Source organism: Trematomus bernacchii, unplaced genomic scaffold, assembly GCF_902827165.1.
Source record: "Trematomus bernacchii unplaced genomic scaffold, fTreBer1.1, whole genome shotgun sequence".
NCBI lineage: Eukaryota > Metazoa > Chordata > Actinopteri > Perciformes > Nototheniidae > Trematomus > Trematomus bernacchii.
This window is the reverse complement of record NW_022987803.1, coordinates 13,017,544-13,304,019: the sequence shown is the minus strand read 5'-3', so window position 1 is coordinate 13,304,019 and position 286,476 is coordinate 13,017,544. Positions and strand designations below refer to the sequence as shown.

General features: G+C 40.3%; 17 protein-coding genes across 29 annotated transcripts; 11 read left to right on the top strand and 6 right to left on the bottom strand.

Annotated features, from left to right (window-relative positions):
- Positions 1 to 20,519: 20,519 nt before the first annotated feature.
- Positions 20,520 to 38,005, bottom strand: tmem200a (transmembrane protein 200A). Of its 2 annotated transcripts, XM_034150734.1 has the most exons (5): positions 37,232 to 38,005; positions 25,541 to 25,669; positions 25,157 to 25,431; positions 24,226 to 24,389; positions 20,520 to 23,683 (listed from the first exon to the last, which is right to left on the bottom strand). In XM_034150734.1, exons 2-5 carry the CDS (start codon positions 25,660 to 25,662, stop codon positions 22,589 to 22,591), a joined length of 1,656 nt encoding a protein of 551 aa, XP_034006625.1. In that variant the 5' UTR covers positions 25,663 to 25,669; positions 37,232 to 38,005; the 3' UTR covers positions 20,520 to 22,588. The 2 variants fall into 2 exon arrangements, with proteins under 2 accessions (XP_034006625.1, XP_034006626.1); XM_034150735.1 differs by lacking the exon at positions 37,232 to 38,005 and having other exon boundaries at positions 25,157 to 25,327; positions 25,541 to 25,612.
- A 6,120-nt stretch (positions 38,006 to 44,125) lies between these two features.
- tmem244 (transmembrane protein 244) lies at positions 44,126 to 48,783 on the top strand. Its single transcript, XM_034150736.1, has 6 exons — positions 44,126 to 44,245; positions 46,710 to 46,795; positions 46,930 to 47,006; positions 47,530 to 47,655; positions 47,963 to 48,007; positions 48,153 to 48,783. Exons 1-6 carry the CDS (start codon positions 44,153 to 44,155, stop codon positions 48,248 to 48,250), a joined length of 525 nt encoding a protein of 174 aa, XP_034006627.1. The 5' UTR covers positions 44,126 to 44,152; the 3' UTR covers positions 48,251 to 48,783.
- Positions 48,784 to 49,575: 792 nt separating this feature from the next.
- On the top strand, positions 49,576 to 53,296 carry fkbp6 (FKBP prolyl isomerase 6). 2 transcript variants are annotated; one of them, XM_034150682.1, is made up of 9 exons: positions 49,576 to 49,811; positions 50,506 to 50,623; positions 50,707 to 50,796; positions 50,877 to 51,079; positions 51,344 to 51,463; positions 51,548 to 51,745; positions 52,061 to 52,170; positions 52,378 to 52,441; positions 52,765 to 53,296. In XM_034150682.1, the coding sequence occupies exons 1-9, from the start codon at positions 49,731 to 49,733 to the stop codon at positions 52,768 to 52,770; spliced, it is 990 nt and encodes a 329-aa protein (XP_034006573.1). In that variant the 5' UTR covers positions 49,576 to 49,730; the 3' UTR covers positions 52,771 to 53,296. The 2 variants fall into 2 exon arrangements, with proteins under 2 accessions (XP_034006573.1, XP_034006572.1); XM_034150681.1 differs by having other exon boundaries at positions 52,378 to 52,468.
- Positions 53,297 to 54,037: 741 nt separating this feature from the next.
- Positions 54,038 to 81,443, top strand: arhgap18 (Rho GTPase activating protein 18). Of its 4 annotated transcripts, XM_034150708.1 has the most exons (19): positions 54,038 to 54,132; positions 55,816 to 55,901; positions 67,946 to 68,192; positions 69,369 to 69,507; positions 70,535 to 70,617; positions 70,780 to 70,932; positions 72,013 to 72,076; positions 72,649 to 72,767; positions 74,570 to 74,641; positions 75,131 to 75,224; positions 75,457 to 75,548; positions 75,758 to 75,835; positions 76,447 to 76,606; positions 76,716 to 76,798; positions 76,891 to 77,097; positions 77,290 to 77,424; positions 78,710 to 78,831; positions 79,396 to 79,451; positions 79,687 to 81,443. In XM_034150708.1, exons 2-19 carry the CDS (start codon positions 55,867 to 55,869, stop codon positions 79,776 to 79,778), a joined length of 2,031 nt encoding a protein of 676 aa, XP_034006599.1. In that variant the 5' UTR covers positions 54,038 to 54,132; positions 55,816 to 55,866; the 3' UTR covers positions 79,779 to 81,443. The 4 variants fall into 4 exon arrangements, with proteins under 4 accessions (XP_034006599.1, XP_034006598.1, XP_034006597.1 ...); XM_034150707.1 differs by lacking the exons at positions 54,038 to 54,132; positions 55,816 to 55,901 and adding an exon at positions 57,640 to 57,763; XM_034150706.1 differs by lacking the exons at positions 54,038 to 54,132; positions 55,816 to 55,901 and adding an exon at positions 59,451 to 59,751 and having other exon boundaries at positions 78,713 to 78,831.
- Positions 81,444 to 82,589: 1,146 nt separating this feature from the next.
- On the top strand, positions 82,590 to 94,458 carry sel1l (SEL1L adaptor subunit of ERAD E3 ubiquitin ligase). Of its 2 annotated transcripts, none has more exons than XM_034150469.1 (21): positions 82,590 to 83,139; positions 83,289 to 83,326; positions 84,253 to 84,448; positions 86,273 to 86,440; positions 86,702 to 86,807; positions 87,116 to 87,278; positions 87,409 to 87,462; positions 87,584 to 87,643; positions 87,731 to 87,812; positions 87,924 to 88,078; positions 88,568 to 88,624; positions 88,715 to 88,783; positions 89,152 to 89,229; positions 89,843 to 89,905; positions 90,063 to 90,150; positions 90,372 to 90,520; positions 90,621 to 90,786; positions 91,400 to 91,474; positions 91,664 to 91,836; positions 92,284 to 92,427; positions 92,558 to 94,458. In XM_034150469.1, exons 1-21 carry the CDS (start codon positions 83,052 to 83,054, stop codon positions 92,855 to 92,857), a joined length of 2,472 nt encoding a protein of 823 aa, XP_034006360.1. In that variant the 5' UTR covers positions 82,590 to 83,051; the 3' UTR covers positions 92,858 to 94,458. The 2 variants fall into 2 exon arrangements, with proteins under 2 accessions (XP_034006360.1, XP_034006361.1); XM_034150470.1 differs by having other exon boundaries at positions 92,284 to 92,412; positions 92,558 to 92,857.
- Positions 94,459 to 98,593: 4,135 nt separating this feature from the next.
- LOC117498612 (phospholipase B1, membrane-associated-like) lies at positions 98,594 to 102,461 on the top strand. The gene is made up of 6 exons (XM_034150808.1): positions 98,594 to 98,660; positions 99,770 to 99,851; positions 100,039 to 100,141; positions 100,303 to 100,398; positions 100,660 to 100,731; positions 101,826 to 102,461. The coding sequence occupies exons 4-6, from the start codon at positions 100,318 to 100,320 to the stop codon at positions 101,961 to 101,963; spliced, it is 291 nt and encodes a 96-aa protein (XP_034006699.1). The 5' UTR covers positions 98,594 to 98,660; positions 99,770 to 99,851; positions 100,039 to 100,141; positions 100,303 to 100,317; the 3' UTR covers positions 101,964 to 102,461.
- A 4,032-nt stretch (positions 102,462 to 106,493) lies between these two features.
- On the top strand, positions 106,494 to 122,898 carry chga (chromogranin A). 2 transcript variants are annotated; one of them, XM_034150647.1, is made up of 8 exons: positions 106,494 to 106,752; positions 107,002 to 107,051; positions 107,702 to 107,795; positions 118,154 to 118,222; positions 118,310 to 118,393; positions 119,589 to 119,897; positions 120,678 to 121,066; positions 122,139 to 122,898. In XM_034150647.1, exons 1-8 carry the CDS (start codon positions 106,707 to 106,709, stop codon positions 122,220 to 122,222), a joined length of 1,125 nt encoding a protein of 374 aa, XP_034006538.1. In that variant the 5' UTR covers positions 106,494 to 106,706; the 3' UTR covers positions 122,223 to 122,898. The 2 variants fall into 2 exon arrangements, with proteins under 2 accessions (XP_034006538.1, XP_034006537.1); XM_034150646.1 differs by having other exon boundaries at positions 122,136 to 122,898.
- A 2,115-nt stretch (positions 122,899 to 125,013) lies between these two features.
- ccn2a (cellular communication network factor 2a) lies at positions 125,014 to 127,112 on the bottom strand. Its single transcript, XM_034150748.1, has 5 exons — positions 127,050 to 127,112; positions 126,625 to 126,841; positions 126,271 to 126,522; positions 125,944 to 126,155; positions 125,014 to 125,829 (listed from the first exon to the last, which is right to left on the bottom strand). The coding sequence occupies exons 1-5, from the start codon at positions 127,110 to 127,112 to the stop codon at positions 125,533 to 125,535; spliced, it is 1,041 nt and encodes a 346-aa protein (XP_034006639.1). The 3' UTR covers positions 125,014 to 125,532.
- A 27,083-nt stretch (positions 127,113 to 154,195) lies between these two features.
- stx7l (syntaxin 7-like) lies at positions 154,196 to 162,046 on the bottom strand. The gene is made up of 10 exons (XM_034150524.1): positions 161,944 to 162,046; positions 160,139 to 160,230; positions 159,946 to 160,015; positions 159,534 to 159,624; positions 158,765 to 158,902; positions 157,525 to 157,571; positions 157,356 to 157,446; positions 157,179 to 157,251; positions 156,610 to 156,692; positions 154,196 to 155,648 (listed from the first exon to the last, which is right to left on the bottom strand). Exons 2-10 carry the CDS (start codon positions 160,221 to 160,223, stop codon positions 155,553 to 155,555), a joined length of 774 nt encoding a protein of 257 aa, XP_034006415.1. The 5' UTR covers positions 160,224 to 160,230; positions 161,944 to 162,046; the 3' UTR covers positions 154,196 to 155,552.
- Positions 162,047 to 164,859: 2,813 nt separating this feature from the next.
- LOC117498344 (protein LEG1 homolog) lies at positions 164,860 to 167,437 on the top strand. The gene is made up of 8 exons (XM_034150378.1): positions 164,860 to 165,182; positions 165,404 to 165,490; positions 165,579 to 165,652; positions 165,862 to 165,966; positions 166,114 to 166,232; positions 166,723 to 166,864; positions 166,964 to 167,060; positions 167,151 to 167,437. The coding sequence occupies exons 1-8, from the start codon at positions 164,885 to 164,887 to the stop codon at positions 167,300 to 167,302; spliced, it is 1,074 nt and encodes a 357-aa protein (XP_034006269.1). The 5' UTR covers positions 164,860 to 164,884; the 3' UTR covers positions 167,303 to 167,437.
- Positions 167,438 to 169,320: 1,883 nt separating this feature from the next.
- On the bottom strand, positions 169,321 to 193,089 carry dpf3 (D4, zinc and double PHD fingers, family 3). Of its 2 annotated transcripts, XM_034150644.1 has the most exons (12): positions 192,834 to 193,089; positions 184,127 to 184,287; positions 182,643 to 182,750; positions 177,905 to 178,038; positions 177,689 to 177,784; positions 177,377 to 177,449; positions 176,923 to 176,964; positions 175,619 to 175,756; positions 175,379 to 175,507; positions 172,194 to 172,306; positions 171,283 to 171,364; positions 169,321 to 171,129 (listed from the first exon to the last, which is right to left on the bottom strand). In XM_034150644.1, the coding sequence occupies exons 1-12, from the start codon at positions 192,863 to 192,865 to the stop codon at positions 171,062 to 171,064; spliced, it is 1,176 nt and encodes a 391-aa protein (XP_034006535.1). In that variant the 5' UTR covers positions 192,866 to 193,089; the 3' UTR covers positions 169,321 to 171,061. The 2 variants fall into 2 exon arrangements, with proteins under 2 accessions (XP_034006535.1, XP_034006536.1); XM_034150645.1 differs by lacking the exon at positions 176,923 to 176,964.
- Positions 193,090 to 193,387: 298 nt separating this feature from the next.
- Positions 193,388 to 202,540, top strand: wdr21 (WD repeat domain 21). The gene is made up of 13 exons (XM_034150442.1): positions 193,388 to 193,921; positions 194,030 to 194,169; positions 194,609 to 194,766; positions 194,911 to 194,993; positions 195,784 to 195,886; positions 196,630 to 196,773; positions 196,888 to 196,937; positions 197,058 to 197,137; positions 197,269 to 197,361; positions 197,684 to 197,781; positions 198,619 to 198,795; positions 199,337 to 199,451; positions 201,809 to 202,540. Exons 1-13 carry the CDS (start codon positions 193,809 to 193,811, stop codon positions 202,042 to 202,044), a joined length of 1,590 nt encoding a protein of 529 aa, XP_034006333.1. The 5' UTR covers positions 193,388 to 193,808; the 3' UTR covers positions 202,045 to 202,540.
- On the bottom strand, positions 202,474 to 212,057 carry zfyve1 (zinc finger, FYVE domain containing 1). Of its 5 annotated transcripts, none has more exons than XM_034150438.1 (13): positions 211,504 to 212,057; positions 210,818 to 211,345; positions 210,435 to 210,732; positions 209,538 to 209,798; positions 209,206 to 209,420; positions 208,981 to 209,087; positions 208,217 to 208,325; positions 208,032 to 208,129; positions 207,295 to 207,412; positions 206,923 to 207,093; positions 206,064 to 206,244; positions 204,702 to 204,815; positions 202,474 to 204,003 (listed from the first exon to the last, which is right to left on the bottom strand). In XM_034150438.1, exons 2-13 carry the CDS (start codon positions 211,304 to 211,306, stop codon positions 203,771 to 203,773), a joined length of 2,394 nt encoding a protein of 797 aa, XP_034006329.1. In that variant the 5' UTR covers positions 211,307 to 211,345; positions 211,504 to 212,057; the 3' UTR covers positions 202,474 to 203,770. The 5 variants fall into 5 exon arrangements, with proteins under 5 accessions (XP_034006329.1, XP_034006330.1, XP_034006331.1 ...); XM_034150439.1 differs by having other exon boundaries at positions 211,809 to 212,057; XM_034150440.1 differs by having other exon boundaries at positions 211,829 to 212,057.
- A 383-nt stretch (positions 212,058 to 212,440) lies between these two features.
- On the top strand, positions 212,441 to 215,163 carry pigh (phosphatidylinositol glycan anchor biosynthesis, class H). Its single transcript, XM_034150443.1, has 4 exons — positions 212,441 to 213,020; positions 213,936 to 214,145; positions 214,230 to 214,313; positions 214,641 to 215,163. The coding sequence occupies exons 1-4, from the start codon at positions 212,841 to 212,843 to the stop codon at positions 214,710 to 214,712; spliced, it is 546 nt and encodes a 181-aa protein (XP_034006334.1). The 5' UTR covers positions 212,441 to 212,840; the 3' UTR covers positions 214,713 to 215,163.
- Positions 215,164 to 228,522: 13,359 nt separating this feature from the next.
- Positions 228,523 to 231,646, bottom strand: rhov (ras homolog family member V). Its single transcript, XM_034150687.1, has 3 exons — positions 231,309 to 231,646; positions 230,760 to 230,818; positions 228,523 to 230,391 (listed from the first exon to the last, which is right to left on the bottom strand). The coding sequence occupies exons 1-3, from the start codon at positions 231,511 to 231,513 to the stop codon at positions 229,945 to 229,947; spliced, it is 711 nt and encodes a 236-aa protein (XP_034006578.1). The 5' UTR covers positions 231,514 to 231,646; the 3' UTR covers positions 228,523 to 229,944.
- A 4,144-nt stretch (positions 231,647 to 235,790) lies between these two features.
- On the top strand, positions 235,791 to 242,129 carry vps18 (VPS18 core subunit of CORVET and HOPS complexes). The gene is made up of 9 exons (XM_034150602.1): positions 235,791 to 236,199; positions 236,355 to 236,496; positions 236,697 to 236,788; positions 237,144 to 237,394; positions 237,538 to 237,894; positions 238,628 to 239,890; positions 240,311 to 240,520; positions 240,625 to 240,861; positions 241,252 to 242,129. The coding sequence occupies exons 1-9, from the start codon at positions 236,097 to 236,099 to the stop codon at positions 241,546 to 241,548; spliced, it is 2,952 nt and encodes a 983-aa protein (XP_034006493.1). The 5' UTR covers positions 235,791 to 236,096; the 3' UTR covers positions 241,549 to 242,129.
- A 639-nt stretch (positions 242,130 to 242,768) lies between these two features.
- Positions 242,769 to 285,620, top strand: ino80 (INO80 complex ATPase subunit). The gene is given in 38 exon segments (XM_034150500.1): positions 242,769 to 242,944; positions 244,383 to 244,448; positions 244,627 to 244,818; positions 245,448 to 245,605; positions 245,735 to 245,802; positions 246,350 to 246,496; positions 246,588 to 246,708; positions 246,840 to 247,045; positions 247,157 to 247,210; positions 247,297 to 247,500; positions 248,041 to 248,245; positions 248,611 to 248,678; positions 248,764 to 248,979; positions 249,267 to 249,347; positions 249,600 to 249,695; positions 251,381 to 251,440; positions 251,556 to 251,698; positions 252,414 to 252,498; positions 252,593 to 252,710; positions 252,893 to 252,978; positions 254,757 to 254,924; positions 255,180 to 255,313; positions 255,578 to 255,645; positions 255,838 to 255,931; positions 256,032 to 256,254; positions 260,272 to 260,412; positions 261,095 to 261,163; positions 261,165 to 261,321; positions 271,048 to 271,175; positions 276,253 to 276,347; positions 277,026 to 277,098; positions 279,035 to 279,193; positions 279,800 to 279,902; positions 279,987 to 280,075; positions 280,655 to 280,813; positions 281,179 to 281,350; positions 283,147 to 283,362; positions 284,130 to 285,620. Coding segments are annotated over 36 exon segments (4,743 nt in total). The 5' UTR covers positions 242,769 to 242,944; positions 244,383 to 244,448; positions 244,627 to 244,663; the 3' UTR covers positions 284,354 to 285,620.
- The last annotated feature ends 856 nt before the right edge of the window (positions 285,621 to 286,476 follow it).

Genomic DNA, 286,476 nt, shown 5'->3' with positions numbered 1-286,476 from the left:
TGTAAGCTTTTAAGTTTGAATGATGGGACTAAATTACTACAGAGACATGTAAAAACACCACCTGCTGATAAAGGACAACACAAAGAGACTAAACTACTTTGAAACAGAGCTTTTTAAAGTGTTTATTACCTGGCACTCACCTGAAATAAGGTCTATTTCATTACTAAACAGAGCGTCACCATCTTATGTAACTCTGAGAAACATGAACCAGGTTACTGTACATGGTGTACATTTCTAATCTCAGCTGATAGAGATCTGTTGTCCATAGTTTACTGATCAGGGCGTCTCCATTTTATGAACCAGGGAGACATTAATGGCCACATTGGGACAAACAAAAGGGATTAAAGAAAACACAAAGAGGCTAAATATCTAGAGTTTCAAAGATAAAAACTCCAAATAGCCAAAAAGAGACATAACATGTGTACAAAGTTTCCCAAAATAAATACAAAAAGACAGAAATTCCTTTAGAGCTGGATTGTGTTGCCTGTTCCATGACTTCATGTTGACTTGAAGCTGTAGGTAATAGGTTTTATACACAATCAAAGCAGAGAGCTGTTTGGTGCACATTTCATTAGTGGAATGCTGTGCAACCATACGTTCAGCTACAGAAACCATTCAGATATCACAATATTCAGCCTTTTCTGCACATGATGGGAAACTTTCAACTTTTCCAAAATATGTTATACTTTTTCAAAATATTCAGCTTTTTAAACTCTTTTTTTAACATGTAACTCAATGGGAGGAACCTTCAAATCATCTTTTACCTACACCATGCGCCAAATGCTACTCCTTCCACATACTTTCAGCTAGAGACTTCATTCCAACTTTTAAATGATCACAAGACCTTCAGCTATTAAACTTGTTTTACAGATTTTTGATATTTCCTGCACTTTTTGAGATATCTAACTTAGTTTGGAGCTTGGTAAATAGGCCTTCTATACATTTATAGTGGAGGAAACAAGTATTTAACCCCCTTCAGATTTTGTAAGTTTACCCACTTATTTTACAACTAAAAGCTCTTTTCAAATGAAGAGCAGGTTGTAACCGAGGCTCTGTGTAGGTCAGAGTCTGAGCGCTGCTCCTCCTCCTGGAATGAGTCAGAGTTTGATAAGCCCTCCCTCTACTTCCTGCTCTCAGACACAGCCAGCTCCACTCTGTATTTCCTGGTTCCTCCCCTTCAGATCCATACTGAGGAGGATGGGTGTAACCAACATGTGGGTAAAGTAGAAGAGCTGATAGGCCACATTCACCGCACACCGCAAACTCAGACACTCGCTGCCACTGAGAGGTGAAATGGCGCAGAAAGGAGTTCAGCTGGACCGGGAAATCTTAATATCTTGTCCCATCTGTCTGGATCTACTGAAGGATCCGGTGACCACTTCCTGTGGACACAGCTACTGCATGAAGTGTATTAAAGGCTTCTGGGACGGAGAGGATGAGAAGAAGATCCACAGCTGCCCTCAGTGTAGGCAGAGCTTCACACCGAGGCCTGTCCTGCTGAAAAACACCATGTTAGCAGCTTTAGTGGAGGAGCTGAAGAAGACTGGACCCCCACCTGCTCCTGCTGATCACTGCTATGCTGGAGCTGAAGATGTGGCCTGTGATGGCTGCACTGGGAGAAAACTGAGAACCTGTAAGTCCTGCCTCGTGTGTCTGGCCTCTTATTGTGACAAACACCTCCAGGGTCATTATGACGTAGGTCCATTAAAAAAACACAAGCTGGTGGAGCCCTCCAAGAAGCTCCAGGAGAACATCTGCTCTCGTCACGACGAGGTGATGAAGCTGTTCTGCCGCACTGATCAGCAGTGTATCTGTTCCCTCTGCTCTGTGGAGGAACACAAAGGCCACGACACAGTGTCAGCTGCAGCAGAGAGGACTGAGAGGCAGAGAGAGCTGGAGGGGAGTCGACTAAACATCCAGCAGAGAATCCAGGACGGAGAGAAGGAGGTGAAGCTGCTTCAGCAGGAGGTGGAGGCCGTCAATGGCTCTGCTGATAAAGCAGTGGAGGACAGTGAGAAGATGTTCACTGAGCTGATCCGTCTCATGGAGAAAAGAAGCTCTGATGTGAAGCAGCAGGTCAGATCCCAGCAGAAGAGTGAAGTGAGTCGAGTCAAAGAGCTTCAGGAGAAGCTGGAGCAGGAGATGGCTGAGCTGAAGAGGAGAGACGCTGAGCTGAAGCTGCTGTCTCACACAGAGGATCACAACCAGTTTCTGCACAGCTACCCCTCACTGTCAGCCCTCAGTGAACCTACACACTCATCCAGCATCAACATCCGTCCTCTGATCTACTTTGAGGACGTGACGGCGGCCCTGTCAGCAGTCAGAGACAAACTACAGGACGTCCTGAGAGAGGAATGGACAAACGTCTCACCGACTGAGGTGGAGGTTTTACTGTCAGCAGCAGAGCCCACCACCAGAGCTGGGTTCTTACAATATTCACAGGGAATCACACTGGATCCAAACACAGCATTCACACGGCTGGTAGTTTCTGAGGGGAGCAGAAAAGCAACACTCATGGGACGACATCAGTCTTATTCTCGTCACCCAGACAGATTCACTTATGATCAGGTCCTGAGTAGAGAGAGTCTGACTCCTCTCTCTCCCCCCTCTGTCCCCTCTCTCTGTCCTCTCTGTCCTCTCTCTCCTCTCTCCTCTCTCCTCTCTCTCTCTCCCCCCCCCCTCCCTTTCCCCTCTCTCCTCTCCTCTCTCTCCCCTCTCTCTCTCTCTCCTCTCTCCTCTCTCTCTCATCTCTCCCCTCTCTCTCTCTCTCCCCCCCTCCCTCTCCCCTCTCTCTCTCCTCTCTCTCTCCCCCCCCTCTCTCTCCTCTCCTCTCTCTCTCCCCCCCTCCCTCTTCCCCTCTCTCTCTCCTCTCTCTCCCCTCTCTCTCATCTCTCCCCTCTCTCCTCCCTCTCTCTCCTCCCCCCCTCTCTCCTTCCCCCTCTCTCCCCCCTTCCCCCTCTCTCCCCCCTTCCCCCTCTCTCCCCCCTCTCTCCCCTCTCTCTCCTCACCTCTCTCCCTGCTCTCCCTCTCTCTCCTCATCTCCTCTCTCTCCTCATCCTCTCTCTCCTCTCTCCCGTCCTCTCCTCTCCGTGCCCTCTCTCTCCTCCCTACTCTCCTCTCTCTCCTCCTCTCTCTCCTCACGCTCCGTCTCTCTCCTCTCTCTCCCTCTCTCCTCATCTCTCCCTCTCTCCTCTCTCCCCACTCTCTTTTCCCGACTCTCCTCTCTCATCCCTCTCTCCCGCTCTCCTCTCTCTCCCCCCCCTGTCTCCCCCCTCTTTCCCCTCTCTCTCTCCTCTCTCTCTCTCCCCCTGTCTCCCCCCTCTTTCCCCTCTCTCTCTCTCTCTCTCTCTCCCCCCCTGTCTCCCCCCTCTTTCATCTCTCTCTCTCCCCCCCTGTCTCCCCCCTCTTTCCCCTCTCTCTCTCCCCCCCTGTCTCCCCCCTCTTTCCCCTCTCTCTCTCCTCTCTCTCCCCTCTCTCTCATCTCTCCCCTCTCCCTCTCTCTCTGCCCCCCCTCTCTCCCCTCCCTCTCCCTCTCTCTCCTCTCTCCTCTCCCCTCTCTCCTCTCTCTCCCCTCCCACAGGAGTTCTTGTAGCAGTCACATACAAGAATATCAGCAGAGTAGGGGGGGGAAGTGGATTTGGAAACAATGACAAATCTTGGGTGTTATATTGTAACAAAAACAGTTTTACATTTCGTTACAACAGTATCATCACTCCCGTCTCAGGTCCTCTGTCCTCCAGAGTAGGAGTGTACCTGGATCACAGAGCAGGTATTCTGTCCTTCTACAGCGTCTCTGAAACCATGACTCTCCTCCACAGAGTGCAGACCACATTCACTCAGCCGCTACATGCTGGACTTTATCTTTATTATAATGATGGAGCCACTGCTGAATTGTGTAAACTCAAATCGCCTGAAGTCATTGGAGGAACTCTTCTACTTCTTAAACTCACCGTGTGTCCATCAGAGCTGATTGTTCATGTCTTCACTGTGCATAGATCAGCTGTCAATCAAACATTATGGGATGTGCTTGAACATCTTCTCATGAGTTGTTCTGTAGATGTTGGACTTTCTTCCGGCTCCTTCCTGTGTCTGTTTAGCCATGGAGGCTGTCACTGCTCAGGAGGATTCTTGTTCACCTGTAAACTTTGCTCTAAATATTGGCTGGATATTTCTTTTGATTCATGTTGTTGTTTCTCTTGTAATGCACAACTCTTCAGAGACATTTATAATCACATGTATTACTTGATTACTAAGATTAAATGTTAGTGTTGCTGCCCAAATTAACTAACAAATTAAACCCAGATGGTTATAACAATTATTTCATCATAACATGTTTATTTAAAATGATATTACTTCCTGTCATGATCATAATCAATACGGAAATAATTTATTATTCTCCTGTAAATAGCTGAGAGTCTTTGCTTGGGAAATAAATGGTATAATATTACAGTTATTTGTTTGCAGACTAATTGTTGTTGTTGTTATCCAAATAGAAATTGGGTACTCTGATGTTTTATAGAACATTAATTATCATGATCATCATCAATAAGTAAATCATGTATCATTCTGTTTGAAATAGCTGAGATGAAACACATTCATGGTGTGGATAAAGTGAAAGTGATCATGAAATCATTGATCAATAGTCATTGAACAGACTTTACTGATGGGATGTGTGATCAAATGAAATGTTTGGATAATTAATAAAGTACAAAACTAAAAAAGTATTTTTAGGTCAAGTCTTTGTATAATTCTTACCTTTTAAGGTAGAATTAAGAAGTTTAAAATGTGAAACAACTCACTGAATTCTGAAACATGACATGAGGTCTCTATAAGGGTGGTACACTTTGGGACCAATCAGTAAGTAGCACGTTGGTGACATTAAAAAGCATACCGACTCAATGACTACTCATTATACATTTCAAAAGACGCACCCTAGTACTGAACCTGTTTGGCAGGAAGAGCAAATGGAAAATCATTTGATTATCTAACAATAGAAATGTATGTTAGCAAAGATCTAGAGCAGATAGATCCTTTGATGAACCATAAAAGTGAATTGTATTGGTTTATTGGAGTGTTTACCACATCAAATACATGTATGCAATAAGAATTTAGTGTGGGAACAAAATAATAAATAACAAGAAACCAGATAAGCCATTGTCTCCATTTATCATAAAGGAATAAAAAACAACACCTTTTTTAGTTGGTGTGAATGCTGTCCCACATTTTTTTTTTTTTATAGGATATGTACATTTCGGTTAATCGGTTAACCGTTTTTTTGGGTGTCGAATATTCGAATATACATTTGCTTTCAAATTCCCATCCCTAATACACGCACACACACACACAGTTTTTCAGTAGATTTCAGACATAATTATGAACTAATGTAAGATCCACTGTTTCTAGTACTGTAGCTTTTTGAGCAGATGTTATTTGGTTGTCCACTATAGATGAACTCCAGGAAAATATGGCACACTGATCCACATTCCTCAGTAGCTGAGTGTGTAGTATGTTCCTGAGTGGGTACTCCACCACGGCAGGTCTCCCTTGTAAAAGAGATCGTTGATCTCAATGGGATTTTTACCTGGATAAATAAAGGCTACAAACAAACCACATGGATATATGAATTTTTCATTTACATGAAAAACATGACTGATACAAGCTTTAACCATAACATAAATAGAATAGCATTAAGATGAGAGTTGCCTCAAGGCTATAGTATGTTTGAATGAACTTCTACCTACAAGTGGGGCTGACCATAAGCAGAGTGGGTTTATAGCTGTTGGATACGGCCACAAAAGAAGAAAAAAAATGTTGATCTCGCATCTTCAGAAATCAATTAATACCAGACAAGACAAGTTGTTTTTCAGCATTTTTTAAACAGTGCCATTGAGAAATGCAGTCAGTCATACATCCGACAGTAAGATCAGGGATGGGCAACTTGGATGGTGGTGGGGGCCACATAATTTAGGTACTGGCCACCAGGGGGCCGCCGATTCACTTGGAACACACACACACACAAATTCCATGTATTGTATGTAATTATTAACAAATATACTAAGTCTGACATCTTCATTGACATTTTAGAATCTTTCAGGGAACATCCTCTAATAAGCTCACTAAACAAATATCAGTTCACAAATGTTATTTAATTTTTACAACTGGCATGTTTGTATTGAACAGGTTATTTAACAGTGGAATAAAACTATTTTAAACTATTGGAAAGCACGGAAAATGTGTGTGCATTGAGATTAACCATTAAGATGACATAAACATGAAGTCATGAACACTAACCCAGACATTAGTTGTCGTGAAACGAAACGGGTTGCATCTGCTACTTTTATCTCGCGTATAGCCCATTCGTTCACACGAGGCCGTAACGGAACCGCCGAAACGGACCCCGCAAACGATAACGGGTCCCAAGGTGGATAGATCTGCAAACGGAACGCTCTGGGGGGCCAAATGGCTCAGTGTGTACGCCCTATACGATCATTTCCTGATAACGATGAAGCCATAGCCCCGCCTCTGCTGCTCACTGCTGTAGCATGGTACATGGTAGCATGTTACTGCTACTGACCATGCTACAGATGTTAGTGCAAAATCTACAGCTCGACCATGCTACAGATGTTAGTGCAACAGTGTTGGTGCTCCTCTACCACAACCATCAGCAACAAGTGGACATGGAGAATTACATGAACTACATGTTGCTAAATCCACCGCGGGGCATAAACAGAAGGGCAACCATGGCAACCATGCTCCAGGGTCTTCTTCGCTGCTTTTGGTGTATTTTGTGGCAGAGGAACAGCGCCACTTACACGCCCGGCATATGTACTACAGCAATTCCAGCAGGTCGTTAGCCCTAAAGTAATCTATATTATTTTATTTCGTAATGTTAATGAACCCTCCGGTTTAGCTTCTTTGTATAAATAACTTGTAGTTCTGAACTTTTTAGCTAGGGGAGTGATTTGTAAAATATGCATAAAGAAAAAGTAAATCTGTTTACAGTTCTGTTTCATATGGGTGTTGAGAGATGTATCCGTAGATTTAGTCCCTAATTTTGCTCTCAAAGTGCACCAGATTGATGCATTTAACTTCAACATTTAAAAAAAAATCTTCCCGGGGGAGCATGCCCCCGGACCCCCCTAGAGGAGGTTAGGTCCACCACCTGCCCACACCCCCCGTCAAATTGTCCCACCCACATTGAGGATGCTTCCTACGCCCATGCCTGAGACACAGTTTCGTGAATATTGCTGTTTTTTGCCCCCACGGGCGGGGGCATGGGGTTTAACAGGTTTTAAAGTATCCCATGTGTTAGTGAATTTTTATATATTTTTCTTTAGAATGGCAGGCCGCCATTTGCCCATCCCTGATCTACATGTTCCCTATATGTTTTATATTTAGCTTTTTGTTCCACATCTGTTTCTGCTTTGCTGCACCTCTGATGTAGATTTAAATTACCAGACCAGTTGTTTTTTTGTTTACTTTTCATGATTACATCCCATTGTAAACACTTGGGATGAACGCGGCTTATTTCCCCTGTAGATTTTATTGTTACCGTGGTAACAAATGCTGCTTAATTATAATTGAACAAACATGTGAGGCGAATGTCTCAGGAAGCTATAGGCATTTGTATTTGTGTGTGTGTGTGTGTGTGTGTGTGTGTGTGTGTGTGTGTGTGTGTGTGTGTGTGTGTGTGTGTGTGTGTGTGTGTGTGTGTGTGTGTGTGTGTGTGTGTGTGTGTGTGTGTGTGTGTGTGTGTGTGTGTGTGTGTGTACACATTATGGGAGACACGAGGAGACTGATGCTTCTCTCTGTCTGCCTCACTGTTAATGCTGATTGAGACAATTTCGATCTTGTCTCGTCCTCTCACTCCCTCTGCCTTTCTCTGTCAGTGCAAAGTAAAACCTGGCCTCAGCTATAACTCAAAACACCCATTCATTATTTATATTTCCACACGGATCGGAGACATTATCGTCACACTCTGATCAAGTTATATTAAACATCCCTCTGATCTTTGTAAGAAAATAACTATTCTGTATTTGGGACGTGGCCTGCTTGCCTCACATTCTTATTCTGTTGAAGAAGAGGGCTACACAAACTATAAAATATTTAAAATTATGTTCCTTATTTGCTTCTTGCTTCAACAGCGGAGCAAAAAGCCAATGCTTTCACACGTTGTGCTATCCAAACACATTATTTTGTAGCTGTGATTTAGTATTTTACATCACTGACATATGCTGATCATAATCATGAAAATAGGATTATTTACAGTATAGAGGTTAAAATCTAGTGAACAGCCAGATCTAAAGAAGCTAGGACAATATTCTGGCATCACGTGACTCATCGTACAGTCGAGTAATGATGTGAATCACACGGAGAGATCCCTGAGTCATGCTTTTCTTTCCTAAAACACATGGATCCAGTTGGGTCTAAAGGCCCGGACACACCAATCTGACAACAAAGAACTGACACAGACGGACCCCGACTGTTGCGTCGCCTCGCGTCTCTGCGTTTTGGCCATGTGTCGCACTGGAACACACCGCAAAGACTTCAGCCGACGGCCAAGAAGCACGTACGAACTGCGCATGAGTGAGTGGCAATAACTCTCCTTACCAGCAGGCGTCGGGAGTGTGTATTCGTCATTCAAAAGAGGCAACAACCGGAAGACAGACTGCGTGATAACCGAGAGAAGAAGAACAGACTGCGTGATATAAACAAATAACAAATAGCGTGTGCGTTCCATTTTCACTCTACAGCGAGAAGCTCATGGGGCTTTCCCGAACCTGTGTCGAGAGCTGGAAATCTCAGATTTGCCTTCTTAATCGTTTGTTTGGGTCCCTCACTTCCGTTTCGCTTCTCATGCACTGATTCGCTAAGCTGAACAGCCAATCAGAGTGATTTATTTTGCCGACTGCCCCCCGATTCGAATCGGCGGGTTTTCGGCCGAAAAGGCGTCGGCACGGCTGAAAAGACCCGACGGTGCGGGACACACCAATCTGAGTAGGGCGTGTCGACGCTCATCGTCGGCCTGACGCCCTTATGATGATCTCTTTACAAAAGCTTTCTAATATACATGAAACCAAAAATGATATCTTCCTTGTCGTCAGACTTGAAATGCATTGTTCAGTTTCTGCAGATTTCTGTTGGCACATTTCACCGTCTATGTTCTGTTGACTGCTAAAGGACAACATATTTTATTTTATCGCCAGGCCTAGTATGTGTAAGTTAAACTCAATTTGTACACCTTTAAACCATCACTACCAGCTTGTAATGTTCACACAAGCATGGTGGAGTCATAGATTCTTATTTTTGCCAATTTCTCATCCCACTACCCGCATGTTAGAACAGAAACCAAGATTGTGTGTTTGTTGTTTGGTTTTTCTTGGTATTAGCTTATCTGGCTTTAGTCTTCTTCATCCATCTGCTTCAACATGTGAAGAGTTATTTGTTCTGATGGACTGCACGTCATGTTTTCTACTAAGAGGGTTTGTTTACAGACATGTTCCCCCACCTGTTGGGTGGAGAACATCTTGCCATACTAACTGTGGTTTTTCGGCCTCTTTTCATGTTCGATGGTGAAAACCAGGTGTCGTAGATTGTTCTCAGTTGTGCGTGACTTCAACAGTTCTTTTTTTTTTACTTTAATATATTGTACAAACCTGTGACATATTGAAGGAGAAACCAGAATGAGGTTTGAGTGTAACAATTAAATGGATCAGCAGATCTCAACCCAATGAAATGCCTCTAGACAGACGGCTCCATCATCCACTGTGATCAGGGAATATTTCCTCCAAGAATGGTGTTTCAGAGACTTGAACGATCTTAAACATGACACATTCAAAGTCATTTAATCCATAATACCTTTTTTACATAGTTGAAAAGTGAATAAACTCTTTGACCAACACAGTGGCAAGTGATATACTTTAAAAGCCAACTAATGAATGATAAATAGCCACTAACGTTTGTAACTTCAGAATAACTTGGTCACAGAGACAACTCATTTAAAGACTTTTATGCACCAAGCAGGATTTAGCTAAATTTGAATCAGAAGAAAATCACGGTTGCTGAGCTGTTTGGTGACTGTCAATCAAATCTGATTAAACTACGCCCAAACAGTCCTAATGATGCCAATTAATGTGTAATTACTCATCGAGCAGACATGGAGTGATGAAGCATCCATTTTGAGTCAATCTTCTGTCCAAGTTTGTCTAAGACCGTTCCCTCTTCTGCAGTCAGAGGTGTTGATGCTGCGTCAATGACAAAAAAGAGAGACGGAGAAGTTTATTCCCTCAGGCCCTCCGTGTCTTTCTTTCATCTTTCACTTATTTCAGAATATTGATCAGCGCAGCTTTACAGCAATAACTTTAGGGGGGGCAATAGGACGAGAGGAACGAGAAGAACAGCAAGGGAGCCACAGATGGGAAACCGATAGAGGGAGGGATAACAATTAAAGAGAGAAAGAAGAAGAGAGAAGCAGCAGGAGGAGGGTAAGTGCCCTGAGGTCGATCCTTTCACCAGCACTAAGTTAATTGGCTCGTTAAGAAGGATGTGGGATGCTTCCACTTGATTGGTTGAGTAGGCAGATGATGCCTGCAGAGACAGGAAATATAGGAGGGGGCGTTTTAACACACGGACACACAAGGAGTCACACAGATGGACACACACACACACAGTTGTGCTTGAGCATAATAGAGATACAGAAGATTTGTTCTAACACACACAGGCCACATTTAAATCCATATGTGTACGGGTGTGTGAAATATTATAGTAATACACACTTTTAATAGGATGCACGAAAAGCCACTAAATTATACAGACATTTTATTTTTAACTCTCAATCACATTTACACAAACACACACACCCTCTGATTAGATAATTCATGCATGTACTGTAGTTTATTAATGAGGACAGAGACCAAACATCTTCCCGCAGCGACTATTACATCAGCTGAGAGTGTGTGTTTGTGTTTGTGTTTGTGTGTGTGCTGCACTCCACAGTGTGCAGCATATTGTGTGTAGTGAGGACATGCAGACATAAAGGTGTGTGTGTGTGTGTGTGTGTGTGTGTGTGTGTGTGTGTGTGTGTGTGTGTGTGTGTGTGTGTGTGTGTGTGTGTGTGTGTGTGTGTGTGTGTGTGTGTGAAAGCTTTTAGTTCGCTGACTCTTAAGAGCCCGACAGGTCCCGCTCGGACAACACGAACACAAAGCAGAAAACACACACACAGTTAGTTGTGTGACCTCTCTGTCAATCTACCCACGCTCGCCTTCTCTCCACCCATCAATGTATCCATCCACGAACCTCCAGAATGTCTTAATTTCCCATGAGTCTCTCTTCCGGTCTCTGCTCCTCCTGTCCTTTTATTGCTTGCAAACATTACAACATCTGATCAAAGCAGATTACTTGCAGTTTTTCTCTGCGCTCATTTTATATTTGTACTCATGTTTGCTTAATTCAAACTGGAATTTGTTTAACCCTCCTATTCTCTCTAGGTCGTCCTCAGACGAGCCCTCCATCGTCGCTTCCAGTCATCCCGGTTCTCCATACATCTGGCCAGTTCATTGGTACTTTGTGCTCTTGCGTCATTCTTGAGTACGTCCATGTATGTGTGTTGGTTCCCACAGCACCAATTTGCTGGCTGGCTGCTCTTGATGCCTTTGGCAATGTCCTGCTAGTCTCATTCTCCTGGCTGCAATTTTCTCGTTCACCCTTGGTATTCCCTCGTACAGGATCTTGTTGGTTACATGTACACTCTTGCTGATGTTAAGTACTGCTCGCAACATTCTGGTGTAGCATCCGTCTAGAGACTTTTGCAGGGTTGGCTTCAGGGTCCAGCATTCACTGCCATAGAGGAGAACAGACTCTACCGTTGCATAGAAGAAGCTGATTTTGATTTGTCGGGGGAGGTTGGAGTTCCATACACTGGTCATGCCGTTCAGGGCCCGCCATGCAAGTGCCTTCCTCACCTTAAGATCTTGCTCGGTTGAGTTGACCCATGAGCCCAGGTACTTTAAGTCCTTGACTTCTTTAAGCACAGTGCCTTCTGTTGTTGTCAGAGGTGGATGTTCCGGTAAGATGTTGTAGGTGATAACCTCAGTTTTCTTGGCATTTAGCCTAAGGCCAACCTTGGCACACTCTAACTCCACTCTGTTCAGGAGTTCCTGTGCTTGTTCCACGCTGTCGGAGAGCAGGCTGATGAGCTTTCCTGAGCGCATAATCCAGGACTATGATGAAGAGGAAGGGGGCTAGGGTGTCCCCTTGCATTACCCCAGCCAGGATGTCAAACTCCTCGTTGTTGCCATCTGGGGTCACCACCTTGGCCTTTGTTCCTGCGTACATGGTCTTTATTGCCCGGAGTATGTTGGGAGGGACACCGTATGCCTCAAGGATCTTCACCATTGTGCTTCTGTGGATCGAGTCAAATGCCTTTTTGAAGTCGATAAAGCACAGTACAGCAGTCAGGTTATCCTTTTTTCACCTCCTCGATCATTCTCCTTAGTGCCAAGATCTGGTGGTTCTCCCCTCTCGAAAGCCATTCTGGTTCTCCCTCAGGTGAGGGTCGATGACGTGCCGTATCCTGTTCAGTATCATCCGGTTGTAAACCTTTGCGGTGATACATGTCAGGCTGATGCCTCGGTAGTTGTCTGGCTTTGAGAGGTCTCCAGTTTTAGGCACCGGGATGATGTTGGAGAGAGACCTATTGCCTTGGTTTTCCCCCCCTTACTTTGGTGTTCGCGGTCAAATTTGACCGGTCCTGTTTTAACTGCTATTACATTAACACAAAAACCATTAATCATCACCAAATGTCATTTAACACCCTTTCAAACTGTAAATATTGTATCAGACTACTGGTATACATGAAAAACTGCAGTAAATATACAAAGAATAGACACTGAACATGTATTGCGTATGCCAGGTGTGATCCATGTCGGGGATGGGCACATAAGAGTGGGGTGTGTGTGTGTGTGTGTGTGTGTGTGTGTGTGTGTGTGTGTGTGTGTGTGTGTGTGTGTGGTGTGTGTGTGTGTGTGTGTGTGTGTGTGTGTGTGTGTGTGTGTGTGTGTGTGTGTGTGTGTGTGTGTGTGTGTGTGTGTGTGTGTGTGTGGTGTGTTTCAATGAAAGTGGTGATCAGCAATTGTATATGTTCAAATGTCTACTGTGAAGGATATCATAACGCCTTAATGCAATCGAATGTAAAACAAAAAAGTTATGATTGATGAAAGTAGTAAATCGAGAGAAATGCTTAAATGTGTAGACGGCATCTCATTGTATCTAAACATTTATGTCTAGCACAAAAATCCTACAAAAAAAAGGTTGTTGGATGATCAAAATGTGTTTTATGTGTTTATAATAAGAAAGCCGATGAGTATGTGCTGACTCATAAATCTGTGTTCCCCTCTGGATCGGCTGAAAAGCCTCGTAGTTTGTGAGCCTCTCCATTTACTCATCCATGATCTGCTCTCTAAATAAGCTTTATCTTAAAGGACACCTATCATGCTATATTTAAATGATATATTGTAGGGCCATACCTATATAAGGTATATTTATACGTTTCTGTTTTCAAAATACCAAACAGATCATGCATTTTAGCCATGCCTCATTTCGCTCTATGTGCTGTTCTCCAGCCCTGTTTTTGCACGGGGCTGATTCTGTGAGCTGCAGCTGACCACGCCCCCCTGCAGGAGAGGGGAGCGTGCTCTGATCAAGTCAGAAGAGGGGGAGAAAAATAGATCTCCGTCCTCCGTGTTTTATTATATTATTATATAGAGTCGTTATTAATTTGTTTTAAAGCCCAATAAATAACAAAGAACACCTTTGACCGGCACTTTTCTAATTTTGTCCGGAAGATTTAAACTTTAACGGACATCTTGACCGGCGAAAGAAAACCTAACTGAAACTCTGCCGCACGGTCCCCTCGTTCCTTGAACTAGCTTGCAGACTCTTTGCGCCCTAGGCCAAGAACCAAATACTGCTGTTTCAGAAGTACATATATTTTGTAGGTTTCTGCGTAAAGAGTTTTGTGAAGATGTTTGCTGAGTCAAGTGACCTTTCAACCTTTTGGCCAGGAATAGTTTGACATTTTAAGCCAAGAAATAGTTCAGTACCAGAAATGAACTTCTGTAAAGCAGAACATATCGTTTTTTAGACTAAATAAACAAACAATATACAACATGTTTTCTTTCAAACTTTAGAGGTACTGGTAGGCACATTGTGTTCCAGAAAAGGCCAGGCTAGCCGTTTCCCCCTGGTCATCTCAAGTCACAATTTACGAAATGTCAAATTTGCCTTTGAGAATAAGCCTGAACGAGGCATCCTGAAGGGTTTAAGATACATACCATAGAACTGCAATGCTATCGAATAAGGCAAAATACCAAGAAAAATACTGTGCCCAGATAAAAGGGGCACTTCCACTGATTTAATATACAAAGTAAAACATTTTTGTCATCAAGAGTTGTCGTCTGCCTGTGCTAGAGAGTTGTATAATGTGTCATGTGAAGCTGGTGGAGCTATTAAGACTTAAAAAACAACGAGAATGAAGTCATCAGGGTTTAGAAAACTTCACATTTGTAACCATGCGAGGAAGGTCTTACTTAAGATGCTATTGTATTGCATTATGGGAAATGTCGTATGTGGATTGTGGCTAAACTAATACTACAGACTAAGATTCAGGACATCTTCTTCACATAGATTTTGATAATTCCCATCTATACATTATGGAAGTGCAAAACAAAAACCCCTTGAAAGACTAACGGACCGTCTACACAGCAGCGTTAAAAAAATCTTGAAACGCTTCTGCCCATTCACTTTGAATGGGGTGACGTCACTTTCCCTCACTTTTCGCCGAACTGCATTGTGGGCAGGCGAGCGGAGATTTTCAGGATTTTCAGGATTCAAAGTTGAACAATGTTCAACTTTTGAGGCTGAGATGGAAGCGTCAGCCAATCAAATCCCGTGTACGCAAATCTGACAGTTCAAGCTCTAGCCAATCAAACGGCGTGTATGCTGGGAGAGACATACCGCAGGTCATTTCCTCATATTCCAAAAAATGGAGGAGAAATTAGCGGTAGGGAATCACCCGGTGCTTTATGACCAGTCCCTATTTACCTACCGGGATATAAACCGGAGGAGCCAGGCATGGAGGGAGGTGGCAGAGACAGTGGTATGTTTTCGCCTGTTTGGGGAGTTTATATCCAGTTTACTTCAAACTTTTTTGCTTCGTATGTCGCGGGCGGGAGATTCATGTGATTGGTTGTTCGCAAAAAATCCCCAAGCTTCAGATACGCCCACCTCCAAGATTTTTTTAACGCTGCTGTGTAGACGGTCTGTTATTATCCATATAAGATATCCACATTGGAAAAGCAGGTGTAAATGGGTTTTCTGGGGTAGGTAATTTTGGAGAAACCAGCTCGAGTGCGCTAGAATTTGAAAATACACAGCCGGAAAAAATCTGCCACTTCCTTATAGAGCCCCTCCTCCAACACACACGAACGCGCACATGACCAATGAGGGCACGAGATAAGTTTGTGCACAGATGGAAGGCTGACAGGCAGGTAGGCCATCCAGTTATTTTAGCCGGGCCGGCTCATTGGTCGTGCTTTTTACAGTACTACGGCTTCCACAGATGAACATTTTTTTATGGATTTTTTGTCAAAGCACTTAAGATATTCATTGCTATCGGGATGTTAAGAGCATTCCATGGAATATAACAAAAAGTGTATCTCGAGCCGGTTTCTCAAACTTACCTACCCCACCTTTAAGTTTGATTGATGATATAATTTGCCAAAACAAACTCACAGCATACAAGCAACCGAAAGCATTAATGTGAACAACAAATAACCGAGACGGCATTACTGTGACAGCTTTATCTTTTGTACCAATGTGAACTCATAAAGGTTCTCATTAACACGTATCTCTGCTCTCTCCATGTCTGAAGAGCGTGTGCGATATTAACACCGTCTGCCTCTTTGCTCTCAGCTCATGTTGGAGCCAGTTTTTACTATCATGTCCTTGCAGAGAAGAGAAAGGAGGATACTAGTGGGAGACAAAGAAGGGATTATAGATGTACAGTATAAGAAGGGTGAAAGCGTGGGGAAACGAAAAATATACCACGAGAGAGAAAAGAAACAGATGGGAGGGGAAATAGTGTGTGTGTGTGTGTGTGTGTGTGTGTGTGTGTGTGTGTGTGTGTGTGTGTGTGTGTGTGTGTGTGTGTGTGTGTGTGTGTGTGTGTGTGTGTGTGTGTGTGTGTGTGTGTGTGTGTGTGTGTGTGTGTGTGTGTGTGTGTGTGTGATCATTGGTCATAACGGCAGTTCAAGTAAAGTCCACAAAGTGTATAGGTAAGTTAAAAAGACTTCTGAACCCTGCTGCTCATCTCTGCTTGAGGCTCTAGGCAATATTATTCACTATGACATAATACACCTGAATCTTTTACAGAACTTTCAGATGTACAGTTGCATTATGGGCAATTTAGGTGCCATTTTTCAACACAGTGTGTGTGAACTGAAAAAAACACTGTTCAGGTCCCGCTTTGTATTTTTTAAAACTCCCTTTCAAGTACAATAATATTTGTGAGTGCTCTGCTGAATCAATAGAGCGCTCTATTAACTCCAGTGTTTAATACCTTCTGTTAAATGATTTTGAAATGACAAAGGTCAGGAGTTCTGCACCATAAATCCCACCCCTCTGTTGTAAAGTTGTTAAAATACTGCAGATAAACTAAACAATGTATTGAGTGTGGACACTAAAAGGCTTTGAAGATAAAACAGGAAAGGTCAAAGCCTGCTTTAGAACTTGAAAGCTTGGATTTATATTTTTTCGCACAATGCTATCTCGAATTACATCTTCCTCCCAGCATCTGGTTACTTCAAGTCGAAGGAGGCTCCAGGCTAACAGTTCCCTATAAATTATTACTTCAGTCTGCCGTGTATCCTTCTTTACTACTGAAGCTTTTTCAGAACCATTCCTCTTAAGATTGATGGCATATGGAAACAAGTGGCCTCTTCTCTGCCTTTATTTAGAACATAACAGAAAAGATAAAAATAGTACGCCACATCGTTTTTACTCCCCACCGGCAGAGCTTGGAAGAATAAAGGTCAATTGCGTTATATAAATTGTGTTGACCTTACCTGATCTGTCCATTATCACTGTGAGAGCAGCAGCCAATTGGATTAAGTCCATAATAACAGCTCTATGCTACTGTTTTGATTATTTTTTTTTGCCTCCATTGAATGCCCAGCTGTTACAGGTTATATCATTTTCAAAAGCTCAATTTGTGCGTGTGTATACGTGTTAGTGAGTTTACTCTTCAGGCAGGGGTCCAGAGCACATCTCGGCTGCTATGGCAACTAGGCTGGCAGCCCCACTGCTGCCTCATGGCAAGAGCACAACACATGGATAGACGCACCAACACACACACTGGAGATATCGCCACAGCGCTGCTCCAGTGATACACACTGCAGGGAGACTCAGTTTTCTGCTTAATTACCCAGGATTCAACGCTAGGGAACAAGGAAAGACTGGGGTCAATATGACATAAAGATAACATGGCAGTGAGGCGATTTTAATAGCAACGACGGATGCATTCAGTCAGCTGAACCTGTGGTTAAGTATGGGAAGGAAGTGACCTTTGACACGAGAGACTAGCAGTGTAGCAGTGATTGATAAAAGCACTAAAAATAACTTCCTCCTCAACAGAGTCTTATTTAATTTTCAATAAGTACTGCCAATTTGTAAGGCAGTTTCCTGTCAGTACAGTGTTGAAAGTAATAAGAAATCCGGTACTAGTACGATAAAATAAACATTGACTGTTCCTTCCTTCCTTATCAGAAAATATGAATAATGGAGCGTTCATCGCTCTACAAACCAATATGTTTCTGTCTGGTTGACTCACTTCCATCACTTATTCAGCGCCGCTGATCCCAAAACCACGATGCGTTGATATTACCCGTGGCAGCTGTGCTAATGCAGTACGCTCTCGTGGCAGCCATTCTCCTCTGCTAATATGCAAACCATTCAATTTACCTTCCAGATGTGTCATAGTAATTAGTCTGTTTGTTTGCTGATTATGTCAGTTAACTGCCCACATCTCCTCTGTTGTTATTACTGGCAAAAACAACAAGGAAATAACACACAGGTGAAAGAAAAATACACACTAAATAAAACTGTTATTTCCGATGGGCTGAAAGAATGTATCAAAAATCAATCCTCTCTCAGCCTCCCATAACCAGAGCGGGCTCACCGGTGCCTCAGGTTTTCAAAGTCATTCCTTTCCATTGATGTGGATATCAATATGGGATCTGGGTAGACTCAGTGATGTTTCATTTTTATCTTCGGGCGCCTCTGTGTGTATGCATCTTTGTGCGAGCCACAATGACGTTTCATTCAATCTCTTACCTTTCTTCACTATCAATTTCAAAACTCATCATCAAACAATGATTTGAAGTATTCGGTTTTCTGTTCCTTTCGAACCAGAATCCAGACTGAAAGGTTATTTGTAGATTGTGATGCAGCCTGACTGTTTTTGGTATCTGACACCCTTGCCTCTGTGTGCAGCCATGGTGGCTTTCCCTGCTCAGTACACTACCAAGGTGTTCAAGACTGCGTAGAAGTCAAGTTGTTTTTTGAAGAGAAATCCACCAGAAGAAAGACGACTAGAACTGCTTTTATCCTGGGTTTGTCAGATTGCAAACCAATCCTATAAAAAGACCAAAACCAACAATGTGTCAGGCAGTGTGTCTATATATCATATCCTGTCTTTGGCTTTCAGCCACAAGCTCATCAGTGACCACTGAAGACATGGACACAAATATCGGTTTTATATTTAGCGAAACCAGAAGCTCGACTCTGGGGAAGACAATTTCAATCTGATGATTGACATTTGGTACCGATATAATGCTGCCGAGAGGATTGGTGGTTCCCTTATATTTGTCCAGTGCCCACATGTCAAAGCTTTCACTGATGCAGTGGGTTCAAATTAAAATGTCTCAACATTTGCTTGATGGATCTGGACCCATTCAAACCCCCCAGACAATCAATCCTAATGACTTTGTTTAACACGACTTTTCCTCCAATGGCACCATGATGTCAACATTTGTGATTTTGAGTAAAATGTCTCTAAAACAATTATATGGATTGCCATAACATTTTGTACACATATTCCCCTCAAGATGATTCGTAAAAAATGGATGGGTCTGCTTCAGTGGACTAATTTGAACATTTAAATCAGTTGCCTCAGGCACATTGTGTCAATTTGCAGAATATTGCCAAGCTGTTAGTCTCTCCAACAAGGACTCGCGGTCCCTCAGCGAAGTGTGTGACAGCCCAGGAGGTGCCAACAAATCCCCAGATGATGCAGAGCTATTGCTATGTGTCCTCCGGAAAGAGGAAACTGAAATGTGCATGCACCACCTGTCGAAACATCAAGGATTACAGAGAAAAATGCCCTTGCATTTTGCTACTCTGGATTTATTTCCAGGCGCACAACAGGAAAGCATTGGGAACATTTGATTACATTTTTTCAATCATTCAGCCATCTGTTGTAACAGGAGAGGCAGTTAGCAACGAAAATGTAGTTAAAGGAAGTCTTGTATCCCAAGAGCCTCTGCACCCTGGTAAGTGTGACTTTGATGAAACATTCAGGGGGAAAAGGGGCGATGAAAACTTGGAGGTCTATAGGGTTATAATTATCTGGGTTTTTATGATAGTGAATTCATTGCTGAAGAGACACAAGGGCAATGTTGTATCCATATTTCCTGGCAACAAGACACTCACAACATTATGTGATTGAAAATAAACTGAGTAAAATACTAAAGGCGACTTTAATATCTGCAAAAGATCAGCCTATATTTTATAAAATGTAAAGCAAAGCGAGGAAAGAACATTTTCAACTTCAAATATTTAATTTAGTGGACCTGCTAAAGGGTAACTGGATGTGACATCATCCATCTCTGCTGCCTAAAAATGTTTCTTGCCTTCAGGAAGCGTTAGCATTATCATATGTGCCCTCTTTAACAAAGGAGGAAGGCAGCCTCCCGTTGTTTAGTGCATCTATATTTGCATTTGAGGAAGAATATGTATGTATGAGTTTGTGTGTGTGTGTTTGTTGTTCAAACAGCTGTGGAGCATATGATAATTCAGGATGACTCATCCAGACCTTTGCTTATTATTTTGTATGCAGGGGACGAAGAAAGAAAGAGAAAGGGTGTGTGTGTGTGTGTGTGTGTGTGTGTGTGTGTGTGTGTGTGTGTGTGTGTGTGTGTGTGTGTGTGTGTGTGTGTGTGTGTGTGTGTGTGTGTGTGTGTGTGTGTGTGTGTGTGTGTGTGTGTGTTCTCTGTATGTTCATATACCCACTAGATGCTGTTGCCTCTAACTGACCCCTGAGTGTAGCTCCTATGTGTGTGTGTGTGTGTTCTCTGTATGTTCATATACCCACTAGATGCTGTTGCCTCTAACTGACCCCCTAAGTGTAGCTCCTATGTGTGAATCCTTGCGTAGGAATCAGTCTTGGTTGAACACATAAAAACACCTTTCAGTGAAAATACAATTTATTTTAAACATTTACCAATAAACTGCTTTGGAACCAGTATATGAAATACTCTGGTAAGATTCCTTCACACCAAAGGGCTCCATCGATGTGGATGTTTCATCATTCAAAATGTGTTGCATTTAAAGTAGCACAGAGAATGTTTGAAGTACATGGACTAATCTGGTCAAATGTATTAGGCATCATAAAAGCTCACATACTGAAGATAGAAACAGCAATGTCTTCAGATATTCAGTTCTGGACGACACACATGTTGATAACAAAATATGCTGAGACATTATTACTATGTTGCTCAGTAGCTGAATTCCTGAATTCCAAACTGCAATCATTAGCACATGTTTAATATCATCCCAGAGAAAATAAATAAATATAAAAGCAACACGTGGGGCTGTAGCGGAAAACAGTATGGCTCACATTTTAAAGTCCAACCAAAGCAGAGAAGCTAATAGGCTTTCTTGCCTGCAAACTTATTAGCAGTGAATTTTTGTCCGGCTGCCCTTTCAGCAAGGACAAGGATGTGCGTTTAAATGTTTTTTAGGGAAGCTACGAAACTAATCTAGATGTGGGTTGTTGATAAAGAGCGGATATGTAGCAGACAAGAAAATGTTACTTGTGCTCGGTTGGACTTTAATTTTAAAGCTTGACGGATTTACAGATAGCACAAGATAAATGCATTGATTTACTGATTGCTGGAATACAATGGCAGTCTGAGACACTCTTTTAAACTGATATCTGTCTAAAATATAGTTTTTTCCAAAAGTAAAGAGCCAATCGCTATTCTCTTCATTAGGCTAAGTCATTTATCAAACTGGAATTACTAAGATGTGATTATTATTTGTCATCATTTCACATTTCATAGAATATCATTGAAAATAAACATTAGTTACAGCCCTGATTTATCATCATTTTGGCTGTCTTCTAGTTTATTAGTATTCAAATATTAGGACTTCCTCTAATACTGAATAGGTTTGTGGATAGGTCTACGAAAATGAACAACACATGGATAATACAATGCATATCCTGAGTGAAGTCAATAAATGAAAAAAACTCAATATGCCTGTAGCACAGCCAAAGACAAAGATTGTTACTTGTAGTTTTCAGTAGCGGACATTAAACTTTGCTGAAGTTCACGGGGATAGGGCAGCAACATTGTGACTGCAGAACAATATGGACTCTGTTGTTGTATTTTATAGCATCTTGATATAACTTATCTTGGCTGTTGCTTATTGACGTTTTAGCAACTGGTTTTGTCCGACCTATGTGGATCTCTAACAAACAAACAATAAGCACCTTTAAAACAAATACTTCACCACTATATCTATGTGTTTTGGACATTGTCACTGCAGTCAATCATGGTCTTTGTAATGTTAACACAATTACTATCAGTTGAATATCAGTCTATACAACCATATGAAGCTCTTTGTAGTTTTGTTTTCAAAGGTTTCCTACAAGCAAAGATCATTAAAACAACTTTTATGTCTCTGATTCTCTTCTTTCTGCTAAACTGCAGTTTGTGCCTAGATCTTTGTTATAAAAGATTCATCTTTGCGTCACAGCCACCTGCTGAGAAAGAAACCAGCTCGAAGCGCTTTCAGCATGTCCTTGAATGAAACCTTGTAACACTTAACGAAAAGCATTTTCCAAAACCTGTTGTAATGAAACAGCAGGGAAGTCTCAGGGTTGAGAACCTGTTGAATTACATTTTAGAACTGCACTTTTATAAAGTAGAATTTTAATGTTATGTAAATCATTTGAATGATCCCTGTAAGGAGCATCTCTTTCCAGGGAAGTCACAGGTCAGGGTCAGATACAGGACAGCACCTCTAGACCTGGCACAGCAGGCATTCAGCCGAGGCCTGAACCTTTGATTTTTCAAGATGGTCCATCACCCCTTACTTTCCAAAAAGTATCCTTTAAACCACATTTGAGTTTATCCTTTCCCGGGTACAGCTGTTCACTCATCAGTTTCCCCCTGACACAACCGCACTGTACTCTCAAACAATCTGGAGAGCCGTTTACAGAACAGGACCGGCAACCTTCAGTTCAGCCTCTTCAGAACCGAGTCTCGGAGCTGCCCCTCTTCAGCGAGCTGCTGTTAAAGTCGTCGCGCTCAAAACTCAGATTATTATGCGACCTGGATATCATTAGCAGCTTGTCCCGCTTGCTGTAGTCGCGCCTCACAGACGCATCTAACAGCCGCTCGCCTTGGTCCTCCCTGTCTTCCAGCAGTGTGTAGCCTTTACTGCTTAGGCGGTTGCCCCCGTTGCTACGGCAGCTGTTGCTACGGTCGAGGCGGGGCCAGCTGGGGTGTTTCCGCTGCTCCGGGTGAACGCTGAGCATGCTCGGCCCGCGCTCCAGGTCCAGAGATTTGGAGTGGCTGCCGAGCATGTGCAAGGAGGAGTTGGAGCCAAAGTCGCTCTTTGCTGCTCCCGGGGAGAGCCAGCAGCCTGAGGTAGAGGAGGGGGCGGGGGAGAGGGAGCAAGAGGAGACGGAGGAACAGTGGGAGGAAGAGGAGGCCGAGTTACTCCGGTGTAAGCCCGGCGGTTTGGAGGCCTTGGCAACCGATGGTACAGGAACCACCAAAGACTCCATGGAGCTCAGAGGCTTCGACCTCTCTCCGTCCCTCCGCTCTCTTCCTCTCTCTTCCTCAGTGATCGCCTCCATCTCCGGTTCGTCAATTACACAGTTGTTGAGTTTTATAACCGGGAGATTAAATGCAGAGAGAGAGGAGGAGACAATGGAGCGTGCATGGTGTCCTCCTTTCTCCCCATCTCCATCCACCGACCACTGGTGGCGTACCGCATCCGAGTGAGCCCTCCCGAGCCCCGGGCCGCGGTAAGAGCGATCCTTGTAGAGCGGTGCCAACAGCCCCGCAAAGCTACAATCCAACTTAGCCTGCCCCCCGTGTCGGTGAGACTCCTCGTCCCCTAGCAGCACCTCCTCCTCTTCGGCCGACCCGCCGGACCGATTGGAGAACGCCAGGAGGGAGTTACTGCCCAATCGTCCTGCGTTATCAGCTCCAAACGCTCGAAGATCCCCAACTTCCCTTCCAAAGGCGCTGTTGCTGTGATGGTGTTGCTTCTGCTCTTTCTGCCTGAGGCGATGGATGTCAATGACGGTGGAGTACATGTCTCTCATGTGGATTATCTAGTGCAGAAGAGAAAATATGTCATCAGTAGAAGCAGAAAGCTTTATTTTGGGATTACCTGAGAATATGTTTAATATTTGATTATATCATTTTATAGTTTGAATTTGTTGGTTGGAATTGCAGAGATAGAGAGGGAATGAGGTTGGCTGAAATATGATTTGCATGTGAGTTATGTAGAGATGATGAATATGGATGACTGCACTGTGCATGCCGCTCAGTTTGTAGAGAGTGCAGGAAGAACTGAAATGAGAACACCAAATCGGGGAGGAATATTAACTTCATTTTCTATTGACTCAAGTTGCTGAATTGAAACACCTGTTTGACATTGTCCCTCGTAACCTGTGAAGAAACAATTTCGGAACAAATCACTGTTTCGCAACTTGGAAGGCAATATCAGTTCTGTGTTTATGTTTCCCAGTACTTTTGGCCTTTGGCATGTCGACCTTAAATAAATCCACTGGCAACTCTACTATTACATTTCTCTGGCAGTGTCAGGTAGACACTGATGCATGTCCAAGCATTTGTGTGATCTCAGTCTTACCTTAGTTTCTCTGTCTCTGTTTTCATGAAGAATGGCATTAGCACAGATGAAGATGAAAATCCCAATGCCCATTGTGAATGGCCCGAACATCTTCATCCGCTCAGAGTGACGGTGCTGTTCCAGGAACCGTGCCAGAGCACCTGCGATCTGCTTAGAGGGCGTACCTACATGCAAAGCACATTGAAGCCTTATGAGCTATTAAATATGAGAAATGTTGATTTATAAGCCATGGAGCAGAACAAATGAAGTACTAAGAGACACAATCGATGGGAACTGACTCCGTTTAGGGCAAATCAACCTTCAGAATCTAGCTTCAACTTTCAGGTCTGAAAACTAAATTCATTGGAAGATGGTCTCACACCTGCAATCCCTTTATTGGCAACAGCGGCTGGTCATTGGATTGTCTTATTGTCTGAAGTCTGATTGTATAGAAGTCTACAAGAAAACTGCCCTCTTTTTTACATTAAACACAGTTTGAAAATGATGTAATGGTCCCAATCAACAGTTTCAAGTCTTCCTCATAATATATATTTTGTATATATATATAGTCCAATTTAAAGTCAAATCGATGACAAAAGCTGGATATGCTTCAGGGCTGGGCTAGTGTCAGGTTGCCTGGTTTGAGTGTTGTCCGTGTTTCACTATTATAACTTTATTCCTTTTAAACCTGTATAATAAATTAATGAAAGTAACATTTTAGTCTCCTGAGAAATGTCTTGTTCAGCATTTGGTTGTACTTGGCTTCAACCTCTTGTGTAACTTCTGGTTTCATAGAACCAGATGGCGATGGCCAGAATTATAAACAACAAAGCTCAAGACCGTCCTCAAACCAATGGGTGATGTCATAGTGACTAGATCTACTTCTTTGTCTATGCTCAATGCCAATGTAACTTAACAACCCTGGTTGACTTTCATCCCATTGTTCATTTACCTGGAACAACTTGACCCTTGCTGGAATTAGCCACGTCCTCATCTGTGAAGGTGATCTTGGCTGCATTTCCTTCCCCTGTTGCAGACGTTTTAGCTCCTCTTCCAGTTGCCGATCTTTCCGAGGGAATGTTTCTATGGTGCGGCCAGTAACCCAGCGTCGCCATGGCGATCCCTACAGATAATACGACCAGTCCAAGTATGAGGAAAAATCCGGAGGCAGAGTAGAGGCGTAGCCTGCCGCGTACTATGACAACATCAGTGCGTCGTTTCCGCTTTCTAATGAGACGTATGGAAAGAGAACAGAATTTGTAGTTTTTGGAGACAATATATGACATCATTACAGCCATTATACCAAACATAAGCAGAGGAAAATGAATACAATTACCTGGGGGCAGCTTCTGGGGCATTTCCCTGGCCTGGCGTTGCATGTAAGTTCCGGTTATGAGAGCGGGCGGAGTCTTGCCGTTTTAGCTTAGCCAATCCAGTTAGCACACCTGCTGCTGCCATTCTTAACCTGTAGAAACACATCGGAAGAAAACTAGTCATTTAACACTCAAAAATAAATATGTGAAAGAATGTTTTTTACAACCGTTTGATATAGGTACATTATGCAGATATATTAGCATTAAATAAAAATACTATCTGCAACCATATTTAAAACAGCTCAAGGGATGCACATATGTATTTCCGCACAGCCAAAGTCTCCCAGGTGCTTTGAATATAGGAGGTTTAAGACACTTAATATTCAGAGTGCAGCATCTCTCACAACTGAGCAGCTTTTTGTCTTCTTTTAAACAAATAGAGCTGCAGGCTTGTCTCATACAACAGTGACTTTTGAAAAGCTGCAGATGGCTGCAGATTTACACACCTCTTTAGGCAAAGTGTGTCAGACTTGTGTCAGCGTCTTTACGAGTTCATGAAATTCCATTTACAGTTTTAGAAGTGTTACAGATGTATGCACACAAACATACACACACACACACCAATTGCAATCTTCTGCGTCTACTGGTGGGATTTTTGTTGTTAGCTGTCAGCCTTAAGGACAACATCGGCAGGGCGATCCGTGTGTGTGTGAGTGCATACTGTGTGTTGTCATACAGTTACCCCTGCATGATTTTTGTTTACTGCATACTTCCTGTGTTTATGAGAGAGAAATTAAGTAAACAGGATAAGAGGTATAATAATAGAACTCAAACAGACAGGGAGAGGAACACACTTGGCTTGTGTTTTTTATTCTTGGACAGTTAAATGCAAATTACATTTTCTTTCTTGGCATTATTGTCGCTATTTACGTTGGTGTTGCAGTTATACAATTGGAATTACAGTGCAGCATTCATGCCATAATATTCAAATGAATCATAGTCCCTCTGCTCACCAGCTGCTCGGATGTCTATTAATAGTTATTATTCCAGGAGTTTTCATTTGTTTTAAAATTCCTGTTAATCTGGGCTCACATGAACATTAGCATTGTCCGGTTTAGCACTAAGAGGATTAAACGACTATATTTAATGTTGAATACCGGTGGTGGGTGGCAATTTTAAAAGAATACTTCTTCAGATCTGGGTAGAATGACTTCATTGCTGCAGATAATTTGATCTTTTTTTGTTGGGTGCCATGTTGCTTCTTCATTTCTTTAACTTTAATATTTTGGGTAAAAAAATGTAAAACTACATGTCACCACATTGATCCCCAACAGAGGTTTTACGTATCAAGTGAAATCACCAGTGAGCAGCAGTGAAAACTTGTAAGATTGTTTGAATCGCCACCAAGAACATGTTCAACATATTTAGATAATTTTCACATTGTACTTAGTAAGCTAAAGACTTAGTTCTATGACCATAACTCTCTTCAATTTCCCAAATTATTTTTATAATTTCCTGAGAAATAAGAAAGTCAACTCGAGGTGGAGCTACCAAAAGTGTCTTAACTCTTGCAGAACAGTAAATCCCACTCCATAGTACGTTGAAGGCTTTTGCCATTGTCTATTATTATCACAGGTAGCGCACCCTAAACACTAAATAAGAGCAATCGTGGCCATTAGTGACTTATTATTTTCAATACAACTGGTATATTGTTGGTTATTATCATTCATTTTTCAGGATTGCTTCAATATTTCTCCGGTTTTAATATTGGTTTTCTGTGTCGTGTGCATTTTTGTGTGGATAACCGCGTCCATAATAGGATAAAAACCCACGACCTTCGTCTTTCAATTTTTTTAATCTCCCCCTCTTTGTCCTTGCGTCCACGTCTCTCTCTGTCCCTTTCTTTCTCCAAGAACACACTATCTGATAATCTCATCCATTCTCATCCTTCAGTCTGTGTGCTAATGCATTCTGGTTGTGACCCTGAATAATTTTCTTTACCTCCACTCCAGCCGACTTTCTCTCTGTTTGTATTCCTCCCCCCCCCCCCCCCCCCCCCCCCCCGATCTCCCCTCAGATCCATTTTAATCCGCCTCTAATTCGAAATGTCCCCTATTTGGTCACTATCCTCTTTCTAATTCCCTTCCTTTTCTTTTCTTCCACATACATCAAGGCAATAAAGATTCAGATTGAGAAAACGATATTCAGTAATCAAAGTAACCGTGAATCACACAAAGGACAAGACGTCCTCTACCCTCTATCCTCCTTCTCACATCTTCATGTATTTTATATGTCAATCTTCGCATTGGTAACACTGCTGTCGGAAAGTGCTTCACCACAGATGGTGAATCACACAAGGACAAACACAACAAGCCTCGCTTCTCTCCCTCTGACTCTCTCCCGCTCTCGATTCCTCTCGCTCCTTGGTGACCGTCAAATGTGAACCCACACAATGTTTTAAGAGCAGGGGGGGGAGATTTCCTCCGTTAACAGAGACACAAAAAATGGATGGATGGGAGTACAGGGGAAGGATAGAGTAAAGGAGACAAAACAGACCAGCAGTAGAAATGGAGGGTGGACAAAGATGGAGATAAAAAGGGATGTTAAAGTACTTTTTTAGTAAGTAACTGGGTCATGACATGAAACTGAAAGCCTGTACAAAAAGCTAAAATGGACAAAAAGTTGTAACTTCAAAGGGGACAAAGTGGAGTGAATTGAAAGGCCTGACAATAAAGGATAGTGCTTTTCCTGCCAGTGATGACGAGACAGAAGTGGAAAACAAGCCAAGTGCATCTGTCATTTTAACAAGGAAGGAGGGGAAAAAAACAAGCACAGCGACCGAAACGCTGCTGAAACAGACACAACAGCGGCCTAATGAGAAACCACTTGGGCTCCGACACAACGCTGTGGAAAGTGAGCGGTGACCACATGAAACCACACATTAATATTCAGTTACCATCCTCAACACCAAGCGTCCAATCAGTGGGGCTGTGCATGGAAACCTCTTCTTTGCATACAGAATATGCATAAGAAGAAATCCTTCAGTGTGTCTTAAGAGTGAAATTAGCCATGTATTCTGCAGCATCTTTGGTGTGAATTCACAGACTGTATGAATATTAATGTGTCCACCTCCTGTCACATACAACATCTGAATTATGCACGCCATTTTCCACTTCATCGCCTTGATAATCGGTTTCCTAAATTAGTGCTTAATGAATCGTGAATTAGCCTCCTAATGATAACCCTAATACTGAAACTACTAGACTAAATTATTCCTGCTGTTTGTCTTTGCACACTCACAGCAAGGCAAGAAAACTACAGAAACAATTGAATATACATGTCATCCCTCAGGGAGAATCTATTTTGGAACTGGAGTTATTTAAACTCGAACACATTTTTTAAATGTGCTTTTCTGAGAACATTTTTCCCTCTTTACATCGTAATATTATCTATATCATCTATAGGAGACGGCACGTGATGTATTGTCCCTATAGCAACTACGTGTTCTGCTGCTAGGTGGCACGTTTCTATAGCAACAACCAGCTGTGCGCACAGGAATGACAGGTGTAACATAATTACAGTAAATCCTTTTAACGAAAGCATTTCTCAGGTGACCTCTGGATTATTTTTTTATTTTGGGTATTATGTCACAGCGCATAAGTTGAAATGATTTCAGTCCTCCTCCCCTGTCACTTTCAAAGAGGCATGATTGAGTGGGGGAGGAAATGAAGAGGCAACTAAGGATGCTGGAGTAGAATTGGGGGTTGGGAAGTGAGATGAAATGGGAAGAGAAAGGAGGTGGTGAAAGGAAGACACCAAGGAGGAAGAGAGAGGAAGTGAGAAACGGAGAGTTTGACACAAAAGGGGCTTGCTAAAAATATAAAAATTAAATTGCACTCATAATTGGCATCGAGTTCGGGTGTTAATTACATCTTGTTTATGTGATTTGAGCTGAAGAGAGAAAACGACGAAGAGTGTGGAAGAGGCACGAGAACAGGACATGTGGTAGTAGAAATAAGATAAATGTAAGTTAAGGGATGACAGCCTGAGGGGGAAGAAAAAGAGTAAAGGACATGTTTTGAACAACATGTAACAAACTCCAGAGACTTCTCTGACTCTAGAAGCACGCTGAGAAAAGTTTGTCTCCAATGACTCACCTCAGTGAACTGTATGCTAACACGTCATGGAGAAAGGCATCTAACATGGACACATAGAGAAAGAAGGAAAGCTGGAAAAGGAGAAATGTAAAGAGAGGAATGATCCAGGAGCAAGGCTTGGGAGAGAAAATGTTCATTATGTCTACCATTACAGATACAATTTGTGTCTCTCTAGGGAGGTTTACCAAGTCCAAATTGCTCTAATACTGTAAATGTAAAAAAAAACACAACAACGTGCTGGTACTGTTTTTTTTTTACCTGAGCTGTATTTGAATGGAGACAACAGCCCATCTCCCCTGCTGCTGCTGTTAAGGTCACCCGCCATGATATCATGGAGCTAACAGTCAAACAGGAAGGCTTCTCTGAAGACAACACGACTACAGTATTTACCAAATTCCACTACAGAACTTTCATCAGTTTTTGCAAAGACTGCCTGAGTAAGAGCGAAAATACAGTGAACAATATCCAATCTTTGTACAACCTGCTCTTGACACCGCATTCAACTTGAAATTCTGAAGAGACTGTCAAGCATTGTAATGCCACGGTCACACTTAAGTACTTCATTTGCATAAACACCTACGCCACTTTCGATCACAATCATTTTTAATGGAATCAGGTTGATAGAGCATTTTCATAGACTGATTTTTTGTATGAGAATAAATTATGTAAAATGTCATTTATAAGTAAAATCTTAGTACAATCAGCTTAGGGATATAATGGAACAGGTGTTGGCTTTTTGTGCCTGCCAGGTTTTCATTTTTAGTCAAATAAGCTGGCAAATGGGAGGCTTTTTGGCAGCAGAGTTGAATAACTGTTATCAAAAAGTGAAATAATACATACCACCAAATACCCTGATATTGATAATGCTGCGATATTGTTGGGTTTAACATGTCAAAATATGTACGCATTCACTTTACTGTACTGTAGCCCATTCAACTAGGAAAAGACAACACTAATGGCATGTTACAGTATCCAATATTCAGTCCCTTATCACGATACTGATATAATATCGATATACTGTATTGATCAGAATTCACCCACAGCTTCATTTAACACTAATGGAGGAGTAGTTAAAACTCAATTACAATTACACAACTACAAAAAAAATTTCTTGTGAGGGATGGTCGCAGGAAGTTTTCATTTCACTAGAGCTGTTGAATTAATATAAACTCAAACCAAAAGCTGCCTAGAGACTGGCCAGTCAAATTCAAGCGTGGCATTGTAAAATGGTTACTACAAACCTAAAGTTTAAAACTCTTTTATTTACTTTTAAAGCCCTCAATGGCCTGGCCCCGCCCTACGTCTCTGAGCTGTTACACAGCTACACGCCCACTCGCACTCTCAGGTCAGCTGATCAGTTGCTCCTGAGGGTGCCAAAAACTAAGGCTGCAGTCGAATAGTCCAAAAATCAGCTCCTAAGTTCTAACCCTATCGTCTATTCCTTGACCTCTGAGTGAAACGTCACGGGGTTAAGGGATAGTGGATAGGAGAATTCAAAAGGATTTAGGAGAAGAGACTGCGGCACTTTAGAGAATCTGACTGCACTTTCACTATCCGACGTGTTTATGATGCGCCAGCGGACGTCATAAATGTGCGTCTGCTGCTGTGGGGAAACTATGGAAACTAGAGTTTTCTATACAGCGGACTACAACATGGATGTATAATAAGAACGAGGGACTACTGTAAACTCATCTAGAGACTCTGCACCGTGCTCTGATGCTGTTGTTTTATATATATGCTTTATGAACGGGGACAACAGAGAAACATATTCTTCATGACCAAAGTTGGAATTGAAATAAAAAGGAAAGTGAAACTTATGCTCGTCACCCTCTCCCTCCGGTCCACATTAATACAAATGATCCCAATACGTATGATTGTATGAACTAGGAAAATATCTTAAAATCAATACAAATGTATTTATTATAAACGTTAGTCCTTAACATCTATCACTGTGTATATCACCATTCAAACATCTTTTAAAAGTTGAACAAACCCCACACAGCTTAGTAAAGACTGTGAAATGTTGACTTTATTTGATCATTTCAGTAAAAACTAACGTTCATATTTCTCTTTTTGATTATAATACTGATGAACGTTCAAAACAAAGCACTTTGGCAAGTTACCACATACGTTTTAAAATGCTTAATAAGCACCGTAACTTTCATGATATAATTTCTCGGTCATAATCGGTTGTTTCCGTGAACGGCCGACTGTTGTGTGACGGCAAATGCTGCGGCAGCAAGGCATTGTGGGGCAGCATTTTCTCCTCTCCTTTCGGCGAGGGAGGTCCAGTGGTCCCTAAGCTAAAGGAGGTTATAAAGGAAGTTTGAAACCTCCCTTCCTATCATCTAGACAATTCGAACGGCACTTATCATGGCTGCCACTGAGGGACTTCCGGGTAATTTCACTCGATTAGGAAGGTTCCTACGCTAAATGAACTATTCGACTGCAGCCCAAGTCTAAGCCAGAGGGGACCGTGCTTTCTCTGCTACCGCCCCTAAACTGTGGAACGACCTGCCCTTGCTAATCAGACAGGCTCCCACACTGTCTGTTTTTAAATCCCGTCTTAAAACCCACCTTTTCTCCTTAGCATTCGTAAACAAGTAGATTGTTGCTTTTATTTGCTTTCAGTGGTCTATTGTTTTTATTATATGGCTGTTTTTTATTTTATAATTGTTACGTTTATTCTGGTTTGTTTTGTGTTTGTATCTTTTATTTTAAATCTATTTATTTTATGTGTTGTGAGCTGAGCTGTGTGATTTTATATTTTATGTATCTCTCTGTACAGCACTTTGGTCTGGAGGTTTTAAAGTGCTATATAAATAAAGTTGGATTGGATTGGATGAAGTGAAACAGGAATTGTAGTAAATAATGGACCGCCACATGAAAGACTATTAGTATGATCCTTCAAAGATCAGGTTTTCTGCTTCACAGTATGTGAGAGGAGCGTGCGCCTATGAAAACAACTGCAAATATATGAGGAGGAACCACCATCTTGGATTGAACCCAGGAGTTTGCAGTGGTGTTTTTCAGCCTGTGCCAAGGTATTGATTTCTTATTTCAATAATTTTGTTCATCAGGCCACAACTTTTGATATTATATTAGACACATCAAATTGTTGTGTGTTAAGTTAATTTGTTTGTGTATTTAGTGTTTGATCAAATTTAAAAATTTAAAGTTCTTGCTAACTTAAAGTGGACCTATCATGCTATATTTAAATGATATATTGTAGGGCCATACCTATATAAGGTATATTTATACGTTTCTGTTTTCAAAATACCAAACAGATCATGCATTTTAGCCATGCCTCATTTCGCTCTATGTGCTGTTTGCTGTCTATGGGGCTGATCTCTGTGAGCTGCAGCTGACCACGCCCCCCTGCAGGAGAGGATAGCCGTGCTCTGATCAAGTCAAGAGGGGGAGAAAAAAAGATCTCCGTCCTCCGTGTTTTATTATATAGAGTCGTTATTCATTTGTTTTAAAGCTCAATAAATAACAAAGAAGACCTTTGACCGGCACTTTTCTAATTTTGTCCGGAAGATTTAAACTTTAACGGACATCTTGACCGGCGAAAGAAACTGAAACTGAAACTCTGCCGCACGGTCCCCTCGTTCCTTGGAAGAGGCGGAGAGGTGGGTGTTTGTCATCTGCTGGTGGACTAACCGGAGAGAATTACAGTGCTTGCCTCGACGGGGAGGGATTGCATTGAATTAAAGCAGCGGGAGCAAACGCTTGCCTCGGGGAGGGAGAAAAAAAGCCACAGCGGAGAATAAACAGAAGGGTAACCATGGTAACTATGGGCGGGAAGTCTTCTTCGCTGCTTTTGTGGCAGACTACAGCGCCACTTACAGGCCTGGCATATGTACTACAGCGTCTCCAGCACTTTCGAGCGGCAATGGCCGGCCGTGGCCCAACCCCACATTCCCCTGATAGGTGGAGAGTTGGCCCAATAGCCGTAGCGCCACTGTCCTGACGTCAGTGAAATGTTCAAATCTGGATCAGTTTTTATCAGATCCGTTGCAGCCCCTTTTTTAGAGATTTGGGTATGGAGGAAAATAGAGAGGGTTGTGTTTTCTGACACTTGGTGAGTTCCCTGGAACACCGGGGACACATATTCATGTATAAAAGACGTACAAAAGTGCATTTTGCATGATAGGTCCCCTTTAAAGGGGCCTTATTATGCTTTTTGGGTTTCCCCTTTCCTGTAGTGTGTTATTTATCTTTGGTGCATGTAAATAGTCTGTAAGCATTCAAATCCCAAAGTTCCATCCAAAGGGAGTTTTTTTCTACCACACACTCGCCTGAAACACCTCGATTCCTTTGTTAACTCCCGAATCATAGTGACATCACTATGTAACAATTGCTAGTGCTCTAACACATTGTATTTGATTGACCAAGGGTTGGGACATCTCTAAGCGGTTGAGCAATAATGACAGAGCCAGCTAACCAATCAGAGCCGACTTGGCTTTGGTTTCATACCAGACCTTTTTGAACACTAAAGCATGGACACAAATACAATTCTGAATCTCAAAATTAGTATAATAGGGCCCCTTTAAAGTAGCATTACAGATAAAAAGAGGTTTTATAGTTAAACCTGGTACTATTGGATACCACAAGCTTTTTTCACTAAACCCTAAAATAAATCTGTATCTGCTGTTTTCAGTTACTCTGTTTGATTTCATTGCGTTCACATGATGGACTTCAGCTGATTTAGCAGCCACATGTAGATGCTTTTTCTGGCATTAGATAAGTCCCAACTCCCCCAGCCGTAATCACAATGGATGTTGACTTGATTAACAAATTAGAAAACGGTAATTACACAAAGATGCCATTAGATCTCTTGGCAAGTTGAAACTATGCCGGGAGTTATATGATGTCATCAGATATCTACGTAACGAGTGCAAAACAGCATACAGGAAAGTGTGGAAGTTGTCAGCTAACACACACACACACACACACACACACACACACACACACACACACACTAATCAGACCAAAGTGAAAACACCTGTGGCCTTTTGTGATATATCATGATAAAATGTTTTTTTTTCTGCTTTGACATTGCAGCTAACATATTATACAGTGAGTGGGTTGTTCACAATGTTCACCATCTTGTTTTGTAGCGTCACAATATCGTCTAGAGTTAAAAATTAATACCTTTATGCTTTGTTTTGGCTGAGCAATATCAGACCTCTGCCTGAGCCTGATACAGTTCACTCACTGAAGCCTGTTTTTGGGAATGAAAAAGTGTTTAATCTCCATTTTACTTGATCTCCAAATCACACAGGAAAGAAGAAAAAGGAAAATTGTGTCTCAGAGGAGAGAGTAAAATATTAACAGATAGCGTGTGTTGGTGCATTACTTCACTCCTACAGACTCACACGGTCAACAGTGAGTCATCTGTCTGGAGAATATGTCACTTTGTGTTTTCTCGCTGACCTTTAAGCACATTTTCTGATGCAAGCACTCAAGTGTCAAATCCTGCACCCTCTTCACCATCTTGTTTGTTTTTTATTTCCTCATTATTTCCGATGATACATAGTGTTTTGGTTATTTCAAATCTCGCATCCTTCACACTGAATCAGTGTCATTGCCTCCTGTGATGAATCCAGCTCTACTCAATTGAATTAAGTTTTTAATTGAATCAACAGATGCTATTGCCGTGTGTGTGTGTGTGTGTGTGTGTGTGTGTGTGTGTGTGTGTGTGTGTGTGTGTGTGTGTGTGTGTGTGTGTGTGTGTGTGTGTGTGTGTGTGTGTGTGTGTGTGTGTGTGTGCGCACGCGCACTGGAATTATCCCCTGTTGATTCTAGCAAAATGACTCACTGTTTCCCTTCACATCCCCAGTTTTAAGTCAGTGACCCACACTCATCCTGAGGTGCGAGTCTCTGGGACTTTTTGTGGGGGAGGCCCACTCTCCGAAGATTACAAAATCATTCCAAGAACAGCTGTTCTTGCATCAGAGTATTCTCGTGGAAATGTTTTAAATTAGATAAACCACAAAAATATTTCTCAGATGGGGGTCTCATAGATTAACTCTTATCAGGGATTTTTCATTTCATTGGTAACAAATATGACTACAATCTTTTTATCACTGACCAAAACAAGACGGCTCATTCATAGCATTGTTGACAAGAAGAAAATAAATAGTGTATAAAATGTTTATATTTTGTGATTTGAAGCAGTAAAGACAGTTTATTTAATTGTATTCAGCAGTTCGGGACTACAGCACAGTGAGCAGAGTCAGGAGAACTAGGGGTAACTTACATAAATTAATAATAATAACAATGACAGCAAAAGGGCTATTGTGTTATTTTGGCTAGAATAGATTGACTGAAGTGTTTTAAACTAAGTAAAACTCAACTCAAATACTAAAGATAAAACTAAAATGTCCAGACATGTTTAAGTTTGCCAAATATGATAACATGTAATAAGGATTTTTCCCACAGGAATTGGACTAGCTACAAAAAACAGCTGAGAAAAATATCCCTACTATCAGGTGGTGTTTGGCACATTTCTGAGTCTTTGGGGTGACAAATTAAAGGAGCCCTCCTGAGGGGTATTCAAACAGGATTATCCACTTGCTTGATATATGTGACGGTGGATTAGCTGTTATGTCGCCTGACTTCTTAATGATTCTCACATTAAACCCAGATGCATTTCTGCGTGAAGTGTTTGGCAGAGATAGATGCCGCCCAAAGAGCCTTTTGGCTCAGTAAGTCACCCCTCGTTCCTCAAACAGCTCTCAGGAGACAGTTACTCCTAATTCACCCACATATAAATTACACTGAGGAGAATAAAAGCAGAGCCTCCCTCCACTCTGTATTTTCTCTTTGTTACTTGTCTGATGTTCGACTCCTCCACTCTGCAGCACGCTGTATGTGACACCTATGTTTATTACGATCACCTTAAATCTGAGCATACCTACAAGCAGGATTTTGTGACACCACGCCAAACATGTTTCAATAAGAAGTGTACAGTGTGATGGGGAAACACTCAAAAGGTACTTGTAAAATGTACTGCAGTAATGTAAGAGACATATTGTTCCCATCAGTTTCTGGATGAGTTGGTGACGGAGAAAGACAAAGTAATTTCACAATTGTTTAAACTCTTTTCATGGGAAAAACATTAAACACAAAGTCATCCTCTAACCAGAGACAAAAGTGTGGAGGGTGCAGCAAAATATACTTTTTACACTTTAATGATGACCTTTAAACTATCTTTAAGGACAGAAATATTGACATCTCAGCATTTTGGGCTACTTTGAAGTTAAATAGTATTAACAAAAAAAATCATCTCAACCTTGCTTCAATTAATTAAAGCCGACAATAAAAATCCTCACATGAGCTTTTAATATGCTGAACTATTTTATATGCAATTAAAGCTTTAAACATCAACAACTATACAGTAGACAGATACTATCTGATGTTGAACTTCCTCATTCATCAAATATTTAACAACACTTCATTAAATATGGATGGCAATACAAAGATGGAGTGTAGGGCTGTCAGTGTGGAGTGTTTGATAGTTGTGGAAGTCAAACTCAGCTCAGTTCTTACCTTTGCTCACAGCTGAGTGTGTGACTGTCACTGTGCCATTAGGCTGGATTAGGCTGGAACCTGAGGGGAGGACAAAGCCATCTTCCACTTTGAAAGCTACTTCCACTGAAATGCCATGCCGGAGAAAATTCAGCTGACAGGAGCTCGTGTGCAGGTTTGGAGTAAGGAGTAGAGTCCAATTCGGTTTGGGAGCTTTCAAAGAGTCTACGCTGTTGACGCGGAACACGTTTCCGGAGAAAACGTGTTCTCAACGAGTACGCTCCTTATTACGACTCGAGGAAAAAAAACATTCCCCCGATTTTAAAGTCGTAAAAGCTCATTTTTGAATTCCCATAGAGAAAAAATATCCAATGTTTAATTTTGGCGAAATGAATCCCAAAGCTGCTGATGTGAAGTCCCTTTCTGGCTTTACGCATAAAACTCTTGCTTTCCCGACATTCGCGTCCAAAAACGAGTATAAAGAGAGGGAAAGAGATCGACTGTTTTCAGATAATCTCAGCTGCAAGTTGTTGCGTTTGAAGACAATCGTTGAGTAGAGGAAACTGGAGTGTTTTTATTCCTCTGAGCCGGAGAGAGAGACGCGGCAGCTTCATCCAATTCCTTTAAAGCGCGCTGCTCGTGGGAATGTGAGAGGCTTTCACTGAGACGCGTGTAAAAGAGAGAGAGGGGGGAGAGAAAGAGAGCGAGGGAGAGAGAAAGACGAGGTTGGCTGGTTTTTGCCTGCTGTGAATGCGTGTGTGTATTTTATGGAGGGAAACAAGGCACTGTGCCACGCGTTTCTTGCATGTGCAGGGCGCAGACGATAAGGGGGGGACTAGTTTAAGGAAACACGGAAGAGGTGGTGCTCAGCAGGGAGGGAAAAGGACCAGCTTGTGATGTTAAATGCATTTACTGTATGTGGGAGCAGTAGTACAGTATCAGTATGCAAAGCTCAGGAAAACACAGAGGGGAATTTCCTGCAGCTATAATTTAAAGAAAGTGTGTTTTGCGTGTCTGACAACTGAGAGTGTGTTCATGCGAGATATATATGAAATGCCCAGAGGTTAGACATTATCAACACACACAGAGCGGGATGTTTTTGTTCAACACTTTTAAGCTGTTCTGTGTCCTCTCTGAAACACAAGAGAGAGAGGGGGGCGTGCAAAAATGTTGCAGATGTTGGCATGCGTGTCATTTCCTGTATTTACATGCTGGAGCTGATTCAATGAAAATATACTAGCTGGGGAGAGGTGAGGGGAATGTAAGACAGACATTTGGGCACATTATAAAGTGTGGTTGAGAGAGAGAGAAAGAAATACAGACACACACACACACACACACACACACACACACACACACACACACGCACACACACAGAAAGACCATTATTTGTTCAGATGGCAGAGATTAAGTTTGCCAGAAATACATTTTAGAAACCCAGAGGGCAGAGTGGTACAGCTGCACACATTTGTTCACAATCATCATGGTGTTGGTCCTCGGGTGTCATTCCCGACGTTAAACATGACCGCAAGACGTCTGACCCGAACTCTAACCTTTACTCTAATTATAACAACCTCTCTGCACACACATGAGCACACACACACACTAAAAATACACCTATTGGGCTCCTCAAGCATTCTTCTTTTGCTTCTTTTGGATATAAACATGCTCAAAAACTAAAAATAAATTGATTCAGGGTTGAAGTCCCTGGTGCAGAAGTCAGTCAGGAGTTACTGTATTTACATTCCATCATAGATCGAAATGAAAACACTGTTTCTGTTGATGGGCAGCGATAAACAACAGGAGCACGAGGGGGGCAGTAATGTGGAGAGAGAGTGTGGTCGAATAAGGAGAGGAAAAACAAAGCCCTACTTTGTTGACTATGCCATTTGTTATTTACAGGCCTTTTGGGGATTATGGGATTTACAGAGTTTACTTTTTGAGTTGGCCCATACTTATTGTAGCTCGATAATTAAAGGAACATTTGATTCTTTGGAAAGTTAAGGAGGACAGGAAATGGGGGGATGGGGATTAGACCAGGCAAAGGGAGGATGTAGGAAGTGGAATCTGCTTTTTGAACATTTATTTTGAACATTTATATAATTTTTATGAGAATATTTCAATGGATCAAAGTATGATTGACAGTGAGTGAGGCTTGTGAAAGCCAACAGAAACATGTAATGGCTATTTCAGGCTCAGTGATTGGTAAATTACTTGTAAGAAGGTGGGACAAATAGAGAATTGGATTGGCTCCGCAAAACGCTCTATTTTTCATCTTCCCTCATTCATCATTTGTTCTTAAAATTGTCAGACAAAAGCTGTGTTTATTTGTACATGTCCATCACACAACCACAAAACACAAGGGGATGTCTTCATCATAAATTACTTTTTATGCCACCCCCATGTTTTTAGGTACATCCGTCCCATTCTCGTGAAAGAGATATCTTATGATTGCTTTAAAGGATTGAATTCTGTTCACTTGGACTCAAGTATTTTGGGGGTGAAAGGTCAAGGTCAATGTGACCTCACAAAACATTGAAGTTTTTTGCCACCTCAATAATTGATTGCTTATAAGGACACTTAGATACAATCTCTAATTGGATAAATAACTATGTTTTGACTACATGGCATACAGCAGCGAGGCAAACATTTTTGTCTTTTTCTAAATTATTTATTTCCTATCTTTCTTTCTGTCTTTCTTTTTCTTTCTCCAAGTTGTCAAGCAAACCAGCCTCCCTTTCCTCCTAGTGAACGCTGTGTATTATGATGCATCAAACTGTGCGTTTGTGTGACGTCAATATTTGTTCCCTGCACACACACACAGACTGACTGATGGATTGTCCATTAGACACACATGTTGACATGTAGATCAATGAGCCTCAGTGTTCCCATGAGCATAATGTGTGTCCAATAGATTTTCAAAATAATTCAAAAACAGATCAGGAGAAGAGCGTGCAAACATTGTGTTGGTTTCCCTGCTGCTGTGGATACGACACATATTGTTTAAACTCACTCATGGGGTGTAAACACTCCCTCTAGCCCAGGAGCATGCTGTTAAAATGTCTCTGGTAGTGCCATTTTCCATAACTCCTCATGCTTGATATATATCTAAATGTTTCATTTGCTGTATAAAAACACGCTACCAGAGTAACAGTTTGTTTTATCGTCACTGTGCCCCTTTAACAAAAGGCCTGTTTGAGGTTTAGTATGGGTTTAATAATTCACAAGTGCCTTGAAATCCTTCTACATTGCCTTTAAACGTGCCACTGTTCTGTATCTAACCACTTCCCTCCAGGCACGTGCACACATCAAAGTGGGCTTGAGCCCCTGCCCTTTTTCTTCCTCCAGAGAAAGTGCCCTTTTTTTCCCCTTTTTAATTTTTTTATAAATGAATATATATCTACTGCTGTTTGCGCACAGTTTCCCTTTCCAAAAATATATTGATTGAATACAAAATTAAAATATCAGGTCGGGAAATTAGACTGTGAAGTTCCGTAGCTCTCCCTCCCTCCCTCCCTCCACGTCTCCTGACAGGGTTGGGTGCGGACAGTCATCGGCAGTCCCTTCAGACGACAGGTAGCAGCACCTCCCACTTTACTTTCCCATGTTATGCCGGCTTTTCTTGGCTTATTTTGAAGGTGAGTGGTGATGAACAAATTACTAAACTGCCAGTGCCTCGAGTTTACAGCTAATTAGCTAAAAGACAAAAACAAATATAGTTAACTAAGGTAGGCTACTAGCTAATGGATAAGTTAGCTCAAGGTTTAGCTAAGACAATTTATCATGGGCATACAGGCTAATGTACTGTACTTAAGGGGAGACACTTAAAGTGAATACAGTAAAATGTGTATCTCTTAACGTCATCACAATCTCCACATTGATATGCAAATTAGGCGTTAACTAGGCCTAATTAAAATGCGCTAATTTGCATGCAGTTACCAAGACATTGCAGGTGAAAAGGATAAAACAAAAAAACACATCACCTCACAACTTCCCCAGATAGTTACCTACGTCAAGTCAGTATTTTCCCCTGAAATGGATATGTTTAAATATGCAGATTAGCTTTAAATCTATAGATGAATTCAGACATGGTAGTAAAACGAACACTATTTATGTGTTTCTTGGAAGTTTTATTTCCATTAGAGTGAAAGAAAACATGGAAGCAAAATAGACCAAAATAACAAGTACATGAAAAAACGATCTTTTTGCCTGTAATGTCCTTAAACAGTAACTTCATAATTGTGATTGTTGGCTGCTCATTTAATAACTACAGTATTAATTTTACTAGTTTGTTGTCTGCTCTTGTGCATTGTGAATACTAAAGAAGACCATTGTCTCTGTGTTAGCTGATTATTTTGTAGAATTCTGTTGAGTGTTAAACAATTGCGTGAGTGTGAGGGTATTAAAATAAATTGGTCAGTAAGTCAGAGATGTGCAACTATAATTAACTTTTTGTTTTAAATTTTTTTTTTATAAATGATTATGGGAAGTGCCCTTTTTCTCACTTGAGCACCCGCCCCCCAAAATGTCTGTGCACGTCCCTGCTTCCCTCTGTATTGGGCTGGGGAAAGGCTTTAAGGATTTAGGTGATAATGTGCGTTTTAAACTATCACATTTTTGGATCGCTGATCTGAACTTCACATTTAAAGGCAAACATCCTCTGGAATGTTAGTCATTTTGGGGAAACTGTTTTTATCCTTATTTAAATTATGCTTTTTGGGGGTTTCCCTTTCCTGTAGTTTGTTATATAGGTTTTTGTGCATCATCTCTAAGCGGTTGACCAATCACAACAGAGCCAGCCAGCTAACCAATCAGAGCAGACCGGGCTCTGGTTTCAGACAGAGGGTGAAAAGAGGTGCTGCAGCACAGGCAGACAAATAAAGAGCTTTTTGAACATTAAATCATGTAAACAGTCACAGTAGAGGCAAAAAATACAAGTATGAACCTGAAAATGAGCACGTGTCCCCTTTTATGAGAACACATTTTAAACAATTCCTTTAATCCCAGCTGATGAAGCTGATTTGTGATTGTATGTCTTCATCACAGCACTTCCACAGAGCAAGGAACAACACTGTAGAGCTAAACAAGTGCAACACATTGCAGGATAATTAAAGACTTTTAGTAAAAAATACAAATGAATCATACATGCAATTATATCAGTCCTATTTTTGAGTCAGAACAAACATCTATTAATATAAAAAAACAAATCTGCACGATTAGTTTTCTGTGAGCCTTACAGTAATAAAGTGTACCACACACACACACACACACACACACACACACACACACACACACACACACACACACACACACACAGGGATGAATAGGTATGACGCCTACCTTGCTTTACATGCGCCCCCCTCCCTACCCCCTCTGCTCTCCATCACTATGGTTACAATGATGCAGGTTACCGTGGCAGCCAAGTCAACCCCATTCTTACTCAAAGGCCCATGCGCATGTGCTTTACCACAAACACACAGACTTACGCAGGCGGTGACGCTGAAGAGTTTTCTTCTCGGGTTATTGCTGAGGATGTTGAACTGTCGTCATTTCTGCGTCCTCCTGCATTACTCTGTCCATCGCCACAGCCAGTGGTCCTTTCTCCCTTTTTTCTCTGTTATCTGTATTATAATGATGATCTATAGTGTGTGTTCAAATTCAAATGAAAACGTTTTGAAAAATGTAGGTTTTACCACAGTATACAGTATTTATTCTACTGTTGCTGTTTGTCTTGTAATATTAAATATGTGTACATCTTCCTTTTCCTGCAACTTCTTTGCACCATTGGGTTTTTGTTGCACTATTTTATTGCACTTTTTTTGTCTTTCTCTTTTTATGTTACGTATACAGTATTGTGTGTTGCATTGTTGCAAGATCTTAAGATTGAATTGTCAACAACTACGCTGTAGCTTTTTATGCATATGATAAATACATCTTTTGAATCAATTTGAATAACAAGGAAGTATCTTGTTTGTATCTGCTAGTGCTGTGCGTTAATCATTGCGTGCTGTGCTTTAATCATTGCTTGTTCTGGTGTTGCCTCTTCATTGGTGGATAAAGTTCTCCCTGTGCATTTGAGGCTATGCTGCCATCTAGTGTTGATACTAAAAACTACCAGACTACACTAATTTCGTCTCATGATGTTTTTTTGCAGATCTTTCCAAAGCTGGACATCCAGGACGACTCACAGGTAAACATTGGTGAAGAAAAAGTATTTAAAATGAAAAGATAACGGTCATGTTATAGGGCGGGGTATGTTGTCAGTGTTGCTATCTCGAGCTCAGTCAGTTGATTTCAATGGGGAAAATGTACTCGTGATGTGGTTGAAACTAACAATTATCAACATTATCAATACTTGTTTTGATTGGAAGGTGATGGAAAATAGAAAATAGACATTTCCCAAAGTCCAAGTGACATATTGAAATGGTTTATTTTTGTATCAGAATGTATTCTTCTTCATACTTGTTTTGTAAGGAGTAGCAATACAAATGAAGGAAGGAAACTTGATGAACTTAGAGGAAAACTGAAGAAGAACAAAAGAGGATTGTAGAAAAACAGGAAGTAAGGAAAGTGAAATAAGGAGCCAGCAGAACATAATGGAGGGATGAGGAAGCTACCTAAAGGTATGTACAAACACAGGTAAATACATTTACTAATACCATAATCCAATTATAAATCTGTGTCTATAGCACTTCCTTTATGTATTTAACTTCAAATTCAACTTCCTTCTTTGGGCTTTTATGTAAATGTGCCACTTGGATATACTGGATATATACTGGAGTATGTTCACCTTTATCCCTATTTAGGATTTACTCTTAGTTCTCTTCTTAGTAGTAATCCCATTTCTTCTAATCCTCCCTCCTCCTCCATAACATGCTTCCTCACACACACACAAACACACACATGTAGCCTTCATGCTCTCATGTAGAGCAGCAGCCATTCATGTTGTTGGACTACTGCTGTCGTTGTTTTGGATTCACACTCATCAAACGCCATGGACCCCTCTCCCTCAAGACCACACCCAGTGATACCTGGGTAAGGACATTGTATGATGTGGGAGAGTGTGTTAGGATAGCGAGGATTAAGGAGTGCGTGTTAGCTGGCTCGGTGCACAGTGAGGTGTTTACATTATGCCTTTTAAGCGAAAGTTGGTGCTCATAATCAACTGCTTTTTTCATCATTTACAGTTATATCCCAGCTTTTTTCACTGTTATTTTATCATTAGTTATAATTTAAAAAATCTGATTATTATATGTTTTAATGTCATTAGACTGCTGTTTACCTATTTTAAGCATGCTAATGTGTAATCAACCAAAAGTCAGTTTGGTCTGGAGATCAGTCTAGTCTGGAGCTGAAAAACAAACCGGGGCTATGTTTAGCTGTCTCTGAGGGAATTAGCATGAGCTCAGCTACTTTTCTGACCTGGTTTAGGTGGGTCAGAAAATGAAATGTGGGCCACGGTTAAATCACTCTTACAGTGTCACGATACTCACTATCCTAATACATTTGCATGCTGTTTTATCCCATTCCACTTCTCACTGCTGCTCATTTTTAATATGGAGGTAACATGGAGTAAATTAGGGGGAAGCAAAGAGGAGGATGAACCTTACACAGTTAAAAGTGGAGTCTGCAATTAGAGAGACATATTGTGGATATGCGAACTCAACACCTCACAAATAATCCCTCCAGATTGACCCTCCCACTCCATTCCCCCTAAATCTATCTGTTGTTTTGTCTGTCTGACTGGTTGTCTGACTGCCTTTTGTTTTGTTATGTTTGTTTCTGCCCTATTCTTCTTTGTTAAGCGACCTTGGGTCCCATGAAAGGCGCTATATAAATCCAAGCTATTATTATTATTATTATTATTATTATTTCTTTTTATACGTTCATGCTGGAATAGTGTATAGCCTGCAGACGGTGAAAACATATTGGCTGCATTGGTGTTGGATTAGATTCACCTCACCTTTAACGCACTGTAGCCCCATAAATTAGATGTCCACTAATAGATATAAGAATGATCCCCTGTGCTTGTTGAGCTTGTTACTGTCTCACGCTCCGGACCAAGCACACTGCAGACTGAAACATAGCAATGGCAGCTTTTTGTTGCAGACATGAAGCTCTCCAGGAAGTAGAAGGCAGGATTCACCTTCTGGAACATAAATATCATAAATGTCATATGTATACATCCACAAAGGCACAAGGATATGCAGCTGTTTTCTGTTTTATAGGGCTATACTGTCAATGGAATATCTTTGTGCTTTGAACATTTTGTAGGATATTACAGTCATTATAAGAATTGGATTTTGGTTTATTGCCAAGAAGGTTTGTGTTTTGGTGCATAAATAAACACAGTAACAGTTATACATTGGAAGAAAAGCCAATATTTAAACGTATTAAAATATATGTAAAAAACATTTAATATACAATATATATATATTATAAACAATATATATGAAATAAATGAATTGTACAACAAACCTTTATATACCAAAAATATGAAACGTTTAAAAAATGACAATATCGGGAGTTTAATTGGAGTTTTACAAGTGGTTGCATTGTGTGGAAATGGGAACAATTTAGAGAGGGGAAAGAAATGAAAAAGGACCTTGGTCTTTCCCTTTTTTTTGGTCATTTTATAGACTGAAGGATTAATAATTCAATAAAAAGTAGCTGACAGTTTAATCCGTAGGGTAATCACACAACTTTACTCCAATGTAGTGAAAGTTATTAATCTTATCAGCGCTCTTCATCGTTGTTTGCTTTGGCACAGGTGTAACTAATCAGATTAACGATGACTCCACTTCATTAACCAGGTGCCAGAGATTATCGTTAATAATCTGATCACTTACACCTGTGTTTGACAGCAGGAATGTCAGCTGGGAGGAAAAGGTCTTTTATCTCTCCTCTCAGGAGGTCCTGTAGCATATTTCCTGTAGAGGCTGCAGTTAATCATAAATCAATCAAACTAGGCTTTAGCAGGCAGGCTGCTGCTGTCTGACTGTATTCTCATCAGCGATGAAGGGAAAGAGGAAAAGGGATTTGTATAGCTTTGGGAGACACAGAATGCACAAAATAACGATGTTAAAGTAAACATCTCCAAATATAGAGCTTTCTTGTCAAATTAAAATCCCTGACATAATGTCAAGGTATTTTCTTATGGTCTTGTTTTCTCTGTTGTTACCTTGTTTATTTGAAGAAAGCATATGTGGATGGTTGATATAGGACATTGAATTGATTGATTAAAGGCTCTCGCTTTTTTAGCTGTCAAATGCGGGAAATATTATATAAATATGTAAAGATGGTCGCAGAAAGAACCACTAAATAGTATTTTTCAATATCAATAATTGAAAGATACTTAAAGACACTATCCGTTCCTCACCCTCCCTCCGAAAGAAAATCTTTAAAAAACAAAGCCGGTTTCATGTGATATTGAAAGCCCCAGCCCAACAGGACAAATCTGAATTATTTATTCCCATTTCCTCTTTCTCCGTCTCCTCAGGTCGTCCTGCAGAATCTGTTGATGTGCATGGCGTGCTTCTACTCTCTGTACTACGTCGTGGTCAGTCTCTGCATAGGACTGCTCAGGTACACGCACACAAACTGCAACTACATAGTGAAGCCTTGGCCTTTTGCTCCTAAGAGAAAGTACATTTCAAACAGAATGAATAAGAACCAAAGTGGATTTTGCATGTGTTTATCATCTCCTGCTGTGTCTCCAGGGTTCATGAGATCAACAGCTTATTGGCTCCCTTTGACTACACAACACAACCGTCATGGCAGAGCCCCAAATACCTCGGTGAGTAGCATTGGTGCAATGTAGGTTCACTCCAGTACTTCTATTTTAAAGGTGCTACTTTATTTAGTATTTAAATGTTATACTACTTTTTACTTCTACATATAAGGCTGAGGTTCCCTGTAGGATTATACTGTATCTACAGATATTGAAAAGCGGCCTAAAAGCTTGTAAGGGATATTAATGGTTTAAATATGGATAATGCATACACTTTCTCCCTTAGTGAGCCAAAATTAAAACTTAAAGGTGGGCCATGGGCCAAAATTAATAAGAATTGAAATGCCTTTTGGCTGTGGGTCACTGTCTCTGCATCCCATTTTTCTTCTTACCTAACTTGCGCCAGACAAAGTGTCACTATTCATCGGTCCTGGTATATTTCATGCTGGCTCACTGGGGAACTTTAAAAAGAAGAGAGCCATTATTAATGCATAATGTTGATTGGTAAAACCTGTGCTATAACAATGGGTGATTCTAAAGCAGGTTAGAAATTCAAAACGGCATGTGTTTTCTCTCTTCCTCCTTGCAGTCGGTGTTATCTCCACAGAAGTGACCTATATTTTGGGAGGCCTGGTATTCGCATGGATTGTAGAGGAGTGGGTTTGGGATTATGCCATAACTGTCACACTGCTGCATGTCGCGATGACGGTAGCAGGTAATAAGACACACACACACACAAGCAAAAAACAGCTGATAGGATTGGGGGCCTGGTTATGTAACTGGAAATGGTGTCAGTGCTTCAGAAATGTATTGGCACTCACACAGGCACTATCCATTTGTGTCTAAGAGTTACAGTCACAGCATATATTTCTGAGAGCTATTTAGCCAACATTGAAAGATATCTAGCAGAATATTGATTTAGCAAAAATAGCTGAACTTGTATCATTTTTTCACCTGTAGCTATAAGGATAATGTGTAGTATGTTTTTTTACATTTAACACGTCGTTTCTATGTTCCCGCAGTGATGTCAGACTTCCCTTCGGCTGAGCACTGGTGGATAGCTCTGGGTAAGGTTACCACTTTCTTCTTCTTCTTTTTCCTCTCGAATACTTTTTCCTGTTCAGATTCAGGCTTTTTAAGGACAGCTGCTGGCCGCCATAGCTACCTCTGATTGATCTCTTTTTCTAATTTATGTAATCCCTCTTCGTGCAGGTTCAGGCCTGGTGATGATGATATTTGCAGGACAGTTCACAGCCTATAAACTCTTCAGGAGCAACTTTGTCTACCCAGCTGAACTGCAGAACTTCTAATGAACACAATGAGGAAAGCTTTTAAATGGCTTACTGCTTAATCTCAGCTCCTGATACATTCCAGTGGGTAAACTGATCAAAGATTTGTGCTATGTTTATGTTAACATTAGCAAGAGCAACTACGGTATATCTATCGAGAATATAAAGCAACCACAAATAACATATCTCTTTCTCTGCTAAATAACTTTGTTTATAGCCAATAGTCACATCCCTCCTTGTACAAATGGCCCAACTTTGTCTGTTTTCTAAAGCATATTCTGTACAGTTTAAATATTGTTTTGTATTGTTTCTTTACATACCTCCTACTATAATATTATCATAAGAAATGACACCTGTAGCATTCTGTAAAAAATATGACCAAGGTACAAAAAAATCGAATGACTTAGTTAATTTAGCAGTTTTCATTTTTGTGTTATATTCATGTGTCATATGCCAGATTTTTTGAGTGTAGGTTTATAGTGTTTTATGCTGATAATAAAAAGTATTACCTGTATTGAAATGATGATTGTATACTACATAACATTGGATTTACATTAAATACTTTAAGCAACATGATTTGTGTGTGTTTGTGTCTGTATAAATAAAGAAAACTAGAAGAGCCCTGGCCAAGGTGGTCCTTGCCTTGGTAAAAAGTATCCATAGCTCTGCACGACATATTTTGAAAATGCTCAAATATACAACTGGGAAATATTTGGAGAATATGTAGCAGATTATTGTGCTGCACATTGATTCATATAATAAATCAATCTTGCAGATTGATTCATAACAAATGTTGTACAAACCCCTCTTGCCCATAATCCATAATATGTCTGTTATCTGGATATTATGAATGTGAATTGTGAAGAAAATACCTTAAACTGTAATTTTTTGAAGCATCATACTTTATTTTAAAGGTAGGGTATGTACATTTGAGAAACCGGCTCGAGATCGCTAGAATTTGAAAATACACGACCGGAGAAAATCTGCCACTTCCTTATACAGTAGAGCCCCTCCTCCAACACACACGAACGCGCACATGACCAATGGGGGCACGAGATAAAGTTGTGCACCAGATGGAAGGCTGACAGGCAGGTAGGCCATCCAGTTATTTTAGACGGGCCGGCTAAAATGATTGGTCGTGCTTTTTACAGTACTACGGCTTCCACAGATGATTTATGGATTATTTGTCAAAGCACTTAAGATATTCATTGCTATCGTGAGCATTCCATGGAATATAACAAAAAGTGTATCTCGAGCCGGTTTCTCAAACTTACATACCCTACATTTAAATGGCATATTTGTATCTTGCATTACAAGCTGGTGGAATAGAGGGAAGCAGTGACAGTTGTTGGCCCTCTGTGCTGCCCACTAATTGTTGAGTCTCGTTTGTTATCAAAGTCAAACCCCGCCTTCCGCCGGTGCCCCAATTTACCCTCAATAAAGCCACCTTTTATCTACTAAATAAAGCTAGCTCTGTTAGCGTAACCCACCAACCGACTGAATGTCAGGACAAAACGGGTTAGTGCCCAGTATCCGGAGGTTAATAAGCGTTGAAGAGCGGCTAAGGAGGACACACTCCACGGTAAGTTATCACGTTGAGGAGGCTTAGCACGGCTAGCGTTGGTTAGCATGGCTAGCGTTAGCCAACTAGCTGTCCATGTCAGTGAGAGCCACATGTTCATGTAGAAAACACACTGACGTTTAAAATTCACATTACTGCCGCCCGGTATTTTACGTATGGGTCTTTATCTTGAGTTTGATAAGCATCAGTCTTTCCTAAAGTTAATACAAAAATATTATAGTTTTTGTTGAAACGGTTCACGATTACTTTAAAAGAGGCTGACGTGTGATTGGGGGACACTCACAGGTGAATAGGGGAATAAAATAATTCACACACAAAAATTATCATGAAACTCCATGAAACAATGCATTATCTTTTGCTAACTTTTACAATTGTGGATGTTTCCTTTCTACATGTCATGGATGCAAAATAGGCCTAATTTTAAATGGACAAGTGCATGCAATTATACATGTTGTGTACCAGTTGAATACTGCAAAGTAAAATACTACATGTATACTTTATATTATATTATATATTTGTGTAGTTCTAGTGCAGATACTCAGAAGCTAAGTTTCCTTCTGAATTGTAGCACAGTTGCATACAAGCTTAAAAAAAGATATACACTTTAGCTCATGTTATTCTTAACAGTGATTTCACACACAGATGAAATTGTTACAGTGTTGAGATATTTCAGGGCTTTGCTTGCCATTTGTAGAGTCCGTTTGAGCAGCTTCGCCAGCGGATGAGTGATGTCTTGGGAGATCAAGGCGTCCTGAAAGAGGTGATCCAACCTGGAGATGGCCCTCCTGTTCCTGAAAATGCTTCAGTAATAGGTACAAACACAAATTTGTTATATCATTTCTGGCACAATTTGCTGAATTATTTCACCCTGCCGCAAACTCTACTTCTTCCACAGCCCATTACTCTGGTTTCCTGGAATATTCTGACCAGCCTTTTGAAACCACCACAAACCTCAAGTACCCCCGGATGATGAAGTTAGGAAAAGGTCAGTGATTTTTGTGCAGGTTCAATAGAGTTCTCCTTAATAAAACAAAGAATAATCATTTCTGAAATGATCTTAAACAGATGTGACGCTGGCGGGACTGGAGCTGGGTCTGATGACCATGAGGAAAGGAGAGTTTTCTCGATTTCTCCTCCAGCCTAAGTACGCCTACGGGGAAATGGGCTGTCCTCCGCTCATCCCTGCTGCTGCAGTGGTTCTGTATGAGGTTCATATCCTCGACTTTCTCGACTCGGGACAAGTGGATGACTTCATCGCAATGAGCCTGGTAGGAAAACTTCTGGTGTCTTGTTGTTGCAAGGTCAAAAATCCCACAAGACATTTTCAAGCCACTGTGCTTATGTCATACAAGAGAATATTTCTTTATATTTCAGTTGACTAATGTATGTATCAGCACCTGATCAGCACCCTGAAATGTATCCTTTTCAATATCAGCCACTGTTCTTTTCACAATGCAGAATAAGAGAAAATAATGCTTTGTAGATGTTCTGTTTGTATTATTGGCTACTTTTCCTTTCACTTTTGTCTCCAGGAGGAGCAGAACACGGTTCCTCTGTCTATGCTCCTCGAGGTTGTCAACACAGTACGCAGCTTTGGCAACCGTTGCTTCAACCAGAGTCGCCATTTCAACGCCAAAGACCGCTATAAACAGGTACATCTATTAAGTCATTGCCTTTGTTTTTGTATATTTGTTAAAGTAAGATTTTGTAAGGTATTCTGTGTTTTCTGTCAACAGGGGACAACGCTGCTTGGGAACAGGAAAACACAGAGCGATGAAGAGAAGGAGAAAATCAAGAAAGCACTTCTTCCTCTCTATCTGAACCTCTCCCTCACTGAGCTCCGTCTGGAAAGACCGCACAAAGCCCTGAAGTACAGCAACAAAGCCTTGGAGATAGACTCCGCCAACACAAAGGCTCTTTTCCGCAGCGGACAGGTCAGATGGGGCCTTTTTGTTCTCAAAACCATCAGATAAAAATCCTCACAAGCCGTAGGGGTCTTTAACGCTCCTGATATTGAATGTAAAAGGATCACAGAGGAGTTGAAAAATAGGGATGATGTCAGAAGCAGACACAATAGATTCCCAATCCCCTTGTATTAAGATTAAGTTGAATAAAGAACATTTTGTACATTTTCACTAAGATTTAACTATACGTTTGCACATTTTAGGCACCTTGAGCCACAGTTCTCACCAGTTAGCAAGTTGTTTTCGCTCTAAATTTGATATTCAAACTTTTGTTATCGCCATCAGGCGTATCTGGAGCTGCACGAGTACGACAGCGCCCAGCACTGCCTCATATCCGCTCAGGCAAAGAAACCCTTTGACACTGACATCAACAACCTGCTGAGGAAAGTGGCAATGTAAGTTTAGAAGGACCCACAATTTGCATTTGTCTCAAGGTAAAATAAACGTATAAATCTTATACTTTCATTAAAGGTTTGGCTTTTTAAAAATGTCTTCACATGTGACTATTGTATAGCATATTTGATGTTTTAGTTTAAAATGGCCATGCTACCCTATAAATCACTCCATAAGATATGTATACAAGGTTTTCGTGTTTTTTTTAGGTGCTATAAAGAAAGCTTGGACAAACAGAGAGACATGTACTCCAAGATGTTCAGAAACTTCAAGGTATGAAGAATCAAAGATGAGGAAAAGGTAATAACTCCTTTCTTCTCTGTGAGGTCATCAATATTTATTCAGTCTACTTAATCTCTTAATCAATTGACCCAATTGTATTTGTCTGCAATGCTCAACTACAGCCCCCATGATACTTAGCAACAGTTGAAGTATCATTAGACCAATCATTTTTGACTAACCTGTCTTTTTTAAATTATGAAAACAACCATACAGTGCTCAGATGAAACTTAGATCCACATATAACTTAAAAAACGGCATTGTGTTTGTTTATTTTTTAAGGGATGCACTTTATATGTCAAATGTCTGTGTTGCAGATGTAAAGGACACACCTCAAGCAAATCCTCTCCAGTATTGTGAATTCTGAAAGTGATACCTTTTTGTGTTTGTCCAATGTTATAAAAAGGAAAAAATCTGGTTCAAATGCCTCCTTCATTTCCTCTAAAATAATAAGTGAAATTCTTTAGATTTCTTCAAAGGTTTGTTGATATAATGTAGCTCAATGTTTTGTTTGAGTATATCCTTAATATAATTTGCTTTCACCTCGATTCATTATGAAGGCTGGAAGAACATTTTCGTGAACATCTTGAATGGCTGAATTTTTATAAAAAGATGCTACCTCATTAGATTCTGTTAATAAATACTATTTGCTGAGGTGTTAAATATGTGCATGGAGTCTGATCACTCTTAAGGTGGTAATGATGACAAAATCAAATCCCTTTTTTCAAGATATCTTGCCTATTTGAGATTCGTTGGAAATAGTGTGTTCCTGATCAATTGTACTGTTTCTATATCATTTGTTTGTGTTCTGAATTAGTTTGAAATAAATGACCTCATTTGTAAAGAAAGTATGATTGTCAGTGTAAATTATTTTGTATATGGTGAAAAAGGAATGGATTCTATGTGAAACCACCATTTTTTTTTTAGCTGAAAATATTTGAGGGCATGAACACATTGAAATGTTTTCAGTTTTGTTAGATGACAAAAACAGAACAGACAGAGTAATATGACACAGTGCAAGATTCTTAGACATATTTTGCATATCTATTAAAGGTTACTAATTGTTGATTGCACCAATAAACACGAGGGGGCGCTCTTGGCCAATCTCTGCCTCCAGAACGGCCACCTGATCATCAATACAAATTTGATTTAAGAATCAGAAACGGGTTTATTGCCAGGTAGGTTCACACGTACGAGGAATTTGACTTGATGTCATGGTGCTTACATAAAATATAAAACTTTTTTAAAAAGTACATTTTAGACAAGACCCTAAAGGTACATTTTGTTTGTATTATTTACTAGTCAATTTTAAGATTTTGGGCAGTTTTACTCCCATGTTACATTTTATTTTACCCTAGGAAAAAAACGATCCAGATACACATTTCGGTGTTTATTTTTACTACACATTGGGCCACATAAGGAAATATTCTCATAAATATCTCTCGTATTTTATCTTAATTTTCTGTTCTGCGGTAGATTTTAATCTGTTTTACCCAGGTGTGATGAATACTAAATCCTGAATTAGAGGGGCGTGGCCATGTTTATTATTAGCATAGGTAACGCCCCCTTGACACTAAGGGCGAGTGGTGTGCGGTGTGCAAATACTCAGCACATGCTCAGGAATTAAGGAGATGCTCATGCTACCAAAACAAGGATGTAAGGAGAGCTAAAGCAGTGCACGTGAGGTAGGTGCTCTGTTCACAATGTTAAAAAGTAACTACATTTACTCAGGTACTGTACTTACAATTTCAATGTACTTATAATTTACTGGATTAATTTCATTTCATGTTACTTGATGCTTCTACTTTATTACAGATCAGAAGTAAATGTCATTTTTACTCCACTACTTTAGTTACTTTGAAAATTCAGATTTATAATACATAATATTAACCACACATATAATAATATGTATAATGGATGCAACGAAGTATTTGAGGTAATTGAAATTAGCTCCAACTTTACCAGCAGCAACAGTACATTGACATACTATCAATGCTTACCTAAAGTACATGTTGATAATAATATAACTGATATGTTAGTACTTCTTCTTTTGCTTCTGTTAAAAATAAACCGGCAACATGTATTTCTAGAGTGTCAGTATACTTCCTTGAGGAAAACCAAATGCATCAGAGACCATGTGTGTTCATATATAATTTTCATAGTCATTACGTAACATTGTATTACTAAAAACATGAAATTTTATATGGCTGTTGACTTTTTCTGATTTATAGAGTTATGCAAAGAGGCATCCATTCCCTCTGTAAAAACCTTTTAAATCTTATGTATCAACAAAATGAACCAGATATATGGAACCTGGTTTCATCCACTTTTTGAAATGTGTTCAAATCGGCACATATTTTATAAGATTGTTCTTCAATCTTATAAAATAAGAACTAACTGGTGAAATCTCATGTTGGTATTGATAAAAATCCCCCAAAACAAATGTAGATGTTAGATATTTGACGTCCTATCAGCAATTTAAAAAAGATTTTTTAACATCATTATCATTATTTGCAATGTCTGACTGCTTGATACACTGCAGCTAAAAGTATATCGCGTTTTAATGAACAACAATCATTGGCTTTCTTAGTGATTTAATGCTGGTTGCAGTCACAGTGATTGGTGATTGCATTCACCTGAATGCATTACCTTTCCTCTTCAAAAGGTATACAGAATCCCTGCATTTACATAATGGCTGAAAAACCAAGTTAAAATATATATGTATCTCTTGTTTATTTGGAAATGTAACCATTTAAAAAAATAAGTGTTCATTGTTTAATTATGATGCTTGAAGATATTCCAAACTTTAACCAGGGCTCACACTTTGTGAGTTTTTCAGAGTTACAGTTTTTAGTAACCCCCCCTGCCTTTGTAGTGGCATATTGTTGTCCTCATTAACTTCACTCATCCAGCCTCACAACATGCTGCCATATTGTGTGAGGCAACAATATGAATCGCAGAGTCAGAGGGAAACTAGATTTGTAGTGGCTAGACAGACGGAGTAGCGGGGGATCAGACGGGCGGAGGGGCAGATGGAGGAGCAGAACAATCTCATTGACCTCTTTGGCTAATCCCAGTCTTGTCCCAGTGTGGGATTGTTTTACCATTATCTCCCAGCATATGGCCAATAGAGCTGTTGCGGGAACTCTACCTAAACACTTCATCTTTCCCTTTGTTAAATCAATCATTATTCCCTTTTTCCTGTAATGACAAGTGGCTTTCCTATCATATTGACTGATTTAATTATAATATACATCCTGAAATCAAAGTACAACACATGCATAGGACATGGAGTCGGTAAACTCATTTTTTCCTAACACTAGAAAAGCATAACTATTGATGAATACAAATGTGTTTTACTTTTACAGGTCATGCTCTCTAAAAGACTGTAGGACTAGTTGCAGACACAGGAGGACAGGATGGTCTCCAGACTGGCCTACTACCTTCATCTCAGGTGAGAAATTAGACAGTGGGTTCAAGATCCTTTTAATTTCTGTGTGTATGGCTGCTCTCCCTTTCAGATTAATGTTACTGTTTGGGCAGTGGCGGCTGGTGGAAAATATTTTAGGTGGGGCTGTGGAAATGGTGATCAAACAATACTAGGGGGGTCCAGGGGGATGTTCCCCCGGTATTTTTTTTTGAGAAAAGACCCCCTAAATTAGGGACAATTTGAGGCTTAAAAATATGAGAAGACTGATCAATACCTCCATAATCTTCAGTGTGGTTAGCTATGAATCTTCCAAAACTTCCAAACACCTTGTCCTGGACATAGTTTCTACAGCATAAACTGTGTAACAGTACAGTAGGCCCACACAAACTGCAGAACACCGGGGCTTTGGGAACACTCAAAATTACTTAATTTAATTCCCATTTAACCTGTTAAGGGGCTTTTTTTCCCCCGTTTTTTTTCTCACGAAACTGTGTCTCAGGGCTTCTTAAAATGTAATAAACTATTCATGTGTCCTACTCAGAGGAAACGCAGCTAACTGATGATATGAACCATGTTTACCGAAACAAAACACAAGTCTCAGAAGAAGCGTCTAAATGAGCCCTGAGCGAAAAAAATGCTAACGCACTCTAGGTAAAAATCAATCGATATACTTATCGGATATGCACAAACAAGCTTATGCTAACAAGATTCTAGAAATATAAGTATCATCACTGAGCGATCAGAACTCGCGACAGGGGAAGCAAATACAGACATCACACAACGTAGCTTTAGGTAGCAAAACACGGAGACATGTTCACCTTTTGCAGAATAACAATTCTGATCAAAAACGAGAAAAACGCAGCTGAAGGTTAATCCATAGGTTAATCCAATGTGTCTGTCACTTTGAAAAATGATTGATGATCCATAATTCAATTTTATGTCAAAAACTGAGTTTTCATTAGCTGCTAATGGTAGCTTCCAGAGTGTATGACAGCTTCCTGTTTTGTCTCCTTGGATACGAGTCCAAACAACTCACAGACTGCACCGGGCGCTGACGTAGGAGCCCTGTGACCATCAGATTTGACGACGCTGATTGGCTGAAATTATGTTTCGGCGGCATAGTTTAAAGATAGCAACAGTTGGCTTCTGCTGCACTTGCTGCCCTCTCGTCTGGGCGCTGTGCATAGTGCCCAGACGAGAGGGAGTAATGATACATGGGCAAGGCCAGGCAGGAAACATGTGACTTATCAGTAACTTTAGACATCGTAACACAATTTTAAACGAGATTTTATTGTAGATTATACATTTTACTGATACCAATTATATAATATTTACCTTGTTTATTAAAAATAAAAATAAAAATAATTTTTTTTTTTTTTAAATATATATTTTTTTATTTTTATTTTTATTTATTTTTTTAATGTGGGAAGAGGGGGGGCGGCGCCCCTAGCGCCCCTATGGGCCGGCCGCCACTGTGTTTGGGTGTTTAGATTCTTACAAAGATTGGCATTTGTTCCATGCCATAATAATTGTCAATTTTCAGCAACACATTGTATAGCATGTGTGTGTGTATATATATATATATATAAAAAGTAACAATTTCATTATATGGATTCAACTTGTGTCCCGCTCGACTTTTCTGTGGTTTACCCGTTACTGTGACATATCAGCCATGGACGATTGTTTGTTTCATTCTAAGCTATCCAGCAAGGTTATTTTCATTTATTTTGTATTTTTTCTGCACAGTGTAGTCTTGTTGTTGTGATGAGAGGGATGGAGGTATTTAATAAAAACCTTACTCGCTGGAGAATAGCTACAGAAGTCCTGTCACAACTTAATCGGAGAGGATCACAGCTTGCCACGGACCTCGATGCTGCATTCGGGCTGTGAGTAAACAACTTGTGTCTTACTTTTAGGCTGTCTGAAGGTATGGACAGCTATCAAAGCTACTAAACATCACATTAACAACGATGTACAAATGAAAGTCGGAGACAAATATATATTTGAAATGATTTATTCACGTTTGCAATGTTTTGAACAGACATCCCCAGTCACCTCATTGTCATTGTGTAGTCCTCGCTGTACGCGTCCGGATATCGGCATCGCAACCACAACCTCACACACTGGTACTGAATGTGCATCAAAGTTTTCCTATGGAGCCAAATATACCAAAAGATAAATGTAAACAACAGAAGAAGCGATCGAAATGTGTATTTCCTGGTTATTCGTGGCTCCTCAAAGTACACGCCCCTGACACATTCCTGCCGTTATAGAACGTCACGAGTTCCCCGGTGTCACCAGTTAAACGGTAACACCGTTACCTGAGTGGCCGCTGTGTACTCGTCGTGTTGTTGTTGGTGGTGTTTGTATTAGATTGGTCGTGTTGAACGTAGCTCTGTTCTTTCCACCACGCGGAACCTCCGCCTTGCAAACATTGCATCTGGCTGTTACACTGCCTTCGCTTTCAATTTTATAATACTTCCAAACTCCTGACATTTTCTCTGTCCCGACTCCCGAGTCACCAGCTGAACGTAGCCTCTTGTTAGCTTACTGCTACTGACACTGCGCCCACTCTGTTGCCAGATTTGAGAGAAATAAGCAACCAGGTCTATGAAAACAAGCCCAAAAGAAGCAACACATACATGATGTGTAATTTTAACCCAAAACTAAGGCCTCAGGATGACTTTAAGACGTGAACATGGTTATTTTTGTTTTGTAACATTAAATAAAATGTATAAAAATATTTTATAAAAAAAAAAAAAAAAAAAATTCCGATCCCCGATTTTTTTCTCCCGATCCCCGATCACGTGAAAATCACGTGATCGGCTCCGATCCCCGATCACGTGATCGGATCGGGACATCCCTAGTACTAATGCTACCTTCTCTTCTTGTGTGTTTTTGGCTCTTTTTTGCCCTCCGCAAGTGAAAATCATGAATATTTGGATTGACTTGGACGTACACATTACTATGTTTTGCCTTATACATGTTATTGTTTCTTTTAGCTGTATGCTACTTGACATACCCAAAAAGGGGGAAGGATATGTATGGTAAAGCTTTTTAAGGGGTGTCTTAATCAGAATCTGCTTTATTTCTTTGGTGTTTCAGTGAGTCACATAAACATGATAAGAAAAACTATTGTAAACATTCAAGCAAGTATTTCAAAAATAAAGAAACATATATAATAGAATTACAATGAAGATATGAATATTATTATTATGAAAGAACTGTGCAGTTAGTGGTTTTTCAAGACGTGTGCATAGGTTAAAGTACAAAGTAAGAATATGCATTGTAGGCTAAGTAGGTATAGTTCCAAAGATGTGCATTAATGAAACGCTGATGTGTTAACTAAATTAATAGGTGCATTATGTATAAGTACGTTTTTTTTTGTAAACACCCACCAAAATACTTATTTATAATAGCCATAATTAAAGCATTGCACCAGGAAGTAGCCGGTACATGTTTTGAGCAGGAGGGGGCGCCACGACCAATACAAAATCACCCCTGCGGTTTAAACCAATCCCGGTGAAGCGTTGTATCTGTAACCACGCCCCTCACAGAAGTTACGGAGAAGGAAAGACGAGAAGCAGAGGGAGAGTTTGATGTCAGAATAATAATGACTCGGCAACATAACAGTCCAGCAATGCAAAATAATGACAGATAGATAGACGACTTATCAGTGAGTGAGTGGACGTCAGCTGTGTGTAAAGCAGTGAAAGAAGAAAAAAGGCAGGAGAAACATGAGTCGGCAGCAGCAGGAGTCCCAGGGAGTGGTTTTAACGGGTTACCACAGCAACGCAGAACTGTTGCCGAAAATTGGACCGCGTGCCCCCGTCAGCTGTCCGCCCGCACAGGTCCAGGAGCCCGCCATGCCCAGGTGCGACAAAATAATGTGTGTGTGTCGTTGGAAAATAGCGCTTTAAAGTGAGGCCAGTGGCAATACGTCTGTGTGAGAGTGTGAGAGCAAGTGGGCAAAGGTAGCAGTGATAGTGTTTTTCCTCAGTTTTCAACTGTGCAGAAAAGGCTTAATGAATACAATTCGTCTCCTTTCAGTGTGTTAACTGCATCCTTAAGGCTGACCTGAACCCTGCTGCTACTTCAAAGCAAAACCTAATTACAACTTTGCACAATTTTTCCATGATGGGGCCAAGTCAACTCCGCCCTTGGCCTTGGGTTATGTTTTTCCTTTACCACTTTCCTAATCAGCAGGTCAGCCTTGACTTTTTTAGACTATCATAGCTAGCCTATCTAACAACTTTTACACCACTGTAGGTGACGTTCAGATAACCCCTTTTATGCACTGTGCTATTAAAAAAAACACTGTTCTACATCAGTGTTGATCATACACATTCGTTGAAAGTTTCTACAGCAATGGAGTATTAAATTACTTATTTACAAGTCATTTCTCACTCAAGAATGCCAAATATGAGATGATTCTCAGCTTCTAACATGAGGATTTGTTACTTTTTATTGTAAATTGAATGTGTAAAGCAACCTTTAAGGAATACTTTAACGTTAAACTGACATTTTTTGCTACAAACCTTACTTAGTAACCTTGTTTATGTAGTGTTTTAGCTACATTTAGTGAAAATGCATGTGTTTAGAAATAAGTTAAAGGGGACCTATCATGCAAAATGCACTTTTGTACGTCTTTTATACATGAATATGTGTCCCCTGTGTTCCAGGGAACTCACCAAGTGTCAGAAAACACAACCCTCTCTATTTTCCTCCATACCCAAATCTAAAAAAAAAGGGGCTGCAACGGATCTGATACAGACTGATCCAGATTTGAACACTTCTATGTCGTCACAGAAGTGGCACTACGGCTATTGGGCCAACTCTCCACCTATCAGGGGAATGTGGGGTTGGGCCACGGCCGGCCATTGCCGCTTGAAAGTGCTGGAGACGCTGTAGTACATATGCCAGGCCTGTAAGTGGCGCTGTAGTCTGCCACAAAAGCAGCGAAGAAGACTTCCCGCCCATAGTTACCATGGTTACCCTTCTGTTTATTCTCCGCTGTGGCTTTTTTTCTCCCTCCCCGCGGCAAGCGTTTGCTCCCGCTGCTTTAATTCAATGCAATCCCTCCCCGTCGAGGCAAGCACTGTAATTCTCTCCGGTTAGTCCACCAGCAGATGACAAACACCCACCTCTCCGCCTCTTCCAAGGAACGAGGGGACCGTGCGGCAGAGTTTCAGTTTCTTTCGCCGGTCAAGATGTCCGTTAAAGTTTAAATCTTCCGGACAAAATTAGAAAAGTGCCGGTCAAAGGTGTTCTTTGTTATTTATTGAGCTTTAAAACAAATGAATAACGACTCTATATAATAAAACACGGAGGACGGAGATCTCTTTTTCTCCCCCTCTTCTGACAGCCCAGCAGCTGATCAGAGCACGGCTCCCCTCTCCTGCAGGGGGGCGTGGTCAGCAGAATCAGACCCGTAGACGGCAAACAGCACATAGAGCGAAATGAGGCATGGCTAAAATGCATGATCTGTTTGGTATTTTGAAAACAGAAACGTATAAATATACCTTATATAGGTATGGCCCTACAATATATCATTTAAATATAGCATGATAGGTCCACTTTAACATTTTGATTTTAAATATAAATTTGATTATATTGCACAAGTTGGGTGAGAGTTTGATATTTTTTCTGTTAATAAATGTAGCCCCCATTTACTTCTATCCACCAGAGTTTTTATTCATTTTTGAGCATTTGATTCTTGATTAGTAAGTATTTGATATAAAAATTATCTTTATGTTGGTGAAGTATTTCTTTAAGTGTCTTTACAAGGTGTTGGGCCATTTGAGTATCTCTAACTCAAATGGAGCAATAAACACTATTCATCCAAAACAATATTCACTGTTTTGGTGTTTATGTAATGGAGGTGGAGAGTGCTTTCAGACACATTATGTCTAGGTGTTAAATAATGATGTGGTTTTCACTCTGCAAACCTTTCAGTGAACCCTAAACTACTACAGAAGCATCTTCATTTGTCAGCTGTCTCCATTCATTCAGAGGAAACCCTGAATGGGAACTCACATGGAAACAACTGTACAGCTCCAGAGTTTTATTAATAACAGTGCACACTTGTTTATCCATCCAGGCCAGGGCCGCCTGTGTGTGTCCAGTACATGTTTACATCAGCAAACAACTGCTGTCAACAAGTGTGGTGTGGTGAAAGTAAACAACCCATAGAGCGGGAGTCCAGGTGGCGTTCAGACGTACACACCTGCCCCAATGTGTATGTGTGTGTTTTCCAGATGGCTTGTCCAGCTAACTAGAAAAAAAAACAGCATCATGTTACAGCTTGCCTTTGTCTCACCTCCCACAGCACAGTGTGTGTGTCCTGTCTAGTTTGACGTGGAGCTTCGGTTTGTAGTCATTGTTTCCCCTAGTCAGGAAATGAGAGACAGAGAGACACAGACAGAGAAAACTTTAGGTATTTTGACCAGCAGTGGACATCTGACCTAAGGAGCCTTAGGTTACGTGTCAGCTGGGAGTCTTGAACATGGATGCCTAGCTCTTCTGAGAATGAGAGGTTAAGCTTTTAGCTAAAGGGAAGCACGTTCCTGTTGTGTTTCCTTTAGTTGTGTAGGAACCAGCACTTCCCCTGGCATCTATGTAGTGTGACTTAGTCAGTGGAAACACATGGTTTAGATTAATCCTCTGTGTAATGCTACAGACAGCCTGACCCCACAGCAGCAAGGCAATGCAGCACAGGAAATGACATCTGCAGAAAGGAAGAGAAGGAGAGAGAGATTACTACACATCAGGCAAGCATGAGTGAACAAAAATGACTTTTATAAATGAAGGATATTATAGTCCAGAGAAACAGAGGCTGTTACAAAAAAGCAGATAAATGGCTCCTGACAGACGCCGAGGCAGAAAGATTCATACAAATACACATTCAGATTCATCAGAACTAAAGGAGATGACTTGTGCTGAGATCAGTGACTGAGAGAGGCGGAACAGAGGCCCTCTCTGTTTTCCACAGGGCAGCTGGCACCTGTTGATCTGAATGGGAATACCACACACACAATTCTCATCCTCTTTCCCTTTCTTATGTTGGCTACAAAATATGCCTCAGCTGCCCATTGTTCACTTTGTGTAGGTGCCAAATTATACAAATAAATCTAGTTTTCCACCTCCTCCATCTGCAGTGGTTGAAGAAGTACTAGCTCCCTTTTTTTAAACCCTATTTTTTTATATTCTTGGACATGCTCTTATGTGCTTTTTTGCTGAGAGAGATTGATACAACTCCCACTCACTTATTCGTCACACACTGATATTTTTTTAAAGCTATAATGTTAACTAGATCACTTTTTTGTTACTTTCTGAGTGAGCCAGGCTCGCAGTTTCCCCTTGTTTAAAGTCTTTATGCTAAGCTAGGCTAACCAGATGCTTACTCTAGCTTCATATTTACTATACAGCACAATGTTGTCGTATCAATCTTCTCATATTACTCTTTGTAAGGCACAGTCAAGGTGCCAGCAAAGATATCCAAAATGGAGATGATTGCATATTATTGGATGTCAATTCTTTTGCCATGTCATCATAGGCCATAGTGTTGCCTGCAATAGACGAGGTAAGGCTTGTTGTTAGGCTAGCCTGTTTACGGAATTTATTTTGCAACCGAAGTCGATGTTGATCGGTCGCTGTTCAGAGCAAGTAGGAGTCAACATTCAGTGACGGTATAATTCAAAGAAATTATGTTTAAAAATAACATGTGAATCACCGACACTACAAGAGCTCCTTAAGCAAACTGTCTTAAAATAACATGAATTCAATATTAGGCTCATAAGCCTTCTAAGTTCTAGTATACAAGGTTAGCTGAGGACAGACAGACACACACATACTGTACATGACAGAGTGCATGTTCTTCACACAGGCTCATCATCATTACATTCATTCAAAATGTGACTTAAGTAAAACATAATGGTGATATTAGTAGCAAAACATATAGTACTGAACATGCGGAATGGTCTCTTCTTTATATTGTATAGTTTAGTCGGGAGCTTGGTCTCATGCCATGTGGGGTAAAAATAGTTCACTTCCTCAGATCTTGACTCATATTGAACTCATCAGCGCTGAACTTGCTCTTTGTTGTCTGATACCGTTTCTTCTATAACTATTTGTCCTCTGTAGTGTGGGATTTACTTTTACAAGGTGTTTTTCTCTCCACACACACACGTCCACACACACTCTTTCTATGTGGACAGCTCTGAGCAGGTGATAAAAGGTGTGCGGTACAAAGAGTAGAACAATCGCACAAACAACCGTGGCATTTTGGCATGTTTTCTCTGAAAGTGTGCCAGAGTGAGAATGTGTTTGTTTTACTAACAAGGGCAGCTCACCTGACCGCTGTGAGTGTGTCAGAGAGCCTGCTCACGTGTACTACTGTTTGTAAAGCTTTGCATAATTTGTTTGCATTATTGTGGGTGTTTTCTGCACTTAAAAGCTGTGATGGTCGGAGTCCTAAACCACACACGAATATTTCCATGTCCAATTCACTCACAGGAATTATACCTGTGTTGCTTATGAGGTTGGAAATGGTCAACAATAAATACTTTTAGGCCGCCAAGTAAAATGTTGACATGTTTGTATATTAGAACAACTTTTATGATACGAGATCAATGTTTGATTGACAACAGGTTGTCTTAGCTAGAGTCAAAGCAAGTGGCAATGTTTGCATAAGCATTATATGTCAATATTAATAGCTACTTCTATTTCTTGTCGGCTTTGGATCTTTGTAGTGTATCAGACAGATGTGTAATAGCAAATATATTTACAACTAAAAGGACACTGAGAGCTCAAACCTGAGCCTAATGCCCTATATTGCAATGTCGACAAAAGTGAAAAACTATTTCCGTACCCGTCTTGTATTCAGTTTTGCTCGAAAAATTCCATAGGTTCTTCTTTGACTAATGCTACATCTTTCCACCAAGTTACATGAATCCCTGTCCCATAGTTTTTCTATAATCCAGTTGACAAGCTAGCTAACCAAAATGAAAATATAACCACTTTGTCCAAACTGTGTCACCAAACTACACTTTGTAAACCATCCTGGAAGAGACCAAGATTTTACAGTCATGCTAGCAGTTCTGTCAGGGTATAATTAGACGCAGACAAATGCTAACATGCTAGCATAGCAACATCCTTACATATTGACAATGCTAAAATGTAAATGTTTAGCATGTTTACCGTGTTCAACATACGTCAGATAAACATCGCCATCTTTAGAGCCATGTCTCTATCGGGGCTAACATTAGAACAAATGTAAGGTCAGTGTTAATACATAGATAATTAACATTGAGGTTCACGCTGGTACACACGTTAACATATTCTTATGTTGTAGATGAACAAATAAACCTCTGATTCACTTTATTCATTTAAACTCCCAACACTGAAAAACGAATGTTTGTGTGTGTATGTGTTTGCATATCTCTGATTTATGGTTTAGTCAAATCGTCCTTCATACTGTAGCTCTGGATGAAGGTTAATGATTAATCTGCCTGGACTTCATGTGTGTCTGCCAGGTGCAAATCTGCTTCCAAGTTAAACAAATCTTCTCCAGTGTATTAGAAAACAAGGACATTTTTGACATTTCTCACAAATGAAAACATTTAAATTGGCCAGAATGGATAAGGCCATGAACATGCAGTACGTGCCGAGTGTGCTATTCTTCTAAACCGAGTGAGGGGTCAGATAGCAGGAGTAGCACCATAGAGGAGATGGAACCATCATGATAGTTATATAGGAACACAGGAAGAAAGCAGACGGGAAATCCAAAGCACCAAGGAGAAAGGAAACGGAAAGGCACGACAAGACCCAGACGAGTGTAGGATGCAAGGAAACGGAGGAGGAGGAAGACGGAGGTGGGAAAGAAAAGAGATTGATGGAAGGAAGTGTAGGTGGAGGTCAATTGTTGTACCAGATCAAAATGTGTTTCTGTATGTCTATATTTACCTGTGTTTTTGTATGGCTTTTTAAGTACACAAAGTGTGTGTGTGTCAGGAAGTCTGCTGTGGTATGCAGTCTCAGCTCAGCGTGAACCTTCAGTCCTGCTCATAACTCCAAATTAATGAATATAGAACATCAACTCGATGCTGGTCAGCCTGACTTCCCTGTTAGCCCCACACGTTCATTTACAGTTTATCCTTTCATCTCAGTAAGAATACTTTAATTAAATTGATTGTTCTTTTGAGAGTAATGGACTATTCCATGCCCTGATTCCATGTCCATTCACCAAGAGTTATCAAATGCATATATATTCTTGTCTGAATTGCACTCATTTCCTAGTAATGATCTGCCTACGTGCCAAATAGAGACATCTAAGTGTTCTTTTTTAAACATTCACACGATTTATGTAAATGTATGACCTCCCACAAATCAGGCATTTATTTCTGATCAGTGATACATTTCACCTTTTTATTTACTTTTAAGCCAGTCTGTATTTTTTTTTAAAACACTCTAAATCATGTCACAGCATCTGGTGTTTTAAAAAAACTGGACCAATGGTGTCTGACAAATACCTTATGGACATATTTAATCTTGAACTGTGACACATTGGTGTTCATGTGGTGGCTTTCAGTATATGCTTCAAGTCATGTTTACTTAATATTACTCAAAGTATCTGGTTGCTGCATTTATTTAACTATTATATAATCAAATTCCCTTACACTACGGTTGTCAACTAAACTTTTTGAACAGCCCCACTTACACACATTCAGCTGAGTTTTGATAGGTGCCGCTAAAGTGATATGTGTTGACAGTAAGCACAGATTTATTGTATGCAGCTGCATCCTCAGTCAGTTGAACTAACTGTAGCTTCTCACCCCATAATAACTCTTTATCCTCAAGTGGGGGAGAGACACAGAATGTGCTGTGTCAGATGTTACTTCCTGTCACAACAAAGGAGACATTCAGTCGGACATCTGCAAAGCCACAAGAATGAGAGCCATATTAAAACACACATTATTATGAACTGATTTACTTCATATTGTACCGGCACTTCTTTTGGTGTTAATATTGTGTAAAACACCTCAAAATGCCATGAATTATTGCAGTGTGATATGATATTGTAGTATCATTTTGACACATTTCTTTGTTAGCACTTCTTCAGATTATATCATATAAAATTAGCTTTGATAAGTCCATTGAGCTACACAAAAGGAAAATAACGAAACGGAACAAAATCAGTAGTGGTGAAATCCTGAGGTGCATCAGTATGAATAGATGACCACCATATTAAAATAATTAAGGGCTGGACTTTTAAAATACTATACACATATTTTTAGTCTTTGCGTAATTCTAGTATGATTCACCCACACTACCATTAAGTTGTGTAATGGTTATTATATGATCGGCTGATTCACACCTCAGAGAGTGTGTATGGTAAACGGTTTCAATGATTAGAGCTGGGTAGTCATCCTCACTATAATTAGCACTAATGCTTCATGCTGTATCAGCTAGGCTATGCTAGCCTAAGCTAACCAACAGGAGTTAAGTGTAAACTGAGCTGAGCTGGCAGTGTGAGGCTGCTATTCTTAGTCCCTGCAGTTTCCTCATTAGCTGACTGGCTGGGAATTCAACACACTGCTGTCTCGGTTGACACACTGACTGTTTACAAGGAAAAAATGACGTGTGTTCAAAATCACTCATTAAGATACTCACACAAAAACACGCTAAATACTCAATTTAACGCCATATCTGGGAGAAAAATATGGGATTTTGAACAGCCAATATCTCGGAAATGTGTCTGCCCCATACAAACCTCTTCATAGAGCACAATCCAGCTTGTTTTTCTTACACAATCTTACATTTATAATCCAATATAAGATGTTTATGATCGATGCTGTTATGAGGCAACTTTCATAACGTCACTGGTAAACAAGGGGCAAAGTGCACAGCTGTAAGTGAAACCTTGGGCAACACATTCTTCTAAATCAAGATTATTGTTTTGTTGGAGCATGTTGGCCAGGTTAGGAGACTTGTTCCTACAGATCACCAGATTTTGTATGTTTTTAACTCCCTGATTTCCTTCCCTCTGTCCCTCTCTGTTGTACTCGCAGGACTGGCCACTACACTGTTCAACAGAACCAGAACACACATCCAGCAGATGGATCCGGGCCTTCTGCTACCGAAGGCGGGACAAAAACCTCCACTACTGACCCACCATCACTACTCAACCCCAGTGCTGCCTCCAGCCCCAGGTCTCAGCCCTCCTTCAGCCCAAAGCCCGGCTCCAGCCCCCGACACAGTCCCAGTCCCAAATCCAGGCCCAGGCCACGGACACCATGTCTGCGCAGCAACTCTCAGGTAGGCTGCACGGGAGAATCGTTCATTTAGTGACTTGGCAACGTATTTCCCAGAGTTGGGTTGTTGCTACAGTAAGTATTCTGCTGTGATATTTTCTCAAAGTTTGGATTGTTGGAAAGTTACACTGCTATTGTATGTCATTTTAAAATGGCAGATAACCCTCAACAACAACATGCACAATCTCAGGGCTTATTTCGGCATCATTAAACCTTCAAACTAATATTATAGTGCCATTATTAATCCATTTTAGCACTCTATATTGTATGACTTTCATACATAATAATGCTTGTATTTTAGTAAGCTGATTAGATTCAAGATTCAAGGATTTTATTATCATGTGCAGAGTAGCTACAGTGTTGTTATGGCAATGAAAATCTTAGGTCCGGAGCATCTCCAACAGTGCAACATATTATATAATGGACCTAAGACAACAAAATAACAATAATAATAATTACAAAAATTAAAATAGTGCAAATTAACAGAATACGATACATTTGAATTAAATAGTGCAGGTGAAAGAAACAGAATGTAAGGTTAAATATTGTACAGTGAAATACAATTAACTATTATGATAATAAATTCAATAAATTCTCGCTCAGGTACAGCAGCCACAACAACAGGGAGCCAAAGTTTAAAGTACACACCAAAGTGTAAGCAAACACTGAAATAAAACGAAAAGTTGGAAAGGAGCTAGTGACACGGCAGCCATCCAGCGCCATCTTTCTTCTAGAACATTGTACTGGTTTCTTTTACTTAACACTGTTACAGTGCGGTGCGTAACTATTTAGGAAGGATTTATTTGGCCCTCGTATTTTTCAGTAATTTACAGCTCTTGGGTGGCTTCACTTGTGATTTCTTAAGGAATGAGCAGTGCATAGCAGCATATACACTCGGTAACAACCCAACAAATCAACCTAAATTAAATGCTTTTTTGGAAGAGCTCCAAAGTCTGTTAAAATGTTTTATGTAAAATATGCGTGTTTTGTGTATAAATGAGAGAAGGTGCACACCCAGTTATAACGACATGTTTAGACTGCGGCTTTTTGGTTTACGTCTGTGCTTCATATCTGACCTTTCTTCTGTTGAGGACAAAAACAAGATATGAAACGCAAATGGGAACTTGAAACTAAATGTTGAAATTGTCATCTCATGCATGTCTCTTCACACGTCTGGCAGGACTCTCTGGATGAGCTGGAGATGGACGACTATTGGAAGGAGGTGGAGAATATCACCAGCTCGGGAGGAGGAGCAGGGAGGGGAGACGCAGGAGGAGAAGGGGAAGTGCCAGAGGAGGAGCAGCAGAAAATTCCTGAGGGTAGGATACGCCGTGTCCATGGATAGACCTGAAAGGGACATACGTTTCCCCGTTTCTTTCAACACAGACAGTCATTAAACCTCATGTGTTTTGTTCCTGATTTAGAGCAGTCTACCAGAACAGATAATATATTGGCAGGTTTTGATCACAGGCTAGTTTGGGCATGTTTGTGGTTCCAGACCTGTGGATTTTGAGACAAAGGGCCTCTGGGCACCCATAAGTGTGAAAAGTCCCCCACTTACTTTGCTTATTTATCTGCATTATTTCAATTGGAAAGCATTTTAATTAGGCATGGGAAAATATATATTTGTCACATAAATACATTTCCCGATTGTATCCCAATAATCATTAAATGTGCTCAAAGCTTAAAAATGGCACTAAGATATACTGGAAATACTTGCATCACAGATGGGGCACATACATTTTCTAAACAATCTTAAATATGTTATTGCAAATTATTATGGTACATCCAAAAATACCAGCTAAATCAAAGAAAAAAATCTATATGGTACTTCTTAACATTTTTTTGTTGAAATATATATATTTTAAATACAGTAGCATGAAGGTCTCATTACGTTTTTTGTTTTTTTTCCCAGATAAGGAAATGTATTAGCTTATGTTTTTTTTATCACAATCCATCTTATTAAATCCTCTAATTTAAGTGCCACATGTTTTGGACCAGAGTGATCTGGAGTGACTTTTATTACATTTAAAAAGCTGTTACTAGCTACTAGCTCTTCATCTCCTTGCATAAGAGGAATGCAATTCGCGTGTATATATATCAGTGTTATTTAACTTGTTTATGAAGACTATTGTTCTCTGGAGCAAACACACTCTTCCTGTATAGTATGTGTGTCCTGCTCTGTTTGCGGTTACACCTTTCCCTTTCCTGCACCTGTACAATTGTTAAATAAATAAAAACGTTTGCCTTTACTTTTGCATTTAAGAAACAAAATGGTGATATCCCATCTCAGGAACTAAATAAAACAATTTGTTTTTGTTATCTTCCTCTAATTTTCTCTTCCAGAAGGCGAACAGGAGGAGGCGTGGCTTACGGAGGCGGGGCTAGCGCGGCTGTTTGATGACTCACTAGCGGCCGACCAGGATCAGGTGTCAATCATCTTTCCCTTTTTCAAATAGTTAGTCCAGGTTAAGTCAGAGTTTCATATTTGCAGTTCACATCTTTCAGTGAGCATAACCTGACTAAAGGCATTAGATATTCTGTGTAGATATTAAAGCAATTCACTCATCAGATTTTTTTTTGATTGACAGGAAGAAGACAGTGCCGTGTTTCTGTCCACGCTCACCAGATCGCAGGCGGCAGCAGTAGAGCGCCGTGTGACAACACTACAGCAGACGTTGCTACGGCGACGCAACCGGCAACACGTTCCTGATGTTAGAGATATATTCAGACCTCCTGAAAAGGTGAGGCCAAGCACACAACACCATTTTAACTAAACTAAGAACTAAAAAATGCCATGAACAGGTGTTCAGCTGTAAACTGTGTCACTGGTTTTAATAACTTTAAGTGTGTTTCATCAAACATTTAAATCTGTGTTACAAAAATTTGAAGACCTCATTCAAGAAATATTCCTATATTTTTCTCCATTGAGATTGAGATTAAGATGAAACATTGATACCACTCGTGTTAAATATGAAGCTAAAGCCAGCGGCCAGTTAGCCCAGCAAAGCATGAATGGTTATCAATAATTTATTAGTTGCTGATATTTATATATATATTGCTATATGTTCTATGACTTGATAGTTAATAAGGTATGTATCTTCATGTTTTCTTATGTCATTTCAAGAATGATACATTTTTTTTAAATTCTTACCCTCTCTTTTTTATATGTATAAATTAAATCAAGGAAACAGCTAGCCTGTCCAAAGTAACAAAACTACCACCTCTGAAACTCACTTAATAACACAATAAGATTAGACTTTGTGCTTAGTTTAGCTAACCAGATGGTTTCGGAAAAAGTTAATACAGTTTTTTCCTTTTATGATCTCTTCCCCTTTTGATAGCATGAGTTGGAAGCATCACACCACAACACACACTTTATATATTTCCCTTTTTTTTTTTACCACAGAGGAAGTGTTCACAACTTTGCTAAATGTTAGTTTTTTCTACTTCTACTGTCTCGTGGTAATCAGTAACACATTGCAAATCTGTTTTTACACCACCTAATACCTCTTTCTTACCTCAAAATCAAGTCCCTTCATTATACCAGACACTGCTTTGATATTCAATGAATGGAAAACGCATGTATTGATTTAGGTAGAACTCAAAGTACTGAAACTCCATACTACGCCGGTCAGCAGAATAAACAGTTTTGAAGAGTCTTGCACACATTTTTTCACTAGAACGGACAGTTTGTCCACTAATTAACAGACAAGATAATATGTAACATGAAAAAAATGTACAAAAGGAGGGGGAGCTCGTTGTAAATCTGTCACTGTTTGAACATTACACTTTGTGCTAATGTGTCTCTGTGTTTGTTCCAGCATGAGGAGCCCATTGAGCTGAAGGGGGAAAGTGAGAACGGACAAAAAGATATCACTTCAGCTGGTAGGTGCAACAAATGACTAAAGACACACGTGCTCAGTAGTCACCATGGAGAATGACAAGCTGAGGCCCAAATAAACGTCTTCCTTGTAACTCATGTTAGAAATACTATCTTATAAAAGATAAAACATGATTAAGTATCATACAATAAAAACAATTAACTTTTTGCCTCTTTCTTCGTTTGCACATTTAATATTGAAGTGCTAATATTGTAGCTACTATACAAATGGAATAAAACGATTAACTGGAAACATATGGTAATACAATGTTGCTTTATTTTCTCAATGTCAAAGCTACACAGCATCAGAATGAGAGACTTTTCTACATAATATTGTAATGTTTAACTATACAAGTACATCCCTTTTTAAACGTGGGGGCAAAAGTCTGATTCATTTGCCATGAAGAGGTTATGTGCAGAAAAAAACACCTTTGTGCTGCAGTGACTGTGGCATTTCTACAGAAAAACACATGTAATTGCCTTTCTGTGTAAACACAACTTTACAACACAAGCACATTTGTACTGGACTACTTGTGTGGTCGTATGTTTTATTCTTTTTATGCGTGTCTAACTGCAGAAACGGAGACAGAACTGAACGTTGAAGTGGCGTTTTCCGAGCAGGCGCTCACTTACAGGGACAACCACCAAAGGGCAAAGGTCACCGCTAGCCCAAACTCACCTGATGACAAACTACCAGTGAGTCACACACCTGTACACACACAATAACTCAAGGCTAAGTGCCAATTCACTTCCTCAGCTGTGTGTGTCTTTGCTGATACAATCAGCCAATGGGGAAGCCACAATAAATCAACTGCGTGCACTGATTGAATGCGCTGGCAGGCAATGATAGAAAGGTCAATTGTTTATTGTATTTAGGGCAGGGTAATAATAGTGATTATATCATGTAATATTTAATGTTGTGAGTCAATGATTTCCAGAGATAATGATTTTGTTAATGCTCACTTTGCACTTTTAGGTCGCATTCACACCAGCCTTGTATAGTCCGGTTGAATCGAACCCTGGTGCGTTTAGCCGCTTGGTTCGTTTGGGTTGGTGTGAACGCAGTCCGAGACCTCTGAAGTGAACTAAACAACCGGACTCTGGTCCGCCTAAAAGAGGTGGTCTCGGACCGCTTGCTAGTGAACTCTGGAGCGGTTCATCGCTGGTGTGAACGCAGTCCGCACCAAAACATAGGAAGCGTAGTATTTACATGTCACAAGAACGCGGGTGTCTTCAAAATCGCTAGCGAAAGAGTGAAGCAGAATGAAGTGTTCAACAGTGTCGTGTAAAGTAAAAACAACTATCAAACTAAAAACTATACATAAAAGTCAGAGCCACCTGCCGTCGGTGAAACCCCCTCCTTACTGCAGAACGTCTCATTATATGTGTTATAATGTTTTTTATCCCACGTTGTCTGATTTATATAATCATATGCGCCGTTGCTGTTGATATGCTCTCCAGATTAACAACAGCATGAAAATAACCTGCCGATGCTCCATGGCGGAAATTGCCGGTGTTGTGTCAAATGATGCACCCCCTTTGTGAAATGCACCCCCTGGCCTGCCATAAAAAGCACCCCCCGAAAAAAGTTGCTTCTATTAATCCCACCCTCAAGCACTTTGGACTGGAGGGTATAGTTGTAGGACTAGTACCAATAAATGGAGCAAGTTTCATGTATGTGACACGTTTATTGTCAGAGATAGCAAGGGGTGCATATCGTGGCAACCAGGCTGTTCATAAAAAGCACCCCCCAAAATAAAAATGTTTCTATTAATCCCACCCTCAAGCACTTGATGTAAAAATAAACAATACATTGTAAAGCACAAGTACAAGCACAAGTATACAGACAGGACGTCACAATTAAATAAAAACGTATATTAAATAAAAAATTAACTGAAAAATAAGTGACGAATGAATGCAAAATCCAGGATTCGACCACCCACCCAACCATCAAAAAGACAACATAGAATAGCGGACTAAACGTTCAAATGCGCGTTCCCGTGTCAAGGGGTGCATTTCACGACGGGGGTGCATAATTTGACACAACACCGGGATTTGCGTTTTATGTCTGACCAATTGTTGACTAGCATTTCCGGGCACATGACTGGTGTTTAAAGTTTATAGTCCGTTTGAATTTTGCCTGTGTGAACCTTTATATATACAGTCTATGGTGTGAACGCAAACCGAACCTTCTGAAAAATGAAACAATGTAACAAACTGTCGTCTGGTGCGCACCAGAGAAGCGGACTATTAGGTGTGAATGCGACCGTGTGATAAAGTGTATTTGTTCATTCTAATAATAAAAGCTGGCATTGAGTGTTGGTCTGTACTGCCATCTGCTGGTTGAAGCTGTCCACTGTCCCATGTGTTCAGCCTTCATTCAACCTTCATATGCAAATAAATACAGTTGTAAATTAAGAGTGTTTACTTTTAATATTTTCTCCCACAGTCACTGACGCCCTTCTGTCTCCCTCTCTCTTTTTATTTTTCCTCTGCAGAACTTTAAGCTGCTCCGAGATAAAACAGGTCAGACCAGAATAGGAGATCTGTCTCCTCTGGATATGAAAAAGGTTAGTGAGGGAAATTATGTGTGGATGCAATAATTGCATAAAACTAATTGCAATGTTTCAATGATCATCTTTCATTCAATGGTTTAGTTCACAGTCCATAGCCCCTTTTTTGAAATATGTTTTTTTAGTTAGATTAGAACATTTATTAAAATTTAAATAGTTTAAAATGTGTTATTTTACATCTGTTGTTCGGCTAAATCTTGTTCCATTTTCTTACATTTTTCTTTTCTTACATTTTTGGTTTATTGTCGATCGTCATGAATTAAGTTTTGGTGTATTTGACTGTTCCCATGTCCTTGCTTCATGGTCGCAATGCTTGTCCTAGTAAATTAATAACCAAAATATCATGATTTATATTTATTATATTATAATGCCTTTCTGGGACAAATTGCCCAATAAGAGTTTATTTTGTTGAGTTGTCCATTAAACCAGTTCCCATTTTATTTAATTGTCTTATACATATTTGTTCTCTCTGTAATGTTCTGTCAGGTGCGCAGGCTGGTGCTCGTGGAGTCGACTGCCCTGTTCGATACTGCTGGGATCGACCTGAAGGCAGACAAACCTGTCAAAGTTAAAACTAAAGGTAAACACACACACACGAACTGTATTGACACACTCTGACCTACGGAGAGACACAAACTAAGACATACAAAGTAAACACACACATGTAAAGTATTTATGCACACACAAAAAGGGATATATGGAAAAACAAAGTCATTCAAAAGAGCTAAAATGAATTACAAATTGCTATTTATTCCAGGTAAACACGCAATGTATGACTGTTTTACTAAATATCTGTGCTTGTTTGTGTGCAGAGAGTGGCCTGTTTGGTGTTCCTCTTGCCACTTTATTGGAACAAGACCACAGGCGGGCTCCTGGGACCAAAGTGCCATTAATACTGCAGAGGGTGAGTCCATCAGCCAATCACATCAGTCTGAGATGAGGACGATTCACCATTACAGCTATGATGAGGGGAAACAGTAATTGATTATACAACAGGGATATGTCAATGAATCAATTTACATTACCCACAATGCAACCTGAACCTAACAAATATGGAACTGACTTTTTCTGCTTGTGATGTTTAACCTGTGTATCCCTCTTTCTTATTCCTAGCTCATTAATCATATAGAGGAGGAAGGGTTGGACACAGAGGGGCTGCTACGGATCCCTGGAGTGGCCACGAGAGTCAAGGTTTGTTTAAGCATTTTAGCACCATCACTACAGACACTGTAACATGCTAAGATTGGTAGGTGTGGTAATAGCATTAGCAATAGCATCAATCAATAATCACATTTTATTAGTATTACACCTTCATACTTCATCCAAGTGGTAGTAAAATGTGCTTAACAGATAGCTGTTATAATAAGATAAGAAAGAACAAGACTTAGACTTTTGAAAACAGGAGAGGCTTAAACAATATAACAGTCTGAGACAAATGCATGAGACAATACCAAATGTAAAAATGTAATAAAATGAATTTAAAGGCAATTCAATCAGTAATAGTACTACATAATAAAACAATTAATTACAACTTAATAGCAGCAAAGTAAATAAAACAATAAAATAGAATAATATATTACAACCTAATCAGAACAAAGTTAATGATTTATAAAAACATTTTACAAGGAAAGTAAATCATTTTATGAAATAAGTCATATAGATTACAACTTTAATACGATAAAGTGAGTGACTAAAAAATATGTTTACAAATGATTCATAATGAAAAGCCTGTCTATAATATGTACGTTTTAGTGATAATGTAATAAAAAAAGCTTTCCTGTGTGTTTCTGTCCCAAATCCAGTTGCTGTGCCAGGAGTTCGAGACGTCTTTCTACGACGGGACGTTTCCATGGCAGCAGTTAAAGCAGCACGATGCCGCCAGCCTTTTGAAGCTGTTCATCAGGGAGTTACCCCTCCCTCTGCTGACTGTGGAGTACCTCAACGCTTTTTTTGCCGTCAACAGTACGTGTGGCATCTGTTCATGAAGTATTCTGCTTGATTTACTCCCACATTAACCTGCATTAAACCCTTCCGTGTGTGTGTGTGTGTTTTTGTGTGTGTGTGTTTGTAGAGCTCCCCACTAAGAAGCAGCAGCTGCAGGCTTTGAATCTGCTCATCCTTTTGTTACCTGAGGCCAACCGGGACACTTTGAAGGTAAATACACACTCGTGTTTCACTCCAGTAAATACAAATAAAAACCCTTTGATAATTATATTTGTCAAATGGATTGTGTTTGCTTCCCCTAGGCATTAGTGGAGTTTTTCCACCGTGTGATCGACCACCAGGACAAGAATAAAATGACTCTCAACAATGTCTCTGTCGTCATGGCGCCCAACATCTTCATGTTCAAAGGCTTCCGCTCCAAGGTGACTGAACAGCAGGAGTTCTCCATGGCAACCAGCACAGCCCACATCGTCCGGCTGCTGATTCGATACCAGAATCTTCTGTGGACAGTAAGCATTCAAAAAATGACATTCTTTAGTCCATGTCATAGCTTGTGTGACTGAATCAATGGAGAACAATGTTTCTCAATGCATCCTGATTTGTCTTGGTTACTCTGAAAAGTATATTTGTGTTAAGGGTGGAGGATGGGTCAGTGTGTAACAAGGTTATAAGATCTCCTGTTCACTGTGTCTTATCTCCAGATCCCAAAGTTCATTATGACCCAGGTCAGACAACAGAACATGGAAAGTCATCGGAAACAATACAAAGAGAGAGCCATGAGGAAGCTGCTGAAGAAGATGACCACAGACAAACCATCAGAGAAGGCTGTTCCTGAGGTAGGAGTTTAAATGTAGGGGTCATGTAGAGGTCAATGGGAATACATTAGAACCAGTGAAGGTTTCAGAGCCACAGCAAAGGTTTCTCTAAATGTTTTAATTTTGATTGTACCACATTTCTTTTACATACAGAGGTTTCCCAGATACAACTTTTTTTCTTGTGTTCATATAAATGTACTCCATGGTGCTTTTAAATTGATGTCAGAGGGCTCTTCAACACAAATGAGGTCTTCTCTTGTGTGCCTTAAAAGTATTTCCTTGTATAAAAACAACACAAGTGAATTTCGGAAATGATTTAATCTATTTTATAAAAAATTCAGTTTTACTTTTGGACTTGCCAATGCTATAGAGTCAGAAACATTTGCAGCCTGGAATCTAGTTCTACAAAAAGGAGTCAATGTCAACAATGTTAATGAAGCTAAACACTTTTCAGGACGGCCATGTTTTTTGACCATGTATGGCAGTGCTAGAAAATGTAAGAAGTTCAATTGAAATGGTCGGAAACTATTTAAACCAGACTCTGACTAAAGCAGAACTCTTTCTCAATAGTCTGTGGAGAAACAGTGACATCTAGTGGTGAAGTGTAGAAGAAGAAGAAGAAGAATTGGGAGGGATGATACCCTCTTTAATGGTCACACATGCAGAGCACACAGCACACACAGTGAAATTTGGCCTCTGCATTTAACCCATCCTAGTACCAGGAGTCTAGTACTAGGAGCAGTGGGCAGCTATTGTACAGCGCCCGGGGGGTAGGAATGATATGTGGGTATTTTGTTCTCTTGGTGCAATCCTTTCTACAGTCTGTTGGTGCAACATTAAGAGCAAAAGAACTGACAATAACTATCATTCCATATTTACAGTATATTTATTTTACGTGGACGTATATAATAGTAATGAGAACAAATTCGATCACACTTCTTTTTTTGCTTCCACAGTCGTTTCTTGTGGATCAGAATCCCTTTATTAGTCCCACAGAGGGGACATTTACGTATCCTAGCAATTAATACAATTGCTGTTCTCCTTAACAATATAGTGGATAGTGAGTAACCACGGCAACACTTGTCATTCTCAGCTAAGTGCTTTTAGACCAAACAGAGTCTGCAGTTTGTTAAACAACAGAGCAGGAATTTATCCTAGTTCCTCATTCTTGCAGTGTAAAGCCCCGGCCTCATGTGTGGATGTGAGATGAGTACAATGTTTCCTTTTAAAGTGTTTATGACAACATAATGGACTGTATGTTTATCTTTCTTCGTCTCTGTTTGTCTCCGTCGGTATTTCCAACCAGGAGAGCTCACAGGGATTTATTCGAGTTCAAGCTCCACAGTTCAGTAAAGTGTCCATGGCAGTTCAGCTTACTGGAGAGTTGCAGGCTGCTGATGTTTTAACACGCTTCCTCAGCCAGGACAGGTAATGTCTACATGCAGCACTGTACCAACACACACAGTACTTTATCTTATCAATATGAGGCCTGACCTCTCTTCATGTTGCCTTAAATCTGGGGTAGGCAATATAATAACCTTTTGATTTGAGCATATTGGAATTGTATTGGTCTGAGAGATGTATAGAATCCTCTTTAAAAAAGGTAGACTTTGGCTAATCACAGCTAATTTAAGAGTGCTCCTTTTGTTTGCTCACTAAAAAGTAAGACTGACTAAAATAAAAAAAGAGTCTGACAATATCAGCAAAGAGTTACAAATACAGAAAATGACTGTTGCTATAAGTTTAGCCTTTCAGTTGCTTAAGGCGATTGGCAGTAGCTACAGTAGCATCAGTTTAAACTATTCGCAACATTGTGGGGGACTGTATTTTTTCAAATTCTGGCAGGTTGGTTTCCCTTTTTCGATCACTTACATTTAAAAATGGCAAAAGAATATACAGTAAGGGAATTTTTTCAACACCACCCCTAAAAAAATGCCTGTTATACCTTTGAGCTCTTTCTCTTACTTGCTTTTTCTTTCTTCTTCCCTGCAGTTCAGTGGCAGTGGAACAAGAAGAGCTGTGTCTCTATGAGATTGGTGGAAACATCAGTAAGTCTTGCTCCCACTACAAACGAATATATTACAATGTGAATCATTAGTTTTCTCTGCTAATAACCTTGCTAGTAGTGAGCCACGAGACAGGCCTGATTGAGGGAAAACGTACTTCCTGTTATGCGTGTAAAGGTATGAGACAAGTGCAGTAATCAATCATTGTTGTAACTCCATTATGTGTCTCTCTCTGCCTCCCTCCCCCCCCCCTCCTCTCTGTCTGTTATCCCCTCAGAGGAGAGATGTCTAGATGGAGAAACATACATGAAAGACCTCTTCGAGCTGAACCCTACTGCAGAATGGGTCATCAGAGCTGTGCACAGATAACTCTTACCATCATGCCCTGCTGGAGAATGGACTGCACCAAATGTTCACCACTGGGTCCTTTTTAGGAGACACCACCTGGTTCTCTGTGGTTTCAGCTGGTTTTGAGACTACTTAGAACATTTGCATGTAGCAACGTGTTCATTTTTTAAACGCAAGTGGTTGCATGCTTTCATCTTATTGGTTTGAGTAGAGCAATGAGTCAATCCAATCCAATCAATCAATCCAATGTCAATGTTGAATTGCTTGTTGACCACATATTCAGACAAGAAAAAGGAAATGATGTGCTTCGATTTAGAATATCACAGACTTTTCCAGTTGTCTCCTCGCTGCCTTATGCTACATGTTGGAATTTTTGGATTCAGGTACCATAAGCCTACAGTAGCAGAGAGTGGTCCAGGTTAAAGAAAACCACTTGTTTTTTAATACATTTCATCTATGGAGGCCTGAAAGCCACTATGTTTTGTGTGTGGTGGAAACGCATCATTTCACCCAGGTCGTCCCAGCCCTTGGGCCACATCATTGTGATTCCTAATATTATGTGATACTCGTGAGTATTGCAGTTGTATACTGTGATTTATTGCCACTAATCACTTTGTTGTGCCTGCAGTAATATTCTGGAATAATATAGATTGCGACAATAAAAAAATATAAAAAATGTATTGAATCGTGATTAAATTACGTAACATAATAACATGTTTTTTATGAATAACTAATTTTATAACATTGGCTTTTAATTTTTATATTAAAGCCCTGACATTTTAATGTATGGTCACATAATTGAATGTGAATATATCCAAGCACTTCACTGTAACTAGTTGGGATGAACATTAAAGTGAATGTGTGTATATTAAAGGGTCATAAGCTGGATGGGATCTTCACCGAGTGGAAAAGTGATGAATTACTACTGTACTGTAAGTTATAAGTGAGGGAGGGGGCCCAACAGTGACTCCAAAACCTTTCATAATTATGTTGTTTCTGACGGTTAACCAGGGCATGCATTGACAACATCACCTTTTTTTTTGGTACATTAACATTGGTGTATATACAACTTTTGAAACGTTGATGTTTGAGTGTGTTAATGTGAGCCTTCATCCAAAACTGCTACTTGCCAGTGTACAAATGTGAAAAAACACATTGTTATGTATGTATGATAGCTTCTGTGTTTGCTTGCATGAAATTCGTCAATTGCCTTTCAAGTTTTGTACCAAAGACTTGATCATTTTAAAGGAATGAATAGCCGACTGTATAAATGGCCTTCTTTAATTATACACTTTCACATGAACAGTTCAAGAACACTACATTTCCTGTCTTAAGTTGTTTCGTCTTTTTGCTCTATACTCTACACTGGAAAAGGTTGTATTGATACAGGAATAGAAAATCTCTCCATTTTATCTTTTTGGCACATAACTGTGCTTCTCTTGGCTTTCAATATAAATTCAACCCTATTCTGTGTGGTTTCTCACCGCCTCTGGAGGATCATATCTGCACCATAAAGTCAAACATGACTTATATTTCTCTTGTGGAAAGCTGTGGGGTACAAATAATGTGTCATCTCCCTGCCTTGTATTATCTTGTTTACTGTGAATGTTATTCAAATAATAATGTCTTATTACTGCCTCTGGAATGACCACTAAAGCAGCCTGTAAATAAACATGTAGTTATTCATTAACACATCTGCTTGTGTTTATGTGTGCAAAATACTTTGAATGTATTTTTTCGTATTTCAATTTAACACATTTCTGCGTTTCATATTAACTCAATTATTTTCACTGTTAAATGTGCATACCTCCTTACATTAACTTCCCTTTCTCCACCAGTAGAGAGCCATGCTAATTTCCTGCGAGAATTAATGGCCCTAGTCAGTCAAATGGTCAGAGTGCTAATGGTTTTAGTGGGGCTTAAAAGTGCCTGTGTCAAAGTGCACTGGATAACTATGGATCAGACACAGACTCGACGTAATGGAGCACAGGGACTTCCCATATGTTCAGAGTTGAAATCGATGCTGTCAGCAATAAAAACCAAGGGTGGTCGAACAGTGTTTTGGATTTAAATGCATTAACATTCTGAGGTTCCTGAAACATTATGGTAACAGAAACATTTAAACAATTTTTTTTTGTTAAAGTACTTATTTTCCTAGTGTAAGGTCTATCCATGAAACCAACGGATATACTTGTAGTCTAGCAATTTATCAAACAGTAATAATTAAACCGAGTTAACAGTAGTATGCTCGTGAAAAAACATTCTTCAGGGGTATTTCTTTGTTAGTAAGATTTCTAGGTTTCTGATGTTTCTTGAGGTGGATAAACATAGGCATGAGCCTACTCATACGGTGGTTTGAAGAGAGCAATCCTACAGCTTAAATGTAATATTTTACATATCTCTCTAAACTAATTGTGATAAATATATCACAATTAGTTTAGAGATTCCATTTTACCATATCTCAGTTTGTTTACGATTGCTAACCCACTTGTTACGGTACTTGTCTCATTTTGTCAACTCGAAAAAACACACAAGCCAAATATGACACTTGGAAATAAACAATTCAGGTCCTTTTTCAAAATGGCTTTTCTGCAACAAAATAATACACATGCTTTACATTTCGGATTCACTGTGTATGCACTGCAACCCCCTCTTATGATTATCTTCTTAACCTGTATTGGTGTCGTGGACAAATCGTACAAACCGGACAAACCCATCAACTGGAAACAAAATTGTGTACGCACCTGATTCGCTGATACAGCTTAGGTGCCCGCTCATTGGCTACTGTCAAACGGAACGCACTGTGATTGGTCCAAATGAGGGAATAGGAAGTGTCGATCAGTAGTAGGAGCTTAACATGGGTAGCTAAGTAGTATCTGGTTAATATAAATCAAAAGCCTTGCATGTCGCTGTAAAACTTGGATGATTGAGAGTACCGAGAGGTAGTAGGCAACCATTTATTACACTAAGGAGTTGCGTCTCATTCATATATTGCGCTGTTTGGTTGGTCTTTCGTGTGGCTATGTAACACTAGCGTGTTAGCTAGCTAACGTTAAACGTCAGTTACTACTCTGCTAGCGCAGGTTGAATTGAAATCTGTTAGCTTGTTTGACAGCCACAGGAGCTAAAGTCAACCAGGTTTTATATCAAGACAACACGGTTCCGTTTTGTTGAGCGTCGGAGAGTTTATTTAAGCTGAATATTATAGTGTGACCCAACTGTAACTGAATGTTTGGCGATAGAAGTAGCAGCAGCTACAGCTAGCAGAGCGTTAGCTTGTCAACATCAACAACAATGGGCTATAAAAGGTATTTTAAGACGGCAAGAACCTTTTATTTGTTCACCATTCTGCTGATAGTCTTCGTCAAAGGAATAACAGCTGGTAAGTGTGACATTCAACTGTTTAATATGTGCGCAGACAGAAGTGTCTACGTTTCTTCAACTGTTTCAAGCTGCTGTTTATTTTTAGCTAACAGATTCATCCATCTCAAGTTTACACTGTGTTTACTCTCCCTTATTAATACCTTTCAGATGAAGAGCAACAGGGGAACGACGGGCCAGAGCTAAAGGTATGTCATGAGCTATTTGATAATGATCCTCATATCAAACCCTGGGGATCAATGAATATATTTATGTTGCATGTGATGCAAACAACTGTTGATATAATTGCAAAGGTTATGTTGATACTGAGAGATGTTTACACTACAGCAATGGATTGATTCAAGACTATCCGAACTACTACCTAAATATGTATTTTAAATATACTTAACTTAGGTGTTAACTAAATGCTTGAGAACATTTCCAGAATACTTCTACTAATCACACTTTGGTACAATTGCATTTAAATATACCTGTGTCTCGAACTCGTCGAAACATTTGGAGATAAGACACAATATATTCTTACATCACATAATTACCAATTGACACAGTACAAAACAAAACACAGGTACATGTGTATGTTGTTGGAGTGTGCTTCTGTTAAGCAGCTTTGAAATCCAGTGATCTGTTTCTCATTTGTTAGGGTTAGGTCAATATGACCTGGCAATTGCGCAACTAAAATAAATGTTAACAATGTAAAGGAGAAACACTTGAGGCCGTAATAAGAGCTGATGACCTTGGGATACTTTTAGTGTAAAAAACCATCATAGCTACATGCATATCCTGGTATATTAAAGGACGAGGAAAATAGGGCTAACTTTGTATACAATTACAACATATGAATATGTGTGTGTACAGATTAACTTCTACAGTTGCAAGCAAATATTACCTGTAATATGTCGAAGGAGTGGCCATCAAGTATATCAACTTAAGCCGATACAATACATATTTAACTGGCTCAAGTTTACCAGAAATAACTTTCAGTAAATGTTAAGTTTGCAAATTACCTGTACATCAATTGTTCTGTAACACAACCAGCCATGACTGCAGTATCAGAACCTGTACACAACCTGCATTTCCGGTTTCCTTTGCAATAACATCTCGGTCATCTCTCCAGTCTTACCATGACCCAGACGCTGAAGAGGAAGACGTCCGCCTGGCAGGGGATGTTGTGGGCGGTGCCTCTGTGATCTCTCGTCATGAAGTCTCGCAGCCAGAAGAGGAGAAACCGTCACCTGAGGAAGGACTGGAGGGAGAGGAGAAGGAGGACCTGCCTGAGCAGCCTCCTCCTGTTGAGGAGAAACCCAAAGAGAGTAAGGACTGAAAATGTATCTTAAACGATAAACTCTAAATGCTTCATTAGGTGCAGCAACAGAGGTTTAGTTAGTTAGCTAGCTTTGCACTCAGTTCAACCAAGTACGCAGAATGCTTAAACATGGCTTAATGTTGAGTGCAATTAGTTGTAGGGCTGCACAACTAATGGATATTTGATCAAAATAAAAGTGCAATATTCAGATTGCAGGAAGTACAATATTTGTTAAAGGCTAAATATAAACTATTCTACAGACCATAATCATTTAATATATCTTTTATAAATGTCATTGATGATAATGATACAAAACATTTAATAGCCCCAAAATCGTGTTTCATATTGCAATAGGTCAATATAATGACAATAAGTTGTTTTGTTTTTTAAACGTGCTACTCTGAATGTTATGAACTGAATTTGAACCTCTGTATTTTAACTACCAAACACATGCTCTTGTTCCTGGCGATGGTATGTTTTTCTTGGCTTTTGAAATGTCTGTGTGAGACATGAGCTGGCATTTCTTCTGTCACTGTTAGCTCACTGACTTTTGAGTAGAGTGGTTTTTGCCTGTCCAATTAAAGCAAGGAACAGATGGAATAGTGGAGCAGCTTTGAGACCTTTCAACAGAAACTGCGGCTGCATGCAGTTGCAGGTAGAAAGGACAGGATACATACTAAAATACATTTATTATTATTATGATGCTTTTAAAGCAGGTTTTTTGTTGTCTATCCTTTAAGGCTTCCCATAGTTGTAATAAGAATCTGTTTTTACGGATGAAGAGTTGTTGAGTTTTGTGAATGTTGACCTGTTTTCACTTTTGCTGACTCTGAGCTGAGGCGTGTGTTTGTGGTTTCAGGGCAGAGGCAGATTGGATACACGGTTAAACCCCCTGAGAAATTAACAGCGCCTCGCACCTGTGGCTCCTCTTGCAGACAGTTACATCATTTGACCTGGGGATTGTTTGTCAGCTTCCTGCTAGCATCTCACACACATAAACTAATGAGCTTGTAAGATGGGCATTTACAAGCAGTTATTAGAATTAACAGACTTTGTTTGATTCATTTGAATCTATTCATCTCTAATTATTGTTTCAAGGAATTAAAATAAGCACAGCAGACATGTTAACATATTATTTGTGTCTTTTTACAATTATGAGTTTTATTTGCACTCAATACAAACTATTTCAAACTAAATAAAACAAACAGACACACAGGAGGAGGGGGAGAAAAGGTGTATACAGAGCATTTTATTGGATATCACAGCATAGTCTATTTGAGTATCTTGATTATTATTATTATTATAGTATGTTTCTAAAAACACAGGACAATTTGCATTGGGGGATTTCCCTCTTGTTTCATTCTTGTTTTACAGTCTAAATCCTCTCACACTTCTAGTGTCTGTCGCACAAACCATGCATATCTGCCATACACATTTGTATATGCCAGATGGGGCAGGAGGGAAGGGCAAACCCTGCAATCCAAAGCCTTTATCCAGAGAAATGGGTGGTTTATTATAACAATATTTTTATGTTGAGAAAAGAAAGCTTGTTAAAGTTATACCCAGCTACCCACCTCTTGGTAATGGTCTTTATATGCCCAAAAAAGCAGTTACCTTGAATTATTTGTTAATGTTTTATACAGTACAGAGATTCCTAGGCCACCAACAATATTTGAGATGTGGCATGCAATCCTGGCTAAAACAATCATTTTTAATATTTCAAATGTACCCCACAGGGTTATATTTTTAATAAATGTTTACATATGTTTTCATAAAACATCCAGTTATTTTGTCTTTTTCTTTGATGTCATTTTATATTTTGTTCATACAGTTCCTGTGGTGAATGGTGGTACAGCCCATGGAGAGCCCTGCATCTTCCCCTTCCGCTTCATGGACAAGGAGTACTCGGACTGTACCACTGACGGACGGGGGGATGGACGGCTGTGGTGCGCCACCAAGTACCACTATGACTATGAGAAGAAGTGGGGATTCTGTGAGAGTAAGTTAACCTAATACCTTAGCTGCTATATCCCAAATGATAGCCGGTATTTTGAAGTCCCATTGAAAATAAATAGTTAGAACTGTTTACTAATCTTTATTTCCTCATCAAATGAAAAGCCTTTAAGAAGCTCAACACCTCCCTTTGAGTGCATTATGGTTTCATTTTGTGAATTACTATTGCCCTCTTCACTACCAAAGATTTGAAAACGTATTTATTTGTAATCTGCATTCTTCATTGGCTTCTCTTGTGTTCCCTCAGCGGAGGAGGAGGCGCAGCAGCGACTGCAGGTGGAGGAGACGGACGAGCAGTACCTGACGGTGCTGCGCATGCTCAACTCCACCACCAGGAGGACCCAGAAGAAAGAGTGAGTTTCTATTTCTTTTGTCAAGCTTTTGAATATTCTGTTTTCATATCGTCTATATTTCTGTACACACATTTGGATATGTGTATAATAAATGGTGTTATGAAATAATTCAAGTTAAAACAACACTATAGGAGTAGTTTAGGCCATACCTGTTTTATGTGTGCTTCATTAGCACGAGACTTAGCCCGGCACATCCTTGTTTGCTTAAGATCTCATCATGGTCCTGTTAATGTACACAAGATTTGTATTATGCCTGTGTCAATCTGCCTTTACTCACACCACCTCTGCTTCTACATCCGCTCTTTCAGATTGTACGAGAAGCTGCTGAAGATAGCGGATAAAGGCCACCAGAAAGCCATGGAGAAGGTGGCGTACGCCATGTTGTTTGGAGACTACATGAGCCAAAACGTCACCATGGCCAGGGAAATGTTTGAGAAGCTCGCCGTAGAAGGCTCGCCTAAAGCCCAGACGGTAAAGATCTCATATAAACATGTTAAGGTGTCACTTTGGAAAAGATATTGCAACCCATTTTGACCTGACATCTTATCAAATGCCCTCAGAGTCAGCTGTGTAACATGGTGCTCTGTTTACCTTTCCACAGGCTCTTGGCTTTCTGTACGCAGCTGGACTTGGAGTTAATTCCAGTCAGGCTAAGGTACTTTAGAATCTGTATAACTGATTTTATGTCTACTTTGGACAAAACTGTAAAATAATGTAATAAAATTGCTCAATTTCTAACCATTATTCACATATTTCCTACATTCTCTGTGTGCCAGGCCCTGGTTTACTACACTTTCGGCGCTCTGGGTGGAAACTTGGTAGCCCATATGATCCTGGTGAGTTTCTTTTGTAAGTGGAGCAAGGACTCATTGTCGTTATTTCCTAAGTATGGTAAAATGACATTCCTTTTATTTTGTCCTTAGGGATACAGATACTGGGGAGGTGTGGGTGTTCCCCAGAGCTGTGAGTCAGCACTAACACACTACAGGCTGGTGGCAAATCAAGGTGAGCATCTAATCCAATTATATAATAAGATATTCAGGCGTGACGTCTCTTCCTGGGCTCATCACTCTTTCTATTCCACCTGCCTCATCTTCTCCCCCTCCCCGCCTCCAGTGGCCAGTGACGTGTCTCTGACGGGGGGCTCGGCGGTGCAGAGGATCCGGCTGCTGGATGAGGTGGAGAACCCGGGGTCCACCAGCGGGATGTTGGAGGAGGACCTGATCCAGTACTATCAGTTTCTAGCTGAGAAAGGAGACGTGCAGGCTCAGGTAAACTATCGTATCATCATTGAGTGTTTGTTCAATGCAATGCAGGGATCTGAATCAAATGTAGTGGTCGTATCAGGGTTAGTTGTTGAGAAGAAAAGATAAATACATCTGAAGCTATTTCTAGAACTTCGGATAAAGAAATATAACTATGTGCAATGCGGAGCCTCATTGTGTAGCCTTGTATTTTGTATATTTAAATTCTAACTTTGACCTGGTCTCAGTGTCTTCTGACCATTTTTACAGTTTTTGAATTCATCTCACGGTAAGGAAGCTGGGCAACAGTTGATATTGGTCATGAAGAAAGTTAATATTTGGTCAGAATATACATATTTGACCTGCATTTGAAACCCATATTACATATATTTAATTGGAAAAAACCAGGCGTCATTGTGTGAATGTTAATGGTCAATCTGAAATGGGATTTTCACATCTATGTAACTAATCGTGTTTCACTCACAAGTTAACCAAGTTCTTTGTGTCCCCTGATAGGTGGGGTTAGGTCAGCTACACCTGCATGGAGGACGCGGAGTAGAACAGAATCATCAGGTACATAAAACCATTTTTAACACATTTTTATTTTATTGTTTTAGTTTTTCCAGCGTTTCATATATATTTCTGATGCCTCCTCTCCAACAGAGGGCGTACGACTACTTCACACAGGCTGCAAATGCAGGGAATACACACGCTATGGCTTTCCTCGGCAAGGTGGGTGAGATCTGTGTCTATCAGCCTGTGGGAGGGGTGATGGGTTGATTTACGAGTTTGTAATGACAGCTTAGTTACAGTTGTTTTCTTTTACACTGACAAGCAAGCTGGACATTGTTTCTTTACCATAACAACAAAAACTTCAGCTTGTCCAAAATCGTCTCTCTACCAATCTGTTTCACTTCTGACTTTGCAAACATTATAAATAAGTCTCCAATTCTGAATAAGAGCGAGTCGGAGAGCAGAGAGATGCAGCCCAAGATATTCAATCCAAAATAAATATTGCTGAGATGATTTGGCATTTCTGTTTATTAGAGGGCGGTGCAGTGCATTTGTATTTAATCTGTCCCTCCTTGTGTCCTTTTCAGATGTACTCTGAAGGCAGCGAGTATCTCCATCAGAACAACGAGACAGCCCTGCAGTACTTTAAGAAGGCCTCTGACCTGGTGAGCACAAAGCTGTACACACACGCTGCTATGTTCATCTGAACTGGGTCATTTACACCACCATTGTAGGGAAACCAAAACTGAAGAAATAAACAAAAATTGAGAGATTAATGTTGCAGAAAGAAAAACTGAAAGTATAAAATCTCAAATGTAAGACACTTGAAACAATGGTGGGTTGTTATTAGGCTGATACTACTTTGCATGGAAAGCAATGCGGTTTCTTTAAAAAATACAAACTTATTTCCTAGTTTTATTCTTATGAATGTGTAAACATAATTTCAGAGAATATTCTTTCACTTAAAATTCTCCGTTTTTTCTCATAAATGTATCAATGAATCTCAGTTAATGTCCAAGTTCTTTACTCGTAACTTTAAGATTTTAATCTTGAATTTACAAGATCTAAGCTCTGAATTATTATTATTATGTCTTTACCTTTTAATGGCCTCAATACACCATCATAAATGTACCCTTTAGTGTTTGTATGAGCGTTATAATGACAGTTATTATTCAAGAGAAAACGGGTTTCTGTTCCTTTGAACTCTTAGCTGATATGTTATTCAGTTGTGATTCACTATCATTAATATCTTGGATGCATTCCTTTTGAATTAACCAGGGTAATCCAGTGGGACAGAGTGGCTTAGGCATGGCCTACCTATATGGAAGAGGTGTACCGGTGGTAAGCAACTTTACACAATACAATCCTTTTCTAAATCATGTCTACGTTTATTATACACTTTTGATTCTAAGCCTTTACTCTGTGTTGCTCACCTGGAAGCTACTCCCTCTTGCTCAAATCAGAGATGTTTGAAAGTGTGTGTGATGTGTGTTTTCAGAACTATGAGCTGGCCCTGAAGTACTTCCAGAAGGCAGCAGAGCAGGGCTGGGTGGACGGACAGCTGCAGCTGGGCACCATGTATTACAGTGAGTGCTTACTTAGTGTGTGTATACTTGTGTTTGTGGTACACAATGTGTCACGGCCTCTTCATAGCGTCTGCTTGCTGTAAATATTGAACTGCATCTGAAGATCGAATAACCAGTTTCTATTTGGCAGCCCTCGATCTCTTTCTCTTGAATTTCTTCTCATGATATACACTTTCATTTGATTCACTGTTTGTAATCCTCCTCTTCCTGTCGTTCCTCAGATGGCATTGGTGTGAAGCGTGACTACAAGCAGGCGCTTAAATTCTTCAACCTGGCCTCCCAGGCGGGTCACATCCTGGCCTTCTACAACCTGGCCCAAATGCACGCCACCGGTACCGGAGTGATGCGCTCCTGCCACACAGCTGTGGAGGTGATTATAATTATATATACTCTCTGTTGGATGTGACTCCGCTGTTGCTTAGACCCAGATGTTTGTTGTGTCATACCATGTGTGTGTATCTCTGTTGCAGCTCTTCAAGAACGTGTGTGAGCGCGGTCGCTGGTCGGAGCGTCTCATGTCGGCCTACGGCAGCTTTAAGGAGGGAGAGCCGGACGCCGCGCTGGTGCAGTACCTGCTGCTGGCTGAGCAGGGCTACGAGGTCGCCCAGAGCAACGTGGCCTTCATCCTGGACCAGAGTAAGAGAGAGCAGGACATTGGTATCATGGCAGGAAGGAAAGGAATTGTGTTTTAGTTGAAATCCCATGATATGTGCATAAGGCGCCAAGTCAATAGATTGGCACTAGCAGCAAAATCATTTTAAACGGTTCATTCAGCATTAATATCTTAATAATACACTACTGTATATAGTGTAAAAAACATGTTATGTATTGTAGTACAATGTGCACATTTTTACTTTAACTCCCTTTGTTTATATATGTCTTTATTTAATTTTTTATTGCACATTCTTACTTTTCCCTCTTATTCATCAAACATTTTTATTTAATTATAACAATTAATTATGTTTTATGAAAACCAATTTCCTCCAGAGTAAATATAGAATTCTGATTCTCAAACAGTTTAGTTATGCATTTAAAAAAAACGTTTCTATAAGCAAACATTCTTTAAACAATCACAGTTGGTCAGCTTCTTGGTATGCAGCAGCAGCAACATTGCTTTAGTGAAACCAATTTTGGGGCAAATTGTGTGTTTTTTATCATGCAAACTCCCTAAAACAGTTGACATGCCAACAACTATGGGAGAAGCAACAACATCCTAACCTTTCTTATTTCTATGAATTGTAACGCACAGAAGGTGTGAGGATCTTCACTGAGAATGAGACCTACCCTCGTGCTTTGCTCCACTGGACCAGAGCTGCGGCACAAGGTGAGTACACACACACACACACTCACACTCACACTCACACTCACACACACTCACACTCACACACACTCACACTCACACTCACACTCACACACATACACACTCTCAAAGTTGGGAATCCATGTATAATTGGTTAACATTACAAAAAGTAGTTGAACCTGGCTGCTAAAAAAACCTAATTCTCATTCCCAGGTTACACTGTGGCGAGGATAAAACTAGGAGACTACCATTTCTACGGCTACGGGACGGACGTGGACTATGAGACGGCGGTCATCCACTACAGGCTGGCCTCAGAGCAGCAGCACAGCGCCCAGGCCATGTTTAACCTGGGGTACATGCATGAGAAGGGGCTGGGCATCAAACAGGTGGGAACAGAGCTTCACATCAGATGGTTTTCAATGGTTGACTCATAATCACTCATCACATTATTGTTCATGTCTGGTCTGTCTCAGAAATCTGATTTTTCCAGTCAAATGTCCATACAGCAGAACACACCACAACATCCCAGCGAGACACATACATGCACACACACCAACACACACATTATGTTGTCAATGCTGAAGTTATTTAGCATTTTACAACAAGAAGGTCCTTTTCTTTTGGTGCAGCTTTTGAGGAAATGTGTGTTATTGATTGGTCAATTTTTTTTCTTTGACCATACAATTTCAATTTTCCATAATAGAAAAGTTCCAAAAACATCTCTGTATGCTGTCAAATATACTAGAAAGAAAATGAAAAATGCATCTCATTGCAGAGTACAGTTGGACACCGGACTGATTTATGATTGAGAATTGTTTCTTGTTGTTTTGCAGGACATCCATTTAGCCAAGCGTTTCTACGACATGGCGGCTGAAGCCAGTCCTGATGCTCAGGTCCCGGTGTTCATGGCTCTGTGCAAGCTGGGCCTGGTTTACACTCTGCAGTACCTGCAGGATCTTAATGTGAGTGATCTTAATGTGAGTACTCGCACTGGAGCTGGGACAATTTGGCTTTTAAAAAGAAACTCTTAATGTTAATGCAACCAAGTTAAAAGCCACTTCATTAGAGGGAAATGTAATGTCTTTGTCCTCCCTGTCCCCCTGTCAGTTAAAGGAGCTGATCACTGAGGTGGACCTGGACCAGCTGCTGGGCCCAGAGTGGGACCTCTACCTCATGACGGTCATCGCCCTGCTGTTGGGCACGGTCATCGCCTACAGGCAGCGCCAGCACCAAATCATAGTTCCCCCTCGTCCCCCTGCTCCCGCCCCTGCGCCCCCGCCTCCTCCCAGACCCCCTCAAGAGCCATCGCAACCCCAGGCCGAGCCCCAGGACCAGGGGGACGCCCAGGGCCCGGACCAGGGGGACGCCCAGGGCCCGGCCCAGGAGGAGGAGGAGGAGCAGCAGTGAGAGGAGGCCAGCCGGAGCGAGGGCAGTGAGAGACTCTCCGTGGAGCAGATGGCGCTCACTAGCTGAATACCTGCTAGCCTCAGCGCCACTCTTCGCTCCACAGCTGACAGATAGTGACTGCTGAGCTCTGCAGTCCCACATCTCCCTCTCTCCTTTTAAAATGAGCTGGTCCTGTGCTGAAGAGAGACAGCGGGGGTGTTTCTGGACAGAACAGAGTGCTGGGGGAGGATAACACAGACTTGGGACTTGCTAGTCTGTGACTCAGGACACTGCCAGAAGAAGCACCTGTGCTCTCACCATGACAAACAGCTCTTTGGTTGCCAGATCAAAGGACGTTTGGACTAATCAAAATAGTTGGAATCTAAAAATGTGCGTTAGTTTCTTCTCACTTTCCCATTTTTTTTTTTTTTGTGGAGGAAATCACACTCAGCGGTACTGCCTCAATCCTAATTTAGAAAAAAAATATCAGGCAGGAAAATGTAAATTCAGATCATTTTTATTTGCTAGTTGGTAAAGAACGTTTTTGCATGTGTCGTCTGAACATTTTGACTTTCATTTTAGCCACTCTTTATCAGAGTGAACCAATTTGCATCGCAATAATGCGTTATTTGTTTTGTTGATATGTCGGGTCATTACCTGTTCACACCTGCAATAAGAAGAAAGGAAAATGAATTTAACATAATGTGCTCAAATGTTTTAAAGCCATGTGATGTCATTAGAATGAGAGCGAGTAACCTCTAAAGCAGTGTACTTGAATGGATAGGATATCTGTGCAGGATAGATGATTTAATACTGAGCACACAGATTGAAGTGTGTTTCAATACAAAATGGCAGATACAAAGAAGGAGAAGCTGCTTAATCCTCATCCCAGATGCAGATCAAAATGAATGAGTCTTTTTGGGGAGTGAAATCGTAGAACATAGGCTTTTTAAATATTTAAAAGGATAAAAAAAACAAATGAAAATGATCTACACAGTGAAATGAAGCAGAGAACAGTTTTTTTTACTATTTTATTTCATCGACAGGCTTTATTTTCATTCTAGTTGTCGTCATATCAGTTATTTCTCTCAACCCATTTCCGCCTTCTTTTTAGTTTATTAAGAATTAACTAGCAGAAATTGGAGCAGCCTTAAAGAAAGCAGCGCCTCAAACTCTGAATTGTCTGTGGATACTTGTTTTTCTGTGTGTTTGGTTACATAACTTGTGAGAATATTCCACCCCCTCACCAAAAGTCCAAGTTGGATTTCTGCCTACACTTTTCAGCTCAGATGGACTCTGAGAGATGAAGCCATGGTTTAGGCCGTACAGTATTTATCCAAACAACATGAGGGACTTCTGATTTTGCCACATGCAGTTTTCTTTCTGTTTAGTCCATGTGTTCAGCTCCACAGTACATGCTTGTTGTTAGTTATTGAGAGGTGATCCGCCAATATGTCTGCATGAAGTCAAAAAGGGACGTTGATGAGAAATGATTCCGAACACACAGTTCTCAATTTGTCTAAAAAAAGAAACACTCGGTCACGATTGTCGACAAGACTGCATTTTTACCATCACAAATACAAGTTTATAAAGAAATTAATAAATGATATATGGATATTTAATGGATGTGAATGTTTTCTTTATTGTTTGCTATAAAAGATAAGTTCTTCACAAACTTTATGATATGGAAAACCTATGAAATGTTGTTATTTTTGTTGGGTTTTGTTTTGCTGACGTTGATAGTTGGCTCTCAGTGGACCCCCAGCTTGTCACTCCGCTTTAGAGGGTGGGGGGGTCAAAGTGACAGCACTGTACTGCTGAGCATCACATTGTGCAGTGTGTAGGGGGAACCCATTGACTGGTCCATACGCACTACTATGGAGCGGCTTTGGATTGCCGTGGCAACATGTATGCTCACGTCCTGCTGTGTCAAAGGTAAGTGCTAGAACAAGCAGGAGGGCTGTGCGCCTATTTACCATTTAACTGCCTCTAAAACCGGGCCTGTTATTAGACAGAGTGTTTATAGTGTGCATAATATTGTAAATACATTTATATAAGTAAACACTGACATGCTTTCTAAAAAATACTTTTTTAAATGACATTGTTTAAACAATGAACATGTGTTAAGAACTGGCTTATTAGGCTAGTTGAAAAGTTTGGATTAGTAAAAGATGTTTATCTCTTAAGGCAACGACTGGTGGTGGGAGTATGAGGAGGGGATACGACACTACAGCCAAGAGGCCCTCAACAAGGTACTGTGTTCACCAGGTTTCAGCACTGAACATGTTAATGTGTCACGGTCAAACACCGGATAATGATACAAAAGTATTGTATATTGTATATGTTATTTTTCTCATGGCAGTCTATAATTGTGTTTTTATTTTGGAACACCCACCCACTGTGACCAAAATGCTTTTCAAAAGACAATTGGACAAAATGGAAACAGCTAAATGTAAAAAGTGGTTACCCGTTGACTTTTTATACACACACAAGAGGCAGGTTATCATTTTATAAAAACTGACTGTACACACGGACCAGCAGGCATGTTGAGAATGTGCACACACTGTGAAAACGTAGCTTCATAAGGTATCAACAAGTCAAAGGGTCCATATTCTGCTCATTTTCAGGTTCATATTTGTGTTTTTTGCCTCCACTGTGACATGTTTACATGCTTTAATGTTCAAATGTTTTCACCCATTGTCTGAAACCAGAACCCAGTCTGCTCTGATCACTGTTAGCAGGCTGGCTCTGCTGTGATTGGTCAACCACTTAAAGGGATCTGCCCCTTAGCCTATACAATGTGTTGGAGCGCTAGCCAATAGAAGCAAGAGTGTTAGTAGTGATGTAGAATAATAGAGCCTCTTTAAAGGAGAAATAAAGAAGATTAAGACCCCGTCCACACGGAGACGAAAACGAACCGAGGTCGATATCAAAAATGTCTTCCGTCCACACGGAAACGGCACAAGAAACGTGTCCGTCCACACAAGACCGCTCGACCCGCTGGAGACGCTGTAGTACATATGCCGGGCCTGTAAGTGGCGCTGTACTTCCGCCACAAAATACACCAAAAGCAGCAAATAAGACCCTCCGAGCATGGTTGCCATGGTTGCCTGGTTGCCCTTCTGGTTATTCTCCGCGGTGCCACCGCACGAACGCAACCCTATGATCCGCCATTGTTGTTGGCGAAACACATCAGCAATGACGCGGGGGTGAGCAAGAGAGGTGGGGAGAGGCGGGGCTATGATCGTTTAGGGCGTACACACAGTGCCGCAAGCGTTACGTTACCAGACCTTCCCACTTTGGGATGCGTTATCGTTTGAGGGCTCCGTTTCCGCTGTTCCGTTACGGCCTCGTGTGGACGAACCGTCCATACGATAAAGAACTATAGCGGATAACACCCGTTTCGTCTCCGTGTGGACGGGGCCTAAAAAAGCAGGATAATCAACTTCCATCTCAAGGCTGTGTTCCTGACATTTTGTAAGATGCATTTCTGAAAAGAAAGATGGATTCAAAGGTTTAGATCTGACATTGATGAGTTGTCTCTCTCAGGAGTTCCCAGAGAAAACTCGACCGGTGAGTTTCAAACATCCTGTGTTCCAGTGTCCGGACATGAGCCCTTCTCCCTCTGTCCCCTCCTCAGGTCAGTCAAGGTCAAATCCAAATCAGCCACTAAATCAATGTTATCCAAAAGTTAAAACTGTATACACATATTGTATATTAATGTATTCTCTTTCATCTTCCTCTCTAGTTGAGTTTGTGAAGGCGGCAGATATCAAAGTCATTGCTGCCCTGGGGGATTCACTGACAGTAGGTGGTATTTGTTGATTTTCGCTTCAGCTGCATCCAGTACAAGTAATATGATAAGTAATTATAATCACAACTAATAAATTGTTCAATGTCAGCTATCCATATTAAGGACATGTTTACAGACAGGAAAACATCCTCAAAACTCAAACATAATCAAGGTTTCCAAATGTTCTTAGGGGTCCTGAGCGTATTTCCCTCAGGTGTCGTGTCTTTCCTTTTCAGACGGCCATCGGAGCAAACGCCACCACTGTACTGGGGATTCCTATAGAGTTTCGCCATGTGTCGTGGAGGTGACAGAAGTGTTGTATAAAAACATTATAATGGATCTCTTGACCCTGCTGTGCCAGCATATATAATTAATATTCATGTGATCTTTTTTTCTATATTAAATTGTGTTTTAATGTAAGATTATTTCTTCAGATAACAAAGCCATTGTTATATAGGGACCAAAGTCATTTCGGTACTAATTTGATATTTCTGCATTTTTCAGCATTGGAGGCTTTGGGTCATTTGAGTCTGTCATTACTTTGGCAAGTAAGATGTTTTAATCAACAATAACCTACAGAAGCCCTTAAAGGCAAGGAAGAAAAACGTTCTGATGATCCAATTTCTCAATCTGATACAAATAAATCTTTTCTGTGCTAAGGTTTACAACATTTAATAAAAAAAGCATAATCAGTACACCATGTGGAGAGCAAATGTTGCTAGGGTTATTTTTCTTCCTTTGGTCCTATTTTAAACATAGGGTAGTGGTGCCCCTAGCCTCTTGTGGCTGAAAAGAGTATTGCAACAACAAACACTGACGGTGAACAGATGAAAAATGTTACTCTGGAAACAAAACTGACAAATCCAATTGGAAAATATTGACATTTTTTGAGATTGCAAAAACCAAATTGTTCTTTTAACGTGTTCTTGCAGAAGCATTTCATTAATTTGTTGCTATCTGTAAAAGAACCACCATTTGCTCAGAACCCACCCTATAGCTTAAGTCATAAACACCAGAAGAAGGACCAATTTAAATCAGACGTGGAAAAACTGATTCCCAGAACTTTCTTTTGCTCACTTGCCTCTCTGGGCTTCCGTACATCTCAATATCTCTTTACATCATTGTTTTGTACATGTTCCATATTACATTGTCTTTACATTTATCTTTTCCACTTCTGATTTTTAGACATCCTCAAGCTGTTCAACCCCACCCTGCTGGGTGCCGCTCCGGGGAAGACGGTCCACGGCATGCAGGCTCATATCAGCGAGACGGGCTTCAACCTGGCTGTGACGGGACACAACACCTTGTAATGACTCGTCATCCTCCTGTTTTCATTCTTATTAATTATTGATCATAATGCTTGGACACATAGTATGTTCTGTCTTCATATAGCAACCTTCCCAGTCAGACGAGACATTTGATCGACACCCTGAGAGGTTACGAGGTACAGTATTTGCCTGTTTTCTGCCAAAATGTAACAACCAAGCAATGAAAGAGTTAATAAATCAGGTTATAAAAGCCCTGCGGCAAAATGCTGTCCCTGAACCTGTTTTGTATTCACCAAATGTTCTCTCTAACCCCTCCGTTATCTTTTTCTCCAGGGTCTGAACTTCGAGGAGGACTGGAAGCTATTGACCATCCTCATGGGCATGAATGACATCTGTGATTACTGTAAAGATAAGGTCCGCCTTCTTTTCAATCAGTTTAGTTCAACAGATCAATGTCTTTTTAAAGAAGGAAAAATGTTCATAATGAATATCTGCGATGTTCTCTCTAGGCTCTATTTTCAGTGGATAACTTCATTCACTATATCACCGTGTCCTTGGAAATGCTCATGAATGAGGTAAAGTGAAAGAACACATTGTAACACATTAGTTGTGAATGAGAGTTCAGTCAGACTTCAGTGCAGCGTGGTTTTCTCCTCCATCTTGAGCTTCAGGTTCCTCGTATGATCGTCAATGTGGTTCAGATCCTGCCCATGCAGACCCTGAGGGAGGTGCAGAAGCCCACCCCGGGGTGCCGGCTCCAAAGGTGAGCCACTCATTCGTAACAGGAATATTTTAATTTGATTTGCTCATTTGCATTTAAAATGACACAATCTGCACTTTTAAAACAGGGCTGAAACAGAGGGGTTTATGGGATGCTGTAATGCATGATCTGTTTGGTATTTCGAGCCAAAACTTCAGAGACATGTTTTGTGTATATCTGAGAGATATTCTTGACAAAGAGTATATTATATTATTAGGGGACCTTTAAGTATGATGTTTGACCTTTACTCTGTTTTCCGATTCACCTGATGAAAAGGGAATATTTAGTGCTCTTTTTCAGCCTGAGTTCAGGTCCAACAAGGATAATTCATTGAAAACATAACTAGCTAAGCAGCCATCATGGTCCTATAAACAACTTGTACTGTATATTAAAGGTGGGGTAGGTAATTTTGGAGAAACCAGCTCGAGATCGCTAGAATTTGAAAATACACAGCCGGAAAAAATCTGCCACTTCCTTACAGAGCCCCTCCTCCAACACACACGAACGCGCACATGACCAATGAGGGCACGAGATAAGTTTGTGCACAGATGGAAGGCTGACAGGCAGGTAGGCCATCCAGTTATTTTAGCCGGGCCGGCTAAAATGATTGGCCGTACTTTTTACAGTACTACTGCTTCCACAGATGACATTTTATGGATTTTTTGTCAAAGCACTTAAGATATTCATTGCTATCGGGATGTTAAGAGCATTCCATGGAATATAACAAAAAGTGTATCTCGAGCCGGTTTCTCAAACTTACCTACCCCACCTTTAAGTTACTGTTGGCAGTGGATCCCTGCAGTATACATACACTGAGAATGGACTTGTGCAGACCAGCCTTGTTCGGCTCATTGTCATATTTTCCTGTTTTGGTTACAGTAGCCTTGGATTTGCTACCAAAATGTTGAGCGATTTTCGAATGAATTGCTTCAAATTCACACAAACATCCGCCTTAATTTAAGACTAAACTGATTACATTTTGGTGTTAACAGGTCAACGTCAGTGCAACCTTACAAAACAGGTTATTGGCCATACCTCTAGAATGTATGCGCTTATTAATACAATTTCACTCACTTGTCCGATGCTCCTTTTGTATTTTTATTCCGCTGTAGGTCTTTCTGCTCGTGCCTGATAGAGCCAGCAGCCCAGTCTGAGGAGCTACGGGAGCTGGTAGAAGTCAATCTGGAGTTCCAGGTACAACATTTTAAATAATTATTAACCATCCTGCAAGATCAGGATTGATTTTGGGAAATTCATATTTGAATAAAACACCGTAATGAACAAACTGGTGCATAGGGCCAGTTAATAACCCTCTGGAAGGAATTGCTGCTGTTATGTAAAATAGAGGATACATTGAGTTTTATTGTGCTTTATTCCACAGAAGAGGCTTGAGTTGCTGCTGTTCAATGACCGGTTCTTCAGGGACAACTTCGCCGTGGTTCTTCAGCCCTTTCTGAAACACGCTGACCCCCCCCCGCCTCCCGGTAATCCACCCTCACTCTGAATGAAATCTGAGGAGATGAATTAGTGTGAAATCGCACATTAATTATTGACTAATTATTATTAATTGACTTAATTAATTAAGTGTGACAGCTGCTTTGTAAACATGAGAAGATCCGACAGCGTTTGTTTTGTCTCTGCACAGAACGGGAAGATCGATATGACCTTCTTCACTCACGACTGCTTTCACTTCACCATTAAGGGACACGAAGAGCTGGCGAAGGGACTGTGGAACAACATGGTGAACAATGAGTCACACTGCTTGTTTTTAACAAGACAGGAGGTCAAAGGTCAACCATCACCTCCATTGCAATTCAGGAGGTTTCATTGTGTAAATAGATGACACAAAAGGATGGAACATAATTAATATTCTAATAGAAACTCTAGATCACAGGAAAAGGGAAATGAAGGACATTTGAAATCAGTATTTTTGCAACAAAGTTATTAAATATTTCAAGATTACATTTTTGTTTTGTCCTCGTCTCTGTGTTCTGCTTTCCAGTTTCAGTCAGAGGGGGGAAAGATGATCGTGAGCAGCTTCTCCGACCCCATCAGTCTCATCTGTCCTCCCATGGTAAGGCAGAATAAAATCTGTGTTTTTTCCTAAAATATTGAGGATTTTTTAAATTTCATTACCAATTTAAAGTAATTACCTGGATGTCTTCATGAAAGTAAAGAATGAAAATAATCTTGCAGAGGTCCGAAACCTTTTCAGGATCACAGAAAAAAAGGAAATGTTGACTTTAATTGAATGTATTATGTCAACAGATTTCACATAACTGCATTAGGTTAGTTGAAAGCATTAACGTGAAGTTTAAATTGAAAAATGCTTCCAAATAACCACCAAATACAGTCATGTGGAATCTGTTTAATTTAATTAAAGTCAACATTTCAGTTATTCAGGATAGTTACTGGTTAAGATTTCATATCCATTTTATTTTCTAGGAGTTTCTGCTGAAATATTTCTCTGTCATTACATAATGTTTGTTTATTTTCTGTCTTCTTGGTGTGTCCTCCAATGACGGACATATTTGTCAGAATATTTGAAATACACCAAGGAAATCAGTTCAGAGCAGTCCCTGAACGCAGCTGCCTCACAATGCAGCAAGTTGATTTATTCATGGCCAACTTTTGTGGAGATTTAGGATATGCACTAGAAATTAAAGCAACAATTATATAAGAAAAAAGAAAAAAAATTATTAAGAAAAATGGTGGGGGACGGGTTAAAACGAAAATAATAATACAAAATAAATAATTAAATCCAAATGGGGCTAAAGGAAAAAGAACTAGTGGCCACAACCCAGATAGATGTCCATATAATACACTGGGGAATGTGTCAAAACATTTTTTACATAAGATATTTTTCTCTTCAGCACCATCATTTGCACTTCTGGTTGGATGTAAACTACATTTCGTTGTCTTAGTACTTGAATATCATCTCATTCTTAGCAAGTACACAATTCATACCATATCAAGATAAACGCATAGCCACTGAGATTTTGTGAACAAATCTGGAGGACTCAAACGCAACGGCATCATGTTGAATTGTAGTAGACTGTTAAGTAAGATACATTTTTTTAAGTTGTGACACATTTAGCAAGATGTTCAGGCAGAAAATAAAGAGCCATAAACGCTAACAATCCCCTTATCTCCACGTCCCTTCTGCAGGAGCACCCGTTCATCTTCACCCGGCCGCTGGCAGCCCGCTCCGGTCACCCCCCCCTGCAGTCTGCCACTCTCTCGCAGGCAGCCCTCCTCCTCCTCCTGCTGCTCCTCACAGCTCTGGCATGTCTCCCGGTTATGTAGCTTTCACTTTTCTGGACTGTTTTCCAGCCTGCCTGTGCTGCGTTGGTTGCTGTCGGGGTTTCAGAGCGATACATATGCAAAGTAGAGTTGGTCAGCCAGACTTTGCAACTGAATACTGAATATTATTATATTGTATAGGCAGGTTGAGACTTAAGCAGTTGTAGGTGAGAAGCTTTCTTTGGATGGATCTGTTGCTGGAAGAAAAACATATTTGATATTCTATGTGATTTATCAGTCCAAACACACTAACTGAGGGGAAGGGGCGGTCTTCAGTTTTCCCCTCATTGGAATAATAAACTCGAGGTGTATTTTTAAGCAAAGGTCTGGCTAGTAGTTGCTTTGAATACACTGTATCACCTATCATAAGTTGCAGATTTTGTAAAGAAGCATGTAGATGAACATTTTGTGAAGTTTATACATTCATTAATAAAACATTAAACTAATCAGATTTTGACCAAAATGTTTTTGAAAGTGTTTTTCTTTTAGGAATCGTGAATTATTTTCGAATGACATTTCTCAGATACATTGTTCTTATATTAACAGAGCTTGTTCTGTTTACTCTTGTTGAATTGCAAATAAAAAGGTTGGAATTTCAGACAAAATTACAAAATGCATCCATCTCTTGTGAATATCATATATGAAAAAGCTTATTAATTAAAATATATTGTTTATATTGTCTTCCTGACAAGTCATCATTTCATCTAAAGTAGTTCAAATGTCTTCTACATATTATTAGGTAATATATCCTTAAATGCAATTAAAGGGGAATTGTTCTGTATAGTGAATAGATTGACTTTTGATACTTAAGCTACATTTGGGCTTGTGATATTTTTGTATTAAACTCTGGATTCTTGTTTACATTTTTATATTCATTATTTGACTGAAGCTCAGTACCTCGTCTTCCATTGCTTAAACAGTTCATGTTGTGTTTGAGACACATCTTCCCCTCAGATCTCCAGGCTGCTGCTGGCCCACTTCCACTGCTCTGTCCTGCATTATAATGTGCCGAGCACTCCAAGAGGCGAGGTAATCCACCCCGCTGAACAGAAACACTGAATATCCTACAGACTACCTTATGGTGAGCCATTGTTGTTCATCTGCACACAACCACGACCATTCAGCGTATCTGTGTACCATCACCTTCTACAGATTAGATCTCTATTCATCGTGTTTCTGGTAGAGAGCGTGCGGTTTACTATGTATTGACTCTGTTTAAAGAGTATGACTACGTGTGCAGGTGGAAGCTATATTAAGCTCAGCTCAGGTTTGCTCAGAAATGATAATTAAGCTCTTGAATGGAAATGAAAAGCAGGCCGCGTGTACTCAGCATGGTCGGGTTGAGATGGAAAGAACAGAATGGGACGTTTTTCTAAGATAAACATGTCTCTCATAAAGCAGGGAAAACCTTTTGGACGTTCACTTTGAATAGGAGACATGTGTTTTCATTTATTGAGTGAACCCTTTTACAATATGTTTTCTAATTTCTAAAATATATATTCCCATGGTCCCTAATGTCTACCTTTGGGTCCATTTCAGTCCATTCACGTAGCTGGTGGATTTGATTATGAATGCATTCAAAGAAAAACCCTCTCCACGTTTAAACAAAGCTGTCGCTGGTTTATGCGAGACAAATATAGAACTGACGCAAGTTGTCCTTTTATTGTCTCTCTGAAAGCGTAATGAGATCTCTGGGATCTCAGTGGACGCCGCAGGAGGAAATTTGAAACAACAAACAGTCCTACGCTCACCCTGGAAACCTCTTTGTCTGTCAGGTTTTTAATGAATGTGTCGGTAACAAAAGAGAAAATGACCTCATAGATCTAAGTACACCTGGGACTCGCTGCTTATGAGGTAAAAAGAGAGCAAACTGTTTTAGGATGCTCCACAGGTTGGTAGTACAACTAATCTGTTTGTGAAGACAGACCTTATTACACTTGAATGAGAAACATCAACCTTAATTATGCACTATTACATTTGATTCATTTAAACAGGCCATTTAATAATACTTCAACGGGCCCTGTTATGCTTTTTGGAGTTTCAATCAGAGCAGACTGGGCTCTGGTTTCAGACAGAGGGTGAAAAGAGGTGCAGCAGCACAGGCAGTATGAGAAAAATAAAGAGCTTTTTGAACATTAAAGTGGACCTATCATGCTATATTTGAATAATATAGTGTAGGACCATACATAAGGCATATTTATACTTTTTTTTTTTCAAAATACTAAACAGATCATGCATTTTAGCCATGCCTCATTTTGCTCAATTTGACATTTTTTATCCCTGTTTTAGCAAGGGCAGATTCAGTGAGAACAGCACCATCTACTGGCCTGGCATATGTACTACAGCGTCTCCAGCGCTTTCGAACGGCAATGGCCGTGGCTGTCTCCTCCTGATTGGTGGAGTTGGCCCAATAGCCGTAGCGCCACCGTCCTGACGTCAGGACAGTGTTCAAATCTGGATCAGTTTTTATCAGATCCGTTGCAGCCCCTTTTTTAGAGATTTGGGTATGGAGGAAAATAGAGAGGGTTGTGTTTTCTGACACTTGGTGAGTTCCCTGGAACACCGGGGACACATATTCATGTATATAAGACGTACAAAATGCATTTTGCATGATAGGTCCCCTTTAAAGGATGTGAACATCTCAGATAGAGGCACAAAATACAAATATGAAGCTGAACATTAACATCATATGTCCTCTTTAACACTATAACTAGACATGCTTAAGGAATACACAATCAAATAAATGATAACCATTACGTTATGAATCATATATAATGACTTCGTACAATAATCTTTCAATTCCAAGCGACTAAGATGGAGGTGTGACAAAACAGTATGGCAAAATAGAACTCTCTAGCAATAGTTCTCAAATCTAATCATAATCCCCATTTGTACATACAAATATTATAACGCCCGATGAACACATTCTGAGACATTTATTTGAAACATTGAGGAAGTTATACGATACGATATACTTTATTGTCCCCGTAAGGACATTCTGGACTCCGTCCTGCAGTTCCGCATACATGTACATATACAAACATAGTAAACATTTACCTAAGTTGATATAAATGAGTTATTTACATGGCCTAAGAAAGTGAACTTGTGAATATGAGCAACTGTCTCAAGTCCAGAGCTGCTTCATAGACAATGAATATGGGACTGGTTGTGTTGTTTTTCATAAAATAACCTAAATTAGGTTTTTTCTTTAAACGTGTTCTCAGTTGTGAAACAGAAAATGTACCGGATTTGATATTTAATGTTTTTAGTGTTCATGTTTGCTATTAACTTTGGACAGTGTAACGCCATAGGACTAATGTAAGAATAAGAAAATGTGTTTATCGTGTCCCTTTAACTAATCCCATGAAGTCATGATGATTTGATCATTTCTTCATGGTGCTCAAAAATATATTTCACTTCATCTAATCCATTAAGTACTATTCATCAATTACAACATGTAGTTATAGCAACATATATCCTGCATCTAGTCTATTATGTCACACAGTTTAAATCCTGTTCCCATTTGTCTCTGATAAGAAGGGTAAATGCTGCTTTTCATGGCATTTCTGTATTCAAGCCAATAGCTCACATGATCAGCGCAGGAACAGTTACAGTGAAGACAGCAATCATTTTCAATAAACCGTCACCTAGCAACACATTCAGGCAGCCAGGAGACATGATCAGCAAACACAGTGTGATGATAGGGCTTTGTCCGGCATGGAAAAACCACATAATGAAGACTGCAACGTCATAAATGGTAAAATAAATTCAAACATATCATATTTTTATTTTACTTGAACATGTAGGCCTACATCATGTATTCAAAAAGACACTACACATTAAACAAAAAGAATGACAATGGTCTGTAGTTGTGCAGGAGAGGTTGAAAGCCAAAAAATAGATATTAACAATCGTTAAAATACTTAAATATTTTTTTTAAAGAAAAAGGATCATGACCTGGTTTATGTGAAGTTGTACTAAAACGCCTGAGACGCTGTGTCCCAGTGTCTTAAAGGAATTGTGTTCAACATGTTTACTTCTTATGATTATATGAATATTTGTTTATTTTTTCTTACATGGAGCAACTGTCAGGAACCTTATTTTCCCCTGGGATTAATAAAGTATATTTTGATTATTAATTGTTTCACGAATGAAAGCCTTTTTCAGATTTTTTAACAATGATATTAAAGAGATGAAAGTAGGCTGTTTTCCAAAGAGATAGTCCTCTGCATTTAATATACATTATATTTCTAAAAATGTTCCGCTATATCAGATTAAGGGCATTTTCCAATGATGCAATGGGTCACTGACTGCAGTGGAACAACTTTCATAAAGAAAAAAACACCTGCTGCAATTTCACAGAATCGAAACTAGCAGTGTGAATACTTCCATCGTTGATCAATCCTGTAAACCTGTAAACGCCCTGACAAACATGTAGGTAAAACCAGCAGGTACGATACGGATAATTTGCCTCGGGATGACGTCACTTCCGCTCTCCACACCGTGCTATAAAAGCGGGTGCTGTTGCGGTGAGCCGTCGGTGGAGAGAGAGAAGAGGCTGCCGGCTCTCAGATGCTGCTGCAGGATATTTAGCTCTCCAGAAATACAGAAAAGTGGCTTAGTTTAGTTCAGGATGCTTCCGTAAAAACCCACCGAGTGTCCTTAGAGGGGTTACAATCAAACCTTCTGATATAAGCTTTGCTTCTTTCATATTCCTGGAGAGCTTTATGCACCTCGTTTCCAAACATGATCGGGAGAGGACTGTTCGTTTTGACTCTACTGTCAAGCTGCGGTAAGGAAATGCTCATTGACGTTAAGTGACATCATTCTGTAGGTGAAGGTTTCTTTTTCCTGCATTAGAGACGGACTGGTTCAGCACCAAGGACAGCGACACACGTCTTTAATTGCGGCGGAAGCTGGAGTGAATGCACCTGCACCTTTTGGCACATTCAGTCCCCTGTCACTGTGTTTTAGTAACAGTGGGAATAGCTTCGGGCATTATAACAAATCATGATTCATATTTTCCTCCTTTTCTTTGCAGTTCTGTCATTGCCAGTGACTCCAAGTCAGCTGGAGAATGAGGACGTGAAGGTAAAGATTTTTGATCAACATTATTATTTGTATTGATAAAGGTGTTTTCGCAGTGAATTAAATGTGCTTCTTTGTCACAGTGGGACTACTAGCAGCATTCAAAAGGCAATCTGGGATTATGAATACTTAATTCAAGCAATTTAACTCACTTAACTATATTTTCAGCTGGAGGCAATTTCAGTATAACCACATTACACATTAATTCTGAGAGAAATGGAGGGCCTGTGCGATTTCACATCTTGATGGAGGTAGAGAGGCAGTTTCTAGAAGAGGTTTAGAGAGACAAGAGAATGAAGGCGAGATATGGACGATGTGTAAAAGAGAGGGATGGGAGTTGGCTGAGGGACATTCAAAGACAGGGAGCTTTGAATAGCATGAATGAGTGAATATATGATCCGGCCAGTGGCTTGACATTAAAAGCAGAATGGGAGTTGGAATTATTTTTGATCATCCTTCTGAGAGTTTCCCTTATTTTAATTAGTGGTTGAAGATCAGCATTCAAACAGAAGCACATGGAGATGTATTCGCGTATCACCAAGTGGAGGACTTTGTAAAAAAAAAAGAGAATCCTTAATTCGCAGCATATCAGACATATCAGATTGTCACAGAAGAAGGTTTTGAAGTCATTGTGTTGCTGTGTGTGTCTGCAGGTGATGAAATGCATTGTGGAGGCGTTGGCAGATGTCCTCTCGAGACCCCGCCCCGAACCTGTCAGTCAGGAGTGTTTGACCATGCTGAAGACAGGTGAGACACACCCAGAGGACAGACACTGTATTTATCTCAGTTTGATAATGTTAATGTTATTAATTGTAATGAATGTTAATAGAAAATGAGTTGAAGAGTTAGATTTAAGTGTTTTTCTAAACTTCCATTAATAATCAAGTAGTAGCGATTATTGACCAACGCATGACACTGTCAAGGTCAAACACAGATTTTCTTTTGTCTTTCAGTAAATGATCACATTCAGAACTGTCCTTGTCATTTTAGGAGAAAACCAAATTACACATTTATGCCTGGACTTACTGTTCAGTTATGTAACTTCGCTAACAGTCGTGAACTCGACACTTATTTTCAAGCTCTCCATAATTAGTCCTCAATCTTGAGATCCCAAAAGTTGTGTTCTCGTGATGAATGAATAGCTTTCTTGAGAAATCGTTAGTTTTTCTCGATAATCCCCAAAAAATTCAACTCCAGTTACATGAAAACAAGCTTTGATATTTCAAGATTATAATGTACACTGTAAAAATTTTCACCGTGAATTCACAATAAATACTTGGCCAATTTTTGCATGACTTTCACAGTAAGATTCACAGCAATTTACTGTGATTGTCTTCACAGTAATGTATTGTAATTTCACACTCATGATATTACAATACATTGCTGTGAATGTCTTCACAGCAATGTATTGTAATTTCACATCCATGATATTACAATACATTGCTGTGAATGTCTTCACAGCAATGTATTGTAATTTCACATCCATGATATTACAATACATTGCTGTGAATGTCTTCACAATAATGCATTGTAATTTCACATCCATGATATTACAATACATTGCTGTGAATGTCTTCACAGCAATGTATTGTAATTTCACACCCATGATATTACAATGCATTATTGTAAAGGTAAAACTGTATACTGTAACTTCACAGCTTCAATGACTAAGGAATTACTGTGATATTACAATATGTTACTGGGGAATTACATCATTTTGTTGTACATGCATTACAACAAGGGCCTGTACTTTTATATTTCTATTGTGAAAGCAATGCAGGAGTTGCCAGTAATTTACTGTGAATGTACAATGTGTACTGTGAAAGTAATGCAAAAGAGTTGCCAGTAATTTACTGTGAATGTACAATGTGTACTGTGAAAGTAATGCAGATGAGTAGCCAGCAATTTACTATCAATTTACAATGATAGACGTGCATAACTGTAGTCCCCAGCTCCGGTCCTTCCTGGAGGAAGCTCATACAATGGTTTCCTGTCAAATACTATTGGATGACATGACTAATCACGTCATCCACATACAGCAAGCAAAAATGCACAAAAAGCATCTCACCCGTGAGTCCAGTTGGGTCAAATCGAATAGGCTACACTGTAAAAAAGAAAACTGCCAAACAAAAACCCTTAAATTAAAGTAAAATACTTTCACTGAAATAAAGTGCTAAAGCAATTAATAAACAGGAATTGTCCTTAAAGATTTTACAGGAAAACATTGTAGTGTTACAGATGTTTCCTCTCTTTTCAAAATCCATTGTCTTAAAATGTTACATTCAAATACCTTAAATAAAGTTCTGATGAGAAAAACTGTTTTTTACATTTTTTTTTATTAGATTTTTATGATCAAACACAAAAGTAAATGCAGAACCTAAAGTTCTACAGGTAGAATACTGTTATTTTACAGCTTTTTTCTAACATTTTCCAATCAAAGACGTTCAATAAAAAGACAGCACAAAATGTTCTGTAGGGAACAATTACTATAAAAATGTTAAAACTTAAAATATAAAAATATTTGTAGAATTATACAACCATTAATGAATACAGCATTTAATATTTAAACATCTACTTATAAACAGTATAAACAAAAAGTAAGTTTAATTTTTTAAGATTACTTTGAAACATTCTCAACTGAAAATAACAGAAATTACAAAATGGCGACATATGTTCACATTGTCCATTTGAAGGAGCAGTGTGCAGGATTTAGTACGTCTAACAATGGTAGGTTCCAACCAATGGATAACTTGTTCACTCACCCTCCTATCCCAAGTTTGTAGGAGAATGTATATTGGCTGCAAAAAACTTGAGGCCCAATCATGTTTCCTCTGTCCATTCTGCGCTACTGTAGATGTGGCAGTGCAACCTAGAGGACAAAAAGACAACAATTAGTAAACCATAATGATGAATGTTATTATCAGCAGCTGCCAATAGATCCCCCATCTTGTATGATGGACCTTTGAAGCAGGGTTGGAAACTTAAACACACTATTGATTGTAAAAACAGTTCTTGATGGCATCCCAAGGGAATTGATCAAATGCTAAACCCCTTCCAGAAAAAACAACTTTCTAATACCTTAGAAACTACAACTAGGCGCTGGCACGAATGCAGTGCTTCAGCTTCCTACAACTTTAAAGCTGTGTGGATGTGGCTCTATGAAGAGTTGTTCATATTTTTCTCATTCATTTCATAAGTTTAGAAGGGGGGAACATAGTCTAACAACAGTTAGCTTTTGTTAATGTTACCTTGAGGCAAACTTGTGAGACTTGTTTCTGAAATCCCTTTCTCTTAAAGTGAATAAATAAAAAAACCCTTACCCTAAAACTAACCACTGGATTGCTTGTCTAACATGACCTAGTCCATAAATGAGGTAAGGGTGGGAACAATCAAACGCACTCTCGCAGGCACTGCGTGTTAGCGAAGTACAACTGGGATTTCGAAGAGGAAGATATGCTTGGTCAATTCTTAATAAAAAAAGCAAAAGTAACAAATTGAGCACTTGAGTTTTCATTAGCAGCGCCTAGCTACAGCTGCGGAGCTTCGGTCAATACCGCTAACAGTCTATTTCCTTAAAATGGTACATATCGCTGAATCTATATTTTCATCTTCAGTTGATGAAATCTGCATAATGTCCCTGTACAATAAGATTCGAGCATTTTGTAATCCAGTGAGGAAATTCAAGACCAATAAATATTGATTGATTAAACAACACTGAATACAATTGTAGGGTTTTCTTCAAACTCAGACTCTCTGCTGCGGCTGTACCTCAAAAGACAAAACAATTGTCTGATACGGTGGCCCGGAAGTGCAAGACACCACAGCATTTCAGAAAACACCACAGCATTTCAGAAAACACAACAGCATTTCAGAAAACACCACAGCATTTCAGAAAACGCAACAGCATTTCAGAAAACGCTACACCATTTCAGAAAACACAACAGCATTTCAGAAAACGCTACACCATTTCAGAAAACACAACAGCATTTCAGAAAACGCTACACCATTTCAGAAAACACAACAGCATTTCAGAAAACACAACAGCATTTCAGAAAACACAACAGCATTTCAGAAAACACAACAGCATTTCACATTGGACGGAAAGGGTATTCCTTTAGGGAGAACACTTCTTGTTTGTGATTGGACAGACCCAGCCAGAGAAGCACTGCTGTGATTGGTTGTTTTTGCTGCCAGTCAAGAAATGACGCTTCGTGATTGGTCTGCACCCGACAGCCAACATGTCCCAACACATCAGCCGTTAGCTGTTAGCACACACTCAGAGCTCACAGCTCCTCATATCTGTTCAGAAACTGGACAAAAGTTAAACAAGTACAAACCACAGACTGTCTATGTCATGGCGAATACAGTCGCTGCTTTATTTATGTCTGTATGACGCTGTTGTGAGTGTGGACGGAGCAGCTACAGGTTAGTTTAGCCTGATCGATCCGCCCCCTCTCCAGCACGTCTTGTTTGAATGACAGGAGTAAACACTGACAGCTGCGGTGAAACTCGAGCGATTAGAGCGATGCAAAAAAAACATTAATTAATGCTTTATTAATTCATGGTTTTTAAGGGGCTTATCTCCATGTAAATACTATGGTAGACTACCCAATATTCGCATCGCTCTAATCGCTCGAGTTTCACGGCGGCTGTCAGCTGTGTTTGTTCCTGTCATTCAAACAAGACGCGCTGGAGAGGGGGGGGGGCGTATCTCCATGTAAATCCTATGGGAGATACCAACTACAACAAAATGAACATATTGACCATGATTTAATTGTAATACACGTTTTCAAAGTGATGCCGAAGTAACTACATACTGATACCGGTTAGTAAAAACCATGAATTAATGCTTTGACAAGTCTGCAGACAAGACGGCAGGCGAAAAGCTTTTAAAATGCGTGTTTTCTGAATGGAATCGGATCGATCAGGCTAAACTAACCTGTAGCTGCTCCGTCCACACTCACAACAGCGTCATACAGACATAAATAAAGCAGCGACTGTATTCGCCATGACATAGACACTCTGTGGTTTGTACATGTTTAACTTTTGTCCAGTTTCTGAACAGATATGAGGAGCTGTGAGCTCTGAGTGTGTGCTAACAGCTATATGTCCCAACACATCAGCCGTTAGCTGTTAGCACACACTCAGTGGCTCCTCATATCTGTTCAGAAACGGGACAAAAGTTAAACAAGTACAAACCATAGACTGTATATGTCATGGCGAATACAGTCGCTGCTTTATTTATGTCTGTATGACGTTGTTGTGAGTGTGGACGGAGCAGCTACAGGTTAGTTTAGCCTGATGGATCCGATTCCATTCAGAAAACACGCATTTTAAAAGCTTTTCGCCTGCCGTCTTGTCTGCAGACTTGTCAAAGCATTAATTCATGGTTTTTACTAACCGGTATCAGTATGTAGTTACTTCGGCATCACTTTGAAACGTGTATTACAATTAAATCATGGTCAATATGTTCATTTTGTTGTAGTTGGTATCTCCCATAGGATTTACATGGAGATACGCCCCCCCCCCTCTCAAGCGCGTCTTGTTTGAATGACAGGAACAAACACAGCTGACAGCCGCCGTGAAACTCGAGCGATTAGAGCGATGCGAATATTGGGTAGTCTACCATAGTATTTACATGGAGATAAGCCCCTTAAAAACCATGAATTAATAAAGCATTAATTAATGTTTTTTTTGCATCGCTCTAATCGCTCGAGTTTCACCGCAGCTGTCAGTGTTTACTCCTGTCATTCAAACAAGACGTGCTGGAGAGGGGGCGGATCGATCAGGCTAAACTAACCTGTAGCTGCTCCGTCCACACTCACAACAGCGTCATACAGACATAAATAAAGCAGCGACTGTATTCGCCATGACACAGACAGTCTGTGGTTTGTACTTGTTTAACTTTTGTCCAGTTTCTGAACAGATATGAGGAGCTGTAAGCTCTGAGTGTGTGCAAATAGCTAACGGCTGATGTGTTGGGACATGTTGCGCTCGGGTGCTGACCAATCACGAAGTGTCATTTCTTGACTGGCAGCAAAAACAACCAATCACAGCAGTGCTTCTCTGGCTGGCTCTGTCCAATCACAAACAAGAAGTGTTCTCCCTAAAGGAATACCCTTTCCGTCCAATGTGAAATGCTGTGGTGTTTTGTGAAATGCTGTTGTGTTTTCTGAAATGCTGTTGTGTTTTCTGAAATGCTGCGGCGTTTTGTGAAATGCTGTTGTGTTTTCTGAAATGCTGTTGTGTTTTCTGAAATGCTGTTGCGTTTTCTGAAATGCTGTAGCGTTTTCTGAAATGCTGCGGTGTTTTCTGAAATGCTGTTGTGTTTTCTGAAATGCTGTGGTGTCTTGCACTTCCGGGCCACCGTAGTGTGATGATCTTTGTTGAAAAAGGTCTGATTGTCCTGTACATGTACAATGTGGGGTATTTTTAAATACTTTACTAAACCACATTGAATATTATGTTAGACACAAGTTATTACTCACATATCAAAGTCTTTTCATCTGCAAGATGGAAGAATAGCTGGGTGCTGCCTGGAGAAACTGATGAGGAACACAGGCTGGCGTCAGCAGCTTTCCACACAGCCATCACATCTTCTCTTCCATAGTCTTTACTGTCCACTGGTGCTCTGTCAAAAGAGTGAACATCACAGCTGTCATGTTAACCCTTTGTTACACAACATACAACCAACATGCGTCAAAAGTGACCCGAATTAGTTTTAATTGTAAATATCTTTGCAATAAATTACTTTAATCATTCAGGATTCCAGGTATTCCTCAATTAACCTGTTTTGGATCAACACCAAATTTTAATTTTTCCTTTCTTACTTTTTGAATACAAATCATGTTTGTATCACTACACTTCACAACATGGGTAAAAAATGATCCGTATTATTTTGCTATGTTATTTCATGCATGGCTGAGTGTTTCTTTACTATACATTTTCAAATCTATTCCTTTAGTCATTAATATTCAAAGTATTAATTAAATGCCTTGTTTTTGATTACCACAAATCATTATTTTCATTCTCCCGTTCTTAAATGATGAACTAAAATAGTTTAGGCCAAGTGTGATAAAAATGCAAAAAAAATACATACTATAATTTTAGCAGTGATTTGGACCAAGCATGTATGATGTAGTAATACAAAAACTATTTTAGTTCACAGTGTGTAGTAGTTCACTACTGCTGTGAAATCCTTGCAATGTTTAACAATGTTGTTGTGATATTACAGAGGATTTCGATTGCAGTATTTTATTGTGAAATAATAGTTAAATGCTGTGAAATCCAAGGATACAGTCCTTTTTACATGTAAAAAAATACATACTATAATTTTAGCAGTGATTTGGACCAAGCATGTATGATGTAGTAATACAAAAACTATTTTAGTTTACAGTGTGACATTAGCTAGTCATGTTAGCTTGTAATATATATACAATATTTCTCTGTAATATGATACTCTTAAATGCTGTGAAATCCTTGCAATGTTTACAACATTGTTGTGATATTACAGGGGCTTTTTATTACAATATTTCTCTGTAATATGATACTCTTAAATGCTGTGAAATCCTTGCAATGTTTACAATGTTGTTGTGATATTACAGAGGATTTTGATTGCAGTATTTTATTGTGAAATAATAGTTAAATGCTGTGAAATCCAAGGATACAGTCCTTTTTACATGTATTTGTTACATGTAAAAAAATACATACTATAATTTTAGCAGTGATTTGGACCAAGCATGTATGATTTAGTAATACAAAAACTATTTTAGTTCACAGTGTGACATTAGCTAGTCATGTTAGCTTGTAATATATAGAGCAGAGCTAACTAGCAAGTTAGCTAAACGTTAGCGGTTAGCCGTTTATGCTATGCTAGCTGTAACTAGAACATAACTATAACTATAACTGAACATTAACTAACTGGATTCCGCTGTAAGAAAGCTGTGAAACTTTACAATAAACTTGGCGACAACACTGTGACACCCCGCTGCATGTTTATGTGTAATTATCCCGTGTTGGAGACGAGAGGGTGGCGCAGCAGCATTGCAATAAGCTGTAAACTAATGTTAGCTGCCACCTGTTAAGCCCGGGCGCAACATCTTGCAAGAAACAGCATCTCAGGGCTTCTTAACATTTAACAACCTATTAATCATAACGGGAAGAAACTCAGCTAACCAGAAGAAGAAACATAACCTTAAATAAAAAATAAAACATTCACAAATTAAGGATATTCTAAATACATGTTTAACTCCATTACAGTCGCAGGACTCACCAGATCTCAAGTCTTCTGTTCTTTGTTGACGACGTCCCGATGCTCATATTTAACGTGTAGATGTAAAACGATCCCGATATTAATCCATAAACTCCTGCAGCAGAAATACAGGAGACCCGCTCAAACTGACGTGGATGTTTCAAATGTGAACGACAGGCGCAGACAGTTCTCATTGGCAGGTTTCTTCGATGACGTTTATATTAACCAATCAGGAGTGTTGTGGATTCATTCCAAACATGCCTGACTTGTCTGCCGTGTTATGGCTGAATTCCATTTCAAGTGCCGTAGTTCTGGCTGTCGGCCAGAATCCGAAAACCATACATTATACTGCATGTAAGACTATAACTAACCCTTATTACTGTATATTGACCAATGGGAAAAAAAACACAGCAACATAACACATAAATAAAATAAGGATAACTGTGACTTATTGTTGAGTAAATAACAGTGTGTGTTTTAAACCTTGGTCCTCCCTGCAGAGATTTCTCCACTTTCTATGATTTTTTTTTTTTTTTTAATGATATTGTCAACTGTAGATGTTTACAATATAGTAAGTTAGGAATTTCATGAAAACATATTTATTTTTACTTTTGTTTCAACATTGGATATTTTGTGTTTGTGGTGGATTCAATCGAATATTGAGAAAATTATTTATGTAAAAATGTTTGACACTTTTTTTTTACAGTTTCATGTGTAGGTACCTTAAAATTACAAAGAAATATCTTAAAGTCTTATAATAGTAATACACTTTTATATTACGAGGAGTTACATATTTAATTGCAGATAATAATTTAAATTTTACATACATCTGCATGTATTTTCTGAAAGTGCAAAAATACTGTAAATATGATATAGTAAATTTACTTTAAAAAAAAATGAAATAAATGTTATTTGTTGTTGTCAAAATACTTAAAATAATGTTTTGGGTTGTTAATTTATAGTTCATATCTATAATTTTACGGGATTTTGCAAGTTATTTAAAAATACATAATTACTATAAAAAAATAATTATTTCCTGTAAAATTAGGATATTTTTTTACAGTGTATAGAATGTCTCAGTTCAAATCTTCCAGACGGTTTGAGAAGTAGGCTATGCTGCAGGACACACGCCGGTTAGAATAGTCTATTCTGCACATGTGCAATGCTGCACAATTCAAATTTTACAGTAATGGGTTGTGCTATTACAGATGATTTTGAGTACAGTGCTTTACTGTGAAATAATAGTTAAATAATGTCAAATCCAATTTTACTGTAGTTTTATAGATATTTTGTTGTGATATTACAGGGGCTTTTTATTACAATATTTCTCTGTAATATGATACTCTTAAATGCTGTGAAATCCTTGCAATGTTTACAATGTTGTTGTGATATTACAGGGGCTTTTTATTACAATATTTCTCTGTAATATGATACTCTTAAATGCTGTGAAATCCTTGCAATGTTTACAATGTTGTTGTGATATTACAGGGGCTTTTTATTACAATATTTCTCTGTAATATGATTATTAAATGCTGTGAAATCCTTGCAATGTTTACAATGTTGTTGTGATATTACAGAGGATTTTGATTGCAGTATCTTATTGTGAAATAATAGTTAAATGCTGTGAAATCCAAGGATACAGTCCTTTTTACATGTATTTGTTGGGATATTACAGGGGGCCTTAATTACAATATGTCACTGTAAAATAATACTGTTAAATGTTGTGAAATGCTGGTAAATTTTTACAGTGTACTTGTGATCTGAACACAACTGTTCTCGGCCTCCATACATATCCAATACATTTTCACTCCACCAACAATATTCATTAACCTTTAAATGTGACTTTTTAATTCATGACAAGGGGCCAGCCCTGAAAGACAAGGAACAGACATGGTTTCCTTGATATCAAGTTTTATGTCGATGTATGTGTCGATTCATGTGACACAAAAATGAAAACTTTTAAGCTATATCCCACTGATACACCAGAAGATGATGTCATCCACTTTCTATTTGGTTACATTTTCAAGAAACTGCTGAAATACATAAACATTAGATTACACATCCAATCCAAGTCATTCTTATTGTATCCATGTATTACAGTAATGCAGTGCTGTTATGTAAACCTTTACAAAATCCTGCAGCCTACAAAGACCTTGGCATGTAGTCAATGTTACTATCTATAAATGAAGGTAATGTATGTGTACAGCGTTATGTTAACCATGGACCATCTTTATTATGTTTCATGGAGAGCATGCCGCTCACATCATAAGGTTAATGGATTGATGCGATGGCTGCCGGGTATAAAACCCCCTCTCCCTTTAATGCAGCAGGGTCTGTAGCACTGAGTTAAGTATTCAGTTACATAGCCGGTGAATTACCTTCATGCTGCCCTTGTTGTAAAAAATCAATGGCAGCATTACTCACCAATCTTTGTAACTGAGAGCGGGAAACAATACTCCACCGGAGGGATGCCAAGAGGGGGGGGGGGGGGGGGAGAAAAGGGGGAGTCAAAGTCATAGAAAAAAAAGCTTGTAGCGGTAGCCGTCTCTTTTGTGCTTGTGTGCAGTGCCGTTTGTGGGTCAGCAAAAAAGTCCAATGCTCACTGCTGCTTCTCTCAGGGAGTCTCTGTGGGCCAAATGATTCATTGTGCTCTTGCTTTGAAAGCAGTAAATGTGTGGGCAATTATCTGTGACGAAGCTCTGAAGCAAGTTGCTGAGTCCTTTGAATAAGTGAAGGGGAACGACACATACCTCTGTTTCACCCCTTAGCTGTTCGTCCTTTCCAAAGTGGGACATTACACCACTCATTTGCCTGCCGTTTGATGCGTATTTTCGTATGTATGTGTTCTACGCAGATGACAGGCTTGTTTCCATTCTACGACATCATAACTTTCTGAAGGAGCTGCAGGAGATCGCTGTTCGAGGTGAGTCAAACATCACACAGCACGTCTGTTCGGGTGCTTGTTTACATGTGGAAAACAGGGCGCTTCAATAACTCATTTTAATTCTAGGTGGTCAGGAGAGAGCTCTGTTGCAGAGAGATGCTACAGCTGAACCAACCACACAGTCTCCTCAGACTGCGGATGATTTTGCTGGTGAGTTTCTGCGTAGGTTCAGACTCATACCTTCTGCATCATTACGCTTTCTTTTCATTTCAGTCACCTACATTTTCAGGATTATCTCTTATCAGCATTTAAAAGTGCACCAGCTGTCAAAAATGATGCATCACTTTCATTATTTCCTATTTTATATTGCCAGCAAAGCAGGGCTGACAAACAGAGGAGATATGCTGAGGTTAATTTTAACTTTGCTGATGCTCTCTGTTGAAAGAATCAGAACAACCCTGAGGTGCTTCCACCTGACAACACATGGCTTTTTGTTTACTTAGTGGCATACTACCTGTAAAGCACACAGTGGGCGAGTAGCAAAGTACAGCAATGACTAATAAGATCCACCATTCCTGATCCTGTTGGTTTCCTGACAGCGAGCCTTATAGGGACAGTAGTATTTATCCATGTAGATTGTTTTGTCAGTTGCCAAGTGTTGAAGATATCCGGAGAGACATTACCATCAATTCTTCCTAAGCTCCATTAGAACAAGTAGCTACTAATCAAAAAGGCGTATAATGTTATCTTGTCATTGTCACAAACATCTGAGCTTAACGATGAAAACAGAAAAAAAGGTAATACCTATATTACATTGTGATCCATTTTTGTAATGTATAATTACTTGCTAATGAAAGCTTTTCATTGCCACTAACTCACACGGTGTCAGATAGCGTCAGCGGCTTATATTAGTTAAGGTGATATTACTGTAATGTTTTGCATTGTTGATTAACCTTTTGATTATTTGTTGTGAACAAAAGAGGCCATTACTAATTCCCAGAGCCCAAGATGAGGTCTTCAAGTTGTTTCATTTGGGCAACATTTATTTTACAATATTACAAAACAAATGTTAACATTTAAGAGGCTGGAACATCAAAATTGGCATTTTTCTATCTATTATTAAATAATCAGTTTATTTGTGCAGTTATAATTTAAGTAACATCTTTGTTATTGTTAAATAGAAAGGCAGACACATTAAAGCATCAAACTATTTTATTTTTGTCACGTAAAACCGGACATACTTACCCACTCCATTAAGTGAAAGCACACAGATTTGAAAAGTACGACATGAAGTGGCATCATCAATAAACTGTTGTGCTTCGTGTAAGCACCTTCCGTTACCATCACGGGAAAATCAATGTTCTTTAGTAAATTAAACCCCCCCCCCCCCCCCCCCGATTTTCAGATCGATCCATGTTGGAGGCTTTAGGAGGCCCAGGTGAACGATCCATCCTGTCCCAGCAGAAGAGGGATGGAAATGGAGACAGAGAGGAAGGCAAGGAGGACAGCCGGGGAAATGGAGAGTCACAGGAGGACAATCACGTCGCTGGAGAGGTGAAAGAGAAGAGGGGAAAGAACGAGAGCCCAGGAAGTCACGCCTCCGAGTCTGAGGATGAGTCCACTGAGGGCAAGGCCGAGAAGAGGGAGAAAGAAGAAGAAGAAGAAGAGAAGAGAGCAAATTCAGAGGAGGAACACGTGATTAAGCAGAAGAAAGGCACGTAGACATGTCCTCTTTACTTTACTGTATGCCTCTCTTTCTGTTGGAATGAAAGAAACACAAAAATTGTAAATGAGAAAAAAAAGACATGTCAGAAAACATGAATATTTAGATCTTGATGTTTTCACTTCCATTCAAATCTTGTGTTTTTATGTCAAGAATAATTACATCCAAGCTAATTAAAATATGCAAAAAGGTTGACCAAAGGCAGATAGCAGACTCTTTAGATAGGGAGAGTGCAACGCTTTGTAGTTGAAACCGCCTGCCTCCACAGGACTGTGTGATTGATGGAAGTGCTTCCATCTGCATGATGAAATCAGCCCCCTGACAGGGGAGGGGGCCTACAGGCTGGCAAACTGACAGCACACCAACAGAGATGATTAAATGTCTGCACGTCCCAGAATTCAAATGAGCTAGTTACAGCTGGATTACTTAACCATACTCTCTATCCTTATGTCGAGACTGAAATCAAGATTTGGTTTTAATCTCCAGACCTTTCAACAGATTAACAGAGGGACTATTCTTCTCTGAGCTGAAATGGCAACTTACAATGAAATACCTTTTCTCTCAAAGTGAGCCTCTGCCAAGTCATCTAAATGCTCCAGCCATGCTTTTAGTTCTCATAAAGCACAGCCATCAGTGTTGGGGGGGCAGAGCTGCCAGCTGGCAAGACATATTTCATTAGGAGAAGTGGAATCTTGCTGATGTTGGAGAGTATGAGCCTGCTGTAGTGAAGTGTCACAGTAAAAAAACAACATTATTTATTTTCATATTCAGGTGCTGGATCTGGTGAAAAGGGAGATGCTCCCAGTTTTAAATCAAAAGAGAAGACCTTTGTTGAAGAAGAATGGGACGATGTCAAGAGATTTGCACCAGAGAAGAAACAGGAAGAGGATGAAAGAGAGACGAAGAAGGAGGGGAGCCTGAAGCGATGGGTCAAGAGGGGCAAGGCTTTGGCGTTAAGGAAGAAAGCAGTCGGAAAGGAGCTCAACACAGAACAGGAGGTGCCACATCACTCGCAAGAGCTCACGGAGGAAGAGGAGGAGAAGAAGAGAAACACCCAGGAGACTCCAGAGGAGAAGGAGCTGCAGATGATCGCTAGAAGGACACCTGAGGAGAGGAGCGGGCTGGAGGAGGAGGGGGGGAGCGGCAGCCGGAAGACAGAGGTGTGCAATCCACCCCTTTATCTCCTTACAAGTGTTAGGGCTCTGTCAAGCAGCTGCAATTAATACAGAGTTCAACTTGTTGGGAAACAAATTGGTTTGCTTTCTTCCTGCGAGTTAGATAAGAAGATTGCTTCCACTTGTATAGTGAATGTAAAGCTACTGACAGCAGCAAGTTAGCTTCATTTAGCTAAAAGGCTGGGTCAAGGCAGAAACAGATAGCCAGGTTCTGTCAAAGCGTAGCAAACTGTAACTGTTCACGCTTATGCTAATATTTTAACATGGTATATCTTGTTTTTCTTGTTAACTGGTAACACATAGTCAGGCTGATAACTACTTTGTAAATCTGCACATTTTTTTAACATTTTCTACAGATTAAACAACTAGATTTAACTTATTGAATATCAAGTTAGAAAACTTAATTTGAAGTTATAGGGGTTTTGGACAAAGACAAGCTAGCTCTTTCCCCTTGTTCCCAGTCATTAAATTATGCTAAGCTAACAGCTTTTTGAGCTAGCTTGAAAGTTAGCCTACAGATATGAGAGTGGATTCTATCATCTCACTTAACTTTTGTCTAAAAGCAAATAAACATATTTCCCAAGTTGTTAAACTGTTTCGTTAAATATTAACTTTATTTATGATTAGATTTTCTACATTCCAAGGCTAGCAATGGTTGTAGCTGCATGTAGCTGGTTTGCTAGCTCAAGCCCAAACACTGATAAGGTTTCTGTGATTAACTGACAAACAAATAATGAAGCAGAATATCTCCTACAGTTTAAATCCCATAAACATACAAAATGGCGCAGCCGCTGCTTGACAGCGAGTTGTAATCATGCGGTTGGCTATTCATACTGGGCTTGTCTTACTAGCCACCAACTGTTACATATTTGTTGCAATAGTGTGAGGCTAAAGGAGGCGATTCGGGTGATATGGTGTTCTTGCTAACAGCCAAAACAGCAATGAATGGCAGCTGATTGTGTCCAAATACTTTTAGTGCTTTTGTTAAAGAAAATACATGATTGTTTGCACTCTAAAAATATTTGTCCTTCTTGCTCTCCCCTCATTATTTCAGCAGGAGCCAGAGATTGAAAGCCTGGCAGCCATCGAGTCAGAGCTGGAAAATGTTGCCCAGAAACTCCATGAGATGCGGCGAGGCTGAGAGAGAGATTGGCTTAAAAAAAGTTGACATCGCAACCTCCTCTGCCCCCTCGTCCTCCTCCGCTTCATCGGCTGCCTGTTTTACACAGATAGAGCGTTTGAGTATGTGACAAGAGTTTGTTATCTTTCGCTATTGTTCCAGAGGGTGCCCACTTGCTCCACACAGCTGCGGCCTCCTCTGTGTCCTCCTTTCCCTCGCATAGATTAGCATACAGTAGATGCACATAGCAGTAAGACTTGCATACTAAAAAACAAACAGATGCACAAGTTCTGTGCGTTCTAACACATAACAAATATTCAGAGCACACAGCAAAGCTCCTGTCAGTAGATTGACAACATGTTTCTCCCTTTTCTTTGACAATCAGCTCTCTCTTTTTTTGCATATGTATCTCGCCTGCTTCAAAATTATTTTAACACTGCAATTGGATTTGTGTTGAAGCATATGCAGGTTGAAACACACAGACAAGGTGAGGTTGTACAATAGCGGCATATATACATGTGCAGAGCTCTTTTTGCGATGCTTACCTAGGGGACAGATAAGAAGATGTAGATGCTTACTTATTACAGATACAGATGACTCTAATCATGCCAAGGCAATAAGTGAACATTTTTAGCAGATGATGAACTGCAATTCATTTATGTAAGAAAACCAATAAATTGAATAGTTTAACTTGAAATCTCTGTTTTGTTCATTCATTTTAATGCGTCTTTTAAATGAAATAAATAATTGCAAAAGAGTTATTGCAATAAACTCGGCTTTCTAACCCATTTACAACCGTCTAGGTATCTCAATGGATTGTTTAACTGTTGAAATGTACGTTTTTGGCGTCACTTGCATCACACAAATAAAGTGAAAACAGTAAAGACCAATTAAATGAAATTGTTTAACATAATAGTATATTGTATTTCTTACTCACACAGCACATAATGAACTTCTCATAAAAGATTCACACTATACAGTCTGCACCTGTGTGTTTGTGGGCGCTGAGAGTATGAATCATCCATTATTCATTGGTTGTTTCTATTAAGCAGAAAGAGCCAGCATTTGGACTCATACAGTGCGGTATTAAAAATAATCTCTGCATTTGGACGGCAAAATGTTGAGAGCTCTTCAGCAGAAGTAAAAATGGATTGAGGAGAGACAAGAATAGAGTGTGGGCAGAGGAGGAAATGCAAAAGAAAGTTCTGCTTGCTCTGGCAGCTTAAATAAATATAGCTGCTGTAGACTGAAAACTGTTAGGAACTGTGTCCATGGACAGTATGTACTAACCTAACACATATGTGCAAATACAGAGTCTAAAAATGGTTTTCCTTCATGATATGCTTTGGCACTGCTAAAAAAATCACATCAATTAAAAGGTAGCACTTATACTTATCAAACACTAAGCAAACATTTAAAAGATGGGTAGAGAAGCTAGGATTTACATTGTTAGACATATTATATAAATATTGTTTAACCAACTATTACAACTGTGGAACAGCGAGATTTATGTAAGGCTGTAAAGATCTACTCCTTATTAATATTTATGTAATGGATGTCAAAACAAGCTGAACATCGTATTTTTCTGAAGTCCATGACAGCACGTTGAAAAGGGCACCAGATGGCGACATTAGACAGTCTCGATGCTCTTTTCCAAAGGTGAGTGCTGTCAGCGAGGGACATCTTAAAGGCCACCACAGTCTCTCTTGAACATTTTGATTTTTCTTATTAATAACTTAAAAATCATGCAATTGCTAGTTTACTTTTGGAAAAGCATGAAACCCTTGCATCAAGCATATGCTAATACATTTTAAGCGCCCTCTTTTAGTTTAGCTAACATATATAAGGTTAACAGCCACCAATCTTGTGCATCATGTATGTTTTCTATGTGTTTTATAATGTTTTTATTTACTGAATAATGCATTACAATAAAATAAATTAACTTAGTTGAAAGTGGAACAACAACCCAACAAATGTAACTCCTGTGGTGGCAATAAAACCATCTGTATGCTTCATCATAAGGAAAACTCCCTGCTGATGAACTCATATGCTAATACTTGAGAGTGATACTAACATCAGTTAGTTCATTAATTCATAATTCATACTGGCACTGACGTTAAATATTAAACATTAAAAGGTTCTAGTTATGCAGATCGTTGTGATGTGATGCATTTACCTTTAATGCTTAGTTTGAAATTATTTTGGACCAAAGTGGAGATGTGTATCAAAGCTGAAGACAGAAAGATCGGAGAACACATTTGTATAAAAATATATAACATTTTATTTCCAGCTACAAAGTGAAACATGTAACAGTTTTGTCACACTTCTCAATAAAATAGTAAAAAATACACTATTGATACATTTGGAAGCACAGAACAAATGTTGCTTTTAAATTAACTTAAACTGTACAAATATAAACATTATTTACACATCAACAATAAAAAAGGAATGAAATAACAATTCTTCCAGTCTTTTCTTCTATTTCTGTGCAAAATAGACACTTTGTTCCGATAGACACTTGGTTACCTTCTTCTGACCTGAATCGGTAACAGTCGTCTTTTTTTTCTTTTTTTCTCAGTGCCATGGCAAAGCCCACTGTGTTCCTTATCTAACCTTATACTCAGCACGCTGCTTGCTTTCTCGTCCACATGCTGGTCGGATCTCTGACCTTTCCTCTACTCAGGAGCAAGGTGAACAGCGCAGACAAGGCCGACATTCAGGCCTGTGCTAACAGACACACACACACACACACACACACACACACACACACACACACACACACACACACACACACACACACACACACACACACACACACACACACACACACACACACACACACACACACACACACACACACACACACACACACACACACACAGGACACATTCAGACCTGTTTGCTCAGGGGAACACTGGCCTGCTGTGGTCTACAGCTGCTTAGAGTTTCCAGGTCTGGTCTGGGCTCTTAGGGTGGGGGGAGTTATTAGACACCTCATTTAGAGAGGAGGTCATGGTTTAGATAAGGTATACAAAATACAGTAAAAAGGACGGGTCTGTTAAAGGGGTTTCAAGGGGAATGGGCAGCAACCCGACAGTAGGTTTGTCAAAAATAGAAGTTATAGTGCAGGAATCTCTCGGAGCTGCTATGCAACCCTCTGTCTGAGTCTATGGGCTGATGTGCGCCAGCCGTACAAAACACACCGACACTTAGACAAGTGTCTGGACTACTTTTACAATGAGAAAATAAAACATAGACATATATAATGAGCTGCAAAATGAGATGGAGTTTTGTTTTTCAAGTCATAAGCTGCGATCGTTCTTTAAGTGGCTCATGCCATGTCTCCCATCATCTTCTTGTAGTACATAGACTCGAAGATGTCGTTCTCGCCGGGGCAGTTGTGGTGGCAGGCGCAGGACTTGATGAACATCATGTGCTTCTTCATGAACTGTCCATCTGGGCATTTGAACTCCATGGGCAGGGTGGTGGTTCTGTGGGGGGTGCAGCAGCGGCCGTCCAGGCACACGCCGCAGAACTTTGGCCTGTAGGACTTGGTGGTGGTGCAGCCGGAGATCTCAAACTTCATGGGCTTGGAGAGTCTGGGAGTACGGATGCACTTTTTCCCTTTCTGTAGGAGGAAAAGAAGAGGCAACACAACTTAGTTAAGCATTCTTTGAGTATTTGCCATTTCACTTTGACTCGGTTGAGGTTTTGAAAGCAGTGCTGTTGGACAAAAACTCACCCTAATGCTCTGCTCCAGCTGTGACTCGCATGGTCGCACCATACACAACCGGCTCTGTTTCTCCAGGCGGCATTCGCGGTTATCATTGGTGACCCTGGTGGAGACCCCAAGGCCGCAAGTCTTAGAGCACGCGCTCCATTCAGTAGTCTGAACCAGGCAGTTCTCCCTCATCATGGAGAGGTCGGGGCCATAGGTCTCTTCCTCTCTGTAAGCTGTAAACACAGGAGCAAACACTGGATTAGAAACATCATCTGATAATGCCTCCTCTTTATGTAAAGTCCATTGAATGAACTACACGTTTGGGTGGGTGCTCAAAAGAGAACTTACAGGCCAAAGCAGAGCCCATGAAGCTGTGTCTGTTGGGAGAATCACACTCCCATTCCTCGCAGCACTTCCCGGGCACCTTGACGCGTCTTGGCATGGGGCAGTCGGGGCTTGGCAGGCGGACGTCCATTGCGCAAAGTGGGACGCACCCCACAGCTCCATCCAGACAGGTACACTGGTACTTGCAGCTGCTCTGGAAAGACTCTCCGCTCTTGAACACCATGCCTCCGAACACACAGGTGGCTCCATCTCGAGCTGTTAAATGACAAGGGAAAGGTCATGATTCGGTTCAAACATTAAAGGCGAGATAATGATCTACAGCGGGGCGACGCAGAAAAACAAATGTCAATGGCTCACCTGTGCACACTCCGATGCGTCTGTTGATGGGGGCTCCGAAGTCACAGTAGAGGCCTTTGTGGGGGTCACAGAGGTCCTTCTCAGTGCAGAGCTCTCCCATCTGTTTGGCACACACCCTGCAGCAGCCGCAGCCGTCCAGCACGAGGCTTACTCCTAGGGGGCACTGAGGGGGGGTGGAGGGGCACGAGCACTGGTTGCTGCACTCCTGACCTGCAGCCTGAACACATACAGATACACTTATTTAAATATCATCTCCACAAAGTGTTTTAAAGTTATAGTTTCACATCCAGCACATAGAGAACACAGTCATTTTAACATTAGGCTTTTGTCACTATGAAAAGAGTTTAAAGACTCAATTTCAGACTATATTAAAAGTTTAAAAAGAACAGCAGTGAGATGTAATTCTCAATGTGTTTTTGACTTACCATGTGTGAGAGCATGATGCACAGGAAAGGCAGCAAAATCATTGTCTTCATTCCAGCAGACATCTTTTCTTCCTTGTAGAAATAGATTTGAGTTTTTTCCTTAAGTCTCGTTGAGAAAGTCTTCCGTTAGTCTCAGAGTTTGAGCTGTAGAAACCGTTTCTGATCAAGTTGATCTGTTGTCTCGTGGAGTTTCTCTTCAGCTCCGGTCACAGTCTGTTCTTTCTCTTGGTGAAAGCTAGAGGTTAGCTTCGGTAGAAGGAGTTGATCTGAGTTCTGACTGCGGAGCCCGGCTCCCTTTATACTCACTGGCCCTCGTAGCACGTCACTGGGGGCTGAATGGAGAGCCAGCCCTGGACAAACATGGACATACTTGGCATTCTTTCCTCGCTTCCTGACCCCCACTCCAGACATCCCACATTCCTGCTGTCTGAAGGCAAGGCTCTGCTGCTCGGCCAAACAACACCGTCTCTCTCTCAGAGCGGGCTTTCATCTGGAATGGGAGGTTAAAGTCTGGTTAGAGGCCTGGGACCCCACACTGGGAATTCCTGGAGACTGACTTCACAAACAGACAGCCGGTACCTATAAATATTAATTTAAAAAAAAGATGAAGAACATTTTTTTTTCAGCTCAGTTCAAAAGTGAAGGCACAAAAAGCTTTGAATGAAAGAAGAACAGTTCAAAAAAACTCTTAAAGATGCATCCACATGAGACGGATAAATAAAAATGCTTGATGTGTGATGAGTGGTTAACACTGTAAGCCCACTACAGCATTCCTCAGCTTCAAAGGCTGTACTTTCATAAATTAGCAGCATGCTGTTAGGGAAAGGAAGTTCATTTGACTCATTAACTTGAGCTGCTTATCTAACAAGGTGCTTGGCCCCCGCTGCCTGCCTCCTGTTAGTTTGTCTTCTGTACTCCTGTGGTTACATCTTGGACACCGCCATGGCATTTTTCTGCACTGACATCAGTGGCTGAACTGCAGCTTTAAGCACTAAATATTAAAACACATTATGAGCCCATTATGATCTCTTGTGCAGCAGGAGTGAAGCATTTGGTTCACAAACACTTCTCTTTGCTCCTTTTGTATGATACTTAGGATATACAGATAAGATAAGAAGCATTTCAATCTGTTAATGAAGTAACAGTTATACAATAATGTAAAAAATACTGTTTATTAGAAGTCCTATAATAATACTTGTTTTTGGCCTTAGTGACTGTATATACACAGTAAGATTGTTAAAGGTGCCATGTCATGGCCATTTCCACTGATCATAATTCCATTGTTGAGGTCTACTAGAATAGATTTATACTGTGCAATTTTCCAAACTCACATTGGTTTCTCATACAGCATCTCTGTATAGTATGTGTATTCACCAGGTATTCACTCTCTGTCCTAAACGGCTTGTTGGAGCTCCTGCCCCCCTCCCTGTGAGCCCAGTGTGCTCTGATTGGTCGGGACGTTGCGAGGCTCGTTGCTGCGAGGAGCGGACAGGCTTCCGGGTCGGCGATACAGCGAGAACAAGCGAAACTCATCCTGAGCACACACAAACACTCACAGGCGAAGTAAAAACAATAAGTGTGGCTTGATATTGAGTAAGAAAAAGGTTTATAACGCTGTGAGAATGGGTCTGCGGAGAGCATTTCTCCGCGATCCCAACTTAGCAGCCCGAAAAACGTTTACCCATTTAAACAGTCGTGGTAGATACCTTGTTTGTTTTAAACATCATAAATACACAAACAACAATGAATACTTACAGGTTGTGTACCCGAATCTCCCGCTGGTCCAAACAAAGTAGGAACAGCATCGTTCTTCAGTGCCCTACGCTGTACATATCCGGCATGAATCGCTGAAAGGTTTGTGAAGCTTTGTTTCGTGAAAGGCTGGCAGAGGGTGTGGCCTCTGGGTATTCCCACGTCACAGTACCCAGGAAGTAAACAATGGAAAATGAGAAATCTCCAACGAGGCGTTTTGGGGCAGCATAGACTGTGTTAGAGTTTTACTCGCTACAGGGTGTACTTTGAGGGTTTTTGACTCTGCAGACCGTTTACATGCATAAAAACCTTCATACCACACAAGGGGACGGGTAATAACCGGAAAAGCATGACATGGGACCTTTAATACTTTTAAGTCAATGCAATGCAAAGTGTTTTCTAAGTATTGTAAATGGTCCAGGTGGAGCTAGTTGTAACTACAGTGTGTACAGTAAAGTATTTCCCAATCTAGGGCTTGAGGCCCCCCTAAGGGTCATAAGATAAATCCAAAGGGGTCGGGAGATGATCTTTTGAGTGGAAAAGATGAAAAAACAAGGTTCTGATACACAGTTTGTAAACATTTCATTCTTCTTTTTGCTTATTTTGGAAATATTGGGTCATTCAAACAATTGTTTATGTCAGCATCTGAAATATAACAGAAATATCTCTTTAATACAGGGCAAAAAAGGTTGGGAACCATCCATTCATATTTTTAGAATGATTTGCATTATATGGCTTATATTTTTTAAGTGAAATCCTAATCTTTACAAATGTAGTGTAGTAAAATAGTATAATATCTGCCTGTGAAATGTAGTGGAGGAGAAGACTAAAGTAGCAGAGCTATTAAAGTGAAGAACCTACAATATGTACCTTCTTCATCCAGATTCCCTTATTTATGATACTTATAAATGATACAAGTCATATGACACTTAACCTAATGGATTTAGCAAATGGTTGAAATAATATTTGCTATGTCTGTCGTTAATTTCTGCAGTTAATCTGACAAGATGATCCTAATGGTCTGTTTCCTGCGCTACCTGAGCTGAGTGACCTGCCAAGGTATGCAGGGCAGGTATTCAGGGACAAAGAAAACGTTCTCAGGTAATGGCTCTTCCCGTAACGGATCTTTGTTGAATTCAGCATAAGACTGCTTTACCTAAAAGGAGGATTCGGCTGAAAACAAAAGCTTGGGGATTTTACTTTTTTGTCCAGGGGTCTTAGTCAGGACAAATGATGATTCAAAATCCTGAGTCGACTTAAAGGTAGGGTAGGTAATTTTGGAGAAACCAGCTCGAGTGTGCTAGAATTTGAAAATACACAGCCGGAAGAAATCTGCCACTTCCTTACAGAGCCCCTCCTCCAACACACACGAACGCGCACATGACCAATGAGGGCACGAGATAAGTTTGTGCACAGATGGAAGGCTGACAGGTAGGTAGGCCATCCAGTTATTTTAGCCAGGCCATACTTTTTACAGTACTACGGCTTCCACAGATGACATTTTTTTATGGATTTTTTGTCAAAGCACTTAAGATATTCATTGCTATCGGGATGTTAAGAGCATTCCATGGAATATAACAAAAAGTGTATCTCGAGCCGGTTTCTCAAACTTACCTACCCCACCTTTAAGTGAAAGTGCGGCCCATGAAAGCACGAGGGGCAGATATTACGGGAACAAAGACTACGTTCTCTGGCTTGTCACCTGCCTAATGAGGTTTAGTCTATGACGAACTTAAAAAGGCCAGGTGTGCCCTGTCCCTGGCCAGGCTTATTTTACTACATCAAACCCCAGAGTGGAGGATTGCAGGAAAGGGGCTAGACGGAGGTTTGTGTATTTTTTGCATAAGGGGGATCACACACACCAGGCGAGACTCTTATGAAAGGCGGCCCTGCTCCTTCTTCAGCCAGCGAATCGGAAATGAAAAACTCCCAGAGAAACCTGGAGCAGGAGGAATGTGAGAGAGGAGCCAGCAGACAGGGCTGTTACTACAGAGGAAGCCTTTCCATATAAGGACGTCAGCTCTTTTCCTAATATGGATACGTTCTCTGTCTATGCTGCCGCAGTACAGTAGGGACCCCTTTTAGAACGTCTGACCTAGGAAAAACACAGAGTGAAAGTGTGTTGTGTGTGTGTGGAGTATTTTGTCTGTCAAAACAGACCAGGGAGAGTGTGTGCGTGTGTGTGTGTGTGCTGTCAGTCTAGTCATTACAGCACCAAGGCCAAAACTTCCACTCCATGATATCTAAAGGAAACAGCTTGATAGAGGAACGTGCTTCGGCCACGCTGCAAAACAACACTCAAACTTGGCTTTGACATTTCTATCTTCCATGCAGGCTAATGGAGTTTCTCTCAGCTTATTTTACATCACAGGCAATTTCTTTAATGGTGTTGAGGGATGTTGTTTGAAGATAAAGTCAAACTCTGTTGTAGTTTTCAGTTTTGATTTGAACAGATAGCATCAAGTCTGGCCAATTTAAAGAATTAAAGGTATGTCTGAGTGGCATTTTATGAATAAGAAGTCTGTCAATGGCAAGATTATAAGAAAAATGTAAGGTCAACAGAGAGCCAAAAGAGGTTGATTCCTGTTTGTTGTGACTGTTATTGCAACTGTGAGTGTAGTTACCGTTATCTGGATATTGTTTTGTCTGCTGGTTGTTTTTCACTGAGCTCACTCTTTCAAGGTTTCCTGTTCTGAATATCAGGCCACATGCTTCACTGTTCTGCAGATCTGGATGGGTTGACCGCGGAGGCCAAAGGAAACATGGCTCTGTGTGTGGTAGGCTCAGATATGTCAAGGCTAAGTATAGAGCGAGATATTTGTTTAAAAGAATAGCCGTGGGTTAAAATCAGTAATGGAACTGTGTGGTGATACAAATGTCAGGGGAGTCTGTTCCAGCTTTGTGCTCGTTGGCGTCGGTGTTGTTGAACATACCTGCGTGAAAACTGTCTGACCTTAAGTCTTCTAGTCTTTCACTTGTTGGAAACATATTGTCTAAACCAATTAATGTGAATCTATGCTGGTGATAAGTGGATTCACTGATACGGTTAGAGTAACAATTACATTGTTAAACAACTTTATGTCATAATTATAAGATTTCTATGTGAAAGTCAAAATATGTTCAGCTTTAAATCATTTTATTAATTAACCTATTTGGGAAATTGTTTCATCTTTTGTTGTGTTCCAATAATAAAATCTCCAGCCAATAAAACAACAATATTAAAACATTAACAAAATAGGGCCTCTCTGTCTGGCCTTAATTTCAATTAATCTTTCAATAACTGATTTTGTAAACGGAACAATTACGTATTAACAGCTTGTGAAGTTTATAATGACTTTGAAAGAAAACGTTGTTAAACATCAAATAAATATGGAGAAACATAAGCATTCATTTGGTCCTGTTTGTGTCTACATCGTAAATTTGAGTCTAACTGGTTTTGGTCGCACGCAGAGGAAAAAATTGTCTCTTTAGCAAAATGCTGTCCTATGTTTACCACTGAGCAGCTAACTTAATAGTAGCATTACAAGTGATTGTTTTTGTAGAGTAAAGATTAGATTCTCTGCCCTAACTCGATTGGGCCTGACCTGCGGCTCAGGTCACAAGTCTCAGCTCTCATTGATAAGAATAAATGATACATACTTTATATATGGCAATGGCGTATGATGTTTTTTTGTGTTTTGCTGACAATTTGGTATGAGAAGGCCCATGTTGGAGATCATGATACAAATACAGTATCTTTTACCTTACTGAAAAACTTAAGTAGACTTGAGCTTGAAAAATATTGTTTGTTGAATATTTGCTTTCTTCACATTGGAAATTAAAGTTTGAAAAGGATCTAAACGTTGGGACAGGTTTATGTATGGCTGTGTCGATTTGTGCGCCTGATCAAAGCTCTATCCAAGAGAAAAAGAGTCTAAGTACAAGCCCCTTAAAATTGATTTGCAGAGCTAAAAAACAGTAATTATTACTTTCTGGTCATTCAAGCATTGCAATGAGAAGTCCGGGAGTTCAATTATTCTCAGGAATACAGCTGGCATCAGCATAAGTAACTATAATAATAATGTCATGCTAATGTATTGTGTCAAGTTTATTATCTTTCCAAAATGAAAATGAACCCTCAGCACCTCCTGCCTCTTGAGAATTTGCTGACAGAGTGATATTCCTAATTTAGCGCTGCCGTCATACTGTTTTTTCGGTCATGTGACCCGTGTAGTTATTCCAGGTCAAGGCCTGCCTTCTATCCTAGTCTTGGTTTACGCACATCGCTGCCTCCCACTTATAGCCTCATTACTTCACTACTGGTTTCATAGCTACTGTGTGACATCACAAGGGTAGCCGTGTCAGCTGGGGAGTTTCGAACTTTAGGATGTGTGGAGATGACCGAGTCGGTGCATTCTTATATGCCCACAGCAGGCTCTCCTTCAGGAATGGACAGTGAATATAGTTTTGAACCCTCCTGTGTGTGCTCTTCCATCACTCCATGGTGGATGAGCTCATACCTGATGCTGACGTCACAGAGGAGGCCTCTTCTAGCTGTTTACACAAACACTGCTCCATTCAGAGCAGCTGCCGTCATACCTCCCTAGCAACTATAGAGCTAAATAGGCAGATAAACATCAACATTTAAAAAAGCCCAGTCAGTCTCACTGAACACTGTGTACTGAGGCTGCATTTTTGTTCCGTACCGGGCCAGATATAGACTTTTATTTCACAGTTTTGAGTTTATGTAGTGTTTCTAAAAAAATATCATCTGTCTTTGATTTGCTATGTGTTTTCTTTTTCATGTGAGTTTGAAAAAGAGGTGTGAGGTTTAGTGGATACATTTATCTAAACCATGCTGCAGTTTTTGGCGGACTCTTATGTACATTTACTTTATTAGGCAAACCTAGTTAAAATGCAATCTAATACGTACTGTATTAGATTGCATTTGCTGGAATAAAACCCACATTCATTCATTTTATAATAATTAAAATGTAGGGTTAGGCTTTATGGGAGATGTAGCAACTATGTTTGAGTAAATGTACAGTTTATGTATGTGTTCAGTAACCGTGGGCCTATAAGTACACTATATTTGAATGTACAGTATATGTGTGCATGTGTGTTTTTGTATCCAGGCAAACCCAGTGTGTGTTTTTGCCAAACTGTGTCCATATTTGAAGCTTTGGTACACTCAGCTGTCCATTAAACTAAATTCCATTAGTGGTAGCTGGCAGGCTAAACGAGGAATGTTCCTTGGCGTTAGCCTTCAAACCGACCATCCATATACCACTGTATAAACTGAACATGAAACCAAGATCTCAAAATGATTTTCCTGCCTGTATATTTTTGCCTCTTTGAACTTTTGGGCTGCCTGCATGCAGAACGACGGTTGGAGAAATTGAAAACAACATGGTTGCAGAAAAAACACAGTTATTTTGTCATTACGGTAAATGACATTTGAGGCATTTTAGTTGACTTTCGAGCAGTGCAGTGGACAAATTAACCACACATATTTGTATCGACATGGCCACAAATGAGGAATACAGACCAAAAGAACAACCCTGACAAGACAGTAATAAGTGCATAATAATAATGTTTAATCTGCAATATGTTTTTTTACCAGTTTGGCAAACAAAATAATAAAGATATGCAGGGAAAAGTAATTGTTGCTTTCTTTTAGGAGCCTGCCTGCAAAAACACTTACAGAGATATTTTATAATGGATGGGATGGTGATCTGTTGAAATGTAACAAAGGGACAGGTCAATTACTTGAGATGAAAGTCTTGGAAACTTTTTGAAGCCTGGCCATGAGGAGTGGAAACTAATAATGGATCCGGAGCCTGGGATGATTTGTTGAGATTTAACAATGGCGTTGGTGGGCAGATGAACTGTCAAAATGGAAACTGTGTCTATTTAAAGCCCCGAAGTGGTGGAAAATGTTCAGACTGGAAACATGCATGAGACTCAATCTTTTTCCCAGCACATCCTGCACGAAATAGCTGGGTTTTAGATTACTTGGGGTAATGGGCCGAGGAATAATATATTGACCGTAAGAAGTCAGAGGGGCATAGTTGGAAGGTGAAGTGCATTTTTTGGTCAAATGTTCTCATAAATCATTTAGTGAGGGACATCCAGGGGAATGCATTTGCCATTCTGTGTTAACAAGGGAGAAGATATTGCTTTCATCTATCTTGGACAAAGCATTTTGCGACTGGCAGACGCTCCCAGGTGGAAACCCAGCACTTGATTTGCAGTGCATGGGAACATTTGTGCAGATATAACAAGGGGGATTAATGGCTGGATTAAATGTCAAAGGCAGAGAGGGAGAGTGGAAAGTGCCTTTTGAAAACCTGGAAAGTGTTTAGACTAGAGACACTGATGAGAATGTGGGCTGTTTCTCTTTCAACAAACAGCCGAAACTCATCTCAGCTGTGGATTTACTGCCACACACATGGATGTGGAAGTCAGGTGGTCTGAACCTAAACACATCTCCATGTGGGTCTAGGGTGGCCTCTGTTCTGTCTCAGTGACCTCTCAGCTGGAGGTCGACAGCGTTTTCTAATCTTAGACATGATTCTCGGCACACTTAGTTCTTACTGACGGCAACATATTTGGGTCACAGAGTGCCCGTGACCCTAAAGATGGTCTGCCCCTTACAGGTGTTTCTAAATATAGTGTGGGCACACCTGCCACACACAGTGCTGCTGCTACAATGGAATCATTTAAGTCGAGCACATAAAGCATGACGAAGCTTGTCAGTTGGTTGGAGGTCTGTTTGTTTGAATTGTTCAACATCTTGAAAATGTTTCGCTTTGTGCCTGGAGTATGATGGTAAAATGAATGCCGGTCTTAACTCCAAGAGTTCATTATCCTAGCTTAGCATAAAGACTCAAAGTATAGGGAAACAGCTCATACAAACAAAAATATACCTTCTAATAAAACTAAAGATCACTTAAAAACATGTATTTTGTTAAATCCCCACAGAAATAGGAATTAATAAATGGTAGTTGTGGTTTTAGGTAAAGATTTCGAGATGCCACAGTAGACGAATCAAAGGGTAACATTGTATTTTTAATTTAGCTCCGTCACGCTGTCATGACTCAGTGGGACAGATTGTTCATATTATTAGTCACACCTGTGCTTTGCCGTCCAACATGACAGCTGTGAGAAAAGCCTTTAGTATAGCAAGTGTAATGGCTGCCTAGAGTCTTCCTAGATGTGGAACAACCAATCGGCTATCGGTCTGACAAAGATTTAGCCTGTTGGGGCAATGACCAATATTTTTTGGTGTCCCTGTTTAGCCAGTAGATATCTGGCTTCCTCTTTGTTTGCGCTGTTCCTTGTTTGCAGTCCCATTAGTCACTTTAAAGGCAAGGAATGAGTATGGAGAGAGGACCTGTAATCTCATCTTTATAAATGGTTATCGATTGAATAACATAAAAAAGCAAAATGGTCGTCAGACAAATAGCCAATTGGTTCTGAGACTGCCTTTCAGCCAATGTGCCCGGCTCTTTTGCACTCCACACCGAAAAATATTAACCCACAGCCAATGACATGGCAATGATTAAAGGTGATGGAGAATTCAGAACAACTGCTAATCACTTGGTTTTTCAACGACCAATGAAACATGAACATATATGTGTTTTTCTATTGCTCCATAGGCTACTGTGATTTTTTTTGTCCTCTGGTGCATTACACTGTTTTGCACATTCAGGTCTACTTAGCTATTTTCTGTAAGTGGACACATGTGTAGCAGTGTGTCTCTGAAGTGCCAACATCACTCAATGCTTTTTTTTCTTTCTCAAAGGCACTTTTATGGTCAAGTCACAACAGGACATAATAAACTCTGCAGGTTTTCAATGTTCTCAAATTGACTCACCTTGTGGGCCAGCCCCAGACCACATCCTAGCTTTTTTCAATATTTGAATTAGAAAATCCATGTTGTAAAGTGTTTGAATTGAAAGTCTTGTGGCTCAGGCAGAGTAGGTCCTGAATGTAAATACATATTCTGTTGCTTTCTGAGGCCACCGCTTCCCTGCAGGAATGTCAGCTTCCCCCTATTAGCTTGGCACACGACTGCATACCTTAGCTAATTAGCTTCCTGTAAAAGCCTTGAATGAAAACATCGGCTTTAATCACACGCTGCTGCTTTGTCTCATTCACTGCCAAGGTAAATGTTACTTCAAGCTGAGAAAAAACTGACATTTTGCTTTGTGGGTTTCTGCTTCCCAGACAGGTGTTTCGAGGCGTGATGTGCAGCGATGCAGGTCAAGACTTCAACATTAACATTCCTTTACATCAAATAAACTCACACTGTTTTTCTATCATTAGAATAGAATAGAATATTTTAAAGGCTTACATTTGAATTCATATACTCATACCGAGGTTGCTGGAGATGTCAAACTGGTCCTGAAAGTGTGTGTTTACTGTCTGTTTTACTGGATGCTTATTTAGCTGTCAGCGGGAGAACTTTACTTTCATACAGTTTCATATAGAGCTTGTTTACAGTTTGTTGGTCTACGGTCAGAAACAGAGTGTTCCTGCTTCAGAGCTTGTTGACTGTTTTCTGATTATTTAGCAGCTGCCTGCCAGTGACATAAATCTCCATTTACTGAACCTCAATCAAACATACCAATTATTTACATGTTGTTTACCAGATTTAAGCTGCTTATTCCCCTTACAAACAGTATAAACATACCAACTAACTGGGGAGTTTATTTAAAGGGCACTACATATGCAGTTTGTAATTTTAATGTGTCTCTTTGCTCGTTCTAACAGTCATAATGGATACATTTGAGCTTCAAAGTGTACTTTTTAACCTTGGAAACAATCTCTTCAAGGTCCAGTTAGTATCTATTGTTTGTATTATGTATCTTAGGTTGACATGACAAACTTGTTGACATTTTGCAGCATGTCAAACTCTGATTTGAGCTCTGTTTTAGATAGAAATGCTAGGCATTCCTTAATCACCTCTGGCAGTCTATTTTCGGAATCAGAATACCTTTATTCGTCCCACCGAGGGGAAATTTACATTTGTTACAGCAGAAAAGAGCCAAAGACAGTTTAATATTAACTAAGAAGCATGCATACAAAAAATATTAAAGATAACAAAAACATTTTTTTAAATAAATATATATTTTTACAATATTGTTACAATATTGTTACATTGTTTTTTGTTTTTTTCCAGCAAGCATTTGCAATGTGTTAATTGACTGCATAAAGTGTGAAAACAACAGGAATCGTGTTAATGGTATTGTTCACAACAGACGGATGTTGTGCTAATTGTGTTGAGTTAATGGGCCCACAGATTACACAAAAGAATGTAAGCAATTGTAAAAACCTGTTAAAGCTACACTTTGTTCCCCAGCTAGCAGCTAATGGGTCTATCTGCAGTGTGGCACTTGGCACGTAGCTTTATTGGGGCTTCTTTGCAAAAAACTGCTGACTCATGCAGCTAACCAAAACACTTAAGAGTTTGGTAAAGTGAACCAAAACAGTAAAGTTCTTTAATAGTCGCCTCTATATGTGACAATCTTAGCCACCTCTTCCACATCAACACTGTCAGATGATACAAATTGATTATAACTTTTAAGTGTGCAAAAAGGAAAAGTTACAGAACAGACTTTGTTGACGTTTTTTTACACAAATTTGATCGACAAAATCAGAAGCGGCAGAGATACAGATCACTTTCACTCTCTGCAATTACTATGTCCATTTGTTAATTAAATATTTATATAATTACTTTGTCAGCATCACATGTCACATGTGGCACAACCTCACTGGATCAATAAAAAAGGGTTCAAAACTGGTCATTGTCTACTGCCCTTATGTAATTGTAGTACTTTACTACTATTGCATCTGTATGACTAATAGCACACATTTTTAAACTTCAAACCATATTATTTATGTGGTTTGAACATAAAACCAGCCCACAGATTTAGCTTCCCATACTAACACAATTTGACATAACAATGTTTAAGCCACAAGCGCTCTTATTAGGGAAGTGTGCAATGAGCCTCTCATCACTGCTGGAGTTTTGGCTTAACCCGGTCAGATCTTTGGCAAAATCAGCGTCTGCGTGGTATCCTGACTGAAAGAACACTCAAAGTCAACAGTAGACTTGTCCTCTGATTTGGTTGTTAATGCTGAAAGCTGTGAAAGGGAACGCCGTTCTCAGATGACTAATCAAAATGAACAAAAGGGTAAGCGATTAGCGCGAGGAGGACTGTTCCTTTATACGCGGCTGTGAAAATATTACTCTTTGAGGGCTTTCCCTTTTGCTGGGCTGTCAGTGTAAACACAAATGTGTTCTTAACTAAATAAAGGATTGAAAAGACAATACTTCGAGCTGCTGCTTTATAAGATGTTGATGGAATATGAACTGTGTTTTTGTGACTGGTGGTTTTGGTCATTAGGATGGCAAATAGTTCCCACTAAAGTCTTGATAGAATTGTACTGTGCATTAAAGAAACAGGCTGGTAGGGGCTCCTAACTGCTCTAATTGTTTCCAGATATGAAGTTTCTGCACAGTGGCTAACTGTACGCCTCCCTGTCTGTGTGTGTCTGGAACCAAAGGCCTCCCAAAACGGTCTGCTACTGTAGCTGCAAGGTCAGTGCGCAGCCTACACCCTCGCCCTGTATCTATCTATCTGTTTCCCTGTCTGTCTGGTGGCAATCTGACCCCTTGGTGCTTGGCTATGTGTCTGTTAGCTGGAAGGTCACAGCTGGCTTGTTGTTTTCGTTCTTTCTCTTACAGTAGCTCTCACAGTATTATGTTTTCTCAGGTAGAAGTGCTGCTACATTTTCTGACAGAGCAATGCAATTTGAACGTGTCCAATGTAAGAGTGTTCTTTACCTTGCAGCATACCTTCACACTCTCAAACTGACAGCGGAAAATATTGTGCTCCCATCATCCTCTTCACAACAACATGTAATATTTCCCCAGCTGGAACAGTGGAAGGTGGATTCCTCAGCATAGTGAGGAGGAAGTGATGACGCAGGAAGGAGTCTTTGCTCAGCTTGCTGTCAAACCAGCAGCAGACGACCCAAGTTTCACATGTTCCTCCTACTTTAGTACAGACAGCAAGAAATATGTTTTCCACTCTCAGCAGGAGTGAATCAGAGAATAAACGCAAAGGTTTTGAAATAGTTTAGGGGATAACTTTAGCTGAAGAACATTTCTTTTGTACCACAACCTGTAAACCTTATTGTCTAAGGTCACTTAATTGTTTCCCTAAATTGGGATTTCTACTTCTTACCCTGAAGATAGTGTTTGTAGCCTAACTTACATTAGCTTAGAGGAATTGGTTGAAATGTGTAGCTTCTTGCTGAGAGTTAGATGAGATGATGGATGATGGACAGGCTCATTTTCGTAAGCTAAATATGAAGCTTCCGCCAGGAAATGTTTGCTTAGTCTCGCAAAAAAAGACACCAAGCTAGCTGTGTACAGCCGAGCAATAGTCCAACACGTGATCCCTGTGAAACCACAGCTTGCCTTTTTACGCTTTGGTTTTGGTACGGATTTAACAGACAAGATGTAATGTGTTAGCTGTAGAAGGGCTTATTTTGCTACTCTTAGACAAAGCCAGACAAGCTGTTTCCCCTTGTTTCCAGTCTTTAAGCTAAGCTAAGCTAAGCTAAGCTAGCCTTACCATATCCTGGCTCTTGTTTAATATTGAACAGTTGTACAGAAAGAGGTATCAGTGTTCTTTTCTCACTCTCAGCAACAAAGCAAGTAGGGTATTAAGTAAACTATGGATTACTCCTTTTAAGAGGTTTCACAATTCAATGTAAAGAAATGATAACATGTATAGAACAACTAAACCCCACTGTTCCAGTATCTCCGGTTGATGCGATGGTAACAGTCCTAATCAAGTTCCAAAACAAAAGCAGCTGTTTGCTTAAAGGATTATTATTTTGGCAGATTCACAAATCTAAATCTATTCGTATCATCATCACCACATGTGTTACTCCAAATGTATCTCATGCATCATCCACTGGGAGTTAACTATTTTTCCAGCTGTATCCAGTCCTGCTCAGTGTATAAATCCATCAGCAACAGATGAGGAGGAGATGATGACGCAAAAGGGAACTATCATGATGGTATCTGTCAAATCTGTGGCAATAAACCAGGATTACTTAAAATGTATGTAATGCACTTTGTCGATGTGACTTTCTAAAGGCCAGTTATTACCAAAATGTATAGTGCTCTAAAATATATTTCCTCGCTTAATTGAATTATAGCATTCCTGCTTCTACTTCTGTTCCTTTCCTCAGATCACATTTACTCCTTGCAGGATCAAATATGGAAGCTCGCTAGCAGCAACTGAAACTCCTGTGCTATAAAGCAGTATGGCATGTTTGACCAGGGCCCCTTGTGAGGTCTCACTTACAATACAATGATTGAAGGGTGCAACAGTTACGTAACTACGAGGTGTCGTGTGATGCTGTGTGAATATGAAGCCTTGTCCCACTGAGGTGAGCCTTCACGGGGCACGTCTGACAGGTAGGTGTTCTGTCACAGTGTGTCAATACGCAGCCTGTCTCAGGGGCCCGATTTGCACTCTCTGGTCCTAACACGTTTTTCCTTTTACCGTTTATATGCTCATTTTCCTTAATTTTTCCAAGAAGTTTTCAAACGTTTTTTTCTCGTCCAATCTGATTCCAGCTCAGATTTTATTCCCTTTTATATGTCTCCTCCACACATCTGTTTTTTTCTCTCCCTGTGTCTGATAGCCAAGGATATTTTACTAGTACTTTGTTTTATATCACACATTCGTCTGTATTTTGGTACTGGTTTTGTTTTGTCTGTACTTGCACAATTTGAACCTTACTTTTTGCACGCTGACTTTCACTAAGCGTGCATAAACTGAAGGTTGCACCTTTCTTGCCGTGCCTTCTGACTGTAACCTTCTGTGGTTTACTGAATTATACTTTACCTCTGCTTCTCACGGTAACTGTTCCCAGGTATGTTATTCTGCTGCCTTTTGGAGATGTGGTTTAGCGTGCCTGGCAGGGCAGCAGGCAGCTCTCCTGGCTCGGTGTGTTTATGCAGGTGCAGGACATTCAGGACACACCGCCCTGCAGAGTATTCTGGAGGGGCTTTTCAGAGCAGTATACCCTGCACTATTAGAAGGGGCCGCCTATATGTGGCATTTTAGTGGGACAGCCCAGAGAAGGCATTTCCTCAGGTTACTGGAAATGGAGCAGTAAAGGGTTTGAAAACAGTCCAAAACATCAGAGTGAGAATTTATTTAAGGACAGGCCAAAGATGGATGTTCAGAAAAACGTAAGATCATGACCAACAAAAGCGCTGAGTATGCAGATCATCAATCACATTTTATGATGTTACAAAATACATGGATCAAAGAAAGCTTCTTGAACAATGGATAAGGCATTAAAGAAGTAATTTTCATCCCAGTGTTTATTCCGTATCTCACATTACAAACATATTTTAGGCTCCTGGAATTAATTATAATAATTCTGAGGAGAAAAACCTCCTCTAGGTCTCCAAATGAGAGGAAAATGCGTATAATCTTTTTAAATATCTCACTTGAATAAATGAGACTGCAATACTGGAGTCACCTTCTCAAAAACGGCTTTCACTAAAACATTTAACATCGTTTTGCGTGTGATACACACATCTAGAAATGTGCAATTTCTGTGTTTCAACACCTTTATGACAAGTTGCATAATATTCCATCCTTATAAAACGTATATCTTGCAATGTTGGATTTTTCATATGAGGACTTCTCCCCACAAGCATTAGTGTTTAAAGATATTAAATGGATGCCTGGAAAACTAGTCATATTATTTACAAATATAATGATTGTCTCATTGAAATTCAATTGACTGTTCAGTTGTTGAGAAGACTGCCATATTTCCACATCATTCAGCCCTTTTGCTATACCAAAATTAATAAATGAAACCTCTCAACTTTTTTAAAGATGTCTGGTCAAGGTTCAGACAGCATGGACCAACGTTGTGCCTCACGTTTTCCTTACAAAAAGCATCTTACCCAGGTAGCATCTTTGCAGAAATAACCTGGGTAGAAACAGTACTTCCAGATAGCCAGGTTAACATTTCATAAGGCAAAACAACAGTGGTCAGCAGTAATAATAAGCCGATTGTATGCCACAATTTAATTGTGAGGAAGGACAAGAAAGAAGAATAGACTTCCCCTGCTTGACTAACTCTGTTCTCAGAACGTTTCCGGGATAATGAATTCCTCTGGTTTGGTCAGCCAACAGCAGAAATTAGGAAAAAGGGGGAGGAGGACCTAAAGCATTAGAGGGAAAGTGTTTGTCCAGGCAGCTCTAAGGGGGTTAACAAGCACTCTGTACTGTGGATAATTGCAGATTACCGGTTTGATAAGTAGATTGACTAGAAATGAATGTGGGGGAGTCCAGAAATGAAAAAAACAGATTAAAGTTCCAGGTTTTGTCTTGTCCCCAAATGTAGAGTAAATTCAACATTAACCAATAGGTTTTCAGGAATACAAACACATAAACATACCAGAAAAACTCTGTTCAAGAAATTCCAGCATTAAGTCAATTGAATGTGAATTAGAAACCAGGCTTGTTGGCTACAGAAAGCAATTACATCCAATTGGCATCTTACAGTAACTCTTCACAGCCTATACTGGAACTGGTTGAATATACACAGTTCATCATTTTCTTAACCCTCCAGTATTTTCCATTTTGAAGCATGCAAACTTTGGCACCCGCTTTAAATGAGCACATGCTCAATGAGCCATACTGTTGCTGCATTGGGTACAAACACAGATGCACACTTCGCGCACACCTTAAAACACAGCAAGCACACACAAACACACACACATTTGGTACACTGCGCTTCCACATCGGAGTGAACTAGGTTGAGAAATTTGAAAGAAAACAAACAGGATTCCAGCGCGGTGCGGTGTGGCGTGAGGCTGCTGGACGGCAACACAAAGAGGGGCCTGTTCCAGCGTACAGGAGCATTCCTGCTAACAGAACAGGCTCTGGGACGCTGTTGACCTAAGCTACTTTAGAATGTTTGTGCAATAGCTTTTGACCACTTGATTAAAAATATCGTTTGATGCTAGAGCGCCCGTGCCCTCGGAAGGGGCAGTTCAGACTGGTCTGAGCAGAGCAACATGTTGCCGCATGAAGGGAGGGCTCTTATGAGGATGTGAGCACTGAGCCGTTTGCCTGGAACACTGAGCCACAGTTGAATTATTGAGGATGACCATCCATGCCGTCCGCCACTTGAGTTTGTAATTATATAATGTCAATCTTGTTAAAAAAACACTTGTCAGTTTAGTGCCAACATTTTGGACATAATAGACTGAAATCAAATTCAGCAGATTAGCTTTTACATGGTTCACTTTTTTTTTTCTTAGCCATGCTAGATGTTGGCCTGTCAGCTTCTCCACAACTCTGGTCCAAACTGGAATTACTCAGCAACTATTGGAGTGATTGAGGACATCCATGTCCCCCTGTCAATGAAGCCAACTGATTTTGATGACCCCTTAACTTTCTTATAGAGCCACCATGAGCTAAAAAAAAAACATTTCAACAATGGATTGCCATCAGAAATGTGTTGGACAGCCTCAGGTTGAATTTGAATAGCTTTAGTGATGCCTTTACTCTTCAACCAACAACATTATATGTCAATTACCTTACTTTGTCCTTTACTTCTGTTTATGAACAAATACCTGCAAAACTAATATTCCCATTGGCTTCCTGTGTTCTTTATGTTTAATGCTAATTCATAAATCCAAAAGTGTTTTCCAAAATCCTTTGACGAAATCCTGGATTGTTTCTCTTCTAAATGTCCTTCATTACGCAAAAGGTCTAGGTCCAATATGTGCAGGCCTTAAGTTTAGACAAGTGGGCTGATGAGAAGATTGAGATGTTGGATCCTTGATTTGCCAACTAAAATGTAGATCAGGAAAGGGAATGCTCTCCTCTCCTTCAGCTAACACCATAGAAATGTCCTTGAGCACATTTCTAAACGTTTGAATGGCTCTGGTGGGGCTGCCCAGTGGACCAACACTAGAAGACTGTGGTTGCACTGGGCCGCTGCCAGGTATGAATGTGTGTAACTGTGTATGTGTGAAGCAGGGTGTTGATGAAAGAGAGCATGTGTGCTTGGCAAATGTTCCCAGGATAAATTAAGGCAAAAAGCAAAAAGTCTATACTCAGATCTAAAAAGAAAACGTTTGATGTGGCGGCAGGTTTGTGCTTTGAAGGTCGGATTGAACCGGTCACAGAACAGAAACATGGGGATGCAGTTAGCTGATGTCTTACCCAAGCCTGTTTACCTTGTTGTGTATCTTTGGGTTAAACGATTATGCAGTAGCCCACAGAGAAGGCTAAAAAATCATCAAAGTTTCACAGAAATGCATAAAGTCATTTGGTTGTGAATGCCAAACCCTAATAATGTTGCTGATCGTAGATTCCTTGTGAACCCGGAAATGTTCAGTACCCCAAAGTTTTATGTTAGAAATGCATAGTACGTGTCCCCAGCACATAGAAACTGTCGGATGCTAGCTTGCATATGTTGGGCAATTTGCACATTACCATTTTGACATTTTCAATGTTTTTTTCGGTCTTAACCAGAAAATGACAATATTTGTACTCTCGTTGGGCTGATTTGGATACATTTTGGGTCGATTTGGAAGATATAGGGGACTCTGGATCATTTAGATTGGACAGATTGACTATTTATTTGAAAAAGAAGTGTCCACAGTAGAGATAATAATGTTCATGTTGGGCTTTCTATATCTAATGGTTGCAACACTACACATGGGAGTCAAAATCAGCCCACTGAGACTACAAATATGGCCACTTTCTGGTTAAAACTGCAATTCTTTCTCCTGAAAATGTCCCAAATGAATTCAGCATCCTCAATAACCCCCAAAACCACAAGTCATTTTGTAACTATTGTTTGCATAGGCTATAATGCCATTCATAATAATTAACTCAACTTATGCTATACCATGTATTTGTTTTGTGCATATTTTCAATGACATACTACACTGTGACTTTCTATGGCATACTATGAACATTTTATATGACTTATTATACGACAGGATATTAGTTATCCCATAATATAGTGTTTTTTTGTCCTATTATACCATTTTTTCCATCTCAATTGTGTAAGTGATGTCAATTTGATCTCCTCTTGTCTTGCCTCCTTTATCAGCGATACTTAACTCTGCCAGACAGGGAAATGGAAACAAGCAGTCTGAGAATCCCCCCGGTGTGAGAACATGACGAACATATCACAACACTGTGAGTAAACCAGGGCCTCCCTCCTTCACCCTTTTCCTCTTGTGAGCTGTCTGTCCTCCCCCCTGCCTTCCTCTCCCTCTCTCACACACTTATCCTTCCTCTGTCTGTCTCACCGACTTGAGGCTACTCATATATCTGCTGTGTTTGTGACAGCAAGCTGTGTTTGCCAAGCGGCTTTCACCCGATCACCACCACAGCCCCACCCATCAAACCTCTTAACCTTTGACCTGGGTAGCCCCACCTGCCTACTCAAACACGCTCACGCACACACTCTTCACACTCTTCACACCTCTTGTTCTGTTAGCTTTGTCCTCCTCTGACGTCAATCGCCTCTCAATGCGCCTGATTAACAGGTATAATTCACACAGGGCTCAGAGCCAGGATCTGTAAATAATGGGTGTGCATTCCCGCTCGTGTGGTGTTGTCCAGTAAATAGGCCGCATTGAAAAAAATATCTGGAAAAATCCGGTCTCAACAAGTGGTGTTAATCTCAAACTTTATTTGTTCAAATACAAAAGTGTATCCTTTAAATATTTGAACATGTGAATTTTGATTAACTAATCATTTTGTAAAATCATTGCTGTGACTAGAGGGTGGGGTTCAGTTAAAAAGGATTGTTGTCATGCAGTTCTGTGCACCAATCAGGATTTAGTCATATTTGAGTTGATTATTTGACTGTGATGCTGTGGGTTTGTTTCCTCATGGGCCCATCACTGTTTTGTCCAAAGTTTGTTTGTTGTTGATATTTGAATATTTAAAGTCATAGACAAATACTTGAACGTTGAAAGCATGATTTCAGGGGCAATACAATTAAAGCTTTGCATTGATTGTTGATGTTTTTTCACATAGACTATCCAGTTATGTGAAGTTAGTCTCCTCACTCTGCTAATTCTGTATCATTTTTGATAGTCTGCTCTAAACATCAAAACATGTTGGACTGCATGTAGCCATCATGGAAGACCAACTCAAATAGAAAATGATGTGCATTTGTTTCCCTCATTACCTAAAATGGCGTCGTTCAGATCGGAAGCCATAGTCTGCTGCCATGTTTTTCCTGCTTCATCCAGACCCTCCAAGTGTAGCTAGTTACACAGGAACTTTAACCCAAATCCAAATTCCACAAGTCCCTCTACGACAAACACCCACAATTTATTACCCACCATTATAGAAACCGGGAATCAAATACCTACCAGCGGACAAACCCAGACTCTAATTCCTATGGTCCCTCCATGGTGAAGCCCCAGAGTTACCGCTCCATAACAATAATAAGAGCAGCAGCTTGCCGAGGCCTCGCTGCCAGTGTCCACGTGTGTGTCTCCATTTGTGTGTATGTGTGTGTGGTCTGACCAGTGCCCACATCCTTCCATGGCAACAACATGGCCACCTAGGAGACATACATCCATTCCTCACTAACCTCCCTGCTTTCCTCCATCCCTACTTCCATCCTTCATTCCCACCAACGGCGACGTGGCTCGACGTTATGACGTGCGATGCGCTTCACAAGGTCACTATAGTTTGTCTTCCTACATTTTTCCTCTTGGTTACGTCCGCTTGTACAAACGCTCCCATACACTTATAGGAGATAATTTAAGGTGAGCAAACCAGGATGGTATTTAACTTGTTCACACAGGATCTGAGAAAACATATTTGAGGTGGGGGTTGATGAAGGTCACCCTTACTTTGGCTATTGTTACAAACGAATGAATCAGTTTGTGCTGTAATCAGAGATGTCAGCAGGATGAAAAACAGGGAGTTGAGGAAATGATAACACAAATCATGGTCCAAAATCAGCTCTAACCTTTCGTTTTAAGGTCAGCATTTAAACCACAAAACTCACACGAGGAACAAGTTGGAGAATGTAAACAGTAGAAGATTGGAGAGTAAGGATATATCTTACCAGCCAAGACTTATAAAAATACCACTTTATCAATGCAATGTGGAACACAGAGGCCTGTTAGACATTTACAGCAATAGCTTGAGAATATGCAGGCCCTGAGGGAGGAACAAGTGATTAAATCAAAAGTAGCATTTTAGTCTTTCAGATAAAAAAAGGAAATGTTTAGCCACTTGGTTGAAATGCATCAAGCTGTACACCCAATGTTCACACATGACATGCTACTTTGTACTTCTGCTCCGCTACAATTCAGAGGTAAATCGTGTACTTTTATTTTGTACCCTTAGTTACGTTACATATTTGGATTAATAATGTGAAATATAATCAACACTTTATAAAACTTTAGTTAGAACTGGAGTTAATTCACCAGCTACCTTGCAGTATACAAAGTCATTCAAACTAGCTGCACCTTTACCAGCTTTGATAAACACATTAATCCATCAATAATTATAATCAAAACATATAATATATATAATTCTGAAATGGTCCATCTGCAGAATGACTACTTTTACTTTTGGTACTTCAACTATATTTTGATGCTAATACTTTTGTACTTTTACTTGAATAACATTTTGAATGCAGGACCTTTACTTGTAACAGAGTATTCCTACATTCTGGTACTTCTACTTTTACTTTAGTACAAGATCTGAGTACTTCTCCCACCTCTGCTAAACACCAACATTATCACTATTTTGAAGCCCAATTTTCACACTCCTTGTAGCTCTGTTGTACTCCCTAACCCTTGAGGGAAATAGCTAGCCTTGTGGATGCTTAATTTTCCACTATGTTAAGCTAGCTGGTAACATTGTCTGTGTGTTTGGAGCTGGACATGAAGGATACAGTGGGATTATTGGATCTGTATAGCTAAAAAAAAAGTTGCCTGTTGCAGCTGAAAACACGGCTGATGAGAGCGAGATTGCGAATGAACCAGAACAGTGCCTCATTAAATTGCATAAAGTAAGATTAGCTTAAAAGATCCTCATATCAGAACAGACAAATGATCAGATATTGCATGAAGCAGGAAATGAAGCTGCACCAAAGAGTCCAATTACTTCGATTGAAAGACCTACATTAGTCACTTTGGCGAGTACAACATGGGTTGGCACTAAAAAAAGGCCACGTGTTGTTTACTGACATCACATAACACGGTTACTTGTTATTGAAGTTCAGATATTTACCAAAGATCCCACCAGCAGTCCAATTTTTCTTTAAAAAAATCTGCACTTGATGTTATTTATTTATTTGTTAGTCATTGCAGAGGGAATAAACAGCTCTGCAAGTGTACTGAGGGTTTCATCAGTGTGCAAACTTTGAAATGGCAGGTGAGTGGAGCTGTTTCCTCTCCGCGTGGATCATCCTGTCACATACCTGAGAGCTACTTCCTCTTCAGAAAAACATCAATATTTACCAGAACGCATAGAAGCCTCTAAATCGAAAAAAAAACCTTACCCACTAGCATGTTTTTCTGTTCTACTGCCAGTTGTCATCCCACCAGTGCCAGCTCTACCACAGCTTTTTGATGACTTTTTTCAAAGTATTACTTTTCTGAGGGAGTACTTTGGGGGAAAGACATTTTGACAGCAAACACTTTGCATTCCTCCTGCTGGACTGAAGCTTGACTCCAAAGTAAAGTTGACATTCCTGCTACCGGGAGGAATGCTGCCCTCTGGGGATTCGGACCGGACCTGAGGGTTACAAGTCCGGAATCACGGATGGAGGCAGTGATGCTCAGTTACAGGTGCGTTTTCAATATGTCAACAACACTCATTTACAGTTAATGTAATGGTTTCACTTTGTGAGGCCGATCTGCAGACTTAGAGTAAATGCATGAATAGATATTTTATTTTGTGTATTATAAGCATTGATACAGTGATCATTTTTAGCCACTTTGTCATTTTTGGACACTTTTTCTCTGGAGCGGCTGTTATGCAGAATGTATCACAGGAACACTGATGTAATCTGTGTTTTTAATCTCAAAACTAACGACTTGCTGTTGTATTTAAATTCTGATTAAATTGTATTAAGCAAGCTATTAACTGAGGCTAAATTGAACAGACAAACAGTCAAAATGTTTGGTATCTATTCAACTAATGTAGCAACCTTTAGATTACAGATCAGATGGTCACAGGTTCAAACCCCACTGCAGTCAGCATGTCGTTGTGTCCCTGGGCAAGACACTTCACCCCAAATTGCTCCTGTGGGGATTGTCCATTGAGTATGTAAGTCGCTTTGGATAAAAGCGTCTAACAAGTGACATGCAATAACATATCAGTTCTAAGGATTATGTGCTCTTTGACATTTAAATGATGTCATGGAAAGAGAGCTGACATCCTGTGGGCTTTAGCTAACCCTAAAAATAGTGAGTGCATCTGCAGCCATAGATACAGCACTGTGGATGTGCTGTTATTAAGAGTAAGGGAGGGAAGAGGAGAAATAGGACAGGAGATGATTCCAGTTAAAGACAAGGTAAAACGATTTCAGCAACAACAACAAAAAGAGATAATGTACTATTCTAGCTATTAGTACTCCATCTGATGATAATCATTATTAGCTGATCTGCACTCAAGGACAGTTCTGCATGATGGGTGCTGCTGCCAAGGGGCTGGAAACTGAGCTGGCACTAATAAGGACAGTCCAGACTTTGATCTAAGCTAATTAACATGGATCGGACCAAAGATTCTCACTCAGAAGAGATCAAAGACTGGATGTGATATAGGTCTAATGGAGTTTAGTAAGGCTTGTTTTAATCCATCTATAATATGAGATGTATAGTTCTAAAAACACATTTGTACAATCGTAAACAGTGGGTATTGATAGTATATTGTGTGCCTATTGTACAATTGTACTTATAACAACCAGGTAATAGCCTCATATACAGTAGTTGTGTGTTTTGGGCTTATTAGGGTTATGGCAGCAGCTCCCTGCTGCCCTCTGCTGGAAGCAATGATTATCTACAATGATCCAGTGAAAGGACTTTTTTTCAACACAATGGCAAGTGCACATTTCAGGATGTATAAAATGGATGTTATATATATAAGTGCAAGTGGGTTTTTTTATAAATCATGTCGAACTCTATCGTGTTATTTTTTGTAAACATCTTAGTTTGTTACTGGGTCCACAATTTGACGTTTGTGTGGTTCTGTATGTTTCGTTAGTCATTTTACTGCATTGCTGCATTCAATGTATGTATGGGTTCAATGCTCTCTGTGTATGTTATACTGGACTGGAAAATGTACCGTTTACAGGAAAATGTAAAAGTTGGGATGAAAAGAAAAGAAAACTCATTAGTTGGAGAATTGCACATAATCCGCTGTGTAAATATCTGCACATAAACTCACTTATATTTCTGAATCCATATCTGATCAACTTTCAACTAAAATACAGTCCTTGAAAAACACAATTTCTTAAGTTTTGACAATTCTAAGTCTTTTAAAAGTATGTGTTTTTTTTATAAATGTTTACATAGACTGGCCCCTCCTCCCTTAGGGGAATTCATCCACAAAAAACACACTGGACGCTGCACTAGGTCAGAAACCAGAGGAGACTGTGAAGTCCACCGTAGACGGGCCACTTTTGGACAAAATGTCCTCTCCATTAAAGGCAGCTCATTGTGGAATAGCCTCCCAACTGAGATACGGGATTGTCCCACTCTCAATAGTTTTAAAGGTCAACTCAAAGAATGGATGAGAAACAAACAGACGTGCACTCACCGCTAAATGCACTTTAACACAGGGGTATCTCCTCTTGCACTTTAGGTAGCTCTTGTATCTTCTCTTGCACTTTACATGTCGTTGCTGCTGCATTGTATTACCATGTCATAAATACTTGTGTATGCTGCTCTTGCTCTTTTGCACTTTTTGCACAACATGTATTTTGTTTTTACCATGTTTGTCAAATGTAAATTTCTTAAATGTTTTATGTGAGGGAATGCGGATGGAAATGAGCTCAAAGCTAAATCTGGCACTGTTACGCTTGACACATTTTAATGTTTTAAGTGTTCATTATTGTGCATTGTCCCTGCCAAATAAACGATTAAATTAAATTAAATTAAATACCAGTACAAATTATAATACACTATGCACACTACTAAATACTTCAGTTTCTTAAATAAAAGAGTTGTGCCTCTTCCATTATAATAATTGTTCATAGTTTCAATAACGTTTGCATTAACCTATTCAGGTGCTAGCCTATTCTTTTCAAAAATACACACAAATGACATGAAATGAAAACAATGAAACATAATTAAATATTCTATTGGTGCTTCAACCCTCTCTAAATTCCCCCAGAAAGTCAGATTCAAGGTTAAAATAACAAATCAAGAAGAGCTTCTTTCAGCTTACTCATGGAAAGGAAAACTGAGAGCAACTTGTTTCCTCCAGTTATTTTTCTTATGACGCATTAGACAGTGAGCTCAGTGTTTGCTTAGATTTGTTTTTTTCTCTAATTTACGTGCATCACAGCAGAGTGAAACTCCTCCAGTGAGTCACATTTTGCCATTATCTGTAATTTTCTAAAGCGGTAAAAACAGCCTTGGTGCCCCTGACACATTATACTTTTGTAAGAAAGTATAGAGACATACAAATGTTATATATACCTACAACACTGCTTTAATTCATGTTTGCTAGAATTCTGTTTATTGCTGTTGTACATCTTTCTTAAATGAGGCAGTCAAATGAATGTAAATGAGAGATGACGTTCAACTGAAATACAACGTAATACTTTCCTATGAGTCTCTCATAGCCCCTTTTGCTTCCTCTGCAGAAACTTTGCACCTGGTTAAACTTTCCTCATTCCTCTGCTGGGACATTTCTGTTTGGAAGGAAAATCCTGCTTAGCTCTTTGCAGCAGCCTGCTACTTTGTGTGTGTAACCAGACCAAAATACTCCCTGTCCTACTGACGCCCAGTTCAACCTGTTCTCTGCCTGAGGGTGATGTATTGACAACAATGTGTCCACATCCTCCACATCCCTAGCTGCCAAGGAAAAGCTTTCCCTACCGCGTCACAGCTGTCTGTTACTTCCACATCCCAATCCAACTGCAACACTGTCTGTTCTGACAAATACAAGCTAACTCCATGTCGGCTCCTTCATCTCATCCTGAAACTGACTTTCCTCAGTATGTGGAAATACTCCTTTTAGGCTAGATTTCATGAGGTGTACCACAGGAATCTATTGTTGGCCCTCTTTTATCATTAGTATATTTTGTTATGTCGGATTAAAAAAAATGGTTTATGAAATGTAACATTTCGATTTTTACTACCTTTGGCTTGTACAATGAACAAGGTTTATACGCTGAGCGGTTCTTGTATGCAAAATGCTGAGTACTGTTCTAAGGAAACAGGAAGATGTTCTTGCGTCACAGGCAGAAAATGTTGATGACGGTCTTAAATGCGCAACAGCAGTTGGAAATATCATGCTTAGAAACACCACTTTGTCCGAAAACGACATGTTGTGCAACAAAGTCAACCACTACACTACGTGTGCTTTCTTTGTTTTTGGTGATATATTTGTCCAAATTATGACAGGGCCTAAAAACATAATGTTTTGACCCCACAGAAGGTAAACAATGTGGTTTTCCAGAATCACCAAAGGTAAAGGTTTAACTGTCCTCTACTGATGGATACGAAGCTGTTTGATCTATTTTCAGGATCAAAGGTAAGGTAGTCAACGGTTGCTGAGGGGTCACTTGCACCTGAATAAATAAGCAAAAGGTTATGTGAAAGGTCCTGCACTGTCATCCAGCAACCTGCCAGTCTCTCCCTCTCAATTATGTAACTTTGAATGTGAAACTAACTACTGAATGACCTGTTTCTGTAGTGCTGGTAAAAAAAAATATGCTATACAGAGAAACACTGTGGAATAGCCAAAATGTTAAATATAAAACGAATAATGCGCAGTGTTTTTGTATTTAGATGAATGTAGTCTTGCACCACCTAGCAAGGTATCATATTTAAAACTTCTGCATTACAATGTAGAAAAATGATTTAACCCATTTTATATATATTTTTGAGATTGTTTACTTACAATATCCCAAATGATTTAACACATTTTATCAAGGTAATAGTCTGTATCTTTCACTCAGTGTTGTTGTCTGCCAGAAGCTGTCATAAATCTATGTATGAAACCCCATTTTCACTAAATACTTTTGAGAGATAGAAGCTTTTACTATATGTCTTACCAGAAGAAAAAAATCAGTAATTGGAGGTCCAGTAGTAATCAGAAAAACAAGCTGATGAAACAGAATTCAGATTATTCAGGTAATTTATTCAACACATGGTTGGCAGCTAATTACAAAATATACATATGATCGGAAATGTACACGTGTTATTAGTGTTTGCTGTCACTTATTTTGGTTTGGGTTACAACAAATGTCGTTTCTTCATGAACAGAATAAAGAAACATACACTGTTACCGTAGGGAATTGTCAAAAGAAAATATACTTTTTTCCGAGTAAAGCCCTGTCAGGTGTTTTCACTTAATGTGACTGATTAGACCCCTCCTCTAGTCGACATAGCTTCGGCCCACCTCTGGCATTGAGGTCTAATGAGCCAGATAATTGAACACACCTGTTTGATGTTCAGTGCCTTTAAAAACAATTATCCCTAACTGCTGTATAGGTCAAACAAACCATAAACCACAACTTTAACTATTACATTTGGCACTTACATTATTGATGTCTGGGACGTGAAATGTAATTTAATTCAATACGATTTTTCTTGACTTTCAAAGGAAACACCCTACTCACAGTAACAACAACATCTCCCTTTACTTGGAATGACTAGCTGACAGTGGAGTGTAATATAAGGTTTTAATCACAACATTTAGTTTGGGTATGTACAGTATGAATTGATCGATAATTAAAATAGAACTACAGCAATTTTAATTGGATTTAACATATTTTTTTTGTATTTTTTTTACTTTAAATAGAGGATAGAATAGATAAAGAGTGAACTGCACTCAGAGCACTGCATTACAACTTTCTGATTGCGATTTGGCTAAATTGTACTATGGACCAAGGCTAGCTTTGTTTACTCTTAAGTTTGCATAGTGCACTTGATTCATAGTTTGGTTGCTGAGTAACGTTTAGCATAAGCGTTTTTCACATGTGACCTGATAAAAGAAAGCAGCTGCAGCAAAACAGACACGTGCTGCTTCATCACACCCAGAAGCATTGTCTCTATTGAATCTTATGTAACTTACAAGGTGGCAACATGTCCGCCACTGAACACAGCAACACTCAATCACATGAGTACAACAACTTTAAAGCTTTCCAGTTACAGTAAGTCATGCATAAATCAGACTCAAATGCGTACATACAGCTGTCGAGAATAATAACGCTGCCTGTGCTAGTTTTGTTTTCACTGTGAAGGAGTTTGCAGTCCTGTAAATACAGACTGCCACATCTTTAAAATATAATCAAGTCCCAGAAAGACAGACAGTCCCAATGACTCCCCTCCTAAGGGGGGATGAGAAAAAGAGGAGTAGGGGGAGGAGAGGAAGGATGGCGCTGTTCATCCTTTCTCCATGCTGATGATCAAACTGAAAGGTGGTGAAGAAGAAGAAGAAGAGGAAGAAGAAGAAGAAGAAGAAGAAGAAGCCCTCATTTCTTGACAGCACCCCAGATGATGAGTCCGATAACAACAGAAACTACAGCCAACACTATCATCAGGATGCATATCTTCTTCCGAGAGCTCCGCTGCGGGGGGAAAGAAAAGGACCAGTATTTATTTATTTAATAAATAAGCAGTGGTGGAATGTAGCTTAGTACATTCTAAATATTTCTACTATTTGAACTATGTCACCTTAGAGGTCAATCTCATCCTTTTCACTGCAGTGCATTTGTTTGATAGCTTTAGTCACTTTGCAGATTTGGGTTATGAATACGAAATATAAACTACAGTATATGTTATTATTATATTACATTGTACATTTATTAGTAATAAAAAATAGCTCCACATTTACACATTATAACATCAATATTATAAACTAGTGATCAAATATATGTTAGTCGAAAAAGGACTACTTTTGGTATTCTAAATATATTTTGATGCTAACACTTTCATTCTTTTGAAAGACTTGAATTTGAAAGACAGGATTTTTACACTGTGGAATTACTACTTCAACAAATTGAAAGATAAGTACTTATTCCACTACTGTAAATAGGTATTAGACATGATCTTGAATTTATTGTATTGTGGATTTACTGTAAGTGTTTAAAAATGACTTAAAACAACATCATAAATCAGATCCTCTTGTGTCTTAGTTTTCCCCGTTCCCATTTGAATGCCTCTCCTCTTCAAGGTTCAAGGTTCAAGGTTCTTTATTGTCAAACTGACATAGCTACAGAGTAATTATGTTTTTGAAAATCTTATGTCACAGGCTTCTCCAACAATGCAACATAATAACAATACAGATAGCAAGAGCAATACAAAAAGAAAAATAGTTATAAAATAAAGTTATAAAATAAGTGAGCATGTGGAATAGTGCAGTACGAGTCTATATACAAGTTATTGGAATGATATATATTAGATACATATTACTGAGTAGCAGATGAATGTTTTGAAGTTGTTTCAGCAGTTCAATTCTCTTAACCTCCTAGTTACTCTCCTTGATCCTTTCCTTACTCCCTTCTTCTCTTTGTCCTATCTGAGATGTACCTGGTATTCTGCAGCGCGGGCCAGCTGTTGTGTTGCGCTCTGGACGTGCACATCAGCGCTCTCCACATTGGCTTCTATACTGTCTGCACAACACACAGGAAACACACAGTTTACGTGCCGCAGGTGGGAGGAAGGGAGAGAACACGTGGTCCAAATCTAAAAACTTGTATTGTCCCTGTCAACACCAAGGATCATTTGGACAAGGTCATGGGATTCATTTTGTTTGTTCATTATTTAAAGCAAAGCAAGGCCAGGCAGCTTTGTTTGTTTAGCATTAATCATACAACAGGGCATTATATGCTCTTTAAAGTCGAATAACAAAAAAACACATTACAGGGTATACTAGTATGTAAACAAAAAGAAAGCACTGAGCCTCTGTGCTTAAGTGCCTTAGTAAGAACTGTGTTTCTCTGGAAATGTTTTGGGTAAATATGTTGTTACATTGACTAAAGGTGGCATTTACAAGAATGCTGTCCCAGCCCACATTCCTCTTATAATAAGTGTTTCAGTTTTAGGTTGTTACATTATTCGAGGAAGAGGAAGAAATCTAAGGTCAGATGAGAGCTTACCGATCATGTCTCCCTGCTCGTGGACCATCATCCCCAGGTCCTTGAAGATGTCATTGATATCCGTGATGTCCGACTAAATGAAGAAGAGATGACACCAAAACATGTGAAAGGGAAATAAAGAGCTGATTGAACATATAAGTGTCCATGCTTCCATTGACATTTGATTTATATTCATACCTCCAGCTGCCTGATGGAGGACTCTCTCTCCTGGATCAGCCTCAAGTCGTCTTCAGTGATGGCTTCAGCCTGGGCCTGCACCTGGGAATCACTGTGGGGACAATACAATCATTAAAAAAGTAATAATGATAACAGAAACTATATTATTGATAATAAATAATGGACCTACATAAGGAAAGGAGGCATATTTCCGAAGCCATCATCCGGCTGTCCTCCCTGTTCAAGGAAATTAAAAGAGTTGAATAGACATACTTTTGGGCTTGCTATTGCAAACATACTGCAGAGGATGTTCTTCACTGGGGGTTGTGGGTCAAGCAATGATTTGGTGTGTACTGGATGCAATAAAATGTACAGCATTCTTGATCAAAATACCTCTAAAAGTATAAATAATAATAATCCATGGTACCGGTATTTATTTAAGGCTTTTCCAAAGGCTCAAAGCACTTTACACTACATATTGCATATATTAGACAATTCCATACTGTGGACAACCCCCACAGGAGCAATTTAGGGTGAAGTGTCTTGCCCAGGGACACAACGGCATGCTGACTGCAGTGGCGGTCAATGTGGGATTGAATCTGTGCTTCCCTAATTGAGTTTGAAGTTTCAACAATATTTCACATCCAAATATGTTTGCATGGGGACAAAGAGTCAATAAAACGTGTATTTTAGATTTTAGATTCCTTACCAACCATTTAAAGCAGTAACGAACCGTTCCTGCCTATTACCATGAACAGCTATACAGATAACCTTCTGTGTAAAGAGATAAGCAGTGTGTAAGAGTTGCCAAGCGTTCAGGCTGTCCCTAAGGGAACCGGTGTCGACTACAGTTGCATAGTGATAGAGCTTCTCCTGTGAACTTCAAGTTCAAATAATTATGAATTCAAGATAATTACTTTTTCTAAGTATGTATTTTCTTACTTTGGTTAAGTTGCTGAGTGCATGGAGAAATTCACCTGGAAAATAACATCAATGTGTTTTGTGTGCCGAAAACCTGCTCACTTAAAAGGGTGAAATAAGTAAAATCACCAAAATGATAATATTAATGCAATATAAATGGCTAATGCGAAGTTATATTACCTCAGTATAACTACATTTTGAGAAACTAAGATGTAATGCTGCTTGTTGTTTTGTTCTTTTTATATCTTTATTTTAAATGGATGAAATTGTTTATCTAACTACCCATTTGTTTGTCAAACCTCTGCACTTTTGTGTTTGGATCATTTTTGTATTTTTAAACTGTTAAAAATGTGCATTAAAAACTTTAAACATGGAAAAGGATTGCAGTTTGTTTAGATAATAATGGCCCAAAAAAAGGGTTTGGTAAATGGATTATTGTCCGCTCACTGATTATCTAATCCCTGCACCCGTTAAACTGTGACCGTGGGACCAGGCAGCAGGTTACTCACCGACACCCTGGAGCTGGCTCGGACTCTGGCCACAAACTCTCTCTCTTTGTCGGCCGCCTGCCGCTGGGTCTTCTGGAAGCTGTTTAGGGCGGCGGAGAACTCATTAACCAGGCGCTCTTTCTGTAGTTTTCTCTGCCGCTAAAACACACACAGAACAACAATGTTAACAGAAAAGCCCTGAGTTGAAATCGGTGTGAACAAGCAGGTAAATAATGAACAATTCAAATCAAGGGAGAGGTTTAGGTTGCGGTCGAATTGTCAGTTAAGTGTAGGAACCTTCCTAACGGAGTGAAATTACCCGGAAGTACCCAAGTGGCCGCCATGATAAGAGCTGAATTGTCTAGAGATGATAGGAAAGGAGGTTTGAAACTTCCCTTATAACCTCCTTTAGCTTAGGAACCACTGGACCTTCCTTTGAGATAACGAAAGTAGAAAATGCTGCCAGTGCAAAGTATCTAGATGCGTTTACAGTAGTCCGCCGTTCTTAGTATACATCCATGTAGTCCGCTGTATAGAGACAGATCTGTAGTTTCCCCACAGCAGACGCACATTCATGACGTCCGCTGGCGCATCGTAAATACGTCAGATAGTATAAGTGCAGTCGGATTCTCAAAGCACCGCAGTCTCTTTTCCTAAGTCCTTTTGAATTCTCCTATCCACTATTCCTTAACCCCGTGACGTTTCACACAGAGGTCAAGGAATAGTGGATAGGAAAAGACGATAGGAGCTGATTTTTTGACAATTCGACTGCAACTTTAGAGTTCAGCACCTGATCGGGGCCAACAGGAAGTGCACTGAATGCCTTGATGAGTCTGTCAGTGTCCTTCGCTAGCTGGTTGCCTTGCTGCTGTTTCTGTTGCCTGGTGAGCAAAGAACATCATTTGGTTAAATAAAGAAGATAACATTCGACCCAAGATTCAGTAGTCTACCAAGTATAAGCAGTTTATTGGTCTGAAGAAGAAACACATCCATAGCTGTGTGTGTACAGTAGTTGACAATATTAGCATTAGCCTGTGTTACATTTCAAATGCAATATGCGCAACCAACTGTTACATTTTGTTTGGTTGATCACTGGACAACTTTCAGAAAGAAATTCTACTAAGGTGTATCTTTTCTCCAGCTGCATTTTTTACTAAGATGTTGAATATAATAGACCTATTGTCCAAAAACCACTAACTCACAGGGTCTGTTGTAACTTGCTGCTGTCCTGCTCTGTTCCCAGCGTAGAAACAGCCCTCTGCAGCTCCGAGGCTAGGGAGGAAGACAGAGTGCACACACTGTTCTGATGTATCTCCACGTGTCGGCCATCATTCACATATTGGAGTCAGCTGACGATAAGACTTCTGTGTATAGTGTGTGTAGTGTGTGTCTTACTCAGCAGCGTCAGCTTCTGGATGCTGGAGCTGATGTTCTGAACCAGAACACTGGGGTCCTCTGGATTCCCAGCACGGTAGGCCATGATGGAGCTGTGGAGTAACACAAAAACATGATGATGACAGAGTATTGTATTTCTGGGTGCGTTGTTTTCTGTACCCAATTTGCCCAGAACAGTTATTTTATCACAATGTGTTTCATTCCTTGATACCTTGAAGCTGTCAATCATATTACCAAGTATGAAGTATTGAAACGATGCATGCATTTGTTTTTCGCCGAATCACAGCAAGTGTTTTTTTATTTAACATGACGTGTGATTGGCCCAGATCGTCCATTGTGGGGTGAAGTCCAATGATCTATTTGTGTAAAACTCTTTGGATGGTATCATAATTTTTAAACAAAACAGCAATAGCAAAAAGCTTAAATAGCCAAGAGTCACATCCAAACATTAGACCCATACATGACGGTTAATATCTCATTTACAAACTGTAATTTTCTTTCATACAAAACTTGAACATATTTTTTTATGAATGAAGGGGTATGAGAAGCTAATCCGAAAGAGACTTGTCAGTATCAAACAAAAGAAAGAAAAGAAGGAAAAGAAAGCGTTAGTAGGCACTGGTCTAGAATCATATTAATCTCGCTGTACGCTGTGCTGTATTACCTTGACCTGGGACTAGGGGGCTTGCCCATTCCATGTAAAGGTCACCTATGCAAAATTCACTTTTTCATGCTATTTATACATACATATATGTGCCCCCTCTTTGTTAAGAGATTCGGAAAGTTTCAGGAAAAAATATTTTCTCTCTTTTGGTCCTGATCCATTTATTTTTTTAAACCTGTCTGAAAATGAGCTGATTAGATTTTGGCCACTCTGTGATGACACAATGTTCTTTTGGGTTGTGCAACCATTAGCCATTAACCAACCTAGGTAACACCGGCCCACCTTATCACCTGAATCTCCACTTCTGTAGGGGGCGTTGAGTTTGGCAGTTCATTTGCATTTAAAGATACACAAACAGCACTTTTGAAACAGGGCTGAAACAGAGGGGTTTATGGCATGCTACAATCAGGGCCGTCCCTGGCCAACTTGTGGCCTCACGCAAGTTATATGATGAGGGTCGACGGACGGACGCCGCTGCTAGTGGATGCTCTTGTGTTTGAATATAAGCCTAGCATTTAACAGGGTTGGGTCAGGATTATTTACTTTAGTGCAGTCAAGCAGACTTCCTGTAGGCTACTACTGACTCAAGAGAACTCAAACCATGACCAGCATGTAAATCAACATCTATCAAGAAATCATAAGTTATCCAGCCCTGTTATTGCTATGGAAGGAAACACGTTTGCTGCTTTAACTAAAGCATAATGATAAATTGTATCAAACTGTTCAGTTTAATTCAACGTGTTGCACCCTCCCTGTCTCTGTGTGTATGTTACCCTTTACTACAGTGGCTGCCAACGAGAAAAATGCGGAAATCACATGAGCTTTCCAATGACAGGGAGATAAGTGCATCATTTATAGATTTTTACTACTAAGGCACTTATTAGTACACTGGTTAAAGTTGTCTTTATATGTATTTAAGTCCAGTGTTGACTGCGGGAGAAGGCATTAAGTTACAATCAAAGTCGCAGCACAATCTGAAATGTTTTCTCTCTCGTTTCCGGTCAGAAAAATACTTTACACTATTGTCGTTGCCCCTAAAAAATTAAACGGCATCATAACATAGTATCTATCTATCTAACCCGGCAGTGTTGTCAATCCTTGCTAAATGTAGAGCTAAATACTCTTAAAGTTTAGACTTTACCTTTCTTGTGGCTTGCAGCAGCGATGTGTTTCCTGATTCTCTGCCCCTCCCCCGTCACATGATGTCTGTCAGCAGTGCAGGCAAAAATCACCGCCATAAAGGACTAAAGAGATGGTTATATAAAAATATCAGAAGAAAAATAAGTGAACATAGATATTATGACAATATTTGTATTTACCTGGGTACTATTATTATAATAGAAACCGCATATTCCTACCAAATACATGTAGGAATCATCTCAGTGAAAGTGAAATAACAGTTGTATTTCTTATTACAAAACGTGATGCCTCCCTCAGCCAACAAATTAATTTAGATTAATAAATGTGATCTAAAAGATCTTAAATGGACAGTGCTCCAATATTGCCAAAGTAACGATGTAGGGGAGACCAGGGACAGTTGTAACACGGGACAGTTGTAACGCCTTCAATATCTCCAGTCACAAACAAGCTAGAGTGATGAAACTCACTCTGCACATGCTCAGTTAGATCAAAAGATCGCTGTGAAAAAAAGGAGCCACGTTTAAATCTCTCGCGAAAGATATCAGCAAAAGTGTGTTTCTGAGGTAAAAAATTAACAACAATTATGTATTTTTTGGATACTGTCTTGAGGTCATGTCAAATGTCTAGGAATCCAAACTAGTATTATTAGAATCACTGTTTTGTAAGCTAAAAATATAACTAGCTAAATATGGGTCAAGCTAGCAATCAGGCAGGTTCACAGGGGGTGAAAACATGACTGGTGGTCCTGGGACCGTTGTAACACGGACCACAAAGGGGAGAAAAAGAAAATAAACCGCTGTCCTCACAGACACACACTATAAAAAATCAACTCGAGGCTGAGAAAAAAAAAGTCTAAAGCGAAGAGAAAAATGAATTTCTTCAAAAAACCCAAAGAGAAGCAGGAGATTCAGGACTCATCTGATGAAGATGAAGCTCAATACTGCATTGTGTGCCTGGAGAGCTACTCAGGTCCAAGGAGATCTGGCTGCACTGTTGGTCCTGTAAAGCCTGGGCACACAAGGACTGCACAGATGGAAGTGACTTTTACACCTGCCACAACTGTGAATCAGATTAATTCCATCTGGTGTTCGGTTTTAAGTTCTGTTCATTGTTTGTTGGAGGATGTGTGAAACCCCATTAAAATCTTGTTGCCTTAGAATTTGACAGCTTTCCCTCTTTTTTGTCATGTAGTGGGGAAAAAGATAACCGTTATTAACATGTTACAACGTTCCCTGGCATGTGTTACAACCGTCCCTGTACACTGGGATGGTTGTAACAGTTGAGTGACTGTATTTAAATACATTTTCCAACCTGTACTTATTTCATAAAAACACTTAAATACATTGTTTCAGTAGTTGATACATTGAGAATGTATAATATAGCAAAATGGCTATCCTAGTGTAAATGTTTTTTTACTTATTGAGGAAAACCCAAAAAGTGTTACAACTGTCCCTGGTCTCCCCTACTTTATTTGAGTATTTCGTTTATATCTGCTTTATACTAATTGTACATAAAATATTTGAGTTACAAAATATCAGTTTTTCTTTTTTTACAGCATTTTTTTATATTAAAATACAAAACACTAAAATGGTTCTTGGTATTAGCACCAGCTCAAATTTAAGCAATATGAAAATGCTGCTTGTTTTTAAACGCATATCTGTAATATCATAATTAAAATACCTGCATAATGAGGACATAAAAGGTATCCTTTTTTATTTGTAACCTCGTATTTCTACCTGATCAGAGAAGCTAAATTATACAATTGTTGCTCTGGTTCAGAGTTCAGGTTTTTTTGTTGGGGACATTGATGATTGACTATTTTCTCTTAAATCTTGGCTTCAGCCTTGTATGAAAAACCTGTTGACCTTGGATAAGGACGTAAGTCCAAAAGACGCAGAGATGTTTTGAACATCTTTGAACGCCCTAATAAGTGCAATTTAGGATACCATTATGATATGTGTGCTGTCTGAGGGCAGGGGAAAACAGCTGATGGTGCAACAGCACTTAGAAAGATTTATAACACATAGGGCAGCCTACATGGCACAGCCTTATATTTTATAGACACACAAGAGGACATTTCAAATCAAATCAAATCAAGTTTTATTTATAAAGCACATTTAAAAGCGATTTTTGGTCGAGCCAAAGTGCTGTACATGTAATAAAAACACATTACTACAAACACAATAAAAGACAATAAATTACAACAGATATATATAAAAAAAAAAACATTTTCTCGCCTGGAAAGCCCGCCTATAGGAAAATTCCTCCAATTTTCTCCAATAGATGTCCCACCTAGAAAGCACATCATCATGTTTCCCCCGCTTGAAGACCACCTTGAAGGCCTGCCATGCACGGAACATTATGCAATTGTGAAATAGTGATTTCTGTGATCTCAGCGTCAGCTCGCACACAGTTTGTGGTCATTCACATCTGCACAATGTGGATTTACCTCTTGACCGATAGGACATTGGTTTTATCTTGTTTTCAATCTGCATCAAAGTTCTCTGGGTTCAAGTGACCTAATCGAACTGCATAACAAGGGGATGTTACATGGGCCATTTTGAATAGGATAAGATTCTCATATCTTTTTTTAGATGTGAAAAACATTATTGTGGGTGATTGGATCAAGTCTGATTGTTGAGTTGACTGTTAGCTCTCTGTTGTTGTCTTATTTCAAATTGACAACAACAGTACAATAACAGTACAATATAGAACTACCTTTGATTTTGTGTGTGTGGGTGTTGTTATATAGGAGTGAATTTAGGTAACTGAGTATTTGGATAGTGTTGAACAGTATGTACACACATCATGTTATCTGTCTGTCTTTGAGGGTCCATTGAACCATGTCACGTGATTTCTCCATGCGGGTCAGAACATTTCAAGTATAAAATACCTGTTTTTATGTGACTGAAGTGTCAGTACCCTCTCCCAGATCCTCAGTCATGCTGCGTCCCGCTGTCCTCGGCCTCCTCCTGGCATGTGCTGTGTCTCTTAGCAGCTCTGCCGTAATTCTAGAGAATGGCATGCCCGTCCTTTGGGTCCACACGGCTGGCCAGTTGTCCGACCTGCCGGTACAGAATGACATCCTGAATCCCGACCCATGGCACTTCCTTCACCGTATGAGTCTTTACCGACTGATGATAGCTGCCACAGACCCGTTTATGGGATCCATGGGGACAAATGCCACAGACAGTCCAATCTGGGGACTTCCACTGCAACTTGGATGGATGCTAACCTCAGGTAAGAAAACAAATATTTTTTGGGGAGGAAAATACTTACTAGTTTGTTTCCTTCTCCAAGGTGAAAGTGGATAGCGAATCTTTTCACCAATATAATGAATAAATAACCTACTGTAATTCCTAAGACAAAGTCCTATAATGAGCAAACATAACAACAGATTGCCACCAGCTGCCACCATCGACACACAAACTGATGGCCTTATGTACAATTTGTATCTGCAGGGCGTCTTGCTGACCCAACCGGTGTTTCAACCTGCGGCCTGCAAACAGGAGATACTATGTGCATTTCTACTGAGAGCTGGTGGAGCTGTAAGTTTGACAAACACGGACCTACTATACATACAGTACATACACATAGAAAACCTAGCATAAACCAAGCCACTTCTTTTTCATCCAGGTGTGAACTACTTTGTCTCTGCACTGCCCTTCCTGTCTGCCGCACAGCAGGGCTTCATGGGAGACGGACTTCAGGTAAATGCCAGTGATAGTTGTTGAGATATTTCAGTCTGTATCATCAAAGCAATCCTAAGAGGGCTAGCATGGCTAAAAGAAGACAATAAAAGCAGCATTCATGGATTTCCATTGAGAGCTTTTTCTCTCACACTGTAGCATGCTAATAGTTGGGATATTTTGATCATGATGAATATGATTGTAATGATAACTTATTTTGATACTATTAGGTCCAGATGCAGGTACCTGAAGGTGTACTGGACTATTGCACCACATATGCTGATTGTTTGAGTCGCTACCCTGACGCCATGGGTAAATGGGATGCCTTTTTCCAGGTATGTGAGTTACAAACACAAACAAATCCACATAAACATCTTTATGAAGCGATGCACTAGTGAACACTGTTTCATTTAGATTAATAATAGCCTGTCTTCAGCAACCCATTGGAGTATCTCCCTAATGTTGTCTGTGTGTGTTTAAAGGGTCTCAAGGCTACAACTGACTCCCCTCTCCCTGAAAATGAGAAGAAAGACTCTCTCCTCGGCCTCTACTGGGAAGCACAGATGGCTTCAACTCATGCCTCTGCTGCATGCAATGCCAGGTAATAGTTTGACATTTTTGGATATCACACACTTTTCTCAAGACTTTCTTAAATGTTAAGAGTTGGATGATAAGATACAAGATACCACTGACATGGTTTTCTTTCAAATAAAGGCTGCAGCTAGTTAGTGTAGCTTAGCATAAAGACTGGCTGCAGTGGGGAAGCAGCTAGCTGGACTCTATTTAAAGCTACAAAAAACTACCAGCAGCAGCTCTAAAGCTCAATCATTACTCTTACGCTTTAGTCTTGTTTAATCCATGAAAGATATGTAAAAAAACACAGAATTCAATCAATCACATTTCACATAAAATGGCGGACAATGAGTGACTTTCAAAACAGTCCAGCTGTTCCTCTCTGTTCTTAAACTTTACACTAAACAAAGCTAAGCTTGATCTAGCTTAACATACAGTATGTCAGAAAGGTATTAGAGAGTGGTATCATTTTTCTTAACTTGTGGCAACAAAGCCAATAAGCTGTCTGTTGTCTCCAGGCAGAGCCACTTCTCCGCTGTAGAGTTGTCGTTTGCTAAGAACTGGCTAAACTCAGCCGAATACGTTTCTGCAGCACATTTCCAATCCAACTTGGCAAACTCTGCAATGTTCCTAACCCCTCTTCCAAGTCGTATTTTAAAGGTACGTCACTACAATTGCAGCCAACCCTTAAATATATATACATTTTAAATTCCTCTTCATTTACCCAATTCCTGTTTTTTGTCAAATGTATGCAACTAGGAGGATGACCAAGCGCCTAACATAGCCGATCTGAGTACGGATGAAAACCATTCACTTTCTATCTTCTCCTGGATGTCCAGAGCCAACACTCTACTGGGTAGGACACACATTATATTACATTATAATGTAGCCTTCTTTATTGCATGCGTGAGTTTCTAAGAATGACCATGATCATGTAATCTACCAGGTGGGAGACTGGTGACTTACTGGAAAGGTGCCATGTGTTCAGTGACCACAAGAGAAAAAGGCAGAGAGATGCTCGGGCAGCTCTTACTGGATCCCACATTCGCTACAACCACTTTCCTTTCAATCGTCACAGGAATGGCTACGAGCTGCTGAGATACAGAGAGAAATCAATTCGAATGAATAAGTCATAATGACTTTTTTCATTTGAAAGTTAAAGAATCTGTTTTGATTTGTTATATTTTTGTTCTTGTGAATATGTGTTCCACAATAAAGCCTCAACAAACCTATTACCATTATGCTATACTCATTGTCATTGGACATTCAATGATAGTAATATGTGGTACAGAAAAACACTGGTTTGAATATGCAAAGAGAACATCTATTATCCAACGGCAATCAAGACATTATTTTATACCAGGACAACTACAGGATGTATACTGTATGTGGGGCTATGGCAGTAGGGGCATGTAAACAAGTACATTTACAACACTTCTCTAAAAAAAGAAAATATATTTTTACACAACTTTAATATTTTTATGTTCTAAATAATTGTATTCAACCAAAGAAATTAGGAAACATTTAATTTTTACTCCACAAAAAAAACATGAAACTAGTTTTCTAAATGATGATGCATTGGTATAATAAATAAACTAGTGTACAGTTGTATTACATGAATTCATTTGTTACAATTTAAAAATCAGTGTTAACCAATTAAGAGGATTAGGGCCACATGAGAACTAAAACATTTTTTTTTCTTTATGTAACATCCCAACATTTATTTCTCATGTGGCCCTAATCCTTTTCCGTATATGAGTTATATCATTTGGACAGAGACCATCAAGAGCTCTATTCTATCCCAATGGCGCCTCCTTGTGGTAATTTGATGTAAGTTCTAACCTAGCGTGGATTGTCAATGGGCGAAGTACAAAACCTTGTAAAGTTCCCACTATTTGATGACATACATGTTAGAAATAACACCTATAATATTATAATATAAAATTCTTTGCTAAAAGCTGACACAATCTGTTTGTTGTCTGCAAATGAAATTCACATGCTTGTAACCGATTATTAAGTTATTTTGTATTCCTGGAGAAAACATCCACACATTATGCTAAAAGGCAAACAGAGAGGCCATATCTTTGGGGAGAATGATGTCCTTTAGATTATATTCGATTCATATCAGATGCAGCCATCTTCCATACAAACACTGAAAGCCTATTTTCAATTTGGATACACAACATTTCAGTTTCCTGGAAATTGATTATTGAACGGGAACAGAAACACTGCAAATAGTATTTCTGTGAATATAACATAAGTGGAATCCAATAGATAACATTAAAAATAAACAGGGTTAATGAAAAAGTATTTATTTCAACACAAAACATGACATTTACTTTAACAAAATACAACACACATGTTGAATCACTGTAGGTGATGGCATCACAAAAAATGACATCTAAGACATTTTTAAAAGGAAGACGCAAAGGGTCATTATACCGCCATGGAGGAGCACAATAAAAACCCTCTGCATATTATTAACATCATGTACTGTATCTATTCTAGCTCATGATTGTCTGTGGAAAAGCAATATCAAATACAAAAACTCACAATAAAAAAAAAACACAAATGCAGATTGTGATATCATATGAAGGCCTGCACACTGTGTGTACTTTAAGGGCTTTATCTGTTAATTTGGAGCTTATTCTTGGTGGTTCCTCTTTTTTTGAATGATTATTAGATTAGTGCTACTTAAACTAGTTCAGTACAAAAAACATAAATTAAATTGATGTGGCATCGAAGATACGTGACCAATTTAACATATCAACTCTTACTCACTTGGTAATACTAATCCAACATGTCTAAAATTACATTACAGTCGTACTGTAACTGCATAAAAACTTTAATAAATTCTTATATAACCTGTTTCACTTCCAGGGCTCACTAGTAAATACTCTGTCCTAAGGACATGTATATGATTCACCACACTGTCTGTTCACAAAAGTCATGAATCAAGGTTTGATAATACACACACAGCCCTGGTTGATTTGAGGCAGTGGTTCCCAAACTGTGAGGTGGGGCCCTCTGGAGGGGCACAGGGGCACTGCAGGGGGTACACATTTAATGTAGCGATCGAAAACCAAAACGTAAATAATTCTCTTCACAGCAAATTATTTTGAAATGACAAACAAAGGTGCAACAGTTTTATTGGCTGTTCACTAAACTCCTCCCCCCAAAAGCAATTGTCCAATCACGGTTAAGCAACTGTTACTGGGTACCTGTAAGGACCATATTGAGTATGTACAAAAATACATGACTCATATGTTTAGGACTATATTAAACTGTTAATATGTTCCAAGATAAACTAAAATTGTCCTACAACCTGTAATCAGAAAAACAAATGCTCATTGTTTTGCGATTAGAAAGAAGCTTGACAGACCGGAAGTAATATTATGCTAATAGAATAGAAAGTTACTCAGGGAGGCGGGGCTTAGTGAAAAGTAAATTGTTTTGCTGTAAAAATAGCTATTAGTTCGTCCTGTGCTTTTCTAAACCAACTGCTGTGGGGGAAAAAAACTATGAATGAGATTGATTCATTTGGGGGGAAAAAGAAATAGCAGTGCTCTGATGCTTTCAAGATTCAGCAACCCAGGTGTATGGAGCAGGTGACAACGTGTACAGTACCTAAAACATGAATAGACTCGACAGAAAGAAATGAATACCTAGTGAGGCTCTGTCAGTCAAATCCAAAATATAAAAAAACATAATCTTAAATTCCCTGTTAATACAGTAGTAGTTGTAGAGTGTAAATACTTTTTGGAAGGAATTGTATTTATATGTATAATTTGAACACCAGTATATAATAGGAACATCTGAGAATATGAAGTTTATGTTGATATGAATACGATTTTAATATATTTCAGGCTCCTCTTTTTATTACTTTGCCGGTATTGTTACCAGTTGATTTAAAATACATGAATTTATGTGTTTTGGTTAAGGGGCCGATGTTTTTATGCTGGCTTCCACAAGGGGGAGATTACATGAAAGGCTTGGGAACCACTGATTTACAGTAACAATGATCTATTTGACAGTAACATTGGACCATTAAAATGAAAAATAAATAATAACATTCCATGCAAAGAAATGCTATAATTTTTGTAAAGTGTCAAATTTAGCACCAGTGTATCCTAGTAACGGCGAGGATACAATAAGCAGACGTGGATTAGAAATGTCACCACGCTCCAACAGGAATGATAGCAGAGGCTGTTTTATCGCCCTGTTTCCTCCCAGCGCAGGATATAAATTTAACAAAGCATGACAAAAACCTGTGAAAGATGGCATAGCTAACATTGAGTCTGTCCAGATATGAAACGGCAAAGTCTAAACACAGGAGAGGAGTAGAGCTGGGAGGAAGAAGTTAAACAAACATCAGTCAAACTCACTGTAGAGCTTGAGCAGAAAGGGAAGCAAGTGACAACAGCTTGAAGCAGAAAAGCCTGCAACAAATCTTCAGAATACAATTTAAATCAGGAGTGAAAACATCCGAGGTTGGTTTAAAATGAGTATTTGTACTGCACAGTATTGGCCGTTATCAATCTTGCTTTGGCTTCTTGCCGTCTGCTGAGTGGTGAGGTAGAGAAATAACCTATAACGGCAAACCTGCAGCTAGCTGATGGTCGAGGTTGCATGTTGATGCCGTTTTTTGAGTGTTGCTCGGCTACATGAGAGGTCAAAGGTCTTCGCGCCTCAGACAGGAAACTGCTCTGAGCCGGCTAATGCACTGGAGTGTGTTTTTTTGATTATATCTGAGAGAAGTGTTTGCTAAAGTGTGGGTTTGTCAAACAGTTAATGTATAGGTACAAATATATATAAATTGTGTGTGTAAGTGTGATTTGAAGAGAATGTTCATGGAAGTTATGCTTCTCCATAGGCGGAGGCCTTGTCTTTTAAAAGGTCCAGACATACGTGACAGCTCCAGCTCCCTGTGAAGAGAGACAGAAGAAAGAGGGTCAATCTTTGTACTACTTGCTCTTTTTCCATTTATAGCCTTTGGTTGTAGCCTCCTTCATATATACAGTACATGACATATATAGTATCAACACGCTGATGTATAATAAAAACTCTGAGAGCCGCACCTTCTGGAGGCTTGGTCATTGGGGGCTTCAGGCAGTACATGTGGTATCCTCTGTCACAGTCATCGCAGAACAGCAGCTGGTCCTGTAAAAGAAGACATATCATCAACTTAACTATATATATTACCTGTAGCATATGTCCAGGCACTACAGGGGGCAGAATATTAAACATTGAACCTGCTTGTAAAGGTTATTCATGTCGGAGTAATAAATCATACCTCTATATATGTGACACGGATAATGTTTTAGCACTTAAAAACATGGGACAGTTAATTAAGCTCCATGGAGGCTTAGCCTTCCGATGTATGCCCAAACTTCTACATCTGTCAAAGAAATGTGTAAATAACATGCAGCAATATGTTGAGTATTTAACTAATTAAGCAAATAGATATTGCCATTAAACTTCTAACCATTAAGACATTTAGAAGAAATCTACACAAACAGAAACATTGTAGACATTTTTTTCTAGAGCTGCTGGTAGTTCTTTTTCACAAATTTGAAAGAAGGCATGTATGGAAGCAAAATAGCCAAAGATATTTTGACCAGTGCATGAAAAACACAATTGTTATACCTTTCTAGTGTTAACATTACTATTGCTTTTTATGTTTACTATTTTTTTACGTCTTTCTGAATTGGAATTATACTAAACTGTGCTACAGCACTCAAATAAACATACTGAATTTGGCTATCGAATGAATTTATGATCAGATTTTTCACTCTTATAAAACCTATGAGACAAAAGTAAAACCCACATCAAGGGTGAGCTATCATCTATAATATCTGATTGGCTTTGACAGGCTGTAGAAAGGTCACAACACTAAAAGGAAAACATGTCAAATTTGGTGCTCTTCAAAGCAAATTCAGAGGGGAATCTAGCCACAGAGGGATATACAAGACTTCGACAGTTTACATACATCGTTCTCTGATGTGCCGCAGAGGCTGCAGGACTTGCACTCTATGCACTGCCACTGGTACGTCCTCACCGCCTGCATCATGTTGTCGGTGAACTGCAGACATGTGGGGTGACCTGCGGAGGGACGAGAGAAGAGTGAAGAAAGAAGGAAGCAAGGGTTGACAAGAGAAGATACACCCATAAACATATGATTCACTTGAGCTGCAACTCGATCTGATTGCCCTTTGTGGAGTATCCATAATGAAAAATAAGGATAAACACACTTTCTTTAAATGTTGTTATGCTTTCCAAATGCTTTAAATTAAAAATACAAGCATCTAATGTGAAAAAAGTCATAAAAAACATGTTATCCCTCATAAAGAAGACTGCTTTGTTTTAATAAGAGCCAGTAGTAAGTGGTGATTGTCTGTAATTGCACCCCATACAGTGTTGAGAGTCTGTGCAGCTGCATGAAAGGTAGCAATAGAAAGCCACACAAGGCAGGTGATTATATGTCTGGAAACAAAACACAAGCCGTGATGTGTGGAGGGGAAAACACAGCCAAGATGTATTTTATCCTCCTCCTCTAAATCCACGTCTGTAACAACATAAAAAGAAGGATGCATGGTATATTTCAAATGCTCTCCTTGTTCACAGTCCTAATCCTGAAGTATTACAGTTAATGCCAGTTTTTTTATAGCATCCACACGTTTTCGCAGTGCTGTAAGCCTCTCTTGGTATCTGTGCTATCAATGGGGTATCAATGAGCCATGAATGAGCCATAATCATGATGAACTGGTTTATATCTGGTCTGGGAAAGCAGCCAGAAACATTGTGCAGCCTGTGATGGGTGAATAAAGAGAAACGGAGTGAAATTTAAAGAAACGGTATAAGCTGCTGTCTGCTTCCCCAAAATAAACTGAGGAATTACTGTCGGAGGGAAATTAGCTGTGGCAGTTTAAAAGATGGACTATCAGCTTAAATGGATAGCAGCAGGCAGAAGAAAAAAACCATTCAACGAAGCGCCAAAAGAAAAGAGCTTGTCCGTGCCGATTGGCTCTTACCTCTCTTAACTACCGGTACCTGTTCTCTTTAGAATATGGAGTGACTCAAGAGTCGTTGTTCATAGCCACATTAACGGCCACATAATTAGGATGTAGTCATGAAGTTTAGTCTATGATCTTGATTATTTTGCACATGTAATTTCAAGTGTAAGAGGATAATTGTTGGTTTTATAAAAATGGGCAGTGAGCAGTGAAATCCTTATGAGCATGTATCCATGATTAGACAACATTTCCATGAAAAAATGCCTTAAGATGAGAAGGAATACACATCCTAGGTCTTCAAAAAGCTCAAAAATAAATCTTCAGATCTTCAAGGCGAGTAGTCCAGTCTTCTCTCAATGAAAATGTGTTGATGTGTTGGACTGCCAGCAGGTCCATGTAGCAAGGAAGTCGTGTCATTAGCTGTCAGTCACAGGATCATCATCATCTGAAAATAATATGTCTTCTATCTCGGCATCTTAAAAGCCATGAAACGCGGAGGCCTCGCTATCGGACGCGCTGCCGAACATTTCCTCTAGAGCACGTTTCTTCCTGCCATCCTTCTTCACTCCTCCTCTTCTTCCAGCTACCATGAAAACATCAGCGTCAGAGCAACACAGACAAGGCCACACACTCTTGCAGCTGTCCTAACAAAAGATTATGGTAGCAATAAAATAGCTCACATCTTGTTGAATTGAATGCGCTTATACTGTGGTTGAGCTGATTCGAGAAATGTTTTTGCTGAGATATCCAGCAGAGGTGGCTTTGGCTAGCGTGGAGGAGAGAAAAAAGAAGAAAAAGAAACAAAAATGCAGCCAATTGTTGTGCTGTAAGGTGATGCGTGAGCAACAAAGGAGTGAATGCATGTCGTCAAAAGGCAGAACTCCTTACTGATGGGCGAGGCAGACATGGAGAGGCATGCAGGATGGAAGCAAGGAGAGGAGCCTAGGAATCAATATTTTTTTTTTGAGGGAATTTGGAAAGAGTCCTAGCAGTTGGCTCTCACTTTTCATGGTCTACACGGCTCATTGACAACCCGTTGAAAAGACACTGTGGCAACATAAAAGCTCAATTCACTGAAAAGCATGGATAAATCAGATCTACCCCATCAGGTTAAGACACACGTTGGTTAAAGATGAATTAAAAACGTTTGACTAAAATTGAATGTGTAAACATTAATGTCAGCTTTCTAATAAGGTATAGTTCATTGGTGTCGTTTCCAAAATATATTTAAAAAAATGAATTGTGTCATTCTTTATCTTAACATTTTAGGCAGTGCCGTTTTAACCAATGAAACAAAAATAAACATTGCTTGGAAGAGAAGAACAGACATGAACAAGATTGTGGATAAAAGGAAGTCAAGTGAAAAAATGAAGTGGGTAGTAGACACAAATTAAAGTATGAGACTAGCAAACAACTCATATCTGAAAATCTCAATTATTTCCCAAAGGTAGAGCTGAGATATTTGGATAAATGCGATTATTCATTGTCCTGCTGAGAGTGAGATGATAAGATCAAAACTATTCTCATACCTGTCCAGTAAAGCTACAGCCAGGAGATGGTTAGCTTAGCTTAGCTTAGCATAGCATAAAGACTGGAAGCAGTGGGAAACAGCTAGCCTATCTCTGTCCAAAAGTAGCTGTCAACCACACCTAAAGCTTACTAAGGTAACAAGTTATATCTTGTTAGATAAATCCATACAAAAACCTCACAAAGACAACAAGGAAATAGTCCAGTACTTAAAAAACACAATTTCCCAATTCATGTTTTGTAAGGACTACACAAACAAGATAAGACGTGTTATTAAGTGACATGTAGAAGTGTTATTAGGCGGACTTTGTTACCTTTGGACACGCTAGCTGCTTCCACCTATTTCTAGTCTTTATGCTAAGCTAAGCTAATAGTCTCCTGGCTTGATCTACCACAAAGACGTGAGAGTGGTATCAATCTTCTTATCTAGCTCTTGTGTATTTCCGAAAATGCCAAACTATTAACTTTGTTGTATTATTAACAGTATTTTCCTTGCTGTCTTATTGAAATCACACCTATGACATTGTTTAAAATCAAATAATTTGATTGGCAGGATATCTACTTTTGGTCTAAATGTAAACAAAGTCCATGAAGCTTTGATGGAAACCCTCGTGTTGAGGATGTTGAGACTCACCGGAGCGTCCACAGTCAGAGCAGGACACCAGCTCCTCGGCCTGGCCCGTCTTCCTGTTGGAGTCCTGGTCGCCCAGGCAGAAGTCACAGTAGTCGTTGGGGATGATGCTGCCGTCTGCAGCCTTCTGAGCTGCAGGCAGGAACAGACACAGGTAAGTTGAAAGAGATGACATTCATTTTCTGACAGCTTGAGGCCATCTGGCTTATCATAAATGTAATATCAAATGAGTCAGCAGCTTACGTTTGTGGTTGTCCGGGCAGTATGGAGGAGACGGGGTCATCTCTGATTCCTTCTCCTCCTCGCCCTCCTCCTCTGCCAGGTGAGTGTGGGTGTAGTGGTAGCTCAGGCCGGGCCGGTTCTTGTAGCGCTTTCCACAGACTACAGATAAAACATTGCAGGTCCATTAGGAACACGACAAATATTGTGCAACGTACTGTAGTGCAGCTACTATAGTGAATGAAGGGTCTGCTAAAAATCAAATATCATCAACGATGTATTTGGAATATGCTGTAACAAATAACTTTCACTCAATGGTATTCATGTGAGATGGTTTGCACTCTTGTTTACATAGGATTTAGGTGAATAAAAATGGGATGTATCTATTAGTTGAGAGAATATATTATTACTGCAGTGACAGAGAGCGAGGAATCATCTGCTACATATTTAATGCCAAAGTAATGTTTTTATATGATAAATAATAAATAAATAAAGCAAGATTAAGGCAGGACACAACATTAACATAAAATCAGGCATTTAACTAAAAGGAAAATCCAAGGACAAATCGATAAGTAATTCCAAAGGAGGTCTAGTGACTAATGGATGTGAGGATAGGAAACAATAGATGTATCTAGTCTAAAAATATATATTTTATTGCGAGCAAACTAACAAAAGGTTTGAGCTTTACAGGAAACATTTTTCCTCCGGTTGCCATGTTGTAAAACTTTGGAAGCATTTTATGTGCTACTAATATGAAAACAGGTATCTACAGTCTAATATTTTAGTAGGTCTAGGGGTCATTGTAAAACGTAATAAACACAGTAGAGATGTAGCCATCATAGAAGTACATTTTCAAACAGTTTCTGCTGCTTGTTTTGCTTCACCCAATTCTGCAGCAATTTCTACCTACGCATTTATATATCGTACCCGAAATCTACATCTAATCTTTGGGTTGAAAACTGACTTTATGAAACATGTTAAACCCCCAGTGTAAACACTTCTACAATGGCTACATCTGCAGATCACAATCACAGCTAGTGCGGCCTTAAAAACATGCATCCCTCAGTTAGACATTAGTAGAGCTGCCTTTTAAAGCATCAAATTGTGCATGCCTTGCAATGAGCAAGCATTAAGGCACGAGGCAAAGCGTTAATGTCATGCAATGCTTGCACTGAGTTCAGGACTAGCATGAAGCATTGAAAGCGTTAGATATCTCAGAGGGATTCACATTCAGTTAGCCATTCCCACACCAGATGCCCATGAGCAAAAAAAAAAAAAAAAAAAGACAGGAGCCCCTAGAAAGACAAGATGGCGACAGGTTCAGATACCTTCTTCAGCCTTTTTTGAGTTATGCTTTTGTTTGTATCTATCTGGAACAGAGAAGACAAAAGCAAACAATAAAGGAAAGACAGAACAAGACAGAAAATGACGATGAGATTCATTTGTTCGAGGCTCAGTCAGCAGTCTGGATTAACAGCAAACTCGTTCTTCATGCTGCAGAGGACAGCTCTTATAGGACACAAGGAGAGGGGGATATCATTGAAGGATGAGAGAAAATAAATTGTCTGCAGGATCTTTTCTGAACATATAAGCTAAGAATTTAAGCAGGCATGTAGAGAAAGGTTTCCTGATATAAAACATCTTAAAGGAGTTATCTTCAGTCTTAGAACATGTGTTTCTCTTTCTATGAGCTTAAGGAGACAATGTGATTCTGATTTTGGGTAAACTAACACGTAAAGCACCGTACAATGTTATTAAGAATGGAGTTTCCTTTTCTCTTACTGTCACAGACGTAAGGTTTGTCCTGGTCTTCAAGGTTAGCGGCTTCTGTCCTCCTGCGACTGGATCCTCTGTTCTGAAAGGAAATACGTCACATGTGAAAATTACAAAGAGCATACTGTATTTCAACGTCATTAAATACACAAAATATGTTTTTATTGTATTTGGAGGAGCAGTCTTTTATGTTGGAAAGATGCTGTCGATATAGTCAAATAGTGTAGAAAGAGCCCTTTTTTCTTTTAATAGATCTTGAGTTGATGAATTGTTGATGAACTAACCCTCTTTTACAGCTCACACAAATGCATGCTGACTCACTTTGCCTCTGTTTCTGTTCTTCCTCTTTGGAGTATCCAGTTCAAAGTCATCTTCATCACCGAGACCGTCTCCGTTTTCCTCTGCCTCCAGAACTCTCTACAGATTAAACACACACACACAGACAGTAAAGGGGCATTTGAAAGTAAATCATGTGAAATGTTTGAAAAGGTGTAAAATAAGGAGATATGGGTAATTATTTTCACAATAATAAAATACCTGTATTTCCAGCATCGTCTCCTCCTCCTTACAGATGTTGTTTTTTTTCTCAATCTGGCTGTCCCCCCTCAGGAGGGCCTCCAAGGCTGTGGCCTCCCCTGGGGGCCCCTCGCGCTTCGGGGCCAGCTCAGCTTCTGAAGTGGCAGAAGAGAAAAAAAAACATTTGAGATGGCAGGTGTGTGTGTGTGTGTGTCCTTCCAAGTGCACATACATTTTAAAGCTCTTTTTACTTCTTGGTATCTTCACTTCGACCTTTTGATCTTAGGGTTTTCTGACCGTATTTAAAAAAATAATAATAATAAAGTTCAATTAGTTACATTTTCTTTAAAGTTACATTTTGCAGAAAGTCCTTCTATAAAAAAAATCTTCAAAAAAATCTTATTTTGGTTGAACAACAATTGACCGAAGTGGTGAACATGTATCAGTATCAATGTGGACAGTGTGCATAGGATGTTAAGGGAGAGTTAGTAACAGTAACACCAGGTGCACAGTAAGAAAAGAGGAAACAATGAGCCAAAACAAACTGCTCATAGGCTTGTATTAGATCTCCAGGATCTGGCTTCTACTTTTTCATTTCCCTAAGATGAACTTGCTGCAGCATTGACTCTCTGTCTTCGTCTTTGAACTCTAAAACCAGGATGACAACAGAATAAAAGTAGGGATTTGATAAGAAAAAAACAGGGAGTGTTTCTTTCCCCTCCTCCTCTTTGTGTGGGTTGACTTGCTGGCACTGACATGACATTTCCTCCCTCCCCTCAGTCCCTAAACCTGCACCCCCTCCCTCCTCTTCTACAGTACTTTTTTCCCCCTCTCCCCCATTTCTCTTCACCCTCCTTCCCCTTCCCTTGACTCTCCAGGGCAATGTTCTGCTTTGCCAGCAAAAAGCTTATGAACGCCCTAAATCCCCATACAGGCAAACATCCATACTTGCTCACACATATCATATTGATCTAGAACCACTGCTGAATTTAAAAGAGCCCTCCACTCTATTTAAAACTGGAGATGTAGGGTTTGAAAGAAGGGCCACTGAGGGCCACTGGAGACCCCATGAATACAAGCAATTACAGTGTGGTGATTTGATTCTAAAGTTTCTAGACCCCCCGTGGTGATAGACAAAGAGGGAGAAATTGTCTCTCTGTACTTTAGGTCACAGCATACCCGGCTAGGATGCAGTTGAGATGGAATAGCTAGCATCCATAGAAACTTCCCCCTATCCATTCATAATCCTTCTTAGTGAACACATCACAAATGTCTCAACCCAAGCATGTAGTAGAAATCATATATTGTAAATGAGCCAAAATCCTCATTGTTATTCCGATATAATGCTTATCATGCTATGACGTAAAATATTTTAGATTATAATGACAAGATTAATACTATTTTATTAAAACAATAACGTGACAAGTTTATATATCGTAACAGCGTAAATATATCTTGTTATAACCTGAAAATATCACATTATAATATTAAAAAACCTTTTGCATTAACAATAAACTTGTTTTATGTCTTGAAACTGAATAGTTTTGCTGCCGTATTCGAGAGAATTGGGGGTCTAAAGGAGGATGCTTTTTAGGTTGCATTATTGGAAATGTGATATCCAGAATCTTTTTGTGCTTGACCGATACGAGGGAGCAAAGTGAGGGTTTAACTTTATTTAAGTACAACACTGGAGTTACCATTTAATGTAAACTGGCAAATGAAATGACACCCCTAACATCAAAAGTACGGTTTAAGAAATATGATTTAAGAAAAACACGAGAAAACAAATATCATGGAAGAGATTAACTTTAACTGCATGCTAATTGCCTTTTGTACATCGAAACATGAATGTCAAGTATCGCAAAACATCGTATGTATTTGCTTGCCTCTATTTTGTAACATGCATCAGATTAAACAGTTTATACAGAGGGAAGAAAAATGGCTGCTAAGGCATGACCACTAACATGTGGAGCCACAACACAAATGCAAGGAGAGGATCTCCCGTACAAAAACCTGGTTATATACTATAACCTCATGACAGAGCCTCTGTGTTTCTTCAAACACACAGAGGCGCCGTTTACACGAGGAGAAAACTGCTTGTATCTGCATAGTTTCGCGTGCGTATAGCCCTATTATTTACACGAGGCCGATAGAAACTGACCCCACAAACGATAACGGGTCCCAAGGTGGATAGATTTGCAAACGAAACGCTCTGGGGGGTCAACCGAGTCCGTGTAATCACCTCTATACGAATATTTCCTGAAAAAATAGCGATAGCCCCACCTCTCCTGCTCACTGCTGTAGCAACTATCAAAAATAGCTGTGTTAATTAAACGCACAAGGGGTTCTTGAATGAAATAATATTATAAAAGGCAAACCAGAATTGTTAACGCCCAATATACTCCTTAAACAAAATAAACAGAGTCAGATTTCATGCATTGATCCATTATCATTATCCTGTTACAAAGGAGGATCTCACCCGGTGTTTGTAGAGAATATCTCTCTTTCTGCACTTTTCTGAGCGGGTCCTCTCCACGAGACGTGCTTCTTGGTCGGTCGATGCAATATCCACAGATTCGGTTTCTTTCAGTTAACTTCCCCGTTGCATTTATCCATATGCTGAGGAAATGACTATATCCCGCTGAATACCAGCAATCGCCACACACACTTCCTCCTGTCAGTAGCTACTGCTAGTGCTACTGCTACTGACCATGCTACAGATATTAGTGCAAAATATACAGCTCCTCTACCACAACCATCAACAACAAGTGGACATGGAGAATTACATGAACTACATGTTGCTAAATACACCGCGGGGCATGAACAGAAGGGTAGCCATGGCAACATTGCGGCGGGGCTGCTGGGCTGCCCTTCTTCGCTGCTTTTGGTGTATTTTGGCGAAAGTTACAGCGCCACTTACAGTCCCGGCATATGTACTACAGCGTTTCCAGCGGCCTCGTTTGAACAGACACGTTAAATGAAACGAATGCATGTGAACGGAAGACTTTTTTGAATACGCATACTGTGCATAAACGCAAACGTTCCCGTGTGAGCGGGGCCAGAGACAAACCTCTCGGCTCAGGAAGCATTAAATAAACAAACCACGTGCCAAACCCGGCCCGTTTTTTTTTGCTTTTCCACTAGGGGTAGTTCCGGCTCAGGGCTACTTTTTCACCGTTTTTCTGGCCCTCCAAAATCGAGGTTCTTACCGGGCCAACAACCGGGCTGAATTTGCTAAACTAGTGATGTAAACACTCTCGACTGCTGAAATGTCAGAGAGAATCGCTGGCAAGGGGGCTACAACTACAACAAAATGAATATATTTTACCGTGATTTAATTGTAATACACATTTCAAAATGATGCCAAAGTAACAACATATACCGGTTAGTAAAAACCATGAATGAATGCTTTGACAAGTCTGTAGACAGACGGCAGGCGAAAAACCTTTTAAAATGCGTGTTTTCTGAATGGAGATTGGCTAAGCTAACGTTGTATATGCTCCGACCGTCCACACTCACAACAACGGCCTATACAGACATAAATAAACCAGCGACTGTATTCACCATGACACAGACAGTCTGTGGTTTGTACTTGTTTAACTTTTGTCTAGTTTCTGAACAGATATGAGGAGCTGTGGCTCTGAGTGCTAACAGCTAACGGCTGATGTTGGTTTTGTGGTTCGCATTGAAGATGACGTCACGGCTCCGCCTACACTGCGTTACTATAGTTACTGCCCCAGCTACTAAACTGTAATGGAAACGCAGCATAAAGTGAGCCTGGCCTACCAAGGCCTAACTATACCGTACTAAGCCGTGCGAGGCCCTGCAGTGGAAATGCGCCATTACATTCCTCTGTTGTGTTATGAAAGATATCTGGGCCAAACAGCAGAAATGGATCTCTGACAAACAAAACTGAAGACTTTTGCTGTTCACACTGCAATTGCTTTGTTTCCCTTGTTTTAGTTGGTTCATTTTTGGGAGTTTCTTCTCTTATTTTCCACCCAAAATGCCTCTTCTGCTTAAAGCTGAATGCCTCTTGGTTGAACGCTCTTGAGTATTAAATTGCGTCTGCAAAACAGCGTGTTGGAAACAATAAATGTGGCAAAGCCGAAACAAAGACTCGCCTTTATTTCTCCCCCTTATCAGGTTCCTGGGGCATTCCTCTGCTAAAATCTCCTATAACACACACACACACATATATGCATGGATACACACACACACATGAAAAAATGCTCTCACTTCCACCTCATAAGACTCACTTACATTCTAATGCCTCATGGTCAAATGATTATAGAGGCCCAGTGAGGGTGCTTCTGTGCTGCAACGGAGAGCGAGAGTCATGTGTGGGGGTGTGTGTGTGCTTATGTGTGTGTGTACTGCCAGAGAACAGTGAGAGGAGGCATTGATTCAGGGGAGAGAATGAACCTGGAGACCTGGCGAGAGAGACGGGCTAACCAGAGCCAGATGGTCAGATAGCGAACATTAAGGCCGCTGAGCACGCCTAAAGATGTCTGCAGCCACAAAAGAGCACAAAGATCAGAAACACAGCCTACATGTAAGTGACGGTAGAGTGTGTGAAAAAGGAGTGGATGCACCAAAAGGCTTTCATTGTCCAATTGTGGGTCGATACTTCTGCGGATATGGCATTCACTGCGCTTGCATATCAATTTGCTACATGGCAGTGTGTGTGTGTGTGTGTGTGTGTGTGTGTGTGTGTGTGTGTGTGTGTGTGTGTGTGTGTGTGTGTTGTTTATCTTACCTAGTCGAAGCTCACATAGGCGGAGCTGGGGATCTAGGGGAGGGTGGAGTCGCCTCTTCTTTCTCCAGCAACGAGCAGGGTAGGTATACATCTGTCCTGCTGCCTGGCCTGGACACACACACACACCAACACACATTAATTAATATATAAAGACACACACACATGCAGAGACAGGCGCACAGGAAGAATTTTTACAACCATTGGCAGGCCTACAATTTTAACAAAACTTTCATTGAGACCCCGTCATACACACACATAAACAAACACACATAAACAAACACACATAAACAAACACACACACACACACACACACACACACACACACACACACACACACACACACACACACACACACACACACACACACACACACACACACACACACACACACACACACACACACACACACACCACACACAACACACACACACACAACACACACACACACACACACACACACACACACACACTCAACTAGTCTTGTTTTCCTGACATTTAATATGTCCCGCTTTCAGTGCTCAGGCTAATGGTGCACATATTTAGAACAATCTCTTAAACAGACATATCAGTGTAGAGGACGGTTACATTTAGTTTTACTCTAATAAATAAAGAATCAGACTTCTTGTGCTTGATTTAAATATGTTGGTATTTCTGTGTCAAATCATATTCTACCGTTAGTCAGTAGAAGTGATTTAAGCTTCTTTATTTTCTGTCAGCATGAGCAGAAAAAAAAGAAGAGGGAGGGGGAGGGATAAACCCAGAATAAATGCATATAATGCGAGTTAGGTCCGCCACAAAGTATAGGGTGTGGCCTAAGGGCTTTGCATATGAGATGGAGAACAGGCTATTTGTATCCAGCTCTCGGTAAAGGGCAGATTGTTGCCTTTGGTTGAGCAGGCAGCCCAGATGTATAATCTGACAGCATCTCTCAGGATAAAGCAGCAAGTGGTAACTCATGTAATATACAAAAGAGGGGTTGATTTGCCTTTTTATTGAGGTTAGACATCATATCAGATCAATTAAATCCTTTCAATCCATCTATATTTATGCGTATTTGCCTTTCCTGCTGAGAGTCTGATGAGAAGATTTATACCACTCTTTGTCATTCAAAGTACACTCAGCAGACAGTTAGCCTAGCTTAGCATAAAGACTGGGGGAAACTCTGTTTATAAATTAGATATTAGAAAGGACTTCTACTTGTTTGCCTGGTGGCCAAAGTTGAATGTCTCCAAAATAGTTTGACACATGGATTAAACAAGCATAGGTTCAAGCTTCCCATTGTTTTCGTTCTCTATGCTAAGATAAGCTTACTAGCTGTCTATACATAGTTAGCGTACAGATATGAGAGCAGTATCTATTTCCTCATCAAACACTCTGGAAGAAAGTGACAAGCATATTACTCCAAATGTCAAACTGTTGTTTATATATTTGGAGCTACAGTGTATCAGTAGCATCATTTGTTCAGTTTAGATGGCGTTTCGCACCTGGCTGGCGCTGGCACTTTTCCATCCAGATGTAGCAGTTGTTTTGCGCCACACCAGTCTGGGAGTCCAGGAAGGGCATGCGCACGCTGCGTTCAGCGCAGAGACGGGCATTGTAGCTGCGACAGTGTTCGATAGCCTCCCTATAGAACTGGTCACCAAGCCTGAACACAGACAAACAGACAAAAGGAGAACGTGGAAGGTTATCAGTCAGATTGAAACACAAACAGGCTTTTATTCATTTACTTTTACATTAACTGCCCCATTCTTTTAACATTGGACTCAAGTTACCCACAGGTAACATTATAGTCCTATGTCTGCCATGGATTTAAGCTATTTGCAGCACACAGCTTCGATTTCTGCTTGCTATAAACCGAGTCATCACTGCTTTTAAAGTCCTATCACCTAAATGCTAACGTTTTTTGGATGTTAAATGGTAATAACATGTGCTGGAAGGCTGATGATTTCTTAGTTCTGCAAATCAAGGGCCTGTTCTTTCCAGCTTAACTTTAGCTAAATACAACGTGCCCATACCTCACTTCGTATTTTGGCTCAGTTTGTTGTGTAAAGTCTGGATTTGCTGCAGAAATCAGACGAAGCATGAAGTTGAAAAGGAACATTTACGAGAGCTGGCTGGATAAGAATAAGAAGAAATGTCTCATCCTATCAAATTGATGGATAAGTGTGTGAGATCGAATTCCACACAGCAGATGGGCTACACACACACACACACACACACACACACACACACACACACACACACACACACACACACACACACACACACACACACACACACACACACACACACACACACACACACACACACACACACACACACACACACACACACACACACACACACACACACACACACACACACACACACACACACACACACACACACACACACACACATAAATCAGGATTAGAGCCATCAATAACCTCCACTGTCTAGAGGGAAGATTTCTGCAGCTAAGATCATTAGCGACAGACAGGAAAATAACAAGATTAGCTCACATTTGCTAAAAATAAAATATCAACCTTGAGAGAGTAATTCTTCATATAATTACAGAGCTAAAATTCTGAGAGGAAGATAGAGGAAAGATAGTTTTAATGGGATGATCTAAACCATAGCCAGCATGGGCCCGCATGTCTTAGCTCTAGATTTAAAAAACAAGTCAACCATCTTTTGGCACAGTTTACTGTTTAGTTTTCCAAATGAGACATAACATACCATTTGCAGTTAATATCTCCTAAGTATGGTTTAAAGACGTCATTCTCTATAAGGGACTATGAGTTCTGATAAAGAAAAGTTGAAGAAAAGAAGAAGAATGGCACTAGTTTCTCTGTCGGGGGTTTACCCGACCCAGAAGGATCTTGCCTGTCTTTCTATTTCTGTGCATCCATCTATCTTCCTGCCAGTCACCCTGGTGTCTGTCTGACTGTCTGTCTGACTGGCCGAGCACAGATATGTAAAGAATTCCAAGCTGGACAAAGACCAGAGGTCTGGTCGAAGTGACTCTCACAAAGATGTGCAGTGTTTGGAGGTGGAGGGGGCGGAGGGTGCGTGGAGAAAGATAGGGGAGGAAGGGAGGGAGGGAGAAGGGTGAGGGGTTGGAGTGAGCAGCAGCAGGGAGAGAACCAGGTAAAATGGAGAAACAGGGAGCACTTAGATTAGAAGACAGGTATGGAGAAGGGGGCCTAACATGAAAAGAGGAAATTCAAATGTCAAAAGGCAACAAAAGTAGGATATAGAGCGCAAAACAAATATATTCTATCTCTAGAGGGAGAACACTGATTTATTGAACGGACTCCTAAGTGAAATCATGACTTCCTTATTAGTGGCAATAGAAGACATGTTTGCTTTAACTAATCATCAACAACACCATCAGCGTCTTGATTGGTTCCACATAAACTTCCCTTAACAATGCAATTCTGTTTGCCTCTAAGTGGCAAAGCCCCTTTCACAATAAAAGCCCTAGACATATACATTACATCCCTGCCTACCAGAGAGCATTCCTCATTCACGACTTGAAAGCACTAGAGGGGGAAAGGTTTAAAATAAAAATCAGTTTCCACTTCGAATATTATAACAAACTTATTTATTTACTTATATTAAGCTAAACCATTTTGACCAAGTGTGGCTTTGTTTAGTCTGTTTCAATATGGGTTAATGGTTCAAACTTCAATCGGAGTCTCGGAAAAAATATGTTTCAAAACGTAATTGAGAATGCGATTTAGTTGTATGGGACTATCATTTTGTAGGAGACAGCGTTGAAGAAACATATATAGAGCTAACAACTTATATTCTATTTTATGAGGGAGAAAATAAGTTATTTAACATGCTCCTTAGTGAAATCCTGATTTCATTTTATCTAAAAAAATTAACAATTGAACAGATGATAATGGCTCTAAAATATGCTGATAAGTGATCACATGTGGCTGACAATAATCTGGTCCAGCTATTGGGATATTCAGCCAGTTGAGAATCCAGGAAACCACTGCTACTGGATGAGAAAGATTCAGCCATGCAACCTCTCCTAAAATCCCCAAATTGTTGTTTTTACAGCAGCACAGCAAAAAGGAAAACCTGTATAGAGGCTTTGTGTTCACCTTCAGTGCCACAGTTTATGTATAACGTCTGGACTTGAACACATGTGGCGTCTGATGGCTGTGGTTTGTGTCAGGAGACTTACAGAAACGAGGAAGGCAGCTGTTTTTTTTTTGGGCGACACGTGTTTTTACTGTATGACCAAGCGGCAGGCGTAGCGATCAAGTCAAATCCAAATGTCCAGAAGAGACTTCCTGTCACATAACTCACATTCCCAGAGGTGGAGCGTTATCTCTGCTTTCACTATTTGTTTCCTGAGCTGAAGTGTGTGTGTGTGCGTGAGTTGACCTACAGGCATCTGTCTTCCCAACTTTTCTCCCTCACTCTTCCTCCCTGTGTCATCCCACATATATTTCTGTCCCATTTCCAGCTACAAAGCGTCTGTGTAACGTCCCTGGGCGGCTTGATAAACTCTTACATAAACAAGCGTTCGTGTCTGCTCCTTTGACTGCATTTGTCTCAGAGTTGTACTGTGTTCATGTGTTGGGCTAAGTGAGCTTGTGTGTGTATCTGCCTTTCCCAACCCGCGGACCAGATTGAACCATCAGAGATTGTACTGTCCTCCTGTTTGTACCCATTAGTCCACTGTATGGCTGATCCGAGTGATGGAGCTTATGTAAGTGGAGGTTTGCATGTCGTGGAACACATTCCTCTTGGTCAACAACTTCCTGGATACTGATGGAATCTGCAGTTACTGTGTGTGTGTGTGTGTGTGTGTGTGTGTGTGTGTGTGTGTGTGTGTGTGTGTGTGTGTGTGTGTGTGTGTGTGTGTGTGTGTGTGTGTGTGTGTGTGTGTGTGTGTGTGTGTGTGTGTGTGTGTTTATACCACTGTGATTGTCTCAATTGCTCCCATACTAGCACAGAGGAGTGCTTTGTTTGTGAGTCTTTCAATGTTTCTAGGTAAAAGCTCATGGACATTATACATATTCAAACTTACATTTAATCCTTATATAGCTCTATTAATCAGACAGCACAGCATATTCTCTTTCTCATTGCTGAATACCATCATTTATTAGTAAAACTCATCAGTAGCATATTAAATCTCTGACATACCTTTGTTTTTCCTTCCTATTTTCCACAACAGACTGTATAAAACTTGACGTAGCCTACAGATTTAAAAAACAAAAAAAACAATGCAGAAAACCCTTGAATTTAAAGCTAGCAACAGCTAGCAACAACAACAACAATAGTGTAGTTTTGAGTAAAATACAAAACTAAGCAGGGTATAGGATGTGCCTACCTTGTGATTGATTGATTGACTATATTACCAATCAATCAAGATAGAGGCTTAACGATGCATATCCCTTCCCCCATTGTCTTGACTAAATATGGTAATTTCGTGCTCCAAAAAAACAAAATGTCGACGGCCAAAATGCCAAACTGGAGGCTTCAAAAATAGGCGTAGTGTCTTCATCCACTTCTTAAATACAGTCTATAGTTTTGACAAGTTCTGAAGTGACTGATCTGATGTGACACATTTTAGTCAAGGCTGTAAAATAGTGATACCATTTTAGGCCTGAAACGATTAAATGAACAACATTTCAACAGCAACAACTTTCGGAAAAATTATTCAAACCAAAAATGCCAAACATTCCCCGATTGCTGTTTCTCTACACTGTGAGTTTTGTTGTCTTTAATCTACCATTTATGCCATGTATACAAACTATTTGTGTAGTTTTAGACTGTTAAACAATCAATTTTAACAAATGAAGTTGATCATAATAGAAATGTTTCCCTATGTTTTGACATTTTGCAAACCATAAAACCCTTCTGATTAATTAAAGATGGAACAATGCTGTTGTTTTTCTTTATTGGGTTAGAGCAAAATAACAAAACACCCATTTTGCTCGAGGCAGGAGGTGTTTTGTCAGTCTTGTCTCAGTTTACTATCATACTTTTGTCAATCATTTTAATGAGCTCTCTGCTTTGAAGCAGCATCTCGCTGATGGCTGAGGTTAACGCATCCACCAGAGACAGACAGAGGCGACATATACAGAATTGTAAGATCAAGAACATATTTTATTAATTATAACGAGAAATACAATTGAATGTCTTCGACTATTAGATGTTTATAGCAAAAACTGGAACATAAAAGTAAAATACTCACATCAGTCTCTGCATGGTGATCGGCTTAAGGTTTTACGCTGGATTTCACTCGAAAAGATGAAACCCCTGATTAGATTTACAGGTCTGACATTGCTTTTAGTTAGAGCGTGCGTGTGTGTGTGTGTGTGTGCTGGCATTGTTGCTAAAGTGTGTGTAGTAAGGTAGGTTTGAGTTATTGCTCTGTCTTTGTAATTATAAGAAGTTACTTTGACATTTAGAGGAGTTGCTATGATTTATAACTTGGGTTAAAACTATTATATTGATTACATGAGAGAAGTACTTAAGACTTGTTCAATGTAGGTACCGTTAAATAGACATTCATAACACTAGTTCTTTAATTAATTGAGAACAAAACAGTTTAAGCCTCTCTCTCTGACATACATAAACCCAAATTAAAATGTCATTGCATTTTATACCATTCAGTTTAATATACTTTACTGTCTTCTAATGTCTACTAATACTTCACAAACTCTGGCGGACTTCAAAAAGAGGCCTGGTATGTAGCTCTGGCCTATTCCAACCTTTAAAACCAAAACAGGCTGTTGAAAGCACAAGAAAAGTGGGGATTTATTTAAGATTTCTATGTAATTTGCAGAGACAACTTTTGATTAATATTAACTTATACTAATGTAGAAGCCATTCTTGGAGTAGTAGTATTTAATTTTTTTATTAAATTGTGTTTTTGCACTACTTGCAGGTAATTACCTTTAATGCATGTGATAATGTACAAAATATACGGTGCCTTTGACATAGAGCCATTGATATATACAGAACAAAACATCCCACTGATGAGCTGACCTATATGACTTGACATGTACAACATTTCTCATCATAAGCTTTATAAATATTTTTTGCATGACCTCATTCAGCTCACTGAATCGGACACAAACATCAGACAGATCTTTCTCATAACACACATAACAGTGTCTTAGAGGAAGACTTTAAACACAGCTCCTAATGTCAGGGAATGGTGGGGGTTTATCAAAGATAAGATATAGGCAGAAAGGAAATCCACTTTTGGATAGGTAAGAGGCCCCAAAGGGCAGGGTAAAAGCATGTGGGCACTGACAGGCGTCTTTGTGGCACTTTGTAGGCCGAGCAGCGGGGCAAAGCAGTGAGGAGGGGGCGAGGAAGAGGAGGAGGATGAGGAGGAGCCAAGGAGGCTGAAGTGGAGGGAAGAGGAGGGGTCATATATGTCCCCGGGCACACGTGTTCCCTTTCAAACCCTGTCACACTCATTTTCTCTCTAACACGCGGATGTGTGTACGCACGGGCGCACTCCCACACACACAAACACATATACACTCACACACACACACACACACACTTGCCCGTGCACAAACAGACATACAAAGGGGAATGAAAGGGAAAGGTGCAGTGTGCAGAGGGGGGGGGGGAGCAGAGCGGAAAAGGGTGTTGCAAAGGGGAAACCCTGATTCAGATTTTCTATGTGGAGAAAAAGATACATTTATATGTAATTTCTCCTCCTAGAAAACACCCATACCAAAACAATCCATAAAGAGAGGGAACATGTGCCTGAACCATATGCAGGGAAGAAAAAAAAAATCAATCACTGCATGGAGCTTTGTATTAAAAAAAAAAGAAAAAAGAAGGGTTTCTAGATTTAATTCCCTATGCCTGGAAATCATTCCCGGACATTCCCATTCCCGGGCTTGCATAGACAAAGGCCAGAGTTTGCTGAGGGTGTAGTATAAATGTATGCAGTAAATGCAGCCAGACAGACGACCCCGCCGCCCCCCCCTCAAATCCTCCATCACTCACTCACAGTCCCTCTCACGCAAATTGGGGGAGGGGTGACCTGCTATACAAGCGCCAACGCATGCAACAAACACACATAATAAAAACACAACCTTACACGCTGACCTCCCCCCCCGCCCACACACCACCTCCTTTACATTTCCCCAGCCAAAGCAACCGTCCACCTGAGCTCAACACTAATCCCAACCAATGTTATAAAAAGAGGGTAAAAGGACACAAGACATCCATAAAGACACTTTTTTTCTCCTATGAATTATATCACTCCTTTCAATATTTCATGTCATCTCTTCATGACGTCCCATCCAACACGGCCACCCAGCCAGGGAGAGGTCATTATAAAATACATGTTTAAATAAATCAAGCTAATATGCACTGCTTAACATGCCAGACGTATTGACTGCAAGCTCATGATGGTTCTTATTCATCTTTCATAGCAGGCAAGGACATTATCACGTCCTTATTGACTGCAAATGATTTGCCATTCACTTCCTGGGGAATGATGAGAAGGTGGGCACATTGTTTCTGACAGACAGGGGGCTCAAGCAACTGCCTGAAAACTACACTACAACTATATTTCCCAGGGTCATAACTCACATGTTACTTGATATTAGCTTTTCCACTCCTGCTCGGCACTCTTTTTCTTCTTCTTCTTCTATGCTATAGTCTTAAATGTTGCCTCAAAGCTAAACATTGTTTGCCCTTAAGCAGTTTTTGGAGGGGTGGTGGTGGTGGTGGTGGTGGGGGGTTTGTCTAAGAAGGTACTGCTATATACGAAGGGCAGATGGGGTTTCCCTTCCTCCATCTGTCTGTCTGTCTTTACATGTACCTCTCTCAACAGATGGACCCAGGAGAATTCTGGGACGCTCCTAATCTGCTGTTCTGCATGCACAACTGCAGACACACACAACACCCATATACCTTCATACACAACTCTAATCTGTTTCAGTAGAACACAGCAGATTAAAGCATTTTATCCCCAAGTGCTGGTACAGTAGGATCCTTTCTGTAATGAATAGTTGTCAACAAAGAGATCTTCAAAACAAGAGCATATCTGTACTTGACAAACATTCCATGCTCCTTTCCTCTTCCTCTGAATATGAATACTGAAAATGTTATTCGGCACATTTATGGTTAGGTGGAAAAAAAGACTGATGGTTAAAAAGATGTCACCATTACAAAATGGTCTGAAGTGAAAGCAAAGATGTGATATTTTCCACACTTATCTCCACCCTCAGGAAAAAATGACATTGGCTCTTGCACAACAGATTATGGGATAACTGTCTAACTGTCTGCTGCACATTCCAGTGACCAGTGGTAAACATCTGCTGTCAGCCAGCACTGCAGGAAGACAGACATGCATTCAGTGATAAAGACTAGGCTGAAAGTTATAAGTGCACTTAAAGCAGGTCAGATATAAAGGGGTCATCCTTATTATGGTTCAGAAATGACTACCTCATATTATATTGATAATTTACTGTGAAATAAGGTAAAACAAAAATCCCAATTTTTCAATTTATTGCATATATTCAAAAAAATAGCATAACAATTGCTGCTTAATTCCACAAATCAGAACATTAACTAGCAGATTCTAAAGATCAGACATTGGCAGTTTAAAAATGGAACTTCAGGGAAAATGCACGCCCCCTAAATCTGTAATACATCCCAGCCTTCTTCTCCAAGCATGAAAGGAGGTCAATACTGTATAATAACATATTATAATCCGCGATCCCATTGTTTACATGCATGTAGCATCCGCAGCAAAAACCCGAGCCGCGAGGCTAGCCAGAGTCGCCCTACAATGTCCGCTTTGTGACATTTAGTTGCCTTAAATTATCCATGCAAATTCTCCCATCTACCACTGACAAAGAAGCCTTCCATGCAAACTTCTGTCAACCGTGTTCGATAAACTGAATGTGCACGATGGCAACTTTCTGTCCTAGTAAAACAAGAGACAGATATAGTGCGGACATTTACGCGCGGGTTGGAGATGTTTTATCTGCAGTTTGTGCACGAGTGCATGCTTTTATATTACACAACACAGCAAGAAGGCAACGGTACCTGCAGATAACACACGGAGACTGTCCGAGTCCGTGGCGAAAGTGTTAATTTTGAAGCTCCTAATCAAACGCGCGTTTAACCCTGTATAGATCAATCATTACATGTAATCCAACTGTACGATGGTTGTATTTAGAAAACCCTGAATGTACTTACGATTTTAGAGGATTATGAATGGCAGTCGCCATTTTTCCTGCAGGACTGTAACGTAATATTCCAAATCTCGGTGTAGTTTGGGACCCTTGTGAAAAAAACACAACAGCCAATGCGGTCCTGGGCACTGTGTGCTCCCTACCAATACAAGTCCAGCATCAAGACGTTAGGCGTGGCCTCAGAGATATCTGTCAACATTCATGTCCAAGTCTTTAGAGTAGTAATCATATCATGAAAATAAAGGCATTTGTGTTTATTTTTAGTGAACATATCACAATTGGAAATAAGGATCAAACATTATTGAGCTATGTCATGATCTCCTCTTTAGTTGTGAGTTAGGGGTTTTGATAGCTGTGTGAAAAGTAATCCACCAGTAATCTATTTTTAATTCATTCGAAATGTCTGAAGATAAAAGGAAATGCACCTAGTATGGTGACTACATATGTTGCCTTAGTATTTTAAAATATGTTGACTGCCATCAATCAAATGACGGCATGAAATAAGACAAATCCCTTTACATTATTATTCTGATGCGTGGCTGAAACGTTTACAAAGAAAACAACCAATGTGTGCCTGCAACGTCAGGCGCTTTTGTTAGCAATCAGCCAATGAATGGCATTTGGAGGCGGGACAACATGGCCGGAACTAAATATACAGCAATTAGCCTGTTAGCTCATGTGGTCTTAAAACTGTAACCTAAACTCCGTTTATTAAGAAAATAAAGACTGTTTACACTCAAAGGAAAGTGTCTTCAATAACATATTAAACCCGTCTTTACGTTTACTGTACAGCATTGCTTTAAAAGTGTCACAAAAGATGTGTAGTTGATGTTACCTTAAAATGCTAAAGATTGCCACTTGCTAACTTGGCTAACAAGTAAACATGCTACATCAACTAGCCTTACACACTCGTACACACTGAAGTTATTGAAAGACAGCGTGTGGCGAGGAGCCTTACTGTTAGACCTAAACAGCAGGAATGAAGAAGTGGAACTGGAAAGAAGGACAGCGACCGTACAAGCGACGAGGTGGTGGACAACGCCATGGATGGTACAGGGGAAACCGGCAAAGATTAACACAGGACGAACAGTCGTAAGTGATAGTAAATATTGAAGCTTAGTTCTGTTAAAGAATGTGATATGTGTTCAATAGGGCAGGGGTTGTGACGTCAGTAAGAGACAAGGTGTGTTGCGTTCACAGGTCTGGATATAATGAGGAAGGGCCGTCAATTAGACCACCTCAGAGGAGAAATGAAAACCACCAGTCCTCGTCCTCCTCGTCTTCCTCTTCTTCCTCCCCATCTTCTTCTTCATCCTCTAAGACCAGCAGTGCTGCACCAGGTGAGAACAACTGACCAACCTCTTCCAAAATTGAAAAACAATAGCACAGAATTGTATTTGTTTTTGGCAGTAAGCTGTCATTTTATAAAGACTTGATCAGAAAACACACAATCCTTTATACCCTTTATTTGGACTACTTGCACCTTACTACAGAAATATCCCAGGGATACATAAACATGACACCTAACCTAAACTATCTGTATTTGATCTATAGTACATGTATTTTAAGTATTGCAGTATTTGTATGCCTTGTCTTCTATCTTGTTGTTTGCAACTTCTGTTCTATGTACTGTTCAAATATAGATGATAAAAAAAGTCTGTCTCTTATCTTAAGAAAAGATAATTATTCTGTTAACAACATAATCATGGATGGCTGTAACTTGAATTACAAGAACAAAAGGTATCCATGCCTAATATCATCACCCGGTTCTTTTTCCAGAGCTTCCTGGGTTCTACTTCGACTCTGAGAAAAATCGCTACTTCCGCCTGTTGCCCGGACACAACAACTGTAACCCGCTGACCAGAGAGCAGCTGAAGGAAAAAGAAAGAGAGAAAGAAAGAAACAAGATGCTGGCGGAGGATGAAAAGCCCAGGAAAGTAAGTCCGCGGAGAGGAAATGATGGCAATTCTTCTGAAGCTTTTAGCGTTTATGAGGTTGTTTCGTGTGCTTGAAGCTTCAGTTACAATTGTTTCCCTTAATGCGTGGGTTTGATTATTGATCATGTATTATCTTCTTTATAGAAAGCACCAAGAAAAGGACTGAACACTTCACTTCTGCTGCAGAAAAGACACCTTGGCATGTTACCTGAGAACTCGTATTGCAGGTATCGCATCGCACTGTTCTCAATCAATGTTGAACATGGAGCTGTTTCTTGTATCCTATCCACAGCTGTAATACATTAGAGAGAAAGAAACCAAACAAACACAGTCAAACTTTAATGATAATCAGTTCTGTATGTGCTGAGGGAGTTTTCTTTGCGGCATTGCCGAGCCGCTAATCATGATGCAAATCGTTTTTGACGAGTTGGAAAACAGTCATAGAGGAACATGCTATAACTTATTTAGGATATTGTGCTGCCTGTCAGTTCTAATTGTAAGAATGAAACTGACACATAGTTGTAACCCAAATGCAATTAGATAAGTCTTTTTGCTTAACATTTCCATAAATACATAAAAACATGGATAAGGATTTGCATCTAAAGGTTATTTTCCTCATCGATTAATCTCCCATGTATTTTCAAGATTGATCAATTACTTATTTGATCTACAAAATGTCAGAAATTGTGAAAAACATCCATCCTGGTTTCTAAAGGTCTAAGTGTCCAAAACTCAAAGATATTCTTCTTAAACATTATACAAAGCATACATAATCAGGTAATGATATTTGAGGGACTGAAATTGTAATTTTAGGCCAGCTTTGCATGAAAAATGTACTTAAACCATAATCGATTATCAAAGTAGTTGGCGATGATTTTTCTCTTGATCGATTTATCAATGAGACGATTTATAGTCAGTTCTAACACAGGCATTGTCAGATGGTGGTGAGGAGAAGCGTTATTGATTTAGTTGAGATGATTGTCCTTTCATGTTACCGTGGTTACTGTGTGTCTCCAGGCTGGTGCATGAAGTGAAGGTCAGTGGAATGAGACGCCACCAACTAGAGATCCAGAGCACGGACAACAGCAACCCCAACACAGACAACTTCAGACTCATAGTGGTGAGAACGCACACACGCACACCACACACTACACACCCAACCCAGTCTCACGGCATTTCGTGTTATAGTCACAACATTAATTTAATCTATTGATTCGTGGTCACCAACATGATTTCCCCCTTTTTTTCGTGTCACACAGAACGATTTTAGAAGCAATGTATTTCTATTGGTAGTATATTTCGTGCCTGCACCACGTCTTTTTGTCCGGTCGGGTCTTGGAAGACCGGAAGCTGTGTGGTTCATAAAAACATGTTCTTACTCAATATCAAGCCACGATTATTGTTTGTATTTTAAATAGTATAATGTCGGACTTTTTTTGCCGTCCGTGAGGAAAAGAAATGGGGCTCAGAGCCTCAGAATACTGAAATCTGTATTTTTTTAAATCTTTTTTTCCTTCTAATTTGTTATTCTTTTCTAAATAACACACTGTTATTTACTCAACAATAACACACAATTATCCTTGTTTTTATTTATTTGTTTAATTCTATAATCTCTGGCTTTTTTGGTGTCCGTCAGGAAGTGAATTTCAAAATAAAGTAACAGGAAACAGACGTAGGCCTACTGTATATGGGTCATTTCGAGCATCATTGCGATACACACCCACTGAACTGATTACCCAAGATCCTCAGCTATGGTTTAAGCTCGGTGATTGGATGTTTTAGCCGCAATGCACGTTGGGATATGGTGGTTTTTTTTGGTGACATCTTTTGGAAGTCAAACCTTTTCTTCTTCTTCTTCCTCAGGGGGACTCAGCATGTGAGCGGGTGTTCACGGTGAATGATGTGTCACACGGCGGCTGCAAGTACGGCATCATGAACTTCAGCAGCAGCAGCCGGGGGTCCCTGTCTGTGGAAATGTGCGACAACCTCTACTTCACAAACCGCAAGGTGGGAGCTTTTAACAGCTTACACTGTCTGCAGACCAATGTTCCACCTAACATTTCAAGAAATCCCTCTGTATTATACTAAGATAAATCCAATAAATCCATTTGGCTGTTTCAGGTGAATTCCATCTGCTGGGCCTCGGTCAACTACCCGGACTCCCACGTCTTGTATCCTTTTTCAGCTACTGTAGTTGTCTTTTTTATTTTTTTATAATTTAACATGCCTTAAAACACATGTGCAGCTTGAGACAACACAAGTATATTTCCCTTGACCTATCTGACCGTCAGGCTGTGTCTGGTCGGAGCGGCGGACACCCCCGGCTGCGTCAGTTTACTTCCTGCTTCCCTCTTCAGCAACTCCAACCCAGGTTGTACTGAGTAGAATCCTATCAGGTTTCTCACGCTATTTAGGACACTCATATTAGCCTACTTTGTTTCAAAAACACATTTCATTTTGTTTGTTTGCATCCACATTTTAACATTTCTCCTCTCTCCTCAGACCAGCCCGGGATGCTGTGTAGCTTCAAGATATCCTCCGCCTGGTCTTGTGCTTGGTGCCTCAACCCCCAGTTTGACAAGACCTTTAGCACTGGTCTGTATTCATCATCTTTCAACTCATGATAATTATAAGCAGATCATTATTATATCCTGCTTCTGTAGAGGCGTACATTTGTTGGCTTGTATATAGCTTTGGAGTGTTAAACAATCTATTAAATAATGCTCTATATGTTTGGATGGAATAAATGTACAGCAACACATGATTGCTTTGGAATACAGAGTCATCGAGAGAGATTGTTGCCTATGTGAGAGAGCATATGTTGCCAGAAAATGTTGTGTTATCTGATTAGGCATACTTTTCCTTTTCACAATCGTATTAATCTAAAAAAATGATGTGTTCTTGCATGTGATGGCAGGCCTGTCTCGAAGGGTAATTGTGAAAGATGCCGAGACGGGACGAACGCAGACGTACAGCACCGGTAGCGATGTGCTGGCTCAGCAGTTTGCCCTTAGGGTGAGTCATCTGATACATTCAAGTGATGAAATGACTGGTAACATGCTATAGTTTGGCTTGTGACAAAGGACACTGTAAGAGAGAAAATAATGGACCCTTAGCCGCTTTCACACCAAGTACTTTGCCGTACTTAGTTCCCAGCACTTAGTACCCCCATGGAACTAAAGAGCAGATCGCGTTCACACCGGAATAAGTTCCCTGAGGGAAGATTACGCAAATGAAGCCGCTGACGTCCCTTCTTCTTCTTCTGCTTTGGGTTTACTGGCAGGCCGCAAACAACTTCACGGCGGCCGGAAGTCCCCGGAGTTGGGGACTGGCTTCAGTAGAAGCTGCTGTGAAGTCCACTGAGACAAATGTAACATTTGTGATATTGGGCTATATAAATAAACATTGATTGATTGATTGATTGACTCCCAGCAGCTTATACCGAAGCCTTCCGAGTAAATTGCCAGAACGCCGACACCTCCTCATCACTCCACCGCTCCCATGTTTTTTTTTGTGTTGCCATAAGTTATTCTCTCTCCGTTGGTGCGCGGGGCTAATGCTAATAATGCTAATGCCAGCAAATATAATGGAGGCTGCACAAAACTTTTCAGAGTTTTACGGAGCGTGGTTTAAAATTCGCCCAGCCAATCAGAAATTGGAACTTTTTTCTCCCCAGGAAAGTACCACCTCTCTAGCAGGCACTAAAAAGGGGGTAAAAGTTCTCATGAACTAAGTTCTCTTTTTGGTGTGAACGCAAAATCCCACGAACTATCGGAACTAAACGGGAAAAGTACGGGCAAAAGTACTCAGGTGTGAAAGCGCCTAATGTGAAACACCTCCTTTTCCCCCCAGGACCCAGTGCTGTTTAACGGTTGCCGGTCAGGAGAGATCTTCAGCATCGACCTGCGGCAGCGCGGCCGCAGGGATCAGAGCTGGAAGGCCAGCCGCTTCCATCAGGAGTCAGCCATCACCTCCGTACGCGTCCTGCAGGATGAGAACTACCTGCTCGCTGCTGACATGCTGGGCCAGGTCAGGCTATTGGCTTTACGAATAGATTTTGGGTTCTGATCGTTGGTACGACATTAAGTTGTAAACAGCTAGTATGTTGATGATGTTTAGGTCCTGAGATGAGGCTAATGACACAAGTGGAAAAAGATAACGGATCATTTAAAAAAAAAAAAGGAATGCACACAGCTAATAATGAGAAATGTATGTTATATATTATTCGATAATGAAATCATACCCGATAAATTACCTGCCGTTGAAGCCAAAAAAATCTTCAGAAGAAGACATTACGACTGCAATGTGCAATTGATGTTCTAGTTTGATTGACTAGAAAAAAAAGCAATGAAGTGAGCCATATCAGGTGTGCATAAACTACAGGTTATGAACTTAGTTTGAAAATAAAATAAATATTGAAAATAATGGTTACCGTACCATATCCTTTATGAAAAGCGTGTATTTAGTTGGTGACAAAAAAAAAATCCATTAAGCATCCCTTCTTAAAAAAATGTCAACCCACATGAATGCTAATATTGCTAACATTGTGTTTTTCTTGAATTCTGTGCAGATTAAACTGTGGGATGTGCGTGCGACAAAGCCTGTGCAGGAGTACAAAGGGCACTACAATGAGCACGCCTACCTTCCCATTCATGTCAACGAGCCAGAGGGACTCTTATTGGCAGGTAGGAGACAACACAACACAACATGCTCACATCAACATACTGTGGCTTTGAAAATGTTCACTTAATTTATGCCAGTTAACTACTTACCTACCAGGTTACACCACTATGCGCTAGGGCTGTGCAATTAATCGTATTTTAATCTGGATTACGATTTTGGCTTGCAACGATTATGAAAACAACGTAATAAAAAAAAAACAGATTATTTTGCTGCATTCCCTTTCGCAATGATGCTCTCAATTTGTATTGCGTTATACATCCTCCCCGCGCGTGCGAGTCCACCCCTCCCTAAAAGCCCTCTCAGCCAGGTTGTGTTGTGACTTGCAGTCTGTTTAATAAATCCATATAAACACGTTACAAGGGAAGCTTTAGTTGCCGTGTCTTTATTCTCCGGTCTCTAGCGTTCAGTCAATTTTCACTGACCTCGTCAAACCGGAGCCTCTTAGCTACTTCCGGTTTCCTGATAAGGGGTTACCAAAATAAGAGCACTGCGTGTAGCAGTATAATTAAACATTACAGGTTGTGAGTGACATTAGTTATCATATTTATATATGCAGTGCTTGAATTGGAATAAAAAAGGTGCCAGTACTCTAAATCAGCAACTGTTTCAAGGCAATTTTATTTATACAGCCCAAAAACAAGAATTTGGCTCAAAGTCATATAGTATATCCTATAATGCTGGTGGGTTTGTCTCTTTACTGTATATTTTAGAAAGGCTCACTGTGCTTAAAAAAAGTATGAAAGGCAGCGGATATGGCTAAAGCCTGACTCCTACTGGCGGCTGGTTAAATGGCTCCTCGTCCCTGAGTACACTCACGCATCTTTCCGCAGCTTGCTTTTGAATTGCTTCACGTGAAGCAGATTTAAGTATGTACATGGGCTTGTGATTCTTTGTGTTCTTTGATTTTTTTTCTCAGGCTAGCTTGTTGTTTGCACTTGTCACTACCGAAATGAGACACTGCACACTCACCCCATTCAATCGAGAGTTTCAGTCCTTGTCCAGTGTGTTTTCCCAAAGGTTTGACCTCTTTACATATCCGACATCCCAGCTTTTTGTCTTTAACAACGAGCCATTCATTGGTCTTGCAAAAATATTCCACCTGGTCCAGGCCCGGTTCCAGAACAAAATGACTCAGGGTGCATCTGAGATTAGAGGGGGATGCAGTGGTAAAGTGCTATTTTTATAAGTGGGGAGTGGACTTAACACCCTCTAGGGGGGAAGATTTTTTTTTAAATATTGAAGTTAAATGCATCAATCTGATGCACTTTGAGAGCAAAATGAAGAGATCTATGGATACATCTCAACATCCATATGAAACAGAACTGTAAACAGATTTACTTTTTCTTTATGGATATTTTAAAAATCACTCCCCTTTTAAACTCTATTCTTGTTTTACTGTCATATAGTATTTCATTTTTAGTGAGTTACTCAGATGAGTACCAGGAGACAGCGTTTGGTACTCTGGTACAATTGTGGTGAAGGCATCTGAGTTGGATGTATTTGAACCGAAATGTCTACATGCATACTGTAGCAGAAGATGGCATCTTTTTTACAGGAAATTCCAGCCAATCTCTGTTTTTAAACCATGAGCTGCAAAATGAGCGCCTTACCCCACTGTACAGGCGAGTTGGGAACTTGTTTAAATATACCTGGGCAGGCTCTGTTTTGCCGAGGTCCTCTGGCACTTGCGGGCCGCCGAGGGGTGGCGGTGTTTGGGGCGACGAAGACGGCTGCTCCGGGGGCGAGGCGGGCAAAGCCGCCGGCACCTCGTCATGAGGTGCCACCGCATCTACTGAGTACCGCCGTACCGGCATCGTGCCGGTACTCAGTAAGAAGTAACGGTACCAGATGGGTAAAAATCTGAAGTCCCAGTACTGCGTACCAGTGAGTACCAGCCCAATTCAAGCACTGTATATATGTTTAGTAGGTTGTGGTAGTGCGCTCCAAAATATTTGTTTATCTTCTTTATTGGTATTTATTATTTTGATATTATTTATTTAAATGTAGATATAAATGTATAATTTATTTATTATTGTTTTTTCAGTTGAATTATACTTAAAGTTCAGGGTAATCAACTGTTAAAAACATACTGTTCAAATTATTATTTTAATTTGTTTTAAAGTTCAATAAATTGATGTTTTCAAAGTCAATGAATAATCGTATTTAATAATCGTGATATCAATATTGACCAGAAATAATCGTGATTATGATTTTTGCCGTAATCGCACAGCCCTACTATGCGCTGACATACTGTACTTAGTGCAAGTCAACATGCTCTTGAGCCAGTTGCAGATTAATGTTGCTTTCCGACCAGATTGGAAAGAGAAAAAACGATTTTCCTCCTCTGTTCCTTCCCCAGTCGGTCAGGATTGCTACACCAGGTTATGGAGCCTCAAAGATGGCCACCTATTGAGGACTATCCCATCGCCCCACCCGGCCGCAAACGACATGATCCCCAGCGTGGTCTTCTCCTCCAAGCTGGGCGGCTGCAGGGGGCTCCCCGGCCTGCTCATGGCCGTCAAACACGACCTTTACTACTTCCCGTACAACACCGACTACCAGGAAGGAGAAGAGCAGCCAGCCGGCTCCGTATGAAAAGACTGAAAACTGACGAATCTTCTCAAAACAAGGACTTGCCAAATGTATGGAAGGAGTTTTATTCATATACAAAATATTTAGGTATTTTATAAAGACAAGGTTTGGCCAGTATGCAGTTCATTTACACAGGTTTGCTTCCATATAGGGGGTTACAATCAAGTCTCGATGGGTGGTTTTTATTATGTTATTGTAATAGACATGTGGCATACATGGCTATTACCGAAGTTAAGAAATCTGTAACATTTACAAGAAAAAGTGCCCTTACTTAAGAATTGGATGATTTTTTTATATGTTATTTAGGATTTTTTTTATCTGATTTGAAAAGGATGGTGCTGCGCTCATAATGTAAATCGACACCATGTCTTGTTCTAAAGAAATTATTGATATCTAATGCTTTGTATTTGCTCCTAAATGACACAGAGAGACTGAGTTTCTGCAGTTTATTACATACTGTATGAGCATACATGTGCATAAAGGTATTGATTTGTTCCTTTTGATATTTTGTATTCATTGAACATCTTTCTCTGAGACAGGGACAGTAATACGATTCCTATTAATTCAGCTTATTTGTGGAATTGGTAGCCAACTCTCCCAATCAGTCACTTAAAAAATAAAATCCAGTCCTCACAACCCCTTAGTGTTCAGTCGGAAGCCCTAGCTGCATCCTCATGATGTCTTTGTCAGATAATTGTACAGTACAGTCTCAAACGTTGCTCCTAGCTACACAGCCTGATTAGACAGAGTAAACACTCTAAATATTTTCCTTGTTTTGAGGGGCCAGCCTCAAAGATGTTTTCAAGTTATTTTTGTTCTGTTCCATATTGCTACTGTGAGCCAGCCACTCTATAAAATCAGTTCCTGTTGCAGTTCATCAGATGTGTATTGTAAGCAAATAGTACTTCAACATAAAAACAACACAAGCCTTTCAAAAAAATATCCCTATTAGAGTAAACTTTTTCCCCTTATATGTATATTCTATGTTACATTTAAACAATGTGGACAGCGTTATTAAGGCTGTTCTGATCTGCCCATTCAAATCTTATTATATAAGAAGTTAAGTAATTCTATAAGTAGGAATGCATCTCGATGCTACAGTACATTATTGGCTTCTGATTGTTCTAATCCTCTTGAAGAAGAGGAGGGAAACTACTCCATTTAAAAAGGACCATAATTCATTTTGGTGGATCATTCTTTCAGGGTTTCTCTGAAGTGCTATATCCACGGGCTCCAGCGGAAACATTCTCAGGATAAAAGTGCTTACCTGGGATCAGTTTAAGACGCATCTATTATCTAACAGTTCACACATGTAGCCCCAGACTAATTATAATAGTACTAGTGGGTCACACTGGGAGGGATTGTCATAGGGGTTGTACATCAGTACACATTTGAAAAGGATTAGGGGTACATGGATATTTACCGCACTCAATTGTAAGCATTAACACTTAAAACTCACTTTCATAAAACGCTAGCAAGCAGTTTTATCTCTCCTCCCTTCTTGATATTCAAGTCTTACTCTGTCTGACATTCTTCACAGTGTAAAATATAGGCATATTTAAGTGAAAGAACATTAAGGGACTGACGAATCGTTTTAAAAACCTGCCACAGACAGTCTATTGGCAGCCAAGAAATGCCGCTAAAAGAGACAAAAACGGAACTGAAGCCTTTTAGCCAATTTCCAGTTTTCTGACAGGCGTCCTCAAACAGCCTCCTCCTCCTCGTCCTGCTAGAGCTCCCCTGGTTTTTGGTTGCAGCCGGTGCAGACCCTCACCGGGTGGTCCCAGCCGCGGGAGGGCACGGGGCGGCGCTCCTGAGAGCAGTCGCCGCACACGCCCTGTCCACAGGAGCGGCAGTGGTGAATGGAGAGGCGCGGGGAGAACTCCTTCTGGCACTCGCTGCAGGAGTGGATGTCCTGATCTGGGACCCAGTAGGCCGGCCGGGCGGCGTCCTTCACCAGGCCTGGACGCACAGGAGAGAGAGGGGAGGGGGGGGGGGTTATTCTAACAACAGCCGGGTAGAGTGCTTCAGTTAAAGCTGTAAGAATACTCTATTTATCGCCAGAGGAAATTGGATCTTCTAACAGTTGTTCCATTTGAGAAAATATTAGCATCAACACAGAGACGTTACATTTAAAACGTGCACATTGTAAAGAAAATAATGCGCATATTGTAAAGTGGTGGAAAATAACTAAGTGCATTTAATCAACCACTGTATTTTTCAAAAGTGTTTTGTCATACTTATACTTTACCTGAATATGTCTATTTAATGCTACTTTATGATTCTTCTCCATTGCAATTTTGAGGGAAATATTGTGCTTTTTACTCCATTATATTTTGTTTTACTTGATTTATTACAAATAACATAAATACATTGGCTCAACATTGACGAACTATACCATTACAATGCTCTTAGATGTATTTGTAAGCCTTAACAACTGTAGTATAATAAGTTATATCAATAAAATACTTTGGAAAGAGAAATTGTGCATGAGTACTTCTGATAGTTTAAGTACATTTAGCTCAAAATACTTCTGCACTTCTACTTAAGTATTTTTGTTCTAATATAGGTATTTTAAGACAAAAGTATTTCTACTTATAGTGGGTCGATTCCCCTCCCACCACAGATTGGTTTTGATAATCGACCGATGTAATGCTCACCCAGAGGGATGTCGATGGCCCCCACTACAGCTCCTAAAGTGTTCTGCACCGCCTCCCCCACCTTCCTCGCTATCAGGGTGCCTCCCTCCTCCTCCAGGGCAGCGTCCAGTAACTCTGCAACAAGCAAAGATGTGCACAGAAATTCAGGCACTCACATAATGTTTTAAAGAGCAACATAACTTAATTATAATTAAGGTAACACAATATTATTTCCGTGACCTAGACAGTTCAATACCAATATATGGAAATATGAGCTGCTTTCTCAATCTTGATTTTAAGGACTACATTTTTTGGAATAGGGAAAGTTGTCTTTGTAGCTAAGAGCTTTGGACTGTCTCAGACCAAAAGCAAGGCAAGACCATTTTAATTGTATAGCACATTTCAATCATTCTGTCATTTCAAGGTGCTTTAAACCGAAAATAATACAAGCATTTAAAGGTCCCATGTCATGCTTTTCCGGTTATTACCCGTCCCCTTGTGAGTTATGAAGGACTTTCTGCATGTAAACGGTCTGCAAAGTCACAAACCCTCAAAGTACACCCTGTAGAGAGTAAAACTCTAACACAGAAAAGACCTGTCTATGCTGCCCCAGAACGCCTCGTTGGACATTTCTCTTTTTCCATTGTTTTCTTCCTGGGTACGGTGACGTGCTCATACCCAAATGGACCAATCCGTGGAGCTCCTCACACACACACACTCTCTCAGCGGCAAAACTGTGACGCGCTGGGGGGGTTGCGGGTGCTAGTGGAGCCTCGCAGATGGGGGTGCTGCAGCCCCATCGCTGTCTCACAGACCCCACGCAGGAAATGAACCCAGCTCACACTGTCCGCTCCTCGCAACGTCCCGCCAACACGGCACCCAGACCCCACGCAGCATTCTCATCTGTTTGTCATTACTGGTGTCATTTCCTGGTTGCTAACGCCATTGTAACACATAATCACTGATGTCCCGCTGTAACGGTGGTAGACCATAGTGGTAGACTCATCAGAACAGAGTGGGCGAGCTGACCAATCAGAGCACAGTGGGCTCACAGGGAGGGAGGGGGGGGGGGCAGGAGCTCCAACAAGCCGTTTAGGACAGAGAGTGAATACACATACTATACAGAGATGCTGTTTGAGAAACCAATGTGAGTTTGGATAATTGCACAATAAAAATCTATTCTAGTAGACCTCAACAATGGAATTATGATCAGTAGAAATGGCCATGACATGGGACCTTTAAACGTAGTATAACTTTCAAAGTCATAAAAGCGATTCAAAAGTCAGAAGAATAAATACACAAACTAGCTAAAACAGAATAGTAATAACATATGATTTTTTAAATGGTGCGTAGACATTAAGTCCTATATTAAGAGGGATTTACCAGTGGAGATTTCTCTGTTGTGGAAACACGCGTCGCAGACTCGGACAGGCGTGAGCCCCCAGCCTCTCTCTGGGACCGGGCGGGTTTTTGAGGAGCAGGAGTCACAGAAGCCCTCTCCGCAGGCACGACAGTGGTGCTTTGTGTCGTTGGCCTGGAACTCTTCCCCACATTTAGTGCATTTCTGCAACACAAACAGCGAAGATAACATATGTGTATACAGCCAGTTATACTGCAGATAAACAGTAAGCCCATAGAGCAGGGGTGTCCAAAATGTTTTCACCGAGGGCCACATGCAGAAAAATATACGAAGGGCTGGGCCACTCACTAGAGGTATATTGCCTCATAAGTTCAGTTATAAGTTAGCAAAATCAATCAAATGTAGGTAAATGATGCTCGTGAGTGTTGGCAGCTCATCCCTTCAAACAGAAGCCTCAGATTGATTATAATAAGGAGAAATAGGAAAGGGTGTATTTCAAGCTAGTTATGTTAATAAGTCATTGGGCTTTTTTTTTTAATATAAGATATGTTAGAAAATGTTTCCAACTTTATTTGACTGAATTTATTTGAAAAGTGGTCTTATTAACACATGAATAGTACTGTGTAATATATTTTTACATTCATATTTAAGAAGTACAATATAATACGAGCACAAGTTTAATTTGTGGGCCATATTCCATTATACTTTTTTAATTAGCTGAGGGCCGATTCAAAATGGTCCGCGGGCCGCATTTGGCCCCCTGGGCTGTAGTTTGGACACCCCTGCCATAGAGGATAAGATTATGTTCCTGTCTCTATAGGAAAACTATGTGCAGTTTTAACAGCCGTAATTCATTGGGAATTGAGAGATTAAGTTGCGCACCGTGATGAGGGAGTTTGGAGTCCAGTAGGTGGGAGCGATCTGGTCGGTGAGCCAGGAGGTGACGGCTTTGGCCGGCTTCACGCTGAGTTCCGACACTGACTGAGAAATGTATTTGACTCCATCCAGCAACCTCTGGGCGGCGTTGTTGTTGTCTTTCAGAAAACCGTCAGACTGAGAAAAGGCAAGAGGAGAAAAAAAGGTTGAGTAAGATACAAAGGAATACACTAGCTTCTGATCATACTTTAAAACTATTGTTGGAGAATCTTAATTTGACATTTGTTGTGTACATCGTCAGTTAAATATAAAAAAGTTCATAAACCACATTGGGTAATAGTTTCCTGGGCATCAACATAAAACCCACTGTAGCCTTACCCCGGGCCAGATGTGCTGGATCTCTGTTCTGACCACTGTTTCCACTGGGTCCTGGTTCCCGTACCAGTACTGCCTGCTTCTGTAGATCACTGCACAGTTGGGGCACTCGATAACATACCTGGTCCAAGACAAAGACATTTCAGTTTATAGGGGACAGATTGTGTTGCCTATTGTTCTTGGTTTTATGGCAGAGTAAGAACCATAGGGTCCCATTGTGGGTGTCAGTTTGCCTGCATTAGTGATCTGTTAGAGGCTGTTGACAGCAGAGGGTGAAGTCATAAGTCAAATAAACTACCTTTATGATAATATAACAGCCTTTAGTGCATATAAATTACATTAGTTGGTGATTGGTCTCCTTACTTTAATAATGACAGAAATAAATATACATACATTTTGGATCTATTCCACTTTTGCCTATTATATCTGTGTGTTTAAGCATACATTACCAAGATGGATAAAGGCGTGGATTTTGTTTGTTTTGGATCCAGTTTAAGGGAGGATTCAGACATCAACCAAAACCTAATTTTACCATAAACATTTATACAACCATCCATTAAAAAAACTAGACATAAGCTAATTCAAAAGCATGGTTGTGCACTGTTTGGGTAGGAGAAGCTCATAAAGTAAAGCCTTTTTTTCTGGATTTTTCCCTCTTCTATAGTTCAAGTGGGTTGATCACAGTGCCAGGCAGACATTTCCGATCGTCTTCCTCATGGTTCTGTGGTAGCCGGACTCACCCAGACCAGGCATAGATGGCCAAGCCAAACCACGGTGAGTCAGACGAGGCTGTCGTTTTGGGAACCACTATGACCTCCTTCCCTCCTTCATAGCAGGCCTGAGAAGTTTTAGAAGAGACATTGAGAATCTAACCACGCAGGTAAACTTCAACATGTACAGGCGTGGCATTGGGGCTTGTACTTGCCTTGCAGGTGTAGATGCGGTTGTCATACTGTGCAGAGTAGCGGCAGCGTTGTTTGGCTTCGTGGTCAAGTCCTTCCTTGAGATGATTCATGCTTCTCTTACAGCCTGAACTGAGAGTTAAGGGACAAAAGGCCACATTGTAAAGGGGATATTTTGACAACCATTTCCTAAATTCATACATTTTATTTATATCGTCCTCGACAGGCAACAAATATAAAGAAGAATTACTCTTCCAAATCCAAAAACCAGAGTGCAGTGATGTGCACCAAGTTTAAGTCTGGAACTGCTCCATACACAATGATTTGGGAAATGTGTCATAGATGACTATGAGAGCACTCAGGGGAATGTGTCATTCAAAAAAATGTTGGTTACAAAATTTAAAATACAGCTTTCCTAGGCCATTCAAATAGCATATCGGAATGTACTGGAAACGGCGGTGTTCCCCTTTGATGTTGATTCTTTGACGGTGTCTTTTAAAAAACATTATTCATAAAAACTTTTAAAATACTTAAATTATTTACACTGTTGTTATTTATAGATGCACCAGAGGAAAATTAAATGCTAATACAAAGTGTTTTACATTGTCACAACAAATAGATTTGGCCGACTTTAACTTTTTGTCCTTCGATCAAAGCTTAATTTCATTGTGACTCATTGAATGAAACTATGGAGGTCTGTATGAGAACCAGGGCGAAATAAAAAGGTCTAAAAACGTATACTACGTTAATGAAATGCAAAGGTGGCAGCATTTAGAGAGACACGTACCAACAGCTGAGGCAGAGGCTGGAGCAGGTGAAGTACTCATCCGGAAAGAACGAGTTACTGGCCATGTGTTCATCGGCTATCTCCCCGCTAAAGCGCTCGCTCAGGGCCTGAAAGAAGGAAATAAAGAGACAGAAAGAGTCAATAAAGCTGGCTGTCAATATTGACATTTAAAAATTCGTAAATACATAACACTAGTAGTTTCTGAGGACAATCAAGGGTCTTTACCTGCAGGGCCTTGTAGATGACGCTGGCGGAGCGTGGTGAGCGGGTGGTGTTGTTGTCCAGCTGCTGCTCAAGGCTAAGAAGCAAACCGCTAAAGTCTGTGGGAGGGTTGTAGGTGCGAGTCCCACGGTACTGGATGGAGCTGAACGCTTCTGGAAACAGACCCAGCTTCCTGAAACGCTCCTGGAGAAGACGCTCCACCGATTCTGAGGGTTTGTCTGGAGATGAAGAGCAAAACAGAAAGTGAAGGTGAGAGAACATATGATTCTTTTGACAATCTTTTTCATTTCAGTACATTTAAGTTAAGTTTAGAGAATTAAGAGGGTGACATGTACCTGATCCTAGTAGCTTGGTGTGGACAGTCTCATGAAAGATGATCACAGCAGGGCCCAGAGTGGACAAGGGGACGTCTAGACCACAGCGGGTGGTGGTCGCTTTCAGCTCTTTGGTGAAGTGTTTCAGGTAAGCATCTGATGCATCGCCGAGGAACTTGAAGAGATCGTCATGGAGACGGTCTGCATGGGTTCGGTAGATGACCACATCACAGATGGCCAGGACTTTAAGGAGCAGGCGCGTTCGCTGACCCTGATTTGCTCCTGATGAGAGCAAAATATAATAGTGTTAATGTGTGTCAATTGAGGAAAAACATGCCTCCCAGTACTGATGTTTATTACATGGTATTAAACGGACAGTTCAACCCAAAATAAAAATGAAAACTCTTTTTTTTCTTATACTATTTGTATCAACCTAGATTGTTTTGGTGTGCGTTGCTGAGTGTTGGAGATTAGTTCTTGCTAGAAACCTGCGCTAATTAAAGTGAATGGGGATAGCCTTTCTTCAGTTCGCTAAAGGTTTTACAAATGTTAGTGCTGAGCCGCCTTGCAAATGTATAATTGTTTAGTTTGGTAAAAATAAAGAAGTTCCTACATTAACTGCCCAAAAACAAAGTCCTTAGATCAGCTTGAGTAACCAGTTCATGATTTTTGTAATGAGATATTGCTGTTGAGGTTTTATTAATTACAATTGAATTTCTTTGGGTGCTTTGAACACCAAAAGCCAAGTGTCATCTAGATCCATTGGCAGGCCTCTCTCAAAAAATGTGTACCTCACACCAAAACAATCACTTATTGTAAGTCGCTGCACTTATTGTAAGTCGCTTTGGATAAAAGCGTCAGCTAAATGCAATGTAATGTAATGTAAATAGCACTATAGGTAGGAGAGAAAATATGCACTTTTGAATGTTGGGTGAACTGTCCGTTTAAGCTCTCCCATTGTTGGTCCCATACCAGCTCCAAGCAGTCCCTCTGTGTCAATGACTACCACCCGGTGCACAGGGTCCATAGCGGCCCACACCCCCACGGTGCAGGACTCCTGGGTGGGAGAGGTCTTGAAGACTTCTCGTCCAAGGAAGAAAGTATGGTTCAGGGTGTGAGACTTGCCCTCCCCAGTGTTTCCGAAGATGGAGACCACCTTCAGGAGCTCATCTGACTTGCAATGCAGTCTGCTCACAAAGTCTTCCACATCCTTCACCTGAGAATCCACAAAAGATCAGCCTCATTGTCAAAACAATAATAATAATCTGGAGATGTCAAACTATTTGCTTAAAAGTATTTACCTGCATCTCCTCCCTCTCGTCCACCAAGATGAAGCTGGACACCTTCTCCAGCTCGGCCTTCAGTATCTCCATGTGTGACTCCCCTGCAGCCAGGCAGTTGTCCTGGGGAGCTATTGCAGGAGGGTAGGGAGTCAGAGGGTGCTTCCTCTTGTTGACCCCACTGTGGGTGCGTTTCTGGCAGTCCAAACACAGGTTGGTCTTGCAGCCCTGGCAGCGCACCACCGCCCTGAGCCGTCCACCGTTCACGGGGCAGCTGCTGTCCCCCTTGCAGGAGTCACAGAACGGGACGTGGCCGGGTGCGATCCGAACCCGGTCGTGGTTCCTCATCCTCTCCTGGCGATGGAGCTCCAGCTCGCAGCGGGCACACTGCAGGCTGCCGCATTCATCGCACTCAAACGCAGCCTCGTCTGAACCCCCGCAGGCGTAGCTCTCCTGACAGCCTAGCAATGTGGTCATCCCTTTATCTACAGCTGGACCTTGACCACTCATGTCAAAAGAAATGACAGGTCAGTGGATACCCCTCGGTTACTAAAAGCAAGCGGAAGAAACGCAACGTGTCGGTTCAGTTAAGGAGCTGAAGTGAATTGATGCAATCTTTGTTCAAACTCTGTAAAGAGCAATTTAAACAAAAACTTAAGTACAATACTGTCAAAAAGTAGTGAAATGTTAAGCTTATTACTGCTTACCAATAAGGATATTCAGTCAGTAGTTAACGGGAAGAGTTATACATTTAAACGCCCTTGTTCAGACAAGTGAATGACTTTATGTTTTGGCACAACAGTTTGCTAGCTAACATTAGCTGCCCTGCATCCCCTGTCTTGTTTTGGTAATGCTGCAGCTAACTTGTTTATGCCAAGTTGCTATTTTAAAGTAGCACTGTCAATGTGAGCCATAATGTCTTAAAAAAACACGTTTTGAAAATCAGTAATAAATAGTTTTATTTTGTCACTAACCGACACAAAGAAAGACACTTTCTGAAGAAACAAACAACCTTCGTTTCAGTCGACTGACCTAGCAGTGGTTACTAGTCCAACGGACGACGGCTAACTAAAAGGCTGCCTCCACACAGTCTAAAACCGGACACGTATACTGTCTAACGCACACAGCTGACTGCCACATACAGCTAATGTTGTGAAGAAAGTTAGCTTGCAGGGCTCTTCTGTGTCAGACCACTGTAGATGTTGTTGCTTTTACATCAGCTGATCGGCTTGTTTTTATCCAGAGTTCAAAAGTCACGAAACATGATGCATTCTGGGATATGAAGGATTTGGGAGTTGCAGAGAAAAACATCGGACAATTAATACTTTACTCGGTTTATAAACGATGTAATAGTACATACAGTCAATTATACTCATATTATATTATTTTAGGGAAGTTTGACATCAACTACCTTTCTACTTAAAAAAATAATGTGGATTTATTGGACAATATATAAACCGTTGCCCATAATGCTTTGCACCCTCCAGCTGATGTAGTGTTCGCTTTTATTAGTAACCAGCGTACACCGGAGCTTACTCAGATACGGAGACAGTAACTGATAACGACAGGCATCATGTTAATATCAATAGCTCGGGCATTCATTTTTTAATACAACGTGTATTTATTATTTTAATGTCCCTGGTTGTTGCAAAACCTGTCAAACACGCAGAGCGATAGTGCCCGCTCTGTACTTGATGCTCGTTACTGTACAACAACATCCAAACCGAACACCCCGGTGTCGAAAACGAGTGCATCTAAGGTTAGCATTGATTTTTAGCTTCAACTCAAATGAACTTGTCCTGGAAATATTCACTTCAGTGATTTTTGCCGTTACGTTTTTCTCATCCTATTAATTCCAGAGATATTGAGTCGTATGTATGCATGCACAATTATTTATCTGAGAAAGCACCACTTTATGTCTTAATATGCGTCTGACCTTTCCTAGCCAAAGCTAGCTCGATGCTATCCTGTCGTCAGTGTTAGCCAGTTAGCTCCCTGTTTCGCTGTTTCTCTACTCTCTCTACTCTCTGTTTGTGTTGCGTTCATGATGGAAGACGAAACCTTTACTGACATTAGTGGCAAAGCCATCTCTCTGAGCTGTCAGGATCACTCCAGCCTCTGCAAGGAGTTCGTTGTCAGCGTCCCTAAAGTGTCCATCGGGAAGGTGATGGTGTACACCTGCTGTGTTTGGCTTTTGGCATACGCTGTGTTCTTCTTCACAGAGGTAAGATAAATGAGATGTTACATTAATTAAATGTACACTGTACAGTCTATGGTTACTACGTGCTGGCAGAATCGCTGTGGCCTTATTGCTTAAAATCGATTACACAAGAGATGTGTATGACATTTTTTACTCTATCAAAATGTACTGTTTCTTCATGGTTTTTATTGCTATAATGGTCATATTAATTTAAAGTAAATAAGCCTTTACTATTTTACTTACCAATATCAATTTCTTACATGTTTTTATACCATATATTATGTGAGCTGCATCGATAAGTCGAGTTATTGATTACTTCAGGGACAGTGGAAAAGTGGACAATTGTTCTGATAATCTTTTCATAGTGATAACATGTTTTGTCAATGCCAAAGTGTCAGAAAAAGCTGATTTCAGCCTCTAAAGTATTGAAATATACTGCCTTTCTCTCTTTTACATAATATTAAATAACATTTATTTGGGTTTTCGACTGACAAAGAAACATGTTTGAACTTTGAGATACTGGGATGAAAATGTTTCAATATTTTCTTAAATATTATAGGGCAAATTATTCTAGAAAGTAATTAGCAGAATAATTGCTAATGAAATTGGTTATTGGTAAAAGCCCTATTTACCATTCTGTACACCCCATTCAAGCTTACTTATTATGTAAGAGCTGCAATAGTCATATTGCCACATTATTGATATTTAGAAGACATTCAGGCTAGTACACTTTTTTTGCATTATTAGATTTTTGTCCGTATTATTCAACTCTCAACTGGTTCTTATTTTGATTTTGTTAAGCCAGTCCAAGAAACTCCTTGTGGACATAATAATGGTGATGCTCCTTGTGATCTGTACACAAGTCTTCTTTATGTTTTTGAGTGGTATGTAATGATTCATATTGACAAGTTACATTGAAATGTCTTCCCTCTCTTTCAGAACACAGCCGTTCTGTCCAGTGCTATATTCATCACTCTGGTTGGCATGATGCTTCACATCCACTTTGTGAAGGTCGACCACGAGACCCTGCTCTTCATCGGCTCCTTAGGCATCCAGCTGTCTTCCAGCTACGCGTCGGGCCGTGAGACCACCACGTTCATTGAGATGGGCAAAATCAAGGATATTGTCATCAATGAAGCTATTTACATGGTGAGGACATTTTTACAACCTACAGATATGTGAGTTTATGCTTTGGCAAGAAGGGTGAATTGACGTCTATTGCTTTTATTTCAGCATCAAATCATCTACTACCTGTGTGTGCTGTTGAAGGACCCTTCAGAGCCTAATGCAGTGGCGCGTGTTGTGCCATTGTTTCAGGTGAGGTTTTGAATGCAAGGTGTGAGAACATCCCATAAAGCATAATAATAATTCATTGCATATATTTTAGTGTTTTTACAAGTGCTCAAAGCGCTTTACATTACACATTACATATACAGTATCAGACATGTAAAACATCAATACTGTGGACACTGTGTCTTGCCCAAGGATGCAACGGCATGCTGACTGTATATATGCACAAAAACCTATAAAAAACACTATAAGGAAAGGGAAAACTCCATAAAGCATAATATGGCGTCTTTATTACACACGGTGTTATTCAGAGTAATGTGTTTCTAATGAACCCTCTTTTCAAATGTCTTTCAGAGTTCAAAGCCAAGGCTGAACTGCTTGGTGAAAGTTTACAAAAGCTGTCAGGAGATTCTTTCAAAGTGCTGATGACCCACGTGACATACATTTTCATGTTTCTTGTCATGCAGTATGCTTTTATTATTTTTTGATTATTAGTTTTTCTTCTCCTTTATTCCTTTGCAAAGTGTATTTTTCATGTTTCTTCCCTTTGTGAATGTGAACGTTATATATTGAATTCAAAGTGCTGCCATGTTATAAACACCAATTGTAGTTTCATAGTGAGATTATGTCGTACTTTGTTGTGTAGTTACTGAAACAATTTTAGAAAAATAGCAATATGCTACTATTTTGAACCTAAAGAGCCAATCCTTTTTAACTGACATTGTTATAAAAAAATAATCTTTGATAATTTAACATTTTTACTTATTTATACATTTTGATTTTGATTGACTTATGACGCAGTGTCTGTATTTTTCAAGCATTTACACACTGTATTTTTTATTAAATTAATACATTTTATTAAAACATTACAAAATCATTATTGTTCTTTATTTAATGTTCAGATTTAGTTTGATAGTTATCAGTTTTTGAGGAGCTTTACTTTACTTCCCCAGTAGGGGGCAGACCGACACTTACTCAGACTTGTATAGAATTACCACTAGATTAATGAATCAGTTTTATAAAGAATTTAAGTAAATAAATACTAACCTTTGTTTACCCACAATAAAATAACAAGACATCTTTTAAAAGTACAATGTATGTTTACAGAAAGCTTTAGAAAGAGTTGTTACATTTATATTTTCAGATATAATGTTTGTACTGTACATTTCTATAAATTACCATCCACACCTTCATCCTCCTTAAGTATATTTTGACTTCCTCATAACTACTCGTATCTTCATCTTGAGGAAGGAGCCTCTGGTTACCTCAGCTGTCACCTTACCTGAGACTGTTGTTATACCAGTCCTGTTCTCAGAAGTGTTACTCAAGGTTACCTCACAGACAATGGCAATAATGACAGTGTATTTAGGATCAAGTTCACAATGAGTAATAATTCGTTTTAGTGGATAGACCCAACTAGTGTGATAAAACCTTCACTTCTGAAGTATACAAGTGCTGACCATACCGTTTTTGTTAAATTAGATTTGGAATATTTATTATCCAAGGCGTTACTGTAAGAAGAATGATGCAACAAGTCACGTTGCAGTGATTTCTCACTTTACATTTTTCTTTTAACTCTAATGTCAAAACCCAAGTACTTTGGACCATGAAATAATGTGCCTGTTTTTTACTGTAACTTTAAGTTAACACTGCTTGAATTAGTTTCTATATAGATATATTAATATACGTTTAAAGGTTTGCATTAGATTCCCTGGCAGCAAAAAGTCTTCCCGTCAAAGTGCCTCCTGGTTCTAACTGCCTTATAACAAATACGATTGAAAGTTTAATGGGTCTCCATTGCCCACAGTTTGAAGTTCAGAGCTCCTGTTTTCACCACCACTCAGCCTATGTTTCTTCCTCAGGCCATGTTTTTTTTCCATCCATTTTAAATCTCGATGACCATCTGCAGCTCCCGGAAAGTCCTGTGTGTGAACCCAGGGCTCCACAGGACAACAAAACAAGCAGAAGGGTGTGACTTTCACGGGGCAAAGCGTTACGCTGCTGTGAAGAGTGGCCCTCTGACAGGATAATAGTCCCTCCTGGAGGTGCGAAATGGTCAGGAACCAGGCCGAGGAGAAAACCCGGGAGTGACACCTCAGGGCTCCTGAATAGGCCTCATAAACCAGCATCCCCCCCCCCCTGAGTGTAAATAATATAGGTAGTGTAGAAGCTTGGCAGGCCAAAAAAAACAGTGAGGCTTTCTTTGGCCAGAGATGTGGACTGTTAATTACCTCCCTTTATAATAGGCCTGTAATTTCACATTTACCTCAGTATTCACCTCCAGTGTTTCTGTGACAGATTTAAAAAATACATTGTGATTAATTCTGCCTGTCCTGCTACTGCTGGTTTTCACTTAATTTGAGTATTTATTGTAGTTCTCTGTTATCTAAATGGTTGATGTGGGAAATAAGCTTTGGGGTGTAGCTCCTTGTTTAGACAGAGAGGAGGAATTGGAGCTCTCTGGGGAGTTCCCCCTTTACCTCCTGCAGTGCACAGACAGACAGACACACACACACACACACACACACACACACACACACACACACACACACACACACATACACACAAATGCATGCGCTCATTGAGAGCTGTGAGGCAATAGAGGAATAGTTTGACCCGGTCAGGGAATAGTCCAGCACACCTCTTGTGCCCCACTGCAATGGATTATATTTTCCCACTTTGTATGAAATTAATGGTACCACTTTACAATAAGACTACCCTTATAAAGGATTCATAAAGGGTTTATAATTAGGTTATGAATTAGGTTGTAAACACTTTATTAATATTTAAGAACCATTTATAAACCAGTTCTAACTTAGTTTTCATACATCAACACAGGCTCACTATTTGGCAAGATGACTAAGCCTTATATTGGCTACTTATACCAAGGATGCTGGCTGATGAAGAACACGAAGTAAGCTAAGTAGCCAATATAAGACTTAGCAGTACAGATAAATGTGGGCTCTCTATTTGGCAAGCAACTGGTCACAGTTGCCCTGTTTATATCATGTCTTATAAAAGATTATTAATGATTTATAAAGTGTTCACAACCTAATTAATAAATTAATTACAAACTATTCGTAAACCCTTTATAAGTTTAGTCTTATTGTAAAGTGGTATCAAATAATCAAACAAGGATTTTTTCAGTTTGTCTTTGCAAGAGTGGTGCTCATAATGGTACAACTGGGAAATGCTAGTCTGAAAAAGGCTAAAAGCTGTCATTTTCTGCAACGATTGGCAAAACTTGGAGGTGGGCTACTGGTAGGCACATTTTGTTACCTACCTACACAAAGGCTAGCCCCCAACCCCCGTTTCCAGTGTTTATGCTAAGCTAACTGACATGTTTGAGTACCTTTGGAACTAGGCTAGCCTCCGTTTACGCTAAATTAAGCTAACCGGCTGCCGGCAGTGGCCTCATGTTTATACTACAAACAAGTTTCAGGTTTTTATTTGTTTATTTTGTATTTGCAAAACTATTAGTGGTGCAGCAGATGACAATGATAATCTTGTTCTGAGAATTCTTCCAGCCATGCTTCTGAAAAACAATATAAAAGAAAAAACGCGCCAAAAACAGAATCGAAGACATTATTAAATAATATTGACAAAATACTGTGGTAGCATTTAGTATTGTCATCACTAAGGAAAACCCAATGCAATTATTTGTTAAAAAAATACACAAATTCACAGTAATGAAAGGTGTGCACAGGCGTTCACATGGCTCAACAGAAACAGCTTTTATATAACTAATGACTGTAGTTTTGTTTTGTCTTTGTAATGTTATTCTTTTGTATTGAGTTCTTGGCTAACAGATGCGGAAGGAAGAGAGCGTCCTTGTATTGTTTGAAGTGTGTCGGTTTATACCGGCCCGCACAGGCAGGTGTAACTCGATGTCAGTTTGGATTTGAATGTCACAAAATCCCTCCCTGCCTCACTGTTAATGACAGAGTGAGTTTTACCGGTCGCCTTAATTTCCTTTCTGCTGAACATGTACACAGTGTTGTGGGAGTGTATCTTCTGTGGGACGTGAATTTTCATATTACCCTGCAAGCCATTTTCAATATGCAGGATTTTACTCTTTATGTATTTTCTAAAGTTAGTTGAGAAAATAGGAGTGTGCAGTTGACTGTTTGACATTAGAGCTTACCTCTGGGACTCCAACTGCAGAATCTCTTTGTTATTCTCCCTAACACTCAAAATGCACCTGATCAAGTGTCTGTTCAAACAAATGCGTTGAAAACTCACTGAAAGAGAACGCAAACCATAACGGAAATGTCTCCAGTAAAGGCTTTTGAGACAATAAAGTTACCAGATTAGAAAAGATGGCTATTAAAAAGGTGGTAAAAAAAACAGTCCATAAACATTTTCATAGATGTTTATTGACACAAAACAATACACAGTGAGATGCAAATGTAGAGAAAAACAGAAGCTATTCATGTTCAGTCATGCTCAGCCTCCTCCAGTAAACTTGATTGTGTTCACATTAACAAATAGAAGTGCAGATAAGACTGAGCTGCAGGTTGAAGGATAAGCCTGGTCTCCTGGGTGGCATGGCAGATATTTTGGTACAAATAAACAAGTATCTTATACTTATATATGATATTATCTCTAGAACCATTTTGTTACCATGACGTAAGGCTCAACTCATTGCGGAAAAACAAAAATAGATGTGCAATTTCTTAATCCTCAACTGCATTTTGATTGTAGGATATTTGAGCTGCGGGCTTTCAAAAAACGTCTGTCTCCTATTCAAATAATACAACTGCTACCATGTCCCAAATAAAATGGTCTATGTAACTTGGTACCTTTACTCACGTACTGTAGCCTACCTAAATACAATTCTTAAGGTGTATATTTTCATTTTTGAAAAACAATGTATCTCCAAATAATTTTAACGCATTTCTTCATGTGTTGAGACAATTCCCTTTCTTCTTTAGCTTGATTATCCCTATAAAACCCGTCTTGGATTACCTGGAAATGCATTATCACAAAGCTTCCCCTAACAAGTTATGAAGAAGTTTAACTGGGTAAAAGAAAGTCTAATTTATTGTTGTATAAAGGCAGTGACATTGCATTGGATGTCTGAAACCAGAGTGAGTTTTTCTTCAGGTGAAGACTTAAGCTCTTATTTGCTCAGGGAGCAGTTTCCTCTCTGGACAGGAAAGTCCGGTGTTGCCCTCCACCTGTCCTCTCACAGGTGACAATGTTGAACCTCAGTGTTGAGGCTGCCAAAATGTATACACCCTAAGCATTAAACCCCTACAGCCCGATATTTGGTCAAACCTTTAATGTCACTGTTAAAACAACTTAAGCTCCCTCCTTCTAAGTTTTTGACTCTGCCATTCGGTTTAAATTCAAATGATAAATGAAACCGACTCCTCTCAGGCCACGCCCTCGCAGCGTCACCTGGTAGATGTGAGGTAAGCGAGACGAACTTCTAGTCAGACCAGCTGGCAGCAGATAAGAGAGCCAAAGCCTGCTCTACAGGTCTGTCAGGGAGCTGACAGCAGAGAGCTGCCTGCAAACACGTATCCATTTTACTCTGTTTGTCTCCAGAGAAAAGAGCTTAGCCATTGCAATGAGTGTGTGAGCATGGGTTTTTTTTTTTTCATGCGTGTGTATAAAGGCAGGTCTTAACCATATTCAAATCCTCTGGTCATATTGTGGTTCCATCAATTTATTTCCCCTTTATTGTGTGTGTCCCCTCATTACATTGCTCCATTACCATTAACATATCAATCGTATACCATCGCTATGTGATGACAGATCTCTGGTTTTCTTGACTTTCAGTGGTGCCACAGTGTCTGTGACCCGTGATTGAGTCAGATATAATGTGGTTCGCATAAAACTTTAAAGGCAATACATTTAAAAAAGGCCCATTAATAAAGAAATGTGACGTCAACAAACAAACGGGGGCCTACGTGTTCCCAGGGTCTTATGTTCCGCAGCTCATTATCCTCTTAGTTAGACGCAATTACAAATCCTTTCAAATAATGTTATGTTCTCAGCATAGTTTTTCCCCTAGGTCCATATTTCCCTGGGTCAATATCTTGAAATCAACAACCTACAGCTTATTTCCTACTGTTGTTACACTACTTGAAACCTATGCATTCAAATTTGCAGCAGGTTTCAAGGAGTATAACAAGGCAAGGTAATTTCCTTGACCTAAGAGATAGCCATATCCACAGTAGCAGAATATTTTTACCATTTTAAACATTGTCCCTTGTTTCTTCTCGATTTTGAACTACGAGGATAGCCCTTACTATAATCTACAATGTTTTAAGAACACAAGACACCTTAAACTAAAAGAATGGCTCCCCCAAACCAACACCACTAACTTGATCTTGATCCGTAGCCTTGTGGTGATGTTCATCCTTAATTTTGTGTCTTATCGTGAATCATTCCAACACTGAAAACTCCCCTTAGACACCTACCAGTGTAATGACAGAGATGTTTCCTTCACATCTGATAGGCATGTGCTGAGATGTGTGTCAAGGATAAGTGCAGCACGCTTGCTCTGTAATCAGCTGTTGTGGAGATGTGAATTTTGAAGATGCTATGTGACTCGTTCAGAAATACCCCCGTGGTTTCAACATACCAATGGCACACGACACGCGCCACACGCAAGATGACATCACATGTAACAAACAAAGGATGAGGTGAGATTGGCTAGTGAGGATTAGCATGCAATCGCAATGAAGATACAGTAGATAGGATCTTTGTACTGTGGCCTGTTTCCTTTAGAAAATCTGAGTTTCACGTTTATTTCCATTATCCAACATTAGATGTGCACTTTTACTGTTAATATAAAAGGAAAAAGTGTTTAATTGAACACATATAGGTTAGTCAATACTTTTCCAGCTCATGAACAAAACATTTTTGGAGATACAAAGGATGGTAGAAACCTTAATTAGATGATGAAATGTACGGTTTGTGCATTGTAATGGGTTTGGTATTTTGACCATACTTGTGTTGGAGTCACTGGTGCCAGGTAACAGATAAGATGGACCTTGTAGATGTTCCCTAATCCCATGGTTAAGCCTGGGCTGAGGGTTACACAACATTGTTTTGCCTCCATCCTGATGACTTGATTATTTCTGTGTATAAAGCCGAGTGAATGTATTGTTACCTTAAGTTTTCTGTATGTCTTTGCCCATAATGTGTTGTACTATCTTCTCTGGTATCAGATTTGTGTCGTAATAAACCTATACATTGAGGGCCATGGAGTTAAAACTGACCTGCTGTGCCTTCAAGTTTTCAATGCCATAAGGTTTCAAATTAAAATGACTTTGTATTATATTATTAGAGTTGTTATCTTAGATTTGCTTGGTATTACCAGGGAAGGCCACATTCTCTGTAATATAACTCCGGAGGTTTATTTTGTTGGGTGTCTCAATTAACTGTATTCTTGGGAAACCCTGCCGCAAGTTTCTCTTGCGTCACGATTCAGAGACAATTCCGCTCAGTCCCCAACAGACTTCTGTACCTTAAAGGAAATATTGCTTCCAAACAGCTTCACTGTGAATTATGTGGTCTTCTTACCACTTGATGAGCATGGAGACGAAGTAGTAAAACAAACATCTGAGGGTCCAGCGCAGCAGTGTTGCGGTTGCGCTTTTTTAGTGTCTTGCACTTTTGTGGTAATCTACAGTTTAGGCTTCTTGATGTTTTGAGGTCAACAGGCCTGCTTCACGTCACTACAGCTTGTGTTGACATGGAATACATTAACACTGTTTGGCTAATCTTACAACACCATGCTCAGAGCTATGAGTGTGTACCCTGTTTACGTCGATCGTTCTGCTTAATTAAGCATATTTGAGAAAGGAACAGGCTTTTGGTACATGATTACATGAAAATCATGCGTCATCCTTTCAAACTGAGGATGGGAGAAGTGATCCTTATTGGTAATCTGACATCTTGTATGACTGGCCAACAGCACATTTTACTACATTTAAATAAGGCTTTGAGGTACAGCACTTACTTTTATTGTATTTCCATTTTATTGCTAAATTTTTATTAATTAAATAAGTATTCCTTTTCACACATTACACATCTTAAGTAGTTTTAGTTTAGAAATAAGTCTTAATAGAGAAAAAGGAGAGAAATGTGATTTCAATTGGTTTCATTTCAAAGCAACCCATTTTAACAATTTTTTAAAGCCCAGGTGTTGCTTGATTTATTCTCTTTAACAAAGTTGATATTCATTTTAAACCCACAACAACCCACAAACTTGTTTTAGTCGTAATGCTAAGCTAAGCTAACTAGCTGTAGCTTGATATTAACCACACATGCATGAGTAGTGTTGATCTTATCATCTAACTCTCAGTAAGAAAGTGATGTGTCAAACGTTTCCTTTAATTAAAGGAATTAAACAAATTTGCAGTAATAAAGGTTTTGGTGTAAAAACTAAATTGTGTGTAACTGGAGCAGCTCATACCTGATTATATTCCAACACATCCTTATAGTCTGATTTCACTATAATATCAGCTATTATATTGTGAAGTGGAACACTAATTTTATAAAAGTGAAACTATGTATTTTTTTCAGACGGATTCATGTGCCCCTACACAAAGACACACTCCAGTGATGGTGACATAAACAGGCTGAGTAAGCCGATGTAACCGGACAGCAACCAGTCACTCTCTACTGAACAAGTCTAGACACACCTTATCGCTTTCTCACAACTGAAACACAGCATATCTATTGTCATGTACTCATAACACTACATCATGTACAAATAGTCATCAATGACTGCCTGTCCCGAGGTCTGAAATTATGAGTAAGTACTTTTTTCCATAATAACTGTACTACAGTATTCCTCTTATCATTAATCATGTAACTGTACATTTGTATGTAATGTACAAATGGTATCTGCGTGTGTGTACCTACACGCATGTTAATGAGGGTACGTGGATGAGTAACGGTTGTATCGACTTGCATCATGTCCTCACTTGCTTCACTGCCATCATGTGTGTTGTTTGGATGTCACAACAGCCCCTGCCCGCCTCCTCTCCTTACCCCCCTCCAACGCCACTGTGAGAACACCTCACCCCCTTGATTCCCAGACCTGGACACACCCAGTGTACAGACTCACAACCAATCAAATCCCAATCTTCACATATGCAAATGACACCCCAGTATTGGCTACTAGACGTGGTTAACTGTCACTTTTCATAAGCCATGAATCAAAAACACTGACATTGTCATATCTTGTTTATCTGTCCATCTGTTTTCTGGTTTCGGTGTGGATTAAGATGCAGCTCAACTGTATAAATACAACTCAATGGTACTGATTGAGGCGCCATGTTTACTTTATAATCATACTCTTGGCCGTACAATATATGTCTCTTTGGGATAAAGGAGATTAGTCACCCAGCATATCTTCAATGTAATATTTAATTTTGCAATAATGTGATTTCATTTTAAACACGTCTAATCGTGTCTATAAATTCATTGCACAGGAAATGTGAATTAGCCAGAACCACTTCCAGGATCACGATTCTCTTGGAAAAATAGTTTACACTTTCAACAGCCAAAACTTTACATTTGGACTTTTAAATCCACAACCAATGTGTATCCCACCTACTAGCGTCACTCAATGCAGCAGATAACATTATCTTGTCATTCAAATCAGATGGAAGGTGTTAAGATCTGACACAGATGACTCCCGCTCTCAATTCTGAAAAGATAATAGAGTCGTTTGCTGGTGATCTTCAGGAGAATGGGTCTGCAGATATATCCTGCAGAGAGAACAGTGAGTTGATAAGATTTTGACACTTTTAGTGAGTAAGCCATCACTCGGACTTTGATATTACGTCTGTTTTTCATCAAAGAACTTTACCACAGACAGTACTTGATGATTTCACAATAAACAACAGCCCTGAAGAAATGACAATATAATCTAAAATATGTGTTTTCTAGCTTTCTTTTATGATGAAATACAGACTTGTGATTGTTTACTCAGTAAGAGCGTCACAATATTGTCAACTCTCCCCTTTTTCCTCTGCAGGACTCAACTGTGCAACACTCTGACATTAACTCTGCTTTTATTGTTTTATATTGTGAAATTCAACCAATATTCTTATCCATCTGCTATAACACTCTTATTAACTGTTTCAAATTTATATTTTTTCATATGTGATGTCCCTTGCACAACTACACTGTGGCTGTGTATATGAAACATAAAACCTTTGAACCTCTATTTCTTTTTTAATTGTTGTTTTATTGTTATGTCCATTTTTTCAGACGTATTTCTTATTTTCTATATTCATTGTTGTTATATATTGTAGTAAAATGCACACATAATCACTGCTTATTTACTCAATACACACTGAATAATATATATATATATATATATATATATATATATATATATATATATATATAACAGAACATAATTTAAGGCTTTCAGTTGCAACATTAACATCTCAAAGCTGTTTGTTGTTTTCAGCAACTAATAATTGTCTTTGGATAATTCGTAATTTAGTGACAATCGTTAAAGCAGTGGTGCACACCCTCATTTGTGCCAACTTTAGCTTTGCAGATACAGATTGAATAAACACTGCAGGCTGGTGCTGCATAGTAATGTCTGTGTATTCTGTCTGTCTTTTGCTGTGATGCTTTCCTTACCCTACAATGGGGCGTTGGTCTATGTGTATTTTCTTTCATGTGCATGCACTGGCGATGCATTTGGGATAATGAAATTACTCAAGTTATAAGTGTATGATTGTGAATACAGTGAAAGCACAGTTTACAGTATACAAACCTCCTTTTTTGCTACGACGCACAACATTTTAAATCAGAGCTGTATAGAGTGATGTCCTGGGTCGTCAGTGATATAATGACATCGTCTGTTTATTGTACTAATCAGCTCATCGTGCCCAAACCTGTGAAGTGCCCTCTGAAGTTGTTTTATCTCAAAAGCTGCATGTGCTTCAGCTGTACACGACTTTGATCATGCAGTCATTGGTGGTCTCTCTGAAGTCATTATGTCTCTTGACGACTAAATAAATATAAATAAAGGCAAACACACAGTAGATAAGAAAGAAGTGCTTCTGATAATGCCTTGAATGATCCAGGTGTATTTGAAACCTTGAATATGTAATTCAAGAGTCCTGCAAAAGGAGCAAAGGCGTGTGACTATCAATGGCTGCAGACTTTGTTTGCAACCTAACTTCACTGTGTATTACCCAACTGCATGAATGCACACCACAGCAGATTCAGGGAGCCTCTGTTGACTGTGGGACCAAAATAATCGTTGTCGCCTCCAGGCAAAGTTACAGTCAGGAACTGGGACAATTCTCACTGGCTTTGCTCAACACCGAAACTGACAGTTTATGTTTTGACAGAAATAATGGGAGGTTTCTTCTTAATAAACAACCTTTGACAGCGTGGCTTTTGTTATGCAAATAGCCATATAGGTGAATTACATAAGAAAAAGGAAGCAGTATGCAATTAAACTTTACAGCAATACATGTTTTTCAGCTACATTTTATAAAATATTATGTCAATGATTAAAATAAAAAAGCAAGATTAACACGATTTTTTACGTTTTGTCATTTCTGACTTAGATTTTTTTTGGAACAGTACCACCAATTATGTCACACACACACCTGTGACAGGCTCTCAGCCAGTGATGGAGACAATACAACAATAACGACATCAAAAACTGTGCATGGGTAAAAGAGACGTGCCAAAACTGTTCTAACTGCCAATTTGGATGACCGAGGAGCAGCAGTGGTGAGCCAATAAGCTTTGTCCTGGGCCAGGCAGACCTGTCTGTGCACCTGCTGATTCCCAGGCCTGCTTGCCAATCTTCGACTACAGTGAAACCCAGCAAGAGTGAAACTGGCTGTGAGCCAGAGGAAGAGTTGGTTGACTACTACTGACACAGTCGCTAAAAGCAGGAGATCCTGGGAGGAGGACCAGCCCTGTGTCGAGATGAGAAAAATAGATGACTAACCATGAGAAGAGAAAGAAAAGGAGGAGGAGTTCATTGAACTCATGGGAACCTAAAACCTGTCCGACACTGCCTACAGGATTGCTCAATTAGGGCAACTGTGCAACCTATATGTGTCAGTGTCTGTGTCTGCAACATGTGTGGGCAACAACATGGATTTAAGATTTGAGTTTTTGATACTAAATATATATTTTTGTATTAATGTGAAGATCTTTGCAGAACATCTGTGTTTGGCCTCTGAATGAAGGACAGGAAAGCAGTTGGGGTGGAAAAGAGTCATAAACAACACATGACATTTAAGTGTCCTTCTCAAAGGAGTATCATGGCCTGCCTTCACCTGCCCTCACACAAAGATGAGCAGCACTTACTTTAAAACACAGACTCAGTATAAACCTTTATGATTAATTGAAATCAGGTGAAACAGGGATAGGCTACCCCAACTCCTTGTTAGGCCTTTAAAAAACAATATCTTAACAACAACTAAGGCCTTAAAGATGTCTGTCTATACTTACAGAGTCACTCAAAATGCAACGATATTACAGTCTGTGAGGCAATATTTAGCACTTTAGCTAATAGCTGCTAACTGCTACGCTAAGTTTACCAGCTAGCTGATAGCTTTGCATTTTGAGCCTGGGTTTTTATTGACGGTGTTCATTCCCAAAACTGCGGTGTTTGGCATCTAAAAAAACAACGAAGATAAACAAAAGTTAAAGTGAACAAGAACAATAGAGTTACAGCTTTTTTTAAACGCAATTATTCACTTGAAATGTGCTAAAAAGCTAAATAGAGGTAAGGGAAACTGTGGAGTGATCATTCCCCTTCTGTAAAGGGGTTTAAGGTATGGTTTGTTTATCTGTTTGTTAGCAGTATTACATAAAAACGACTATCACCAGAGGCTAATCCCATTAAGTGTTGGTGCAAATGTAAATCATGGAGCGGATTTACAAAAACATTTTTCACTGTCTCTACCTTTGAATGCAGGGCAACCCCTTTCACAATGTAAATTGATTTCCACTGTTAGTCTAAACATATCATGATATGCATAGATTGTTCTTGCAGTGGATCAAGCTTTTCAAACTGTCATGGCTAGCACTAAATGGTCCCTCAGGGTCAAATCAGAGTTCAGCATTGGTCCAATTGCATCAGCGTTACTTTTCCATACAAGGTCATAGGCCGAGACGAAGGATGTCCCACTTTGACCCATTTATTACAGCCGTTTAAACAGAGCCCTGACACATGGCAGCATGATGGACGGCCCACTGACTAATGGCAAACAGATTGCTGATGTATTGGGCCCAGTGTGTGTTATTTAACCTCTTGCTCATCTGTGACTCATCCTCCCTGTTCCGAAAAACAAATGCATATGCATAGCTGTCAGCTCCACAAGTGTTGAGCAGACACTCCCTGCTATGGTTTATAAACCTCTCTCTGTGTTCACTTTAGTTTGCTGTACAAATAATCATATGTACATCTATTGTCTCTGGCTCAGGCTAAAAAAAAAGCATAAAAATAGGAGTAGTTGTTGACAGCGAAAATCGTATGTCCCAGTCTCCTAAAACAAGGAAGTATAAGAAGAATATGGAGGATTATAATGAAAACCTATGTATTTGTCACACACATATACATATGTCTCAAAGTCCCACTCCACACTCCAGAGACCCTCCAGCTCCAGAGCCAAGTCCCTGCAGACTGAGCTACTGCAAAAACACCACCTAAAGCATTTTTTAAGACATACAAATATATAATGTTATTAAGTGCAAATAAAAGAATGCAGGTACAAGCAAACCTCAATCAAGTTTTCAGATAAACGTCAATGATGTTGTCAAGTTTTGAAGACAGTATGCCCTCTCTATTGTTGTGATAAAGCAGCACACTGTTTCTGTTTCTTCTCAATCAGTGATTTGACTCAATCACTCTCCCATGTCTCGAGCCCTTTCAAAATCAGTCACAGCCATCAGTCACAGCATGGCACTGCCAAACCTCATCAGCAGTCATGTGGATTGCATTAGAATTGGTCGAGCCACGGCACAGCCGGAGGCCCGAGCTTACTTATCATACCCTTACAGCGAGAGATGGTTCAGGAAAAGTACCTGGAGGGCTGATGAGGATTATTCAGACACCCCGCAGAGAACAATGCTCCCCGTTTTTGATGGCTCCCTTTTAAATTCTCTTCTTCCTTGAATTTAAAGCAGTCGCTACCTAAATACTCTTTAAATGATCGCTTGTGAAGTACACAAACATAACATTGAGCTGTTCTGAAGATACACATAACGCAGAAGGTTGAATTTGCACTTCATTTTATTTGCATCACATCACTCCCACATATAAAGATGACACACAAAGAAGGAGATGTTTCATTCGATTAGTTACAGTGATATAAATGTAACATAAGTGGAGTAAGTAAATGCATTTAAAATCCATGTCTTATGAATATTTCATATACATAAACATGACAAACGACCTGTTTTGACAAACAAAATAGCATACATTAAAGTAACTTCCACAAGAAGTATAATAAAGCCTTTGGCTCGGTTCAGAGGTTACAATGGAGTGTAACATCTAACTTTCTTTAGCACATACATCATAGAAGCAAGTTCTTTTTTGAAAAAAGGGTATTATCTTACACTATTGAGTAGATAAGGATTGTATTGAGCATGTAAACAAAAGAGGGGCAAATTATAAAATGCCAGGGTGGCTGTGTTGGTGGGAGAATCCGCAGGGTGGGAGTCAAGACTCCTGCAGGGCTTGCTTTTTACAGATGCAGATTGATGGGAGACGGGGACAAAAAGCCAAAGGTTACCACTCCCGTGCCACTTTTCTATTAGGACAAGAGGTTTTTCAAACAAAGTGACTGTGCCGATCCGAGAATTAAGATGGAGGAAATACATTTGTTTTGACAGAAGTCCTGCTGTGCTTCTTTTCAAGCACGACTTTAAACAGATGATAAAATCCCATCAAACATACATGTCAGGGGTGATAACATTGTCAGCTGATTAACTCTGCGAGAAGATACCAACCTAAACCAGCCAGGGGAGCGTTCACACACAGGTACGAAAGTGGCACCTCTCACTGCAACCTGAACTTGCTGCAGCTGCTGAATATAAATAGGCCGCAGTAGTCAGACAGCGAGAACACAACAAAGTATTGGCTAACGCCCATCTGCTCAAACACAGACACTTTCTGTTTCTCCCGCTCACATTAAAGGCTGCATCTGGTAGCAAAGCCCCAAATGCAAATTCACGTCATTTACATGACGGCTTCTGCTTTCTGCTCTGTGGCTGTATGGTGATATGTTCCTTTAAAGTCTAAATTCACAGCCCTTCTTCTCTTGAGTGGCTCACACCACTGATGCATTCACATACTTTGATTTTGATAAGTTTTTACTATTGCCCTGGAACAATCAAATATTTGAATATAATGTAAACAATTTCATACTGTCCCGAGTGTCTGCTGAAGAGGGAAAACCCTGGCTGAGAATGACCCAGAATCCTCTCTGCTGTCCCCACAGATGTTCGTTCCCAATGTTTACTTTGCTCATGTAGTGTTTCCCCTTTGCAACATTTGGCATCCCAGAGTAAAATAGGCCAATTACACAACAGGAAACAAGGCTAAATTGCCATAAATCTGAGCCTTGACAACATATAATAACTGATATTAATAAATTAAAGTTTTGTCCACAACCCACAGGGTCTGTTTATGAGTTCAGATGAAGCAAAAAAACTTCTTCCAACTGCACTTGGAGAAAGCTTTAGTGCGTCTGTCGGAAAACCTCCTCTTCTTAGATTTGCGGGTTTTGTTCTTAATGGCGGCAAAAATGGCGGCATCAAACGCCTCCTTCAAGTTCTTTTGTGTGAGCGAAGAACACTCCACGTAGTCTGCAGCCCTGATCTTGTCCGCCATGCTCTGTGCCCTGGAGTTCGGGATTGGCTTGACATTCGATTGGTCCAGGTTGATGAGGACGTTCACGTCCAGCAGAAGGTCAGACTGAGTCCCTACGAGAACGATGGGCGCGGACGGGTTGTAGGCCCGGATCTCTGGAACCCACTTCTTGGTGATGTTGTGGAACGAGGTGGGGTTGACCATGCTGAAGCACAGGAGGAAGACGTCCGTGTGGGCGTAGGACAGGGCTCTGAATCCATCAAACTCTTCCTGAATGGAACATAAAGACAGTTAGTGTCAATCAAACTATGTGCAGACATGATGGAGAAATGAGTGAAAGACGCTGACTCACTAAAGAAAAAGGTAATCTATTAACATTGTGAAATCATGGTACTGAGTCACATATTGGATGAAGCAAGGAAAGTTGTACCTTCACAACTCATCTTGACTACAACTAGAACATCTGTGTCTTTTATTAGGAATGGTGGTTTTATATTTTGTATCACTTCCCTTGACATAATTAACTCAAGATCAGGAAACAGGTGTGAATTTGGTAATATAAAAAGCTCACTAAACACAACCTTTAAAAGTAACATGGTGACATTTTTTCTTTTTGAAAAACAAACAGATAGTCTTACCTGTCCAGCAGTGTCCAGTAGCTGAACTTTAACCGGGGCTCCTTCTACTTGGACCTGACCTGTTGAAAATCAGTAACATGAATCAGTTAGTATCAGTCAGTTTAGATCACTTGTTTTCCAACATATTTCTCACACATAAATATGATTTGATGATTGTTTTTTCTGTAATAAAGGTGTATATATATTTAATGTGGTTCTGTATGCATCATGACAAAATAGTTCTGAACTATTTAACTTAAAAAACACGCACATGACATGGCAATTACATTACATTTCATTTTCATTTCACACAATACATTAAATGAAAAATGTTAAATAAAAGCTGTGTGTGTCAGTAAACACTGAACCTAAGCAAACACACCAGCAATTAAATTAAAACATTAAAAAAACAATTCGTATTGATTTTGTTTGTATTACACTAATTTGCTTCCATATCTCTTGTTGCACTGTTGGCTTGGGATTTTCATTGCCAACAACTAGGCTGTAGCATATGACAATAACAGTTTTTAATTCTTTTTTTTGTATTGGTTCTTGTGTATGATCACTCACCAGAAAACACGTCAAAGCCAGTCTGCTGGTACTCCGTGGGGTATCCGTTGGAGGTGTAGCTGACGATCATGCTGGTCTTCCCGACGGCTCCGTCCCCGACCAGCATGCAGCTGATCACGCCGGGCTCCAGCTCATCTTCCCGGGTCAGCCCGCAAGCAGAGGGGACTCGGGACTCGTGGGAGAAGTAATCCATGTGAGGTGGCATGTCGAGCCGCACATTAAACTTTGGGAATGCAGACTCTCTCCTCCCTTACGGATCTATGACGGTGAGAATAGATACTGAGGGTTGTCTGGGTGCTGATATACTGAGTTACATACCGGGAGGCTGCAGATCCTGTTCTAAAGTGACGGGGACATGTGGGGAGGGACGCTTTAGGGGAAGTTTGTAATCGGACAGGTTGCGATTTGCATAGACACTCCCATTGAGGAAAGAAATAAAGAATCTTTTTTTTTTGTTTAGATAGATAGATAGATAGATTGATAGATAGATGTTCTTATGATTTCCTCCTTGCAAATCTTCAATACATCTTATTTTATGACTCTTTAATTAGGTTAAAAAACCTACAGCTCAACCTGAAGCTGTTTCCCAGAATTATCTGTGCATTCCATATAATTACGTCTTGTACAAAGACTGTGCATTATTTATGATCATGTTATGGCCTATATTCTTTACCTATATCAGTAATGTTGAGGAGAAAGCATACATCACTTTTAAAATAATTATTCTAGCTTTATTATATATAAATGAGCGTGAATTACACACTAAAGGCCCCTTGGAATTGTTTTCTTTACTGTTTGGTGTAATCGTTTGCCCATAAACTGTAAGGCAGAGGTGGGAGAAGTACTCAGATCTTAGTACAAGTACCAGAGTGTAGGAAATAGGAATACTCTATTACAAGTAAAAGTCTTGCATTAAAAATGTTACTACTCAAGTAAAAGTAAAAAAAAAAAATCAGAATCAAAGTACCAACAGTAAAAGTACTTATAATGCAGATTGGTCCATCTCAGAATAATATATATATATATTAAATGTTTTGATTATAATTATTAATGCATTCAAGTGTTATCATAGCTGGTAAAGGTGCAGCTAGTTTTAATTACTGCAGGGTAGCTTGTGCATTTACTCCAGGTGTAACTAAAGTCTTATTTAATTATTGATTAGATTTCACAACATTAATCCAAATCTGTAAAGTAACTAAAGGTATTAAAGTAGAAATTCAATGTAGCATACAATTGAAATATTCAAAATTGTAATTAAAGGTGGGGTATAGTAATTTTGGAGAAACCAGCTCGAGTGCGCTAGAATTTGAAAATACACAGCCGGAAAAAATCTGCCACTTCCTTATGCTGCGTTCACACCGGACGCGATGCGATGTTTGGGGGGCGGCGCGATTACATGTAAAGTCAATGCAGAGACGCGGACAGACGCGAATTCGCTCCGACGGTGCGCATGAAGCGGTGGACGCGGCGCGAATCACACGATTGAGGCGATTGAACGGTGCCGCATTAAATGCGAGAGTTCAATTTTTTCAACTCGAGCGTCAAATTCACGTGACGCGTTCTCGCGGAAGCCAATCAGCGGTGAGAATCTCAGCCGCCGTCACTGACGTTCAACCACACAACATCAGCCGTTAGCTGTTAGCAGTTAGCACACAGAGCTCACAGCTCCTCATATCTGTTCAGAAACTGGACAAAAGTTAAACAAGTACAAACCACAGACTGTCTGTGTCATGGTGAATACAGTCGCTGCTTTATTTATGTCTGTAGGCCGTTGTTATGAGTGTGGAATGAACATATACAACGTTAGCTTAGCCTGGTTGACCCGATCTTCATTCAGAAAACAAGCATTTTAAAAGGTGTTTTGCCTGCCCTCTTGTCTGCAGACTTGTCAAAGCCTTAATTCATGGTTGTTACTAACCGGTATCAGTATGTTGTTACTTCGGCATCATTTAGAAACGTGTATTACAATTTAATCACGGTAAAATATGTTCATTTGTTGTAGTTGTAGCTCCCGAGCCAGCGCGTCTTGTTTGAATGATGCGAGTAAACACAGCTGGCAGCCGCGGTGAACCTCCAGCGTTTAGAGCGATGCGATAGGAGCGATTAGAGCGAAGCGAATATTCGCATCGCGTCCGGTGTGAACGCAGCATTATGCTGCGTTGTCTGCAGACAAGACGGCAGGCAAAACACCTTTTAAAATGCTTGTTTTCTGAATGAAGATCGGGTCGACCAGGCTAAGCTAACGTTGTATATGCTCATTCCACACTCATAACAACGGCCTACAGACATAAATAAAGCAGCGACTGTATTCGCCATGACACAGACAGTCTGTGGTTTGTACTTGTTTAACTTTTGTCCAGTTTCTGAACATATGAGGAGCTGTGAGCTCTGTGTGCTAACTGCTAACAGCTAACGGCTGATGTTGTGTGGTTGAACGTCAGTGACGGCGGCTGATATCCTCACCGCTGATTGGCTTCCGCGAGAACGCGTCACGTGAATTTGACACTCGAGTTGAAAAAATTGAACTCTCGCGTTAACGCGGCACCGTTCAATCGCCTCAATCGCGTGATTCGCGCCGCATCCACCGCTTCATGCGCACCGTCGGAGCGAATTCGCGTCTGTCCGCGTCTCTGCATTGACTTTACATGTAATCGCGCCGCCCCCAAACATCGCATCAAGTCCGGTGTGAACGCAGTATTATGCTGCGTTCACACCGGACGTGATGCGACTATTCGCTTCGCTCTAATCGCTCCTATCGCATCGCTCTAAACGCTGGAGGTTCACCGCGGCTGCCAGCTGTGTTTATGCTGCGTTCAAACAAGACGCGCTGGCTCGGGAGCTACAACTACAACAAATGAACATATTTTACCGTGATTAAATTGTAATACACGTTTCTAAATGATGCCGAAGTAACAACATACTGATACCGGTTAGTAACAACCATGAATTAAGACGGCAGGCAAAACACCTTTTAAAATGCTTGTTTTCTGAATGAAGATCGGGTCAACCAGGCTAAGCTAACGTTGTATATGCTCATTCCACACTCATAACAACGGCCTACAGACATAAATAAAGCAGCGACTGTATTCACCATGACACAGACAGTCTGTGGTTTGTACTTGTTTAACTTTTGTCCAGTTTCTGAACAGATATGAGGAGCTGTGAGCTCTGTGTGCTAACTGCTAACAGCTAACGGCTGATGTTGTGTGGTTGAACGTCAGTGACGGCGGCTGAGATTCTCACCGCTGATTGGCTTCCGCGAGAACGCGTCACGTGAATTTGACGCTCGAGTTGAAAAAATTGAACTCTCGCGTTTAATGCGGCACCGTTCAATCGCCTCAATCGTGTGATTCGCGCCGCGTCCACCGCTTCATGCGCGCCGTCGGAGCGAATTCGCGTCTGTCCGCGTCTCTGCATTGACTTTACATGTAATCGCGCCGCCCCCAAACAGCGCATCGCGTCCGGTGTGAACACAGCATTACAGAGCCCCTCCTCCGACACACACGAACGCGCACATGACCAATGAGGGCACGAGATAAGTTTGTGCACAGATGGAAGGCTGACAGGCAGGTAGGCCATCCAGTTATTTTAGCCGGGCCGGCTAAAATGATTGGTCGTGCTTTTTACAGTACTACGGCTTCCACAGATGACATTTTTGTATAGATTTTTTGTCAAAGCACTTACGATATTCATTGCTATCGGGATGTTAAGAGCATTCCATGGAATATAACAAAAAGTGTATCTCGAGCTGGTTTCTCAAACTTATCTACCCCACCTTTAAGTACAGTACCCGACTCTGCTGTAAGGGTATATGTTGCAAGACATGTGTATACAAATGTATATAATTAGGCTACCAACGGTGCCTTTAATATTCCTTATTTGTATTTATTTATACTTCAATGTACATGTCTTTTTGTCTCACATTCTGTGTTTACCCCCTTGCACACACTCCTTGCCTCCTTGATTTAATGTATAAATTGTGACCGCGGTGAAGTTAGTTTCAGTTTCCCCTGCTGCTGGCTGTATTACGACGGGGAGATCTTCTCCGCGAAACGAGGCTTTCACTTAGGGACCATCAACAAATGACTTTTCAATTAGAGCATTGATTTGTTGAACACACCTCTTTTTATTGCATTTGAATACTTTAAATAGCCTACGTTTTATTAATATTTTGATGGAAGAATTAGCATATTTCTTCAATAACTTCAACAAGGCATTTAGGACAGAGAGTGAATACACATACTATACAGATATGCTGTTTGAGAAACCAATGTGAGTTTGGAAAATTGCACAATGTAAATCTATTCTAGTAGACCTCAACAATGCAATTATGATCAGTAGAAATGGCCATGACATGGGACCTTTACATTTCAACATCTCATCACCAACCACTCACACTAAGGTTGGACAAACGGCGCTCCCTGGTGTCCAAGATAAGCACTACACCAAATGTGATCACATGACTCCGTTTGTCACCTGATTATCCTTGTCCACCCTGTGTTGTGTAGTCGGAAGCTAAGCTAGCTGTTATTATGATAGCATGAATGATTGAAATGTAGCTTATTTACACGTTTGCTGCATCTTCATATCATATTATACATCTTCCTTGGGAATTTAGACGCACGTAGTGAGAGGAAATGCTCTCGCTTGCCCTCAATGGGAGGAGGTTGTGTTAGCTAGCTAGCTGTTTAGCATACATTTCTAGGATTTTTCCTCTGCCAGCCATTGTTTATGTAGGGCATTCATTTACAGGGAGAACAACGAGTTAGAAAGAAGGTACTTCAAACCATGGCTTCAATTCTGGACGAGTACGAGGACTCTCTAAACACCAGGCAGATTGCGCAGCAGCACAGCCGCCTGTCAAATGCCAACATCGGGATAACACATTCAGGTTAGTCGTCCTCTCTGGAGCTGCTCCGTTTCATTAGCTAGTTACATTCAAGGGTGCTATAAGGTTGTTGGAACCTTTAAGGAATGTTAAAAATACACAATTAGTTAACTCCATGGTTTCATTGAGAACATGCTTTACTTGTTCCCTGACATTAGGCTTTGTGAATGTGAGACTTGAGGAAGAGAAGCCGATATTCAACAAGCAGAGGATCGATTTTACTCCACCTGAGAGGATAAACCATCTTGCAGTCTGCAACAATCAGCTATGCATGAGTCTGGGAAAGGACACCCTGCTGAGGTAAATAACACTGTCATAAGCCCTTTAAACACACTGTTATCGGCCACTGGCGTTTGTACGGTTTTGATTGAATTACCTTGAGTTAGTGCTTGTTGTTCCTTTTGATTTGTACTCATCTGCTGTAAGCTGTTGTTTATTGGAGCATCTAAATGAGTTGTTAATGATACAAGATACTGATACTAATGTTCTCTTCTGTACAGAATTGATTTGGCCAAGCCAGATCAACCTAATCAGATTGAATTAGGACGGAAAGATGAAAGTAAAGTGCACAAACTGTTCCTGGACCCCACTGGTGAGTAAAAAGACAGTGCCCAATCAGATTTTTTGAAAAAATTGCCCTTAGGACATATTTGTACATTACATTTACATATTGTTTATTACAATGAGACTTTCTGTGAGTCAATCGTCCATCATATTGTAATCAATAGATTTGCATTGTTTTAATTATATAGCTTCAAGTCATTCCTTTATACAGGACACACATATTTTTGTTATTGTTTTATATAGTACATTTATTGGGTATCATGAGGTATTTCACAATTACATCGGAATTTCTCTAAATGCTACTACATGATATTATAGTATTAGTGAGTCAGTTTTGACCTATTAACTCAATCAGCTGTATTTTTCTTCATATCCTAACACAGGCTCCCATCTGCTGATCTGCCTGAGCACCAGCGAGTGTCTGTACCTAAACAGGAACACGCAGAAGGTGCGCAGTCTCTCCCGCTGGAGAGGCCACCTCATCGAGAGCGTGGGCTGGAACAAGCAGCTGGGCAATGAGACAAACACAGGACCTGTCCTAGTTGGCACCAGTCAAGGCATCATCTTTGAGGCGGAGATCTCTGCAACTGAGGGCAGCCTGTTCAACACCAATCCAGATCAATACTTCAGACAGGTACGACGTAACATATTGTTATGTGTGGGTTGCAGTGTTTAGTATGTGATATTCATTTAGTGGTATTATTGTAGAAAAAACCATCCTTCACATTTATTTATCCCTCCTTGCATGAAAATACCCATGTTCTCTTGTTGAAACAGGTCCACTCCCTGGAGGAGGATGGGAAGCCTGCACCAGTCTGCTGCCTGGAGGTGGAGCGGGGGGGCTCAGAGAACAAGTACTTCATCATCGCCACCACCCGCAAACGTCTGTTCCAGTTTGTGGGTAAGTTGGCCGAGGGGTCAGAGCAGCAGGGCTTCAGCTCCATCTTCAGCCAGAACCAGGACCTGCTGCCCAGCTTCCAGGAGTTCCCAGCCAACATGGGCTACAGCGAGATCACCTTCTACACCCCGAAGCTCCGCAACTCACCTAAGTCCTTCGGCTGGATGATGGGTAACGGAGTTCTTTACGGTCAGCTGGATTATGTCAGGCCTGACTCCCTGCTGAGCGATGTGCAGGTAAATGTATATTTAAAAACGTTTATTCAGAAGCTAAAACATTTATGAGGTTATTTTGCACTGCATAAGTATTAAATGAAATGTAAGCGTCGGACAGAAATGAACATTTCCTCTGATATGACAGGCCGATAAGATGATGCATCTGTGTACGTAACTCAAACTGGTTACAAATCTGGTCCCGTAAGAAATATTTACAGTTTGGAGGTTTTTAAAGTGTTCAAAACTAATAGACTAGTTGCGACTACTGAAATAGGTCAAATTTGCCCTAGTTGTGCCTATTTTTGAAGATTGTCTTAAGAGACCGCACTATTCAAGCCTGTTAAAGATACATTTTTCCGTTAAGTTTAAAGATTTTACATTAAAAAAATATAAGGTTTGTTTTACTTGTTAGCTTAGATGTAGTAGTTTTCTTATTGAAAAAAACTCTTGGTGAACATGTACCTTTTGAATCTGCCAGTGGGCCATAACAGTAACACAAGGCATAACAACATTATATAAGGGTATGCTATTTCCACTACAGGAGAGATTTGATTTCTATACAATTAGATGGAAAAAAGGAAGTGCGTATATTAGCATCGGCATTGGAAATTCATCAGAAGGAGTTGGAAAATATCGGCAAAAATCCCACATCATACATCTTTCAATAATAACTCTACCTTCTCCACATTGACTCCTTTGTTCTCCTTATCTTATGCTCTCTTCCTCCATATTTTTCTCTCCCCTAATGACACAGGTATGGGAGTACACGCCTGACATTGACATCAGTCTCGACAAGCCCATCTCCATCGTGCTGACCCAGTTCCACTTCCTGCTGCTGCTCCATGATCGAGTAAAGGCCATCTGCACCCTGAATGGACAGGAGGTGTACGAGGATGTGTTCCCAGATAAATTTGGCACCCTAAAGAAGATGATCAAGGACCCAGTTGGAGGGTTGGTGTGGATCTACACTGAGCGGGCGGTGTTCCGGTACCACATCCAGCGCGAGGCCAGGGACGTCTGGCAGATGTACATGAGCATGACTAAGTTCGACCTGGCCAAGGAGTACTGCCGGGACCGGCCCGAGTGCATGGACATGGTTCTGGCCAAGGAAGCCGAGCACTGCTTCCAGAACAAGCGGTACATCGACAGCGCCAAGTGCTACGCGCTGACCCAGAACTACTTTGAGGAGATAGCGCTCAAGTTCATCGAAGCCAAACAGGAGGAAGCCCTGAAGGAGTTCTTACTGAAGAAACTGAATAATTTGAAACAGAGCGAGAGAACGCAGATCACCCTGCTGGTCACATGGCTCGCCGAGCTCTACCTGAACAGCCTCGGCCAGCTGGAGAGCGACGGCAACAGCGTCATCTTCCAGGAGACCCGCGAAGAGTTTCGAGAATTCCTCAGCAGCTCCAAGCACAAGGAGTGCCTGTACAACAACCGCAGCACCATCTACGACCTGCTGGCCAGCCACGGCAACGTGGACGACATGGTGTACTTCTCGGTCGTCATGCAGGACTACGAGAGAGTCATATCCCACTACTGCCAACACGACGACTACAGCGCCGCCCTGGATGTGCTCTCAAAGCACTGCGATCAAAAGCTTTTTTACAAGTTCTCCCCGGTCCTCATGCAGCACATTCCCAAAAAAGTGGTTGACGCGTGGATCCAGATGGGCAAGCGGCTGGACCCGAAGAAGCTCATCCCGGCTCTGATGAACTACAGCCAGATGGGCAGCACGCAGCAGATCAGCGAAACCATCCGCTACATGGAGTTCTGCGTGTACGAGCTGACCGTGACGGAGGAGGCCATCCATAACTACCTGCTGTCGCTCTACGCCAAGTACAAGCCGGATTCCCTGCTGTGGTACCTGGAGCAGGCGGGCACGCACCCCTCAGAGATCCACTACGACCTGAAGTACGCCCTCAGGCTGTGCGCTGAGAACGGCTACCTCCAGGCCTGTGTGCTGGTTTATAGGATTATGGAGCTGTATGAGGAGGCAGTGGATCTCGCTTTACAAGTAAGTGATGTTTTTTAATTTTTTTATTGCATGTTGAACTACAGCAATTTGTTGACGAATCAATTTGCCGATTAATTGTACATTGTTTGAGGTGTTTTTCATCAAAAAATAAAAATAAATGCTGTTTTTAGCCTCTTAAATTTCCGACTTCTCTCTGCTTTATATCATATTTAACTCAATATTAAGAATTTTTGCACTTTTAAGAAACTGGGATGGAAATGTTTCACTACTTTCAGACAAATTTTTATATACCAAATTATTAATTAAGAAAATATTTTGCAGATTAATCGATCATAGAGAAAATGGTTAGATGCCACTCTAATGTGTCCAAATGATGCACGATATTGTAGTAAACATATCATAAATCTTTGACTGAATTTGACTAATGCCACTCACTTGCAATGTGTTTATCAACCATAGGTAGATGTAGACTTGGCCAAGTCGTGTGCGGACCTGCCTGAAGATGACGAGGAACTGAGGAAGAAGCTTTGGCTGAAGATCGCGCGGCACGTGGTGCAGGAGGAGAAAGATGTGAAGAAAGCCATGAACTGTCTGTCCAGCTGCAACCTGCTCAAGATTGAAGACATCCTGCCATTTTTCCCAGACTTTGTCACCATTGACCATTTTAAGGTCTGTAACAAAGAGTTTCCTTTCCTTTTTTAACAAGAGAAACATATCCATACATAATGCCAATATTTTTTGACTTGATTTTGGTGGTGAACCTTTATATTTAGGAGGCCATTTGCAGCTCCCTGGAGGAGTACAACCAGCACATCGAGGAGCTGAAGCAGGAAATGGAGGAGGCCACGGAGAGCGCTAAACGCATCCGAGAGGACATCCAGGAAATGAGGAACAAATATGGCGTTGTGGATTCCCAAGAAAAGTGTGCTTCATGTGACTTCCCATTACTCAACAGACCCTTCTATCTGTTCCTGTGTGGACACATGTTCCACTACGACTGCCTGTTCCAGGTATATCTCAGAGGCTGCTTCTGTGCCACTGCACAAATGATGTGTTCTTTTAGTTTAATTAAAATCTTAAAAGTATCATGATTGAAATATATCTTCAATTATACATTTAAAAGATGCCAAAAAAAGTATTAGTTTGTAACTATCAAATCAGAGGTACAGGGTGCAGGATGGTTTAAACTGAAACGCGCTCTTTTGTGCATCAATGAGTTCACAAAATGAATACAGAGTTAAATCCCGGATTAAATGTAAGTTAAGGGGTCTTGAAAATATTGATTGTGAAGTTATCCTTGTGGTGTTGCAAATTACACTACTGAGAAGCAAGAAAAATGTCAGACTAAAAAGTATCAACATACTGATCGTAAGCACATTTTCTATTCCTGTGCTTTCTAGGAAGTAACCCCTCACCTGACGCCCCTTAAGCAGAGTCGTCTAGAGGAGCTGCAGAAAAAGCTGGCCGCGACCACGCAAACCTCCAAGTCTCGACACCGCCCGGCGCCCAAGGACGAAGGAGACACTGCCAGTCTGGGAAAGGGCAATGCGGGCACAAGCCGCGAGCAGATAAAATCAGACATGGATGACATCATCGCGTCGGAGTGCGTCTACTGCGGCGAACTGATGATCAAGTCCATCGACAAGCCCTTCATTGATCCAAAGAAATTTGAGGAGGAGAAATCCAGCTGGTTATGAATGAGGCCTCAATTCCTCTCAATACGAAAAAGACATGACAGCCAACCATCCTGTATGTTGATGAAACTGCTCCATCCGTAGGACTGACCCATTCAGTGGATACAGACATTCACCTGATTGCCTACTGTTGTTCAGCTTCAGGTGTTATTTTGGTTGGCAGTATATGAAGCTGATTTAAAGACCTTTGCACTTTGTATGGCTGTAAAAAATGGACATTGTGGAAAATGATACACGATGATGTACTGATGTATAATATTGCCAGGGCTAAACCTCTGAATATGATGGCAGAAAATAATTCAAAAGCTAGAATCAGATATAACTGCACTATACATCTATTAATAACTTTAAGTTATGCACTTGCTTTGTCTATTGGAAACATAACCTGCACTTCCATAGCTCAATTCAACCGCTCCATCATCGGCTCTTAGTTCATCCTACAGGTAACGTGGGGCAGATTATCAAACTGTTAGTTTATATACTCACTGTTTTACGATAAATGTGTGGCACATTGAAGCTTGTCAGTATGGATGGACTGATATTCTGGTTGTTTAATGTAATAAATATTTAACAAATGATTTTAACTATTGACTGGACTGAGAAAAATCAAAACCCTTCTTCACCGTTCCTTTGCTCCCCGGAGGAGGACAGCAAAAATCATCACATCAGTGGGCTTAAGTGATACACAGAATAGTTAATGCAGTTTAATAGTAAAGCATGTCAACAAATTGAGCTAGGCTACTGTGACAGCAAGCATTTTTTGGATCCAAACAATGATTAGCATTCTGTGTGTATCACATATGTATTACCTCTATAAGTGACAGTAAATGTTCATACATCTGCAAAAAAATAAGTATGTATATTTTCAAATTGTCTGGAGTTCACTTGAAAATAGTATAGAAGTTTACAATGATCACATTTTACCCTGGATATCCCAACTGTCTCACCATACCTAAAACGGAGTTCCCGTATAATGACGTCAGACGTAGCTCGGTAATCTTCGCTGTGTGCAGACGCTATTAATCGAGATCGGAATTTAATCGATGCATTTGTACAAGTTGATCATATGCCGCCCAAAACGTCATATATGATAGATATGAATCTAATTAAACTAACGAACGATACTGCTGCTGTTTCTTGTCACATTCGTGTCTTCGTAGACATCCACGGGAGAGCGTCATTCTCTCTGCGATTGATTATAACGCCTGCTCCTTGCTGTACCCTCGCCATGGCGTCGTGTCTCTGCTCTCTCAGTAACAGAAAGTGGCCGCCTCTCTGCTGTTGCTGCCGACTCAAAGCTCACAGACTCGCTCGGCGCCTCAAACCGCCATTTTGGAGTCAGAGAACCGAGAGTCGGCAGCAGCGGAGAGAGAGACGCAAAAGGGGACACGGGGCCGAGGTGAGAGACTCCATGGTGGTTGTTATGGCGAAGGAGCAATGGGGGAAGATGGCCGGGAGGGAGAAAGAATTAAAACATGGGGATCATTCGTTCGCCAGGCAACCGAGTCCCCGCTTGTGGCCAAAACAAGGGTACGGGAGGCGCGGGCGAAGGGCCTTGCTCTCGCTGCACCGCGACTAGCCTGTTTAAGAAATGCCATTAAACCAATATCATCTTAATACATTGTTTAGGCAAGGAGGTGGTGGCCTTAAAGAGACAGACCCGATTTGAATACTTCATATTAATGGTGAGAGGACGTCTGTGTCAAAATGATAAGCTAACGTTTCTAATGAAAAGCTACACAAGCGATAGCAAGGATGCTACAGCAACAAAGACCAGATGCTTGGGAAATCAACTATCCATGTATATTTAGTGTCCCCTACTTAAACCAGTAAGCTGTCAGTGTGCATGTGTGTCTATACATCCACCTTGACCCTTTACTATCATTGATCGGAGGCAATGCTGCTTCTGCTTATTAGCAATGCCGCTAACGGTTGTTAGCCTGCAAGCTACAACCCAGTGCACCATCCAAGGTTAGCTAGCAAACCTGGCGAAAGCTATCTTGGATTTGCAAGCTAGCTAATCATAATATAACGACGTAATAGCATAACAAGATAAATATTATTAATAACAACAACCCATTTTGTTCTTAAAAAAGCGTCCGAACTCTTAGTTGGCTTTAGTTTTTGCCATCCGCTAACAGGCGACAGAGTGAACTTGCATCAAAGTAAAGTGAATACGTAATGAGAAGTAATTACTGAGGACAACCGAATCGTCACTCACTGTCATAACTCAAAAACATCACTTGCCACTCACACATTAAATGATAACTTAGACAATGCATCAACACTTGGTTACTAAGTGATATTTAAATGATTGACTCGAACCATTAAAAGACGATACATCAAATATATTCAATATGACTCTTAATAAACTCTTACTGATGTGAAAATATTATGTAGTAACACTTGGTCATTAAGGTATATTAACGTTATAGTGGAAATCGTGGACTCAAACCACTTAAATATATCCAACTGTCGCTGTTAAAATAGTATGCAGTATACTAGCCTAGTGTGTTATACAAACAATAGTAAATCAACTCTTCTTATATAAAGGAAAGCTGAATCAATGCATTTTGTACTATAAAGTATTAACATCATGTACATGATGGCATATCATGTACAATTCATTCAATTAAATGCATAGTAATGTTGCAGAAGCTTTTTTTTGTTTTATTCATTTAATTTCAACATGGAAACCTTCTGTGAAAATTATGAGCATTCACATTGTCAGAATTGTGCAGAACACCACACATGAAAGAACACTAGCCACCCATAAAAACACTATATCACTGTCATGTGTGAACATCAGTGTGTGACTGCAGTTTCTTCTTTTGTAGGGGACTTTCACCATTGTCTGATCATTAATCTTGGAATCAAGGACAATGGCATCCCTTACTGAGAAGGTAGGTCCAATGTTTATGCTCTGTTTTGCTTAACAAGTCCCATACAATGATGATATTATACTGCATGCCAAGCCAATGGAGTACAAAAGTAAATTTTTTGACTAAATGACATTGTTCCGACATGACTCAGTTTGAGATATAGGGCTTGATTAGTCTTTCTTCTTCTCTCTCTTTTTAGTAAACGCGCTGCCCTGTTGGGCAGAGGTGTCTGCTGCATGGCGTCTGGGCAGGGGGGCCGACCGGAGGCTGGGGCATCAGGGAGCTCTGGCCTGGCCAAACCTCTCTACCTGCAGCGCTTGGAAAGATCCCTGAGGTTGGACAGTTTCCTGCGCCAGACTGCCGCCATCTTCAATGGAGATATAACCACCAGGTACAGGCAGAGTAGAGTCTGGGTGGGCAAACACTTTTCAATTTTTGGCTCCGGTTGGCCCCTGATAACATTTTAGGGTTAATTTAAGTGGCTCATGCTTGGATGTTGAAAATTGTTTTGTGAATGCAATTTTGTGTGTATGGGTTTGCTGGTTAAAAACACTGTGCATTGTAGAAGGGCTGCACGATTTGGTAAAAATAAGTCATTGCTATCATTATTCAAGTTATCCTTGAAAAATTCTACTAAATGGCCATGGTGTGATTTATTTTTATTTTTTAAGGACCAGTACTAAACAAGCTTTTTAATTTAATATGTTGTATACTTTTTTTAAGCTGGGACTCCTCTACAACACCACTATACTTCTTTCAGAATTATTTAAAAAACATATTCTTTACTAAATATTGCACCTACTGCGATTTGGATATTGCACTAGTCCACATTGTGATTTGACTTATATTGTAGCAATCTTCCATCCAGTATATCAGGTCCTAAGTATCTAATGTTGTCCTACAATGTGCCCCCTGTCATGGATACAGTATTCATACTACCAGATACAAATCCAAAGAGAAGATTAGATATTTATAGGCTGCAAAGAGTGGGCTCACAGCTGCATACCTCTCATGTTCTAGTGATGAGAGTGATGACAGCGATGGAGGATTGGGGACGGGGTTATCCCTGGACCCCCCCACTCAGCATACAGCTCTGACCGTGAAGAGTGAGCCGTGTGAGGAAGAGGATGGGCTCTCAGAGGAGAAGCCCCTCAACGGAGTCCTGCTGCAGGGTAAAGGTACATACAGAAACACTGATATTTATGTTATGCACATGCTAGTACACACTGGTTTTGTCTAATTGTTCACGGGAGTTCATGCATATTTATATTGTGTTGTGTTTTTTTGTCCCCCTCTTAACTCCACAGACCAAAAGGCAGATAATGCTAGTCTCTACAACTTCTCCAAGCTGAAGAAGAACAGGAAATGGCTGAAGGTATTTTATAGACATTTTCTCATTTGTACTATGGATGTAATTGTTCAGTTGAGGAATGGATTACTTATAAAACTAATATATTTATTTAGTGGTCTAAAACTTGGCTAAACCCAAACTTGAAAAAACTGTTGAAATTGTCATGTTTTTTGTTGTTGTAAATAACTCAATGGACACAAATGTAAATGGTTGTTATACATTTGTCTTAAAAAACAAACAGTAAAAGTACCAAGAGAAAGCCGCATTTTTACTTAAATCTCAGGCTATTTATCCTCTATTTCAATTTTCCATTCAAGCTCTTGCCAAAAATCTAACAATATTTCAAATACAATTAATTATGAACTATCTTAATTGATCAGTTATTTCTCCTCCTGTATATTTAGTGTTTATGGAATGTAATAAGCTTCCAGTCCATTCCCTTTACCAATGGTTTCGACCTGCTTAACTATATTTGACTTATCCATACAGTTGAATAAAAAGATCAGTACAGATGTTGTCCTTCTCTGTATCCTGTATCCTTTTTACCATGTTCCTCCTCTCTCTCCTGCAGACTATCCTGCTGAGTGACGACACCACGGACTCGGACACGGACTCGGATGACTCTGACTTCAGTTTGTCCCGGGACGAGCTGCAGGACATGCTGAGGCTCCATCGCTTCACCAGGCAGCATCAGAGCAAGTTCCACTCTGACCGGGAGGTAGGAGAAGCACACATAAACACAGCGTCTGGTGACATAAGGAATTCCATTTGTAATGTCATCTTCACATTTATTTTCCTTTTTCCTTCAGCTTCACCAATACCAGTACTACAGCACTGGACTCCTCTCTACTCATGATCCCTTCTATGAGCAGCAGCGCCACTTGCTGGGCCCGAGGAAGAAGAAAATCAAAGATGAGAAGAAATTCAAGGGTAAAGACAAAAAAAAACTAACATCTCTGGAATCCTTTAGAATCACAGTTATGTAAATAACCAAACTAAAAAAGCATTCATGTTTTTTAAATATAGTAATTTACATGTTTTTATTCTATATATTTTTTTAGCCAAGCTGAAAAAGGTGAAGAAGAAGAAGAAACGGGGAGAGGGGGACTTCCTGGATGATGGGCGTCCTTATATCACCAAGATCTTTGCAAAGTTTTCCCATGATGCTCCACTGCCTGTAGTGAAGAAGAAGAATCTCACCATTGAACAGCTGAACGCACGGCGGCGCAAAGTCTGGCTCACTATCGCTAAAAAGGAGATTCCCAAGGTTCGTATGCATAACAGTGACAAAGAAGACGTTCAACAGCTTCTTCCTTTTTAAATATAGTAAAACATTCATTTTGAAAGGTGTAATTATTATTTTATTACTATTTTGCAGACTTTCAAGCAGAAGACCTCTGCTAAGAACTTAGTTTTGACCAATGCCAAAAAGGTAAGTGTACACATCACAGTTTTTGTTTAATTAAGGATACATTTGAGTTTAAGTGGGATATTTAACCTCTGTTCTTTTTGTCCCAGTTGGCTCATCAGTGCATGAGAGAGGTCCGGCGCGCTGCCATCCAGGCCCAGAAGAACTGCAAGGAGACGTTACCGCGGGCCCGCCGCCTCACCAAGGAGATGATGCTCTACTGGAAGAAATACGACAAAGTGGAGAAGGAGCACAGGAAGAGGGCGGAGAAGGAGGCTCTGGAGCAGCGTAAACTGGACGAAGAGATGAAAGAAGTAGGTGGAAAGGAAAGGGAAACATTGAGTTTAAAGCTGGTATTTTGGCACAGTTGCAGATAAAGAAGAATTAGTAGTGCTTAACTACATTTGAGTTGTGACCGCGTAGGATTTTCCCTGATAAAGGTGTGAACCCAACAAATCAGAAAGTCACATTGAATTTGAGAAAAGGTATCTGTAATCGTATCATTTCCTAAATTCTCAATAGGATCTTATCATACAAAATAGTCTGCTTTAATACACATTTGTTGGCCTTTAAAAAACGAAATGTTCTCTGTGTTCAAAAAAGAGGTTCCTCTTCTGCTTGACGCTCACAAAGGGAGTCACATACTTTATTAAAGAAAGTGGATTACATAGAAACTGGTTTCATTCCAATAATCACATAAAATATAAAGACAGAAACATATTACATCTGTTCCAATATAACTTGATAAAACACAAGTATTCAAGTCTAAAGAGGTGGTATACATCATTTAAAACATCTAGAGTGGTGATATTAAAGGAAATGGCTTTTTCCTGCTTTTCTCCTGTCTCTCGCAGGCCAAGCGTCAGCAGCGTAAACTGAACTTCCTCATCACCCAGACGGAGCTGTATGCTCACTTCATGGGGGGTAAAGCCAGCATGGGGGGTCCGGAGGGAGACACGGCTCAGGTGGAGATTCTGAGGAAGCTGGAGGACAGTGCGGGTCTCAGACAGATCGACATCGGAGGAGGAGTGATGGTCAAAATGGGACAGGAGGATTACGGTATGAACGGCTCAGTCAAGTTTATTATAATATTGAAACTCAATATTAATGGTTCCTTTGGGCAACTGTAACAAGAAATATGTTTGTTTCTAAATACATGCCTAATAAACCATTTATTAGTATATATGTAGCCTGTTTCGTTTAGATTATATTTCATATTTTCTCTCCCAACATTTTATGTGTGCCGCTGAAGCTAAAAATACTGTTTACTAATGATGATATTTTACATTATTTTCAAGCTTAATAAAAAAAAAAGTATATATATAATTTGTTTGAAGAATATTCTTTAGGTATTGTGTATAGGAAAGAAAATGAAATATTGAATTATTCTGTTTTATTCACGAGTGGATTATGTACGGTTTCAGATAGCAGTTACTACAAGTCCCAGGCGATGAGGAATGCTAAAGAAGCCTACCAGATTCACCAAGAGAGAGTGAGTCAATGTCTGCACACACTCATCCATTCCACACACACTCCCCCTGTTTACACTGTGCTAATCTCCAACTCTCTGCCTGCAGACGCGGATGTTTGACGAGGAGGCGAAGGACAGCCGCTGTGCGTCGCTGCACGCCGTTGTAGGCCCGTCCTCAGGCTCAGGGTTCGGAGAGAGCTACAGCCTCGCCAACCCCTCCATCCACGCCGGCGAGGAGATCCCTCAGCCCGCCATGTTCGACGGCAAGCTCAAGGGTTACCAGCTCAAGGGCATGAACTGGCTTGCCAACCTTTATGAACAGGTACATTTTTTCCCCATAACACTCAATGGACACAACAATCCGTGCTTAAAACATGAATACAAAAATGTCCTGCAAGTCGTTTGAAATATACATTTGTATCTTTTGTGAATGAAATACTTAAAGGTCAATGAATGTTGATGCTTTTATAGGCGTGTACTTATAGTATGGACTCATCTGTAGGCCTACTATAAAACAGTAAAATAATTCAAAAGTTGCAGTGTCATATTTTGTATTTGTTATTCATACCCACTGAATGATTTATTTTCTCCTATGTTCTCTCTCTGCAGGGAATCAATGGAATCCTGGCAGATGAGATGGGACTGGGAAAGACGGTCCAGAGTATCGCCCTGTTGGCTCACTTAGCAGAGGTGAGGCCAAAGGCTTTCATCCATCTCACACTTTGAAAAAGCGCGTGGAATATTTGACTGAGACTTTTGTTTAGTCTCAAAACACCCAAAGCAGATACAGTGAAATCTAGGGGAAATGTGTGCTAAGTGATGAGCTATCCCTAAAAGAAGGATGCATACCGTCTCCCTCCATGGCTTCCTGTTTTCGGGGCTTCTCACACATATACATAGCACCTGCCGTCCAGCTGAATCCTTTTTCTTGTTCCTGCACAGAAGGACAACATCTGGGGTCCATTCCTGATCATCTCTCCTGCATCCACGCTCAACAACTGGCATCAGGAGTTCACTCGCTTCGTGCCCAGTTTCAAGGTGAGGATCCTTTTTTTGAAATTCTGCTGAGTGGAAACACCTGCGAAAATCACGTCCGCAGGAGTCCTGACATCCTCATCTCTAATGTTCGCTTTCATTCCTTTAATGGAATGGTTCTAAGCCTTGGTTCCGGGACCATTAAGGGGGTCGCAAGATCATTTCTGGGGGTCTCCAAAAAGTTGTAGGGAATGGCTTTTACTTTACAATTGCTTTTACCAGTGATATCATTGAGCCCTACTCATTTCCAAGCTTTCACAGAACTAATACTGCTAAATGTTCGGGTAATTAATGAACGATCAATGTGGGGAGGGGGAAGCAAACACAAACATAATTATTGTTAGGAAAATCGAATCAAAAAGGTAGAGAACCACTGCTCTAATCGACTTAGTGATCCAATGCTTTTTTTCCCTCAAACATCTGATAATTTATAACCAAGATGAAGGGTTCAAAAACGGCCAGCATTTCCAGAACCCTCCATTAGAGGGCAGTGTTGCACCAGGACATTGGTACCATGACTCCAAAGCGGTCAACACTTTCGGCCCGTCCACACAGCGGCGTGCGTTGAAGCTTCAACGCTTCTGCCTATTCACTTTGAATGGGGAGACGTCACGCTTCGCCGAACTGCATTGTGGGAGCGAAGCGTAGCTTCAAAAGCGTTGCTCGCTGCAAAAGTTGAGCAATGTTCAACTTTTGAAGCTTCGGCGGAAGCGTCAGCCAATCGAATCATATGCCAGTACAAGCTCTAGCCAATCAAACCGCTGCTTGTGTGTCCGGGGCGGGAGATTCATGTGATTGGTTGTTGGTCGAGTTTCAGCCCCCCCCGCCGGCAAGCTTCAACGCACGCCGCCGTGTGGACAGGCCGTGAGATTGTTGAGTGGCTGCACTTCCTTTTGCATGTCTTTATCGGCCTCTGACAGGCTGTGTGCATTCAATAATGTTAAAAAGCATTCATCAAACACATCTATTTGTTGGCTATGCTCTAATTCACACACACACACACACACACACACACACACACACACACACACACACACACACACACACACACACACACACACACACACACACACACACACACACTATTAAATGCCTAACTTGTTGCTGTGCCCATTTTCTCTGAGAATTTAAAAATAAATCATTTCCAGGTAGTTTTGCTAATGAGGTGTGAAAAGACCCTATTACACCATTTGAAGATAAGCTTCCTACACACTCAAAGCAGGACTGACTGAAAACAATGGAACACCGGCGCGATGAGGGATGAAATGATGTGCAAATCTTTTCACATCACACTGCACATCAACAACTCGCTGACTGAGGCTGTGAATCATACCCGTTGCTATGCCTACATGCTTCTCTTGGGAACATCCCTGTAGCTCTGTTTACTTGTTACATTGCTAAAAGTAAACACTCAGTTTTAATATTAATTTGGTTAAATTCTTTACAGAGCGGATTCTTCATGTTTTTAATCCATGAATTTGTCTCTGGGTTTGTATTAACATTGGATATTACTTGCGTTTTTCCATTTTAATCTGCTTTGTACTTCTACTCTACTACATTTCAGATGCTAAAATGTTACTTATAGTTCATAAAATGTGTGTAAAGTTACTAGTTAACACAGTGATCAACGCAGTTTAAAAAAAATCGATTGTCAGCACTAATCAAAACCCTTCTCCATCTTTGTTCAGGTGTTGCCATACTGGGGGAATCCACACGATCGCAAAGTGATTCGGAAGTTTTGGAGCCAGGTAAGAAAACAGAGTTGTAAACATACAATGCTTTACTTATTTGTTTTGTTTTCTCAATAAAAAATGTTTTCCTGTCTATAACCCTTCCTTTACCTATATTTCTACCTTTCAATAGAAAACTCTTTACACGCGAAATGCCCCGTTCCATGTGGTGATCACCAGCTACCAGCTCGTAGTGCAGGACGTGAAGTACTTCCAGAGGGTCAAGTGGCAGTACATGGTCCTGGATGAGGCTCAGGCTCTGAAAAGCAGCACCAGGTACGCAGAAAACATCATGTTCAGTAATACTGTTTACCCAAACACATCAAAGGGGGCATTCAAATACAGCCACTCCAAATGTTTCTTGAATCTCAATCTCTACATGCCATACACATCCATTCAATTCCAGTGTCAGTTGAATTCCAACAGAGAAATGTTGTCAGTAGTTTATAGAGTAAAATATATATTTTTTTATTTTACTCGAACACAAACCTATAAATAGTAAAACCAGAGAAATTGATAATGCTGTAGTGGTCTCTAATATTTTTTTCCTGAACTGTATGTTAAAATAAAATACTTGATATTTTAATACTCATGTTAATACTTTTTGGAAGACCGTACTTCGTTTTTTCTTGTTTCAGCCTTCTCCCTATTAATGAAGTCAAATATAGCATTTTAATACAGCTTGTTTACTCACTACGCAAACATATAGTATTTCTATAGTTGCGTGTCTCTGCAATTTATTTTACGTAGATCTGATATTGAATTTGAAAACATTTGACTAGTACATGCAGGGCAGCGATATGATCCTTTAAAAATGTTTTGAAAACCTGTTTAAAAAGACAGTTTACCACCTCTACAAGTACAAAGGTTTGCGTCATTTTATGATTACTATTGAATCAGGCCAAAATCTACAAAACTAGTAGCACAATGTTTTTTTTATCTTGATAATTCGAGTAGTTGGTGTGATTACCGTTCCCCTCTGTTTTTTCAGTGTTCGGTGGAAAATCCTTCTGCAGTTCCAGTGTCGAAACAGACTGCTGCTCACCGGGACGCCCATCCAGAACACTATGGCTGAGGTGGGCAGTGTGTTTTTGTGTGTTAGTGTGTTCATGGAAGTCAGTGTGAGCCAGACAGACCTGTTGACGGCTGTGTGTTATTACTGTCCCTCAGCTGTGGGCCCTGCTGCACTTCATCATGCCCACACTGTTCGATTCCCACGACGAGTTTAACGAGTGGTTCTCCAGAGACATCGAGAGCCACGCTGAAAACAAGTCTGCCATCGATGAGAGTGAGTACAAACCCCGGCGTTCTGAAAAAACAGTTTTTATCCCCTGTTTTAGCCGGCAAAACATCAGGTTATTCGCGTGGATATGTGTCATTTGTGTGCCAGCATTGAACTGTTATCTCTGCTCAGTGATGTGTGTGATTTGCTCTGCAGCTAAACACGATTGTTGGATGTTTTTGTTTCAGACCAACTCTCCAGACTGCACATGATCCTCAAGCCTTTCATGCTGCGCAGAATCAAGAAGGATGTGGAAAACGAGCTCTCAGACAAGGTAGGGGTGGGGAATGTATTCAATGTGGCAACTGAGATTCTTGTCCAGAGTTTAACATTTTTTTCGAAAGTAATTGGGCATTTGGTTCTGGACGTGTTGCCATGTTTTGAGAGCAAATGTTTTCCATGTGGTGTCCTCGAGAAGGGCTTTGGATTTTCCAGGAACCCAACGAACAGGTAACTTTCAGGGAACATTACCTACTGGTTCCCTGAAGGTTATTTAGGATAACACATAAGAAAACCGTCAGTGAACTTTCCCTTAAGGTTATTTAAAAAACAAAAACCTTTAGTGAACCTGTTAAGGAATGTTTCCTGAAGGTTCTCTAAAGGTAATGTAAACGTCTACAAAAATATTAAAATTTCCCTCAGGAAATGTTCCCTAAAGGTTCTCTGAAGGTTATTTTAAGGTATACAAAAAAACATTTAAATGACCCTCGGGTAACGTTCTCTAAAGGTTTTTCCTCATAAGGGAACATTCCCTGAGGGTTATTTAAAAAACAAAAAAAGAGACCGTTAGAGAACCTTTAGAGAACCTTTTAAGAATGTTACCCGAGGGTAATTTAAATGTTTTTTGTATACCTTCAGAGAACATATAGGGAACTTTCCCTGAAGGTTATTTAAAAAATGTTTTTAGGAAACGTTCCCTGAATGTTCTCTAAAGGTAAATCAAAGTTATAAAAAAAATGTTCTCTCAGGTAACCCTCAGTACTTTAAATGTTCTCTTAATGTTATTCTAATAAGGGAACATGTTGAATGTTAACATATAAAAATAACCTTTTACCAAAGTTCGCAAACGTTTTTCTCATGGCTATATAAAGATCTTTTTTCCCTTAAACCACCCCCGGGGACGAGCGTTTGTGGAGCTTTACCACATCCAAATATCATTTGCTGAAAAGATTCTGCCATATCATTTGACAAAATGATATCTTTAGTCAACACCATGTCGTCCCACTTCTTTCCTCTCCTGATTAAACCTGCACCCTCCCTCCATCTGTCCCCCCGTACCCCTCCTCATTGACAGAGAAAGTGTTGTAATAGGCTTGTGCTGGCAGATCCTCCTGACAGATGTTGGACTCACACATACTCACTCACTCGCTGTGGGAGGCAGAGTTCTCCCCCACATCTGTCTCTTTCACTTTCCTTCACTCTAACATGCCAGCCCACTTCCTTTTTCTTCTCCACTTCGCACACACAAGCCAATAGTAACGTTCACTCACGGTGCATGGTTAGCTTTTAACGGTTTGTTGTTGTTCACTTTCACTGCTCTCATCAAAGCATGACCCCCGATATAACCAAAGATCTTGATGTGTGTTTTTAAGAATGTGGGTCAGACTGGGCATGGACCCACAAATACACATGTCCGTCGGGCCATGTGAAAATACTGCGTGTTTTCTATGGAGGGATAACAAAGCAGTAATGCTGAGTAATTTGTCTTAACTGTCTCCACATGTGATATAAATGCAAAAGCCAACGTTTACCTTGTAAATCAATCTTTTTTAACATCTCCAATTGAGAGAAGTTTCATCCGCTGTTGTCTTATTGCACATATTCCTTTCTTGCTTAAGGAAAACCAGACTGTTTAAAGTGTCATCGGCCCAAATAAAACAGTGTTCAAATCATTCCGTTTTAAAGATTTCCAATTGTAGATTTTGAAAACCACCAAGAAAACCAAGAAAATAGTTATTTGTATTTATATCTCCTTTTTTTTAGCCCCCCTTGCAGGTTCGACCATTAATCGTTGTAAGACTCTTTACACACTTGTTCTCTCTCCCTCTACAGATTGAGATCCTGACCTACTGCCAGCTGACGTCCCGGCAGAGGCTGCTCTACCAGGCTCTGAGGAACAAGATCTCCATCGAGGATCTGCTGCAGTCCTCCATGGGCTCGTCACAGCTGTCCCACAACACCACCTCCTCCCTCATGAACCTGGTCATGCAGTTCAGGAAGGTAGGACGTCCCAAAATAGAATAAAGTACATTTAACATGAACACAGCTATAAAAAGCTATTCAGATACAGCAGTCAAAAATGATTGATGGTTGTTATTAATCCTAATAACTTGAGGATCATTTTGAATTTTCTTTCTGCAATCGTTAATAGTGCTACATTTTATGGGAATAAACTTTGAGATGCACAATTGAACATGGCTCTTCAAGCATGAGTAATGCTTTAATGATACACTGTCTGTCTCCTTGTGTGTGTAGGTCTGTAACCACCCTGACTTGTTCGAGCGCCAGGAGACCCGCTCTCCGTACCACATGTTCCTGAAACCCTACGTCATGTCCAAGTTCCTCTACCGCCACGGCCTCATCCACGCATGCAACCAGTCCAAAAACAAGTATGTTATTTTACATACATGATACAGCACACAGACATGCCTGAAACCCAATGAAAACAGGTCCATCAAATATTCTACAAGCACTGTTTTGAAAAGGGTTAGTTTCACATTTTAAATGTTAAAAAAGTAAAATATTCTTTCTTAGCAAATCTAATTTGTTGATTTAGACTATTTTCCCTATAACAGCTATTACTACTTAGGAATGTCTCTTTCACTTTTTCTCACATTAAGTGGTGTAACCTTGTCTGTCTCTTACTTCCTCAGATTACTCCAAGTGCTGTTGTCTCCCTTCTCCCCGAATCACATCCAGCAGTCTCTTTTTCACAGAAAAGGTGAATGTGTATAAAGCGTTGAATTTAATCGTACACAAAGCTCTCGATAAATACATTTTCAAACCTTCCCTCTTACCCCAGTGTTTTCTCCTCGCCTCCTTCATTCTTTCCCTGCTCGTTCTTTTCACCTTTTTTCTTATTTAATTTCTGTGTTTAAGTGTTGTTTTCTTCATTCTGGTTTTACCCTTTCAGGTGACGACAAAGGAAGCTGTTTCTCCTTCCTGCGCTTCATCGACGTCTCACCAGCTGAGATGTCCAATCTCATGCTGCAAGGAACCTTAGTAAGGTGGGCTTAAAGATTCCTATCTGTTAAATAATCAATAATGTCCAATTTTAGACGGCATGAATTCATTTTTGTCCCCCTCTCCTGCTCATTTATCTCGCAGGTGGTTAGCCCTTTTTCTGTCCCTCAAAGCTGCCTATCGGCTCCACCATCAGCGCCTGTTCGGCCTTGAAGAAGAAGAAGAGGGTCAGGAGGAAGCCGGAGACTCACTGGGGGAGAGAGGGGGGTCACAACCCAGGAGTAAATGTCTGTCTCGCAAGGACTTGATCTTGTGGCTGAACAGACCCACCAATTTCCCCAACACGCAAACCAGCCCCGTCCTGCAGGTAAGAAACACACTCAGACTTAAAGGTCACCTATTATGCAAAATGCACTTGTTGATGTGTAAGGAGACTCACAGAGTGTCAGAAAACACAACCTTCTCTCTTTTCCTCCTTACCCACATCTCTAAAAACGGGGGTACAACGGAGCAGATCCAGATTTGCTGCGGTCATTTACGTTGAACTCCTGGCCATGTTCCGCCCACGGCCCAACCTATCAGAAACGTTGCTGTATCAGAAACAATGCGCAACGTGTTTTTTAATTAATATGGTCTGTTTTTACATTAGCAAGCATCGCTAACACTCAGAGTTAACGCTGTAATGGAGAGAGTATGTGTAAAAAAGCTGGATATAAAAAAGTACTCGCCTTGTGGTAAACCCGTGAGAGAAAAAGCATTTGAGCTCTGTTTCAGAAATAATCCTTGATGTGGTTTGGACCATACTATGGTGTTTAATCACTGCAGCGTTTAACTGAGAATCTGGGTAGAAATCTCTCTTCAGAGGAGAGCTCATGCCTGCTCCAAAGGGGCGTGGCCAGCAGTAGCTCGGCAACATTTAAAACTACGGACCCAGAATCAGCACTTCAGTAACAGGGCTGAAATAGAGGGGTGTGAGGCAAGGCTAGAATGGGTGATCTGTTTGGTATTTTGAGCATAACACTTCATAGACATGTTTCTTATATATCTGAGACCTATAATACATGCCTAAAAATAGTATGATAGGAGACCTTTAAATCTATGTACCAGAGCAGCACATGACTGACAGGAGAAACTCCAGCAGTGAGACATGGGATGCTGACGAGGCTGACATTTCCCCCAGAGCATACGTCAGTGTTTGGCCACACAGCTTGCTCTCTGCCCCCGGCCTCGTCTCCCTCCTCTGGGATCCAGTGTGGAACTCAATCCCTCTGTCGCCCCGTGACCCAGTAACACTGTCCTCCATCCCTTTAATGTGTCTCCAGAGTGCAGACCAACATCTATCTGCAGGATACTTCCACTGTCAGACATGTAGAGGAAAGTCACATTTTAAAGATTAAAATATAGAATCCCTACTGTTTTAAATGCTATTTTATATTAGGCGCAATAACCTGCTATTTTAATTACACATTTGTCATATTGGTAATGTTATGGAGGGATATAAAACTAGGTTTGGGCGATACAGAGAAAATGTAATATTAGGCTATTTTTGAACACATACCTCAATATTTCAAAACGTGAACAGTATTGTAGGATTGACCATCATGGCTTTATTTTGATAAATAATTAACAGTAATATGGATATAATGACTAAGTGGGTAAAAGCAAGAAATAGAACAGCATAGCAAGTTCCGAAAATTACAACATTATCGATGTGCAGCCTTTGAAACAAGGAAAAAACATCAATAATGCCATAACATGATACCCAAAATCAAAGACAATATCTTATCTCATATTACAATATTGATTTAATATCAATATAGTACGTATTCTTTATTGTGAACTAAACATTGTTTTTGTTTGCACTGAAAAAAATATTTTTATATTATTATATCATTCTTGTTTTTTCTTTTTTTTCTTTCTTTAACATTGGAGAATATAAAATGGCTTTACCATATCGTTATTTTACATAGACTTTTTTCTATTTACTGAATGACCAGAAAACGCGTTATATCATGTATATATCATGTATATATCATGTATATATCATATATATCATTATTGTGATATGAAATGGCCTATACCTTGATAAAATGTGGCCTACCTCACATCCAACTATTCTGCAACTTCACTCAAATAGGATTTCCGATAAGCACTCACTCAAATATGAGAACCACAGAGTGAAGTATAGAAAGCACCTATTTCCAATCTTTTTTTTTTATATTGTTTGGCAATATGGAAGCTTAATTGTTGCGGGGGAAGAGACAGTACAAAGCACAGTAGCCAGTCCAAATATACAGACCCCCTCAAAGCAATGTGAACAGCTGCAGCCTGCAGATAAACTGCTAAGTCGCTCTTTTTAAGTCCTCCTTCTTAGAAGAAAAGAAACAATTATTAAGAACACATCAAATATTTCACCCCATTGGCAGATATGTATCAAATTCCCATCCTCCACCAATTGTAACCGAACTTGCACGGTGGAAACTACTCAGCAGAAAATGCTGCTGGGGTAATTCCATCCTCCTCTTCCTCTCTCGGCCTCCTCACACTGGCGAGCAGCTTAGGTTCCCCCCTGGAGCGGCTTAAAGACAGAAAGAGCAGAAAAATAACAGAAGCCAGTTCCAATAGGAGAAGAAAAGAGAAACGTTTACAGACACCTGGAGAGCTAATACTGTATGACCCTGCTGACCCCACAGACTAGAAGAAATGATTCTCCCACCGTTTACTTCCTTCTACTCCTCGTTTGTCTCCTGAAGCTGCGTGCTGCTGGCACACAGTCTCTCCTTCTCTCTGGCTGTGTACTGCACAGTGTGCTCAGTATTGCTTTCAGCTTTCCTGCTGTTCATGTGGAGGAATTGAGAGAATCGGGCTATTTTAAATGATCCCCTGAAAGTTTTTACTCTTACGTTAAATGGAGTCTCTGTCCCTCTGTATCACTCTTTCTGTCTGTCAATCCCAATATCAAACACATCTATCAGCCATGTGTGGGGTAACATACATTTCTGTTTACATTTCAAATGGATTTATTACAATTCATTTAGCTGACACTTTTATTCAGCGCAACCTACATAAGTGCATTTAACCATGTAGACACAAACTTAAAAATAGTATATAGTAGTAGAATAAGCGTTCCCAATAACGGGGTAGTAGGGTACATCTGCAATCATTTTGAAATATATATTTTAACCATTTAAACCGTCTTTCAGTGTATAAGCCTTTTCTTAGTCTTGATAAAAAAGTTCAGTCTCTCAATCTCATGAATTTCTGTAATTGATTTTGAACCGATGGTCTACTGTAGACTTGTATTCATGTAGGAGTAATTGCTCTTTTTACGGCTACAGTGAGTATTCTCAGGAGGTATCGATCACTCCCTGTTATTTCTACTGCTAGGTCTCCCAAATAAAAAACAAATTATGTGTGTTTTTGTTAAAACCAGCATCTCAATACCATTGTTGTACCCTAGGAGGATAACATGTGGCATGGAGGTCAAGTGTTGAGGCTATATGTTGTGTGTGTGAATCATACAGTCTATAATGTGAATACATGAAGGTGTGGATGCATGTGCTTGTCATATAGTATGTTTGTCTTTTTAAATGTTTGTGGGTCCCACTCTCTTTGTCATAATGTCTTGCCATCATCCATCATGCATCTCAACACACCACAGTATATACCAACGCTCTCTCCACATTTTCAATATATCCTTGATAAAAGAAAAATCAATCCAATAGTGGAGATGTCTCGAACCTGACTATGAAGGATGTCATTTTCCAAACTCTACCATTAGGTGGCACTGTGTATCCATCATTTTTGCAGTGTCAAACAGCACATACATACATACCTCTTATAACACCTACCACTGCAATACATACAGTATATGAATAACTCATCATTATGTCTATGTGTAAAATGTCTATTTAAATATGTTTTGCCCAAAAGTTATTTGCAGGACATATTACATGAACGGGCGCGCTGTTGATCCTGTGAAATACACAGCTAAATTCCTGCATAAGCTGCATAATCATAGGTTTTACATAACATTTTTAACATTAAGCTGAAATAACATTTTTAGGAGTGTAGCCAATAAAGCCTAAATATACTGTCAGAGCAGTTTACAAAATAAACATGAGCGCTGCACTCGGTAACCTCTGCAGCTCTGTTTGTTTACCTCAAAGTGTTTCTGCTTATTTCTCTACAATTAGATTTTTTTATTTTAATTGCAACTTTGCCACAAATCAAAGCAGGAATAAGTTCATCAGGCGTTGTGTCAAAGCAAGATGTTTTGAAATGACTTGCAAAATAATACAGTTCAACACTCGCTTGTACTTGGAAGTTTTTGGCTTAATATAACAGGGTAGTAATACATAACGTTTTATTTGTTGTGTTTTAGGACTTGGTGTTCACAGCCTTAAGACCGGGCATGATGGGACACACAGACGTGATGATCCACTGTCGAAGCTCTGCCACTTCCACGATGCGGCCCTGCCAACCCACACCGCCACCCAAGTTCCTGCTAGCTGCCACGCCCAGGGTATGTGTGTGTGTGTGTGTGTGTGTGTGTGTGTGTGTGTGGACAGTTTGTGTGGACAGTTTGTGTGGACAGTTTGTGTGTGTGTGCTGACCCATGCAAGACAGACAAGCCTTTGGGTGGTCGTGGAAAGGGAAGAGGGAAGCGCTGTGCACATTGCCTTTGTAGGTTTTCCACAATGAGCAACTGTTATCTGTGAAGTGTGTGTGTGGTTGGGGTGTGGGGGTGACCGCTGTGGCTTCCCGCTGCATTTAAAACAAACAGAGCCTCTAAAAAAAGGGTTTCTTGCTCAGGTTGTTCTCCAGTGGTTAAGCTTCCTCTTTTCCCCCTCCAATATACACACTGCCACACATACACACACTCCAACATGCATAGCCACACACAGAACCTGCTGATTCAGTAAAACCGGCTTGTATGCAGTGGTTTTATAGATCTCTTGGTGGTACATTTATCAGCGTTTTTTAATCTATAGCTCAATTAAAAAGCACTTGAAACATAGCCTCGTGCAGAAAAAAGCAAATGTATTCTGTATAAAAAAATGCAAGGTATAAATAATTAAACAAAAGTAATACAATCATGGTTGTTACACATTATCCTAAAAAACATATCCTTCTCTCCTCAGCACACATTGTTTCCTTTTGTTTCAAACGTGTCAAACCCTCATCTCTCTTTTTCTGTTTCCTAGGTGACAGCAGTTCCCATGGAGCGTTATTGTGATGACCGCAGTGCAGAGTACGAGTGGCGGGTGACGCGCGGCGGGGGGGGGCGCAGTCTTCAAACAGTGTTTCCTCTACGGCTCCCCTGAACTTGCCTCGGATTGGCGTGTGAGGTCCAATTCCTTCTACCCACAATGCCCTGGGGGTTTGATGGCCCTCTACCCACGACATGGATGGTCCTACATCCGGATACCTGGTAAGGACTTTGTCTTTTTGTGTTGTGTTAATGTTGTTGATATACTTTGAACTTAAGATACTGATGGGATGTCTTTATTGGTCAGTTGTGCTGTAGCTCACACTGGGGAAAGGGTAACACATATAAGAGTATCTGCTAGTGAATAAGTAATAGTAAATCGCATTTCTGTCTAAGTCTATTAGTAAAAACAATTGGGACTGTTAGTCTATAGCCGCTGCCTGCATTGTCTTGGGAAAAATGAGTTGAAAATGTTTCAAAAAGAAAGTAGATTTTTAAAGCTTATAACTTCAACCCACCTTCACCTTCATTTGCTCGAGTCACATTAGTGTTAAATATTGTTTTCTAACAATCCTAGAGTGTTTTGGTGTAAGTTTATTGGTTGATTTAGTTCGTAAAAATAAAGTAGTTCCTACATTAAACCACTCATAACAAGGTCTGTGGGTTATCTTTTTTAAATGTATTTATATTTTTTGTACAGGCTAAAGACACAAACATGGACATAACAATAACATATAGGAGATGACATTCCCATCTCAGACAAAACCAAAAAAAAACAAACTGTGGTTTATCTTGAGTTACGGATCATGGTGCCAGAAAAGAGACATTGCATGTTTTAATTTTCCGAATGTACTGTGTTGGCAATGGGAGTACCGAAAGCCAAATGCCATCTAGTTCCATTATGTTCAAGGGGAGTCATAGACATAGACACCTTTACTGCTGTTATCTTCAACTTTTGGCAACTCACAAACAATCTAGACTGATAAAAAGCAATTATACTTCAGGTGTACTGTCCCTTTAATAGAGCTGTTTTATTAACTGCTGGATATCCAGTTTTGACTGAAGAAAAAAAAAAGAGGCTCCCGTGGGAGAGTCCACAGAGGCCAGCCCAGGGTCAGCAGGTCAGACCCGGGCACATCACTCTCCTCCATCCTGGCCTGTCTGTCTGCCAGGCAGCAATCCCTCACTATCTAATGGAGCTGCCCAGATAAAGGGCTTCTGCACAAGTTCACTCACATTACCAGCGAGTTTCCGTTAAGGTGTGAATACCGGTCCGTGTGTGTGTGTACGTGTGCTTACAATCGCTTTTATCAGAAGAGCTTAGCTTGTGGAGTTGAGGGTCAGATGGGGCAGAGTGGGAGCTGATTCTCTGCCAGCGTTCAGAGGACTGATGGATGTCCAGGGTGAGAGAGGCCATTACAGCTTTACAGACAACACTTCCCTTCTCACTGACCCTCTCTACGTCTGATAAAAAAAGTCTCCGTCATGGATTATGATGACTGCTCTCTTTTGTTTTGTGTGGCAACAGAAGTTTCTGGCACGGAAATTGGACGTGTGTCCTTTTCAGTGGTGGAATGTTATAAAGTACATATACTCAAGTACAGTATACTTGTATTTTACCTGAGTATTTTAATGCTTTGCTACTTTATACTTCTACCTTACTACATTTTGGAAGCCATTAATGTACTTTTTACTCCACTGCTTCATTTGACAATTAAGATACTAATCACTTTACAGATTCAGATGATTAGCTAATGCAAATTGTATATCAGGAAATAAATTAATATTGACGAATAATTGTTATTTTTAATTACAGCTCAGATAAGCTCAACCTTTAGCACCTGTGATAGACACTAGAATGCATCAATAATCATTATCCAGTTATTTGGATACTGAAATGGGCTATTTTATACATAATGTTTACTTTTGGAACTTAATTTATATTTTGATTTGAATAAAAAAATATTGCTTTTATTTAAGTAATATTTTGAATGCTGGATTGAATTAGAATATTTTCCTTTCTTTCCCCGTACCCATCTGTGTATACATGTGCTTGTGAGAGTGTTTGTGTGTAAAAGTGAGAAACCAAACAAGTATTTGTGTGTCTGTGTGAGAACAGTCTGAAAGCTCTTGTGAAGTTATACGGAGGCAGACAAAGCGAGGAAGTTTAGCTACTGGTCATTGTTCAAGTGCTTAGTTAGGTAACACTAATAGTGTGTGTGTGTGTGTGTGTGTGTGTGTGTGTGTGTGTGTGTGTGTGTGTGTGTGTGTGTGTGTGTGTGTGTGTGTGTGTGTGTGTGTGTGTGTGTGTGTGTGTGTGTGTGTGTGTGTGTGTGTGTGTGTGTGTGTGTGTGTGTGTGTGTGTGTGTGTGTGTGTGTGTGTGTGTGTGTGTGTGTGTGTGTGTGTGTGTGTGTGTGTGTGTGTGTGTGTGTGTGTGTGTGTGTGTGTGTGTGTGTGTGTGTGTGTGTGTGTGTGTGTGTGTGTGTGTGTGTGTGTGTGTGTGTGTGTGTGTGTGTGTGTGCACTAGCGGGTCCACTTAAGGGAACTGTGAGGCACTCACAGGGAGCCCTGAGGTGTCTCTCACCTCTCTCCGCACACTCTCCCACGCTGCCCTTTTTCACACGCAGTCAAGAGGACAAGCCTCCATCTCTCCGGCCAACGGACAGGACGGGGGCGCTGATCTGAAATCAGTATCTGGCCAAAGCCTCTCAGTCCGTCTGGTCTCCCACTTCTTTCTCAGCCTCAGGAGGAAGGAAGTGACCCAACACTCCGGCACCCGTCCTCCGCTGAACACATTGTTGCCACATCAAGGCCTAGATATGTACAGTAGCTAAGCTGAAGTTTCCCACCCTCCCTCTCCTCTGCACTCCCAGCCCCGCACCTTTCTAGAACAAATGGCAGAGCTGAATAACTGTTTGTTTTGAGCGCCATGGCGTGAGTATGGCTGCCCACTGATATCGACGGAGGAATCTAATCAGAGGACTTATTAAGAATCGGTCCGTAGATCAGGAAAAAACAATTGAGACCTTAATGTCTTGGGTCTCAGATTTGTTTGTTTTTTATGTTATTGTGATAGACACATTTCCCTGGGGAAACTATGTTTTTCATTAAAAAACATCTACTCTTTTTTTAACAGCATTAACTAGGAGATCCTAGACCTTTACCAAGACTGATCCCTGTCTCGAGATGTTGAAGTAAAAAGCAATTTGTGTATCTGTTCCAAAACGAAATGGGTTCTTTCTTGGCCCATGTTACACCCTTCCACTAGATTTTATGATAATTGGGCTTGGAGTTTTTATTTAATATTGCTGACAAACGGACAAACTAACCGTAAACATAACCTCCTTGGCGGATGTAATAATCATAATTATGTGATACTGCTGCACCTGATCAGAGCGATAGCAAGGCATATACAGGGTATTACGAGTCAGGAATTGAACCCATGTTACGCATGTATGCAGTAATGTAGTCTTAGCCACCAGGACGTGACAGACCAAGAGGTTTTGACTATAATCAAGAGAGACATTCCAAGCCTTGTTTGTTTGCTATAATGCTGCTGTTCTGTGGTCACCTGTCTTTTGCATTGCGGAAAAACTTGTCACATACAGACACATTTCATGTCGATAAAGGGTCAAAATCACTTCTGACGGGAAGTCGTTTTGCGTGCTTTAGGATTATTTGCAGAACATTCCAGTGTGACACAGAAATAACATCCCCTCGCTGTCTGTGTGGGCTCTGCATCACTTACAGTAATTATAAGGAGCCATTCCGCAAAATGACGGCCTTCTCGCTACAGAGCCAACCTTTGGCTTCTTTTTTGCTAGCTTTATTGCGAGCTGGGAATCGACTGTGCTGTAGAGGAAGATATGTGTGTGAACGGGATGGTAAAGGACTATTTTTGTGCGTCTTGTTTTGCAGCTAGTTTTTAATGACTGTATTTATGTGTATCAATAAGACTGTGAGACAGAGAGAGAGTCAGGTCTGGCCCAGCCTACATCAGGCTGTGGGAAATGCAGTTCTGCCTTCCTGTCCCTTCAAAGAAACTCTGCTCTCCAGCAAAATGGCAGGAAGCGCCCCCCGGCCCTCTGATAGACGGGCACACAACAACACAGACGGCCAGCCTCACCACACCACCGTCTGACTCTGCCCTTTTTCAACGTGCATTAAACTGGCACCGGCAACCGTCTGCGGAATTTCTTTTTTGGCAGCATAGAAAAAAACAAAAACCTTCCAGCCAAGTGTGTAAAGGGAGAAGTTCTGACTTCCTTATCCAAGTTATGGCTATAAAAGTGCCCTAAAGTGTGTTCACTGATACTTTAAGAAACTTTGATCCCAAAGTAGACTGAAGGGGGAGACATTAGCCACATTATACTTCCATGAGGATATCTTTGAACATGGAAGCTGAGTTGTATCTCAGCTCACTTTGTCCCTTAGCCAACTAGCTTTCATCTGCGGTGTGTGTCGAGTCAGTGCTGGCCGAGAGTAACTAGCAGTGATCTGTCTTAATGACAGAGTTCACCGTGGGCTCCTGTGGTGTGGTGAGAGTCCTCATCAGACTGTCTGTCTCTACCCCTGCTTAACGGCTCCTATAGAACCAAGGGAAGCTTCTGGCATGTTCGTGGAGAGACAGACAGTGATGTATCCGCAAACACATTCCATTTATAAATACATTAACGCAATCCATCACTCATTTTCCGTCGAAAGTGTTCACACAGACACATTTTTCGGGCTTTTTGGAGTGTGTGTTTGTCTTCTCCGGAGTTCTAGAGTGGAGACACTAGAGTGTGTTCTAGTTGCAGACGGAAGTCTTTTTGGGGGGGTTCCATTTGTAAAGCTTCACGAGAGCAACCAAAAATCTGTTTTCTGACAGCCTCTCCACTCATCGCTTCCAAAACCTCCCGCTGGCATCTGGCTCTTAGCCGTACTGATGCTTTGGCTGTGAGAAAATTAAGTTTAAGTCCCACATTTTTGTCAATACATGCATAAGCAGCAAAGTAGTGTCGGGCTAATATTTCCATCATCAGCGGCTCCGAACAAGTGTTGCCCATTGACTTATTGATCGCACAGTGTAATGTATCATTATACAGTGAGGAGCTGCCGCTCGGTTCGATCGCTCATTCGACCCGCTCTGTGGCCCCCCATCTGTCTCTCTTTCTCACATAACCACCCATCTATCTTCTTTCATCAACTTATTTTTTTTTTCACTCTACGATCTCGCTGCCATTCGCCTCCACCCTTTACGATCACATCTGGCCCACTTTCCCTCCCTGGTTGGTGTGGCTCTGCTCTTTGGCTTTTGCAGCAGCAGTAGCAGAGGGGACCGCACAGGACAGAAGACTGTAGCGGCGTATTAATGAAATTAGCGTCGTAGTTGGTTTGGGAGTATCAGGCGCCAGGCACCAGGGCTGGGCCGGGGTTAATTAGCTGGCAGCAGGCCTCTAATTGGGTCAGGACCGTGTCAGGCCCCTGGCTCTGGCCCTACAGGGATTGGATTACACTGTCGGGGAACAGACAGTAGGGGGAGGGAGAGAGGGTGTACAGGGGGGAGTTTGTAGTAGCAGAGGAGGGAGCTGGAGGGTGCTGTGGATGTGGTAGAAAAGGGGGAGAGAGGAGGGACAGGGGAGTGAAGCCTAATCTGCCGGCAGGAGGTGAGGATGGGGAGGGCCGCTGTTTAAGACTGGATTGGATTTAGGTGGGTGTGTGGGGGTAGGGGGGGTGCTATGAGAGGGGGGCAGGGCAGGTGGTGAAGCTTGATATGTGTATCCATAGCAACAGCAGAGTGGTGTGACACCACATGGGATTTGCTTGTGTTTTTGGGGTGTGGTCTTAACGCAGGCCTTGTTCTTCGTCAGTCCACAATTAGAAAGTTGTTTTGTGTCCATTTCTGTGCTTTTGAATGCACATCATAGTTGTTGTCACTTGTGTATTCAAATAATGAAGTGCTGTTTGATTTTTGTGTGAGGTGGGCTGAGACCCTTTTGACTTTTCCCTCAGCTATATAAAAACTAATGGTCATTTTGGCAGTTTTTTTTAAATTTGGTTCTATTTTCTGGAAAAGATTCACCGACCCGGGGCGGGACGAGAGCAAATCTGCAACGCAAAAAATGCTTTAATCAACCAATCCAAACCGACCCTAGGCCGCAAACTTTATGAATTCTAGGAGCACAATTTTCCCGAATGAAGAATGAGACGACATAGATGGACAGGATGCCTAAGTGTGTTTTCTTTTTGAGAGAGAGAAAGGGACCCCAATATGGGCAAACTGAAGGTGGAATGTGACAAAATTAAGAAAGCTAGAGTTTTTATTTTTTAGATTAGATTTTTTTTTTTTAAACAACATTATTGCATCTGGATATCGTCACAGTAAGTGTTTAATTACATTGATGTCATGACGTCTCCATCTTGTCTTGGTCATGGAAGAAAAGGTCTTTGACTATCAAATGTCGTAATCGTTTTCGCAAAAAAACAAAACACTACTACGTAACAAATGTTGACTGAATTTCATATAAACTAAGGTCATTTTATTTAAATCGCCACACGAGTTAGACATATAGACATATCCATGTTAATCCTTCTAAGCTCTCCGTAATTCATGCTACATGCTTAATGCTTCCTGTTTGCTCACATTTATGACCAATGGTCATGCATTTCTCTGCGGCCACATTTAGCTTATACTGTAAGCCATAAGTGTTATGTTGGAATGAGACAGACCACCAAAGCTCTCCCTAAAACCCAATTATTAATTTTCTTGGCTTCACTTTATAGGTAATGGCAGCGATATTTAGAAATAGGGATTTTCGGTATGATGCTCTAAATGATTTTGAACTCGGCCACCTCATTCTCTGTAAGCCACATCGCCGGCCTTTAGGGAGTGTGGATAGTCTCAGAGCAGCAGTCAGTTTTCAAAAAGGCCTCGTCAGTACTGTTGGATTTCCTGCTTCCCTTTGGCAATGTAGCATCTTTCTGCCAATCATTTCTCGGTCAGCTAAATGCCACCGACTTTCAAATATGTTCAGATCAGATAGTGCCCTCAGCTAGTACACAAAGATCAAAATGTAAGAATATCAACCGTGTAGTCAAATATCAGAAGGTGGCTGTCTTAAGGAGCTCTACTATTAGGGGTCTCCTTCATAATCCCGGAGCAAACAAAAGGATTACCCTGACTGACATGCCTCTTCGTACAGAAATAATAGTATTTAAGTGCTTAATATGGGATTTTCGGATTTACAATTTACGCCCTTCAAGAATCAGATTAAATACTCACAACATTTTGTCCTCTTTGGCCACATAAATCCTCCGATAGGGGCTTTAACATGCTTCAAACGTGACATTGGAGTCTAGAAGCTTAAATGTAATCTGCTAAACAGAAACAGATTGGCGGCAGTGGTTGAGCAATATCGCCTTATAGAGCATTGCCAAATGTTGGTTTGTATCTGGTTGGTGGGCAGCGTGGCCCCCGCAGCCCTGGTTGGTGCCCTTGACTGAGCAGCAGCGGTGGTTATACTGGCACCTGCGGTAAGAAGGGCCACATCTGATCTTAACCACGACATCACCACCGCCGCCACCGTGCTAATACAGCCTCACTGTAGCCGGAGCCACCACAGACCCCTTTTACTTTCTGTCTGGAACTTTTTCCACATGTCTCACGCTTGCTTCCTTTTTACTTTTCAATTCTTCCACTTTCTTGACGCCAAGGCCGATTATAGGCCTTTGATGGCAGGATGCAGAGTTTGTGTATCTCAGGGATTGCGGTGCGCTGGTCTCTTGGTACATACCGAATTGAGCCACAGCAATGTCAAACAACTGCCTACCTTACAGTACGTCGTAAGTTATGTTGGGTCCGCCTTAGATTTTGTATATTGTCCCTTGCTATTACAGTGTTATGAGTATGTGTTATTATCCTACTATGCCCTCTTTACTGTCTTTTTCTCTATGTTTGAGTCCAAATGTAGTTATTTTACATTCTCGGAGAATGTTAACAAGGAATGCCAACAATAGTAAAACGCTTATTCACTATGCCCGCAATACACCAGCTGTCTGGAGCAAAAAACCAACAAAGTGAAATAAAAGACATAAATAAAACTGATTCAGACCTCACTCTGTCAGCACATGGGAGCTCTACGACTGTGACCAAACAGGCTGAATGTGTTTGACATTCTGGCACCACTCCACAGTGACCTGTAGGTGAGCTTTCCAATACCTCCCCAGAGTGTTTCCGCTGTTCATCTGTTCTATTAGTTCCTCTTTAACACCTCTACAGGGCCTGACCTTTTTCAGGGGGCTATACCAAAGGGTCACGGGTCAGGGTTCAGCCGGAGTATGCATTAGCATAGAATGCTACTGGTTGAAAAGGGAGAAAGATTCAGTCCCTGAGTTTTGTTGGATCATCCAGAATACTTAGTGCTTTTGATTGTCTTCAAGCAATAATTACATATCTAGGTTTAGCAGATACTGTGGCCAGGTAGTCGTGATTTGCATGCTGTTCACGTTTTCTGGCCATGTTTTGTGGGTTAATAGAACGTGATTTGAACACAGTTGGTTGCCTTACTTTGGCAAAGCAAGAAAATAAGGTGGGGATATATTTATAAGTCCAGGTTTTCACATTACAAAAGGGCTAAGGAACAAGTGTCCCAATTTGAGCGCAATATGGCCGAGCCCTATGCTCCCATAGGGACTCTCTTGTAACCCCGGCCCCGACCCTGTCACCCGACCCTGGACCTGGCTTTAGGTTTTTCGTGCTCAGGGTCAGGACCTCTGTTCAAACACCATAGTGTGCCTGTCGCCCTGGTCGATGGCAGCCCAGGCCCTTTTCCCATTGTGCCATTGTACCAGATGACGTTAATTCCTCATCAGCTGGACATGAAGGGAACCACTTGAACAGCAGACCCAGGGTCAGATTGCTTCCCATTTGAGAGCCAAAGAGCACCTAATGCGATGGTGGCAGTAATGTGACCAAGACCAACCGCCGGGCCTATTTGCTCTTCTTTTGTGCCATTGTTTGAAATGGAGTGTAAATCACGCTTTTCCTCGCAATTTCTCTTTCTTTCTTGTTCTCTCTCCATCGCTCTTGTTCATTCTCACTCTGCGCTCTCATCAGCAGTCCAGTCAATAAGGGCCCATGCTTTATTTAAACAATCGGCAATCAGGGACAGATTTAGCAGGATTGATCCAGGGTTGATCCGCTCCAGTGAAAGGGTCTTTATGCTAGAGAATACAGTCTTAACGAAGACTTGTATTGATTAGGGAAGAGTTCATAATCTCTGCATTAATTGGGCAAGGCTGTTCCGTATTCTGCCATGTTGACATACTAAATATTTGCAATGTGGGGAAAGGTTGTCTTGAAAAGCTTTGATTGCTGATTTCTTTACATAAAAAAGTCCATTATGGTTATATAAAGAGTGCTGCAGGAATGAGTCCTAAAACATGGAAATTAGTGATAATTTTTGCATTTGGGTTTTTTTGACGGTTTTTGGTTCTATGGCATAATATACATCGAGAAATATCCCGCTCTAGAATTTTGAAGCTTTTATTTTAATAACAAATACACACTAGAAACTAATCTCCCTTAAGCTAAGTAGTGTTGAAGTGATGTGACCATGGTGTAGTTTGTTTATAGCTGTTAAAACGTTAACTCTTTGTCTTCTGGCGAATGCATTTACGCTTTAAAACCCTTTGAAATGGTGTTCATTTGTGAAGATTATTTAGCTGAACAAAACATGTAAGTATCATAAACGTTTGTTTTCCACTGATCTTATTTTCTGCTATAATCCTAAATCCTTCGGAAAAATCGTATTGACTTTTAGTTAAGGGAACCAGTGCGATGCTACATTTTGTGCTACAAAAAAAGTGTCATTTTACTCTTTGTCTGTCTGCATAAAATGGTTAGCATGAGTTTCTCGCTATCCAGGTAGTTTTGATCCTCACCTCTCTGACTCTCCCTCTTTTAGATAAGGAGAGCCTGATCACGGACAGTGGCAAGCTGCACACCTTGGATATCCTGTTGAGTCGGCTAAAGATCCAGGGACACAGAGTCCTCATCTACTCCCAAATGACCCGCATGATAGACCTGCTGGAGGTATAAACATACACGCATGCACACACACACACACACACACACACACACACACACACACATACACACACACACACACACACACACACACACACACACACACACACACACACACACACACACACACACACACAACCCTGGACAGTCATTGTGACATATTCTCTTAAAGCTTTGCTCTGCTGAAATGAATGATTAATTAAATAGTCAATTTAATTAAAGTACACAGTGATACACAGTACACAGACTCCCACAAAAAATCTAGAATTATTTGCAAAAAGGGGATAGATGCATTAATTCATTACTTTTCATTTAGCTGACACATTTATCCAAAGCAAATCCAAACCTTTAAGTGCCACGAACAGAAATGATAAGGGTTTTAATATGTCGTTTGCATATATCTGTGATTCTCGAAGCCAGTTGTTGGAACTGGTCGGCTTCCACTGGCGAGGTATTGAACTCCAGTACCTCTAATCATCCTTCCTGTCCCTCGTTAGTGCTCTGATTAGACGGCTCATTAACAGGTCAGGGCTAATTATCAGGGTCTCATCTGTAGGGGAGGCAGCCAGATGGGAGGGATGACTGGAAGGAGCGAGGAGAGAGGCGAGGTGGAGGGGAGAGGGGGAGATGGGAGTGGCAAGGGGCCTTGGGGTTAGAAAATCTGCAAAGACAACGGTAGATGAGGATGAAGAGGGGGAGAGGAGATGGGAACAAATGAGGGAAGATCAACACCAATGAGAAATAGTAGTGTGATTATTTCTTTAAGTCCCTTTAGACAACAATGATGAACAAAACCACTTCATGAAACACGGAAAAGTGGCTTTGTGTTTAAGCTTTTGAAAGTGAGAAGCAATCAGGTTGAAGGTCCCACAGAAAAAACAACAGCGAAAAGCCATTCTGCCCGTAGTCATGTGTCAACAGCCCCGGTACGTACCCTATTGTTGCCTCCTTATTTGTTAGAAACATCGCTATGGAGCCAAAAGCTTCTGGCATGATGTCATTGGGAATTCCTTCCCTGTTCACACGGTGCACTGCCGTTTCCACGGCCAAATCTTTTGATGGTCGATGGACCCAGCCCAAGTGGTTAAGAACCGTCTTCCTGTGTGTCTGGAAAACAGTGTGTGTGCTAGGCCGTAAGAAAACTGCAACGGTGAGAGTGGATAATGAAGGCTAGTTAAATACTGTGTTTACCCGTTCAGCCATTGTCCAAAAACGTTTTGCCAGTAGTGTACTTGTTAAAGTCTTTTTTTAGCTTGAAATTACAAGGTATTGCTCCTTTTCTTCTTTAGGAGTAGTTAAAAATAATCATATTAAGTGAATAGTTGGCGTCAAGATTTATAATGTAATATATACATGTACATGAATATACCTGTAGAATCCTGTCACGATAATTATGTTATCTACTTATCGATATATGGACATGACATTGATCAGTTTTATTTTTTATTTATGATTTTTTCTATGAATTCCAACACCCTCGAATATTCTTCAAATGAAAAATGTATTGCATTTTTTTTTTTTCATATTTTAAAGGGTGTACTTTTGGGGGGGGGGGATTATTTAATTAACTACAGTGGTCTTAAAATGACAAAAATATTGTCTACAATTGTATATAATTTTTTCCAACTTGCTATTATTTTCTGGGACAACAAATTATCCTAGTAGTTATTGTGAGAGACCAATCAGATATAACATTTAATCACATTTGTATATGATGCCTAGAGTTTTTGTCATGGTGACTGCCAGTGAGATGGACCAATCAAGTGTTAGTAATTGAGCATGATGGTGGCGTTCTGCTTGAATGATACGGTTAATCTTCTTCCTGCCCCAAAGAGCTCTGTTAAAGTGCCTTTTTTACGGTCTAAGTGACCTCATACAGTAATGGGAGGCTGTGACAGCATCTCCTCTACTAATGGACTAAAGAGATCCTCAAATGAAATCATGTATTCCCCAAATCTTGCTTCAGTTTTCCTACATCGTATTATCTGTATCATCAGTCGGGGATGAAAACTCTGCAGATGGAGTTGATTTCCTGAACATGGGACTGTGACTAAGGGAAAGAGTGAAGGAGAGGCTGATGCTAATCTCTGTCATTAGCCTCATTGTTGTCGTCGCCAGTCGGCTGCCCGGTTCTTCTGGTGACATCACAGAGTTGGGTGATGGATCGTTGAGATCCGGGTGGCCAGAATCTGGCAGCAGCCGATAGTGGAGCAGAACCGCAAAGTCACTGCCCTCCTGCTTGAGTGGTGTGTCTGTGGCTGCTTAGACGGCTCTTTACTGTACTGCAAGTCGGCGGTTCAGATTACAGTGCTGGCGGGAATGCCCACAATGACGAGGGTATTACAGCCAAAAAAGTCAGCCGCAGATTCTTCTTTATAAAGTGGGATACAGTAACCCATTACGCAATACAAAGCATGGCTGAAAATTGTGATTATTTATAATACATACCGACTATTTTTATTAAATATTTCTGCTACACTGGGATTGTTAATACGATAGAAAAAAACTCTAACTTGTGATGAATGAAGAGTCTGAATAAGGGATCATGGGTAGTGCAGTTTTTTTATTGTGAACGTTAACTTTGAGGCTCTGGATGGATGGTGTTGCAGATTGTCTTCATGGTCCATGTTTATGTGGCCACTTACTGATATTAAATCATTTTAAAGAGTACTCAACCATTTTAACATTGCACCCCTCTAACATTGTCGGGCTCATGATGTACACTGTAAAAGAAAAAATATCAAATTAGATGTGGCACAACGAGAGATATCGTAAAAAAAACACATTGCCCACAATGCAAACAGGCAGCCTAAAGTTTACTCCTAGATTTGTGTGTGTTAAGGTTGTAGTATCTTACGTAGCCATCAGCCTAAGCTAAGATGAGGTCGGCTCACGTCTTTCAAACTCAACCACCCCCCCCCCTTTCCCCCCCCTAAATTGTAGTCTCAACTAACGCTGACTCAAGTGACATCACTTGCGAGAATGATCAGACTTTGCGCAGCTCTATTGGGAGTTAAAAATGCTGTTTTAATAGAAATGTTTCCACATATAACTCAGATGTGTAAAATCTTAGGAGTCTTTTAATTTAATTGTAGGTTAATGTTATCCATTTTGATAGTTTTCCAGTGCTCGGATGGTAGAATATGTACTGGATGTGTCATGGCATTTAAATACGTTTTCACAAACTGGTTAGAATTGCAATTCATCCCTTATAAAGATCTTTTGTTATTATAAAATGTTGGCAATCTACAGTGTTCGCTGGCAAAACTGTATTGAAAGTGCCCCTCCTACGTGTTCTTTTTCTTTTTAAATACTTTTTTTATGTGTTGTCGGGCTGGGAACAGACTGTGACCGTGCACACTGTGTTCCCAACCTCGGAACAGCAATAAATTCACACTGTGTTTCTCGACTTTGGGGACTCATTAATGTTTAGGAAGTTGAGAACAACCTGGCTGCCACTCTTTTCTTTTTTCAAGGGAAGGTTTTAATGCACACCCAAGTTCCAACGATGAAGGTTTAAACTAAAAATGCATTTTGACACTCTAACATAAGCCAGGAAAGAGGAAATGTCCGTGTGCTTTTTTTAAACAAAAGCCACTCTCCTAGCATTCATCATTTCAAGTTTGTTGTTGTTGTCAAAAACCACCGCCATAAAGATTCTGTTTAATTAAATGTGCTTTGTAATAAGCTGCTGACAGTTTGTTGAACAAGATTAACATTTCATCCAGTTAAAGGTTGAACTGATTTATAACATTTGCAAGCATTACAAAATCAGTGAAAAACTGCAGAAATAAAGCCTTGTCGCTTCTGATTAGCACCAACCTAAACAAAAATAGAGGAGAAAATTGCCAGCTGTTGAAGGTATAGATTTCAGTGGGACACCGGGACTCCACAAGCTTTAAATCATGGCAGCTGAAGCTAGCAGAGAATGTTAAATACTATGTTTAAATCTGAGAGGTGATGTATTTCTGAAATTGTCTGACTATTTAGACCATTTTTGAGATTAGGAAAGGCTGAGAAAGTCTGCAAGAGCAACAATATCTGCAACATCCTGCTGGCAAGCCATCAACTCAACAAGGTTAGCAGCATTATGTGTAGCGCCGTGCTAATGGTCCCTAATGTAGTGTTCACTGGGAGCAGATGGGGCTGATGGGAACAGAGCCAGACACAGGGGAAGAGGAGGGCAGGGCCTGGCGGGACGGAGGCCCCCGAGTGTCACAGAAAACATCGTGTCAAATCATTGATATCAGTGTTAATGGTCGCGAGAGGTGACTCCTGATGTGTGCCAGTGATTGTGAGGGCGCTGACATGTTTGAGTGAAGAGGTCACCGGTTCAGGGCCGCGCTTAAAGAGAGATCAACATGTCACCTCATCACTGCTGTTGCACTCAAGAACCCCTCCCATCACACAAACACACTTAGCTTGGCCGACTTTTGGGGGGAATAGAATATCAAATTCTGGCCTTTTACAGTGTCTCCTTAGGCACGGATTTAGGTTTCAAACCCAACAGATATGCATTCGAAATGTGGGATTTTAGAAATTTGGACGCAAATTTCGCTTTGGACAGACATTCTTACTTTAAAGATTAGTATTTCTTGATCCATGAAACTGAATAAGTACAGCTTCAGGGCTGATCTGTTCCTCAGAGGAAGTAGCGGTGCATTTTTAAGAACTTTGGAAAAACAGTTTGAGAGTCTAGTTCCTTCAGGTTTGGACGACAAGAGTTTCAAAATACGTAGTAAAGGTGATCCAGGAATATTAAGTTACATACATAGGAGTGGATCGAGTTATTTGATTAAAGTCGTTTCAAAGTAAGGTATTCACTGATCGCATGTGACAACTTTGCTATAGCCAAGGTTTTCTAATATTTGACTATCTGGATCTCAACTGGGACTGTACTACGCCGAGTTCTGGCACATATAAGAGAAATGCAGGGCTACACAAGAAAGGATAAAAAAGAAAAGGTAGCTACTGTTAAATTGTTTTATAGCTGTGTGATGTTTGCCAGCACCCGTCACTCCCTCAGACAATAGCACATCATTTTGTTCTTGGTTTTCCTAATTATAATGTCCCATTTCTCCAGGAATACATGGTCTATCGTAAGCACATCTACATGCGCCTCGACGGATCCTCCAAGATCTCAGAGCGCAGAGACATGGTGGCGGACTTCCAGAGCCGGTGGGTAAAGATACGATCTACTGTGTGTGTGTGTGTGTGTGTGTGTGTGTGTGTGTGTGTGTGTGTGTGTGTGTGTGTGTGTGTGTGTGTGTGTGTGTGTGTGTGTGTGTGTGTGTGTGTGTGTGTGTGTGTGTGTGTGTGTGTGTGTGTGTGTGTGTGTGTGTGTGTGTGTGTGTGTGTGTGTGTGTGTGTGTGTGTGTGTGTGTGTGTGTGTGTGTGTGTGTGTGTGTGTGTGTGTGTGTGTGTGTGTGTGTGTGTGTGTGTGTGTGTGTGTGTGTGTGTGTGTGTGATTGAATGAAACCAAACACTCACTTTTTTTTACCACTGACTGTAAATCCGACTTTCCGTTTATTGCAGCAATCAGTGAACAGTTTAATCTTACATGTGTATGTCCAAATATGCGTATATTTCCATGCTCTGGTTTACATTAATGTACAGCTTGGAGCCGCCAGTGGTACTCTGGCTATTGTTTGGGGGGGGGGGGGGGTTATTGAAGCAGCTTAATGCTAGGGCACATGTTTTATTTCAGTTCTGCTGCCAGACTTAAATCGGTGTGGACAGTTCTGGTTCTAACTTAGTTTGTAACTCAATTTTGTGCCATGATACTTTTTAAGGTATGGACTAGTACTGTTGTAATCGATATAATTTCATTTTGTGTGACTTCCTCCCTCTCTGCAGGACGGACATCTTTGTGTTTCTGCTGAGTACGAGGGCTGGAGGGCTCGGCATCAACCTGACTGCTGCTGACACTGTGAGTATTCAACACATAAAAAAACTTCACTGACAAAATATAAAAGCTTAAACAGCAATTTACATTTCTTAAATGCATCAAATATACACAGTACATTTTCAGAAAACGTAGTTTGGGAAGACCTCTGTGACCTCGTGGTCTAGATATTTTTTATCTGGCTAATTAGTGCATTTGTTTTGGAAGTGTTCCAGACGAACGCTTTATTTTAAACACTATCTTTTCTCTCCTGAACACGATTGTTTGCAGAATGCATAGCAATGAGGTAATGCATCTAATTGCGACTATGAAAGATTAATACTGTTATATGATAATGGTGAAACACGGTATACCTGGATTAACAACTCATTGTATACTCTATATAACACACTAATATTGCCATATCTGATTTACTGTGTGGAGATTTGGGGAAACACGTACAAAACCAACCTACAGCCGTTATGCACATTACAAAAAAGGGCTATAAGAGTTATCAATAATGTTGGATATCTTGAACACACTAATGTATTATTTTTGAAGTCACACATATTGAAGTTCACTGATCTGGTTAAATTTAAAACGGCACAAATCATGTACAGAGCAAGACATAATCTACTTCCTAGGAAATTAAAAACATTGTTCATAGACCGAGAGGGTGGGTATCATTTGAGAGGAAATCTATATTTTAAACAACTCAAGGTCAGAACAACTCTGAGAAGTATGAGTATAACAATCTGTGGGGTGATTTTATGGAATGGTTTGGAGCAGGAGTTAAAACAAAGCACAAGCATAATTCAGTTTAAAAGGATGTACAGAAACACTTTTTTGGAAAACTATGAGAATGAAGAGAGGTGATTGAAGATGAGAAATTATTGTATATGTATGTATAACATTTTGTAAATGTAAGTAGGAATAACTTGCACAATGACTTAAAGGACAATCATTGATCAAGTAAGGGGTGGGAATTAATAAGCATTTGCTTCCTCCTACTCCCTTTCGGACACATATGATTTATTTTTTTTATTTTTTTTATTATTATTAATATGAAGATTTTTTGTTGTTGAATATATAAATATTATCGTGAATGTGGATAAATACTGTATTTTAACAATACGGTATTCTGTTTTTTCACATTTGTTATTTTTTATTTGTTATTTTTAATCTGTTCGAAATAAAGATTGAAATGAAAATGAAATGAAATGAAAGTTACCAATTTACATTCATATTTTCACATCTCAATATATTTTAATAAATAAAATGGTCACATTACACACCAGACCAGGAGAAGGGATGCATGCTCCATTATGAATGCTTTCTATCAGTTGAACAACCGACCCAGCTTGACTCTCTTGTTTACCCCAAGGTTTCATCACTTTCCCTTTTTTTTTGTGGTTCTTTGGTCAATTAATTTATTCTCTTCTTTACGCATTGGGCCCCAGTATGAGCAATAATCACAAAATATAGCTTGGACATGTTTAATTCTCTATAAAAAATGTCCTGCTTTCTTTTGAACTGGCTATCTTACAACTCACTGCGATTATTTTGTTTAGTTTGTCTGCTTATACCGGGAATTAGACACAGGTACCTAGCCATAACCATTGCTATGGAGGTCATATAGAGGCATCAGTTTTAATTTAAGAACATTTTATAATCAAACTTTCTGTAGGAACTTTGATAAGATGTTGATGTAATGACAATGTGTGCATTGAAGATGGCGGATCACTCATATATGATAGTCTCTGTTTTTATCAATCTGAGCATAATCTCCCTCTATGTCCCTGAAGCCCTGTTCGAGTGGGATTAGCATCTGTCATGTGAAAGGAAGGGTCATATCCCTGTAATTACTGTCAGGAGTTCAAGAGAAAGCATTGTGTTGAGCTATTATCACACATATTGAACCGTGTGGTAAACAATAACAAAAACAGCAGAAAAGTGAAGCCTTTTTTATGTTTTCTTTCAGGTTATCTTCTACGACAGTGACTGGAACCCCACGGTGGACCAGCAGGCCATGGACCGAGCCCACAGGCTGGGGCAGACCAAGCAGGTGACCGTCTACCGCCTGATCTGTCAAGGGTCCATCGAGGAGAGGATCCTGCAGCGGGCCAAGGAGAAGAGCGAGGTCAGAAACACAAGTGATCATTCATCCAACGCACAGAATATGATGACGGTTGCAATTTGAGAGTTTGAACCCTCTGAACAGTTTATTCCTTATTCTGGCCTTGTTTATTTACTGCAATACAAATATATTAAACCTCTACGGAAACAGCATGACCATGGCTAGAGGCAGAGGAAAATTACAAACAATATTTTGTGCAGTGTCAGATTTTTTAAATGCCGTAAATTCATATAAAATACAAATACATTTTTTTATATCTTTGATAATTTATTAACAATCCATTTTTACCTGCAAAATGTCAAATGAGACATGTCAAATATAAGGATTTTTATGAAACATCACCATTTCAGAGCTTAGATTTTGGTCATGTTTGCTGATGGAAGCACCCGTCACACATGATATTACCAAATCCAATGATTATGTTAGTGTTTACCGTGTCTGGCTATGATAAATTGAGTCTTTTTTTCGTGATGTATTTTTTTTTTTTTAAACTGCATTTCCAACCTGCTGAGTCGTTTTGGAGTTAAAAAATTAAAAAACACATAAATCATACTGCAGTTACGATTGAATTACAGAGTTTATTAATAGATAATTTCTTTATGTACTAAGATCCAAAGGGTGGTGATCTCAGGAGGAAACTTCAAACCCGACACACTGAAACCCAAAGAGGTGGTCAGCCTGCTGCTGGACGACGACGAGCTGGAGAAGAAACGTGAGGCATCTTTTTCTTGATTGGCCGTTTTCTTTGGACAAAAGCTAACGTCACAACTAATATACATGGTGTCTTCTCCTGCAGTGCGTCAGAGACAGGATGAGAAGAAGCAGCTGGAGGAGTGCAGCAAGGTGAAAGAGCGCAAGAGGAAGCGGGAGAAGTACGCTGAGAAGGTACAGTTCAACGCGACCAGCAGGAGCCTCAGCGGTGGTAGAACGAAGAGACAGGATGTGTCAAATAAAAAGAAAGGATAGAACAAATGTGGAATGTAAAATGTAAAAAAGGATGGCTTATTGGAGGGAGAGAAGGATCGTTTTTATCATATAATTCAAGGTTTAGTTATTTTAAACAAAAAGTCTGTGTTTTGGGGTATTTTAGTCTTATCAAGTACATTTTTTTGAATATTTTTAGTCAATGAAAACATGACATTTTCATCTTTTTCAATCATGACATTATGTGAAACCTTTAAATTAATCTAGCCAAAAATATGTAAATCTATACAAAATATGAACAAAAAATAAACAAACTTTTGCACTTTTGTCAACAATGTTGCATGTTTATACGTCAGAGTTTTATGACATTACATTACATGGAAATCTGGCCTGAATTAGTTGAGTTATCTCGCTTTGGAATAAATGATTTGACTGACCAGCCGGATACTAAAGGATGTGAGATTTAGTTACGACAAGAAAAAAGGAGGGGTTGTAAAATCTAGCAGATGCTAACCTGGCCTCTCGTCTGCTCTTAACCAGCATAAGAAGAACGAGGAGACGGAGAACAAGAAGAAGAAGGAGGTGAACCTGGTCATCTCTCACGCTCACTCTGCAGACAACTCCAACCTCTCTGCTGACGGAGACGACTCCTTCATCAGCATGGACATGGACTCAGCCATGCCCAGTCCTTTTAGTGAGGTGAGGAAGTCCGGTCGGAAACATACAAGGGAGTGAGTGAATGTCTTGTTATGAAAGTGAAGGAATGGGAAGAGAACAAAAATGCAGAGGATAGTGATGGCTTCTCCATTAGGATCCAAAACTGTCTCCTCTTAATGTGGTTTGGTTATTAATTATTCATTCCTTTCTATCCTCTTATCTGCTCTATATCCTCTATTCTGCTTTGCTTCCTTGCTCTATTCTTCCTTACTTCCTTCCTTATCCTTCCTATTCCTTGCGTCGTTCCTCTTATTGTCTCCTTTGCCGTACGGCCCGGTTCCCTTACTTCCCGCGGTGTTGACCCCCAGCCTGTGTGTGTGTCTGTGTTGGCTCCTCTTCCCGGACAGATCTCCCTGAGCAGCGAGCTCCAGCCCGGCTCGTTGCCCCCGGACGCCGACGCCGACGAGAGCAGCAGCGACATGCTGGTCATCGTGGACGATCCGGTGTCCTCGGCGCACCAGTCCCGCGCCACAAACTCCCCCTCCTCAGTGTCCGGATCGGCCTCCGACAACATGAATGGTGAGGGAACCAGTCCAAGTTGGCCGAGTTTGACTTTGATGTCTAAGGGAGTGGAACAGTTCACTGTTCACCGCTTGTGCCTTATTTTAGGAGCTACCAGAATAATTGGAAATGTGATACTGGCTTGTCAGTGACACAAGAAATACACTTTGGTAAGATTAGGGTTAGTACTTGAAATTCAATGTGGTGTTCAGATTTCAAGATTGCATAAGATAAATGACTATCTTACTGCATTAGATCTTCATACGAAGAAATAAAATAAGCCTAATTGCTTTTGTGAATTAAAACAGCTGGACTGTGCTTGAAAGGGGCCTGAATTTGACTTGAGTAAGGGTGTAGGAACTCTGTCAAGACCTTATTTTACTTTGCCAGCTTGTTTCTGTAAAATGTATATGAAATCTTCGTACCGTGCCTTGTGGAGCTCCAACCGTAAAACGCTTTTTGGTATGTCCTATTGTGTAATTGCTGTTTAATTATACAATTCAATTATATTAGAAGAGGAAGAAGAAGAATTGGGAGGGATGAAACCCTCTTTAATGGTCACACATGCAGAGCACACAGCACACAAAGAGACATTTGTTCTCTGCTTTTAACCCATCCTAGTACCAGGAGTCTAGTACTAGGAGCAGTGGGCAGCTATTGTGAGGTAATCAATGAATACTCACATTTAACATTTGCTAAGACAATTGTCACATTTACATTGCAGTGGAAATTAACTAAGTACAGTTAATCAAGTACTTTGAATACTTAAATACATCCACTTTTTCACCACTAAATTTCAAATGGTAATTTACTTTTAGCTCAACTACTTTTATTTTATTTTCTTGTTTAGGTTCAGGGGACTCATTTTACTTCAATTTTTTTTACAACGCACACTGTCCAAATGTTTATATTGGATGGTTTCCTCATTTCAGATAGTGTTGCTACATAAACTCTGTCCTTCTCAAAACCATAGCATAACCTTGGTGTTATCTTGTTATTATGTTAGAAGTATGTTAGAAAAGCAGATCTGGGTGTGACTTACATGAAGGTCATTGCAGTATACACAAGTCCTGCTGGTCCATTTCAATCAGGATTCGTGTTTATATAGGCCTCCATCCACTGAGCAAGTAGCCTGTTACCTCATACGTATTATGTAGCTGATTATCGAGAATTATGAGGGTTTTATTTTGCCCTGGTTGCAATGTTTTAGTATGTTCCGTACTGTGGGATCTAGATCAACTGTGGTTTTTGCAGTATATCCCACTTTGGATGCACTGCAATAAAGTAATCCCTCCTAAATACATGCTGCTTCTTTGAAACCCAATTGGGAATTTTGCCGCCATACTAAGAGGCTTCTGTCAGAAAGATTATAGGAAAAAAAGTGTGAGTTTAATATTTGAACATTATGCAGGATTATTGAAAGAGTTGACATTGGACAGAAAGAGTAGGTGGAGAGAAAGAGGGGGAGAAGATTCCTTTAGGGATGAGGAACATTCCAGTGAGACAACCTGGCTGTAATTCTGCAAAGCCTATGGAAAATGAGAACAATATTCCACTTTTAGCTTGAGCCTGTACTTAGGGTAATGATGAGTAATGATTATTGTGTAGTTATACTGCGATGCTGCAGTAAAGCTATCATCTGAGTTTCCTTGAAAGATTGGGTTAATGCCAAATCAGACATTTCTCTCACACACTGCTGTGTTCTCGGAATGTGTTAAAGCCATTATGTATTCCAGGAACTTGTACAGCTTGCTTTGGAAAGGATGTGGATACAAATAATAATAGGAACATATTTTTCTGAATTTCGTCTTCAGGTGTGTCTGCCTCGGACGCGGTTAGTCCTGGCAGAGGCCGGTCTGGGCGGAGTCGGGGGCGGCCCAAAGGATCTGGAGGCGGGACTAAGTCTGGAGGGAAAGGACGCGGGCGCAAGTCGACAGCGGGCAGTGCGGCGGCCATGGCGGGGGCGATGGCCGGAGCAGCGGCTGCCTCTGCAGCAGCTTTTGCTGCGTACGGTTACAGTGTCTCTAAAGGTTGGTGAATAGCACACACGCTTTCGCACAAATATATTGAACAACTTAACCAAATCATTATTAAACAAGACAAGTTGGGGTCTATCCGTGAGATTAATTGACAGTGACAATCCGAAGGTGTAGTTGATTATCATGCATAAGGGCACAAATAATTTCCTGATAGTCTAAAATTGTTAAGTGTGTTGATATTTTTCTATATTACTTGCCAAAACAGGAAGCTGGGAGAATTACACAACCTACATTTTGATATAAGCTATTCAAAGAATTGCCAGATCTCAAATAAGAGCCAGGGGAATGGCTAAAATTAACAATTTAGGCCTTTTTTATTTCAAAATTCAGTATAAATGTTACTACATTTCAATAACCCAAATTACATTACACAAACAATCATATTTAACTAAAACAAAACATGCTAATATATAGCAATTTATATATATTGCAAAAGGTATGCTTGTGCACACCCTTGTGTACCTGTAAAAGAAAGGGCTGCAATACTTTTATTTTTAAAATTCTGGAGGAATTGTTTATTGAACATAATTTAAAAGTATGAGAACAAGCGGTCAAAATGTTTGATTTGTTGGGTTGCATTAACTGGGGTATAGAGGTTATTAAAATATGACTTGGCATATAAATAAACGTCTGGCTCTCTACCGCTAAGGTTTAAGGGTCGGGGCACTATTTGAGACGCATTATAACATATTTATTTTGGACACACTGCTAGTTTCTTTAGAGAGTAACAGGCGCATGTTGGTCCCTCCTCTCAGCAGGCCTCGCTGCGTCCAGCCCCCTGCAGCCTTCCCTGGGCCGGTCCGGTACCAGCCCCGCCTTCAACCCCAGCAGGAGCTCCTCTCCGCAGGCCAGAGGAGGGGCCTCCACCCCCAGCCCCAACAAACAGCTGGCCCCCAGCCACCAGCACCACAGCAGCAGCAGCAGCAGCAGCCACAGCGCAGTCAGGAAGGGCAAGGGTCCCGCTGGGCCTGGGACTCGATAGAAGCACTCGGACACTCATGAATGTGCCCTAACTGTCTCAGTATAACACACACACACAGAGATAACTGACCTACCCTCACTGTGATCCACACAGACGCCCTAAACTGAAACTGAGGCTCACTACGCGGAGGACCATGCTGTGTCTGCTAGCTTAAAAAAAACGTCTCCACACACACAAACAGACAAACACACGGATCATTTAAAGGTACAGTACCGACCAGCGTCCACATTTCTCGGTTCACTTTTATTTTAAAGAGTCCGGGTCAGTGGACAAAATCCGCCTAAAGTATTTTTGTTTGCATAGCGACAAGACCTCTTCCAAGTGGTTTTTGGGAAGACAGACTATACTTTTCCAGACACGACAGGAAACTCTTTTGATTTGCTAGCTGTGAACTAAAACCAACACATGTAGCGCAAAGGGCTTTGAAATGTTGGCTAAAGGAGCTTCTGTCAAAATGCACTGAGCCACGTCTTCCATTTTTCCGTGTTATTGACTCTCACACATGTACATTAGGTTATTTAATTGTTCTGTAGATATGCTCAGTGCTCAGACAGTAACGTGAACCCTACCTTACCAACCCACTCTTTACCAAACAGCTTTTCTACTAAAGCTACTATTTTTGTAAGAAAAGACGCGAGCACCCATACTGACATGGCAGGTCTTTAAGATTTTTGAAAAATATTTGTCCATAAAAGGTATTCCCTCACAGACGGAAATAAAAAAAAACATATATTTTTTGTCTGATGGGGAAATGAATGATGTAAAAAATTGTATTCCATAATGAGGGGTACTGGTTGATCCGGCAATGCTGCTAACAATAAATTTATGAATTCACTCAGAATATTTGGTTGTCTATATTTAAGTTATTTGAGCTATATTAAGAATGCGAAACGGGCTATTCACCTGTAAGACAGTGTAAATTGTACTGAAGCCATTTTTATTATTTTTCAGATATCGTTTTTCTTTGTGATGAGAAGTCTGTGGTTCTCTTTGACGTCATTGATGTTTTAGGAAAAAAAATATGTTTGCATCGGTGTCCTAAGTTGAGCACTACATCTGTTAGAGGTTTTGTTTGTTTTGTGTTTATAGTGTGATTAAAATATGATGTTCTATATTGATGTACATAATAATGAGAGCGACCTTTCCTCTGGCTTTCCCCTCATTTGCCTGTCTATTTTTATAGGTCATGTGTACATATGAAGAAAATGCGTCTGCCATTTTACTAACAGAAGGAGCCAACTGAAAATAAAAGAGTGCTAAATCAGCCGCTCTGCTTTTTTTATTTCATTATTTCATTATTTTTGTGCTTATATACTTGTATTGCTTATTGTCATTCAGAACCATAGTTTACCAGGGGGGGTTGTAAACTTCATGCTTCCAAAATGAGTTGAATTAAAATATTTAAATATGAAAAAAAGATGAATATTAAGTAACTACACTTTAGTGATTCTTCATACATTTGAACCAAAATAAAACTTTGGAAAATGGATTTTATCTACAACCTTGTAGTGTAAAGTGCATCTCTTGGCTTTTCCCGACTCTTCTGCATGCAATATGAGTAAAAGTTATATGAATTTATTTATATTCTCCAGGTTTTGTTACATATCCGGGGTTTGAATGTTGAAAGATGTTTTTTTAGTTGGGCGAACTGACCATTCAACAAACACTTAAGGGTCTGACCTTGAGTTTCGACCTGGATAAAGCGTATGGAAACAACCCAATCAAGGCAATGCATTTTTGGGTGAGGGGCTGCTGAGATTTGAAGTTGATGAGCGCAGCAGCAGCATGTTCTTCCTGCTGCACTCTGACATGACCACGGCACAGACCGTAAACACAGGACTTCCAGGTCTGGGCTCGTCCCCGGCCTCGGTTATATAAGCCTCTGAGGCTAGATAGACTCTCTGACTTGAAACACGTCCAAGGGACAAGCTGCTCCGGCCAACATTTGGGAGTGTACAATGTTTGTTTGTATGTGTGTGTACTGTTCCAAAAAACAGGTTTACAGAGTTATCTGGATTATAATGCTGCTAGAGGACATTCGGCAACCCAGTCATAAACAAGGACTGTAGCTGACTGTATCGCAGTAAAACGGCCTCTTGGAACAAGCCTCAGCCCTTGAGCGG

Excerpts from the sequence above, each read along its gene's own strand:
- tmem200a (XM_034150734.1), bottom strand. The coding sequence starts at position 25,662 with ATGGCAGCAGCAGGTGTGCTAACTGGATTGGCTAAGCTAAAACGGCAA. Across the intron at positions 24,390-25,156 it reads CAAGGGTCAAGTTGTTCCAG|GTACGCCCTCTAAGCAGATC; the intron begins GTAAATGAACAA and ends CTTTGCATGTAG. Across the intron at positions 23,684-24,225 it reads ACAGAGACAGAGAAACTAAG|ATAATCCACATGAGAGACAT; the intron begins GTAAGACTGAGA and ends CTTCTGCACTAG.
- pigh (XM_034150443.1), top strand. The coding sequence starts at position 212,841 with ATGATGGAAGACGAAACCTTTACTGACATTAGTGGCAAAGCCATCTCT. Across the intron at positions 213,021-213,935 it reads CTGTGTTCTTCTTCACAGAG|AACACAGCCGTTCTGTCCAG; the intron begins GTAAGATAAATG and ends CCTCTCTTTCAG. Across the intron at positions 214,146-214,229 it reads TCAATGAAGCTATTTACATG|CATCAAATCATCTACTACCT; the intron begins GTGAGGACATTT and ends CTTTTATTTCAG.
- fkbp6 (XM_034150682.1), top strand. The coding sequence starts at position 49,731 with ATGTCAGGACAAAACGGGTTAGTGCCCAGTATCCGGAGGTTAATAAGC. Across the intron at positions 49,812-50,505 it reads TAAGGAGGACACACTCCACG|AGTCCGTTTGAGCAGCTTCG; the intron begins GTAAGTTATCAC and ends TGCCATTTGTAG. Across the intron at positions 52,171-52,377 it reads CTGCTGAGGAAAGTGGCAAT|GTGCTATAAAGAAAGCTTGG; the intron begins GTAAGTTTAGAA and ends TGTTTTTTTTAG.
- zfyve1 (XM_034150437.1), bottom strand. The coding sequence starts at position 211,306 with ATGAGTGGTCAAGGTCCAGCTGTAGATAAAGGGATGACCACATTGCTA. Across the intron at positions 207,094-207,294 it reads TCCAGCACATCTGGCCCGGG|TCTGACGGTTTTCTGAAAGA; the intron begins GTAAGGCTACAG and ends GCCTTTTCTCAG. Across the intron at positions 204,816-206,063 it reads CAACAGAGAAATCTCCACTG|AGTTACTGGACGCTGCCCTG; the intron begins GTAAATCCCTCT and ends TGCTTGTTGCAG.
- ccn2a (XM_034150748.1), bottom strand. The coding sequence starts at position 127,112 with ATGTCTGCTGGAATGAAGACAATGATTTTGCTGCCTTTCCTGTGCATC. Across the intron at positions 126,842-127,049 it reads GCATCATGCTCTCACACATG|GCTGCAGGTCAGGAGTGCAG; the intron begins GTAAGTCAAAAA and ends GTATGTGTTCAG. Across the intron at positions 126,156-126,270 it reads CATGGGCTCTGCTTTGGCCT|CTTACAGAGAGGAAGAGACC; the intron begins GTAAGTTCTCTT and ends CTGTGTTTACAG.
- LOC117498612 (XM_034150808.1), top strand. The coding sequence starts at position 100,318 with ATGACCTTCTTCACTCACGACTGCTTTCACTTCACCATTAAGGGACAC. Across the intron at positions 100,399-100,659 it reads AGGGACTGTGGAACAACATG|TTTCAGTCAGAGGGGGGAAA; the intron begins GTGAACAATGAG and ends TCTGCTTTCCAG. Across the intron at positions 100,732-101,825 it reads GTCTCATCTGTCCTCCCATG|GAGCACCCGTTCATCTTCAC; the intron begins GTAAGGCAGAAT and ends TCCCTTCTGCAG.
- sel1l (XM_034150469.1), top strand. The coding sequence starts at position 83,052 with ATGGGCTATAAAAGGTATTTTAAGACGGCAAGAACCTTTTATTTGTTC. Across the intron at positions 88,079-88,567 it reads AAGGAGACGTGCAGGCTCAG|GTGGGGTTAGGTCAGCTACA; the intron begins GTAAACTATCGT and ends GTCCCCTGATAG. Across the intron at positions 90,151-90,371 it reads GCTGGGCACCATGTATTACA|ATGGCATTGGTGTGAAGCGT; the intron begins GTGAGTGCTTAC and ends GTCGTTCCTCAG.
- stx7l (XM_034150524.1), bottom strand. The coding sequence starts at position 160,223 with ATGGCCTACCGTGCTGGGAATCCAGAGGACCCCAGTGTTCTGGTTCAG. Across the intron at positions 158,903-159,533 it reads TTCCTGTTGGCCCCGATCAG|CGGCAGAGAAAACTACAGAA; the intron begins GTGCTGAACTCT and ends TGTGTGTTTTAG. Across the intron at positions 157,447-157,524 it reads AATATGCCTCCTTTCCTTAT|TGATTCCCAGGTGCAGGCCC; the intron begins GTAGGTCCATTA and ends TTGTCCCCACAG.
- LOC117498344 (XM_034150378.1), top strand. The coding sequence starts at position 164,885 with ATGCTGCGTCCCGCTGTCCTCGGCCTCCTCCTGGCATGTGCTGTGTCT. Across the intron at positions 165,491-165,578 it reads TACTGAGAGCTGGTGGAGCT|GTGTGAACTACTTTGTCTCT; the intron begins GTAAGTTTGACA and ends TTTTTCATCCAG. Across the intron at positions 165,967-166,113 it reads AATGGGATGCCTTTTTCCAG|GGTCTCAAGGCTACAACTGA; the intron begins GTATGTGAGTTA and ends GTGTGTTTAAAG.
- tmem244 (XM_034150736.1), top strand. The coding sequence starts at position 44,153 with ATGTTGTTGGACTACTGCTGTCGTTGTTTTGGATTCACACTCATCAAA. Across the intron at positions 44,246-46,709 it reads CCACACCCAGTGATACCTGG|GTCGTCCTGCAGAATCTGTT; the intron begins GTAAGGACATTG and ends CCGTCTCCTCAG. Across the intron at positions 47,007-47,529 it reads GCAGAGCCCCAAATACCTCG|TCGGTGTTATCTCCACAGAA; the intron begins GTGAGTAGCATT and ends TCCTCCTTGCAG.
- arhgap18 (XM_034150705.1), top strand. The coding sequence starts at position 59,615 with ATGAGTCGGCAGCAGCAGGAGTCCCAGGGAGTGGTTTTAACGGGTTAC. Across the intron at positions 68,193-69,368 it reads GTCTGCGCAGCAACTCTCAG|GACTCTCTGGATGAGCTGGA; the intron begins GTAGGCTGCACG and ends CACGTCTGGCAG. Across the intron at positions 76,799-76,890 it reads CCAACCGGGACACTTTGAAG|GCATTAGTGGAGTTTTTCCA; the intron begins GTAAATACACAC and ends TGCTTCCCCTAG.
- wdr21 (XM_034150442.1), top strand. The coding sequence starts at position 193,809 with ATGAAGAAGTGGAACTGGAAAGAAGGACAGCGACCGTACAAGCGACGA. Across the intron at positions 197,362-197,683 it reads TGACAAGACCTTTAGCACTG|GCCTGTCTCGAAGGGTAATT; the intron begins GTCTGTATTCAT and ends ATGTGATGGCAG. Across the intron at positions 198,796-199,336 it reads CTGCTGACATGCTGGGCCAG|ATTAAACTGTGGGATGTGCG; the intron begins GTCAGGCTATTG and ends AATTCTGTGCAG.
- vps18 (XM_034150602.1), top strand. The coding sequence starts at position 236,097 with ATGGCTTCAATTCTGGACGAGTACGAGGACTCTCTAAACACCAGGCAG. Across the intron at positions 236,789-237,143 it reads ACTGTTCCTGGACCCCACTG|GCTCCCATCTGCTGATCTGC; the intron begins GTGAGTAAAAAG and ends ATCCTAACACAG. Across the intron at positions 240,862-241,251 it reads ACTACGACTGCCTGTTCCAG|GAAGTAACCCCTCACCTGAC; the intron begins GTATATCTCAGA and ends TGTGCTTTCTAG.
- dpf3 (XM_034150644.1), bottom strand. The coding sequence starts at position 192,865 with ATGGCGACTGCCATTCATAATCCTCTAAAATC. Across the intron at positions 182,751-184,126 it reads AAAGTGCCAGCGCCAGCCAG|GCCAGGCAGCAGGACAGATG; the intron begins GTGCGAAACGCC and ends GTGTGTGTCCAG. Across the intron at positions 171,130-171,282 it reads AATGACCAAGCCTCCAGAAG|GGAGCTGGAGCTGTCACGTA; the intron begins GTGCGGCTCTCA and ends CTCTCTTCACAG.
- chga (XM_034150646.1), top strand. The coding sequence starts at position 106,707 with ATGATCGGGAGAGGACTGTTCGTTTTGACTCTACTGTCAAGCTGCG. Across the intron at positions 106,753-107,001 it reads GACTCTACTGTCAAGCTGCG|TTCTGTCATTGCCAGTGACT; the intron begins GTAAGGAAATGC and ends TTTTCTTTGCAG. Across the intron at positions 107,796-118,153 it reads TTTGACCATGCTGAAGACAG|ATGACAGGCTTGTTTCCATT; the intron begins GTGAGACACACC and ends TGTTCTACGCAG.
- rhov (XM_034150687.1), bottom strand. The coding sequence starts at position 231,513 with ATGCCACCTCACATGGATTACTTCTCCCACGAGTCCCGAGTCCCCTCT. Across the intron at positions 230,819-231,308 it reads TGGCTTTGACGTGTTTTCTG|GTCAGGTCCAAGTAGAAGGA; the intron begins GTGAGTGATCAT and ends GATTTTCAACAG. Across the intron at positions 230,392-230,759 it reads TACTGGACACTGCTGGACAG|GAAGAGTTTGATGGATTCAG; the intron begins GTAAGACTATCT and ends TGTTCCATTCAG.